The sequence below is a fragment of the Embiotoca jacksoni genome, unplaced genomic scaffold, assembly GCF_022577435.1.
Source record: "Embiotoca jacksoni isolate LCO1_2020_lvr unplaced genomic scaffold, fEmbJac1.0.p SCAF_3, whole genome shotgun sequence".
Classification (NCBI taxonomy): Eukaryota; Metazoa; Chordata; class Actinopteri; family Embiotocidae; genus Embiotoca; species Embiotoca jacksoni.
In genome coordinates this window covers 6,465,336-6,753,693 of record NW_027185381.1, presented here as the reverse complement: position 1 = coordinate 6,753,693, position 288,358 = coordinate 6,465,336, and the positions used below count along the sequence as shown (strand labels likewise).

The 288,358-nt window shown below is 40.9% G+C and overlaps 9 protein-coding genes across 25 annotated transcripts in view; 6 read left to right on the top strand and 3 right to left on the bottom strand.

Annotated features, from left to right (window-relative positions):
• The window catches only part of LOC138205723 (unconventional myosin-IXAa-like), a 133,498-nt gene extending 52,076 nt beyond the window's left edge, over positions 1 to 81,422 (top strand). The window contains exons 3-44 of one of the 13 annotated variants that reach the window (XM_069161910.1): positions 14,492 to 14,586; positions 15,812 to 15,874; positions 19,315 to 19,414; positions 23,294 to 23,347; positions 27,259 to 27,356; positions 28,124 to 28,250; positions 33,437 to 33,526; positions 40,534 to 40,650; positions 42,963 to 43,097; positions 51,825 to 51,946; positions 53,741 to 53,882; positions 55,587 to 55,782; positions 56,337 to 56,456; positions 58,271 to 58,346; positions 58,585 to 58,728; positions 59,255 to 59,294; positions 59,399 to 59,521; positions 59,803 to 59,883; positions 59,983 to 60,093; positions 60,245 to 60,367; positions 60,479 to 60,628; positions 62,188 to 62,489; positions 63,035 to 64,237; positions 64,675 to 64,759; positions 66,789 to 66,886; positions 67,240 to 67,343; positions 67,605 to 67,822; positions 68,269 to 68,385; positions 68,704 to 68,892; positions 69,202 to 69,249; positions 69,345 to 69,456; positions 71,102 to 71,163; positions 71,751 to 71,943; positions 72,624 to 72,752; positions 72,901 to 73,006; positions 73,291 to 73,422; positions 74,184 to 74,307; positions 75,561 to 75,614; positions 76,805 to 76,825; positions 77,073 to 77,332; positions 77,678 to 77,820; positions 78,535 to 81,422. In XM_069161910.1, coding sequence (XP_069018011.1) covers positions 14,492 to 14,586; positions 15,812 to 15,874; positions 19,315 to 19,414; positions 23,294 to 23,347; positions 27,259 to 27,356; positions 28,124 to 28,250; positions 33,437 to 33,526; positions 40,534 to 40,650; positions 42,963 to 43,097; positions 51,825 to 51,946; positions 53,741 to 53,882; positions 55,587 to 55,782; positions 56,337 to 56,456; positions 58,271 to 58,346; positions 58,585 to 58,728; positions 59,255 to 59,294; positions 59,399 to 59,521; positions 59,803 to 59,883; positions 59,983 to 60,093; positions 60,245 to 60,367; positions 60,479 to 60,628; positions 62,188 to 62,489; positions 63,035 to 64,237; positions 64,675 to 64,759; positions 66,789 to 66,886; positions 67,240 to 67,343; positions 67,605 to 67,822; positions 68,269 to 68,385; positions 68,704 to 68,892; positions 69,202 to 69,249; positions 69,345 to 69,456; positions 71,102 to 71,163; positions 71,751 to 71,943; positions 72,624 to 72,752; positions 72,901 to 73,006; positions 73,291 to 73,422; positions 74,184 to 74,307; positions 75,561 to 75,614; positions 76,805 to 76,825; positions 77,073 to 77,332; positions 77,678 to 77,820; positions 78,535 to 78,923 — 6,396 coding nt within the window. In that variant the 3' untranslated portion in view covers positions 78,924 to 81,422. Of the gene's footprint in view, positions 1 to 14,491; positions 14,587 to 15,811; positions 15,875 to 19,314; positions 19,415 to 23,293; positions 23,348 to 27,255; positions 27,357 to 28,123; positions 28,251 to 33,436; positions 33,527 to 40,533; positions 40,651 to 42,962; positions 43,098 to 51,824; positions 51,947 to 53,740; positions 53,883 to 55,586; positions 55,783 to 56,336; positions 56,457 to 58,270; positions 58,347 to 58,584; positions 58,729 to 59,254; positions 59,295 to 59,398; positions 59,522 to 59,802; positions 59,884 to 59,982; positions 60,094 to 60,244; positions 60,368 to 60,478; positions 60,629 to 62,187; positions 62,490 to 63,034; positions 64,238 to 64,674; positions 64,760 to 66,788; positions 66,887 to 67,239; positions 67,344 to 67,601; positions 67,823 to 68,268; positions 68,386 to 68,703; positions 68,893 to 69,201; positions 69,250 to 69,344; positions 69,457 to 71,101; positions 71,164 to 71,750; positions 71,944 to 72,623; positions 72,753 to 72,900; positions 73,007 to 73,290; positions 73,423 to 74,183; positions 74,308 to 75,560; positions 75,615 to 76,804; positions 76,826 to 77,072; positions 77,333 to 77,677; positions 77,821 to 78,534 lie in introns of all 13 variants that reach the window. The other 12 variants (XM_069161901.1, XM_069161902.1, XM_069161903.1 and 9 more) reach the window with 12 other exon arrangements.
• Positions 81,423 to 84,313: 2,891 nt separating this feature from the next.
• Positions 84,314 to 88,352, top strand: LOC138206686 (DNA polymerase III PolC-type-like). Its single transcript, XM_069163576.1, has 3 exons — positions 84,314 to 84,558; positions 84,705 to 84,756; positions 87,560 to 88,352. Exons 2-3 carry the CDS (start codon positions 84,705 to 84,707, stop codon positions 88,084 to 88,086), a joined length of 579 nt encoding a protein of 192 aa, XP_069019677.1. The 5' UTR covers positions 84,314 to 84,558; the 3' UTR covers positions 88,087 to 88,352.
• A 1,303-nt stretch (positions 88,353 to 89,655) lies between these two features.
• Positions 89,656 to 91,984, top strand: LOC138206239 (protein PML-like). The gene is made up of 2 exons (XM_069162812.1): positions 89,656 to 89,882; positions 90,945 to 91,984. Exons 1-2 carry the CDS (start codon positions 89,804 to 89,806, stop codon positions 91,526 to 91,528), a joined length of 663 nt encoding a protein of 220 aa, XP_069018913.1. The 5' UTR covers positions 89,656 to 89,803; the 3' UTR covers positions 91,529 to 91,984.
• A 685-nt stretch (positions 91,985 to 92,669) lies between these two features.
• Positions 92,670 to 102,204, bottom strand: mpi (mannose phosphate isomerase). Its single transcript, XM_069162868.1, has 8 exons — positions 102,155 to 102,204; positions 100,904 to 101,031; positions 99,305 to 99,505; positions 98,374 to 98,515; positions 98,052 to 98,231; positions 97,007 to 97,180; positions 96,086 to 96,294; positions 92,670 to 95,279 (listed from the first exon to the last, which is right to left on the bottom strand). Exons 1-8 carry the CDS (start codon positions 102,168 to 102,170, stop codon positions 95,061 to 95,063), a joined length of 1,269 nt encoding a protein of 422 aa, XP_069018969.1. The 5' UTR covers positions 102,171 to 102,204; the 3' UTR covers positions 92,670 to 95,060.
• Positions 102,205 to 103,397: 1,193 nt separating this feature from the next.
• Positions 103,398 to 117,785, top strand: scamp2 (secretory carrier membrane protein 2). 2 transcript variants are annotated; one of them, XM_069163241.1, is made up of 9 exons: positions 103,398 to 103,538; positions 107,277 to 107,354; positions 108,399 to 108,485; positions 110,212 to 110,323; positions 111,135 to 111,263; positions 111,700 to 111,859; positions 112,996 to 113,097; positions 114,782 to 114,899; positions 115,783 to 117,785. In XM_069163241.1, exons 1-9 carry the CDS (start codon positions 103,482 to 103,484, stop codon positions 115,930 to 115,932), a joined length of 993 nt encoding a protein of 330 aa, XP_069019342.1. In that variant the 5' UTR covers positions 103,398 to 103,481; the 3' UTR covers positions 115,933 to 117,785. The 2 variants fall into 2 exon arrangements, with proteins under 2 accessions (XP_069019342.1, XP_069019343.1); XM_069163242.1 differs by lacking the exon at positions 107,277 to 107,354.
• Positions 117,786 to 124,156: 6,371 nt separating this feature from the next.
• On the top strand, positions 124,157 to 196,773 carry map1ab (microtubule-associated protein 1Ab). Its single transcript, XM_069163580.1, has 7 exons — positions 124,157 to 124,436; positions 130,849 to 130,950; positions 176,189 to 176,271; positions 177,410 to 177,547; positions 177,887 to 189,653; positions 190,422 to 190,654; positions 192,499 to 196,773. Exons 1-7 carry the CDS (start codon positions 124,172 to 124,174, stop codon positions 192,652 to 192,654), a joined length of 12,744 nt encoding a protein of 4,247 aa, XP_069019681.1. The 5' UTR covers positions 124,157 to 124,171; the 3' UTR covers positions 192,655 to 196,773.
• A 7,258-nt stretch (positions 196,774 to 204,031) lies between these two features.
• Positions 204,032 to 252,350, bottom strand: ppip5k1b (diphosphoinositol pentakisphosphate kinase 1b). 4 transcript variants are annotated; one of them, XM_069162384.1, is made up of 32 exons: positions 252,148 to 252,350; positions 245,553 to 246,125; positions 243,205 to 243,400; positions 241,039 to 241,129; positions 240,277 to 240,362; positions 239,717 to 239,871; positions 239,230 to 239,331; positions 238,952 to 239,113; positions 238,047 to 238,168; positions 237,252 to 237,353; positions 236,524 to 236,610; positions 235,978 to 236,053; positions 234,690 to 234,799; positions 234,355 to 234,378; positions 232,707 to 232,792; positions 230,858 to 230,983; positions 229,075 to 229,119; positions 227,940 to 228,061; positions 226,848 to 227,030; positions 226,436 to 226,577; positions 225,954 to 226,177; positions 225,258 to 225,385; positions 224,994 to 225,108; positions 224,065 to 224,172; positions 223,843 to 223,962; positions 223,370 to 223,510; positions 223,060 to 223,168; positions 220,268 to 220,417; positions 217,485 to 217,547; positions 209,468 to 209,605; positions 208,823 to 208,936; positions 204,032 to 206,136 (listed from the first exon to the last, which is right to left on the bottom strand). In XM_069162384.1, exons 2-32 carry the CDS (start codon positions 245,724 to 245,726, stop codon positions 206,045 to 206,047), a joined length of 3,693 nt encoding a protein of 1,230 aa, XP_069018485.1. In that variant the 5' UTR covers positions 245,727 to 246,125; positions 252,148 to 252,350; the 3' UTR covers positions 204,032 to 206,044. The 4 variants fall into 4 exon arrangements, with proteins under 4 accessions (XP_069018485.1, XP_069018486.1, XP_069018487.1 ...); XM_069162385.1 differs by lacking the exons at positions 229,075 to 229,119; positions 234,355 to 234,378 and having other exon boundaries at positions 223,042 to 223,168; XM_069162386.1 differs by lacking the exons at positions 229,075 to 229,119; positions 234,355 to 234,378.
• Positions 252,351 to 262,334: 9,984 nt separating this feature from the next.
• On the top strand, positions 262,335 to 280,237 carry acanb (aggrecan b). The gene is made up of 19 exons (XM_069162917.1): positions 262,335 to 262,393; positions 267,807 to 267,885; positions 269,153 to 269,536; positions 269,805 to 269,979; positions 270,657 to 270,784; positions 270,899 to 271,192; positions 271,402 to 271,617; positions 272,334 to 272,508; positions 272,793 to 272,920; positions 273,016 to 273,309; positions 273,577 to 273,687; positions 273,870 to 273,974; positions 274,594 to 275,820; positions 276,010 to 276,123; positions 276,251 to 276,409; positions 276,660 to 276,742; positions 276,880 to 277,024; positions 277,395 to 277,577; positions 278,092 to 280,237. Exons 2-19 carry the CDS (start codon positions 267,813 to 267,815, stop codon positions 278,181 to 278,183), a joined length of 4,086 nt encoding a protein of 1,361 aa, XP_069019018.1. The 5' UTR covers positions 262,335 to 262,393; positions 267,807 to 267,812; the 3' UTR covers positions 278,184 to 280,237.
• A 2,164-nt stretch (positions 280,238 to 282,401) lies between these two features.
• hapln3 (hyaluronan and proteoglycan link protein 3) lies at positions 282,402 to 287,420 on the bottom strand. Its single transcript, XM_069163363.1, has 5 exons — positions 287,357 to 287,420; positions 286,373 to 286,521; positions 284,685 to 285,083; positions 284,269 to 284,571; positions 282,402 to 284,184 (listed from the first exon to the last, which is right to left on the bottom strand). The coding sequence occupies exons 2-5, from the start codon at positions 286,506 to 286,508 to the stop codon at positions 283,907 to 283,909; spliced, it is 1,116 nt and encodes a 371-aa protein (XP_069019464.1). The 5' UTR covers positions 286,509 to 286,521; positions 287,357 to 287,420; the 3' UTR covers positions 282,402 to 283,906.
• Positions 287,421 to 288,358: the final 938 nt, after the last annotated feature.

Sequence of the window (288,358 nt, the reverse complement as noted above, 5' to 3'; positions counted from 1 at the left end):
ATAAAATGTTTGTGTCATCTGTGACTTGATGAGTTCACCTCCAGAAACAGTTGACTTGAATATTTCAACTTAAAGCTCCCAGATTTTATGTTTTTCACTTCTCCAAAGCAGCAATGACATAAAGAGATAAACAGGTCTGACTTTTTTTTTTGTGTTCTGATATCAGCATCCGAACTTCTACTGACCACCCCTCTCCAATACCGTTACGCTCTCTTTCCCAAATTAAAAATCACTATGAAAGCTACCTCAAAAACAAACGATATCAAGCAGCAGAGATGACTGTGCAGCGTAATGTGTATTCAACAGTAACTGCATCAAAGTAATTTATAACAAACAATTAATTTTATGATGAGAAAAGCCCTTTCATTTCAGATTGAATCTAAACATGTACTTTGTGTTTATTCTGGCTGGGCCTGATGTTGGCCTCGCAAACTGAAACATACTTGTTCATAGCTGTTTAGAAAGCAAATCAAGCACCTCAAAGGAATTAACAGTTTAAAATGTTACGTGTCAGAGAATAAAAGTTCAAAGCAAAATCTTAACGTTACATCAACATTAACAACCTACATTTAATTTTTTTTTATTTTTTTATAATGATTTAAAATCCAGTAAAATGACTTCAAAACATTTAGCTCAGACCCTTCTTAGTAGCCTTGCCTGAAGTTTCCCGATACACCACCAAAAAGGCTCTGACCTGCTGACCCAGACCTGTGAAAATGCTCTGCGGTATCTGGCACCAGGTCATGAGCAGCAGATTTGTTAGTTGCAGCTGTCGTAGATCAGATTTGCTCCAGCACATCCCTGAACACGCTTTCACCAGTTAGTGGTTATCCTCTGACGGCACCACCCTCAGTGGGTACGCACCACTGCTGACCAGAGGGACCCCGCACGCCTTCCGTTCTCTGACCCGATCATCTGACCATAACAATTTGGCCCTTGTCAGTTTCAGTCTTTTCTATGTGCCTGTTTACTCTTTATCCAAGATGTCGACTCTGAGGACCAACTGGTCACTTACCACCTGTCCTATAGATTTTAAACATTGACAAGCAGCAATGTTAGAATATCATCAATGTTTTTCACCTTTTAATATTCACAAATACGTGTGATGGTCAAGGAGTCAAACTGTAAGAAGTGTATGTGGAAGCCGTGATGCTCTGGGAGGACCGATGTGTACTACAGTGCAGTGGTGAGGATGTGATGTGCGGTTCTTGTCGGAGAAATGAGGCTTCAGCCGACAGCAGAATACAGAAAGTGACTCTGCTGGTTTGTCTGAGATGGGACACCTTCTCTCTGATTATTTTTCTTACCTTTGAGGTTCTTAAAGTCTCACAAGACTACAGCAAATGATGATGTTTTGTCCCTTTAATGTGTCCTATTTGCAAAACTGCTTAATCAGGCTTTGCTTGATTTGTCAGCATTTTCTCCAATATACACCGCTAATATGCCCGCTCAACATGTGCTCAGTTAAGAAATTGTATTGTAGAGAGGTTTTCATCCAAGAGGACCTCTCTGGTTAGACTAAGCTGAGCTTTTGTGGGCCACAGAGAACAAATAAGCAAACATTTTTTGCGACATGTGATGCCAAGAAGGTAATAAACAGATTTGGAGAAGTTGGGCAGAGTCAAACTGGGAAATGGAAAGTAGTCCCTTTTCAGAACACCGTAGGTACTGTATGTATTTACAGAACAAGAAAGATAAATAATAAGAAGAGAGATCTGCGACAGCTTTTAAGATGCACTGTCAGTCCAGAGCATTTGTGTATGGGTTTTCATCTCATGTTGTAGCTCATATGTTTTTACACAGTAGTACTCTGAGACCACACTGCCGACGAGGAAATATAAGCAACAATGAGTTCTCTTTGGTCGGTTGGGTTAATGAAGTCAATTTAAGAGTGTAGTGGAGGAGGAAAAGAAGATGAGACAGGAAACGCCTGAGGTTGTTCCCTTCCCTCCTAGTCAACAAAGCATGTACACACAAACACTGTACCCATACAAATACCAGAAATCTACACCACAGGAATTCTTAGCCAAATTGCAGAAATAGCTGCTTTTACACAGAAAGGTTGTTTATTTGAAGTGCCAGCTGGACTAAGCGATTTGACTCCACCTTGGATTTTCTGGAGGATTCATTCTCCCTGTTGTGGCAGTACTTATTTACCACTATTGTTTTTTGTCTTTTCACTAAGACAAAGGATTTGTTTGCATGACATTTTTTCAATTCGTTTCAGCACATTTATTTAAAAGAGAGACACAGAGGTCTCTCATATCAGAGTGATGGAACTAATCAGTGAATTGAAATAAGAACTGCGGACTGGAGGATGCAATGTTTGAGGCATGTGGCAACCCACTGTGACATCACCCATTGGTTTGTTAACTACTTATTTGAAGCATCAAGTCTGGAATTTTGGCCATTCAAATAGTTTTGGAGCCAGAAGTCACCATATTTATAATAGGGGTGGATCTGAGTGAGAACCTCAAGACACTATGCCCCACCCACCTATACTGGCAACCTGACTGCACCCCGGACATGTCAGTGAAACTCCCAAACATAACTCTTTGAGACCTAATATTTAATTGATTATGGAGTTATTTTCAGAATGATCACCAGAACACTGATCAGAAAGAAGTGAATTTAGCAAATGACACCATAATGATTTGAAATGTACTTACTTTGTTTTTTTGTAAGATAATTTGATGCTTTTTGAATGGGAGTCTATTGGAGCCAGAGGGCTTTTGGAGACAGCCCCTAGTGGCCCTTAATGGTATTTCACTTTAAGATACTTCTGCAATGGCTTTAGTCTTCAAGCCAGGAGACTCCACTCATTTTTATGTACAGTTTGTGGTTCTACAGACAGTAAACGCATTCTTAGATGAAGACACTGTTTTCTAATGTAGTTACAAAGAAGACTTCAAACAAACAATCTGCTGATTAATTAGCTTCACTATCATTCACTATCAAGAAAACCAGCAAATATTTGCACCTTAAAACACACACACCATATTAATCATGTCTTACTGCAGCACACACACTTTTACACACTGCAGCATGTAGGAGTCCAGCTCTCGAGGGATTAACACTTCAACACACTCAGTAGTGGGATTTTCCCACACCACCTCGCACACTCAGTTACATTTTCTGTCAGTCACACCGCCTGCTCCGAGCACACTCCCAGATACTCTCAGGATTTGCCAAAGTCAGAGAAGCTGTGGTGTGTTAGCTCACTGGATCGAAGCAAAGGTGGTTCAGGGTCGATTAGGCGTCTTGATGTTTGTTGAAAAGTATATATTTTTCTTTGGAGGCTGTTTTTTTTTTTTCATTTTTATTGCAGGGCTTATAGCAGCGGTTTAAACTCGCACACTCTAGCAGATGAAGACACCTTGACACTAAGGCATCTATAGGGTGTTGTGGGGTTCATACACATACTGCGCTGGAGACAGTTGTTCAGAGCTGCTTGAGTAGTAAACGGCTCATCACGTTTATCTTTCTTTGAGTTTCTGCAAGTTTCCATCCAGTTGCTGTTTATGGGCTTTTTAAATTTATGAACCAGAAAAACCTGAGTGGCAATAATCGAAATAAAAAAGAGAAAATTAAGTTCAGATGAAAGTAGTCATAAAAAAAAGAGAAGATGCCTAATGGCTGTTAAAACAACTATTTTGAAAAGACCTCGATGCCACAGTAACTGACAGTCTGCTTCTTACAAACAAATCTAATCCATGCTGCCCACTAATAGAAACCTCCAATCCACTAGAAAACCCCCAAAATAAAACAAATGTAAAACTAAGCACCGTTCAGGTTGCCTGTTTCCACCCGTCTTCACACGAGTGGTGTCAATATTCTCAAAAGCAAGTCGTGTTAAACTATTCCTTTAAATGAGTAAGCAATGCCAATGAAATGCATCACATTACGCATTATTTTAGCAAAACGTCTATTGAGAACCCTGTGCGACATTTTATTGGAGACACCACTTGTGTCTTTCTTTATCTTTCTCTGTCATACTTCTCCACATCCTCCTCCTCGATCTCCTCTATCTTTCTCCTTCTGCCACTAAATCCTCTTCCCTCCTCACTCTACCTCTCCAAACACATACTCTTTCTTTCAGCTTGTCATCTTCCTTCGCTCCTTCTTTTCTCTTAATCTCCCTCCGTCTCTCCTCCTCCTCGCTGACAGTGCTGGAGGGCTTGTTGACAGTCCTGTGCAGTGGAAGGAGGCTTTTATTGGGCCTGTGTGTTCAGCCCTTCCTGAGGCCAATGGGATCCAGATGTGGCCCGGCACACTAGTGACAGCAGCCATTTATGGACAGAGAGAGAATGTGTGTGTGAGAGAGAGTGAGTGAGTATGTGGGAAAGATTGTGAGAATGATGTGAGATTTCTTCTCCTCAACGTGCTCTCTCACGCCTCTCAACACGTGCACACATGTGTTTGGCTGCAACTGACTTTTATTTTTCTGTTCCGGTGACCGCACCAAATGCATCTGGACACTTTTTCTGAAACATGGACACGCACACACGCACACACTGACAACACACAACCCACCACAGGGTCACAATTTGAGATATGAAGTAGCTGCCTCTCCCCCCTTGTGCCCTTGAGCAAAACAGTGAACTGACCAGTCACTGTGAGAGTTTTTGGATTTGGGTGTTGGCTGAATGTTTCTAAGGTGTTAGGATTAGATTCAGCTGAGCGTCCTAATGGCCTTTGGTCTGGGACTCAAGCCACATAACCACATCCAGTTGGGGAGCTTCGCTGCATGTCATCGCTCTAAATCTCTCCTCATTTTCCTGGTCTGTCTCTAATGTTTACTGTCGAATGGAGTCAAAAAAAATGTCCAAGTCAAAGTGAAGATTGAATTCTTCTCTCATTTTATGTAAGGGATTGTTCACTATGATGATGCTGCAGCCATTTTTCAAAGTAGAATAACACTGGATTTGCATGATTTTGGGCATTTCCACAGCAGCAGTTCACTGACCTTTAAGAGCCAGGGTTGCTAGGAGACACCAGGTCAACTTATTGAAGGCAGCTTATCATACCCTGTACCTTACAATGATACAAAATCCCCCACCCCCACCACCATTGTGACGTTAAAGTGATCACTTTCTGAGCACTAGAATTGCAGCAGTGCAGTTACGTCATCGTAATATGGTTTCAGCCACAAAACTCACCAACATGCTTCTCTGAAGTCATATCTCTGTTGATCATCCACTTCTCTTTGTCCTGCTGTGTTCACAGACATCTCTGAGCTCACTGCAACCCTTTAACTCACTCATTAACTTGCCTCTTCCATCCAGCTGCAGGGCTTTTGGGAAATCATGTTTGTTAAAAAAGGCCTCTAAAATCATAAATTATGAATAAACAATCAAATTGGACCAATGTTCTAAAAAACTGCCATTTTAAAATGAAATGACTGACTTGTTCTACAGTGTTTGTTGTGAAACCATCTTCCTGTCACCACTCTGCCACCATCTTGAATAAGTCTGCTTTTCAGTACTTTTACCCATCTGATGCATTGAACTCTACTCACTTTCGCTGCTGCCGTTGTTGGTGTTACGTTACTTGAGTTGAACATTACCTGAGCAGGTCGGCCGCATTCAGAGACCTGGATACGATGCAACAGTATCCCGGTTTCTCTCACAGAACTGCAGATGGATATCATGTTTACATGAGCAAACATAAGAGCAGGATACTTACAAAACCTGACCCTGCCCAGGTTACTCATGTACGTATAAACACACTCAATGATTCCTGTTGGGTGTTGCTTTTCATTCAAGTTATTTCAGCACCTGTTGCATCACCGACAGCTCCTGCAGAGCTCAACGCTGTGTCCGTATTGCATAATTAAAAAGAGGTGGTTTAGTTAGCGTTAGCTGTGTCTTTGTTGCGTTGACAGCAAAAGACTTGAGTTGTTAAAATGAACAGCCAAGTTTGATAGTCTTACAAACTCAACACTGCTTGTATAATGACATGATTAAAATAATTACACCGAGGAATGTGCATACGAGTCACGTTAGTTGATGTCAGCTGATGAGTGGCAGTTGGAATCTTACCAGTCAAATTACAATGCAAACAAAAGTTCACTTCCTCTGGAGGAAACTAATGGAAGGAGTGCTGTCACTGTAAAATACACATTTCTTTCTTTTAATAATGACAATTCAGATTAAATACACAAAAGATATACAGTATGTTTATTCTGATTTGTTTGCAAATTTTTTTTTTTTTTCAACTTTAAAACATTTTTGTAAAGGATAAATAGGACATAAGGTTAAGCATTAAAGACATACTAGTATTTAGTTGTGGTCCTTTGGGGCTCTGCTTTGCATTGCATCTATACAGTGCAGAATCATGAGTGTGTGTGTGTGTGTGTGTGTGTGTGTGTGCGTGTGCGTGTGGAGAGCCACGATGAATTCAGATATGCAGAAAGCTGAAACCAAAATGGGTCAACTCTTGCGGTGATAAAAATGATATAATGGATGTGATGATGCTTCACATACGGTGTATTTTTAATCACGTTATATTTTGAATCAAAGTCCATTAAAGGGAAGGAGGAAAGAATAATTATGAATCATTTTGCAGTTGTTTGAGTGACTTTGCTGACATGAGGTCAATAGTAAATGAACATGAAATAGGATAATTGTCTTTTATACATGCCTGGATGGTGTGTGTGTGTGTGTGTGTGTGTGTGTGTGTGTGTGTGTGTGTGTGTGTGTGTGTGTGTGCGCTGCTGGAACATGTGCATATTTTCAGGCCATATCCAAATACTATATTGAATTTCTTCTCTGTCGCCCAAACTACCTCACCTCCCTTCTACACATGCTGGCTGTTATGAAGAGGCCCCTTCTTTGCTGTGTGACCCATCAGGATTACGTAACTGCACTCCTCCTCCTCCATCCTCACCTCCTTTTCCCTCCCTTCCATCCTTTTTCCCTTGAAATGAGGGCTCTTCCCATGTGTCTGATGTAAAGGAGAGAAACAGACTGGAAGAAGTGAAAGGAGGGCGGGAGTGACACATACAGAGAAGGATAAAAGTATTTCATGAAGACGAGATGCAGATGAAGAGAGATGTGATTGACCCAACTTTATTACTTTGGCCCACCTTATTCAGAGTCCTTGTTGTTTTAGAGATCCACAGCCTCTTATTGTACATTCACATTTTGTCAAAGAGGTGTGGGTGAGTTGTCATACTTTGTTTCTTGCAGTAGTTGAGAGTTTATTGTGTCTCTGTGTGTTTTTTTGCAAATGTAGCTGAACAATGACACTTATTTACTGTCCGAGTCAAACACACACACACACACACACACACACACGCACACGTCATAGGCTGGTAAGCTGCCTATGACAACAGCATTCAGTCCAGGACTTGTGAACGTCCAGGTGCACATGATAGTATTTGACAAAGTCAATGTTGGAACAGGTCTCAAACACATTTAGGAGGGAGAGTACTCGACCTGAATGCAAAACACACACACTGGCACAATCTTGTCATTTGTCACATCCTTGTCATTTGTCACATCCTATGAATGTTTCAGCTTGCTGCTCTGAGACAGAGCTCTTGACAACCACCTGCTCTTCTGTGTGTGTGTGTGTGTGTGTGTGTGTGTGGTTTCAAGCCCGACTGCACACCTAAGAAGAATGCCAGCATAGAAAGTACTCCCAACCACAATCACGCACACACACACACACACACACACACACACACACACACACACACACACACACACACACACACACACACACACACACACACACTCTCTCTTTTTTGTGGCCTACCATGTGAAGTCATGCTGCACCTGCTAGCAGAGGAATGCAATGTGATGTCACCTCACTGAGCTGCAAGTGCCTCTATGTGGAAGGAGTAAAAAACCCTTTGGGTCTGTGAGGTGACTCAGACGGCCCTCTGGGAAATCCACACAGCATGAAATCATTCTGAAAGATTGTTTTTGAGGCATTACTGCTGCTCCACATGTTTTTAACAACAAGACGCACAGAATGTTGATAATGAAAGGATGGAGGTGATAAGATTGACCCAAAGTTATGACATATGCTCTTCACCAATGTTGCGTAACAAGGCAAAAAAAACCTATCTGAAACGAAGGCAAATGCCTGAAACCATTGAATCCTTTTGACCACTAACCCTTTGGAGGGATCCTTTGGAGTTTATTAGGAATAACCTCTGTTTTGATGAAATCAATGAAAAGAAAATGAAAATCAGTGCTTTGGCATGACGTTTCATCACAGGTTGCAAATGTGAAGTTCTCAGATTATTTTAATAGTTTTCAGAGGCCTGAAGAGGTAAAAACTCTTCAGCATTCCCAAAGAACACAGCAAAGCTTTGGTAAAAATCTAAACAAATATTTTATCATTGTGTTATTTAGCAAAATGTTTTCATTCCAAACTTGTATCAAACAATAATGATATAACATAACTCCTGTATGTACTAGAAATATTGATGTCAGCCTATGAGGTAGATTAGGGCACTGTTACCCTCCACAACCCTCTGTGAACGCGTCTGTCTGCATTTTCATCACACTGCAGTTTGGATGTGGGGCAGACATAAGCTAAGGAGCTGCAGCTAATAAAGGCCCAGTGGGCTAAAATGAGCCACTCTGTAAACCATCGTTAAGCAGCCCAACACGTCTTTGAATGGGGAAGCCTTTGATCAGAGGACACGGCTGTAACACACTTGCAGAAAATCCCTCAAATACTCTTCTGGAAACATTCCTGAATAAAAAAAAATGTTTCCTGAATTTGAGAAAGGAGAAATATTTCCTCCTACACTGATTCTCATTTGTTGAAATGAAACAGCTTTCAGGGGTTTTGTACTAAGCTCTAATTGTATGAAAAAGGATTCAATAGGCTTTCTGTTTGAGGATTTAGTTGCCATATTGCTATTCTACCAACGATGGAGCTGTCAAAAGCACAATTTGGTGTATCTGTCAGGTTCGTGTCTGTTGCTGATGCACATCAGTAGTGTAACTTGGCAGTCGACTCCTGACATGTAGTTGTTTAATGAAGCAGTAAATGGGGTTAGTGTCTCCAACCGAGCTTGTGATCTTGACTGTATGTGTCTGCGATGGCATTTACTGTATCTTTCTGCATGTTGTTCTTCCATATAAGATGTGTGTGTATGTGAGGTCAACTGACACACTGCATCCAGACGGTGCATCTGTACTGTGGTGCGCTGCAGCCTGGATACCCAGAGGATTAATGCACTGGTTTCTGCTTTGGCTTTGTTAGAGTTAATTGGCCCGGACACGACCGCCTACCTGCTGGTATCAGAGCAAACTTTGCATGCGGCAAAATGGGGAAAAAAGGTTTACTGTTTGTAAGTGCCCTGACCGATCACAATACTGTTTTTGCAGCTGGTGAATATCATGGGGAAAGCTGTCAACCAACATGCTAAAGTCAGGGAATGTTGGTCATTGTGTAATGAAGAAAAAACCCGATATATTGATCAAAATTACTAAAGATTTCTTTGTCAACGACAGGCTCATACACTCGCCTACCAACTATGGGCTGTCCCATGAAAATATAGCCAAAGTCCCCTTTCAGGTTTTACTACCATGTTACACACAGATCTGAGATGGCACCCTCTGAAGTCAGCCTTTCCACTACCAGCTGAATATCATTTTAAATCCATATTCTATAAACTAAATGTGGATTTACTCCTGTACTGTGTGCTAAAATGTCAAGATATCAATGTCAAAGCTATAGACTGTATTTGTTGAGAGCTAACAGCAGTTGTTTTATCTTTGTTAAAATGTACATATGTTTTTATCTAACATACTGATACTGTGTAACTGACATCATTATCTATAATTTATAAAAGACACATGAGGCTAGTGTGAGGGTGGAGATGGAGGACTTCCACAAAGCCCAGACTAGACGACCAGAAGTGATAAAAACCTGCATCAAGTTGAGGTATTGGTAATTAGAAAGTAACACGATTTTGTGTTTGCTCTTCAACATTGATGATGAGCTTAGAAGTGGATAAAAACTTGTAAAACTGTGAGGCAGATATGTCCCATATAGTTTTATGCAGTACAGGATATGAATGGAGAACATATTAGCACCAAAGGAAGAGCCCATAAAAACAACCAGTTATGCTTCGGGGTCCATCATTTCTTAATTTCCTTGGGCTTTTTGAAGAACAAACACACACTCACTCAGAGTTGGCTTCTATTTACAGGGAAAACAGGGATTTCCCTCCATTTGTTCATTATTCATTCATTCACAGGGACTTCACTGTCTATGTTGAATTGAACATTTGGTCATTGCAGCCATTATCAATCATTTGAAGCACTCATCACTCCCTGAAACAGAAAACCAGCGAAGGGAAGCCGGCCCAGCAGTGGTTTTGGCACGTCGCCACTTGTTTTCCATAATCTAGGTCACCTAATGATTTTGGCGAGTGTACGGTGAACCATCAGCTGTGCCGGGGGGGGAAAAAGACCAAGAAAGAACCTAAAAAAAGAGGGAACGAGCACCCAGTTATCAGCATTAGTATTTTTGAGATGATTTTAGCTCCTGCTTTAACAAAGGTCTTGACATGCTAATTATCGTCCTAGCTCCAATCTCGTCCCTCTACTCTCAACACTTAACACGCTGAATCGGTGTTCGGAAATAGCTGCACCACTGCTCGCTTCCTCTGAGGCTGAGGCTCTCGGTGGAGGAAACAACTGGCTAACGTAATGTGACAGCGTGGAAGAGCCCAAAGGGGCAATCACAGCACATAAGCATACATTAGCATATTGTTAGCATGGAGCTAGGACTTAGACATGGATACACACATAGAAACACACACAGAAACACACACAGAAACACACACTGCCGCAGCAGGATTAAGCCTTTGGGTCAGCACATTCGCTTCAACATGACATCCAACATATGGCCGGCACTGTATCTTTGATTTGTGTAAATGGACACTGTGGAAAGCTGTTTTTAACACACTTAAGTTGCTGGTTTCTGGACTCCATATGGCACCACAGGCTATCCAGTGAAGGCTGGGGTTAATTCAGTTTATGATGAGTCACATTATATTTTGAATTGAAATGACAATTTAGTCTTTTGATCTCCAGTCTCGTACGCGACCAGCAAACGTATCCTCTCAGTATTCCTAATTCTTGAATGTTTCCTCAAGGCAAAAAGAACAAACACAAAATCACAGTTTTCTTTTTTTTTTTATATATGACATCCGTCATCAGTGCTTTGTTATTTTTTTTCACATGCATCATCTGCGTTTTTAAATTTCCAATGAATACAGTAGTTTTGGTCCAAAACATTATTTTTAATTTGACCAAAAGCCAACCTAAAAATGTACTTAAACTGATTTGAACCTCTACACTGATTGTACAATGTTTACCAGTGGTTCTCAAAGCCTGGGCCGTGGAACCAGCACCGGGCCAGAGAACACGTACTATCTCACCAGGAGGAAACGACATGATGCCATAATATAATCCGAGTCTGATAATTATATGACATTATGAGCTATTATCATCTTTCCCCCCCACTAATTCCCTTGAAGTACTTACCTTGCCTTGCTGTCTGTCTGTTGTGTAGTTTCCCTCATCGCTCCTCATCATCATCTCAACAGCAACATACGGATTTTTAGCTAAACTAGGCCATCAGTACACGAGACACAGTCCTCAGGTGACATCACGATGGGTTGCCACTTGCCCTATCCTGGCTTTGTTGATGTGTAACAGCATCATCTGACTTCTGCCTTTACTTCCATTATAATTAGTGCAGCTGCTGGAGCTCTTTGTCTGCTGAATGTAAACATATGTTGTTTTGGTTTTGTCCAAAAACAGGAGATGTGACAGGAAATATAAGGAAGAGGCACAGTGGATGGGGAGTGACACGCAAGCAATGAATATTTGTATTTTGTTTTTTCAGTAAAATAAACCAAATAAAAGTTACAATCTCGAAAACCCCTGTTTTGTTCTCTGTTGCGGCCCTTGTGGCAATGAGCAGTAACTGCAGCTGTGTTTTTGGACTTTACTTCCCAGAGATCCAAACAGTGTTAACGTAACAGCAATTTATGTATCTGAAAATCTTCAAGATCATTACTTTAAGTTCCTGTTTTTTTTGTTTTTGTGCTTGCCCACTGACTGTTTTGTGCACTCTGTTTTCCCTCATATGTTCAGCACACACACACACACACACACACACACACACACACACACACACACACACACACACACACACACACACACACACACACACACACACACACACACACAGTAATCACTGAGTCACAGTGTGTATTTTCCAGTGCTGTGGTCACAGCAGGCGTTAACCGTGGAGCAGAGTTCACCACTAAATCATCCAGACACTGCCGCCCTGCCCATTCATCTCTTTCAAACACACACACACACACAAAGCACATACACAACCTACACATGGCATGCAGCAAGCATGAGATCATGATACACATGCAAACAGAAGATATCTAGTATATGCTGTACATCTTCCTCTAGTATAGCAGAGTTTTGCTGCCAGCTTTGGTTTGATTGTCATTGACAGTTTCCATTAGAGTTGGGCTCATTTCATGATCGGTTCAATCATTTCAGGAAGTGGATTTTCCCCTAAGACTCAAAACTGGAAATATTTTGCCACAGAATGGCTCTTATATCCAGGAATAATTGAGGATGAAAGCTCTGTCATTATCATGTGAATTGCAGTTTCGATTTACATTTTGGATGGAGGGAATTGAAGCAGATCTGCTCTTCTTCTCTGTCTCTATATGTCCCTCTCTCTGGTTGCCAGTGTGTCCCAGTAGGGCTGTAATGGAGAGGAAAAGAAAGATGGATGATGATTGGAGAGATGAATGAAATAATCAAGGGGTGGGCGAGCAGCAGAAACAAGCAATAGTTCAGTAAGAGAGTGAGACAACCAGAAAAAGAGCAGAGAAACATCAACGTCTTGTTTTCTTTCTTTCTTCCGTCCGGTCTGTCCTGATTGGCTCGTTGAATGTGTGTCAGGTTGGCTTTGTTTGGGCAGTCGGTGTTTTCAAATGAATCATCACAGAGATCAAAGCCTGAATCAGGAGCAGGGTTTTTAGTTTTATTAACCGTGTTATTCCAGAGCTGTAGTATTCACCCGGCAGCCACAATCAATTATCTGACACCCACTTCTCTCTCTGCCTTCCTCCTCCTCCTCCTCTTCCTCCTCCTCCTCCTCCTAATCCTCCTCCTCCTCCTCATCTTCCTCTCTCTGCTGGTTCTTATTTAGTCATTTATCATAACTCAAAAATTCTGATTGCATCAGGCTGAAATTTCACCCCTGCTGTTGTGAACTGTAAAATGTTTTTCTGCCTCTCTAATGGTTTATGAGAGGCACTTTTACCCTATTTATTTTCACTTATTTCACCTCTCGCCTAAAATCCCTCTCATTTTCTTCCCTTTCCAACCTTCATCTCTTTTTCATCTTTTCTCCTCCTCTTTATATTTCTTCTCACTGTCGGTTATTCTTCCTCTCCTTGTTCTATCATGTCCCTTTCCTAATCTCATTTCTGTTTGCTTTTGATATTTTACTCTGTCCTCATTTCCTCTCTTTTCATCTTTTGTATTGTCTTCTTTTCCTTTTTGCTTCACTCCTTTTTCATTCCTTTCATCGTGTCTTCTGTCATAGATGATCATCCCTTCTTCCCTCCTCTAACCTCCATTGATTCTCCTCACCATTTTCTGTCCTATTTAGCATCTTTCTTCCTACTTAAAGCCTTCATTTTCCTTTCATGTCTCTCCTCTCCTCTCCTCTCCTCTCCTCTCCTCTCCTCTCCTCTCCTCTCCTCTCCTCTCCTCTCCTCTCCTCTCCTCTCCTCTCCTCTCTATGAGAACCTCCAGGGGCCTCTAATGATGGGCCCCTGTGTGTGTGTGTGTGTGTGTGTGTGTGTGTGTGTGTGTGTGTGTGTGTGTGTGTGTGTGTGTGTGCGTGTGCGTGTGTGTGCGTGTTAGCAGAAATGCCCTGAGACTCACACAAATAGTGTCCGTGTCTGTTTCCAGCTTGGCACTGTTTGCGTTCGCAGGAATTTGGCAGTTTAGTGCACAGTTGACATGTCTGAGTGTGAGTTTTACTGTGTGTGTGTGTGTGTGTGTGTGTGTGTGTGTGTGTGTGTGTGTGTGTGTGTGTGTGTGTGTGTGTGTGTGCACGCGTGCCTCTATCGGGCTCCTTCCTGCGTCTCGTGACCCCTGTTACAGTGCCGTGATTGGTAGCTCCGAACACATTTTTTCACTTTGGTAGAATTTAGTTCCCATAATACAGTTTTCTAATGGTGTTTTTAAGAACCTGCAGACTTCTACTTGAAAACTTGTTGTTAAACAGTTTATCCTTCTGCTGCAAATGTGAGCAGAATATCAAACTGTAGTTTGCTGCAGCTTTAAAGGATGTCTGTGTTTTTATTTTGCATGCGTGATGAATGAGAGGAGAACAACACACTCTTGTGCCTGGCAATCATCACCTGTCCCACGCTGATCTGTAACGCTCTCCGTTTTCTCTTCAGGCCTTCGGGAACGCGAAGACAGCCCACAACAACAACTCCAGCCGCTTTGGCAAGTTCATCCAGGTCAACTACCAGGAGAGTGGCACCGTCAGGGGGTGAGACACATAAAAAACATGTGTATACAAACTGATTCAATTCACAGATCCACAGACACACACACCGACACTGACATTGTCAACACATTGTGCTGCATCCAGTGGAAACATAATCTCAAATGCATAATGATTTAATCCTTTCTGAATACATACGAATCCTTTTTAAATGTTTTAATGGGTGAGTAATGTCATGCCGTGATCGTTATAACAATACATTTATTCATATCTGATTTGTTGGCACCATGGATTCTGTTTATTATTCACTTATTTTAATACATTATACATAAATATGATGAAATATGGGTAGTGGAAATAAACTCACCATAAACTACTGTGTTAGTGGTAATTTGTTGTGTTAATGAACTGTTGTTGAACGACACTCCTCTTTTCAGCTGATAGTAGTAATTGTGTCAGCTGGTATGTAACAGCAGAGCTGTTATGAAGTTGAGGATCTCTATTGCTCCACCATTATTTGACTGCTGAATGTAAATTAAAATAGTTTTTTGCCCTCTTTTACTTTGACATCAACCCTTATGCAAGTCATGTGGCAAGAAAAAAATAATTTGTTTGCGAAACGGAAGGAAAACATAGCACAAGGATTTTTAAGGAGAAAGGAAAATAACTATGACCAAAGAAAGCAGTCAGTGGACTCTTGAGTGATGTTTAAGCACGTTGACTCAGCTGTATTGCAAAGGACAAAACGGGAAGACAGTGTGTTCCTTGCAGGTCGCACTTTGATGCATATTGTGCTCTGTTTAAAACAATGAGTGTGAATCAACAGCAGGTGGATGCCTTCGTTGAAAATACATCAACATTTTCTTTGTATATTTTAGTTAAAATCTTTTTGAACTGTTTGTGTAATGACATTTTGTCAAACAGTGTGTAAATAGTAAAATATAATGAAGCATGTATTGGTCTGCACTGTAATCTTACAACAAATATTTGCAATACTTTGTTTTCTTGTCTAGAGAATTGAAACAAAATTCAGCCTCTAAATTACCCTGAAAATGAATAATAGTCCCATTTCACAAATTATTGATAAATCTGTTGTTATTATCCTGAGTACAGCAACCAAAAGCTGTTTCTGTGTCTGTACAAGCCTCTGGCTGTTGAAAGATTGTGGATTTATGCTTTAATATCAGCTGATTTCTTATCACAGCATCAGTAGCTTTTATCTGAAATGACTTTTTTGACCTTCTGTGTCTGTATTTATGTTTATTTCCAGAGCATATGTGGAGAAGTACCTGCTGGAGAAATCCCGTCTGGTGTACCAGGAACACAACGAGAGGTGAGTGGAGACAACAGGAGGATTCACATACAGAAATAGTCCGACACAGAGCAGACAGCAGCGTTTGGAGCTAATATACCATTTGGGGATTTGTTTTTTTTTGCATCAGGGCTGATTAAGAATAAGTGGAGAAAGCTCTGAATACATTTGACTGGGTACTGGTCAATTCATCCTATCAACATGCCAAAGCGTCCTTGGGTGAGACATTAAACCCAATGTGGCATGGCAACTCTGTCGGCATCACTGTGAGTGTGTGTAATGTATGGCTAAATGGGAGCCAAAAATTGGAAAGTATGGTGAAAAAAACCTTTAAGGTAAGAAGGCGCTATATAAGCGCAGACCATTTACCATTAAGTTAACACACCTCCAACATGTTGACATGTTATCATCTTGTCCCAGGCTTCTCTGAATGTTAGATTTTGTACTCACTTGCCTTGACTCTAATACATCAGCAGCACTTCATTTACAGGACTTACCAACTTTTTGAAATGTGCTCACACTATTGATTTTGAACAGCATCTTGTTGCAACAGGAAGCAACTTCTGGATGCGTGACATAAAATCTACGTAAAAATAGTTCTCTCCTTTACAGAATTAAATTTTTCCTCTGTAAAAATATCTCAAAGATGAAAACAATGAACCTTAAGTAACTAGGTGACGTGGTGCAGCCATAAATAATCTAAATAAGAAACCTGAAATACTGACTGACATATTCCTAGTTGTCTGAGAGATAAGATGTTAAATCCATATCTCTGCTCTCGCATGTTCTTTGTCTAAGAAACTCAATACTGACATCGCCTCCATTTCCTCTGTAGACGGAGGATATATCGGGTGTCCATCTGAAGCAGGCCTTTGCCCTCTCCTTAAGTATTAGGCTTCTCTCTGAGTTTATGTATTTATGGACCCAGAATTCAATGAATGTCTTTTAATACTTTGCCTAGTTACACATTTTAGAACAATTTTGGAAACTGGAAAAAATCTACTAATTTTGAGATTGATTATTTGATTATTTTCCCGTTCAGCGTAACGACAACACTCTCTGTCTTGTCTATTTTAACTTATTGTTTCTTCTTTTCACACACAGGCGACACACTCGCATGTAAAACACACTATGTTTAAATCACTTATCATTTACGTGAGCATGTATGTACAGATGCAGGAATGTCCACCTGCACCCACATCCTCCAAAGTCATTTTTCCTCTCTTAGACACTCCCTATCTGTCCCCATATCGCTCCTCACTCCCAGGTGACAGTAAAAAAAAAAAAAAAGTCCCCGATGCTACCAGCATAATGGCTTTGTGAGGGAAGGAAAACAAATTTTGGAAAACCCACCACCGGTCATCTAATCCCTCTAACCCTGATTGGCCCGTGGTTTCTGTTTCATCCCGATGACAGGCCCTGGCGGCCATATTGATAGCGTAGAAACTAAAGACAGGACCTCCCAGACGGCTCAGTATTCGAAGCATGAAGGTGGGGGAGCAGGCAGGCTGATGATAAACTGCAAACTATCTTAAATCTTAAATCCGGTTCCATGACAGGTTGCCTCTGTACGACCCCAGTGTAGGAAAAAAAAGACACATGGGAGACAATGGGCTGAGCTTCCCAGGGATCCTGTTGAGCTTAAAAGGGAAAATTCAGGAATTTGTATGTGGATCTTCACTCAGTGTTGAAGGTTAATGTTGTCTGAATACAATATATTTGGTATATTGACTGAGAAAGTTGAGGTTTTTGCATTTCCCTGCCAGGATGCATTGCGAGCAAGCTTCTGGTGCCCAACCCCCAAATCCTTTGGTTCTCAAAACAAACACAAAAAAACAGTCCAACGGTCTCCGTGCTGAAATTCACTGCTTTATCCTCACTCATAACATCTTTTAAATTATTCAGTATTTTGACAGATAATTAGTAAAGTCAGAAAGAGGTCTAAGTGTATTGGCTGTGTGTTCGCTGTTTTATTGATTGAAAATCTGCAGTTTTCTTGTAAAGACACAAACTGTCTGTTTTGGTTTGTTGAGCTTACCAACATGTTGAATGAACAACTCAACACTTTCAAAGCAGTTTTTCTTATCGGATTTTAGATTTTAAATTTCAGTGCAACAATTTTGTCCATATTTGCTTGCTTGTAAGGCTTCTACTCACTGTTACAGTGTTGATCTCCTTTTCACTGTGTTATTCAGATTTTCAAGACTGACGCACATAAATATAAGACTGAAAATCCAGCCAGGATACCAGTTATATGTTCAGCAACACAAACTCAAGGCTTTTGACTGAAAGTGATGCTCTATTCGAGTAAAGGCCACATTAATGCAACCAAACATTTGAGATATTTTCTAATGGCTCAGTGGTTAATGGGATAGTGGCGTCCCTTTTTTTGAACATGTAATGAATACTGTGGCAAAAAAAAAAAAAGGCTGAGAAGCACTGCGATAAGTGGAGCCCTGTGGCAGGTCAGCAAGAATGGTTTTGGGGTCAAGAGCGTTGGTTTCACTTCTGTTCTCATGCAGCTAATGGCTGTGTTGAGGGAAATAACAAGTGCCCCTTTGCCCTAAAACAACAGGATTAATCAAGCAACCGTATCTGCTATCACCTGGGTATCTCATTCATGTCCATTACTAGTAAATGTTGACTCCATGTATTATTTACCTACATGTATGTAGTCTATAGATCTCGGGGGGGGGGGGGGGGGGGGGGGGGAGTGATAATACTCTATCATCTTAACAGAATATTTAAATTTTGAGTTGAGATGATAGAAAATGTTATCTTGAGGTCACATTTCCCAAACTCAAAGTGGTATATTAACAACGCAAGTAGTGGAAATTAAATAACACTTGTCATAGAGGCATGTTTAGTGGCTTGTTACCGTTAAAGGAGCACTTCCACAACTCTTATGGATAATTACTTACTCTTCAGATTCAAGCCTCGCCACTGTAACAGTTAAAGGCACCATCATCCTTCCCCCCCTTCTACCAACTACAGCTCGGGATTCTTTAATATCCTCCTTGGGTTTTACAACTTTCCACCACTCCATCAAACAGTAAGTGTCCCGCTGCAGAGAGGTGAAGTTCGTTTCCAGCTCTAATAGAATTACATCTCAGCGCGTTGGCCGGAGACCCGGCCTTTGTTATGGCTAATCACAACTCCTTGCCTCCAGCCCGCTCACCACACTACTGCTTTGTTTGACTTGAAATATGAGCCCCGAGGGTCAAAAGTGTGACTTATTTGTGTCATGTCGCAGCTTCGGTTTCATCAATATGCTGCAGATAGAATGTTTTCCACCTCTCTGAATCTTTGAATGGAGTCTCCTCCTCTGGCGTTGTTTTAGCTTAGAGAGGAGATGTGAATGCTGCTGTCCTCACTTCACCGCAGAGGGAATTTAAAAAGGATCCAAGAAATCAATACAATGTGTTGTAGAGTCATGTCCTCTGACTTGTGTGTGTCCACAGGAACTACCATGTGTTTTACTACCTGTTGGCCGGAGCCAGTGAAGAAGAGAGGAAGGCCTTCCACCTGCTCAAACCTGAGGAGTACCACTACCTCAACCAGGTCCGCACATGAAACACACTCTCTCACACATGGAAATAGCAAAATATATGCAGATTTCTGAACAAATCCCACATGAAGATATTTATAGGAATCTACAGTTAGCTGTCAGATGACTAATAATAATAAACTTTATTTGTTTAGCACTTTTCTTACAAGAAATGCAGCTAAAAGTGCTTTACAGCAAGAAAATTAAATGCACTGTTTCACATAAAGGAAAGTATAAATACAAATATTGAAAAGAAATAAAATGCATAAGAACAGATCAAATCTATAGAATTAAACACAAATAGGGTTAAAATATATAGTTTATGTGAAAATGAAAGCGATGTAATGAAGAGATCAGGTGTTTTTAGATTAACTTTAAGAGTTTGAAATTATGACTCTTTGATCAAATATGTCCTGATTTTAAACTGACTTATATCAGTACTCAGGCATCAGCAGCCGGAGGCAAAACAATGTCAGACAATAGCCAACCCCACGAATATGTCCCAAAATGTTAAACGGAAAGTTTGATCCCTTTTTTTCACCCATCATTTTCGGTCTAAGTGACTAATGGAGACAACAATTTTTGAAATTGCTTCAGTACTGAGCGAGAGTTGCAGTGCAATACTTTGCGCCTCTCTATTTCCACTCTGGGCCTCGCCAGTGCACGTCCACTAAAACTGCTTATTTTTGCCACCGGCAGATTCCGACTTTTAACGTAATTGTCTGACAACATTATGGAAAAGTACCCTAACCTGAAACAGAAGTCTCTGTCTCTCATCACAATAACTTTAGCCAGTAACATTACCTCCAGTCTGTCTCCAGCTGCTCTCTCCACTCTTGGATCTGGAGTATTCTTTAAGAAAAAGTGCTTTGGTGTCTCATTTCTTCTCTTCTCTTTCTGTCAAGAGTCGTCTTTTCAAAATGGTCACTTCAGACTTGAGGGTCTGAAGATGCAGTGTATGGACAACAGCTGGGTCATAACTAATCACTCTAACTAACTCCAGCGTGTCCCGATCCAACAATCCAACAAAAGTAGTCTGTGAAAGCTGTTCAAAAGGGTTGCACGGCTTTTTGTCAGCACAATTTGGAAATGTACAAAAACAAACCGTTTTTTAGATAACCTTAAGCTGTGCAGTCTGTTCTCTAACTCAACAAACTTTTCCCACAAACAGTTTTAGTGGATGTACATTAATGGGTTGCAGTTGCCCCAAAGTATTACACCGCAGCTGCTTTTGCTGCTTCGGGCTGAATCGCTCTCGGTCAGTATTGGATCGATTTCAAAAATTGTCGTTCCTAGAGCAAAGTTTCCTTTGAGAGTCCTGTCAACTGGTGACATCTCACCATGTAAATAATTCCCCATTAGGCGTGGAGAAAACAATGATCCAGGGATTTTAAAAAGGATGTAAACTCAAAGTGACAAAAAGACATGCATTTTATAACTGCTTGTTATGACTTTAATCATCCAATGTCAATTGTAAGAATTTACCATGAGTTATAAACTGATTTCAGTCAATTAATCAAAAGTTATCTGTAGGGTAGCAGGTTGCAGGGCCAAATGATGCAGCAGCAGTACAAATAACTCATTGATCTCGCACTACAAAGAATGTGATGTGAAGGAGACGTTTTAACCTTTATAAAGTTTATGTAGATTTGAAATGAAAACAACCACTTTCTCTCTTTACAAATGGTGAACATCCATCACAAATACAAGTAAAAGATTAGTTATTATTGAAAAATAAGGTGCCCTCAATAGAGATTGATAAAGATACTAATGATATTTGCTGATTTTTAACTTGCTTATCATAACTGGAGCACCACTCAGTGCTCAGAAGTGTTGATTTCATCGGTCCAAAAATTCAACCGTGAATCTCTGTATCTCATATATTTGTGTGTGTGTGTGTGTGTGTGTGTGTGTTTGTTTGTGGCTGTGTGATGTGTACATGTTTGTACAAATGCCAAAAGCAAACATAGAGTATGTGTGCATCCTTTGCGGTACATCTCATTTGTGTGTGTTGGTAGCTGCTGTGTGAGGATTTATATTCCCTCTTCCTACTGTAACAAAAAATGTTTTTGTCTTTGGTCGTCTCCCATCCTTCCCCAAAAGAAGTAACAATTTTTTTTCCTGCTTTCCCTTAATCCCCACAACAACAACAACAACAACCCCCTCCCCTACCGACCCCCCCCCCTGCGGCTGCCTGTTACTATGCAGCTCTGTTTCCATGGCAACTACAAAACTCGGGAGTCAATTTGGCGCTGGCTCGCTCTCGTGCAGAGGGCGCCAGCCGTCGCGTGTCTGCGCGCACACGTGTTTGTCTGAGCGTACACACTCCTCGCACAAATGGTGTCACCAAACAAAATGATTATCCATATTTAGCTCTCTCCTCTCACAGAGACGGATGTTGCTCTCTGTGCGTCTGTCAGTCTCTCGGCGGTGGATTGTAACAAAATACATTCACTCCGCTACTTCAAACTGGAGTGTGGCACTTTAAAATATAAATTAACATATATTACATGTTTAAATCTGGTGTCTGGTTTGACACTCCCGCGCTGGCCGGATGAATACACGCTGCTCAAGGTGAGCCTGCTAACTTCCTGTTTAGCCCGATGCTATCTTTAGGGGATCAAATAATTCAATCCTATAGCTCTTCTAGAGTTTCCAAATGTAATCAGACAGAATGGGTCAAATTTTGAAAGTGAAGTGACTCATTTTGTGGGGGTTGTGATGCTCAAAACTATGTTTCCACTGTTTTAAAGCCACAGCGGTGGCGAGTGAACAGCCGATGACGTGTCGACTGTTTTTGTAGTTATTTTCACTGGTAAAAAGTGGAGAAGTTCTCCACGACAGATTTAACGTTGTAATCCTTCACACGTCAGAACTGACCCATTTCCAAAATCCCTGCAGATTTAGCATATAGTACATAACATTATTTTATTGTGTACATTTACAGACTATAGTGCCCTCTAAAAGTTCCACATTGGAATTAGATATAGATAAATATTGTAATGTTTGTACTAACAATCCCACAATGCACAGTGGCACATTTCACAAATACCAAAATTACTGTTGCCTGACTAAACAGTTTACGGTGGTGACATGAAATGATTATTAGTAAGTGTGCCAATTTACTAGCCACTACCGAATTGAATCCAACATGGAAACAGTTGACTACAGCTTAAAATGACTTTATTGAGTGTAAAGACATTAAACAGCTATTCCAGAAAAAACAATGCAACCCAAATAGGACATAAAAATAGGGGTTTTGTTTTTAAGAAAATCTTAAGGATTATATTTTAAAGTGCCATTTTCAGTACTATTCTTAAATGCTTCAATTTTATTTTACTTCTACCTTCTGCAGGGAAATATTTTACTTTCTTTTCACCTGCTACTGTTATTTGACAGCTGTAGTTACCAATTCATTTACTGGTTAAAGTCATGTATGGCATGTTTCTACCTATCGGTATATAATGAAGTTAAAAAAAAAAAAAAAAGGTCAATATCCCATAATAGTACATAACAGCAAGACTGTAATTACAGTTGGGTTTTTTTTACTCCATGATGCATAACCCTTTTACCAATAGTACTTATGTAGTGAGATTTAAAATGCAGGGTTTTTCTTTCTATTATATTAGTTTTATCCTTTTGTATTGCTAGTTTTACCAAAATAAAATATTGAAATAGATTGTGTGGTTTCTGATATTCATACCACTTGTATCCAGAACCATCTCTGACGAGGTCACATTATGGATTTGATTATTGCGACTACAGTGATGTGTGTGTCTGTTTGTGTGTGAAGTTTAGTCATTTTATCCACACCATGTGTCATTTCTCTCACTCATCTTGAAGATCCTTGTGTGTAATTCAAGCTTTCTTAACCCGCTCTGCCTTGCTTCCAGATGACAAAGAAATTGCACAAACTCCACTGGGACAATTACTATGAGAGTGAGCTGGTCAGTATCATGTGGATGACGACTTGTTTGTGTGCGTCTGTGCTTATGGGTGTGTCGTGCTCCGCTGGGTTTTTTGGTGCCAGTCTTGGCCTTGTTCTCTGTTGGCTGTCCACACCCGCCTGCTTGCAGTGAAATGGACTAAAGATGGAGGCGACCCGGGCTGACCTCAACTGGTCGAGCTCTACGAAGGACTGCCTCTAAAATGTTTAAAGGGATACCTTAATGTAATCACTCTACTCTATTTGATTGTTTTACCTCAAGAGATTTACTGTATGTACCATTATACTGCAGAATTTATTTAAGTTATTTTCTTCCTTGAAGAAATGAAGCTCATACATCCCTCTTTTCTTTTATGAAATGACGGGATGTGGTTATGTGTTGAGTAACCAAACACCATTCAAACAATAAGGAATCCCTTCAAACTAATCTTTAGCTTTTTGGGTGCTTTGCTGCTGGGAAATGGGTGATATTGTCAAACCTGAAAATTGCCATCTTTAAAGGGAAGGTTCAGGATTTTACCTTCACCACTACATTTACATATATTACTTAAATGTATTACTTCACACTGCAGGACTAAAGTACTACAGACAAAGTAGGCAGTAGTTGTGAGGGTGAGAGAGTTCAACATCCTGTAGCATGCTGTCAAATTCAAGAGCAGAAGAGGGAGGAGAAAACGTGACAGGCTTTGAGCGTTATGATCCAAAAATGAATTATTTAAGGTTAAATGTTTTTCAAATGGCTGCAGTGAAATGTTCAGTGGCACACTGACACATGATAATATTGAACACAAATCCAAAATCTGCCTCAAAGGGCTTTACAATCTTTATATTATACAATATAGATGGGGCCTTTAGTTGATTACTTTCAATTAACCCTGTTTAATTTCAAGCATAAAGCAAAAACACTGATATTGACACCAATAGATGCTCTCAACAGCAGCAGACAGGCAGGGAGTGTAGGCAGCACTCATGTACTCAGACAGTGAGCTAACATGTGACACACTCAAACAGGTGAAGCAACACTGAAGGAATCATTTCACCAATAATGAACAAGCATTTGTGGCAAGAATCAATATGACACACGATAGACAAGCTACAGTTGTATTATTTTCATACTATTTTTCATAGGACGTATAATTTCCAACACACTGTTCATTCTCCAAGACCTTGAGTAGTGATGGCTTCACATCCTGAAACTTCCCTCTAGGTGTGTGGTCCATTTTGTGTGCTTGTGTGTGTGTGTGTGTGTGTGTGTGTGTGTGTGTGTGTGTGTGTGTGTGTGTGTGTGTGTGTGTGTTTTGCTGTTCCACCGGTCTTTGAGTCCTGTCTTGTCAGCCTCCACCTGAAGTGAGTAATGTTTGGTCAGTGGGATTTGTTGTGTGTGTTTGAGGGATTCAGTATCGCCTAATGGGAGATTAAGTTACTTTGCCGGCGAGCAAACACTTGACATGAGAGTTGGTTAGTATAAATACAACTCATGGTCTTACCGTATTTCATTCTTGACTCTCCCACTTTTTTAATCTGTTCTTTAATTCAGTGAAAGGTTTCAGAGGACACTCACTGTTTTTAGGTTTTCATCTTATTTTTGAAAAGAGCAGAAAAACACATTTCTTATAATGTTCCACTTTGGTGAATTATTCCTTTAACTTGGATGTCTTTCCTCTCGCTCTCCCTTGTATTTTTCCCCTCACACAACCATCTGCTCTCACTGTTTGCTGACACACAGTCTCTCTCGAGGGTCAGTCAATGACCTCATCAGTCTGTGACCCCACTGTCCAAGGAGATGATGTCACTGTCTTCTCACATACACACACACACACACACACACACACACACACATGCAGAGAAAGCTTGGCAGCCTTTGACAGCTGTCTGAGCATCTGACCAACCCTGTGGGCCTATTTAACCTCCGACCTCTACCATTGGTCAATGTGTGCCGCAGTAAATAGAGACGCCCAGCACTTTGAACAGTAACAAGTGTATACATGTTCCAGATGCAGCATCTGGAAGTAAAAATAGAAAGTAAACAAATGTGAATAAAAAAAACTGTGAGTATTTGACTAAATCCCAAAGACCAAACATTTTCTGGATGTTTGCATTTGATGTGTGCAGTCGAGTGTTTGGTTCTGGGCCTCGGTGGCTGTTGGTCTGCATTTTGTGCTTGTTTGGGTGTCTATGGTTTTTGGTTGTGTGGAATGTCTGGTAACGGGGCGGCATGCTGCTTTTGGCACAAAACCGGCTGGGTCCCTCGATGACATAAATCATGACCAAGTCATGGTAAGTAAGAGGAAAGCTTTGACTGGATGCACATAACTATGAACGGGATCCTTGAGTGATCTGTTAAAAAGCTCTATGTGCACCATCAGCTCGAATTCTGACTTAATTCAGTGTAAGTCTGCACGAGAAGTGTTGGAACTGGCATAAAAATGAAAATTTCAAGTTCTGTCTTTGCTTGAAATAAGTAGGTAGAACAGATTGTTTCTTAATCTTCACTTTACTGCACTCAAGAATCTCTTGTTCTTCTCTGTTTTTTCGAAGCACCAATAGCTAAGGTTTTGGTTTTTCAACCAAACTATTCACTCGCAACTGCCAAAATTGATCTCTTTATTTTCTCAACTTCCTTCAACGTATCACATTGTGCTGTTTGGCGCTGAGCTCCAACATACCCAGCAATTTGAAAACTGGCCCTTCCCGGGTCTCGCCGTAGCTCAAGAAGCCTCAAAACCTCTTTGTTGCAATTGGAGAAGTTCGCTGGAGAAATACGCTGATTGTTGGCTCTGCCGCTCCTGACAAGTTATAAGCCAAAGGAAAACAATGGAGAGGCAGAGGAGTGTAGAACGGTAACGTGTAGAAGAGGCAGATCCAGTGTGTGGATTATGGGCTCCTGTGTCTTCTCTCGCTGGCCGCTCGCTGTGGTATGTGCTAATTACAGCCTGAGAGAGGCTCGCTGAAGCAGCAGAGACATGCTGACCGACTGGATGGCCTGAGGAGACACACACACACACACACACACACACACACACACACACACACACACACACACACACACACACACACACACAATCACTGTATACCTGCACATCCTCGCTCTCCCCTCCTTTGCTTAACATCAGTGCTCAATCATGGCAGCACTCACTCATTCTTAAACTCACCAATGATATCAGTGTCTCATGATTACACAGGAATGTACTGGTGTTCACTTAGCAGGGTTTCCCTCAGATAACAGAGGCAGTTTTCATTTCTCGAACTGAAATAGACTCTGGAAATGACATCTTTTCTCGACATTAGGACATACTGCTTCAGTTAATTACTGTCAAAGAAATTCGTGATTTGATTGGTTAATTGCTGCCATTTGCTGATCTGTCAGACTAACGTGACAGCATATTGTCTCCTTTAATTAATGTAGTTTCTACATTGTGGTCCTACTCAATAAATGTGAGGCCTTTACTGTAATGTAACCTATTGACCTTTTTACCTGAAGAGTATCTGAGTTGTGAACCTGCGTCACATGACGCAGACTCAACTTATGAATCTGACAGATGAGTCCAAGAAGATTTGGAGCTTGACTCTCACTTTGACTCTTAACCTCATTCTCCTCAAACCCAACAACAATTGAAAAAGATGTTATAAAGGAAAGAAAATCTCTGAATCAGTCGGAGACCTATAACTCCGACCTCGCAGAACGGAAAGTTGCATTTATAGACGTACACCAGCATGTGATCACACCACGACACACCCACATTCTCAAATTTATTTGACAGTCATAAATATTAATGCTTTGAAGGCACTAATTATTATTATTTTATTTTTTTTGTGAAACTGGTGTGCTGTATATTTATGAAATAATCCTGATGTGCGTCTCTTTCTGTCTCCCTCTCTTCTTCTTTGTGTGTTTCCACCCGACACCAGCAGGACTGCTTCACAGTAGAAGGAGAAGACCTAAAACATGACTTCGAGAGGCTGCAGCTGGCGATGGAGATGGTCGGCTTCCTGCCCTCCACACGCAAACAGTAAGATTAGTTACATGAAGTATACAAATGTTATTGAATAAAAGATCACAACAGTATGACCGCAAAGTCTGTTTGAATCAGGGTCTTTTAAAGTGTGACATGAGTGTGCATAAATGTATCTCAACACAGTTTTGTGGAAACATACTGCCAACACAGCAGTGTTTCTGGTACAATAACATGTGGAGGCTAAAACAAACTCAGCACTGTCCTCATGTGATGTTCCCCCCACAAGACATTTTAAATTCATTAATTTCTTACATGCTGTTTCAGCTTGTCAACAGCTCAAAGTGTGTTAAATGAACAGCTTACTGAGCTGAGCAGCTGCCAGCTGTAGCCTCATTTTTAACAGTTGTGTCTTCTCATCTTACTCTTGGCAAGAAAGAATATAAAAATGTTACCAAAATGTCAAACTGTTCCTTTAAATCTTTATATTATTTAGGAGATTATTAGAGTCCCTGGTCAGTGCCCTGTATTTCAGTCAACAAGCATCAATCAGGAATAATGGTTCTTAAAAATGCCACGTAACAATTAATGTCCCTGTCATTTTCTATCCACTGCACAATGTATTTAAAGATACATATATCATGATTGTCTTTCAGTTCGTTCAGTTTGTTTTCATAAAGAAACTATCCAGTGTCATGTAGTGTAAACCAGCAAGGTGTCCTGATCAAGGGCCTCCAAGTACAAAACAACCCTTCATTAATCGTACAGCTTGCAAAGTAACAAAATAACAGTGTAATAACAATGAGTGCCTTTTTTCCCGTCAGGATTTTCTGCTTGCTGTCAGCGATCCTCCACCTGGGAAACATCCGCTACAAGAAGAAGACCTACAGGGATGACTCCATCGACATCTGTAACCCAGAGGTGCTGCCCATCGTCTCCGAGCTGCTAGAGGTGAGCAGCAGATCACAGCCTGTTCACCAACACTGACTCAACAACATTCAAGTTTAGTAATCAGGCATCAGTATAAAGTTCACAGAAAAGTGTATGGAAAAAAATATTTTTGTAAAATATAATTACATTTTTCCATCTGAAAATCCAGTGGAAAATGTCACATTAACATGTCTGAGTGAAAACACACAGTCCTATTTGTGTTGCTGACTTCATGCTGAAGTGCAATACTCTAAATACTTTAAAGGATAATAAAAATGAGGAATGGGCACAGGGCTTTACACAGGACCTGTTTATTCTCCCTAAATTCTCCAAATTCTAAATTCCATTTTGTTATTCCATCACGTGCCCACCAGAGATTCTGAAAACTCCACAAACTTAGTGACCTTTAAAAAAAACACGTAGCATCCATTTGAGTTTTCCCTCTGCTCTATATTTTTTTGAACACTGTGTGAAAATGTGATTCTAACTGCCAGAATTCACCTCCCACATGTGGGTTTTACAAAAAGCCTTTTAGAGTGCTGAGGACTCTCTGCGTCCGAGCACAGCTTGTGGTGACAACGGAAGTGAAGAGGTGCTTCAGGTCCCAGAGAGCCGTCCGACCATCCAGTACTTCCACAAAGTACTGTTTGTGTACAGGCTATTTTCAGAGCTCTTGTGCTGGCGTGCTGTTGCGTGGGCGTGCTTTTCCCACCAAGAACAACGAGTCCCTGTCATTGTGCCAATATCACCTGCATCGTTTACAGTATTTTAGAAACATGTCAGACACGTCAGCAGGGGTTTTAAAAGATCATTTTAATTCTGATACTCATGACCTGCTTGGCAACAACTTTTTGTTCCTTAATTTTGAGGTCAAATGTTTTTGTTCTGCTGAGCAAAACTTTTTCTTGTCGCCAATGGACATTTGTTAGAGGTCAGATCTCACTAAATTAGATCCTTACTTGCACTTTACTTTTCTAATTGCACATTTGACAGCAGATGAGTTTCCTCAGTGGCAGCTCTTTTTCTCTGAAAGTAGAGTTCAAGTAAACAGCCTCTGGTTTCAGCAGCTGTATTCTAGTCAGATTGTAGGAGTAAAACTGCCTCAGACCATTAATAGACCACAGTTTTGGTGCATCTTAAAGTCTGGTCCTGTTTTTCTTAATCTAATCGAAGTTCATTGTATTTTTATAACCTCACTTCTGTTTGATCAGAACAATGTACACGAAGAATAAAAAGTAAAAGTTCTCATTGGGTGGCAGAAGGACTGGTTGAAGTGGAGATAATTTGAACTGCTTTTTAGGAATGTATAGCAGGGTATTATATTGTGTTATTTGCCTATGTGTTTTGTTTGTAACTTCTTAAGCTTCAAAGTTCTAAAATAAATGCATCTGTCAAGTTTTTATATATATATATATATATATATATATAACATTTTATGTATACAACATGCACTAATAAGCCTGGTCTGTGGGTTTTGACTGCTGGGAACTCTTTTATGTGTCCACAGCACAAAGAGACACATGGAAAAGCATCTTCTGGCACTGCTTAACATGCCACACAGTGTTCACAAGTTCATAATGTTGTGCAGTTTTCGGGTTCCTCCTTGACACTAAGTGCAGACCTCACACAAACACACAAACACACACACACACACACACACACACACACACACACACACAAATATATGAGTTACACAGAGATTCACGGTTGAATTTTTAGTGCTCCAGTTATGATATGCGAGTTAAAAAATCAGCAAATATCATTAGCATATTTATCAATCTCTATACGTCTCATCTTTTACTTGTATATACATAAACTATACGCACGCACGCACACACACTCGGCAGCGTACACAGTGAGGACTGCTCAAACATCCACCACACTGTTCTGATTTACCTTGCGACAAATTGCAACGATTAGTCGGATATGCTTGTTGAGTCGCTGACAAAACAATGTCCGAAGTGTGCCGGAGACTCCTGTCAACAGCACAGCGGGGATGTTATGACTGTGGAGAGCATGCCAGGGTTCCCCTTTAACATCCTGACTGATCTCTTTGACAGAGAGTCAGAGTCAGACATGCGGAGTGGCAGCGACGTGTGTCGAGCATGTTGGCCACATGCTCAGGGGTCAGTGTTTTTCAAGTTCAAGTTTATTTGGATGTCTGTTAGTTGGTGCAAAGGCAGCGGCTATTTGTCCCCAGGGACGTATAAAACATCCGTAAAGCAAAGATGAAGAAAGAAGGAAAACCAAACCACAGGGTAATAAATTCAAAAAAAGAGTTGCAATGGATCTGAGTTTCCAGGGAAGAGTAAGTCTTTAATTTGGCAACATTCCTGACACAGTGTTTTGCTGGGACCAAAGTGGGGTCAGCTAATAGGAAAACACTATTATGGAGGAGTGAAGCAGGATGGGTGGATGATTGAAAAAATGTGATGGTTTCATGAGAATATTTTCAAATTAGTATTTTTTTTTTCTTCTTTTTCTTTTGGACTTGTGAAATTAGGTAATTGAGTAATAAAATTACCTTTCATTTTCACATGACAGCAAAGCATGCATTTACTGTCGTTAACACTTGGAGTGCCTTTGAATTACTTTAAAATGTATTTTTGCTTGATGTAGGGCTGGGCCGTATATTGAATTAATTTGTTCGATTTTTTTTTTTTTTTCTAAGAAATTGGTGTGTATAGACCAGACAGGCAACATCAAAACTACTCAGCACTCGTGTTTTTTTTTTAATGATGCATGACTTTATTTTAGAACATTTTGCGTAAGAGAGTCTACTAAATGGTTAAATAGGTTGTTGAGGTTTGCTAAATGTAGTTTTATGTTGAGTCATGCGAGGCTGGAATCGCTTGAAGGGAAAGCTCAGCCAAAGTGTAGAGCAGCCCTGACTGATGCCCTAATTTACATGAATAACCAATGTTTGATATGTAAAAAGCTCCCAGGATGAGATGTAAAACACTGTGCTTGCTTACTGCCGTGACACACGAATGCAAAGCACCTCTCAAGGAGAACTGAGTGCGGATTGATGCATGAATGCGAACGATACTGGCTGCCACTTCCTGTTTCCTGTGGAGGTGAAACTGGAAGAGGAAGTAGAGCTCGTATGGTCCGATGGACGGCTGACAGACTGGATCCTCTGAGCTTTGCAGTCGAGTGATTTGATATAGAGGGAAACATTTCTGTGCAAACTGGAAATTAATCCTGAGAGCAGCTTTCTGTGAGAACAAATCCCACAAAAGCCTGATTCTGTTGATGGTATTTTAGTGCTGAAAACAGTATCTTGAAACACACTGCAAAGCTAGTCCAGTCTAAAAGTTGTGTTTTTTCATCACAATCGAGAATCTTGTCAGCTTTGTGCTTGGTTTTCCTTATTAGTAACCACACAAGTTTTGTTCAAGAATCATTTACACTAAGATTTAAATAAATTCTCCAATTAGTTCCAGCCTTCATGACATCTTTTAAAATATTTTTTGAAATATTTTTGTTTTGTTTCCATGACGCACATGCTTTTATTTTGAAGTATAAGCCAAAGAAAGTAATTTCAATGAAATGTATAGTTCAGATTTGTATTAGTGAATTAAAATCCAGTTGGCTGTTTTATATATACCCCCGAAACATCGTTTGACCATCTTCAAAGTGCTGGTGTAGTTTGAAGCAGACACTGCAGTGAATATAGCTGTCTAAACATGGCGATGGTAAAGGCTGGAAGGAGCCAAATTTGGTGCTTTTACAAACCATCACATCTGAGGTTTCAATAGCTAGAATTAAATTGAACATGTTAAAAAAAAAAAAAAAAAAAACATCGGTTGACTTCCAAACAGATTCATTGACCCCAAACCCGTGCTCATAAACTTCCGTGTATTATGGTATTAGAGCTGTGATCATATCAGAGCAGCAAGCCTGTTACCAAGCAACTAATACATGGAAATGTACCGGCTAAAGACCAATCACCAGGCTGCAGAATAGGCTTTGCTCTTTGTGGAGGGATTACCAGACAGTGTGAAATGAGGTCTGATTATGCCACCCCCCTCCCCCCCCACACACACACCGACCCACTCTGCGCACGCACGCACGCACGCACGCACACACACACACACACACACACACACACACACACACACACACACACACACACACACACACACACACACACACACACACACACACACACACACACGAGTGCAGTCCTCCTCCTGTCCTCCCCCCGTCTGTTTATGTCAAAGCTTTCACAAAGGAGACAACTGACAAAAATAGCTCCATAATGGTATTAACTGTAACATTAACACCCTTGCTTTTTATACATGAAGACATCAGGTAACCTCACAAAGACTTATTGTCACATGTATTCACACACAAACACGCACCCATGTGGCCTCAGCAGCAGCTGTTGGGCCCACTCCCATAATCCCTGTAGATGGAGGAGATGTGCACGGTGACATCTGCTTCTCCCAGTGTGGCCCTGTCATCAATGGTTTGTCTGGGGCCAAGTTTAGAGTCTGCAGACTCACATGGAGGGTCACATACTCTTGCAGCAGGGATATTATGAGCTTCGGTAAGGGTCCGTTAGATGGGTGAAATGGAGTGAATGGTTTATGGTGTATTTTAGCGCCATACACGATGACAAATTCAGTTAAACTACCTATAGATAAAAAAGACCCAATTTTAATGTCTGTTTTTGGTTGTCTGGAGACTTAAATAAATGACTGATAAAGTGCATGTCATCACTACATTCCAACCAGCAGCATAAAATAAATAATTACATTTTATTATACAGGAGAGCAAACTGTAAACAAATCTATATTGTCTTATGGTATTCACTATATGCTCATAAACTATACATGTAAAATATGTATTTTAAATGATATATTTAAGGTTCACAGAAAAATGTCTGCTTCCTCTGTCAAAATAATGTTGGCAATAGTGGGCATTTATCAGGCAAAATACCCATTGCATTCTGGGAAATGTAGGACAACATTTTCAGAGACTGACCCTTCAAGGAGTGATGATATCTTTGCTTCTGCTTCTTTGATTTTGACCAGTAGTCCTATTTAATCTGTCTCGTGACCACTGCTGGGAAACCCCATTGACTTCCGTCACTTTTACTGTCCAAACTATTAAATCGAGGCAGCGTCTCTTTGCCCAGTGACACTGGTCCTGATCTTATCTTTGTTTATGACACGTTTTTTGTTGTGGTTTTCTTCCAGGTAAAAGAGGAGATGCTGCTTGAAGCACTGACAACCAGGAAGACAGTGACTGTTGGAGAGAGGCTCATCGTGCCCTACAAACTTGCCGAGGTGACCTTTTAAAAATGACACTGTCAACACACCTTATCAGAATATGACACCTGCGTCCTAAACACACTGACTTCCTCTCACCTTCTAAAATTGGGAAACCACCTGTGAGTCAGTCTGGTCCTTTATTGTTGCCGTACAGTTAACGAAACCTAACAGATGTTAAACACGGGACATTTAAAAAGAAAAGAAAAACTACCTGTGTGTGTGTTGTGCTGGCAGAAGCGGTGGGGCGTGAGCAAATTCCAGTCAGTCTCAGGAAAGCATAGTGGAGCCGAGTGCTTTGTTATGAAGTGCGTCAGCTGGAGGGAGATTCTGTGTTTGTGTGTGCATGATGTGTGGAGCTTGTCTGGGGAGTTTGTTGTGGCATTCCCCCACAGCCCCCACCTCTTCTGTCTAAGTCTCTTTTGATAGGGGTCTCTTCCTCTGCAACTTCCTGTTTCCTGTCGAGTCAAGCAACAGTGATGTGACTTAACCCTGTCCATACAACCCTCTAGATTTACAGTCTGAGAAATGTACCTCTTGGATGCCTCTAGATAGACTCCGCTGAAGGGTATCATAGTACTGATGAATATTAATATTCGGTGGTTTTTGTTTATGTCTCTGATGGCTCAGTGTGGCTCTGAATGTGGTCCAACTCTGGGTCTTTTGTCTGAAGAAGGAAATGTTACACATAGATAGCCTCTTTTTTCCCCGCTCTGCTCCACCCCCCCCATCGGGTCTACGGGTTAGTTTAGCCTAACAATAGTTGCTTCAGTCATGTGGTCGTGTCTGAGGAATGTGTAGCCGCCATTGCAATATACAGTACAGAGGCCAGAAACCAGATCTTGGTTCAGTCTGTCTCTTTCTTTTATAGTCACACGTTTCAAAATCCTAAATTTACTTTTCTAGTTTAGCTGTGAAACAGGGACTCAGATGATATGATCAGAAATCCAATCCTGGATGAGGGCTGCAGCTATGATAAACCATGTCCTGCAGCTTCTGATGTCACCCCATGAACATTTCCTCCTGTCCTCCTCGAGGTGATCTTATCTTGAAAGGAGCAAAAGGTAAAGGGATGTACCAGGACATGCAGGGAGGGAGGCAGAGACCCTCAGATCACAGAGAGGACCTGTTCATCAGGGAAAGCAAAGATAAAGCAAGAGAATAAAAAGTACCAAAGTACCATGCATCGTGGGAAATCCCCAAATGTATACAACTCAACGGGAGGAAAAGAGCCTCATGTATTACCTGGTGTTGTACAGTGCTTTATGTGTGCCAACTGTAAAGGTTAAGTGCAGAGTTGGGGAACAATAGAACAACGTTTTTATGATGAGGCCATGTTTTGTTTCTGCTAGCCTGGTGTTACCAGACACCGCATGCATGAATACATAGGTCTGGCCATGATCCATGAGCATTTTTTCCAGTCCTTGCATTGTAATGCATGTAGATTAATTTTGAAACTTCTGGAGCAGCCTTTAAACATTCAGCATATCTGTAAATGACAGTTGCAGACATTGCAGACCTGACAACGGCTTAGACTACGCCAATTCCTCAATATTTGCTGGCTGGCGTTGCTACAACTGTTCCTATCCCTCCATCTCACTTCACCACGGTTGCTATTGTTGGAACTACATTTCAAAACAAATGCTTGAGGTCAAGATTACTCCTACTGGTCACTGATTGGTCCGCCCTTCAGAGTGATTGAGTGATTCAGTAAAAACCAAAGCTGTGAGCAATAGGTGGGCGGAGCCAGGCTAACAAAGGGCATACAGAAGGCAGGAAACTGTCTTTTGCTGATAGATAGTTAGTGATGATAACACGCCGAGAAATGTTGCAAAATGCCAACAAAGATAGTGAGTGATGAAGATGACGAGAAGTGTGCAAATGTAGATTTTAGAAATGTAGAATTTCAAATGTTTTTCTGAATTCAGGTGAGAACACAGAGGATATAAATAGAATTTAGGTTGTTTACAAGAAGCTTCTACAGGACATCTTTAGGACAAATTAGTGGACTTTGAGATTTTTATTTGCCAGCGGGTAGTTGTACATTTGTGTGAATGTACCTCCCAGTAACCATTTTTTCGCAATGCATTTTCAAGGCAACAACCCAAACCTTGACCGTCATAACTACGAGCCGAACTCCAAATCTTACCTCAACCTTTTAAACTAAACTAAAACTAAACCGAAAATAGGCCAAAATGTTCCTGTATTCCATTCTCAAGAGCTAACATTCAAATTGGTCCTCACTAAACTTAACTACAAGAGCACACAATATGAGAGCAGTGAAAGTGAAGCCCTGCCCCGATCTGACCGAGGGCTGTGGGAGCGAGTTGAGGCCACCTGTAGAATCCATAACAATCCTGTTTTTATACAAAGGAAATGTGGAAAAAATAGAACCTGGCAAACGTTGCTGCTGCTTCTCAGAAATTATTTCTTCCTACTTGGATAAAAAGGTTTAAGAACGTGTGCGAGGCAGCTGTCCCATCCAGCAACAGTCACGATGGGAAGATTTGGATGTCTGACCTGCTAAACCCCAGTGTGCTGCAGAGCAGTGGCTGCCACCTCTTTATGTTTAGCCAAGAAGATCCCTACATTGATGGGATGGTCTGTGGTTGAGTCAGGTGGAATACTTTTAAGAAAAGATGGGGTTTTGTACCGGAGTAATAATAAGAGTGAAGGGTAATCCCTATTCAATCTAAGTTTTGAATTTGGCCATGTCCCCACATTTTGCTTTTTTGTTCTGCTCAATCAGACAAGCTTCACACCAGTCCTCAGATTAAAACACAGACATTTCTAATCAAACTGCCTCGCTGCTGCTTATATTTTGTGTTAAGGCAAATCATCTTCATCACTTCTTAAAATTACCTGAATGGTAAGTGATGGAGATGATGAACAGCATGTTTATTTAAATCAAGCCCTTTATACAAACCAAAGTTAAATCTAAATGTATTATTTTATTTATTGGCAGATTATGGGGAATTCAGCTCTTCATGCGACCATGTGAGGTGCAAATAACTCCGAGCTCTATGGGGTTAAAGTTCTGGTTCAGAGACACGCAGGTCTGATTCGGAGAGAGAATATTGGAGTGTGCATCTGTCAACATCATGATTGCGTGCATGTGTGTGTTTGCACACGCGTGTGAGCCAATGTCTGTCAAGATAAGGCAAGCTGTTTGACATTTTTGATGTGGCTCCGGATATTCTGACTGCACCACTTCCTTCTTCCTGTTTGAAAGACAGATACAGGGAAGGAAGGGGAAGTTTGTGTGTGTGTGTGTGTGTGTGTGTGTGTGTGTGTGTGTGTGTGTGTGTGTGTGTGTGTGTGTGTGTGTGTGTGTGCGTGTGTGCGTGCGTGCGTGCGTTTCATATGCTGCTTCATATTAGTTTCTAAGTGGTTGAAGCCTCATGGTGAGAATATAAAGGTATAAATACTTAACATATATGGAGACGTGTATATGGGCATTGGCATAGACAACAAGTACATAAATCCTAGTTAAAAACATGTGCAGATTGTCATGTTGTGGTGAAAAACACACACAAAACACCCCACAGCGAGGAAGCTGGCAGGCCACGTGCAGTGTGAACTCATGCTGGTGTTTTAGACCTCCTGTGGTTTTCAAGAGCAGGAATGAGAGAAAGAGATGTGAACAGAGAGAACAACAACTTACTCTCCCAGAGCCTTATAATCACAAACACCAGCTGAGACCTGGTTAAACAGTCAGGGCCCTCACAGTTTACAAAAGTCTCTGACAAAGTCCTGCTAATTATTTTGTCAGTTTCTTGGGTGGCCCCCCAGTAAAACATTTTCAACCCATTTGCTTCCAGCCATGTTCCCTCCTAGTATCTAACTGGTCCCATTGTGGTGAATAATTAAATTACATGGCAAAACACAGAGACAATGCATGCTCAGTGAGCATGTCAAATGTTCTCATCAGATCTGCCAATCCTGAGTTCTTGCTGAAGCATTTAAATTTAGATTCTTTTTGAAACATTGTATTATTTATAACAATCTTACATAACTTTGTGGGTGCAGGAACGTCACAGGCCTGACTGCTAAAAATAGCATGAACAATCAATAATGCAAGCATGAAGAGGCAGTGTTTAAAAATGCACGTTTTTGCTGCATCATGGCATGCGACCTCAGAGGGCAGAGTTTCTGAGTGCAGCTACTTTGGGGCGTGATCAGGTTCAGTGCATCACAAAAACCTCGGAAACAGTTACAGTACTGGTTGTTAAAGATGCACAAGTTGTTTTTTTTTAAGTATTTTTTTTTTTTTAATGTCCTCATAGTTTGAGGTATTTCCTTTAAGTTGCTTCCCTCTGAGCCAAGGTGGTAATACGCTAAGTTTAATGAAGCTTTGCATTTGGGGTCAGCTATTTTTTCATGCTCAGTATTATTGGCTTATGGATCTGCCAGCTGATTAATAATAACCAGTCATATTCATTCTAGTATGTGAAATAAACTGGCAGTTCTGACTTCACATCTCTGTATTGATTAAATCTGCCACCCCAACCTCCTTCTTGTGCCCTTTAAACTTTGACATTGTTTTTTTAAGCTCTAATGTTTATAATATGATTGTTGCTTAGAGATTTCTGGATCTCTGCCCCCGTCTCTGTCTTGTCCTCACACATGCATAGACAGCAGGCCTTCATCGTTGCAAAATAGCAACAGAGCAGTAGCCATAGAGCGGCACACTAATTGATAATGGCAAGAGAACAAAAAGTTGTTTATTTACACTGAAATGAGGCCTAAAGTAGTATAGTAGGTTAACTGGTAGGATAAGAAAAAAAAAAAAATCACCCTGCACAGTTTTTAGGGTCCTTTGTGTTTACAAAGAGTATGACCTAACTTTTTTCTCTCTCTGGAGTTTGACACACATGCATAACTTTTACAATCACTGTTCCTGTTCGTTTGGATTCTCCACTAAATGAAGTCCACTCTGACTGGATCACACTGAACAGTCTTTTCAAACTGGGGTGTCTGTCGTAAAACACAACTCTTTTGGGGTTCCTGGAATGAAACCGTTTGACCCAGTTCAAGCAGATTTCTTTAGTCTTGTTCTACTCCCTATTCAATCATAACACTTGTTGCTGCCAAAGAACGAGTTCAGGTGTCTAAGTCCACTCTGCTTATGTTAGCTTAGCATGCTTGTCATCGGGTGTAAATAGAGAGCATAGTTGCTGTTTGGCTTGTTGATGCGTAATAATGGGTCATCTTGGCAGTCTGTTTTTTTATGGATCAATGTGATGTGTGATGTGTAGGTCTGGAGGTGCTTAAGGTTTTGGCTGAAAACACCTCAAGTATTACAGAACTGTGCACAACAAGACGACCCAACGTAACTCTGGTTACTCTGTATGAGGCCTTAAAATACAAACTGGATTTTGTTACAACTGTCTGTAGCGCCCTGATAATTCTCCTTTCAAAACCACTGGTGATAACAAATATCGAATTAATCTTCCTTAATAGATTATTGTGATAAAACTACTTTCTCATTTCAGCAGTGTGCTACTACAATAATGTCACTTTTGTTTTGACATTTGAGAAGGCCATGCAAATAAGAAGCGTAATGCATATTTGAATATGTTGACTAGTTATTATTTCCACTAGATAGCTGAGAGCATAGAATCGTTATGATCAATATAAAGGTAGAGCCAGCAGCTAGTTAGGTTAGCATCAAGGCTAGAAACAAGTTATCCTGGCTCCGTCCAAAGGTTAAAAAAAAAAACAACCCAAGGACATACCACAACCTAAGCTAACTCCCCATTTCATTAAACCTTTCTTTTTTATATTTCTGTTAATAAGTCATATTTGAAGATGCCGGTATGCAGATTTTTTTGGCATTAAACGGAGCCGGGCTCGCTGCTTCCCCGTGCTTCCTGTTCTAATGCGAATGTTCAGCTGTTTTTCACAATAATGAATAAAATACAAGTCCTGTTAATCAACTGATCAACAATCTGACTATAATTTCATCTGTACTCGTTTTTTGTAGTAGCCAATGTCAGATTCACAGTCTCTGATAATTTAAAAGACCATTAAATAATTCTGTCCTTTTCATCTTATCCTGGTGGTTTCTATCATTTCTTTCCCTCAGTCGGTCTCGTCAGATGACTCAGCTGCTGCAGTAGTTTATTGGACCTTCTCTCTGCCCACTTCACACTTTTTATTTGACAATGATTCAGTTCCAATGAAGAGAGAGAGAACATTGATGTTGTGTTTGTCTTGTTGCCCTGGCCTAAGCTTCTTCATTTTGGGAGGTGCTTGGTTTTGATATACATTTACTTTGCCACAGTATCTACACTGGGCTTGTAAAAGCAGAAACCAATGGCAGTGGCCATCCTGCCTGAGTTTGTGCAATACTGTTGAAGAAAAAGAGCAGAACACAATACAAAGACAAGATGAATAAGTAAAAAAAATAAGCATACGGCCAATTTTGGTTTCTTTAAAGCATTACCATGATCGTTCAACATAGGTCACATAGTAACTGTAAAGTAGCAGTCATTTTTGCTCGAACCATGTTGTTTCTCTCGCCTACTGCTTATTTTGTCTGGAACTATGACTGTCTCCAAACCATAAGAAAGTAAAATGACCAAACCTTTATCTTAGTTCTGATTTATTTAAGTAAAATCTGATTTATTTTTCAGTTCTCAAAGGCATTGAGAAATGAAGTTGTCTAGCTGGTAGGGGCGTCGGATCAGGAAACACTTCTATGTGTTATTCAACAGAGCATGAATGAACAGTGTGTTTTGTCATCTAACGTGGAGGACGTGTTGAACTTTGTGAGAAGCATGGCTGAGCTGGAGAGGGGAGTTAATTCAGCAAGACTCTGAGCTAGAGTAATAAAACACATTCACAGTATTGGCTCCTGTTCCAGATTATAAAATCCATATGTTTTTGATCAGGAGGAAACCAACATGTTGTGTGTGTGTGTGTGTGTGTGTGTGTGTGTGTGTGTGTGTGTGTGTGTGTGTGTGTGTGTGTGTGTGTGTGTGTGTGTGTGTGTGTGTGTGTTTTTGTGTTTTTGTGTGTAGGCGGGCACGGTGAGAGACTCCATGGCCAAGTCACTGTACAGCGCGCTGTTTGACTGGATTGTGTTCAGGACCAACCATGCCCTGCTAAACAACAAAGACCTGGAGGACAAGTCAAAGGTAGGAACCAAAATACACCCAAACCAATAAAGACATCTTATGCTCATATACGAACACACCGACAATATCTGACTGACAACCAAATTGTTTCGTTCATTCTAACAAAGATTTTCTTTTCTCCACAATTTATAACCTTTAGCTTACATATTTGTTATATTGACATCCTGTTAAAGATGTAATAACAATTCAAATGCACAAGAATAATATCGACAGACTACATAGAAAAATCACTCCTAAAAAGTACCTTTAAAAAAATAAATAAATAAATAAATGCTCATGTATATTAAAACATTAATGTCATACACTACTGTTAAGGGTTTAAATATATTTTGTTCCACTTTTTACACCAGTCAGCTTGCTAACATCAGTAGCCTCCTTCCTACTTTCAGTAGATAGGGTAGGGTGCGTTTTATGAATGCTGACATTCTGGTGTGTTTTTTTTTAGCAGCTTGAGGTCGAGGTTTGTCCTTTGACAGCTTAACTTTAGGCTTTTACGACACGTTTTTTATTGTCATGTAACGAGTGTAGTTCATCAACTGGAGTAACGTTCACTGTGTCCACCTTCAGTGTGAGCCGAGGGACACATGAAACAGACACGCAGCAGAGCAGAAAAACAGACACAGTCGCGCTCTGTCAGTGACAGAAAAATGCATGCGCAGTTCTCATACTGAATTGAAATGCACAGGAAATAAGTAAATCTGTAGTAGTGGACAAAACTGCAGTACCATGAGTACGTTTGTACTTTTGTATTTCTTTCAGGGGGGCGGAAGGTCCTGCTAATATAATGGTCGGGGAAACACCAGAATAGACATATATATATATATGTATATGTAAAATTACAACTACAACAAAAATAACAGACTGAGGTCTAGTTAGGAATTACAACCCCAATTTGCAAATCACATCAACCAATACGAGCACATCAAGGTGAAAACTAATGCTCCAGTGTTTTGATGTCAGTTTCACAGAATGTGCAGCCGTTTTTTGTCCAAATTTAATTGTTTCCTCCAAAATGTATTACATGAACAGATTTCATTTAAATTAATTAAGATGTAATTTATTGTAGTTCTAAGGACCATTGAATGATGCACTTAAATTGAACAGAGCCATCAATAACTGTTAATTACACCTGCGTTTACTGCTAACACAAGCCACAATGTCTGCTCTGAGGAGGTCTATTACACTGATGAGGAACTATTTATCACATCAGTATGCAGTTGCTCTGCATTTGTCATTCCATTATATTTCTTTTGTTTCGTTTTTGTTTTTTGTCTGGCCTCATCTTCATTTGTCTTTTCTTTTACTCCCAGAAGCATAGTGATGTGATATGAACATTCTGTGTGTATATAAATGTGTGGTGGGTTGAAATGGCAGCTGGCAAGTCATCTAACGAATTACAAAACAGATTGTTCTGTGTGTGTGTGTGTGTGTGTGTGTGTGTGTGTGTGTGTGTGTGTGTGTGTGTGTGTGTGTGTGTGTGTGTGTGTGTGCCAGAAACATTTGGGCAGATGGCATCAAGTTCCCCTCAGCTCAGTTTACCCCCTGTGGCCCTATGATGTGCCAGTGCAGTGTGGGTGTGTGGGTGTGTGTGTGGACAAACACTGTTTACACTGTCATGTTGTAAGAATTTGCCTCCTTTGGGGACAAAAAGGGAAGATTTTTGGGTGAAGAATTGTCTTAAGGGTCAGGAAAGTAATTCTTATGGTTCAGGTAAGTCTCCAGTAAATTGATATAATGTCCTCTGAACACTGTGTGTGTGTGTGTGTGTGTGTGTGTGTGTGTGTGTGTGTGTGCGTGCGTGCGTGCGTGTGTGTGTGCGTGCGTGCGTGCGTGCGTGCGCGCGCCTCCCTTGGCACTGACATCATCTGTCTGTGTGCTCGTCAGGAGGGCGATGAGGTTGCACTTTCTGTCAAGGTCATTGTTCTTATGTTCAGATAACAGTTTATTTGCGCGGCTTGTGTTCGCGTATGTTTTTATGCCAGATTAAAAAAAGAATTGCCCTTCAGAGAGAAATAAAACACTGCTGAATAAAATTCAATTAAATTAGAAGGAGCTTTTATAGTCCATTCCATAATTAAAGGCCTTCTTTAGTGAACGCCTCCCTCAGATGGTGCATATTAATGATATATGATGACATGAATCTTACTGACACCCAGGGGCCAACGGGGACACTGAAGCTGCAGAGAATGGTTATAAAAAGAAACACATTATGAAGAATAACTCTAAATAAAGATGATAAAGCAACATAAATCTTTACTGATGTTTACAGTGTTGCAAGAGGATCATTTTTAACCTTTTGTTTGTCACATCAGATCCTGTCTATAGGCGTCCTGGACATCTTTGGATTTGAGGATTATGAGAACAACAGCTTTGAACAATTCTGCATCAACTTTGCCAACGAACGACTTCAGCACTATTTCAACCAACACATCTTCAAGTTGGAACAGGTAGAGTGGTCTTTCCTTTCCTTTCCTTTCCTTTCCTTTCCTTTCCTTTCCTTTCCTTTCCTTTCCTTTCCTTTCCTTTCCTTTCCTTTCCTTTCCCTTCCCCTCCCCTCCTCTCCTCTCCTCTCCTCTTCTCCAGACAATGATTATTGTGCCACTGCTGATAACACTTCATTACATTTTATTGTTTAATTGTCACCGTGGCGATGTTAACAACACTGAAACATTCATGCTTGATCTGCCTTGATATGCAAGTTATGCACTGGCGTCATAGTATTGTGGGTGTTACACATTCGTTAAAAAAAAAATGCTTTTATGTTTTTGATTGATTGGACCGATGGAGCAATGAATGGAGCCTCCTCGCTTCCTTTTCAAAGGGAGGACTGTTGTAGTTTTGCTGGTCAAAACTAATGGCTTCCTCTACAGTGGAAAGGTCTCAACATAGTTCTATGAGGTTTAACACACTTTCAGAGAGGAGCTGCTTGAAGCATACTTTGAAGTGTAAAATCGGTGCAGGTCCCCTTTAAGTGGCGGCAGTGATAACGAGCGCGAGTGTACTTGACAGTGGAACAGACAGAATCAGGGAAAGAAAATTTAATTGGGGCTTCGGAGGGAAACGGAAAAAAAGGCTGCTTTGCTGTAGAGATGATATTGTACCGCGTGCTTCTGCTGTACTCTCTTGTATTTGAACTGACTTGACATCAGCTGGTTCCTAAATGCATTTGTCAGCCTTGCTGTACACAGGGTGAACTAAAGAACAGAGGCTGCCTTCCTGATTTTATTGATAAAATGTGATCATATGAAAAGTTTAAGCTCTTAATGTGATTTTCTGTTATTATTATATCATCACTCTTTATCATGTTCATGTATTAAGGGTTAAATATAAATACCCGTGTGTGAGAGCTTTGTGCTGGACAGCCACATCCCCTCTGACATTACAGTGTAAGCAGCTGTAATTATGTAACTGGGTTAAGTTAGCACGGGCCTCCGTTAAAGCAAAAAGGTCAAAGGAAAAATGCTGACTAACCAGAAGAGACTGACAGGCCGGGTTAGAGTGCAGGAGTCAACCAGAGCTGCATGTATCCTGGCAGCTCAGTGCTGCTAACACCAGCAACACTTCAGCTTTTTGCCGGTTATTGCAAAAAAAAAATTCTGACGGTGCTCGTTTTTAAAAAAAAAAAAACTTTTTATGCCTCTCAATGAGCTCCTTCTCTGTCTTTATTTTTCATTTCATTTGATCACTACTTCCCCAACAGTCATCACGGTTACACACACACACACACACACACACACACACACACACACACACACACACACACACACACACACACACACACACACACACACACAGAGAGACACGTCATCTCCAGCATCATAACTGCCCTCTCTCTCCCACTCCAGAGGACTATTACTGAACCACTAATCCCTGGCCAGATATATTACGTATTCATGATGCTCATTTATTCAGATACCAACTGCCAAAACACTTCATAAATCAGAGTGCATGTTTTTATCCCAAATCATATCCATGGAGCACGTGAGAGAGCATGAGAGAGAAAAAAAAACACAAAAAGATATTTTTAGGGAGATAATGAGTCTCAATCAGTTGGATTGTGTCACAGGAGCTGTCCACTCTCGTATGCCTCTTGCAGAACACTGATAGGTCGTGGCAACTTAGCAGGCCGGCCCATCGCTGACGGATGAACGAGCAGAGGAAGGGAGAGAAAAAAAGAGCAGTGTTTCAGTAAACAAGTGAAATAATGTCCCTTCATCTTTGATGAAGATCACAGACTGCCAGTCAGTGTGTGCTAATGGCTCTGTTATCTGTTTATGACTGTTAGCCCTGAGGCCACACACACACACACACACACACACACACACACACACACACACACAACACACACACAGTGAACATAGAGTACTAACATAACAGGTTTTGTTAATGTAGTGTTGATACATTCATGTTGAATTTATTTTGTCATGTACACATATTCCCATACACATCCCATCACTCTTTGACTGCAAGTAATTACCCAGTTTTTTAAACGAGTTATCACCTGACCTTTATTTTATCATTTTCTTTATTAATGTTGCGTAATATACAAGGGTGGATACAGTAATGTGCATGGACTTATAACTAGCTGGGAAGTTATAACTTTCCTGATTAAGTATTCCAAGTTATGTTACTTGACGGTTTTCTAAGACCAGTGGTACGTGGACATTTACGATGACACCGAAGACGTTGGCATAATGCGCACATCAAACCACATCGTGGGGTGGTGCACCGTGAATTAATCGGAAATCGAGTCAGACTGGCAACACGTTGTACCGTGATGCTCTCAGGGAAAACATTTGGTACAAACAACCTGAATTGTAGAACAGTGGCAATGAAGTTCTCCAACCCGCTCACTGTGTTGCTGTGTGTGAAACGCCCATGTTTTCAACGTACTGTCTTTTCCTTCCACCACCCCACTCGTCTTATTTAGCTCCCTATGACTTTTGTCTGTTGCCCAAAAATTTGACACAAAGTTTAATGTGCACTCTCAGATCCATTGTGACATTGCAGATGTGCACCAGTGCTCACAAAAGGCATGTAAGTCAGGTGCTGGTGTTGATCAAGCTATATGTAAGTTTGAATACGTACTCACGGAGGTCAGTGCGTCCACCTGCTACGTGCACATTACTGGGCTTCACTTGGTTTGGACGCAACAGGAACAATCTTGGAACTTTTTGATTACGCTTTGCATGCTACAATCAAATAGCTATATCTTTTGTAAAGAAAACATAGAATATGTCTATTACCATATAAAATCAGTGGCTACCTAATGTTCAGGTAAAAGTACAAGAAGTTGTTTTATTTTTGCCTCGTCAGTCATTCTGTGACATCAGGTGCTCCTTGATGAGTATCTCTGTTTTGAATGAACCTTTCATTTAAAGGTTTGTTCCTGTGTTATGTTCAACTAATAAGTGTCAAAGTGCTGCGGAGACGCTGGCCCTCACAGGACGGTGCCCAATATTGTGTCAGCGGAGTTCACGTTTATTATCCTTTAATCACTGGGGTCCCCCAAACCTATCTACTGTTCGGGAGTTTATTTTACAGCACAACAGTCGAGGTGGGGTTGAGCTGTGGGGCCCCTCTGAGGGAGGCTGGTATAGCTTCCCAATCGAGGCTTTCTAGATCTCAACTGATTTGTGTTTGTTTGAATAAAGTTGTGCAGTTCGCACCACGGGCCCCTTCCAGCCTCAGTTTGACGTCATGCGGGGAGAAAGCTCTCCACACTTTGTCTGTGGCATTGTGTTGAGCCTTCAACTGCTGACACTTACTGTGACACTGGCGCACGCTTTTAGAAGATATAGAGACTTTCTTGGCAACTGATTCAACACTGATCATGGCTTTCTTTTTGGTTGCTGTTTGACATGTGTTTGAGGGGGTTCAAATACCCAAAGATTCAGCAATGTGTCTCTCAAACAATTTGGTTAATTTCTGGCATGTCAGAATTTATAATCAACCGTCCTGTTTGAGCACTTCCACTGTTCTCTCATGGCTGCTGTCAAAAAAAATCTTTTATATACTACATCAAGCTTTTTTTTAACTGGATTGGTACACCACCACCGGTTCAGACACAGACACGTGACTTTAAGTCTGACAAGCTGGACTTTCACGTGATACCTAGCAAGGTAATGAGGCCAGCCCTACAAACCCAAATGTCTGTCATTGACTTGTGTAATAAAGTTGCACCATTGGTTGGCCAAATGCCACGACTTTCTGTATCCGTTTCAAATTAAAAGTCCTTGTTTCAAATCAGCCATGTACTAGGTTTTGACCTCGTCTTGTTGAAAATGCAATTATCTCTTTTCATTAACATTTAATTAATTCAACCTTTAATTTTCAAAGGACAAATCCCATTCGGGGCTCTGTGTTTACTGTCGGTGGGTTGTGACCAATTAATTGAACTGTTCATTGTGAGCATAGAAGTCATAATTAAACCCTACAGTCTCTGCCCGCTTTAAAAAAAAGACAATAGGTGTATAGAAAAGATCTACAAGAAGGTTCTGTAACCTGTTTTTGTAAACATGTGAACTCGTGCTTTCGGTCACCTGAAGGTGATGTCGACTAGCCATCAGGGAAATTGACCTCCTCTCATCTCTCTGGGGCTACACTCCGCTCCGACCAATCAGTTGGTCAGATCAGCAGCATATGTTTACCTTCCGATCAGCAGCCAGAGCTAATAGCACCGCACCAACCTCAGCTCGCTGTGTGTGTGTGTGTGTGTGTGTGTGTGTGTGTGTGTGTGTGTGTGTGTGTGTGTGTGTGTGTGTGTGTGAGGACTCTCCAGTTCAGTGTTTACACTCAACAAGTGCTGTATTTCTTTTCTGTTTGAGGATGATGTATCAGAGTAAGAAAAAACACAATGGCTACCACCTAAGGCAAACACAATAACTTGTGAGATATCAGACTGACTAAAATACAAAACATGTGGCCAGGTTTACATTCATCTGATAAAGAATCCTGCTCTTAATAAAGTGTCCTCAATGGTAAGCATGTTAGGTGATTCTCTAAATGGTGCTCCTTTTCCTTTAATAGGACCTTCAACACTTCAACTAAATATGCCCTTTACTGTATTAATAGTCACACTGATTACTCAGCTATTTTGTGCCCATTTTCTATGTCCTTATTCCACTCACACAGTCCATCTTGGTTCTTGGCAAAACCCCTTCTAGAGAGCCAACAAGTCTGTTTTTGTGTCTTTCTCTGTCAGTTTCTACATCTCTTTCTCTCAATCCTTTTAAATTTACCAGAACTCACTCCAGCTCTCATTATTGCACCACAGTTCTCCCTGTCTGCTCCATGAAAACACTCTGCTGTCATAATAAGAGAGACGGGCGCTGAGGGAGGGCAGAAACATAAAGACAGAGGGAATAGAGAGATAGCAGGAGAAACACACACGGCCTCCCTCACCTCTGCACCAGGGCGTTCCGCCAAACAAAATTCAGGTTGCTTGACTGCTGCACTGTGTTACGCAGCAGAGAACAGATGCAGGGTTCACTAATGGATGGAGGGATGGCCACAAATCCTGACCAACCTCATCAACCACAGCACAACTCCCTGCTTTTTTCACACAGCGGGAGGTTTTAGGGCTTTTTATTGCTTGCAGATTGGATTTTGTGTCCATGTTAAGGGCCTAATACCCGTTACGTCCTTCTTTATTTAGAGTGCTCAGTGGACATTTTAAGGGCTCAGTAGTTGATTTCAGCGTGTTTTGTGGACGAGCTGACGTATCCACAAACAGAAATTGTCCTTCAACCCCCGTTGAATTGATGTGGCATCAGAAATCTTTAACACGGGTAGTTTAAGGCTAATAAGGCAAATAAGTTTGATGGATGATGCTGTATAGTAATTTGGGTAAACAGATCTCCGTCCTCTGCAGGCTGCTGACGTCCAGTTCCACCTCGTTCTACAGGAGCTCTGCTAGTTTGATGCAGCCGGAGTTTTCACAAACTTTATTCACCCATGCATTCCTGGAACAGATCATTTGTGCTTTCAGATATGGAATTAATCTTTTTGAAATGATTATTGTGACACATTGTGGAAGAAGTACTCAAATATTTTACTTAAGTAAAGGTAGCTGTATAACAATGTGGAAATACTTTCAGCATCAATGTATATCTCAAGTACTTAATGTTGTAGGTTATAAAGATGGGGCTCATTTCAATTACTTTATATAACGATTGGTACTGTACGTACACTGACACATCAAAACGTGTCTGTTGATTATATCTTTCATAACCAGGGAGGTTCCCATAGAGCTCCATCAGTACCAGGCACTCAGCGTTGTACCATCACAACCAGCCTGCATATTTAACCACCGTTAGATGGATGGGAAACCAGAGACGATCAGATTCTAACAAGCAAGAATTGGTGTCCTCTGAGATGCTCTGTTATAGTTATTGTTATAATCATAGGTGTAATGCTGCTGGAGCACACTGGCACAACACTTCGCCAATTTGTTTTTCCAATTGAGGAAGAAAGGTTTAAGTGCTTGAAGATCCAGTCGTTTCTGAAGCATGTCACATGCAAGAGAGCCAATAAATACAAATGCAACGGTCAAACTAATCATATTGACATTTACACCTTGTATTGATTGAGTCACAATGTGAACTCGTTAATGTTACTGCATTATGCATTAAAACAAAACTCAAAACTTCCTGTACTGTTTCAAATTAAAAGGCCTTGAGTGTTTCAATGGACAGAAACCCTTCATTTCTTAACAAGGCTTTTGTTGTGAAACGTTTGACTGAAATCAAATAACACTTCAGATGAGTAATCTAGAACAACGTTGAAAATAGCATGGTTATATTGTTGACGTAAATCAAAGCTGTAAAAATATACATTATTGAATACTGTATGAAAATTGCCACCATACGAACTGTGGTAACACAAACCTAGAAACAAGCCACAAGGTAACAATGCATGCACTTGTGTGTGCACTCATGCACACGTCACTCTTTAATAAAGCACTACTCCACCGCTTACCCTATTATTAATATATTATTGTTGGTTTTGGTTGTCTCCTCTGTTACCTTTAATGAAGTCTCACATTTTGATCTGACCTCTCTCATCTCAAGGTTTTGATTTAACGTCTAAATTCTCATAATACAGTTAATCTATTTTACCGTAACTTTATTGGCATTAACTTGCCATTCTCAGTGTAAGTGCCTTAACTGGATTTCTATGAAAACAGTCCTTGCAGGGATCATATTAAAATGTAGAGCCGGACATAAAAAGTCTTCTAAAGCAGCTGGACCCGGCGTGTTTGGTGCGTAACGATGAAACTCCAGACATTCTGCTGTTTCGTCGATCCGTAACTGAACCACCATCTCTACATGCTTCACACACTGAGTCACGGCTTTGGAGTCCTCTCGTCTGCTCTGCCAGGCTATCTAAATTAATGTGCGTAATAAAATGGCTGATGAGCGTGTGTGCTTATCTCTTTATCAGTGTGTCTGCATCTAATCGTCTCAAATGTCAACAAACTCTCATAGGTACAACAAAGTTAGTCAGATGAACTGCGTCAGCCATCGGTGAGTGCTCGGCTTGATGATACTTAAACAAAAGCACACGCGTGCAGCTTTTTTACGGCTCTGTTTTCACTTTGCTTGATCCGGTGCAACCTCTGAATAAAACTGAACATACCACATGCTCTGAATGCCTTGTCAGTGATTTAACTGCCTAAATAAAGAAGGAGACGGCAGACGTGTGTTATATGTTAAAGTATTTTCCACCTTTGAATACTTTACTGCTGTCTCCAGTTAATAATTAAGCGGCATGTGTTCCAACTGATTGTCAAAATATTTGAAATGTTTTCCTTCATACTGCTCGTTCAAAAATACACACACACACTAGTAGAAATGTAAAAAAGTAATGACAACATGCAAATGTAGAGGTAGCAATACATGATGCATACAAACCATAAACACACATATACACACTGTTTAATTTACAGCTGATTTTATTTTACCATTAGTCATGAATAATCATTCACATTCATACTGGTAGTTTTCTGACTGCGTCCTCACCTTTACATACAAAATGGACTGAGCACACTGATCTTCCTCAACTGCAATACACACAAGATATGTGATACAAACAGGAAGATTGACAGCTGAACACATTTGTGCTTTCAAGAGGAATCAATAGTTTGTTTGCAGTGATGCACTGGTTTATCTACTGGCAAGGCTCTGATAATAGCACTATTAGCAGACTGTTGTTCTTTCCGTCTTTAAATATCAGGTGATGTGTAGGACACTGTAGCCTCCTGGGGCTGCCACAAGCACTTTAATCATTATTGCTATTGATTAACTTGATACAAATTCCTTCCTTTTCCTGTGTTTTTGTTCACCTACACTCACTGCCTCGCTGGTTCTGACTCTTTAACATTTTGCTGAGTATGCTTGCTCTTCTCCAGCAGCCCAACACACAGTAAGAGGGCTGTGACCTGGGAGCTACTGGAGCAGCAACTGTTTACATGCCTTTCTAGAAATGTACCGCAACAGTAGCTTTCCTGGGGAGAGAGCTTTACCCAAGTACCTCCCCCTCCACTTTTTGTTGCACTTTTCATCCCAGCTGGCAGAAGAACTCTAACTGGTGTCTCTCACTGGTTTCTCCCTTGGGCGTATTAAGAGGACATGGGTCATATACCTCAGCTGTCATTGGCCTCCGGGGACATATAGAGCTTACCAACTGAGTGTGAGACTTTTACTGACAGTCAACAAGTAGCCAGATGTTTTCTAAGTGGTGATTCAGGTTGGACTTTTTGCAAAGTATGCACAAGTATTATACTCTCTGGCATGTGACCTATACTTTACTTGTTTTTGTCATAGTCAGGGTCCCATAGAGTCAGTTGAAAACAGGTTTGTTAACTAACTGTTGCTGAATCTCTCATAACTGGAAACTACCATTAAAACACCTTTGAATGAGTTTTTTAACCACCAAACTGTTCTTATGTAGAAGCTCAGCTGCAACCAGAGAATGACTGAATGTAAAATATATGTTTATGTGAATTTTAAGTACATCAGAACAACAGTAATTGCAGTAAATCTTATTGGGCTTAATAGCTGTCTGCAACGCATGATAGTTGTCTTGATCCTTAAGAGTGTAAACTTGGTGATCAGCTTTATTTGTGCTTGTATTTACTGACTGGTGTCCTTCATCTGTGTTTCCCCTTGCAGGAGGAGTACAGGGCGGAGGGCATCACCTGGCACAACATCGAATACATCGACAACAGCGGCTGCCTCAACCTCATCAGCAAGAAACCCACGGCTCTGTTCCACCTGTTGGACGAGGAGTGCAAGTACGTCACCTGTTGAATCTGACACCTCCTGGTGCATCTCAATACCACTGGAGATACTAGTTCAAACAATACATGCCATTTGCTGTGTAATTTAGCATCACTGCTACTTCATATCAGACACAGCAGGGCACCTCCTCAATAAAATACTGCGAGGAACCCTTAGACCTCAGACTATAGGTGATAGTGTGGCCTACCATGAGTACCAGTTTGGTTTATTAGAAATCTTAACGAAGAGCTGGCTTCCCTAAATATTGCTTTGGATATTTAAGATCCCCACATGGACTCTAATGTTTTATTGATCCCCAGACCTTTGCGGCCAATACTTCAAATGATATCGAAATAAAAGGCATCAAACATGAGGAAAAATTGGATCGCACTCATTAGATATCCATGATTACAGGTGGAACCAGTTGGAGAGCAGGATATTGATTGGTGACAGTATAAGTGTGATCTCTTTTAATAATTCCTTTGCACCTTTGTACAGTAGCTTTTTACAACACGCAGTTGGCACTTCTTCCCTTTGTAGGTAGCAAAACACATTTCATTGTAGCATAACTTTGTGTGATTTAATCACACTGCAGCTGCACGCCTTTTGTTTTGATACCAACACTGGAACTCCTACCAGGGTTTAACTAAAGTATATCAACATACTGATTCCTCCATCAACATTACTTGATCATGTTTGTTTTTTTCCTTCTCTATGGTGGGATGTGTTGCAGGTCAGCACTCTGCCGCAGCATCTTTCTCCTCCGTAAATCAAATCCAAAGCTCTCCCACCCCCCTCGCATAAAATCACATCGGACGGTTCGCACACAGCCGTATTTATCTATGTTAGCTGTCATCTTACCTGCCACTTAGCATAGCTGCTTCATCTGGATCTAATAATGCCTGGAATGGACCGAATGCTGTGTATATATTTGTGTGTGTGCGCGTGTGTGTGCGTGTGTGGAGACGGGTGGCAGTTTTAGAGAATTAGGATCAGAGGGGGATCTCCAAGGGAAAAAATGAGGGGGGACAGGGTCTCTCCTGGGGTATGCTACCATAGGAAGGAGCTTCATGCTTAATGATTACAGAGAAAGAAGGAAAGACGCTTAGAGATCTCATCCTTCACAGTTAGTGGAGCTGGCGGGGCTTCAGGGCCTCTGGAGAGGTGGATTAGGTTACCGCAGAGTAACGGGTGAGCGTGGGGGTTCATTTCTGCAGTAACAGCATCAAGCTTTAAGACCCCTGTGGATATACTTCAGCCAGCAGTGTGTTTCAGCGGTGCAGCGAGGAGAGGTTTAGATTATATGAAACATCTCTTTGGGAATGTTGATCCAGGCAGCAGTGGTTGTAGGAAATGGGTAAAATGTCCATGAAGCAAAGGTGAAAACACCAAAGAAGAATGTGCAGGTAGAGACACTGTAATTCCAGCTACATTTAAGCCATACCATGAAGTTTGTGAAAGTTGTTTTTTTCCTGAGGGGTTAAAGAAATGGAATTAGAGAAACTGTATTCTTTCTTTAAATTTAAGAAAGCAAAGCTGCCCCTGAGAACATCATCAGCTGATCCACAGCACTGCTTTGTAGCCAAAAGTAGATAAAAAACAAAAGTAATTAGTTACACACAACCATCTATTCAATTATTAAATGGAATAGGTGGTCGTGTGTGTGCTAAATAGATAAAAAGCCACCAAGACACAGTTGCGAAGTAAACACTGAAGGAGAGATTGCTTGATAGAGTTTTCCATCCGTGGCTCTCTTATGGCGCAAAGAGATTCTCTGTGAGCCTGATTCAAAGTCACTGTCTTTCCAGTTTCCCTCAAGCTTCCAATCAGACCTTGCTGGACAAGTTCAAGCGTCAGCATGAAGGAAACAGCTACATCGAGTTCCCTGCTGTCATGGAGCCCGCCTTCATCATCAGACACTACGCTGGGAAAGTCAAGTATGGAGTCAAGGTAAGCTGCGTGCTCATGGAAGCAGAGGAGTTTCGTATGTGTGAATATGCATCGCTCATACAGTATGTGTTTGTTGTCTTTGCACATTAGGAAACTGTTACTGTAAACAGCATTTGGTGCATCACAGCATCATGACACATAGTTCTGTGTTTGGCTTTGTTCATTCTGTCTGATCCAAATGGGTTTCTTCAGAGTTCATTTAGATAAACTAGTAGGAAACTTTCCCAGCACATTAACAAATATTTTATCCTTCAGTTTATCTGAAAATTTCAAACTTCAAATCACCAAATTTGGAGATGTATGTTTTTAAATGGGCAGGAAAGGAGAATGAAAATTTGTATTATATAAAGTAATTGAAGCTGTCAGATAAATGTAGTGGAGCAAAGAGCACAAGATCAACTTCAGAAATTTAGTAGAGGGAAATTTTAAGTAGCATCAAATGGATACACACATGTAAAGTACAAATACCTCCAAATTGTTCTTAACTATAGTGCTTAAGTAAGTGTACTTAGCCCTCCTTACTGATTTCATACCTTTCGCATATCAAGCAGTTCATGATCTGGGTTTCTACTTGTTCTACTTTTTTTTTTGTCAGCACTGAATCTGGATTGAAAGTTTGAGCTAAATATCACTAATATAGAGGCCTTCTGTTTCTGTGCTACAAGGTGAAAAACTGAATCTCTAAACTGATGAAGGAAGCTTCTTCTCACTTCACTCAAACCTTCATGGACCCTGAAAGTCTGCAGCCGATCTCCTTGTTTGTTCTGTCGACCTATTTTTGCAGCTCGATCTAATTCTCTGCCCGTTTCCCAGCTGCGTCTTGATAAGAAGCACATGTGCTGGAATGGGTCGAGCATATTGTTGTTTGACTGTATAATATAAATCCATAACAGCTGGTTATCGTGGCCGTGGAAAAGTATCCCGTATCTGCAGAGAGCCGAGGTGTCTGTTTGGTGTGAGTTGTGCAGCGAGAGCCACAGTAGTGAAATGTGTCTGACGTTGGCTCAGTAGTGAACACACAGCTGACTTGTATCATATGGAGAGAGAATATGTTGAAGGGTTTATAGTTCATGGCTCTGTTATGATAGCGCAGCTTCAGTCGAAAATATTTCATTCCTCACAGACAGAGGAAGAATTAGTGGTTTGCACTTTGTGTGCTTAAGCGTGTGTTTCTGGTCTCATATGGATGTGAGGGAAGATTTTCTTTACCTCATACGTTTAATTGAAGCAAGAGGTGTATGAAAAACAAGTATGAGTGAATTACATATTTGCAGTTTGCATTATTAATGAACATTTACCAGAAGATTAAAAGGAAAATTTGAAATTTTCAGTCAGATGAAGAGCAGGAGCGCTTTCATGCAAGAAAGTGAAAAAGCACATTCTCCAAAATGTCAAATTATTCCTTTAACTCTCTGCCCATAACAGCAGTGAAACATTTGCCTATAAACAGTTGTAAACTGTGCTGCCAACTGGCTCTCTCCTGCTTCACAAACAATAAAAATCACACAACAGAGAAGAACTTATGCTCTTGTTTGTTATGGTACTTCAGGTGTATGTTGTGATGTTTAGATAACTAATATGTTTCATAAACATTTCATTGTGTTTGCAGCTAATGATTTGCTCTAGAAGCCAAAGAAACAGGCCGCCGCAGTGATTGTATTCAAGCTGTAGCTAAAGGTTGACATGCGTGTTTCCTTCATCCAGGACTTCAGGGAGAAGAACACTGACCACATGCGTCCCGACATCGTGGCCCTGCTGAAGAGCAGCAAGAACGCCTTCATCTGCGGCCTGATGGGAATCGACCCCGTGGCGACCTTCCGCTGGGCCGTGCTGCGTGCTTACTTCAGAGCCCATGTGGCGTTCAGGGAGGCCGGCCGCAGACACACCCATAAAAAAACTGGTGAGGAGCAGCCACACGTTCAGTATGTGCAGTAAATAGTGCAGAAATTTAAAAGTTAAAGGCCCTGAAAACCAATATTCTCAGTCAGCTTTTGCTGTAAATGGTCAGATCAGAGATCAATGCACTTCTGCAGAGCAGTTTTTGGTTATGTCACATCAAATGTTTCTGTTTTTCTTTTCTTTTTTTTCGTTGGTTTCGATCGGTAGATTCAAGTGGGCGGGGTTAAGGTACAGAAAAGATGGGTTGCTTTGAAGTGATGTCACACTACTGTGCACTAATTAGGATATCAACAAAAATACCAACCGACTGAGAATCTGACAGTAGGTGGGTTGTGATGGAGCAGATTTGCTGAGGTCATCTTTGCCAACCTAATTCCTTTAAATCTGGTGACTTCAAGACCTCTTGTCGGGAAAAAAAAGAGTTAGTGAGCAATTAATTGGGTGTCTTTTTGGGCGAACGTGACACATTCACAATATAATCACTGTTATGCCTACAATTATTTTTTTCTTCATGACGCTTCATTTGGAATCTTTCTCTCCCTCTCTGTGTTTTAGGGAATGATGCTGCAGTTCCCTGTACTGTGGTCAAAGCTGTTGACAACTTCAGTTTCCTTCACCACCCGGTTCACCAGAGGAGCCTCGAGATCCTTCAGCGATGCAAGGATGAGAAATACAGTAAGTAACTCCGAAGACCTTCAGCTTGTCCTCTGTGCAGCTGCAGCTCACTCACAGACACTCACAGTAATTAAAACACAAATAGTGAAACCACTGAATTATTTTGTGCGGCAAACATTTGCAGTATTTCTTTTTATTCAGTTTCATGTATTATTCATCAAAAATGTAGAAGTTACCTTTCAAAAAACCTATTAAACAACGATCTGCATATAATGCAAATGAAAAGGGATAAAGGGCAGCTGAAAAAGTGACTCTCAGATTTTATGTTTTATTCAAGCCGCTTCGTTCAGAGTGGTTTCTTTTAAAAGGTACAAGATAGTGTTTCTGAATTGCAATTGAAATATAATGAGTTTTAATACAAAGGGGATATTCACAGTTATGCCTAATGTCTGTACATGTGTTGGATTCAGGTTATCCAAAACAAATAATGTGGAATTTTGTGGTAATTGTTTTTCTACATGTGTGAAGTTTTATTTTATTGAAAAGTTTGATAGTATGTTTGCAATCCATGAATATAGAATCAAAATAATAGTGAACAAAATGATTGCCTGTGTATGCACTTGGGGCATTTGGGATTTCGAGCTGTCTTTTGTTTTTTTTTTAGAATATGAGAAGGTTTCATTTATAAACTGATGCGTTTCGCCAGCACTGAAATTTCCAAGTGAATTCCCCAAATTGTTTTTCTGGTAAAGGGAAACTCCACTGATTTTACACCTCGACATCAGTGCAGATTACGGTTAGTACGAGTGTAATATTTTTTGGGCTTCAGAAAAGTCTAAGAAAATAACCCCTTATCAATTCAAGTTGCATTATGGGAAATGCAGGATGCTGAATTTAGGGGGGCAGGACCCACAGTCTCTCACATCAATTTTCCTTTACTTTATTTGTATTTGTTTTTCATTAATTTTCAACTGCACATAGTGTAGCACCCTCATAGTTTCTTGTTTATAAAAGAATAGTGTTATTATTCACAATTCTGCCAAACGTCACATCATACAATAGATGACATCACAGTTGCCAGGAAACCAGCACAAACTCCAGGAAGTTACTAGCTCCAGCCAAGACGTATTGTAGCATGTTAAATGTAAATATATATTTCCCTGTTTCCAGCCTTTGTGCTAACCTTAGCTATCAGGAAGCTGCTCTTCTGTAGCTTAAAATTTACCACACAGACATAACTGTGCCGTCAATCTACTCATTATACAAGAAAGCGATCAAACATGTAGACATTTTGAACTGCTCCTTTAATTCCATCCGGTTACATGACAGTCTGAGGAATTGACTTTCCTTAAACGTGTGTTTCTTTGCTGGTAAAAACGTCAAAGTACAGAGTCAACCCCTGTTTTAACATGAGAAACCCACAAACGTAAGCTGCTTGTTTTATACGTAATGTTTCCGTACGCATTAATGCTCCACTGCCAAAATCACTGAGGTGAAGGAGAAATCTCTCGTTCTCACACACAAACGTCGAGGCTGACTTGGGATGTTGCAGCTGTTGTCTAAGATGAGAGCCTAAATGGATAAAAGGATAAAAGTAGAGCAGTGGGTTAGAGGATGAAATTCATCATGCTGGCCGCGATAGAAGAGCGGTGGTTGTTGTGCTTCACAGCGGTACAGGGGTGAATAAAGGGTGGAGTTGGGGTTTCAATAGAAGTGGACATGAAAACAACAGAAAGGAGTGTACAGGCCCTCAAGTGCTGGATCTTCATGCTGTGGTTTCAAACTGAGTGACTGAGAAGCAGGTGAAGATAAATGTAGTGAGCTTTGAATCTCATTCGCTCTTTCTTTTCTTCTCCTCACCTCTTTACATCCAGATATCACGAGGAAGAACCCCCGGACACCTTTGTCCGATCTTCAAGGCACCAACGCCCTGAATGAGAAGGCCAGCAGGTGAGTCCGAGACAATATGAGTGTCTGATGTAATATTATTATTATTATTATTATTATTATTATTATTATTATTATTAATCTGGTGTCTCTAAAAGATCTACAGAGAAAGTGACTCATTTAAACTAACCTCTGTATATCATTATTAAATCAAATTAGTTTTGTTGACTCGCCTTGAGAATCAATTGGTTTACTCCCCCACCACCACCCTGCCTCACCCCACCCCACTCCCCCACCGCAGGGATGGCTATGGTGTTGGATGTAATGGCCGCAGCTCCAGGTCTGGTCGGCTCTCCACCACGGGCAGCCCTGCCCTGGAAGAAGACGGGATCTTCCTCAACTCGAACAACAGCAAGCTCCTGGAGAGAGCTCAGGGTATCCTACTGTGAGTGACACACACACACACACACACACACACACACACACACACACACACACACACACACACACACACACACACACACACACACACACACACACACAGTAACATGGGGTCACAGTAGTGCTTTTCTGTTCATACGGATTCCAATACAAGTTCTGGGGTTATGTTTTGTCATATTTAAAGCACTTTTCTGGTTAATTCATTTTTACCTACCTTGAAACAAAACACTTGTGGTCTAATATTGGTACTGATATACTGGATATAAGCTGGATCGTCAGGAATGTTCCACAACATAATAAAATGTTGTTGTTTTTAGCTTTTTAAAGAACTTCTACCTTCCAAATCCATTTCGAGCCAATGGGAAAAACTGCTATCCAGTTGTAACAAATCATTTCAGATTTTTTTATAATTTGGATCTTATGATAGTCCACAATCAATCTTTAAATTTGCTCTTTTAAATTGCTGTGCAGACTGTTTCATTAATTCTGCATTCATACCTGCTGATGGAAACACTGTTTCTCACCTTTAGGAGAAACAAAAACTGCAAAAGTAAACCAACCCTTCCCAAGGTAAGACACTAAACTGACACAACACAAGACAGTATTTTTAGAAACAGTTTCCATTCAACACAATAATACACTGGCTCATATGTTACCTGGTTTTCTGTGTACAGCACTTGTTGGACGTTAAGTCTCTGCGCTACCTGAGCAGCGTGACACTCCATGACCGCATCACCAAGTCACTACTTCACCTGCACAAGAAGAAGAAGCCGCCCAGCATCAGTGCTCAGTTCCAGGTCAGTGCTGCTGTCGCCCTCTGCTGGAAAACCTGGTGAAGTACAACAACACCCATGACAGCAGACTGACTATTTGCAGGCATGAAAGTGACTAAAATCATCTGAATTCAACAAAGCAAATTTCTGTCAACCATCAACTACTAAATCTGAAATCTTGACTCTCCAATCATAAATGCAGTTACCAGCGTTTACAGGACAAGAGCTGCGTTGTGTGAAGAAATACCGTTTACCTTGACACTGAATGAGGATGTGATGACATTGGTTTGTGTTTGTGTGTGCAGGCATCACTCAATAAGCTGATGGAGACTCTTGATCAGTCGGAGCCGTACTTCGTCAAGTGTATCCGCTCCAACGCTGAGAAGGTAGTTGGAAGAGTCTTCCCTGAAACGCAGCTTCTCTTAACGAGTGACCGCTCCTTCCCGTCTCATTTTATTTACTCTTCTTCTGTCTGTCTCGCTCAGCTGCCGCTGCGTTTCAGTGACAGTCTGGTGCTCAGACAGCTGAGGTACACAGGAATGCTGGAAACCGTCCGGATCCGCCAATCAGGATACAGCATCAAGTACACCTTCCAGGTAAACCTCTCCTACACCCATCGCACAGCAGATCCACGGCCACCTTAGTGTTACAATAAGTGTTACATTGTGCAGTGATACTAGAGAAAAAAAGTATTCAGTAGGCTGCCAACAATAATGGTTTGTCGGTCATACACACATCTTCTTTTAGGACTTTGTGCGTCACTTTCATGTGCTGCTGCCTCGGGGCACGAGTCCAACAAAGTCAGGTATCAGGGAGTTCTTCAGACGGATCCACCTGCTGCCTGCTGGGTACCAAGTAGGAAACACAATGGTAGGAATTCTGGAAATCAGTTCACCTGCTTTTCTGCTTCTTTTTTTTTTAGTTTTTTTGTCTCTGCGGTTTGCAGTACAATGTTCATTTGAATGCCGCTGTATGACGTAGGTGTTCCTGCGGGAGGCGGAGCGGCAGCGTCTTCAGACCCTCCTCCACCAGGAAGTCCTGCGGCGAATCGTCACGCTGCAGCGCCGCTTCAGGGCCGTCCTGGAGAGGAAGCACTTTGTCGACATGAGAAGAGCCGCGACTGCCATCCAGGTGAGATGTAGTGAAGAGAGACTAACGGCCTATGAAATGCTCATACTCCAATGCTACAACCTTGTTCCTGTGGTCTCCTTACTGCTGGAGGGGCATCATTAATACTGAATTTCTTCCAGCCAACACCTCATAGGGAGTTTCCATCGTCCATTAACGCGTTTTGGTCCTGGACTGTTCAAGCATTAAGCCATTAATAGTTGTGCATGTACTCTGGATATGGAACATGGTTCTCTAAATATAGTCTATAAAGAGAGATGATATGCACTTATGCCCTCGCAGCAGTTTTCACTACTTACTCTGGCTATTATTGCTGAGTCTGTGTAATATAAAATTCATATTCGTCTTCTTTAGCGATACAAGAGAACATGATACACTTTTAAACCCCACCTCTGAATAATCTTCACTTCTGACCCAGCTTCAGTGATGTTCGGGTGTGTCCAGGACACACAACCACACCTGCCATACCTCCCATGGTGGATCTGGTCATAGGTGAAACAGACGTTCAACTTTAAAACCAGAGGAGGAAGAAATAAGCTGCTTTTTAAGGCTGGTCTCTCTTTTTATTGGGCAGCCAGTGACTGAATATTTTGGTTGACAAATAACTGATTCCTTCAAAACTTACACTTAAAAAATATTTTACCCTTCTAACATTATCTATAAGCTACTAAGGATCTACGTAATGCAAATACTTTTTTTTTTTTTTTTTTTTTTTTTTTTTTTTAAATCAGATTTTTTTAAATGTGTGATTGCAATAAAGAAAATAAAAGAAATGCTACATGATAAATACTGTTATTTCTCTGAGGAGAAAAAGAAGAGAAGACTAAGGGAAGAAACAATGAAACAAAGCAAATGGTGAAAAGATTGACAGAGGAGGAAAACACTGAATTGAGGCCACTGTCTGTGTGTTTTCTTCTGGAGGATCTCTGAGGGGAGCTGTCCAAATCTTTGTCAGGGTGAAAGAAAATAACCCCAGTCATTCCAGAGACAAACACTGAGCAGCAGCCAACAAGGCACAGATAACCTTTAGGAGAAGAATAATTAAGTCACAGCATTTACATATAAACTGTTAAATCTCTAAAAATGTTCAGGTTTACTTCAGACAATCCATCTGTTTTAAGTCAAATTAGTTTTTATGTGAACAATGTGGCTGGATATCTAATACTTTACAAAAAGACTGTGCTCTTAATTTGCAAAGTTTTCAGAAGAAGTTAAGCTCATTTTTATTCAGGGGATTGTTGATTAGATTTTTTTTGCTTGTTTTAGAGTTATTCCAGGGTTTAATCAAAACAATGCAGCTTGCATGAATTTGTCAAGCATTCCAGTGATGTCAGTCCTACAGTATCACATTATCCTGACATACCGTAGTGTGCCATGAACAACAAGTATCAAATCTCATACCTAAGGTCGGCATCAATTCAACCCTGCTGAGAGGAGATATTTTTAGAGAGTTGGAAAAAGGAATTAGCACCTTTTTCTTTTTGAATACACATTTGAAGCCAAAAATATTTCCATCAGTTGTAACTCGACATATTTTTCTTTCTTCTCATCTGTTTCTGCAGCGATGGTGGCGATTCTACCTCCTCCTGCGCTCCACCATGGACCTGAGCGTGGAGGAAGGAGCGGTCGTGTGTCTGCAGGCAGCCTGGAGGGGTTACAGGGAGCGCAGGAAGTTCCTGCTTCGACGCGACTCTGCCATCGTCATACAGAAGAGCTGGAGAAACTGCTGCCATCGCAGATCTTTGGCAGCTACGACAATTCAAACAGCTTGGAGAGGGTTCAAGGAGAGGAGCCGCTACTGTAGAACGTACAGCACTGTGACGCAGTTACAGGCGATGGGCAGAGGATACCAGGCTCGACTCAGGTGAATGAAAGAGTTTAACAAATAACACAGTGTGCGTCTGTCAGAGAGGTGGTTGGTTTCAGTGGATGATGGATCACTGGTTCTTTTCGTGGATGCTGTTGATTATAATCATCCCTTTTCCATGAATCATAATTGATTTCTCTGTGTGTTTAATTTAGAAATATTCAGCGATGATAAAAATGGGCACAAATCAGATTAAGCTGAGTTATTTAATACACAACTTGCAGCCAATAAACCCTCTAACAGCATTCTGAACATTAAACATAACAACTTTACTAATTAGTGGATAGCAGCTAAAGAGACACATATCTTCCTCAGTAGTTGGCTGATAACATAAATAGACCTGAAAAGAGTGAATTTTGGACTGACATTTATCGGTTGAATAGGACTCCAAATAAAAGCGATGTCACTCTCTATCTTACTTTCATTACTGAAAGTAAAATCCAGTTGATCCTGTGTGTGTGTGTATGACAGGCTTCTGTTTTCTGTGGGCTTTAAATAGAGATGGATGTTGGTGACACTTCTGCCTTCATCACTGTCTTCAGGTTTAGAGACCTAAAGGAGCAGCACGAGAGACTCAGTCGGCAACCAAGTCCACCAGCAGAGTTGGATGTAGGCCCTGTGGAGGACCTCGTCTCATCAGGACAGGACACTTATCTCCCTGTGGAACTTTCTGAAGACTGTAAGCCTGTTTCATTTGATGTGGCCGAGACAGAAAAAGAAGAGGACTCAGAGCGAAGCAGGAGCATAGATGAGACGAGCCATAAGAATCGATCGAAACGAGAGAGCAGACGAATGAGAGAACTGGAGCAGGCTCAATTCAGCTTGGAGCTTCTCAAAGTCCGAACCACCAGTGTGGGCGGTCTAGTGCCAGAAGACCTGGTACCAAACAGCGGCACCGGTCAGCTGGAGGAGCAAAACAGACACTCGCCCCGGGGATCCCCAGCTAGTCATGGAAGCTTTGAGCTGCTGAATGTGGAAGACATGGAGACTGAAGGCTCTGGAGGAGTTGGTTCCCAGTCAATTGCACCTCAAGAACTTCCCCAAACTCTGGATATTCAACTTCACGAGGGGCTGAGAGACTCAAACTACAATGAAAAACCTCTGATGGAGCCGCCAAACAAGGTGGAGGGTCCAAGGGCAACATTTTATATTGCTTCTGACCAAAGTCCACTTCATGAACCAAAATTTGAAAGCCCGAGTAAATCACACAAAGAGAGAAGGGAGTCCACCTCTCGAAGGCCTGTGGTGGTGTTGATTAGTATGCAGAAAGAGAGTCCTTTGGAGGAGGGAGAGCTGCTGGCAGCCCAAACCCTAGAAAGTGCTTCTCAAACAGGAGCAGCCAGTTCTCAAATGACACCTATTGTGGGCTTGGAGGTTGTAACAGACATGGAACAGCATCATGGGATTTCTACTCAGGCCACAACAGACGTATGTGGGGTGGACGAGTCCTCTAAGTTCCCCCCTTCAACCACTCATGAAGCGAGTCCAGAAGATCCAGGACTTTGTGCCTCAGAGGTGGACTTTGAGATCGTCTTGGAGCCGAAGTCCGATGCTCCCACTGTTCCCTCCAGTCAGCCGGAGAAGAAGACGATCCGGCCAGGGAAGGAGGCTCCGAGCCCGGTCCTGGACACCAAACCACCAAAAGCCCAGAAGAAGAGCTCCGCCCAGACTGTGATTGTGAACATGGTGGAGAAACCCTCGAACACTATGTTCGCCCCACCCAGACGCAAGCTACCATTCTCTAAGTAAGTAAAGTGTAACACTGGAAGGTATAACTGTTTGAGAGTGCTAAATCTGCTCATCTCAACATAACCTGTGGTTCTTTTAGAAAAAAATTTCTACACCTGCAATGCTGCTTCTGCAAAACCCCACTCATACTGTGCATTCCTGTATTAAGCCCAGGGTCTTTTGAAATATTTTGTTCAGAAAATCCAGAAAAAAAATCTTCCAGGATTGTCATAATAAAAAGCATTTAACCAAATGCAGCAGCTTTTCTTGAAAGGCTGGTGGTCATACAGTTTCCAGAATTGGTGCATTTCCTTCCCCACAAAAGAAAGGAAGCTATTAGTTAAAGACTATGTGCCACTATTATAGTAATAAGGTCATTCTACATGAGAAACAATTTTAAAAGCAGATTTTAGTCTTTTTGTAAAACTTTATAAAGTGTGGCTGTTTGTTGCAGGTCTGATAAGGATTTGGTGAACCAGGAAAGATCTCTTGCCATGTTCAGAGATGACTCTAAATCTGCTGGATCCAGAAACAGAGAGGTAAGACACATACACATTATGTGAACAGCCACATACTCTTCCACCTATCACATGCTCATCGTTTTGACTTCCCAATTTGTTGTGATTTTTACTTTAAATTTGCCTCATAAAAAATAAATCAGGCACCAGTTGAGAGTTCCTGCAATAGTTGTTTTTTTTTACAGTTTAGTGTACTTTAAGTCAATTTCTTATCTCATGCACAAAGTACACACACACACACACACACACACACACACACACACACACACACAAATACACAATCACACAGAGTTGATGTGTTCCTGTGGTTGCATGGAAGCAGGTGGGCCGTCCAGGCCCCAAAAAGAAAGCTCGAATGTCCCGGACGCGCTCCGACTTCCTCACCCGCTGTAACTCTGAAGGGGCGACCCAGTCGGACGACGATGATGAATACTACATCCCTGCCCACTCCCGCACGCTGCCCCCCTCCCTGTCTCCCTCACGCGCCCACCCCGAGGCTGACTGTCACAGTGACTGCGAGATGGTAAAATTACCGGATCTCCAGAGGTCCCCTGACCTCCAAACGAGTTGCCTGCCCACTTCGATCCCCCCCCTCCACCCTTTTCTCAGGTGGACCTGGCCACGCGGCAGGGGGAGGAGCTTTGTAACACTGCTAACCCCACTTTCGTCATACTGTTTCACTCCTGTTGGACCGAACAGATGTTTCCCTGCTGTGTGCCAGCTCTTGTTTTACAAAGGAGGTCTAAAATCTGTCTGTCACACTGTGTAGCGAATGGCCTTGCACGTTGCTTTGCTGGCTGCTGGTTTGAAAATAAGCCCAAGCTAAGCTGCCACCGCCAGACATCACTCCTTCTCTCATCTCATATACTTCTTTTGGGGGATATGTCAACATTTTTGAGTTTATTCACCTGGTTTCCTTCAGTGAACACGTGCCACGTTGTGAAAAATAAGAATTATATTTGTTATTTAGTCTGTTAATTATTTTTTTATGTATTCTATTCAATTGTTCAGACAGTAAAATGAGAAAAAGCATTTGAAAAAAGCGCCCACCAGGCACAGAAGCCCAAGATGACAAATTCAAATTTAAAATTTTGCCTGATTATCAGTCCAGATGGATGTTGTTTTAAAACAGTTTTAAACAGAGAAAAGCAGCCAATCCTCACATTTTTAAAGATGAATTCAGTAAATATTTGACAATTTTGCTTAATAAAAGACCTAGATTGATTGACAACTTCATGACTGGTGCTGCTGTAAATTCCTCTACATCAAGGCTCATCTGAATAAATTGTGAAATGTGAAGGTGAAGAAGAAAACTTCTCACAGTGTGCCAGTTGTCTGGAAGGAAAAACAAAAGGTTAAAATGGCAGTGTAATAAGGTATCCCTGTAACTACTTATACTCTCACAACAATGAACAGAGACGGTCACCATGAACTCTCCTGTTCGTCTTACAGGTTTTGGTCAGAGACGTTGTCCTCTCCTATTTTGAACTGTTCTGAAAACCAAACATCCCGCAGCATGTGTTACTCTGCACGTCAAACCGCTGCTGCTGCTGCATGCTGGAATCGATCAAACCTTGAGTATCCAGTGGAACTTCTCACTAACGACAACTTTTTCTAACAGGATCTAATAAATAGGACTTCTGTTTCTCTGTCATACTTAATATCAACATGGATAATGTCGATATTGTTTATTTCTTCAATTTGTTTGGCTCAAGCGTATGTTTTTGTGATTCATCATTTATGAGTAGATCTGGTCGTGCTTTACTTAAAGTCTCTTCCATAATTTACTGTAACAATGTGATAGCTACACTTCTGGGATGTTACAGAAAATTTTAACAAAACAAACAGAATCACTCCATTACATAGTTTTGCTTTCCACAAGAAAATGTCCCTCAGCAGTGCACATAGAGGAACCAGCCGGTTAAACAGCATCAAAATCCATAGACTCCTGGACCAATCAGAAACCTGACAGAACCAAATCAGCTGACTGAAGTCAGGTTTTAATGTGTTTTATGCTCTTTCTCACGCTGTGTCGTTGTCTGCTCTCCAGCCATCTCACAAAGACCAGAAGAAGATCCATAAGACCATGTCATCAGGGGACCTGGGCAAAGTGGAGGTCCTGAGAAAGACCTCCAGCCAGGATGGAAGGTAGATCCATCGAGTGTCTGTTTTACATCGACAGAAAAAGTCTGTTTTAATAGCTGAATGCATCAGCTGTCACAGTACTGTCGCAAAAAGTGACATGTCCGATGTTACACTGCTCGACGTTTCAAGTATTTTCGAGCACTGACTGACTTTCTATTCTAAAAGACATGAATACATTTATTAAACCACTGACTGAAGGTTTATTTTATTTTACAACTGCACTCTGACTTATATGTATTTCTTTGGGACAGGATGTGACATGTTTTATTTGCCATTCATGCATTTTATAATGAACCTTTCTCACTTTTTGTGGTGGATTTTTACATATTTCTGAAATAATTGCTCCTTTTGTTTAGCAGGATGAGAGGGAAGATGCGATTCTGGAGTAAGACGAAACACAGCGAGAAAAAACTGTCAAGAGAGAAGCAAGGCAGCAGGAGTGAAGCTGGAGAGACACGTGGTAAAAGAAAAAGCTACACAATGTGCTGTCTGCAGCCCAAATAGAAACACACATATGCAGAGTACACACAAATACAAATCAATAGAAACTGCTCCAGAATTATAATTTGCCCGTCAGGTAAATAATTAAAACGTTTTTTGTCTTCCTCCACGAGAAGTTCAGAGGTCACGATTACTGTATGGAGTAAAGAATAACACAAGTTTTCCAAATGTTTTCACCCCTGGATTAATAAAACTAAATTGTTCTCCATCTCCCCAGAAGGTGTGTCTCCGCCTCACAGTCCAGATTTGGAGGCGTCTGCGTCTCAGGGGCTCAGGGACAGTAAGGAGAACAAGGAGCTGTCTCCTAAAATGAGGAGGCGTCGCAGTGTGAAGATCAGCAGCATCACGCTGGAACCTGCTCAGTGGCAGAACGACGCCCTGAACATCCTCACGTCGGCCCACGACTACCGCAGTATGAACGACTTCCTGATGAAGAAGGTGAGAAGGCAAACGTGTGCTCACTTATCTACGTAACTAACACATGAGGGAGTCTCTTGTACCTTTGATCAGTTTCACAAAAGACTAATGCAGCTGCATCATGAACGTTACCTCATGCAAGGTTCATAATAGTGAGGAATACAATTTCATATTATTAATAAAGTAGTAGGTAGTTGACCAGATTTACTCTGAGCACACTGTGGATGTTCAGTTTAAATTTGCATTATCAGAAAATTTGGATTTTGTCTTTGCTTTATATTCTGACAAAACCAGGGAGGACCTCACTTGTGGAGGTTGTTCATAAATGTCTTTCTTACATCAAAGCTGCCCCAATAGATGTTTTAATCCACAATAGAAGTAATACTAATGTATAATGTGAAAGGAGACACTTTAGTGATGAATGCAAAGAAAGTGTCTGTCTACTTAAAACGCATTTGTCCCTCCAGATCGCTGACCTGGATTCTGAGGACAGTAAAAAGGACACCATGGTGGACGTTGTCTTCAAGAAAGCTCTGAAGGAGTTCAGGATCAACATCTTCAACTCGTACTCCACCGCCCTGGCTGTGAGTCCTCAGCCCTCTTTTTTCTTTGTTTGCTCTCAGCTACTTGAGGCATCATGTGATCAGAGAGATGGAGTAAGGGAGGTTTTCAGTTACACTGAAGTACAATCACTGTGATGGTCTAATCCCTCTGACCTGCACTGTATTGTCCAGTCAGTCACTCCACTTACAGTATCTGGCATCTAAGAGGACAGAATGATGTGAATAATCTACAGTCAATAGAAGAACCCGCAAGAAAATGTTTTTGTTTTGTTTTAAGTTTCTTGCCAACTATAAAAAGATATATCTTTCCTTTTCTTTGACTTTTTTCCTCCCCACCAGATGGATGATGGGAAGAGTATCCGTTACAAGGATCTGTACGCGCTGTTCGAGCACATCCTGGAGAAGACCATGCGTCTGGAGCAGAGAGACTGGAGCGAGTCGCCTGTGAAGGTGTGGGTCAACACCTTCAAAGTCTTCCTGGATGAATTCATGACAGAGTATAAGCCCATGGAGGGAACCATCGGCAGGGTGAGGACATTAACATCTGGAGCAATTCATTAAGAGAGAACAGAGAAATGCTACCTTTGGCTATTAAGAGAAATCTTACAAATGATACAAATATTAAAGCAAACAAACAAAAATGGCTCGGTATGATATCAGGAAATAAATGCAGATAATCCCGTGTATTGTGGTGATATAATGTATTGTTTTCTTCATATTCATGCTGTAAACTTTGCAATTCAAGTAAAATTTATAAATATAAATTATTTAAATTTGCTGTACTTACAAGAAACACACAAAACACGCCACATAACACATTTGTCTGTGTCTTTCCAGGCTCCTAAACGAGAGCGTAAGAAGTCGAGGAAGAAGGAAACTGACATTGTGAGTTGAAAAGCCAGCAACATTTTGTAAAAAATAGAAAGTAATACCTTTTATACTCAGACTGAGCTGACTGGTGGCTCTGCTGCCCCCTGCAGGTGGAGGAACACAACGGCCACATCTTCAAGTCCACCCAGTACAGCATCCCCACCTACTGCGAGTACTGTTCCTCCCTCATCTGGATGATGGACCGAGCCTGCGTCTGCAAATGTGAGCATTAGCCAAAAAAACATGCATGTAGAAAAGAGATTGACATGGTTTAAAGTGACCATGGGGTAATCAATATCTTGGTATTATTAACAGCGAGCATCAAATCTGGGCACGGTGGTACTGGGGTGCAGTAGTCAGCGCTGTTGCCTCATAGCAAGAAGGCTCTGGGTCTGAATCTCGTCGTCTGGGGCCTTTCTGTGTGCAGTTTTTATGTTCTCCCTGTGCCTGCGTGGGTTTTCTATGAGTGCTTCAGCTTTCTCCCACAAACCAAAGACATGTTGTCTCTAAATTGGCTGTAGGTGTGAATGTAAGCGTGAATGGTTGTCTGTCTTTCCGTGTTGGCTCTGTGATCAACCCTGTTCAGGATAAAGAGGAGAGAGGGATGCATCAAATATAAATAGTTGTTTAGAGAAATTCATGCTGCTACAAGAGGAACGTTTCTTTAAAATATTAAATCTCAATCTGTTTCATTTGTACCTGTGAGGGGGATTTATGCCATCACAGATTGGAAGCAAATCCTGGTCCACTATGTGACTTATACAAGTGGAAAATGGGAGCATGAGGCCACTGCATAGACTTTCCCTGATGTAGGAGATATCTAGTATCCTGTAATGAAACTTGTCGAAATGAAAAATATCTTCATATTTATACATTCTGGATTTTTTTTTTTTAATTTTTTTTTTTTGTATGAGGGAGCAGGTGTGGGACTCATTTAAAAAAAAAAAAAAAAAATAGATAATTTGACAATTTGTTTGGTAAAATCTTATTAAACGCAAATTATTATTCAAAGCACAGGGTTATTATATCACGTAAAATGAATGACAAACTCTTTTAAATAGCTACAACAGAACATGTTACTGTATAATATGATAAATTAAAACTGAGGTAAAGTTAAGTAGAGTCACTAAGTACAGTATGGGTAACCAAACACATTTCATATATCAGGTACTTCAAGAATATTTAAAACTCCTGTATTGATATCCGACACTACATACAAGTACATAAAGTATGTTCTGCTATGTACTTGACTTGATGACGTTACCTAAACACGAACTGCGTTCATTTCTCTGTCAGCAGCTGCACTGCTTTGTTTCGTGCGTTTGTCTTCAGCCTAAAAGCTGTAAAGATCTGCAAGTCTGCCGAAGGTTACGCACAGACCCACACACATATACACACCACACATACACACCACCTAATGCTCTCCTAACTCACTTATCCACAGGCACTCACGCCCATGTGTGTAGTTTTTATTTCCACCCACATGGCACATTACACCTCCTCCTCCTCCTTTCACACACACACACACACACACACACACGCACACGCGCACACACACACGCAGACACTCACACTCAACACGTTCATACTCACAAAACTAACACACTTTCCCTGCGTTCCTAAGTTTCATCAAGATTTGATTAAACCTCTTGCTACTTTCATAAATCTGTCTTCTATCTAGTTACAACGCTCCATCTGCACTTTTCTGACGGCGGCTCAGAGAGCAGACATCCCATCCAAACTCTCCGCCGCCTCCACACTTACCTGAGTCTTTGAGGTCGTGACTGGCTGCAGCTGTTGTGTTCGTGAACGGGCTGTACTGATGCCATCAGTCTGATTGCACTGCTTTGTTGTTTTTTGTCTTCAGTGTGTCGCTACGCCTGCCACAGGAAGTGCTGCTCCAAGATGACCACCAAGTGCAGTAAGAAGGTATGTGGATATTTTCCTGTCGCTTCAGGAGGCTGCAGTGTCACATCAGTGTTGAAATTGATGAAGACAAAAATCTTTTGATTTATTTTGTGTCTCGATGTCATCAGGAAAAGAAGTTACTACATACTGAAAACCAACTCAATTTGGAGAACCTTTGTGAGAAAGGACTTCTTCTTTTCTAGCTAAATGTTTGTGATTTAATCCATGTCAACACTGTCTTCTTTTCCTGATTGATTCTGCTTTTGGTCTTTTATCAGTTACAGTTACAAACGGTGTGCCTGTTTGAAAGAAGATATTCCTCTTTTTATTGAAAGAAAGTTGAATACATAAGAAATCAAATGTCTTTACTCATTTCAATACACTCAGGCTTCCTTGATGTGGTAAGACAGGTGGCTTATGGTGGCAAATGAAAGCAAACTTTAGAAATATGTTGTTGTATACTTGGCATCACTTAGTAAATGTGGAGAGCTTATCATTCAGCATCATGCTGTAATTGCTGCTGGTTAGTGTCGCCCGTCAGCTAAGCTTTCATACCATAGGCTCACTCTAACGTGGTGTATTTCTGTGTTTGTATTTTTGTATACAAGTACGACCCGGAGCTGTCGTCTCGGCAGTATGGCGTCGAGTTGTCCCGTCTGACCAGCGAGGAGCGCACGGTGCCCCAGCTGGTGGAGAAACTCATCAACTACATCGAGATGCACGGCCTCTACACGGAGGGGATCTACAGGAAGTCGGGCTCTACCAATAAGATCAAAGAACTGCGACAGGGGCTGGACACTGGTGAGAATGACACAGACCGTAAAACACTATGAAAAATACACGTAAATAGTTTTATTTTATAGCTTTGTTGATATTTTGACATTTCATATTAATGCCAGTATTTAGAACAACTGCAGTAAAAGCAATATTAACCAAAGCAGACATTTGAAAGTTGAAAGTGTCGGCTGATTGTAAAATCTGACAAAACAAAGAGAAACATGTCGAAGGAGAAGCAACTAATACTACAGTCGTGCCAGCAGGTCTTTGAGGCTGTATTTGTCTGAATGCTGACATGTTGATTTGAGCAGGTATAAGGTTTACTATATTAACCATCTAGTTCAGTTAGTTTTGGCATGCTAACATTTGCTAATTACAATAAAGACAAACTGGACAAACTGAAATTTGAATGATGATTAAAAGTTAATATATCACCTGAATTTAACCTGAGGGAGAATCCACTCCAGTAAATACTAATATAAAGTAAACCACAAATTTTAACTTCATTGTTGTGCCAAAGGAAAAGCTTCACGGAAAACAGGAGGATCGCATCCATTCAGTTGTTGAGGCAGTTCAGTCCGGATGAAGCAGCATCCACAGAGCCGTGACATCACCATGCCGCCAGCACGGCTCTAAAAAAAAAACAGGAGAGAGAAGGGAGGAGAAGTTGACTTGATTTGTCTGAATTTATCGTCCTGCTCTAGATGTAAACAGTGTGAACCTGGATGACTACAACATCCATGTCATCGCCAGTGTGCTCAAGCAGTGGCTCCGTGACCTGCCCAGCCCTCTCATGACCTTTGAACTGTACGAGGAGTTCCTCAGGGCCATGGGTAAGCTCCTAATTAGGCCCCTCAGTGACTCCTTAATGCTGTTTTTCAGTCCAGAGGCTCTGTCGGCTGCGAGTCAGTTTCAGTTAAGTTACACTTGCCTGAACTCTGTGGTCTGATGGTGTGTGTTTTTTTTTTTTTCTCTTTTCAGGTCAGCCAGATAAGCGGGAGGTGATCCGAGGGGTGTATTCAGTAATCGACCAGCTCAGCAGGACACACCTCAGCACACTGGAGCGCCTCATCTTCCACCTGGTCAGGTAAGCGATGAGATAAGAATCAACATGAGCGGCGCAGCCTCCGGCAAGACAACCAGAGTCTGAAAATAAGGTTACCATATAAGATCTGAATGATGTTTCTGCCTCTGAGCAAAGTGTCTGTGGGGTCAGCTTGTTTAAATCTCAACTGCACTGGTTTCAAACATATCGGATTAGCTGTCTCGATCACATAGCATTCTCTCAGTGTTGTGTTTGGTGGGAATGGGTGTTCTCCTCTGTAAGGATCAACATCAGGATTAGAAGCTTTATGCTGTGTTATGTTACAGGATAGCCCTGCAGGAGGATACCAACAGGATGTCAGCCAACGCCCTCGCCATCGTGTTTGCTCCCTGCATCCTCCGCTGCCCCGACACCATCGACCCGCTGCAGAGTGTCCAAGACATCAGCAAAACCACAGCGTACGTGCAGGAACAGTCCTCCGTGTTTTCACAAACCAAAAACAACAGAGAAATTTTACCAATCAAAACAGAGTATTTACCACACATTTGTATAGAAATAAATCACAAAATGATCACAAAATCAGTTTTAAATTCTGTTATTAGTCGATGAAGGTATATTGCCTTTCAATTAACTGCAGTACCTCTCACCATTTTATGTGTTTATGCAGTGGCAAAACAAATGTTTTGATACGTGAGCTTTGTGTTAAGTGGTGTAACAGGAGCCTCTTTTTGTGTACTGTAATGTAGACTGGCTGATGTTCAGAGAGTGTGTAATGTGGCCTGCAGGGACGATGCAGAAACTTACTACTATATTTAGCCAAATGTGCTTTTTACTGGCATTTTACTTTTAACTGCCAATAATTTTGGCTCTTTTGCTATTCTTATTTTTCCCAACTAGAGATTTACAAATGTATAAATTATAACACAAACCATGTATTTCATCGTGAATGCAGACATAAATAAGATATGAAAAAGAAACATCCACACAGGACTCATATTTCACTTTAATAATATTGTTAGCAGTCCTAAAACTGTCATTTTTCAAGTCATGCCACAGCTCATGTAAGTGAAATGCAAATGTTATATGCATTAAATCACTCGTTTGAAACGAGGTAATGTAGCAATAGATTTTTAAGAGGCCCTTGCGAGCCCCCACTCCCCCGCTCTATTACTACATCTGTTCTATTGACTCCTGATCTAAACGGACCTGTGGCCTGTAGGTGTGTGGAGCTGATCATCAACGAGCAGATGAGCAAGTACAGAGCTCGTCTGAAGGACATCAGCAGTCTGGAGTTCGCAGAGAGCAAAGCCAAGAGCCGACTGACGCACATCAGGAAGTCCATGGTAAGATCAGACTTAAGTTACATACTCACTATGCTAAAGATGTTAGCATGAACGACCCTTATTGCCTGTCATTGAGGTGGATGTTCCTCCCGCTCATCATTTAAATGGAAACGATCTTCAGCTCCCTGAGCAGCTGGCATGGTTCTCACACGGCCATGGCAGGAGTCCATTCTTCTGTGTTTCTTTACATCTCTCATTAACAGATTTTGCTGTGTTTTCTTACACAAGCAAAAAGCTTGTGTAAAAACACAATCAAGGGGCTATACTTAAAACACTTCCACAGCAGGACACCACAACCACTGCAGTACATTTTTAATATTATTAACTTTGCTGTTTAAATACCTCTCGGTTTATTCATTTGTGTTCCCACTCGTCCTTAAAGTCACAGAAGGTGTTGGAAGACTCTTGGGGGCACCAAGCAAAATATATGTTTAATTCAGAGACAAATAACACCCAGGTACAAAACAAATAGGATGCAATGTAAAGAGTATATAGTATCAACTGTGAGTATTCAGTAAATTGTATTGTTGCTTATATTGGGGTTTCAAAGTGAAACATTTAAATAATAAATAAGAAGGAAAAATAAGCATTAAATTTAGATGACTTTGGATGGCTGATCTTTAATGAAAGTGGGAGAAAATGAACATGAACTGTTTTCATTTTTTTCACGATAAATTTGAACCGTGAAGGCAAAATAGAAGCAGCTAGTGCCTTACATTGGATACAGTGTGTAACGTTGCAGTATAACTTCTCTTACAACATTTCGATAAAGAATGAAATGACTTTGTTCCCTGGGGAGCACCATGCGGTGTGATATGTCTTTCTGACAAACATTAATCAGAAATATTATGCTAACTTGTGATTCTCAAGCTCCCAATTTAATCAAGCGACCAAATGTATCTAAACTTTCCAAGTAAGCCTGGTTTTAATGATTTGTAGGTGAAAAGATATCCAGACCAGATAAAACTTAGCAAGATGAGGTTGTAAAGTGATAACTTTCGACATCTAGGTCGTGAGTCAACAGCATTTCAGTGACTATACTTCAATGTGTGGTTGACGTGCCTGAATTTAGATGTCCTTCTCTTTCAAACCGAGACTAGCTGAGTGTAATGTAAATGTCTAAACATCTTTTGACCTGTAAATAAACCAAATCCAGGTCAAATACATGATGACCTTCACCGCTCCTTAACCCTAATCTGTCCTTCCTTCCTTCCTTCCTTGCTTCCCCAACCCCCAACCACTCCTCCTTTCAGAAACCCATACTAATTGCTGTTAGGTTTATGAGCATAACCCGCACTGCCACCCCGGTATGTATGCCCCCCCCTCCCCCATCCCATCCCATCCCATCCCACTCCACACATACACACCATGTACCCGCCCGCCACCCGTCCTGTCCCGTCCTGTCCGTCAGTCCACTCACACCGTCTGTTCCGTCCGGCCGCAGCACTCGTCACGTCTGCCTGTAAACTAGCTCTCCGTTGCTGTAGGTGTCTGTTTGTGTTTTTGTTTTGTCACCAGTTGGTTGATTAGCCACATATTATAGTCCTCCGCTAAACTTTAACAATCATTGTAGCTTATTAACATTGGAAGTATTTCAACTTGCACACAGTGGGAACTGCAACCAAAGAGAAGAGAGTATTCTTATAATCTGCACACAGAAATATTAGATAATTTATGTTAGTGATATAATGTAGATCATATAAATCTGACACTTCCAGATTATAAAATGGACATAGTTCAACTTGCTGGTAATTATTGTATCACTGTTCTGTGTTTCTAAATAATGTCTGCTTGGATACTTGATGAATACCGAAAATTGAGACTTTACTTTGGTTCGAATAACTTCAGTCTTGAAAAAGTTATCCATGTGTGTGGGTCCTCGACTTGTTTTGACTTTTTCTAAATTTGGCTTTAAATTCTTTTTAATGCATTAAATCACAAAAAGACAAATTATTAATGTATTCATTAACTTACAAATAAACAGAAAAGGTAGCTCTTTTTTTATGAATCATTTCCACAAGATAGATGACACCATTGCTTCTACAAAATTCAACTTCTTTCGCAGCAGGAGGGGCAATCAAAAAAGTTCCCAGACTGTTCCTGTTGAGCAGCACCTTGACGTCAACAGAGCAGGGGGAGGCCATAACCTTTATGAAACGCTTGATCAGCATCAGCACACGAGTTACACCCTAATTAGCAACTGAAAAAACTGTGTTATTTGTGTACTTCATAGTTCTCGGAAACAAATTTCATAGTGGCGGTCTCATCGTTTGCCAAATCTCTGGAGAAATCCAACCAAGCCAACAGCCTAGTTTCTCAGTAGCAACATTCAGCTGTTCCAGGTCGAAATGTGCTTTCGAGCCAGCGACCCCGCTCCTGTGTCAGCAGTGTAGACTTTTCAAGCTTTAAGACAGGTGAGGTGTCTCAAAGCTTCATTTGTAGCTCAACTGATCGCTCTTTGCTCTCTGTTTCTGCTTCACAACGTATTAACATGCAGCCTAACACAGCTAAACTTAAGGTAATGCCTACCTGTGAGTGTGTGTGTGTATGCATAGTGATAATCAGCCGACCTCATCGTTTTTTAGTGTCGTGAACTGTGGTCAGTACGTCTGTATAGTCAGTATGTGGTCAAAACATCCAACCGTGTGTAGTCGGTAGCGACTCAGCTGTCCGTGCTCCATCACTGTCTCTGTTAACAGGAAACACTTCGGTCATCCTCCAATCACACACACGCTCACTCTGTGATTTTCTGTGTGAACCTGCAGGGAAAAGGTCGTGTTCAGCAAAGCACCAGCCACACTCCCTCGCCTCCTCTCAGCCCTAAAGCGCCCTCTGTGGCTGACGGAGAAATTGCAGGTGGAGGAGTTGGAGTTGGAGAAGGAGAAGGAGGAGGAGGAGGAGGAGGAGGAGGAGGAGGAGGAGGAGAGGATGCAGCAGAGGCCGGGCTCAACGAGCAGCAGCAGCTGGCGATGCAGCAGGAGGAGCGAATCCTCACTGAGCAGATCGAGAGTCTGCAGAAAGAAAAGTATGCTGTTGCACTGCTTGTTTATGTTTTTGTTTGTGCTCTCCTCCGACGCACCTGTCACATATGCAGTAGGCTACAACTGTGCAAGTTTTGCAAAATCACATTTTCTCCCCACAAACTATGAAGGAATTTCTTGTGATATTGTTAATATAAACACAGAAACTCCCTTTTCCAATATCATCTGGTAGCTCAGGTTGTTTTTAAGCCATTACCTTGCACCTGTGTGTTATAAATGGATCCCTCAGGGACACTTGAAGTGGCATGCCGTATTAAATCCCCAAAGTTAAAATGCAAAGAGATGATTTGGATGAAGCACCACTCGAGCATCCATTTGTATATCTGCAGGGAGGAGCTGACATATGAGATGTTGATATTGGAGCCGCGGGCATCCGATGACGAGACTCCTGAATCTGAGGCCTCCATCGGCACGGCGGACAGCTCTGAAAACATCACCATGGAGACCGAGGGAGCCACCTACGACCCCTCTGGTATGTGTGTGTGCATTTGTGTCGCTTCCTTGCCTTCTGTGATTGCAGCAGGTACTGGACTGAGAGTACTGCGAGAAACACAATTTATGTATGACCACAATCACCAAAGATTTTATTGCCTTTATTTCACATGAAGAATATAACTTGATTACTGTTTTTAAGTTTATGAAGTAATGGCTTATTTACTGCAGTTAAAGTCTGCAAAAACATAATCTGGTTCATGTGTTGATTTAACACATGGATTAATTCCCATAATTTGGCAGTAATTACATCAACTGATATGTATGGAATAATCTATCTATCTACTACCCATACTTTAACATTATTGAAATAATGTGGATAACTAAAACATAATCCTGGTTGGCAGAGCTATTACAGATGATAACTATAAACTTTTTTATATTTATAGAACTTTACTGTGGACAGAATTAGTTCAAATCCAGTGTCATAAAACACTTTTGGTTACATTTAACCACAGATATGCATCAAGATGAAAATCCACGTCAGGACTACTCTGGTCTGGAGCTCGATGATGCGTCACCTCAAAGTTTTTGTAGGAATAATATAAGCACTTATGATATTAGAAAACTGTCCAGTGTAAAACTGATAGCTGTATCAGCTATCAACTTCAATATGAATCGAGTTATAATGTTTTTAATCGATACTATACTTGTATAATGTGTCTCTAATAGCTGCTGCTGTCTCTCTCCACAGAGCACGGCACATACCGATCCAAAAAGTCGGAGGCAAAGAGCAGACGAGCTCTGCGCCGCCAGCCCGACTCCCAGGACTCAGCTGACTCCACATCCACCATCTCCTCCTCCTACCACCCCTCTTCCTCTCTCTCATCCAACGCCTCCGGTTCTCCGTCCCCACACTACCGGTTCCGCTCCTCCTCCTCCGGGCCCCTACTCACGTCCTGCGGGTTGGGGGCCCCGTTGGCGGAGGAGGAGGGGGGCAACAGAACAGGCAAGACACGCCACAGGCTCAGGCTGAGCCGCAGCTCACCACGCGAGCCGTCGGGAAGCCATCGGAGGGATTCGGACTTCGGCTCGGGGCCACAGCAGCTGGTTCTGTACGGCAGCAACGAGTTCATGGTGTGATGCCGAGGAAGGAAGGAACGCCGGGCGCCACCTGTTTGAGTGCAGGAGGGTGTGAGAGAGGGGGAGGAGGGAGAATCTGTGTTTGAACGAGGCCGGTCACAGGGGGAGCTTTATGCCCAGTGTAGCCTGCTGCCCCTCCTCGGTGCCCGCCCCCCTCCTCCCCCGGTCCAGTCAAAGCGGAGAGCTGTGGGAATAAAAGAGGACTGGAAATCTGACCCGGAGGAACAAAAACAGCAGAAGGTAATGGAAGATGACTGAATACTAATGTGAACGGCAGAAAGCTGGAGCAGAGTGAAGTGAAAAAACTCTGTGTGTTTGTTGATCCTCTGATCTGAGTGACCCCTGCTGGAGCACCAGGGGTCGGTCAGAGGAGAAGAAGGGCGGGACGGGTGGTGACACGCAGAAAAAAAAGAACACACCTGCAAAGCCAAATCTTACGGTGCCCCGTCTTTATTTTTTAGCATGTGGGCAGGTGGTAAAAACCACGCAGAAGAAATGTAGCCATACTGACTGAACTGGCGGACATTTTGTCTGTAACCAGCGCCAAGCTAAGTCTGCTTTTCACGTTTACACAGGACACACCAGCCAAGAGGCTGCATGCTTCTTCATCACGCTTTTTCCTAGACTTTTTTTTTCCTGAGATCTGTTACAGCTCTATGTTACATATTATTGTTATTATTATTATTATTATTATTATTATTACTATTATGTTACAGAGGAAAAACGTGTACATAGAAAGAAAGTCCAGTGCTGCTTCTGGGTTGTCTGTTGTTGATATGTCTCTACTTCCTGTTTTGTAAAGTGAAGTGTCTGAAATTTAGGTTCCACTTTTGTTTCTGTGATGGTTTTGCTCAGTTTACGCTTGTTTTTTTTCTTTCTTTTCTTATTACACAATGAACAGAGAGTGCTTTGGGCGTACTCTTGAGAAATACTAAAAGGAAAAGCTGCCGATCTGCGTGCAAACTCAACCTGAGGTGTCAACTGTCAGTCAGCCATAAGTGTTCTGTATCTGCCTCTGCCTGCAACCTTGTGTTTTTCCATCTGTTTCATTCAGAAACATCAGTGTTACTGCATCAGGACTTGAATTTTTTAATATATGTAATTGCTGTATTATACGTGTTGTTATTGATATCAAAGATGTCCTGCTTTTGTTATCAATATTATTTCTTTTCTTTTTTTTGTTCAGATGAAAGCCATTTGTTCTTTCCTGTCTATATTTGTGTGTGTGTGTGTGTGTGTGTGTGTGTCTGAATGGATGAATAATTCCTTCCATTGTTTCAGCTCCCACTTTGTGCATGTGTAGCCCTCCCTACAAACACATAAATGTGTGTGTCCCCATAAATGTTCTTCATATAGGAGTGAAAAATATCTCTGCAACGTTCAAGTGACACTAAAACTGATGTAGGTTTTATTGTGCCTGCAGGGAAACTCTTGCACTCATCCACACACACTCGAACCGTCCATGATGTCCTCTGAGCCATGCAACATACACTCTTCTTCTTCTACTTCACCATAAGAGTAGCTCTTCCATCCTTTCCTTCTCTCTCGGCTCTGGCTGTGAAAAGTAGCATTTAATCTGCCTGTTAACCAGACAAAAATAAGTAGCAACTAACTCAGACCGTCCACGTGTTTCTGCATATTCTTCCTCTCTTTCTGTCTCTGTCCATGCAGAAAGGAAACAGTCGGTGTAATATTGAGTTTTGTGGGCCTCTACTCAGTAGCTTCACAGCAATGATGTCTCCGTAATAAAGCTGCAATATCTCCCCTTGCTTGCTGCGTCTTCGATCTCACCCACACAATCAGTCTTAATCAACTTTTCCTTCAAGCTGGAAGTCTCAGTGATGACTCTGCTGATCTCACTTTTAATGCAGGTGTGGAGACTTGCAGCATGTTTTTTTTTTTTCTTTTAGACACGTTTCGATGAAAACTGTTTTCAGAGCTGAAAGGACAAAACTGATTCCTGTTCAAATATCTTTATATTTGATGGGAAGGTGTTTGTGGTGTTTGTCCAGGCTGTCCATATGGCATTCTGCAAAAGAAGAAAAAAAGAAAGAAAAGAAAAAAAAAAAGTGAATGTACCTGTCACTGGAAGGCATGCTCTGCTTTCTCTGGTTGTTTTTGCTCATCTTTTATACACAGTGTATGTACTATTTATGATCATGCTTTTGGGATGTACATTGGTTTAAAAGAATCTGTTCTAAAAGGTGTTATGAAAGGATATATTATCCTGTGTACGGTTCATTATCTACTATTAATCATGGCAACATTTTAACAGGCCACACTCGGCCAGTCATTTTTGTGCTACGAAGCAAAAAAAAAAAAGAAAAGCATTGTGTCTTGTCTGTCTGCGCCACTCTGGACATGGTTATGTATGTAAAAGGTGCAATTTGTGTTATATTTCTTTTTTTTAATGATATAAACATGTCTATGGTTGTAAGAAAAAAATACTTTATGGGGGAAAATTCATCTGCTTATTAAAAAAGCAAAACTGCAGCCAAACACGAATGAGTTGTGTAATCTTTTGCGTTTCGATAGAAATGCAGATTTGACTTTGAAAGTATGTTATTTTCAACATTTCAGTGTGTCTTCTTTAGGACAGCAAACCGGACAAGCAAGTGGTAAGATCTACGGTTTGGTGTGCTAAAGAAGACCAAAAGCCATAGACTGTAAAAGTGGTCATATCTTTAGGGTTTTATAAATGAGGCCAATGTGGACGTACCTAAAGTGCAACACCACGAGGGCGACTAGGGGTTGACTTCACAGAGGCTCTGGCTCCATGGAAACCCATCCAACTTCACTCATGAAATACAAAGTCAATAAATGAGTTCTACAAGTCATAATGACATCATTTGTTCATCTCACCCCTTCTTATTAGTTTTCTGTTGGTACATCTGAAAATATTTCAATCATTAATTAGATATTTGGCCTCAAAAAGTGGTGTGGATGAATGTCCGTTTGATTGACAGGCCTGTCGTGTAGTCAGGTTTCTGCTATGGGTGGGTGAAGCATAGTGTCCTCAGCTTCCCAATTAGATCGAGTCAGAGCCAACGATGGCTTTCCCCTAGCTCGTCCAAATATGATCGCTTATGAAATGCAGAACTGGAGGCTTCATAACGGCAGTTCACAAACCAATGGGTGACGGTGGTTTAACTACAACTAAGAGGCCATCAAGCTCAAACTTTGAAAAACAACTACTGAGAACAGCCGTGCTCACACATGACGTAATCAGAGAGTTAATTATTTCATTATCTCAAGAGAACAAAGCTTGTTTTTCAAGGTAATGAAATACTCATAATCTTGACATAATACCATTAAAAAAAAGTGCAAATTCTGCAGTTCTATGTACCATATACAGTGCATCTGGAAAGTATTCACAGCGCTTCACTTTTTCCACATTTTGTTATGTTACAGCCTTATTTCAAAATTCAAAATTTCAAAATTAATTTTTTTTTTCTAAAAATTCAACACACAATACCCCATAATGATAATGTGAAAAAAGTTGTTTTGAAATTTTTGCAAATCTATTAAAAATAAAAAAAACAAAAATATAACTCATACATAAATATTCACACCATTTGCCATGACACTCAAAATTGAGCTCAGGTGCATCCTGTTTCCACTGATCATCCTTGAGATGCTTCTACAACTTGATTGGAGTCCACTTGTGGTAAATTCAGTTGATTGGACATGATTTGGAAAGACACACACCGTCTATATAAGGTCCCACAGTTGACAGTGCATGTCAGAGCACAAACCAAGACTTGAAGTCCAAAGAATTGTCTGTACACCTCTGAGACAGGATTGTATCGAGGCACAGATCTGGGGAAGGGTACAGAAATATTTCTGCAGCATTGAAGGTCCCAATGAGCACAGTGGCCTCCATCATCCGTAAATGGAAGAAGTTTGGAACCACCAGGACTCTTCCTAGAGTCGGCCGCCCGGCTAAACTGAGCGATCGGGGGAGAAGGGCCTCAGTCAGGGAGGTGACCAAGAACCCGATGGTCACTCTGACAGAGATCCAACGTTGCTCTGTGAAGAGAGGAGAACCTTCCAGAAGGACAACCATCTCTGCAGCACTCCACCAAGCAGGCCTGTATGGTAGAGTGGCCAGACGGAAGCCACTCCTCAGTAAAAGGCTCATGACAGCCCAGCTGGAGTTTACCAAAAGGCACCTGAAGGACTGTCAGACCATGAGAAACTAAATTCTCTGGTCTGATGAAACAAAGATTGAACTCTTTGGTCTGAATGCCAAGCGTCATGTTTGGAGGAAACCAGGCACCGCTCATCACCTGGCCAATACCATCTCTACGGTGAAGCATGGTGGTGGCAGCATCATGTTGTGGGGATGATTTTCAGCGGCAGGAACTGGGAGACTAGTCAGGATGGAGGGAAAGGTAAAAGCAGCAATGTACAGAGACATCCTTAATGAAAACCTTCTCCAGAGCGCTCTGGATCTCAGACTGGGGCGAAGGTTCATCTTCCAACAGGACAACGACCCGAAGCACACAACCAAGATAACAAAGGAGTGGCTTCGGGACAACTCGGTGAATGTCTTTGAGAGGCCCAGCCAGAGCTTTGAACCCGGTTGAACATCTCTGGAGAGATCTGAAAATGGCTGTGCACCGACGCTCCCCATCCAACCTGATGGAGCTTGAGAGGTCCTGCAAAGAAGAATGGGAGAAACTGCCCAAAAATAGGTGTGCTAAGCTTGTAGCATCATACTCAAAAAGACTTGAGGCTGTAATTGCTGCCAAAGGTGCTTCAACAAAGTTTTGAGCAAAGGCTTTGAATACTTATGTACGCGTTATATTTTCATTCTTTATTTTTAATAGATTTGCAAACATTTTAAACAAACTTTTTTCACTTTGTCATTATGGGATATTGTGTGTAGAACTTTGAGGAAAAAAATTAATTTGATCCATTTTGGAATAAGGCTGTAACATAACAAAATGTGTAAAAAGTGAAGCGCTGTGAATACTTTCCGGATGCACTGTATAGTAACCTTTACAAATGTTGCTGGCTATTGGGTAAATAGATGGATGATGTTTTATATATCTATTTTTGAGCGTTTTTTCTTTCAGCAAATTTCTCATAGGATGGCAATATTTTTACATTTCCTTATGATTTTTTTCTGGCTGTTTTCATAGGAGACCAGTTTATTTATTTTTATTTAGATGTTTGTTTTATTTAACTTAAAAAAAAATCGTATTTCATTCATTTACAGTTTACTATTTTATTTTATTTGTTGGTTTTATTTTTAAATCTAAAGGCCACAAGTTTTGTCGTGCGTCAGCTGCGTTACCAAAACAAAAGCCTTCCCTTCCTGGGTCGAAAATGAAAGTGAACGAACAGCAGGGAAGATTCCACCTTCACAGAAAATATGTGTTTGCCTTGTGACGGCGGCACGTCGATAGACGACCAGAGCGATACAGGCGGGCAAGGAGGTGATTCACCAGAAAAAGAAGTAAAAAAACAGTTTCCATTCTACTAAAAGGAAAGTAGAATCCAGGGTGAAGTTATGAAATGCTGTGGTGGTGAATCACCTGCTGGTTCCTCCCTGGGCAGCTGATCAGATATAACTGACTTCACGTTAATCTGTCACACCGCTCAGCTGACGACCATCCAACCGCACACGGTAAATTGAACTCGCACTGTGGCTTTTGACTGCACATTCATCTGTTTGTCAACTCTGTTCTTTTAAATAGCGAATCTTCATGTTTAAACAATAACTATTTAAATTATCAAAGGACTCATGACGTGTTTTTATTTTAAATCCTGCAGATGTCTAATGACAGAACCATCGTTTTCTTTGACCTGGAGGCCACTGGATTAGGTAACTGTTAATCAATTCTCAATCATTCACACTGTGTTTACCATAATGAGGCCAGTGCTGTAATATGTAGCCTTTTAACAATCTTATAACACCAGGTCCACTTACAGGACTTTTTTAAAGTAATATTCCAGAGCTTTCAGCCACATCTTGTTGCCTTAATTAAGATTGTGTCTCTATATATTTTGATCAACCAGTCATTAGTTGAAGTTCTAACAGGTAGACAGCACTTAGGAAAGGATGATTGAATTTTTGTCTGATTTTTTAAAATGTTTACTTTTAACCCTTTGTCTCATTTGAGGTCATTGGTTAAAGTACGTAGACATTTCCTGAAGTAAAAGTAACAAATACACAGTTTAGAAATACTCTGTTACAAAATAGGCCTACTAGGTTACACATTTTACTAAACATAGGATGATGTGTTAGTGTTCAAATATATTTTTACACAGCCTACGAAAAACACTTTTATATTTACTTTATAAACAGCTGATGAATTTCAAATAACTAGTACCTTCAGCTTTAAATGAATGAAGCAAAAAATATGGTACAACATTTTCCTCTGCAATGCCATAGTGTAGAATGTAGCAGAATGTTGGAATACTCAAGTACAAGTACCTCAAATGTGTACTTATATTAGAACTTGGGTATAGTTGCTTTCTGCCACAGATTTTGATTCAACAGCCAACAAACCAACTTTTATATACGTGTTTCCTTCGTTGTGTCCCAGTAAAGCTATAAAACTACAGCTGATATGACACATCATGTTTTATCAATCCAGTCTGACGGCTCCACCTGCCAACAGGCACGCATCAGGTGGAGTCTGTGATAAGAGGGGTGAGGGTGCATTTAAATTTCAGTTTTTATGGGTTTCTAATCTCAGAGTCAGACCTGTGTGTCCTCCTGCCCTCCCCCCAGAAATATCATGAGAAATGAAATCTTGCAGTTTGGTCAGAGCAGGGTGGAGTTATCATGTTTATAGCCTTTGAACCAGTAACACGACAGCAGAGGGCTTCTTTGTGACCAAAACCATAAACAACGTGGAGTTGCATTTCCTCTGCTGCATTCAAGATGAAAGGTTTGACATACAGATTTAATTCTTAGAATTATTACACATTATAAATAGTATATTTGAACTTAAATACAGACTCCTGTGAGCTTGACTATGGCCACTTTGTGAAGCAGATGACTGCAGGGCCACAGACCCCCAGGTACCCATTCAAATCAGTATTTGTATTTTAGCTATGGATGTAATGACCACGGGGCATTTTGAAGTTTTAAACTCACATGTGACATTTTTCAGTTTTTCCTGACATGTTGAATGCTAAATGATTGATCGATTAATTGAGAAAATTGGCAACAAATGAATCAGTACTGGAAATAAGCTGCAGCCCTGGCTGTTGAGGAAGTCAATCAGCATGACTGGTTCTGTCATAGTTAGGTTTCGAGCAACACTGCGGTTGAAACTGCATTTGTTTATTGACGTGTGTGGGTGTGTGTGTGTGTGAAATGACTCAGTGGCTGCTCTTGTTCGTGTCACATATTCAAACATTCATAACAGGATTATTTGATGTGGTGTGAGTAAAAGTCACCTGATCACCGAGGCGTGTAGAGAAAACACAACAGTAGGTGTTAACATGTTTAACTGTAATTAAGTAGGTGGGAATAATAATGAACAGGTTGTATATTTCACAGTTGTGACTTGGAGGGTGTTATCTGCTGATCCCATGGCAACCTGACAACAAAATGTAATGACATGGAAAATAGCAATCATATATTTGCTTACATAACAAATTTTGCTTTTCTGATTCTAATATGAGGAAATACACTTTCTGTTCCTCAGAATCCCTGCAGCTGCTTCCCGAACATCCAACCAACATTTTTTTTGCACTTTTACCTTAAATCAAACTCATTCTGAATAAAAATTAAGTCATTTTTTTGCTGTATAATATCTGCATTCTGTCTGAAGAACTCATGACCAAAACAACAGTTAAAATGTTTTTATTGATATCGCACAAAAAAAGACGCCCCAGTGTTTAAAGACCTTAAACCAGTTCCAGAACCAGTTCGTCTGATGCACCGTTTAACCACAAATGTCTGACTACTCTGAAGACATTCCTGAGAAACATTCATACTGTTGAACTCTGTCGCCCACATGAAAAGTGACAGAAACTGCTATTGTGCTAAAAAGAGAAGTCCAAACCCGACGTGTTTCTTGTCTGACCTCTGCACATGATGCAGCTCTAATGAAGGAGAACCTGATACCACAATCAAACATGGTACCCCTTCTGTTCCTATAAGCTGCTAAATTGCACACCATGATCTGCATAGAGCATGCTCAGTAGAGTCCTCGGGGGTTACTGAAACTATTTGACTAGCTGACAGACACTTCTGAAAAAGCCTAATGGCAACTTATGAAATTGCTTAGTTTCTCTTGTGTTTTCAGTCTTTATGTCGAGTTAACTGGCTGCTGGCATCAGTCTTATATTTCCTGAACAGATATAAGAGTCATATCAATCCTGTCTTCTAACTCTTGACTAGAATGGAGCAAATTGACATGTCAAACTATTGCTTTGAAATATATCAGCTACCTCACTATAACTCAAACAAATTGATATTATTCATTGCATATCTCCATGTTGCCCACCTCTTCATCACATTGTCTGACTGTGTCTGGTAAGAAAAAACACCACAGCGAGCAGTTTTCACCAAAGATGCTGACAAAAGAACAAAGCTGCGTTATTTTATATACTGCAACCTCTATTTATTTATATTGTCTTTTTCTCTCATCCTCCTTCTATACTTTCAGACACCAACGTGTGTGACATCATCCAGGTGGCAGCCATCTGTGGAGAGAGGGTCTTTAACGCCTACACCATTCCCCATAGAGCCCTCACCGAGAGTGCCACCCGGGTCACAGGCTTCACCGTCACAGCTGCTGGCCTGTTTCTCCACGGGTTACCTGTGGCCACCGTCCCTCTCGTCGACGCCCTCACCTCCTTCATCGCCTTCCTCCGCTCCTTCCAGCGCCCTGTGCTGCTGGCGGCCCACAGTGCAATGCGGTTCGATGCACCCGTGATCAAAAGAGTGCTGCGGCAATGCTCCCTGCACCAGGAGTTCAGGGAGGTGGTGTCTGGGTTTCTGGACACTTTCCCACTGAGCAAGAACCTGCATAGAAATCTGCGCAGTTACTCTCAGGAATCCATGGTCAGGCACTTCCTGGGAAAAGCCTACAGCGCTCATGATGCTGTGGAGGATGCCAGGATGTTGCAGGAGCTGTTCAATTCATGGAGTCCTAAGAGTCAGAGCATCTCCAAATGTGTCTACCTGGTCTGAGTGTTTAAAAAAAAAAAAAAAAAAAAAAAAAAAAAAGCCTCCAAAAAGAACCTAGAAACAAATCTGGTGACAAAAATAATATTTAACAGTTAAAAATCTATCTTTTACTGTATTTGCAGTTTTGTTTCATTTTAATTTATTCAGTGTTTAGCTCTAGTTATTAAATGTTCTGTATCATGTCTCGTGTTGAACCCCTCTTTATTGTGAACTGTAGCACACTTCTCCCACATAAATCATTAAACTTTAATTTCATACTTTTACTGTTATTCTCGTGAAATATTATTTGTGCCAAATTTCAGCGATGATAGAGGAAGAAATCTCTTCATAGGCCGAAGCCTCAGTAGACCAGCATACAGTGCAGCTGCGAAGCATGCTGTGTTTAGTTTAAAGAGACTCTGGACACCAGTCCAATGATGGTACTCTGCACAGCATTGTTGGAAGGGTAGGAAATTACAATGAGGTGAGGTAAATGGCTTTAAAAGCCTAATTGAGACTTTTAAATATTGTTATAATATGTATCTAGTGGTTGATATGCTTCATATCATTAAATAAGAAGTGAGCCTGTGTCTTAAATATGGAGGTTACTATGGAAGGCCTATAGTTTTGTGTCATAAATGTAAAACATCCATTAGTCAGTATCATACACAGCAGCATATCAACCAGAAAAAATGCTTTGTTGAACATGTACTTAATATACTATATTTGTGCTCCTCTGTTAAATACAGACTGAAGGTTGTATTTTTTTGTGTACCGTTTATGTTCACAAATCTAGTGTACAACAATCAAGCATTACAGCTTCAACAAACAAGTAGTGGGACAGAGACCAAAGTAATATCCATGAAAACATTGAAAAAAATGTTGTTCTACAAACAAAATAACACAAACAAATTAGAAAAGACCTTATAAATTACACAATTGTTGCTGGTGTTGCTTTTTGAAATTGGGAGACGATTTTAAAATACTGATATATGTTTACATATAATGGTTATTTTTTTCATATTTTAGACTGTAAAGATATAAGTAAGAAACAAGACCTTTAGCCCATTGCTAAACTGTACAGCCTATGTATCCTGTATCCACTATCAAACAATTATAGATTAGGTAAAATGTACTCTTTTTCTTTATTAAAAAATATTTACAGCAATAATGAATATTGGTTTCTAACAAACTGCTCAAAGAAAATACAATAGGAGTACTGTTAATTCACTCAGCTTGTTTCCATATTTTTTATATTGTGGTTTTAATGTGTACCTATTTGTCTCCTGTAGAGGGCAGCATTGTGCCTGAGACGCCTTTACATTTGCCATAGGAAGAGTGTTTAAAACGAAGACAAATTATATAGAGAGACTCGTGTTTTTATTGCGGGGTATAATCCTGACATTAGCCACAGTTTTTTTTTTTTTTGTCGTCTGTGCATCTTTAGTGAGTTTTCTCACGCAATCTATGGTTTTCTCTTATGTTCCTCCTTAAACAGGCTTTTGTTTTGAAACTTTCGAGCTTCCGGTCGCTGTCACTCTACTACGCAGGCATAGTAAAACCATGGAGGGAAAATCTGTACGGAGTTCAAACTGGTTTGTATCGACCGAATGTCACATGATGTAGATAAATCCGTACTGCCAGTGACTGCAGTCAGCCTCTGCTTCTTTTACTTTACCTAAACTCCGTGCCGCTGTCAGACTTAGATTTCGGAAACAAACCTTTATTTGGTCGTAGCGTGATGGAAACACCGGAGTCAGGCGGAGCTGGAAGCGCCGAGCAGCCGCTGGTTTTCTTTGACCTGGAAACAACTGGACTGGGTACGATAACTTAGTGATACAGGATTTATGATGGATACGCCTGCATAGTGGTGGTGTAAAATGGACGTGTTTTATCAGTACACGGTCAGCAGTGCGTGCTTATTGTTCTTCCCATCAATGCACAGCTGCTGGTAAAATCACGTCCAGTGAAAGCTCCCTTCACAGTGCCTGTGTTTGGGTCATGAAGGAAACATGTTAAGCAGTTGGAGTTTTTTTTCGGTACAAAAAAATGTACCGTCAGATAGGATGTTGGAAATGCTGCCCTCTTGAAGTTACAGTGACTTGAAAGGGACAACAATTAAAAAGCATCTTCTGTCAGATCCATTTCCTGCGTTGCAATATGTGTTGACCCATCAGATTCTGTGACCTTCCCTGATATCTGTACCTTAACCATCTCACTCCTCCTGCCTAAATCAGAGACTGTATATATAATATGAAGTCCATAAAGGCTTAAACGTAACCAGCAGGTCACCACAACCTGATTGCTTTGTTGATTAGGAATTTGCCCCCCAAGAAAACAAACAAGGCAGAGCCCAGAGTGCCATCGCATAATCCTTATAGTCACTTAGCAAAGATATGAAAGAGAAAAGTAGCAAAAATCTGAATATTGGCATGTGACCTAAATAGTTCATTGATTGTTAAAATTGTTTTAGTGAGAGGCTGAGACAAACATACTGAGATGATATCATTTTGTTTACAGTCAAAGACTTTGTCATAGTGTGTCATCCTGTTACACCTCCAGTTTATTCAACCCATGTAGACAATGTTACAAATCACTGCGCCAGACTGTTTTACAGTGAATTCTTATATCGTTTTTGCATAAAGCGATGATTTGTCAGATGTTTCACTTCCTGAATTAGCGAAAAACATACAGTCTTATTTTATTTACCCACACTTGTCATCAATTGTTATATCATGATGGAGTGTGGATGATTGTGTATCATTGATTCAGGCTATTTTCATTTCCCATTTGCTCCTTTAACACCTGGAGTCTGTCGGATCCTCAAGGAAACTAACCCTCATCAGCTCATGCCTTCTTATCTGCATGTTTTATATCTGCAGGTCAGAAGTGTGAAATCGTCCAGCTGGCTGCAGTGAGTGGAGGCCACTCACTGAACCTCTACGTCATCCCTCGGTGTCGAATGGAGCGAGGAGCGTCCAAAGTGACGGGCTTCAGGGTGCGCAGACAGAGGCTGTACCTCCATCGCCAGCTTGTGCTCACCAACTCCCTCAGAGAGGTCCTGGTCGCCTTCATAGCTTTCCTTCACATGCTCAGGAACCCCCTTCTTGTTGGTCACAACATTCGCCGCTTCGACTGCCCGCTGCTGGTTCGAGCCCTCGATGAATTGGACCTGAGAGCAGAGTTTGAGTCTTCGGTCTCGGGCTATGTTGACACTCTACCGCTGGCTCGTGAGACGTTAAAGGACTGCGGCCTCCAGAGTTTCCGACAGGAGAACCTGGTCAGGGAGCTGGTGGGGCTGAACTACAAGGCCCATGACGCTTTGGAGGACGTGCGGGCATTACAGACACTATATAGTGTTCTTCAGCCCACGCCAGAGGTAATCTGCAGGCATAAGTTTACTCTGGACACCATGGACAACAAACCAGCCGTGGCAGCTGCCAAAGTACCCTGCAAGCTACCATGACAGCGCCTCGTGTGGGAGCACTTCAGACAGACAGTGACGGTCACAGAGGACCACAGAGGACCACAAAGGAGAACATGATGCACTTTTACATCAACCTGCATCATAAAATGGAGACTTTGGAATGAATACTGTGAACAAACAAGCTCGTCTGGACACTGCTCTATACTTTCTATACTGTATTTGTTGGTGGATCAAATGCACGACCAAGTGGAGGAAAAGCACTTCACAGCCTGCTGTTGTATGTGTGCATCAGTTGAAAGGTGACGGACGCATACACACACAATGTGTGCACATCTGGAAGTGTCCCATTACTACTTACGGAAACCTCTACAGGAGTCGTTTTAGGGTGTGACTCATTTATCCACGGGCCTCTAGCAACAGACTGATACGATTTGAACTTATTGCACTGATGATTTGATCAGAAATGTTTGGATCTGTTGCAGCGAAAGATTTCTGGCTCTTATTATATGCGAGCAGGAGTTTTCAGATTCTTGATGAAGTCCGGCTGCTGTTTGCTACCGTTCTTTGTCAGTACCAACAAACAGGCAGACAGTTCTACGTCCCACTTATTAAAAACAAGATTGAGATGTCTGTTCACTCATTATAAATGCTAAAAATGTAGATAACAGTGGGAAGCTTGACTGGCAGTCATCACTATGTTTAGACTTTTGCTGACATAGTTTGATTTCAGAAGAAATTGTATGCATATTTCATGTTCAATATGTTCTGCACAAAAGTTTTTATTTGAGGTAAATAAATATATTTTTGCAGTATGTCCCAAATTGCTTAATATAGTAACTTAAGTTTTTAAGGGCTGTGAGACATGACTGAAAACAATATGGTAATATGAATGTTTGTTCCAGTATTATCTGCTCGTGCAGTGACACATTTTAACCAAAATACACCAACAATAATCAAACTGATGTTCAAAGCAATGAAGTGTTTTTGCTGTAGTCTTGTAAACATCAGATAAAACTCCTTACACATTTCAGCAAATACATCAGTGTGCAATTTTACTTGACATATTGAAACGACAATGTTTCTTTCTAACTTTGAAGACTAAAACATGAGACATGTACTGATGTAAAAAGCTGCAGGTATTGGGAGGTTGATCGGACAAAGGCTACATGCAGACACAAAACAGAGTTCAGACAGTATAGTAACAGAACAAGGCTTTATTAAACCACTTCTACATACACGTTTGCTGCAGTCCCATGCTACAGCATCACCACATTCAAATGCTAACCATGCCCTGACTAGAGAAATGTACCATGAACTGTTCCCACCAAGGTGAACGAAAACAAGATAGTGGCCTTCAGATCTGTGTGCATTTGAAGAACATGAGTTTAAAAATAAAAAGAAGAAACCCTAAAAGATCAAAAAATAACCTCTGTGCAGTCATAGATGTACTGTATTGTAAAAGGTGACTTAAAATGAGATCAGTAACAAACGTGTGATAATTAAAGGTTGACGTTCAAGGTCAGATCCTGAAACAGTGACCTCTACAAAATGAAATCACATGAAAACTGGCAACAGAAGGTGGATTGTTGAGAAAATAATGAGGAGCTTCTATGTTTTCAGAGACACAGGAGGATGGATTTTAGGTAATGGTTTTTAAATTAACAAAGAATATATGATCTGACATGAACTATTCACATCCTTCTTTCTCTTAATAGTCGTCCATTTTTCAACAATCTTAGCAAGGACGAATAGCTGAAGGTTTAGTGCATCTAAATACGGGACAAGCTTGGAGATCGACCTGCATCACTAACATGACGAAGGTAAAAGCATTAGAAGGGCTTCATTCATTCAGAGACATATTTCTTCACTGGTAGGTTGGCAGGCTGATGGTGTTCATACTCATATTTGAGTCAACATGGCCTATAAAAACTATTACAACAAGATGGAATCCAGATCGACCGCGGTGTGAACTGGAATATTATACAGACGTTTGCACCATCCAGTCACGATATTGTACCGACATGTTGGAAAGATTATACTGCGAATACAAAGCACTCACCCGTGATATCATAATGGACACGTAAAACCTTATCATACAGTTTAACTCAGGGATCATTTTTCTCAGTATGTGATGTCACGTATTGAATAATCAGTACAAACAACAAAACATAAAGTCAAAAAATTTGGCTCTGAGAAATACAATATAAAATTGAATGCAGCATTTAGTTGTACAACTGTACAAGAAATGGATGTGTTCACGCGCTTGGGTCAAACTGTATGTAAGTATGCAAACAAGCATTTGTAGTGCATTTTTAGTCGTTTGAATCGAAAAGCGTTCCTGATTCCCATGTAGTCATGCTTCATGGGACGTAGAAACTGAGGGCCCTTCTCGCCTGCTCCCATCCTTTCTTTTTCTTTTAAGTTTATGATTGTTCACTACTTTGATGAGAAGTTATCAGACTGTAAACATGCGCTGGTAACAGTCAAAAGCAGTAATAACTCAGAAGGGTCAACCTCATTGTGGCCCTCTGTAGTAGCACTGCTGTAAATCAAACATGCACAGGCATCTCAGTATTACACTATATAGTCTCGATTGTTATACTAACAATGTTATTTTTTTTAAAGTTTATTTTTTAAGTTGAGTTTTAAAGGTTGAAGCTGAAGTTAAAACAGATAGTGTAGTTGCACCAGTGATGCTGCGGGTAAGACAATTGCTGGCTCATAAAACAGACGTGATCCGTCCTCAACAAGGTTGTCTAAAGCAGTGAGCGGTGTTGTGCTGCACCAGTGTAAACATATCCTTCAGTGCTGTTGGAACAAATTACTCCTAGCGCATGTTAACTTTACCCCAGACTGAAAAATTCAAATGTACAGCTGTACTTAGAATAAAAAGTAAAAATGTCTGGAACACAATGGGAGCTCTTGATGAAATACCTGAAACTCCACTAGGTAGATTTTTCCTCCGTTTTTTCAACCACATCTCTCTGTCTTTGTTGGATAAAAGAAACCTAGCACTAATTTCCATTCAATAACGGCTCTGAAACTTTTAGTCATATTGCATGAGCTTCAGTAGTAAATCGTTTGTCAGTAGTTCAGGGTTCACAGATGTTCAAATTTCCATTTCTCAGTTCTTTGAGAACTTGACTATAAGCTCCAGAACAGCAGCTAAATGGACTTATCGCATCATTAGATGTTCATCATCAAGGCATCTGAGTGTGGTGAACATATTTTACTTTTTATCCGTAATACGCGTCCTCTGTCCAGCACCTATAAGTTGTACTTGTACCACCACAGGTAAAAAAAAGTGGTTATACCCAATTAAAAACCAGCCGCTGGATTTTAAAGCTAACTGCTGGAAGTGGCACAGCTGTCCACAGGTTGAGTTTGGGGTTAAGGGGGAGCAGCGGGCACCTTCACTCTAGGTCTGAAATCTCCTTTAGCTTTGATACTACCCACCAAAAAAGTGCACATCAGTCATCGGGCTCAATCCGTAATGCAGTACAGACCTTGCTACGTCAAACCACAACCAAACGGGTAGTATGAGCTTTCACACACATTCACAGACTCACGACTACAGGAGGCAGCAGGCTCGGAACAGGTTCATCCCAGACTGCGAGGTGATGTGCAGGGAGACGCTCTCATTGGCCGAGACAAACAGGACGGTGCCCCGCTTCAGGGTGACGTCAGAGAGAGCGGCAGCGGAGGTCGCCGTGGCGTCGCCTTCGATTACCAGGAGAATGCTGGCGCTGTCGACGGGAGCAACGGTGTACTGCTTCACTGAGGCCGGCACCTGCAGGACAGGAAGTGGGAGACGGTTATGTCTTTACAGCCACAGACCTGTAAAGTGATCAGTACACACTTTATAAGACAATTACCTACAACCGATCCTGAGACCTCGCATTGGTGGAGGTATATTTTGTGATTTGGATTGGGTTCATGTCGGATACTTATTATGCCACGGGTGTAAGCAATAACATGAATGACGGCAGCAGTTCAAGTCGACGCATAGATGAGCCTTTTCCACAGCCAGTCACAGTTACAAAAGCACAGGCCTCAATAACAACATTATCTGTGGCTCATTTGCTCATTTACGACACTCGCTTTATAACAGACACTCACTAGTTTATTCTATAGCTATTAGTAAATCATGATTTTGATTTAAACCATCATCGTCACTGGCAGATCGCTGCCCACCTCTAATCTTGGATCTGTTGGAGATCAAAAATGAGTTTTTACCTTCCAGCTGTCACTTATGTGGGAGTTCTTGTATTAAGTGATTGTTTTATCTCTATAATGTTGTTATGTTCTTTTGTACCTTAAAACAGAACAGTGCTGCTTGAAATGACATTGACTCAGTGCTAGAAATGTAAAATTTAATTGAATCAGTAGGTACTATATCAATAAAAGGCAGAGCACTGCATTGTGGGATTGTTAGCAGAAACTTTGTGCATGCTATGGTCTCTACTGTTTTTTTTATGTCTATTAAAGAAAATGTGCTTGTCATCACTAAATATAAATGCGTGTTATTATTTTTTTTAAACGGAAATATTGACGCTTTGTTGTGAGAACATGTCATCCGCCACACAAACGTCCTACCTGTGTCCTCATGACGGTGAAGTCTGGCACCGGGGGGTCGTACACGGACACGTAGGGGTCTGACGCATCCTGAACACAGGGGAAGATTTTGGAGGAGGCAGAGGCGGGGCTGTAGTTCAGCATCTCACACAGGGTGTTGACATCGATGTATTTGGGTGTCAGTCCGGCCCTCACGGTGTTGTCCGAGCAGGCCATACACTCGATGCAGTCTGGACGGATGAAGAAAGAGACAGAAAGGGAAAGTCATTTTTGAATAAGCAGACTGGGCAGTCGACTGTCCTGCAAATGGAAAAATCAATTCCCAGACAGTTTCACGATGTTAGATCCAATCAGCCTGTGATGTTCAATGACTTCCAGGAATGATTTCCTCCCCTCCACTTACCTTATCTGCCTCCGTAGTTAAGACTGCCAATTTTCCAGAGAAAAAGGTCAACTAAACACATCTCCTAGGTGCGCTGCATTTCGGTCTGCTGAGGCAGCTGTTAGCGAAGACACTGCTATCTGTCTCCGTTAAGCAAACTGCTGAGTTCATAGAGAAGCACTTGAGAATATGTTTGGGAAGGAATGACACCAAAACTCGATGTCTCCAGCTGATATTTTAGATTTTAGAGACAAGCTACCTTTCAGCATTTTGTGGTGTGAGTAGCATTTGCAAAAAACTGCAGTGATCCACTGTTTTAGAATAGTGTTGAGCCAATTTTAAACAAAGTGAAACTGTATATTTTTGACCCGCTTTCAAAGATTTATGTCTTCAGTAGGAACCATTGGGCCAGAGGTTGAGAGTGACAGAGGGCATAGGATTAAAAAGCTACTGCCAGATTGATTTTGGCCTAGTTGACAAAAATAAAATGTAAAATGAAACCATACTTGAGCTCTAGCGTACTAAATGTCATGAATGTAAAATAAAAATGACCCACTGACCTCCGTACAAATAAGCGTGAGGCTCATTGGCTCCCAGGAACATGGCCTGGCCTGGATCCAGAACCATGTGATTGAGGAAATAGATGGAGAAGCAGCCGATGTCTCCGGGGTACTGAGAGTGGAGGCGGAGCAACAGGTCACCGTTGCTGCTTGAAGTATCCTTCCCTGCTGCACCTGCAGGGGTCACAAACATCCATGATTGGAAACGTGTCAGTGAAACATGTTCACAAGAGCAGAGAAACCTTGTGCTTTCTCTATGTGTGTTTTAAAGTTCTTCATGCGTAGAACTACTGGAAAGGATGAATGACTGATGTTTGCTGACTCGTGGTAGGAGCATCTAAAAATATTACTGCTAGACAAGGACGCACAGCACCTTCCTTGTCTTCTTTTTAAGGTATTCTTGTTTTTTGATTGTTTTATTTGTACAAAATACATATTTCAGTGTTTTATCTAGTAGCTGTGATTTGTAGACCTCTGTGTTCTGTTTTTTTTTTTTTTTTTTTTTTTTTTTTAAGTGTTTCCTTACCAAAACCAAGGGACAGAGGGTGTTGTATACAGTTCAATATATAAAACAACTTAAGGCAAATGTGTCATCCTTGGACAATGTCAATAAAATGGACCTGACTTAAGGATGCTGGCAGTAACTTCATCATCATTTACCTTTCTGAAACACAGAGATCCTCCTCTGTAATAATCTTTTAATGTACACTTGTTTTTACACACTATGAACCACAGCTTGGTGGATGACTTCCTTTTCTAACACACTTGCATCAGATTAAAAAGTGAATTGCCAATTAGTGAGAAATCCCCGTTCTGAAAAGGTTTGACAGTTTCCATTTCTGAGATTTGCAATGCAAAGAAAAAAAAGAGACTAAATGCTACATTTTTACACACATGCAGTATTTTGACACCCAAACGGTGGCTAACAGCTTCCTGACAAACCAACTACACTAAATACACTGAAAAAAAGAAAAGAAAGAATGACGTGTTTTTGTGCCGTATGTTGGGAGTTTTAATGATTGTCTTCTGTCCTCGGCCTGCTCACCCTCTTCAGTGACTCTCTTCACCAGCATGTTGAGCTGATCTACGAACACCTTCTTCTCACAGTTCATCATCCTGGTGAAGCACTTCTTCAGCGCCTGGCTCGTGCGAACAGCATCTCCCACGCTGCACCGCAGCTCCTCCGCTGCCTCGTTGCCCACCAGAGCGTGGAACTCTGGGACAGCTAAATAATGCACACACACATTTATGAAGTATGAATTTATCTTTTGGGGAACACATATCTTCTGAAATGCAGTGTATGTTTGGCTTTGACACCTTTGCTCTTCTATCATCTGATAACCCTGTGGGGGCCTCTTATGACTCACATTTAAGGAAGCCCAGGATCTCCTCCACTGGTCTGAAGCCACAGAGACCCTCGAAGCGGGTGAGAGCGATGGCCATCTCTGGCTTGTGGTTGCTGTCTGGATAGTGCTCCGGAAACTGAGCATGGAGACGAGCAGCTAACTCCTGACCAAACATAATGTCAGAAAAGAAAGAGGATGAGCAGAGAAAATGGTAACACTGTTCAAACATCCTGCACCAACCTGCACTGAACGCTGTGACCAAAACGTTAGGTTAAAAATATTAACATGTTCGTCATTCACAGTAAAACAGGTCAAACCATGCAGAGTTTAGTATCTCTAACCTTACATGTACATTTTTTGTAAAGCACTTTATCGGTAAATACTTGATAATACAGCTGAAATTTGCCTTCATTGGCCTTAAATACACCTTTAAGGTGACAGCAACATAAAGAGTTAAAGCTTAGGAGTGAACCAACCAGCCACTAGTTGAAATCTGATTCATTGTAATTAGGAATGGACCTCTCATTCTCAGCAGATATACTGAACAATATGACGATCCTACAGATAACTATCTCCAACACACAGCCCTCATAATTAACTCAAGTTCTTTTCAGATCCTGAAAAATGGATTTTATTACACACATTGTTCTGAAAACTTTCCTACATTACCCACAATACAACTCCACCAATCACAGTTAATGTAAATGCTAATGACATACAAATAATATATACTAACAATTCTTGACGAATACATATATTCTGATGATACTGATCACAGTGCACCACTGCAGGTGTATTTCTTTTGATTTGAAAATGTTCTGGTCTGAATTGCTGAGTGCATTTAAATAAATCTCTACTGTAGAATATCCATTTCAGAATAATGTGTCAGCTCATGGAGTATTTGAAGTGTGTGTGTGTGTGTGTGTGTGTGTGTGTGTGTGTGTGTACTCACCCTGTTGGGGTGCGCCTGTATGGACAGAGCTGTATTGACAGAGAGGACCTTGAAGAGGAAAGGCAGCTGACCCTGGAAGGTGTCTTTCACCTTGGAGCCCAGGCTGGCGGGGAACTGGGCGATCCATTGGCCCAGGGTGGTCTGTGCGATCCTGTTGTCTTTAATCTGGGCATCGCCTTTTGGGTGGGCACCCATCCACAACTGGAACAGACAGCATTACTTTTAGATGGATGATGAGTACGTACATTCAACAATTTTGAAAATACTCCGGCGGTTGGGGCAGGCAGGAGGTTAAAGGTTGGAAATGTTAAGTTTGTGACTGGAAGGAGGTTCAGACAAAACCGTGACCTGACCCGAACACTATAAGGGAAAGTGAATGTCAAACTCCTTCCCTTTCCTCATGATTAGCACTAAATCTGAACACATAGAACTGATTAAAGTAAGCTTTGAAAAGGGAGTCCACATTGTTCCCAGGCTGTCTGAGACAAAGACCTGCAAACATACATTTACTCAATTTATCTAATGCTGTAATCCAAAGTGATTGAGTTCTATTCAGCGAGGAGGGAGGAATCCTCACCATCGCACTCACTGTAATTCACTTTGGGTGAGATGGTTATATTAATTCCTTAAATGGAAATGAGGGATAAAGTCTCTAAAGGACTCGTGTTGGCGGGCAAACAGTGACGACGACTGCTGTGTTAAACCTGTGATCTTTTCAGCACAGGACAGTTTCATTAACCTGTGTCCTTCCAGGGTCGGTCCTGGCCTGTGACCTACATCATCTCATACTTTCAGTACCATTCACTTTACAGATTTTTTTATAATAACATTCATTCATGTATGTATTTTTACCCTCCATCACCATGATTTATAATGATGCAAACATGTTTAACTCGCTATCACTGCTGGTTTATGTCAGCTTCCTGTTAAGCAAAACTAAAATATGTTAAATAAAAATACTGGAAGGCAACCGAACAAATGTGTCGACTAACAAGTATCACAATTCACATTTATGGTGATAATAAGATAAAACCTAACATGTCACAGACATGCTAAACAATATGTCCCATAATGTACCGCAGGCATCCATACTGCCCAATGTAGATAACCATGACAACATGAACAACCATGTGACATTAACATGCTATGTGAAAATGTCACCGCTGCCATAATCTGAACTATGACCTTCATGACAAACCCTGCAGAGCTGCTGTACCTAAATAAAGAAAGACTAAATAAAGGCATGAAGAGAACAGGACACTCAGGAACAACACCACATTTAAAACCAAGAAGATAATACCAGTTCCACACATTCAATTTGTGATCATTCGAATTTTAAACGAATGGTGCATTTTTTTGTATTCTATAGTATGAACACTATGGAGCTGAATTCAAAATGTTAAAAATCCCACAGTGCAGACAATATATGCGTTTCCATCTACAAAAACTGCTTCATAAGAGTAGTTATTCTAACAAGCTACATGGGGGTCCGACATTTCAAGGCCAGATCTCAAGTGATATCTTTATCCAGGGATTTTTGTGGGCATAAATACACTCACTTTCAAAAGATATAATACACCCCACATCTCTGGACCTTACCTCTGCATAAGGTTTGCCATCCTCTACGACAGCAACTGGGTCTCCACCAAGCACCAGTTTGGCCACCTCGCTGTTCAGCCCAACCTTCCCCCATGCATAATTTTGCACAGCACAGGTCAGGGGAAACACTGAGGAGGGAAAGTTAGTGTGTGATTATTCTTAAATTATAATGAAAGCAAAACTGAATCCAATATTGTATTAGAGACCATTCATTCATTGGTCTTACTTTTTTCTAAAAAAGTATATTTATCCATCTCATTTTTATTGTATACATATTTGTAATCTTTGTCTTCCTACCCGTGTTTCTATGGTGCCGTGACAACTAAATTTCCCCACTGTGGGATTAATAAAGTCTAAAGTCTAAATCTAAGTCTATTCTACCGATAGGTGCACATACATTCAGTTGACAGTTTAAAAGACACCAACAAATCATACCATCATGTTCAGACTGTGTTATACTCTCAGGTGTTTCTATTATTTTCTCCAATTCATTCATGTCAAATAAGGAAAACTAAATAACAGGAACAACTCTCCGTGTAATGCCATGCAGTTTCCACAAATGGCATCCTCCAAAGTTTATTCAACAAAACAATGAACAGTACAAGTAGGCAGCATTACATGTATGTAGATGTACCTAATAAACTGGCAACCGAGAGTAATACTTTATGTCTGTCTTGTCTTTTTAGAAGGTGGACAAACTGGTTTGTTGACGCCATGTCCGGCCTCGTGGGCTACTTCAGCTGAAGGTGTGTCACATTTGAACAGCGAGAAATGACCACCGGCTGCCTGAATGGAAATAACATGCCGTCGTTTTAAACAGTGAAACAAGGGGAACAGATTCCGCCGGCGACACATTATTTGGCACAACACCGGCCAGCTGACGATGCAACGTCCGGTAGCAGGAACGCGTCCAGTAAGCAGCTTTACATTTACCGAGAGGCTCTGTTCGCCGCTTTCATTCAAGTGAACCTAAACTTCTCGTGGAGACGTGTAAGACGTGTCCGAAACGCCACGCTGCGTGCCGCTCGTTTGCGCAAACAGTCCGCATCAGCTTCCCGTGAAACAAACACAACCCCGGCTGACACAACGAGGTGGATGCTCGCTCGCATCGCGCTTTTTGTGGAGTCTTGTCACAACAGTAACCTGCATCTCGCATCACGTCGTGTAAACAAACGGTGGCAACGTTAAGAGGCTGAAAGTATATCGGCGGAACAGATCGTTTGAGACACTTAAGGAGAGACTCTCACTCACCTCTCACTTCCTCCATGGCTGCAGCGTCTGCTGTCAGACCGTTGGTGACGTCACGATTTAACGAGCGGCCTCAGCAGTTTTTTTTTTTTTATCAGCTGACAAAGCTACTGCAAAGATGTGAAAAAAAAAATCGTATACAAAGGCTTATTGGTATCAATGTGCTTTCTGTAAATAATAAAAAAAAGAATCTTATACATTATACTAATTACTATTATTATTATTAGTTGTAGTAGTAGTATTGCCGTTGCTGCTGTTAATGGTGGTGTTTTTATTGTTATATCTGTTCATGTTGCAATTCCATTAAATTGAAAGACTTCTGAGAGACAGATTGTAAGATAATTGTCAAAATTGATGCAGCAAAAGGTAAGATAAAAATAAACTGTATCCCACACTTTCCATAACTAATTTTAGGCCTCGTTTAAAACTTCACTATGCCTATCTTTGAAACTCTATGCACCCACTTTATGCCGTTTTTCTAAATAAGTATTTGTTGCCTTCAGAGCCAGAGATTTATACACTATATAACCATTTTCGGGGACAAAGCAGTCCTATTCTTCATCATAAGACAACTGAGCTACATCTGTGGAGTGCTCCTTTATTTATATTTTTCTTTAGAGGGTTTCTGTGATCGTCTTTAACCATCATCCTTGAAAAATATGTACGTAACCACAGCAGTCAGGTCCCATTTAACCCCCAATTGTGATTTAAAGTCCTGCGAGTTTAGCTGGATTCATTTAAACCATCGCCAGTTATGCCTTAAATATACAGTATACATATTAAATGACAGAGCAACACCCGAATTTAGATATCGGGTTTATTTTTTCCTCAACTTTATTTGATTCATACAAAAAAATATACAAAATTTAAATATTTTTCGGTCGTTGTAGATAATGACAGTAATAAGGGCTAACTGATTTGTTTGTACTTAACGGGCTTCAAAGTAAAGTCTTTATTAACTTTTCTTCGAGACCATTTTAATTTATGTAAAACTTGGCTTTTAAGTATTTTTTTTTTCATAAGATTCAGAAATGTCCAGTACTTTTTAAGTTAAATGTACAATGTTTAAAATACACACCCCCGTGTTTGTTGCTCACAAAGTATTTATACGTTATTATGAGACCAAATTGATTTGCATGAATATTCGTAAAGCGCCTCCCGAGAGGAGTTGTGGGTGGCGCGCTTCGCTGCGTCTGTCAACTGGCTTAGTGCGCCTGCGCGTTAAACTTCATTCGAGGAAGTTGGTCGGACGGGCAACTGGAGCGACAGAGAAGAGTTTGTTGTGAACTCCACTTTTAGAGAGGATAAAACACCTCGCGGCCCTTCCAAAATGTCGGGATTTGATGACAACCCGTTCGCGCAGCCTGCTAGCGACAATCCTTTCAATGTAAGTGTTTGGTTTTAGTTGAATAGACGGTAAGGCGCAGTCAAAGCTGGTTGCTGACATTCGTTAAAAGGTAGCTGGCACGCCAGGAAACTAGATGGGTGGATGTCGGGGGAGGGACCTACTTCTCCTCTGTTGAACGCCATTTGGCTAAAACGTCATGATTGACAGGCTTTTAACCAATCAGTGAGCTTTGCTGCGAAAGAAGGCGGAGTATCCTATGAGGTCAGTTGCAGGAAGTTAAACTGTAGCCAAAGGGGAATGTGTGTCAAATCTTTTCTAGCCCCGTTACCATCGTTACTACTTACTTTAAACGTGATTCATATAACTCTGTTGAGGTGATTTGCTGTCATTTTGGAGTCCTGTCACCTACATTGGTTTGCTCACAGGATGTAGCCTCGAAGCCCTAGAAGTCTATTCATTCTATAAAAAGCTCTATAACTTCATTGTGTTGGTGTCATATGAATTTATTGAATTCGGATAGCTTTCATCCACAAACAAGTGGCCCCCTTTGTTTACAATTAGACTTGTTTAAGTTTAAAAGAAAGAAAGAAAGAAAATGGGATGAATTAGTAATCGCACATGTCATAACGGACTCTATAAATTGCATTTAGTTTCATTTTTGCTTTTGTTTTGTAACATGGCACTCCTATAAAGATTTTTGATATTCCAGCTCTACAAAGTTTGAGTTTGCAAGAAGATACACATAAGAGGTATAGTCTACTTTTTTTCACTTTTGTCTAGTAGAAATAAACGTGTAATGTCCTGATTCGCTCTGTGTATTCATTTTCAAGGATATGCGCCACGTTTTTTTTTTCTCATTATCTGCAAAGTCATAGGCATGTTGACCTACTTTTCTGCTGTAGTCATGAAGCTGTATGTTCTCCATCTTTCCTTATTATGGAGTATGAAGCGGATAAAGTTTAAAATTTGCCGGCTAATCTTGTCATGACTGTGGTTTGATTGGAGTGTTAGAAGTATAACAGGGACCTTCCTCAGTAATGCAGGGAAGGGTTGCAGCGTGAAATATGAATAGATAAGATAAATAAGAAGTAAGGGTAAATAAGTAATTCAGAGTTAAACATACAGTTAAATATATTACATGGTGATTCTATTTTTTTTATATATATAACGCTCCAAATCATATTTAGGAAAACTGTTCTTCATGATTACAGTGATGTCACATAACACAGATACTTTTTTTTATAGTAGTACAGAGTAACACTTTATTATAACATCATCAGTGGAGAGCACTGTTTGTTTGACGGGTGTGGAAGTGGCTGAATAAATATCCCAGTAGCAGCTGGTGCATGTTGTTTTTGCCGTAGTACAGATAGCTTCACTGCCAAGATGTTATATTCATACAAGCCTGTCGTCTGTGGCTACATGAAAGTTGCCAACCTTTAAATGAATTTATTCTTTTTTATCTTGGGGGAAAAAAATTGAATTGAAAATGTGCGCCATTAGTGACCATGAAGTTGAACATGTTGTTCCTTTTTTCTATAGTGGGCTTTTGTGACCATGCAGTCCTGAGCATATGGCACCGTAGAGCTGTGGTATGCAGTGTGAAGAGTGACTCAAGTCTATTTAGTAGCAAAATTGAACAGCACTTGTGAAATTGGTACAACAGCCACACCTAGACAGTCAACAGACATCGCAGCATGTCCTGTTTCCTGGTGCAGAGACGTTTACGGCAGGACGATTCCATCACAAATTCATTTTTACGTGCTTTTATATCAGAGTTCATCATTTTTACATTCTTATCAATGGAGAGGTGCTTCTCCACACTCCTTCGCTGTTGTTTTGAAGGTGGTGACTTCTTGTCTTTGGCTTGTCCCAGATTAGTCCTGATTTCAGGGATGATTAGTGGTTATTGTCATCAGTTTTTTCATTCACTGCTGTGTGTGTTGCGTCATTAAAGGGCACAAGCAATCACCCAGTTGTTATTGAGCAGGATATGTTTTCTGCCTTTCCAAAAGGTAGATGCGTTTTGCATGTCAGGCTTTGAATATCACCATGAGACACAGAGACATCATTCAAGTTCATGAGTGCATTTGTAAAGTTTCTAGGTTCATTTAGTTTAACTGTATATTTGAATTCAACTTCCCCCCCCCCCCCCCCCCCCCCCCCCCAAAATGCCAAGTTTTAGGGAGTTAAAGTGTTTAAACGTTGCTCTGTTTCTTGCTGGGAGCGTTTACAGGTGTGTCAAGAGCAGATAAGTCACAGTGAGCTCAGACTTTGAATCACATGGGCAGTGAGTGACGTAATGTGTTATCATGTGAGATAATCGGTCTGTCCGCAATTTACAGGTGAAATTGATTCGTCACAGATACGAGAAACGATGCTGGCTGTTGTTAGTGTGTCGTGATATTGCTTACTGTTTAAATGTGTTTATTTTTATGGCATATATATATAGTCAAACTTAAGTCCTTCAATACCTGAGATCTATTTTGCATACATGGCAGATTCAGCATTGCTCTGAGACTCTATTATACTCCAGCATTATTAATTAAATGTTAGCCATAAAAATATGCCCCAACTTATTTATCGACTGATATTAATCCTGCTTCTAATATTTTTCTGCCAAAACCGTTCGATAACTTCGTTTAAGGTTTCATTGCAAAAAAATGTTTTATACAGTATGTATATATGTGTATATATATATATAACATTGGAAGAGTCCAGTATTCTAAATATTTGTGAACGTATGTAAAGATAAGCACAGCTCCTTAGATATGACGTGTGTCGACTATCATGGGATGTTTGTTTATATGTATCTCAGAATGTTCCAGAAACATCTTACATGTTCTTACAAAGTATCAGAGCCTATTGAGTCTCGATCAGACTTTACATGTTTTTTTAATCTTGGAGTTTTCCAAAATGCTGTGGAAATCATAGGAAAGGCGTAAAAATAGAGACAGTAGTAGCAATCAGAAACGTGTTTTCTTTTTCAATTGGAAAATGGCATTAAAAATGAAATGATAGCATACATTTGTTTTTTCTTCTGGTCAAAATGAAAATGTTTGGAATGTTCATTGAATTCTTCTGAACAAGGCTTTGCCTTACTTTTGTCAAGAATTCCCACTCAGCAGCCGGTGGCCTGTCATATCAGAGAGAACAGTTAAACTAATTGTGAGCTCTTTGACCAAACACTAAAGTCATTTAATGTTCACCAATATTTTTTTTCTAAGGTAATGATTCATCAGACCCTTTCGAGGTTACAGCAACAATAGCTGGATGTTAACCTACTTTATGACTTGATCAAAGCACTGTGCCAGATTTCAGCATCTCAGCAAGTTAATAAAAGGAACTTCTAAGGGAGAGTTCTTCAGGAGATAAGATAGGCAGCAGTAAATACTTCTTTCTTTATTTTCAGAGGTCAAGTAGAGAACCTCTAAAATAATTTGCACATCTTACTGTACAGTTTTAACCATTTAAAATGCTATTAAGTTGTGCTCTATTACTGCACTGGTCTGTTGCTAACAGCTTACTAAACATGGTAAAAGGAAGTCCACACATAAAGTTTGAACCCAGTCTCTCTTATATTTGTGTTTTTGAGCACCTTCACTTGTTCCAGCTGCTCTGAGCTTATTCTGTTCAAAACGCAAGAAATACAGAAATCATATTGATGATAAGATTCCGAATTTATTTAAAGTCGAAGCAACTTGTCGTGATATATTTGTTGCTTGTTGTATTGTGATTATTGATAATGACGAGTGACACATGTTTTGTTGTTTTCAGGATCCTTCTGTCACTCAGGTCACCAACTCCAGCACAGAACCAGCTGACCAGTACAGCTCTTTCTCTGCTCATTCCAAAGTATGACATCAGAAACCGGCGTCATTGTCTTCTTGTTTTATGATTTTCAGACCTCTTCGTGCCTTTAAAAGTGAATGAAGAAGATTAGTCTTCTCTTTCATCCTTTCTTCTACTTGTCTTTTTTTGACTCATATTCTTCTTTGTTCTTCTTCTCAGTTGTCATGTCTTGATTGGCCTTCTATTATTAGCCTCTTTCTTCTCATCAGCCTTCAACCTTCGTTAATAAATGTCTCCCTTCTTTCTTTGACTGCACTGCAACAGCCCGATAAACGTGAATGTCAGTGAGTGATCGAAGTGACACCGCTGGTTGAACGAATGCTGCGAGTTGTTGCGACTGTTTGAAATGAGAAGCTCATCCGGGGGACTCAATCCGGTGCCTGATCGAGCTGAACTAGCTCCTCTCAATGCAGAGAAGTAACAGCTCTGCTCTTAGTTCATCCCGGATGGCTCCTGAACGTTTACTCGGGCTGTGACGGTACGGTGACGATGGTAATTAGCTCAACTCCGCAGCAGGCGTCACATGACCGTGGTGTTGCGGTCATGTGGATATCGTCGCAGCCCTACTTCTCACTGTCGCATAGAGAGACTTGCCACCCTGCACAGAAAGCTTATTTCAGCTGCTTGTATCCTCGATTTCATGAGGTGAGGGCAGGGATGTCGGCCGACCTAAACAGAGAGCTATATCTTACTGTTCAGCTCCCCTCTTCACCAATACAGTTCAGTACAGGGACCGCATTACCGCCGCTGCTTCTCCCAGTCTGATGCACAGACAAGCCCTCGAGCATCCTTACACACAATCCCAGCCATATGCTAGGTCTTGACCTCTTCTAGCTTCTCTTCCTTTTTAGCTTAATTATTAATCACCTTCTTTTAATTGTTGATTTTTCTTTCTTTGTTCTTCCTCTCTGCCTGCTCCCTCTTATGTTGCCTTTCTGTCTGTTTCCTCTCGTCTTCATCCTCCTTCCTTTTCTTGTTTCTCTTTTACGAGCCTTGCTATGTCATCATTGCATGTGCGTCATTTGTTTCCTAATTGTTGTCTTCCAGGATGACCTCTCCGCTCACACCACCCCAGCCTCCACCTCTCCCTACCAGCCTGCTGTGCTACAGCCGTCTACAGAGCCCAGTCCACAGGTGAGATCACAGACTGTCTATGCCACACCCTCCACTTATCTGCAGCAGAAAAAGATCACGTTGAAGTACAATGAGGTCGAGGACTTCCCCTTGTCCTCTTCCTCCTGACATGTATCATTTGTATTTTCTTTACACTCTGTTATTGTTCTCATAGTTTGAGCAGCTGCATGTTTCAGTTTTCCAGCCAGAACAAAATAAACACAAAACACAATGGACTTACAGAAACCAATGACGTCACGATCAACAGTGCAGAGCCTACAATTAGTCAGGTGTCCATATGGATGTCAGGGTGGGCCACTACTCCATGAAACTTTTCAGATGATTAAGTTCTTTTTCGTCATATGAACAATGTTCTTTGCAGATTCCTATCATGTGAACTTATGGTTTTAAGTCATATCCCATTTTCTGTATTGTCTTTGTCTTAGTTGAAATGTTCCAAGGCATTTTATTGAAAACAAATATGATTCTACCTTCACTTAATGTAGTTGTTTTATTACAGTTACAACGGTAGGAGACATGCTCAGAATTGCCAATTTGTTTTTCTAATGATTTCCCTTCCTATAATTTATGATACATTGTGTGTGTGGGGGAGGGATGGGGGGGAGCCACAGATAGATATTGGCACCAAAGCCATTCACTATTGTTTCACTGCTGACAGTAACACCTGGTGACCACAGAGAGCACAAGTCATGCAGATGTACATAAAATAAAGAGGTGGTGTGGAGTTCATTCCTCCTGCAAGGTTCCCGTCAAAAGAAATCTCCCAGTCCCATTTTGCCTAAAATCATTGGGGGCACCAAAATCAAAGATCCCAAAAGTCGACCTCAAATGTGACATCTCACAAACTGAAAGACAAAATTAGACTTAAGGCACAATTTATCTTAGTAACTTTCATCTTACACATAAAAATAGAGGTTCCCATGACATCTGCCACGCAGAATAAAATCATTCAAATGTTACTTTTAGCCAACAATTTGCTAATTTAAAGTGTCGTTCATGGGAAAGTTCCAACCTCAGAGTGAGAGAATACACCTATTCACCTCAAGTAGGTGAATAGGTGATAATAGGGGAGCTGGACATTCCCAATTCCAGCCATCTGAATGCGCAGTTAGACTTCTAGATGTAATATCTATAATGAGTGGATGTGACTAAAGAGCTCGCCATCCACTCAGTCTCCCACCCTGTCTCCTCAGATAGCCTGAGTGTTACCTGAGGATGTTTGGTGGCGACACAAACATCTACTCAGTTTACACACAATTTGAATGAGGTTCCTTGTCATAAATATTCACTGATAGGACGACACGGCATCTGTGTCCTTCCTTTTTCTGCTAAGTCTGACATCAGATATGGTGATCATGAATATGGATTTATAGTAACATGGCCCTAAAAATTCAAGAAGGGCTTTATGAACACTTATGAAAACATTTGTAGTGCTCAGGATAGCTGTTGATGTCTTCTGTAACGGCTCACAGTGGCTCACCGCTACCTTTCACGATAAAGGTAAAATGCAGGATGATGTGAAGTTAATTGTGAAGTTTTTGCATCGTTGTTTTACGGTAAATGTGAGACCCTGTTGTATCTGTGCCATTTGCATGTTATGTGAAACCCCTGCCAGCTGCTGAAAAGTCTCTGCACTAATGTTACCCAGATAAATTATTGTACATCGAATGTGTTTGTTGAGAAAAGTGTTTCTGACCCTCCTTTTTTTTTTTTTTTTTTTTCCCAGGCGACTGCTGCTGTAGCTCAGGCCAACCTGCTGAGGCAGCAGGAGCAGCTGGAGAGAAAGGCTGCCGAGCTGGACCGCAGAGAGCAGGAGCTTCAGACGAGAGGCCCGACAGGTCATTAAAGATGAAAACCCCTCCTCCCTGCAGCAGTGTCAGAGGCAGCACAGCTTACTGAGACGGGAAAACAATGTGCAGTGTGTGCATTATGTATCAAAGAGGAATATAAAACTTGCTGCGTGTAAAATCCTTACGCACAGGCTGGGAAAAAATGCTTAGGTCTGCACACCCAGAAAATTATTGAATAAATGACTGTTTAACTCTAACATATATAAATATAAAAATCTTCTGGTAGCACTACTGGACTACTACACTCGACGTATCACCTTTCAGCTTTGGGGTGTTTGCTGAGGTAATGTTGACGTGCGCTGAAAGCCAAATCGTGGTCGTGATTTTTACTCAAGCATTTGCAGGCAACAGCTCCTCAAATACGAGATTTTTCTTTGTTCATCATCAGTTACTTGTTATTGATCATTATTTTGAAGATTTATAAAAGAATGATACATGTAAAGGTTAAAAAAAAAATAATAATAATTCCCGTCTCAGATTTGTGCCCCACTAGGTGGAGGAGAATGTATGCAGACACTCACATCAGCTGTGTTGCAGTGTTTTAGTCACTATTTAGTCATTATCCAGCCTGCTTGAAACGCTGCTGTACGTTACCTGCTTCATAGATGGATATATGTCACATTAATGTCTCAATATTTTCAAAATAACCACTGATTGAAGTTTCAGCACTTCAGGAGTTTTACTTGTATATTCATCATGATTTTTGGCAGAGCTGGCCTCTCTCTGCCTTCAGGGGTGGAGCTCTTGTGTTGACGACATGCAGGGTTGATGTTGTCTCTCTTGTCTCTCCGTTTGACAGGTAAAGAGAACAACTGGCCTCCACTTCCCAAGAACTTCCCCATCAAACCGTGTTTTTATCAGGACTTCTCAGATGAAATACCGCCAGAGTCCCAGAGAGTCTGCAAGATGATGTACTACCTCTGGATGCGTGAGTGTATTACATTGTTTGGGGGGGGGGGAGGGGTATCAACACAACAGAAAAGTGATACCACAATGAAATGTGATACACGTTTTGTACCGAGGAGAAATGTGTGGGCTATTTTTACCAGTGTAGACAGAAATTTGCACAAATCAAACTAAAAATCTTGCAATGTCTTTTGATGCTCTGAAATCAATATTAATATAAAAATGTTGTTTGAATCCCCTGAATAACCTGTTCTGGTTGATACCGTGTTTAATATGCACTACTTATAGCAGCACAAATTCTCGGCCCCTCCCCGCCCCCCCCCCCCCCCACACACACACACACACTCCCCCACGCAGTCATCTCGGATACAATGTTTCTGTTTGCTACATGCATAAAGATGATGCTGATGTTGTAACCTGTTTTTGTTCTCACTGACTCTCTCCGCTGTTTCCTGCAGTTAACTGTGTGACTCTGTTCCTCAACGTGCTGGCGTGTCTGGCTTACTTCATCACTAATGCAAGCTACGGTGTGGATTTTGGTCTCTCCATCCTCTGGCTCATCCTCTTCACTCCCTGCTCCTTCCTCTGCTGGTACCGGCCTGTCTACAAGGCCTTCAAGTGAGTCTCCCTTCACATGTGTGTACATGTGGCCTTAGCAACTGGCACCTCTTTAATTCACTTATAAATGCACTAATGATACAAACCTAATGAAATGGATTCAAAGGTGAAACTATAGGATTTTTCCCGAGCCATGATTAACTTTGAAGCTAGGTAACCGTAGGGGAAAATCTTATTTAAATAAAGTTATAACCACCCACTACTACTGGACCAACTCTTTATCTATAATTACCGTTAATAATTTACCGTTGTCTCTGTGGCGCAATCGGTTAGCGCGTTCGGCTGTTAACCGAAAGGTTGGTGGTTCGAGCCCAATTTAGGGCGGCATGGTGGTGCAGTGGTTAGCATTGTCACCTCACAGCAAAAAGGTTCCGGGTTCGAATCCGGTCCTGGGCCTTTCTGTGCGGAGTTTGCATGTTCTCCCTGTGCTTGCGTGGGTTCTCTCCGGGTTCTCCGGCTTCCTCCCACCATCCAAAAACATGCACCTCAGGTCAGGTTACCTGGCGCCGCGCTAGTGGCAGCCTGCTGCAGCAGCTCCCCCCTGAGAGCCCCCCTGCTGTAGTGAAGAAATTTCCCCTCGGGGATTAATAAAGTGTATAAAATCAAATTACAAGGCCCAAACCATGATACCACCGCCAGCATGTTTCACAGATGGGATTAGGTTCTTATGTTGGATTGCAGTGTTTTCTTATATCCCCCCCAAAAAAATTCTCATTTAAAACCAACAAGTTCTATTTTGGTCTCAACTGTCCACAAAACATTTTTTCCAATAGGCTTCTGCTGATATTTGGCAAAATGCAGACAGGCAGTGAAGTTCTTTTTTGGAGATTCATGGATGTTCTCCTTGCAACCCTGCCAGGAGAACACTAAACAACAGTGGTGTGCACCATTGTTGTTTAGTGTTCTCCTTCACATTAACCACTGAGCGAGGTCCTTACCTGCTTAAAGGTTACCTGGGTTCCTTTGTATAATGAAATGTAATGTAATGTAATAATTGTGTTGTTTTCTTAAAAGTACTAAAACATATATGACATGTACTCTTCACAATAGTCTTAAATTGTAATTTAAAAAAATATAGCCATTGATGAGTCAGTAGTGTGAAAGTTAACTGCATGATTTGTTTTCTCTTCGTTTAGGACGGACAGCTCCTTCAGCTTCTTCTTCTTCTTCTTTGTGTTTTTCTGCCAAGCGGTGATCTTTATCATCCAGGCTGTGGGCATCCCCAAGTGGGGAAACAGGTGAGTCACACGCTCTTGTGTGTTATTTTTAAAAGTTATACACTACACTCATGCCGCATAAAGTTTGAGTTCACTGATCTAATTTATGCACGTCCTACTAACACATAAACAAATAAAAAAGCAATCTGTTTGATCGGCGTATTCAAGATATGTTCACATGCTTCAGATTTATTGAAAGAAGTAATCTGTCTCCTTTTGGTTCTTTGCCTTTAATATCTGAATTATGCGCAGTGAGCTGTCGTCCTCTCTCTTTTCTCTCTTCCTCATTTTCTGCATTCTTTCATCTCTTCTGACAGACACTTTCCATTCTTCAGCCTCCCTGTCTGCTGGTAACGCTGTAAGTTTCTGCTGCTCTCTGTCTCTGCTACATCCTGTTAACACGCGCACTTTCTTTGTTCTCTTACCTCATGCAAGTTAAGTGAAACACCAGTTCAGAGGCACTTATTATAGCTAACATGTAGTGACCTTTTTAAATACTAATCTTCTCCCTTTCCCATTTACATTTTGTTCAATTTATGGTAGGTATGTTTGCTTCACTTTTTAGTCTATATTTTTTTTCTCCTTTGAGTTTTATCTTTTAATATTGAGATGAATATAATTGTTAGTTGTACTACAGTAAAGTTAAGTCCATATTGGACAGGTTTTTACAAGTAAAAAGGAAAATGAAAAAACAATAGCAAATAAGGGCTGTAATGTCTGTTAGATATGTTTTAGTTTATTTTACCACCTTAAATACCTTTTGAAAACTCCAGAATACAAGTCTGAAAGTGACACCAAAAAAAAAAGAGAAATAAATAGATGAAGTAAATGAAGATAAATATGTGGCTTGGTAAACATCCAGATGATTTTCTACTTTGATCACTAATTACCTCAATTCTGTTGTTGCTCTACTTTTTGCATATCCCAACCTCAAGGTTAGGTTAGGTTAGGTTAGGTTAGGTTAGGTAGTTACTTTATTAATCCCCGAGGGGAAATTTTTTCGCTACAGCAGCATACAGAAGCAATAAGATAATAATAGAATAATAAATCAATCAGGTTATGATAGTAAACCTCATATCTATATGTCTGGGATCTAGGTTGTGTCTGAAGTTACATTTTAACCTGTGGAGGGTGCATAGACTCCAAAGGGTGCTGAGCTATTTAAATATACTGAAGATGAAGTTTAGAAAAGCCCTTTGATTTCAAAATTTCACTTTGCAGAATGATCCTTGTCCAAATGCCTTTTCATTCATGCCGCTCCATCCCCCCTTTTCTCACTTATGTTATCAAGACACTTTGCATAATAGCAAAAACATACCCAGTGGAGGAGGCACTTATTTTGAGAGTTGCATTTCATCTGTCATCCTATGAAGATGAAATGCAAATTAGTTCAGCACAGTTTTAACAACATATTCTGAAATTACAAAAAGGTACTTTTAAGGATTCATTAATATGAAAAGGTAAACCCACTGAAATTTGTGTCATGCATTCACATTACAATTAATACCACTTTTAATATGTTTAATATTCTTTTCGCGCTGCCTCTTCAACACTTTCTTCTTCTCTCCCTAAATGTAACCCAGCAGAATGCATGTATACTGTATGTGCCTGCATACAAATGTTTCATTGTGTTAAAGTTGACCTTCGGCTTAACTAATACTGTTAATGAGATCACCGAAAACTCTGTGATGTTTGTTGATTTCAGTGGCTGGATCACTGCCTTCACCGCCATCAATTTACACACGGCCGTGGGAGCCATCATGATCATCGTGGCCATCCTCTTCACTATATGCGCCGTGATGTCTGTCATCCTGCTCAAGATGGTAAGAACCTCTCTCACTGTTTTTGACTTTAATTTGTGGACTAAAGGTGATGGAAGTGTCATTACTTGTGTGTTTGATCAAAGTGTGAAGCTCAGGGGCTGCAAAATGAAGCCAACGAGGACCTGCCAAAAACCGCAGTTCCTCGAATGGCCACTTGAGGCTGGATTGAAAAGCGAGTCAATACCTATAAACCCCCACGTTAAAATGCCCAACTTTACAGCAGAAATAAACATGTCTACTGCCTGGCATTAAAAACAGTTTAAGTCTCAATAGCTAATTTCCCCGTTCATTCAGCAATCAGGCTTCATTTGATCCACATCAGTTTATCCACACACCACCTCTTTGCCCATTTTTTACAGTAGAAAGGATGAGTCAGGTATTGCTAAGATAGTGACGGCCAGAATCACAGAGAACTGAGCCTCAAAAAAACTTTTCAGGAAACTTATGGTTGACCTCACTGAGGCTACATACATTTTTAGAGTCTATGGTTTGGTTGAAAACCAGAGTCATTGCCAAATTACATTTTCACCCACTGGTAGCAAGACTTATTTCAAATATTCCTCAGAGGGAAATTTATGTCTTTGCAAAATGACATGGCCATTCAATAGAGATAATTATTCTGGACCAAAGCAGTGAACCATAATATTCATCCACAGAATATGTAGTGTGACTAAAATGAGAGCCTAGAGGAGGTTGAAATAAGAAGTTTAGAATAATGTATTAGCACCAATCACATTCATTTTTGAGTCACTAATCATTCAAAAGGACGTCCCCACTTGTATGTCATAGTAGATTTTTCGAAGGATAGTAAAGGTTTCATCTCTGTTCAGTTTTCAGCTGCCTGTTGTTCAGCAGTAAATTGAACTAAATGATTTCTCCTCAGGTGCACAGCATGTACCGCCGTACCGGGGCCAGTTTCCAGAAGGCCCAGCAGGAGTTGTCACAGGGCGTCTTCACCAGTAAAACCTTCCAAACAGCCGCGGCCGGAGCAGCCTCCTCCGCCGCGCAGGGAGCCTTCCAGGGAAACAACTAATGGTTAAGGCTAAGCAGAGCTCCTTTCCACAGGTCAAGGTCTGTACGTTATCAGGTCTAGATTATGACGTAAACTGAAGCTGAACAAATCAGGAAGTTTAGGTTCCCTGAGAACTCACTGGCGGACACTAAACCAGCAGTGATTCCTCCTGAGAGTTATCAGTCCTCTGGGAACAGCTGCTGCCTTTTGGAGCCAGCAGCCGGACTTCTGCAAATCCTAATCTGACTTTCTAATGTATAGACCTTGAGCCAGGTGAGGCTCGTTCCTGGCCTCCCTCCTTTCACCCTTACTATCAGTGCAAATGTGATTCCCCGTATTACCTTTTGCTTTTCACATTCAGTGTGTCTCCTGCAGAGCGACATTGTCTCTCTGTGCGGGTGTAAAAAGCAGCGGAGGGGAAAGACACACATCAAGTGTAAACTGGGGTGTGAAGCACACATGAAGTTGACTGATTGCTATCTCAGCGTGTCTTTGCTTTGTATATTTTGTGTGCAATTTTTTTGGGCCATGCTCCTCAGTGTGGTGTGTGTGTGTGTGTGTGTGTGTGTGTGTGTGTGTGTGTGTGTGTGTGTGTGTGTGTGTGTGTGTGTGTGTGTGTGTGTGTGTGTGTGTGTGTGTGGCATGCTGATCACATGCATTCCTGTGGGTGGGGTCTGCCTGTGTTTGCCCACACTGATGGTGGCTCCTGATCCTGTAATATACTTAAGATGAAGTGTTTGTCATTGATTGACATTGATTATCTCAAAAACATTTATTTTTGGTGTTGAAGCCTGGTTGGAAAACGGTTTGTGCCACAAATTTCAGTCCATTTAGAAAGAAAGAAAATCTATCCTGTACTTAATTATGATCTGTCTGGCAGTAAAGTTTTGGACGTTATTGTAAATAGTCATTTAAGGTCATGTCAGTGAGAAAAAACTTTGCTCTTCTTGGAATTCAGTTAATGGTTAAATGTCGCATCCACACAGAGTCCAATATAATTTCACTTTAGGCCATTTTTGTGCTAAACCATCAAACTGGCGATTTCAGAAATTCTCTCGGTGCGATGTTAAAAGGTTTTTGAAGCAGCTTCAACTAAATCTTTACACTGCATTTCTAAAGGGATGTTTCTAAGAAGATCAAAGCAGTACTGTCTTTAAAAATGAAACATTTTCATGATAGATTAATTATCTCTCAAGAAGAGGGACACCTATTCATACGGTTTACTTTATTGTGCTGAGTCAGTCCAATCTGGCGCCGGTTCTTTTGATTTTACTTCTATTATTTGATAGAGGAGGAACGTTAGGCAGTTTCTTTGTCACAAAGATTTTGAAGTAAAACTGTATATTTGGCAAATGTGAATCAGCAGGAACAATCAGAAATGATCTCGGAGGTTTTCTCAGAATTCACGGCGATTAGACTGTATCTGATTAGACTGTATCTGATTTGTAATTTCTACCAGAGCAGTGTGAATTTGCTAGAACTTACCTTCCTAAGAACAGATCCGGTGTCTCACAGATTGTTGAACTTCTTGGAAGAATTTCAGCTCTTTAAATTCTTCTTTGTACGTCTAGAAAACGATCACCGAGCTCTAAATTATTTGCATACTGGTGTATATTTGCTAATGTTGAAAAGCATGCATATGAGTGTGTTTATTCGACGTACTGTTTTAAAACATCAGTTTGGATGTAAAGTACATCAGCATTCCTGAATAATAATTGCAAACTCAGATGATTTATGTGATGTTCTCGCACAAGATAAGATTTGTATTAATTCTCTCATTTCTGGATGCATTGTATTGGGAGATCAAAATTCAGTGCCTTTTGTATTTCAACGTTGAATACAGCATCTAATAAAATGCTTTGCTTTCATTTAAAGGTGTAATTGTTTTCCTTACTTTCTCATGATCTGTATAGTTTTTGATAACTTTATCAAAACATCTGTATGTGCAGATTTTTACATTTATGAACGCTTGTTTGGCATTTTCAATCTATTGATGTATTTAATCACTATTTTGTCCATTTTATGACCATTATTCTATTTTTATAAACATTTATTTTGTGTACTTTAAACTATGAGGAGAGAGTTTCCATCTAACTTGAACAATATCATAAAACTGACCAGATTCTCCACAACTGGGAGCTGTTTGATGAGACCAGCTCTACACCTGCCAACTTGCACCGTCTAAAGCAGGGGTGTCAAACATACGGCCCGCGGGCCGGATCCGGCCCACCAGGGGGTCCAGCTCGGCCCGCTGGATGTCTTTGCTAAGTGTGAAAATTACAGAAAGACATAAATTGCATTTCTATGAGAATATGGAGGTTTATGAATACAAACGTTTTGGATTTTTTTTTTTAATCGATCCAGTAATTGCTTCAAAAACAGCGTAAATGCGACGTCTGCTCCGGAGGCAGCAGCTCGCTGCGAGGGAATCTGCAGAGGAGAGCCCGGGCAGATAAACAGTGGCCTGATGTCTGAGTTTTTGGTCTTTATGTTTCTAGTTTATTGTAGAAAGACCTTAAAATAGGGTTTATCATCCAAAAACCTTCACCAATGATTTAAACAGAAATATTGTCGTTATTATGCTATGATTTTACTGGTCTGGACCACTTGAGATCAAAGTGGGCAGTATGTGGCCCCTTAACTAAAATGAGTTTGACACCCCTGGTCTAAAGCAACGGTTCCCAACTAGTGAAATCTGAAGAGACCCCGTACAAATGATAGAATGGGAAAGCAGGAAAAAAAAATCCTAGACAACATTGTAGTTATTTTTTCATGTTCCTTTAATCTTTTCTTGTTTTTCTTCCCTTGCAGTGCTTTAAATATTCTTCATAATCAGTCACATAATTTACACTTTTCTGGTATTTTATCTGCAGTGGTAATATCCATAAGAAAATACTTTTGTGGTTTTAAATACCAAAAAACATCTCAATAGAGTTTTACATCTCTTCAGCTTCTCTCTGGAGCTCGACCAAGATCATGCTGTATTGTGTCCGTGTCTTTAAAGCACATTGATATCAACAACCCACTTGTCTGATTGGCCGACTCTTTTCTGAGCGATGCAGCCCAGGCCAGATCTCAGGTTTTATTCCAGCTTGTGGCTTTATAACTCTGCGATGGGAGGACCACCACGTGTTTTCTTTCAGATAAAAGGCTGGACAGTGGGCCTTGCTGAGGGCAGACATATGACATGAGTGCACCTTTGTGATGTCACAAACTTACAGAAGTCCAAATGGCGCAGTTGCTGAATATGGGCTTGTGTGTCTTTCTCTATGGACTGAGCATTTTAACACTTTCACAGTATTTATATAGCAGCTGGACCTGCTTTATAATCAAAAACAAAATGGAAAACCTGAATTTTTACAATATGGAACCTTTAAATAAAATAAAAATCAGAAACTAGGAAATAATGTAATGTGTGACAATGAATCACCAGGAACATACTGCTTTGTTTGGTGTTGTAAGCCAAATAGGTTTGGAAGGAATATTCTTGTAGATATGTTAATATCCACTCTGTGACAAAATCCATTACACATTTGTCTTGTTTGAAGGTGATGCTGCTCGGACTAGAACAGCAGGCGCTGCAGCTGTGCAGCTGGATGATTTTATTGAGGGGTTTCATCAGATGCCATTGCTACTATTAGACTGATGTTTTCTCAATATGTTACTGAACTGGAATGTTTGACCTAAATCAGAACATTGAAATAAATTCAATTTACTATAGACAGCATATTTGCCAAAAGCTCAGGACTGCTGATTCTGCTTTGAGAGAGACTTCTACATTTCTGGTAGTTTCCTCCTCCTTTCTGTTCTAAGTTAAAGGACAGAGGATACCAGATGCAAAACAAAGAGGGGAGGCAGATTTTTGTGACCACTCTGTCTGCAGTGACCCAGACAGCCTGTGGAGAATCCGCACTGAAACCCAAACTGCTGCTTCAACCGTCTGTCAGCCCGGCTGTCTGTGTATTTCTTTCCCCAGGCTCTGTCTGGAGCTCAGAATAGCTGTCGCCACTTCCCATCAAACACCATCAACAACTGGACCAGGCATCACGGCTACCTGAGCAGAAAGGTTCTTTTAAAGCTCATGAAGTCAGAGACATGGTGTCTCTGTATCAATGTCTGCAGCATGAGGTGGACGCTACAGGAAATAAAAATCACGTTTTGCTGAGTCACATTCCCACTGGGATAGGTAGGCCCATAGATCTGTACAACTCCACGTCCTGCAAACTGCTGCGAAAAAAGTATACCAATAACAGAACAGTAAATAGGAGGTACCAAAAGTGAGTTTTAAAGGGTCAGTTCAGCCAGCTCAGTTCAGGCAGCAGCTCATATTCAGACCTATTCTTGAGCTGCAGATCACCTGAAGACTTTCAATGCAATTCTACATTCAGTTCAGACACAATTTATATCCTTTTATTGTTGTAGTTTGTTCTCAGCGCATATACACACTTAATGTGTTGTTGTTGTTCAAAAGGGTCTTTGATTTTTGATTCATTAATTCAGAGTGAGTAAGAATGAGAAATGTGATCAGCCTGCTGGGTCACAGTGATGCTGCATGTCATCATCAGTTTGACAACAATGTGTTTTAACATTTTCTGTCCAGAAGATGGCGAGGTAGAGCCCTGTTTACATTTACCAGGTACTGATACTGTAATCTTGACCATGGCTCCAAATTATCTTGAATAAACTGACAACAAATCATCAAATCTGACCCTGATATATAATATATATATAATAATGGAAATTAATTGCAAAGTCAAGCACTCGGACGTTTTCATGTTAGTGAAATCCTATTTGAATTCCTCTGGATTCTCATTTATACTAAACATTTGCTTGTTTTCCTTGTTTTGATTCCCCATTTTAAAAGAACAGACGCAGGACATTCTGGCTAGTCAGCCATCATCTTTCAGCTGTGCTGCAGGTTACATCATCTGCTAACATTGTGGGGAGAAAGCAGCCTCAGATACAGTCTTACCACTAGAGGGAAGCATGGCTGTGGTGAAGGTGCTCAGTGGAATGAAGTGCTGACTCACTGTCAGAGAGACCTGCAGCAAAAAGAGCCACAGGAGGTATCTTTACACTGTTACTGTAGGATTTGTACACAGTTTGTTTTTGTCTTCTCTGACTGTGGCTATTGCAAACACAGCTGACTGGAATGGTTATATATGATTAGGAAATATAATTGGCACCTAATAGAAGCACATGACATCACTACTGTAAATCATTCATAAATATTCAACTCCCTCACCATCAGTATAATTGTAAAATGTGAGTATGACACATCTGAGAAGGTGTGCTCCTATAGGCAGCCATCTCCTGCCATGTGCTAAGTCAGTGATGACTAAAGCAAATTGTGCAGGAGATTCAAAAGGTTCGGGTTTACGTGTAAAGCCCAACAGAAGTTGGTACGGACCTCCTTATCATCCTCTCAGTGTGGTGTGGACAGTTTATGCTGAGAGGCCCTCTGCTGCACATGGAAATATGCCAGGCTCAAGGTTAACCAGGAGAAAAGTTGAATGAGGAACATTTCTCTTGAAAAGAAAGAGGCGATTTGAAAGACTCATCCCCATTCTCCCTCTGTCTTTATCAGCGGGTCCTCAGTGTGTGTATAAAAAGACATTTAAAGTCTGAGGAAAGTGTTCTTTTAATTTTCTACTAATTATTTTAATAAACCCCCTGCATTCGCTGCATAAGGCTGACTTCATTCACATTGACATTTGGAGTAGTCGAACCTGCTTTACTAATCAATCCTGCTCGACTGTAGGGAGTTTTCCATAAAACGCCTGAAATGCCACCATTAATTGTTATGCTCAAGCAGTCTGATTCAGGTTTAGAGTGAAATATTAGCACAGACAGTGAAATGCTGAAGCTTCAATGTTTGTTTTTCTTTTTTTTCTTTACTAAATTCAATGTTTATATGGTCTAAGAGTTGTTCCAGAATATACTACATGGAACAAACAAACTGTTGAACAAACTTAGTTTGTCACTATCTAACACAGGCTATGCTTTTTCTATGTGTTCTTACATGTGTTGTAAGATAATGCAACTGTGAGGCAGAAGGTAGAAATATGTCAAAATAGGCTTTGTTTTCTTTAAATATGCAGCTTCAAGATTGAAAAGTAGCTATAGCTAGTTCCTGAATGTTGCAAAGTACATCATTGCACTGTAATTCCCCTCACTGGTGTAGCAAAACAAAAACATGTGTTCAATTCAACTGCACTGTAATATAGTGTGACGAGTTTTCCAGCATGCTCTGAATTAATGTGTTTATATACACAGTGTTTCTAGAAGCTTACACTTTTTGTAAAAAGAAGACAGTGCATGGTCTTGGCCCACCTCAGACCGCAGGTGAAATCCTCACTGGACTCGCTGCAATTTGCGTACCAGCCTCATGTGGAAGTGGACGACGCCATCATCTACCTGCTGCAACGAGATTAGTCGCACCTGGACGGAACCGGTGGCTCTGTGAGAATCACTTTCTTTGATTTCTCCAGTGCATTTAACACCATCCAACCACTGCTGCTGAATGAGAAGCTGCGGGTGATGGGGGGCAGGGGGATAGACGCGTCCACCGTCTCCTGGATCACTGACTACCTGACAGGCAGACCACAGTTTGTCCGTCTGGGCAGTGTGCTGTCTGATACGGTGGTCAGTGGTAATGGAGCTCCTCAGGGAACTGTTCTGTCTCCCTTCCTGTTCACTTTATACACCACTGACTTCCAGTACAACTCAGAGTCCTGCCATCTGCAGAAGTTCTCTGATGACTCTGCAGTGGTAGGATGTATAAGGGATGGACGGGAGGATGAGTACAGGGCAGTAGTGGAGGACTTTGTGGAGTGGGCGGGTGAAAATCAGCTGCTTCTGAACGTGGCCAAGACCAGATGGTGGTCGACTTCGGGAGGAAGACGACGGCTCCACAACCGCTGAGAATTCTGGGAGAGGAGGTGGACATGGTGGAGGAGTACAAGTACCTGGGTGTCTCCATGACAACAGACTGAACTGGAAGACCAACATCAACGCTGTCTACAAGAAGGGGATGAGTCGACTCTTTTTCTTGAGGAAACTTTGATCCTTCAATGTGTGCAGTAAGATGTTGGAGATGTTCTACCAGTCTGTTGTGGCCAGTGCATTGTACTTCTCTGTGGTCTGCTGGGGGAGCAGCATTGGAGCCGGAGACACCAACAGATTTAACAAACTGGTTAAGAAGGCCGGCTCCATCATCGGCTACAAACTGGACAGTCTGGAAAAGGTGGTGGAGAGGAGGACGCTGAACAAACTATTATCCATATTGGATAATCCTGACCACCCTCTCCACCACCTAATTTGTTTACAATCTGCACACCTACAGCAGAGCACTTTCTCCAATAGACTCATCCAGCTCCACAGTCACAAGGACCGATATCATTCCTGCCCACCGCTATCAGACTGTACAATAACTCACCCCTCGCCAAATCCATCACACAACAATGACACCCTTGCACTGCAGTTTGTTTGTTTGTTTTGTTTTGTTTTAATTCATTGCACTGTTGTTTAGTTTAGTTTAGTTTATTTAATATTATTCTATTTTTATTGTATAGAATGTGCATTTTTAAAAATGATATTCAATATTTTTGCCATGTATATGCTGCTGTAATGTAAAAATTCCCCTCTGAGGGGTTAATAAATTATCTATCTATCTATCTATCTATCTATCTATCTATCTATCTATCTATCTATCTATCTATCTATCTATCTATCTATCTATCTATCTATCTATCTATCTATCTTATAAGTTCCCTGTTGTACTGGAACTGAGAACATCTCCTCTGACCAGTAAAGAACCCATGACCTTCTACACTACTTCATTTGTGGCCTCAAATATAATACATTGATGCAAATCATGCCCAAATAAAGGTAAACGACATTTGTTATTAATATAAGTTAACTGAAATGGGATTTTGTAATGTCAATATTGCATCAGTAAATTTTGGAAACCTCCATTATCCATCCGTTCTTTTTAAATCTTCTTTTATCTTTTCTTTTGCACATTAATTGAATCAACTTCAACTACGACGACAGTGAACGTCACACACTCGCTACAGCTCTTTTATTTTGAAGTCCCCTTGCGGAAATGAAACTTTTGTAACAGTCTGTCCCGTTTGACAGCTACCGTCTGTCTTCACCTTCCTCCCCTCCCTCCCCTCTCAGCATCCTCCTCACCCTCCTCTCCCTCCTCTCCCCACCCTACCAGACTCTTCCCCTCGTGCTCACACCGGTAGTTGTCATGGCGATGGAGTCATCCTCGGCGTCGGCTCCGAGGTCTGTTGCCATGGAGATCCCGGTGCGAGGTGCGCTCCCGGTGGTGGAGGAAGACGAGGGCTTCAGCACGCCGCCTCCGGGGTCCGAGGAGCGACTACGGTACCGCCGAGGAGCAGGGAGACGGCGGCGCGGGCTACCGTTCAACCGGGGCGGCTACTACATGCTGATAGTGATCGGGGAGATCGGAACGGAGCACCAGCTGGACGCCGCCAGAGCGCAAATAGAGCGGGGTGAGTGATGGACAGACCGGCGCTCGCAGTCTCGGTTTATGATTTCTTGGCAGCTGCAATTCAGTGTGCACAGTCACGGAAAAGGTTTCCACACGGAAACATCAACAAGAGAGATGTTTTGACGCAATGAACGGGATAGTGTCCATAGGTAGAAGCAGTTGCTGCAGCATTGCACCATGGGACACCACGCATCTCCCTTACTCATTAAAGCTGCAGACTCAGGTGGTACGTGCAGCAGAGGTCTTTCTACTTTAACAGGGCAATATTGTGACGAGAAACCGCTTGGGACTCAACCAAAAATGTATAACGTATTTAAAAGCGTGAAATCAATATATGAATCTCTAATTCTGACCAATCAGCATTGCTGCAAGAGGTACAATAATGTGTTTACAATCTGCACAACAACCTTTGGTCTGCTTTGTCTAGGCCATTAAAAATCAGCTACTTTTAGAGCATCCAAGTGTGTGTTTCGGCTTGTTTGTGTGTCTCCACATGGATGTTTTCTTGGTCGGGGTGTCACGTACCCCTCAAATCAGTAAACACACACACACACACACACACACACACACACACACACACACACACACACACACACACACGCACTTCAGGCTGTGGAGCAATGACAGCACATTTATTTCACAGATATTGTACGTGAAGAGTTTTAAGTTTTCTGCTGGACTCCTATTCTCTCCTTGTCACTCTTGGGCGTCATTACTCAGCTGAATATCTCAGCTGCAAAGTGAAGTGAAGTCACTGCTGCTCCTCCCGAGGAACTGCAGCAGGCTGCAGTCACTGTTGTCACCGAGAGCTCAGTTCAGGGATGTAAGCGGGTTGTTGTGCGGTCGTGACGGATGGTTGCTTGTGTGTGGATTCAGGAGTATGCCGGGTCAGCATCTTTCTGCCACACTGATGCCGCTCCCAGCTGTTCTCGGTCCAGGTCGCATTTTTAGCTGCCAGTCCAGCGCCATAACGACCACATCCGTCCCCTCTGACCTCCCTCTTACCACCGTTTGGGAGTTGACAGCTCTGCTGCTCTGTGGCGAGCTTGCTATCACGCCCACTTAGCTCATTACTGCACTGATTCTTTCGCCCGGGTCGGTGTTTCAAGTGTGACTCAGTGAGAATGACCTGCCATCCACTCTGATTACACGCTAGCTGCAGGGTCCTTTTATAGGCCTGAAACAAGTCACCCTCACTGCAGCGAAATAGTCGACCCCAAAAACAAAACACATGCTAAAGTCCTTGATTTGATTTCCCCACAGTCTTACTTTTCTGCAACTTATTATTATCTGCATAACTGATGAATATGATCATTTTCTGTTTAAGTATTTAGCTCATAAAATGAAATGATAAAATATAATGTTCGCTAACATTTCCCAGAGTCCAAAGTGGCATTTTGTAATTGCAAATTGAAAGAAAAACATCTTTAGTAAATCTATCTTCTTTTGAAAAATCAATTCATGGTTTTGTTTTGAAATGGCTCCTTCTGTTGATTAACACACCGCAACCCGAAGATATTTAATTTCTGTCACAGAGCGCAAACAAATGCAGCAAGTTCTCACATTTCAGAAGCTGGAAATGGAGTTTTCTTTTCACTACTGCTTGAAAAATGACTTCAGTGATTTAGCTGTTTCAGTTCTTGTTATGTGACAAATAATTGATTGTGTCTTGTGTCAATAAATATTCTTTTTGGTTAATTAAACTAACCAGTCAACTGGTTTTAGCATAAAAGCTGACACATTGACATGTGATCATTACGGCCGTGTTCACGTGCAATCTGTACAGAAATGCTGTAAGCAGAAAATAACATGAGACATTTTCTGCTTCACTGCGATCATGTAGAATATCAGGGAACATTATTTGGTACCACTGGAGTCAGCTCTGTTGTTTTAAACTCTTGTGGGGAATAAAGATTAAAGCACTTAGTAGCACATGAAACCGTGGCTTTTCACTCGTTTTAAGCTTGGAGCTAACCTACGCTGCAGGCCGCGGAAAGCGCAGGGAAAAGTGGCACACTTTCATTTCTCACTTGCACTGTTAGCTTCAGCTTCCCTACATCCAAATCAGTGCTGAAAGGTTTATATATTCATCCTAACATGTTTTTTTTTATTGACACTTTTTCTTCTCCAAACTCGTCCTGAACTTGGGATGCCGTGCTCCCTCGGAGCTGCTGGAGATCTTCAGGCCAAACACCTTCAGGTTTGGCAGATCTGGAACCTGAACACAGCCCAAGAGAAAATTAGCGTGACGCCGAGCTTCACCTGCGACAGCATGAAGATCCAGATTTTATATTGAATTTACTCTTAACGTATTATCCCCTATGCCTGTAGGTGTTCTGCAGCATTAAGCAGCCATAATCCTGTGGCTGCATCTTAATGTGGAAAATGATGAAATAGTTTCCATACAGTGCTGTAAATGACTCGTTTAACTGATGAGGTGTTCAGTGATAACATTTTGGAATAATACCATAATTAGCATTTTACAACCCTCTGATCAATGGCGGATTTAGGCCAAGGGCGACATCTTGCTGCAGGTGGCATGGTGCACCTTCACAAAACAATTGAGAACAGTGACATTCTGAGGGACCGGTTTTGTATCGCTGTCCGTTACCCTTGTCGGAGTGGGCGCCCTGATTCTAGTTCTGTGAGCTGAAGCCTGCAGGATACTAACTTGGCGTGCCCAGAGCTGGCCACGCTCCACATGGAATCATTCGCAGTCGTTCCATCTTACTGGACGTAGACCTCGGGTTCATTTTAACCAATCAGCATAGTGCCGAAACTGGCCGACACTCTGCTGCCACTGCATGTACCTTATGTCCGACGGAGTGTTTTTCCCGTTCAGGGTTTTTTTTTTCGGTCACCAAGAGTTGAACATTTTTTACCCAGCTGTCCAATCACAACGGAGGAGTGGCGGGCACTTAAAACACTGACACTGGTTGCTGATTGGTCTGCCTTTCAGAGTGTCTGAGCGAACGCTAATACGAGCAGCGTATCCAGACCATAATCAAAGTGAAGAAAACTGAAGCTGTGAGCAATACTCTCGCCCAATGTCACAACAGCCTGTTTCAAATTAAAAGCCCTGTCAGTGCATCATACACGGTGCAGCTGTGTACTCGGTTTTGAGCCAGCTTTGATTTCTGGTTTGTTCAAAATACTTACTAAAACACTTAGAATAACATAAAACCAGTTGGAGAAGGTTAGAGTTGAGATGGCAGTTGTGCATTTTAGTTTGCTTGTCTCTTGTTTGAAGTGCAAAAGTGTAATAATTAGGTTCTATTCTTTAGATGTGTTATTTTTTTGGTGTAGTTGTGGAGTCTACTTCAAGAGAGACCTGTATACAAAAAAATAAACACACATGTGCAGACAGACGCGCAGCTAATTCACAGGCATACATTATTCATTTCTCACAATTAAAAGACATTTAGATGATAGCAGACGTTGGTGGTTGGAGCTGCCTTGGGCACCTCACTGGCTAGAACTGCCACTACCTCCAATCCTGCTGGCTCTGGGGTATCAGCTGCTCGCCCCAGCAAACATTCAACATGAACATGAATCTTTCACAAACTCAAAACGAAGTCTGATGGTTGCCACAACTAAACAAATTACAACGTATTTCAGTCCACCTGGAGTGTGCTGCTTTATTTAATTAATGTGTTAGCCTCATTTGGGACTCTCACATCTGCTCATAAAACATACAGTTGAGATTTCTGCGTTATATGGAACGCTTTCGCACTTTGGGTTTTACAACAGAAAAAGATTCAGGATGAGGATGAGGACTAAGCTGCAAAGCTGGCAAGTGGAGCGCACAGCTGCTTCCGTAAACTTTTCAATGGAGAGCTTCAGGGACTGTCTGCCATGTAGTTTATAAGAAAGTCCAAAGCTGGGCTATCAAAAGGCGGGCGTACTGATGGGCAACTTTCTGACTTTGAGTCGATAGTGACAACTGAAAGTAAAAGGACAGAAGAGGTTTTCTTCACCGTGAATTAAGTCAGGCTAAGTAGGTTTCAAGCTGGCTTATTTTAACTGATAAAATGGTGCAATTAAGGATCATTTTAATTAACATGTCAATTAATTTTGTATTTCTTAATTGACATTTTTTTGATCATTTATTTACTTTGTTAAATATAAGAAAATACCCTAAAGTGTTTGCTTTGTGTGAACACCAATCCAAAAGATTAAGATTTAGAATCGAAAGTAATTTAAAAAAACAGAAAATCTTCACTTTTGATAGGCTACAACCAGAAAATGCCTTGTCTTCTCGCATGAAAAATGAAATGATAAATCAGCTGCTGATTGCTTTTCTGCTGGGCAGCACGGTGGTGCAGCGGTTAGCACTGCCGCCTCACAGCTCTGGGTTCAAACCTCAACTGAGGCCTCGAGTTTACATGTTCTCCCAGGGCCTGTGTGTGTTTTTTTTTTCGGGTGTTCGGTTTGTATTTATTTATTTAATTTAATGTTTATTTGTGTAGCATAAACAATGCGACACACCACAGAATTTATAGCTTAATCTAATTTGCAGGGGACAATCCAAATCATACATTTGGATTGTCCCCTGCAAATTAGGTATACACAAGCAAAACACAAAAGTTAACCAGAGATACAAAGATTTATGTAAAGGAACCTTGCTATTCCCGCTGGATGCTCCATGTGATACAGACCCTGAAGCTCTGTACAACAAGGTCACTGAGAACCTGGGGAACCTGATTATTTACGCATTTATAGATGAGTTTAAGATTAGAAAATTGGATAAAATGATCAAAACTTAACAAATTGAAGTTCTTCAGAATATGGCAATGATGTGATCTTATCGGTTTCCTGTCAAAGGTTGACTGAGGATTCTAAATTGCTCATAAATTGCCATAGTAATAAGTGAAGTAGAGAGAAATTCCACTTGCACACTTGTACATTCATTGATAATTCATCTCTTGTTTATAAACAGCAAGTTTTGTCTGGGACTAACGACAATGTTTGAAAAGTTGACTGATGTCATCCTCCATGAAAGGCAGACTCAGACACTTAAATCTGAAGGGCTGTTATTTGTAGATTTATTGCAAGGATTGCGATGACAACAACACGACACCAGGACGTTATGATTTTTATGTGTCTGGTAGAGCAGAGAAAGCTGTTGCCTGTGAATGCTAACAAAACATTGGTAACAATGACACAGCATCCCTGCGAACAGACTGCAGTCTGCAGTGATGGAACATTTCAGGCTCACTTAAGGGCAAAACAAGGGCTTCGGAGTGGGGTTTTTTTTCTGGATAAAGAGAAGATTTCAGTGCAGGGAACGGATTTGAAAAATTTGAATAATCTCATTTTTAGCTTTAGGAATCCACAAGTGGATAAAGATGAGAGAGGTGCATGCACTGGTGTCTGTCCTGCTGGGTGAGATCTGACACAAGTTCTCTCTGAAGTTTGACTTACTGCAGCTCAGCAGGATCTGATAAAACTGCTGAGTGTATGTGTGTACGTGTGTGTGTGTGTGTGTGTGTGTGTGTGTGTGTGTGTGTGTGTGTGTGTGTGTGTGTGTGTGTGTGTGTGTGTGTGTGTGTGTGTGTGAGATGCTGATCAGTTCATTAGAGTCATTTCTACTGATTCAGTATACTCCAGTTAATCTGTATGTTAAGTGCCTCATGTTTATGTTGCTTTGACTTGAACTACATGTCATATCATATCATATCATATCATATCATATCATATCATATCATATCATATCATATCATATCATATCATATCATATCATATCATATCATATCATATGTTATGTTATTTGATGATGATGAGGATTCATGATAATGTGGTGTGACTGATTAGCAATAGAAAATAATCTAATATTAATGTAAGAACTATACTCAGTAGGTTTACAATATCATTACATCGTCATTTAAAATGTGTCACCTCTCTTCCCTTTGCAATAAGCCATCAACTCTGCATGTATACACTTTGGATTGATTGAGAAAAACATAGCACTTAGCCTGGATTCATGTTCTTGCTGTTAAACTTGGAATACTGAACAGGGCCTGTGTTCACTGTAGAGCAGTGGATGTAAAATGTCATCAGTGTGGGTTAAAGTTAGTAATACTGACATGACAAAAGCATGTGGTGCCATCAGTCTCAGGACATTTTGAGCAGTGAAAACAATGCAAAGTTTTCTGCTCATTGACCTTCCCTGCAGCAGAACAGACTTTAAAAATAGAGTTGAGAGGAGGAAGTCAAGATGCTGCAGCAACATCTGGTAAAAAGGTTGCTTCAAGTTCATGAAAAAACAGTGAGGAAGATCCCTTGCGTGATAAGCTGCATGCTAATTGTGCCTCAGGATCATCAGAAACCAGCAAAGAAAGGTTTGCTCAATTTCACTAATGTCTGCTTCAATGTTGTTGTCCTCAAGAAATCTTTCTCTTCCTTTCTGGCAGGAATTCGATCCTGGGACGTCGATCTCAAGTGCTGTGACCTTGATCAGCAACTGCAGCTGTTTATAACTCGTCACTCTGCCCACTTCTCCTCCGAGGTCAGAGGTCAGTGAGATGTGTCTCTGTTCGATGACAGAAACCAAAAACATTCAACCAAAAACATTCAATACACTGCAGTGTTTTTTTGGAACAGATTAAGATGAAACATTCATTCAAATCTAAATTTTCCAGACTTTAAAATCTGTATTTACAACGTGTTAATTTCTTATTCTTTTTTTTATCTCTTTTTATTTCTTTTTATCCGTAGTAAAAAAAAAAGAAGCTGCAGCACATCTTTGTTTTACTCCGCTAACAGAGATGTTGTAGAGGTGCTAAGTTTTGATCAAGTAAAGAGCTGATGGCTATCTAGTGCGTGCTGCTCTGGCTGGATTGCAAAACTGGACTTCCTTTACTGAAGTGTTTGTCTTGTGCCATTGTTCTTTGGTACAAATTACATCAGACCATCTGAGGGGCGCTGTGTGCAGTTTTCTGACGTTACATCACATGATTTCTGGAGTTTTCTTTTTTCCAGGAGTTAGTTGCTGCCCTTTGGAGCTGCCAATGTACCAAGAACCCTCCTTTCAACCAGACGTTATGATGCTTGTATGATAGTAGGACGAGAGGCTTTTTGCCGATTTACAGCTCAACGATTGAGTTTCCAAAGTTATTTGAATCTTTTGAGTTAAAAGAACAGTGAATACCTTTACCTGCCTGGCCAAACTATTGACCTCAATAATTTGTTAGTTAAAATAAATGTAGGCAGATTAGAATATGTACGAAAAAAAATAAACAAACTTAGTACTGAAAAAAGAAAAGCCTACATGCATAAAATCTTTAACTGGAAAAAACTTTTCCAGTTAAAAATGAGTGAAGTAAAGCTGACAACCGCAAAGCATGTAATACGCCTGTCAGTCCACTGGATGATACCGTGTCAGTGTCAGATGTGAAAAGTAATGGGCCTGATGGTTTGGGTCAGGAAAAGATCATAGTTTGGGTAGAAATAAGTAATTTTAAGTAATTAACATCATGTTACTTAATGTACTTTATATAAATTTAATACATTACATTCTGTTAATTTACGTTACTTAAAAGAAATTCATGCTGAATTTTGCCTTCTCACAGGTTCATACACTGGTGTTTTTTTTCGTCCTCCCCATGCAAACTTTATCACTCTTTGTACTTCTTCACATGACCTCATTCTTTGACCTTGGTTATCCATGCCTGCAATTTTCACACTTTTCGGTGAGGCAAAACATGACACTGACACGTTATCCTCTAGTGGACAGATGGGTGTATTACACACTTTGGCATGATACCAGGCTGAAAGCTGGACAGATCATTTATCCAGCATATATGAATTGTTCATTATTGGGATTTTAAGATAACAAAAAAAGACACAAATATAGATTAAAACAAAACAATAAACTCTCTTGTCTTCTATGACATCACGTCAACCCGTTTTACTCTATTTACTCCAAATAATCGATGAGTGGACATTTACTCCATCTGCATTGCATCAAAGCAGAACTGTGTGTATATTCACCACGGTTACTCTTCAGTGAACTGTGGAGCTGCGCTGTTAGGCCAGTTGGTGTGTTTTAGTGTGTGTGTGTGTGTGTGTGTGTGTGTGTGTGTGTGTGTGTGTGTGTGTGTGTGTGTGTTGGCTGGCCTTCCCGTGTGATGCAGTGATTTAGGGCTCAGAGCTCAGCTGGAACATGCAATAGATGCTGAATGGGGAATTATTTCAATCGTCTGCCAGGTAAGGGCCTGATGGATCACACACACACACACACACACACACACACACACACACACACACACACACACACGCACACATTGGGGGAAACAGACAAGCACAGGATAGATTATAACTGCACTGGTAGCAAGTGCTAAGCAGGAGCTGCAGTCAGCAGAAAATGACACAGCATTTTTCAACATGATTGTTACGAAGCAAATATGTTGAAAGGAAACAGAGGAATTCCTGTGAAACAATAAACATTATTAGTATCCTTTATCCCATCCCAACACTCCTGAACACATTGAACCAATGCGAGTGACCCTTTTTCTCAAGCTTGCAACTGCTTTTGGTAAATACAGCTGCTGCTAAAATGATGATTGAGTTTCTCAGGTCTGCTCCATCTCTAACACATTTGGACATTAACATTTGACCTTTGAAAACAGAAATGTGATAACACAAATCTTTTTTTTACCTCAGGGGGTCAATTATTCTAACATGTAATGGATCAGGGTTGGCTTTATTCATATTGCCTTCAGATAAGGTGTATTGATTTCCGAAAGGAATGCTGGACTTGTGAGGGCAGCATCATGTCATGTAAAATAACACAGACGTATAGTGATCTTAGCACGTCCTTGAAGTGTCATTGGTTCAGTGCCCAATGACCTTTAGCATTCTCCCTGCACTATTTCACTAAATGTGTGCTCTCTTCCTCTGTAACAGCCTTACAGTAAGGCACATCTACTCAGTTGTATCACATCTTTGTCACGAGACGTTTACTGCTGTATATGCTCATATTCTGGATTCTCAGTCCCAGTCCTCAGCATTTTTCCTACATGTATTCTTTTCAGTGATAATGGCATCTGCTGTTTATTACCCATTACACCATGCTAAGCTAACAGGTATTATTAAACTGGATTTAAGCTTTAGGTTGTGTTTCCTCCTGCTGTCTCCAACATCTCTGACGTCTCTAGAGATTGTTGATGAGGAGGAGGATGTTAAGGAAGATGAAGAAAGACCTCTTCTTTCACACACATCTAGCAAAGCCATATCATACCTTATGCTCATTCAACCCGTTGACATTTCACAGCATCAAATACTCCCATTCTGTCACAACCCACTGGTGTCTCACAGATAGGAACAGGTTGCCCTTTGGTGTCTCATACGCACTGGGGGACTTAAGTTTGTTTACCAAAAACCATGTGATTAGGTTTTGGAAAAGATCAGGGTTTGAGTTAAAATAAGTCATTTTATGTAAGTCACATAAATTACTTTATGTTACATGGATAACTTCATTCCTAAAAATAAATCCATTGACTTTTGTTCAGTCATGGACTGAAACACCAGCCTCCTGAGTGAAAATCCCATGTTTGTTCCGTCCAACCACCACTGACCATTTGGAACACAGACTTTGTTGCGCTTTCTACTCGGTCACATGACCTTCTTCCACCTGGACCATCACAGTACTCATGACAAAGGGCCCCTTGTGCATGTCTCTCTAATACTAATAATTTAAACAAAATAGCAATATCTGACTCCCTGGGAATGAGATGGGCCTGCTCACTTACATAAAGTACATTTAAATTAAAAAAAAAAAAAGTGTGCTTTCCCAAATTGATAAAGGAGATCACAGAAAATCCCTGATCCCATTTTAAGACTGTAAGGTAGCTGAGGCCGGAGTTCCAAGGATGGAGACTGGGGAGTATTGACCACCCCTGACACTCCCCACCACCCCTTTTTCAGTGCAGCACACAAAGCAAATCAATAGCACTTCAATGGAGAGCAATCCGATGGCTGCAGTGCAGAAATAGATAAGGAGATCACATTGCTTTGCGTTGACAAAATAATTCCCATTGTGGGAAAACGGCAGCAGGAGTCCCCGCTATCTACTTGGCTGATTTTTAAAATGAGGTGATAACGTGAGGGAGGGCTGATCGGTTTACTGATAAACTCTGGGAAGGTCTGGGTGAATTTTAAATATAGGTATTGGGCTGCTGTTTTGTGTGTGCTATGTGAAAAAAACAGCTACATTTTCAGAGTGGATGAATGCTCTCACTCCATTTAATTCATTTTCAAGTGAACATTTAATAGTTAATTTTCTAAAATTGACCTGTTTCAGAGAGGAAAATATCCATTTACTGTAATGCTTATTTTTCAAAACACCAATCAAGGCCTTCAGCTCTCTATTACCTTTTGTTTTCTTTCTAAATTACTTTTTGTGCTGCCAGCCCTTCTGAAACACTCAATGATTTGTCTGTTGTTGTTGGGTTTCTCTTTTTACAGCAAAATCTTTGGTGAAAGAACATTTATCTGATAACTCCTCCACAGCTTGTCCTTGATTTCTCTCATCAATGTATTGTTTTGTCCATGAGGAATTGAAGGGAGCTACAGTTTTTGGAGGAGTTGAGGGTTATTTTATGTTGTTAACCCAAGGGTAAGCTGACATCAAACCCGCCTTGAACACCATGATTGTGACTATAGAGAAAACAGAAACAGTACAGTCTTTATTTAAAATGAGATCTGCAGTCTCATTGTGGCACCACTAACCATATTCACATGTAAACTAACCAAAGCAGTTTAAGCTCTGCTTATCAGGGCGTTATTAAATGTTCCGAATACAGCATTTCTAATAATCATTGGTATTCAAAATGACATAATTTTTATTCAAAACCATGCAACTGGAATAGTTTAATTATTTCTTCAAATTTCACAGCACACTGGTTTTTAATAAAAATTTCAGAGGCCATCTGTACTTGTGTGAAATGTATGCTTTATTTTCATCTTGTATTGGCACAAGGTCACATCACAATGATACAGATGAGTCTTCAGCAGGATTTGACGGGATTACTGCTGCATCCAAAACACTTTTGTAGTTATGTTTCAGATCTCTTTTTTAATCTTTCCTTCTACATATAGTTTTAAACCAGTAACTAAATCTACCTCAGAATAAATTCATGACCTACTGTCGTGTTTTAATATTTCACAAGTTCTTTTGCATCTTCAAAGGGAATATTTGTGTCTCAGGTATATTTTGTCCCATTGACTGCTGATTTCACAGGATGTAGCTGAACTTAATGCTAACTAACCAACTAACACCAGTTGTAAACTATATTGGGTTATTGTTAGTCAGCTGAAAATAAATATAGAATATCCCGCTGGGAAAAAGTATTCAAGATTGTGTTTATTGATCTCGGATCTAAAACTGTGCCTCAGAGTTTTCATGGTGATCATTTTTCATCTAATGGGTACATTCAGGAGGGGAGTGATGACACCACTGTACAGTACAACAGCCTTACGGTAAGAAACACAGTCATGCTTTACCCTTAAAAAGGCTGCTCAAGTGCACTTTGTAACATTAACCTGCCAAGGTGAAAAAGCAAAACAGTATGTCAGAGACTGAATAGGATATAGTGTGCTAATATTGGTTCAAAGAGAAATTGTTAAAGGCTAAATTAATAACTTCATTTATAACTTCAATTGTAAATGTCAAAATGGAATTTACTACATATACTATAGGGTTTGTTCCACTTTTACATGAATATCTCTCCATAACAAACATCACACCGAGTGTTGGAAAAGTGTAATGCAGTGATGACATCAGTTTTACACTGGAAGTCTGTCTGAATTCCTATTTATTTGAAACATCCACTGAAACACTTACAGCTGATAAATCTAACAGCACTTAAGTAACATATTTCCTGTGAAGCAACAGCTTTTATATTAATTCACACAGGTTTGTCTTTTTATCTTAGTGAGGACACTTATTGACATAATGCAATTACCCTCACCCTAACCAGTCCCAACCAGTCCCAACCCTAACCCAAACCTAATTCTTACCTGAAGCCTAAAATCAAGTCTTAAATTGCCCTTAAAAGTTGTGAGGACCAACCTAAATATCCTCGTAACAATAGTTTTGAACTAAAATCGGTTCACGGAAGTATAGAAAGAAAGGCACACACATACACACACTGCTGCCTACACAAACACTCAGGCGAGGACCGGGTGAGATAGCCCATGGATTAGTGTCAGCGATTTACTCTGATTAACCCTCCCACTCTAAACTCACGTGTGCGTGTGTGCGTGTGTGTGTGCGTGTGTGTGTGTGTGTGTGTGTGTGTGTGTGTGTGTGCGTGTGTGTGCGCGCGCGCGTGTGTGTGTGTCTGTACCTATTTGACCAGTTGCCTGTTGTTTATTTTACAGTTTGCTCCCAGACTTGCTAATTCCAATTATATTGACGCATGTATAGAGAGGAATACCTGTTTTGATAGATGCCTTAAGAGACGACTGTAGAAAACTGAAAGAGTGCGTGATCTGTCCAATTACACTACCGTCCACAATACATGTTACACATGCTGCTATTAGCCTGTCAGTGCAGGAATTTCTCTGGAAGATGTTTTTGAAACATATCGAACAAAGTAATGAGAATGCCTGTTGGTTTATGGGAAACAGACTTCGATGTCCCAAAGGTCCAGAGATCCTTTGAAGTGAGATGAGAAACATCACGTCCTACTTTTCTTTCGGACTCCCTCCTCCTCTCTTTCTCGAACTCACTGAGGGAGATGTGGGCGGGGAGAAAAGGAAAAATAAAAGAAGCAGTGGGAATAAACTCGATGTAATCGTTACGTGTGGATCCTCCCTCCTACACACACACACACACACACACACACACACACACACACACACACACACACACACACACACACACACACACACACACACACACACACACACACACAGGTTGAGCTCAGCATGATGGCTTAGTCAGGCAGGGAGCTCATGAAAGAGGCTTCCAAAATTATCTGCAGTGGACATTGTTTTATAATACCGCTGCCCATTCATGAAGGCAGTCATATTGCTGAGATCAGATTGTCTTCCGTCACTTTTCTGTGTCTAAATGTGACCTCTAGAAACAAAAATGCATATACACACAAGTGAATACGTAAAGGAAATTCACAGCTTAAGAATATTATTATTTTTCCAGGTTATAGCTCCAACTTTGGTAATTATAAAAAGAAGCCTTGTGTAACACCAGTAAAACATTAAAAAGAAATCACAGAAAGGATTTTTTTTAGTCCATTAAACGCTCTGTCAACTGGATCTGTGTGTTTATGGACACACACGTACACACACACAAGGGAGTGTCATCTCCATGGCATCATCTGACGTGGATGTGTTAGAGGTGAGAGTTGGCCCGGGGGCGCCACAGAGTGATTAAAGATTCACATTCGGTGGCATCAGCCAATTTGCTCTGCTGCCTGGAGAATGCCTTTCATTGCAATTGCCATAGTGACCTCAACCATCATTGCCTGAGTGGGATGACTCTCGGAAGACCCCGAAGGTGTCAAAGATGAAAGACTAAAGAGGTCTGCATGCCCTTTATCGCTATGTTGTGACCGAGGTCAACAAAGGCAGTGGCTGGTGGAGGATGGGCCGGACACGTGTTGAGAATCTCAAGGAGGAGGCGTTGGTGTCCGGCTAATGTGTGTCCATAAATAGACACACATTAGTCTGAACTGGGTCTGTCACACTTTGATGTCAATGGAAAGTGTATCTTCAGTGCACATGATTAGTCAGTCATGTAAGCAGCTCTGAGAAGCTATATTAAGTACAGGAGTGGTTTGAGCTGAATGCTACATTACAATGCTTGTTTAACAGTCAGGAATTCAATTCAATTCAGTTTTATTTATATAGTGCCAACAACCTCACAACAACACAGGCTATTCCGGGGCACTTAACGTAATGTCCTTACAACAGAACTTTACAGCATTATAAAGGAGAACCCAACAATTCAACAATTCCCACGTGAGCGGCTGTGAGAAAAAACCTCCGGCAGTGAGAAGAGAAAAACTCCCTTTAAACAGGAAGAAACGCCAGTCAGAACCAGGCTCAGCGGTGTGCGGCCATCTGCCTCGAACAGTTGGGGTGAGAGGAGAGCAGAGAGAAAACAGGACTGCATAGAGATCCAAGACATGAAATGTTGGTGGGGCTGACAGTCACAGAGCAGAGACATTCAGCTCCATGGCCAGGTAAAAAGAAAGCACAGAAAATACACAAGTGAGGGGAACTGCATGAAGAGGCAACAAACAATGAGCAAAAACTATGGGAGCAAGAAAGGTTGAAGTTAATTAGATGTAATGGTGCCATATAAGTGCATAGAGAGTGAAAGAGAGAGAGGAAAGGAGCTCAGTGCATCATTGAACTAGACCTATTACAGCACAACTAAGGGATAGTTCCCCTTTACCAAGCAGCAACCAACTGTGACGCCACCCAGTGTTTGGTGAACTGTCATAATGAAGCCTGCACGTTCGGTATTTAGGTCGTTGCCATCTTGCTATTGATGAGCCAGACGAGCAGAATAAAAACAAAGTGGAGCTGATGCTGTAATCATCAGGTCAAAATTCTAATTCATCCACTTTGCTTCTGAAAAAAAAACAAATCCCATATTCCACATTCCACTCGTCCGCACGTCAATAGAAAGATGGCAACGGCCCAAATACCGAACTTGCAGACTTCGGAACGGCAGTTCATAAAACACTGGGTGATGCATCCAATAAATTGTCAATTGATTGTCTTTCTCTGCAATATTTCAAGCGTCCTTTGTTTTGTTGATTGTTATACTAAAAATCATAGTCACATTTTCTATCATGCTTTTTTTTCTTTTTTGGATTATGCTTAATTTAATCAAAGGTATACAACTTTTGTGGGGTTTATGACACTCTGACTACTTATTTAAAACTGTCTTCTTACTTTGGAGGATACTAACTTGCTATCGCTTGCTATCAGTTATTAAGTATTAGCATTGAGCTTCTAATCATTACCTCCAACGCTAATGTAAAAGTTCATCAAACGGTCAATCTCCCATGAAATTTAGTCCTTTAAAGTAGAAAGAAGGATGGAAAACTTTATTTGGCTCTTTATATTAAAAAGTTGTATCTCACTTACTATTATGTCATACCACTCTTTCAAATCTGCATGTACTTGCTTATCTATGTGCTTATCTGAAAGTAAAGAAAAAGCCTTCTACCTCTCCTCTAAGCTCTAGTTTCAGTTTAGGTTTAAATTTATATTTTTACACCTAAAACCTAAGCTCTAATTGCTTTAAAAAAAAAAAATCCCCCGTCGCTTCCCACAGGTCTCCGTATTATGTCTTTATCTCTCTTACATGATTGGCCTCAGGTCACCTCAGTATTTGCACTTTGGCTCTGACCTTTGAAACATGTATTAGTTGCTTGTAAGGTTGAAGCTTTAGGATCATTCATGCTGGAAGGTACTTAACAGTTTTGAATGTGGATATAAGAGGGAAAGTCTCAGATTTAGCAGCCTCAAACATTGACCTCACTCGACTGATGCCTCACATGCAGCTTTCATCGTTGTCTTACTGACGCTGGTGTACCGAAGAAGCACAGTAACCAGAAGTTCATGACCTTTAGCTACACACTCTCATTCCCATCTATAGCCGTAACATCTCACCATTAAATTATTCAGCAATCATCATTTCTTTCAATCATGCAGTGAGAGTTTGCTCACCCTGTCTGTTGTTTTCCTTCTTTTTTTTTAATGGAGAATTGTTTCTCCACCCACAATTTTTATTTCTTCTCCAGACAGGAGAATAACCGTGAGGGAAATGTGAAATTGGTGGAAATTTGTAAATCTAGCAATTGTAGTGGTGTACCAGCCCAGTATCACACCAAAGTGTGTAGTACACCCATCAGGCCTCAAGAGGATACTGGGCCATGTGCCTCGCCGAGGCATGAAAAGTACACGCATGTATGACCAGGGTCAAAGTAGGAGGTCATGTGATGAAGTACAAAGAATATAATTTCTTTTAGGTCATTGAAATGAAGTTACCTATATAATGTATATACATATATATATATGTTGACTGTGTTTCTTGGTTTGTTTGTATATAATATATATATAGATATAATGTACTGTATATACTGTGCATTTTATATTTTATATTTATATTTTCTACTGCTATTTACTGCTATTTTATTGCTTTTCTATTATTCTATTCTATTCTATTCTATTATTTTATTCTATTATTTCTATTATTATCTTATTGCTTCTGTATGCTGCTGTAGCGAAAAAATTTCTCCTCGGGGATTAATAAAGTAAATACCTACCTACCTACCTAATGTATCACATTTAACTTATGTAATGTATGTTAATTTACTTACATGGCATGTATGTAATGTTACTTTTCTAAAATTATATATTATGTCAAACCCTTTTGGTGAGCTGTGACTCAGATGGGAGAGGGGGTTGTCCACTAATTGCAGGGTTGTGGGCAAAACACTGAACCCCAAGTTACTCCAGATGGCTGGCGAGCACCTTACATGGCAGTTAAGTTACTATTGGCATCACCATTGGTATAATTGGTAAGACCTCTAAGGTAAAAAAGTGCTATATAAGTGCAGACCATTTAGTTTTCCAGCCCAGCCGAGCCAAAACGTGACACTGACACAGAAGCCTTGAGCGTTATGTTTTGGCATAATATCAGCTTGGTTGTACTGGACTACATTATACTGAAAAGTTTTTTTTTGTTGTTTTTTGTTTTTTTGCCTCTCTCTTTACAGCAGCAGAATATTAGAATCACGTCTGAATATATAAAAGTCTAGTCGTAAAATAGGACTTCCGTTCTAAAACATATAATGGGCTTTAAACCTCCATGAAAGTGTCAACAAACAATGAAATATTCAGTGTACGGAAGATTAAAATTGGCAGAGGTTGTTAAATTTTCATATGTTTAAGTTTGCTAATGAGTATGTCTTAACCACTTTTGGAAGAAACAGTGGACAATTTAATTGGTATCTATAGTTTGTGTTTTCTCAGTGATCTATGAGCTTTCCTGAAATCACTGAACATTGTTGAACTGGATATTTTTGTTATTTTGATAATGCACCGGATTTTCTCCACTACCGTCTGATGTTTGTCATGTTGTACAAAGTACACAGTGAAGGGCAGAACAAACACTCGTCTAATAACTTTGCTGTTTCTCACATTTATGGCTATATTGTTCTTTCCTATTCCCAATGCCAATCACTTCCTGCCTGTGAAATATTTATTCTTGTGTCAATCTTTGTATCTGTCTTCTATATTGAATGGTGGGAAGGAGACATTTTCATCACTGTTGAGCTCTGCTAGATGGCCTTGAAGGAATCGATTGAGCACAGTGGCAGCAGAAGTTATGGTTGGGAGGCCCAAAGCTGTTTTCCCCAGTGCCAGGATACTGTGTCGGCGCCTCATTTCCGCTGCTTTCTGCCTGATGTTTCACAACACCTGAGCTGAGCCTTTTCCCCTTCTTCATATAGGCCTGCACAAAAATTATATGATAGCAATTAGTCAAAAACACACTTCTGACTCCGATACTCTCCAGATTGCATGAGGTTGCTGTTTTCATTTTGCCCCAAATGGCTTCTTAAACCAAGTGCTCTGGTGTTGTGAAGAATCCCAGTGAACAAAGTTTCATCACTAAAAGGTTCCCATTATTCATTTTCGGATCAATTTCCAGCTCACAATTGCCACAAATTACCCAACTTCCCCTTCAATGTCCTCAATACGGCCTTCAGATTTATCTCTATAATAACCACATTGAAATTTAGATTGAACTTTTTTATTGCAAAAGTCACATACCATGCATATTCTTTATCGGCTTGTTCTGAAGATTTGTGAAATGTGATGAAAGTTTTGGTCAAGTGTATGTTCAACAGTGGAAATTTAACTCTTTTCCTTAAACTGAAGTCTTTGGGTCTTGTGCTGTTTTTTTGTGATGCTGAGAAATTGTAACAGGCTCTTTAATGAGCTTATGACATTTAGATAAAACACTTTACTTTAATAGTTTCCATTTAATGCAACTTAGATACGTCTACTCCACTTAATTTCAAAGGCAGATATTGTACTTTCTACTCTACATTTGTTTATGTTTTAGTTACCTCTAAAGTTCTTCATACCCTTCTTGTCCAGTGAAAACCATCTATCTCCAAATTTGTTTACTTTGAATTTGAATATTTGCGATGAATTGAAAGATGAAATGTTTATTTCCGGGTTAAGAAAATTGAACTTCTTTAGATAAATAAACAAAAGAAAAACTCTCTCTTAGATTAGCTAGAAAATATCATAGATCTGAGAATAGGGAATTTTTTCAGAGCTGAAAAGTTGACTTTTTAGAGATATGGGGTTCCAACGCTACAAATGGTCTCAGAGTATGATGAACTGCTGCAGATAAACAGTGTATAGTTATAATTAACTACAGCAGGAAAAGCCACATTAATGCAGCAGTATATTAATCCAAAAACATCATACCAGGAGCAATTTACTGCAAAATTTAATATAATTTATCATTATTTATCGTAGTTTGATCACCACCAACTGATGATCATCTTCATCATCATCCCAGCCGTGTATCACTGGCTGCTCACTTAATTTTGCTGTGTGACAGTGTCCTGACCCTCAGTGTGACACAGCAGTTCTGTTCTCTCACCTTGTCGTTGCGGTAATGGGAGGAAGGGTGTGTCTGGACTTCTGGGACACTCTAACCTTCCTAAACAGACCTGCTGACAACACAAACACACACATTACCATCCTTCTCAGTTATACAAAAACTGTAATTCTTATGTGAGTACTGTATGTTTACACCCATGCGGAGACACACACAATCTGCTCTTTAAATACACAGCGTCAGCCATCGTTATAATGGCACCTAGGGAGCTGTCTGTTTCCATTTCTCCGGCCCTGAGCTGAACCGGTATGGAAAGGCCGTTTGCGCTTAGTCGACTCCTTTCTTTCTGCCTCTCTGCACATCGTCTTGTCATGTGCTTTCTAGTAAAACACTCCCCGAGTGCCCAGGGCAGTGAGCAGGGTGAAGAGTTTACGAGTGCCACTGGCATCCGTCGGTTAGTGGAACATCAAAATTTCATGTCTGTTTTCTCGTATTCGTGTTGTTGGCAAGTTAAACTGTTCATTCAGAATCATCCCCAAGTGATTCCTGACGCTAAAGCTAAATGCTAACTGCCAGCTTGCATGACTTTGTAACAGTTTAGGCACGTTTGTAAGCATTTCTACCAACATGAGTTGTGAAGACAAGGAGGAGTTGGAGCGCATACTGTGTAAATTAATACATGAACATAAAAGCTGAAAATTCTGTTGGTTTTTTTTGCCACAAACTGATGAGTGAAAGTTTTCACTTTGTAGAAACATGATAAACACTTTGCTGTTAAACTGTCTCACCATCCGATTCTGGGTCCATTTTGGATGAATTCAGGATCCCATTTGTAACAGTAACTGTCAGTGACCGGCTGGCTTCTTCTCCATAGCAACCAAAGCTGAGGATCATGGGATAATTTAACCTGCTATCACGGCAACGTGTGTAATACACCCATCAGTCCACGAGAGGATACCATGTCATATTTTGTGGCGCCGAGGCGTGAAAAGTAAGCTGCCTTGGGTTTAGGCACCGAAAACCACGTGATTTAGGTTGAAATAAGTAATTATGAATACCATTTGGTAAATCACTTAAATTACTTAATGCACATCATGTAAGTCAAATACGTTACGTCATGGATGTGATTACTTGTTACATAAAAGAAATCCATGTTAACGTTTACGTTCTCACGGACTCGATAACTGGTTGTCCGGAAGAAAATCCTGTATTTGTTCTATCCAATCACCCCCGACCTCGTGCTTTCTTGGACTTCATCCCTCTTTGTTCTTCGTCACATGACCTCATTCTTCAAATACATGTGGTGACTTTTCACACCTAGTTGAGACACTCCCATGTTATCCTCTAGTGGACTGATGGGTGTATTACAGTACATGCTTTGGTGGGATAATTGGTTGGTTATTTACATGTTTATGTTAAACTGGAGGAAAAATAAAAATCGGATTTCTCAGAACAGAAATAATGAAAAGCATCAAATAATTCAATTTATAAGATAAACTTAGTTTTTGTGTTTCTTTGTGGGGAACCATCACCTCTACTTAGTTTTTACCTTTGTAAAAAAAACATCCACACTGCTCTGAATATAAAGAGGCCACTTGCTACTGCTAATAAATTGCAAATACAAGAGCCTCAAATGAATTATGTCCATTGTGATTAATAGATGCATTAAGGTCCTTCTGTATTGCAGCTTCATAAACATGCTGTGGTAGTAGACGTTTGACTGTCAGGGCAGAATGGATCCAGTCATACATACTCTGTGGTCCCTGAAACTCATTGTGCTCATATTAATATAGGAGATGATACGTCACTGATTTTAGGGTAACGTTTTTGAGCTTGTCCTTACATTTGAAACTTTGGGACCCGTGTTTCATTTTAATTGCTCCCACGGCTGCTGGATAGATGATTGAATGCTAATAATAATAATGCTAATCCAGAAGTGCCTAAAGTGCAGTGTCATCATGGACTACTCCCCTGTAATCTCTTTGAGATCGTTCAGCCACCAGTGTGACCCTCACCATGTGTTTGTTACAGTGGGATCTTTAACTTATATTTTCCTGCTGAAGAAATGGATACAAGCTTTTTACCAGAATCCATTTTTCATGATCCCCCAGGAGAGATAGTGAGAAGGCAGATCAGAGTGTGACCTGCGCCATCTAAAAGAACTGTTTACAGGTAAAACGTTTTCAATATTGGTTTTAGTTTTTGTGAAATGTATGAACTAATTATTAATGACTGAGTCACTTTGCTGTCTTTGATCTGTGGTGACTGTAGTGTTTGTGTTAAAGCTCTGCAGACTAGCTGTTGGTGTACAGCATGCTGTATTGTCCCAACTTTAGACAAAAAGAAGTCTTCCTCTGTGTTAGATTTAGATTCTTTCCTTTTCTTCAAAAATCAATGCTAACTGCAGAGGTGAAGCAACATTCAACAGGCTGGCACCCAGCTGGATGAATCATCCTTTTTCCCCCTTTTTTTTTTTTTTTTTTTGCAGCTCTCTGACGTTTTGCTTCGTCGTTATGTTATCATAGCAACAGGACAAACTCATTTCTAACTGCTCTATTAATATGGAACTCAGACATGAAGCCTGCCAACATTCATGAACTATTTTATCTTGATTGTTTAAATGCTACACATGTATCATTAATACAAATAGCAGGGCAGGTTCACTTCACCTGACCGAGGAATGTAAAGAGAGACAGAGAGAGAGAGAGAGAGAGAGACCGAGACAGAGAGAGAGAGAGAGAGAGAGACGGAGACAGAGAGAGGGGGAGGCATCCTTCCAAAGTGGCTCATTGCATCATACATTATTGAGGGTACTGCTGAATTATGCAAAGCTTTGATATTGATCCCAGGGCTTGCCATCACTGCAGTCTGAGGAATAGATAGAAAGTGAGTGAGAGTAAAGAAGAGATAGATACAAGTGAGAATAAAAAGATTGGAAATGACAAAGAGAGATCCGTACTAGTAAAGGAACTTAACTAGACAGATAAGAGCTGTGCGATGGACAGAAAAATACATTATGAAAGAAAGGAGGGAATAACCCATTAAATACAAAGTACGGAAAGATGAAGACACACTGGGATGCCCATATGGTGTGTGACAACAAGATTGCATTTTGCATTCATTAGGTCATCTCCCACTTCGGTGGGAAATTTATTTTTTCATGAACAAAAATAGCACTGACAGTTGAGGACTTTAGAAGATGTCATCCTTCTGGGAACAGTGATGTTGTGCTCTGCTCTTCATAAAAGGCAACCATAGAGGCACAAATGATATGAAGTCTGAGCAGAGTGTACAGTAGCATCATACCTTGGCAGACACCAGTATCCATCTAGGATGAGTTGTGAACAGTCTTTTTATCATTGATGCCAGTTTGAAACACTGCAACATCTGCCATCTATGACAAACATGAAAGTGATCTCCGAGTGGCGCCGCTCAAATGTTTTTCTTGTTAATAGGTCAAATCGAGATATTGCAATCAGTGAGTAACATTGATGTTCAATGCTGAAATGGCATTTTCCTAATGTTTTCCTCTGCATATTATGGATCAAACAAACACCTCCAGGTAGTACAGTCAGGCAGTGAATGCACATCCTCAACATTAAAAGGGAAATAGCTCTGTCACAGCAGGCTGGAAGTCTCCATAGGCTACAAACTCACTGGATCTGTTGTTTTACAAAGAGCTGTTTGCCAGACTCAATGAGCTAATAACTGATTCTGTTAAGTTTCCAGAGAATTCAAATCAGTTTTGAGAATTGTGCGAATACTTTTCAAGTTAAATAATCAATAATGCATGGGAAGGTGACCTGGGAAAGAAAACAGTTAAAACACAGACGTTTACCAAAGAAATGTAGCAGGTCTGCATTTTTTTTTAATTTTTTTTTTAACACAAACAAATTTACGATTTATTTAGGAATCTACATACTTAAACAAACGTGTTATCCCCTAAATTGTATATATATTTTTATCAGCCGATTGTTTTTTTTAACCTAGTATTTTGTCCTTTCAGAGAAGTAATTTATAAGCTGCTGTAATGTCAGTTCTGATCTTTTAGTCTTTTCTCACAACAGCCATTATGACAATGTGAGTTAATGTCGCCGACGTTTGGAAGGCAGCAAGACTGCAATTGTGGCTAACATGTTAGCTGACATAGCTAGCTTGCGAAGAGCTTCATCAATAAATCAGCTGGATCATTGCCAGCTGATATTGTCATAGATAGGCTTCATTGATGTACCGTATGTCAGCTGAGAAGTAACAAAAGGTTGCTGCACAGTGGCAAAAAATACATTTGAAATAGAGTTAGCATTGCAGAGTTTCTCCACCAGAGAGCGCTGATATTTTAATTTCGGTACAGAGTTGGTCACAATCATGAATGTATATAAAAATAGATTTCGCCTGCAGTTATGAAAAGTGAAGCCAATGCAGATGTGCTTTAAAGTGCAATACCACCATAGGCCACCAGGGGCTGTCTCAGAAAAAAAGACTCTGCCCCCAAGAGACACCAATTTAACTTCTCTCATGAAATACAAATTACAAAGTCATTATGGTGTCATTCTTAAAATTCACTCCATCTGAACAGTGTTCTGGTGGTCCATCTGAAAATAAATCCACCATTAATTTGATTTTAGTCCTCAATGAGAGGCATGTATGGGGACGTGTCTGTTTGACTGACATGCCTGGGGTGTGGTCCGAATGCGTTAGATGGACGGGTGTAGTGTCCTCATGTTCTCAATCCCATCCACTACTTGCTCTTCCGCAGCTCGTCTACATATAAAACCAAGATGTCACCAGCCCAAATGTCAGACTCAAGGCTTTAAACCGTCAGTTCAACAACCAGTGGGTGACGTCACAGTGGGTTGCCTCTTGGTCTTGTTGGGTGTTTATGATGTCTGAACGCTAAAATTTGGTATTTACCGCACAGTATGTCCTCAACTAAAACTGCAACATACCTGTAAGCTCTATTAGAAAATAACAAAGGAAAATATTAAATAGGCTACTTATCATTTATTAATTATATGTATATTTATAAATAATATATCATTATAATTATTTACAGACATTTAGCTTCTGGGAAGAGCTACACCAGAACCAATTGTGCTGCTCCACAAAATTTGAGACACAGGAATGACTAAGCTACTTTGTTTCCAAGTGCAGGAGGGAAAATCTGATGTATCAAGACATGTATCCGACAGTCTCTCAGCTCCTCCTGAATAGGATTTGAGGTGAGAAGGTTTGTCATTGTGGGTAAAGCAGCATGGCCTCAACATGGGCTGAATGGGATCTGATTAGCTGACAGGATTTATTATGGTGACAAAGGAGATAGAGAGATATATATAGTGTGTGTGTGTGTGTGTGTGTGTGTGTGTGTGTGTGTGTGTGTGCGTGCGTGTGTGTGTGTGTGTGTGTGTGTGTGTGTGTGTGTGTGTGTGTGTGTGTGTGTGTGTAAAACCTTAGCCATCAAGATGCTGCTGTAACAGCTGCCACTCCTCTGGATTTCCTTTCTACGAGATGAGGTTGAGCACTGTTGTTGTGCAGTGAGTCCAGGCTCAGATGTTTCCGCTCACACCAATGGTGTTGGGTGAGGTTGAGGTTCTGGGCTCCGTGCAGCCTTGCCAAGTTCTTCCACACATAAAATGTGAAACCATTAGTTTATAGATCTGTTTTTGTGCATGATGATACTGTCATGATGTTGGTCCACTTTTTTTTTTTTTAACAATACTTAGTTGTTTTCTGTAAGTTAGCCAAGTCCAAAGTATATGAAACAAATTGTCAAACCATATTTAGGGCATGGATCATATTTGGTTTTCAGTAATGTGATTAATCATGCACGTGTTTGTTAATGCTGTATGTACTGCCAAAGCAATGTTGAAGCCAAACCTTTTAAGGTCTTGAGGTGCACTGTGGTTTAAGGTGTATCTTATCTAATTTTTGTGTGTGCTTACATGGTGCACATTTGGTATAAAGTTGTGTTTATTGTGGGAGAAACATTGGGGGTGAGGGTAGGGAGGGTAGATGGGGGACATTGTCCACTCATTGTTGCTCAGAAGCCCCCCGGGTTACTCTTGCTGTGCAGGGAATGTTTTTTGTCTTGCTGTGCCCCTCTTGTGGAATTTGGCTTCGATAGCCCTACTGTTGACTCATAATGATGTTGATGAGTCTCAGATCTTTCCTGCAACCCAAACAGAACAACATTTTTTTGGATGGATTTTACCTAGAAAGAATGAACAAGTGTAGTTCACAATTACTCCTGGTAGATAGCATGATGTGGCAGTATCTTGCCAAAGCGTGTAATACACCCACCAGTCCACTAGAGGACAGCCTGCAAGTGGGACGGTTGGTGTTGTCTCAGCAGGCAGCAGACTTCAAGAGTTGGATGCCAGGAGAAAGTTACATAGATTTATTTAAGATAAAATTGTCTAAACCATAACGTTTTATTTTTCCACTAAACCACATTGTTTTTGACGCCTTGACGAGGAAAAGCTGTGACACTGACACACTGTCCTCTAGTGGACTGAGGGCTGTATTAAATGCATTGGTGCCATAACCGGGTTAACAAGTGCAGGTCAACTTTAAAATCCTACTTTCTTTAGGGCCTTTTTTTACAGAAATGTGGAACATCATTCTAATAATAATGTGTGTGGGGACAATGTTCCCATCATTCCAAATGTAATTTGACATACTTTTAACTGCTTAGCCTATTCATTTTCCAGTAGCCATATACCTGTACATTACTTTGTCTGTAGTTTGGCAGTGAAAATTCTTGACATTCAGTCAGTAGACTGACTACAGATGTTTTTATTAAGTGCAGTGACATGGTGCATGACAACACACTCTCTCTCTCTCTCACACACACACACACACACACATACACAGTGCTGCTGCTTCTCTCTCTCTCCCTGCGTACAAAAGCAGTCCACCCACCCACCCACACCGCCCTGGCAGTGAATGAGTTACTGCTGGTGCAGTGTATGAGCCTGGTGCGCCCCTCCCTGGTTGGACCGCTCGCCTCTGGTCGAGCTGTCTGCAGACGGATGTTGCCGCATCTCGGCGCGCTGCGCTCCGCCACCAGGCTGCGTTCCTCTCCAAATGTGCCATATCTCCTCCTCGGTGCTCGTGTCTCCGCCTGACGCACACACCATAGACCACACATACACGCACCGCCGACGCTCCTCTCCGGTTTCTAGACACACAACTCTCCGTTAAAGTGGCTCATCACCCATAACGGTACGTAAAACTGTTTGTGAAATACCCCAACTGATGTATGGGTTTGTTTTTCTGCCTGTTTTTGCGTGGAGTTGATTGCGACGGCAGGTTTCTTGAGTGGGATGCTATGGAGTGACTGCTGCATATTTTGACTGTTTTTTCAGCTCCGATTTTTCTCTCTCTTCCCGCACAGACGTGACGTTTATCCTCAAATCACTGCATGTCAATTGCTTTTCTATTAGCCTGTTTTTGTTGCGTAATATCACCCAAGCGTACAGCATCCAGGAACCACATATGTACTTTTCTGCGCAGGCTTTTTGGTGGCGCGTTAACGTGGAAGACAAATGTCTGGAAGAAATTAGGGCATGAGACAGCATAAACTCGTTAAACAATTAGTCCTGTTAAATCTACCATGACATAAGAAGAAGCACGACAGGTTCAGTCAGGGGATTTCAACAAGTTCCTTCTTTATCCAAGTAAAGGGATTAATGCAGGTGTTGGTACACAGCCTATTTAGCCTGTCCAGTCTGTGAAAATATATGGAAGTCAAAATAAGAGTTTGAAGCTGATGTAGTTACTGTTACTGTCCTGTAAAAGCAAGGACACGGGTTTGATACCCTGAAGAGAGTCTCTTTTCGTCGAGTCACTATGAGCTGATCTGGATAAACCTGAGAAATCACTCACATGCAGGTGATGCAGATGAACCCAGTGCCCCTATAAAAAAAACAAAAAAAACCCAGCAGTGGGTTGGTTGTGTCATTGCTATGGTTTCCAGTTGGCATGCTGGTAACGTAATGTCTCACTGGTTGTGTTTTTGTCCAGAGGAGGACAAATGACCAGGCAAATGCAGACTGGAGTGCACAAAAAAGAGATAGAGACAGTGTGTGTGTGTGTGTGTGTGTGTGTGTGTGTTTGTGTTTGTGTGTGTGTGTGTGTGTGTGTTTGTGTGCGTGTGCGTTTGCGTGCGTGTGCGTGTGCGTGTGTGTGTGTGTGTGCGTGTGCGTGCGTGTGCGTGCGTGGGTGGTGGTTATGTGTTTTGGTCGCGAAACAACCAGCCATCGTTTGTACTCTAAAATAGACAACAGTTTCTGATGATTCATTCATGCCGAATATGTTGCCATTGCTGTTGCAGTGAAACCATCCTTGTCTGTGATGTGTGTGTGTGTGTGTGTGTGTGTGTGTGTGTGTGTGTGTGTGTGTGTGTGTGTGTGTGTATGTTTGTGTGTGTGTGTGTGTGTGTGTGTGTTGAGCTGTCTGTGAGATGACAATTAATGCAGAGAAAAGCTGTTATTTCTCCAAATTGGTCAGTTTTCACCTTGTGTTATTGAGCTATCGTATGTAATAGGCTGCTCCAGTTTCCTGTTCTGAGTTTCTCTGTACTGGATGTTTCGAGTGACTCAGCAAAGGTGGTTCGACCCATGCTCTGCAAGTGTGTGTGTGTGTGTGTATGTGTGTGTGTGTGTGTGTGTGTGTGTGTGTGTGTGTGTGTGTGTGTGTGTGTTTGTGTGTGTGTGTGTGTGTGTGTGTGTGTGTGTGTGTGTGTGTGTGTGTGTGTCACTGATCTTAATGAGTGTCTGTCTGCATGCAGGATTATTTTTGCTCTGTGATATAAACAGTGATGTCTGCTTGCATGGCTGTGTCTCCGTAATTACTTTGCAGCATCCTAATCCCAATTTTATTTTTGGGGTAAAATTGAGCCGTCAACGACTCTAATCATGTGTCATGAAAGATTTCCTCTGATGTGCAGCTTTGATTTTCGTTGGTCAAGGATGCTGCTTATCAGTCCATGACTAAAGCATTGTAGCAATAAAAGTACTATTTAAAAAAAAATTTGCATTAGTCATGGAGTCCGACTGTTAAGTTAGATTCTCTGAAGACATGAAAGATGCTTTAGCAGCCACGATATTTAACATTCTGCTTGACTTAATCTTGCCTTGTTGAAATTACTGCTGTAATGAGCTGTGTATGTGTGTGTTGTGTTTGTAATGGATCCAATTTATTATATCCCTAAAGCAGTACGTGTTAAGTTTATGTGAATTTGTGTCAATTTTTGTGGCGACATTCTCTGACAGAATTAGGACCCTGCAGCATGCTGAGAATCTGTAGAGCCGCTTTGCAAACATTTAGCCCTTTTATCTGGGCTGCCAGCAAATCAAATGTCACTAAACTTGCTGAGTCACTTTTTGATATTTATTCATTTCTATGATCAATCAGCAAATACATTGTATGAATGTTAAAGAAACAAACTTTGAATCATCAGTGCGTCGATACTTGAGGACTAACAGACAGTTAGCTAGTTCCTCGGGCTGCCAGTGAATCAACAGTTAGTAGTTGCAGTGAGAATGCTGAGTCATTTTTTGACATTTGCTTCCCACGTTTCAATCCTCACACCCCTCTACAAAAATCCAAAGCTTCTACATGATTCCGAATATGTGGTGGTCTGTTGATTTATTGTCAATTCAAAAAGGAAAGTCCGCAGTTTTCTACATGTTGAGGATACTTTCTGGTTTTAAATGCCAGACAAATGTCCAGCAGTTGTTGCTAAGAAAAGGAATGAATGAATTACACCTTTTCTTGAAAGACTGAGCAGGTTAGTGTTGTTTCTGGGCAAAGATGTAAAAAAAAAAAACATGACAACCCTATTATCATGTTATCACAGTTCACCCTCTGTCACGCCTTATGAATCATCATTATTCATAATGAGGCCAACCAACTTCAAATTTGTCCTTGTTGTCTCTGTGCAGTGCTGCTGTGTGATGACAAAGAAGATCTGCTTAGAGACCCAGGTACAGACCAGGACTGGAACAAGCGATTAATCTGATAATCATTTTATTGTTTCGAAAAAATGTGGAAAATGTCCATCATTGTCCATTACAAGCCCAAGATGATGATATCACATTGTCTGGTTTGTCTGGTCAACAAAGCGCAAAGGAGTTCCGTTTACTGTCACATAAGACAAAGAAAAGCATCACATCGTCACAATTTTGAGGCTGGTACAGGGAAATGTTTCACATTGGTACATGAGAAATGACTTAAACGATTAATGGATTATAAAAATAGCTGGTGATTATTTTTCTGCTGAAATTCAGATTTTGGAAACAAAACATAGAGGTTGTTTTTTGGATAACTGGCAGGTCAGTCAATCAGGTGGCCCGAGCTTATCCTGTTTTCACCAGTTATTCACGCACACTGATTACCTCAGTTACTGCATGTGTATAGTTTTCCTCAACATACTGAACCGGATGTTTTCAAATCACTAACTCTGAGACGCTGGAGAAGGTGCTTATTTGTTAAACTGCAAGGATTTGGGATTGTGGTGGAGACAATAAACCACGGGCCAGCTTAACGCGGTGGAGGGACGGGGAGCGTCTGGGGAAAATTGGTCACAGGATGGGGCTCGCACTTTGTTCAGATGAAGCTCATCGATTGAAACCATACAGACACAACCTCATAGCTTTACACGTATATGTAGAGCACACACAAACACCTCGAGCCCATTTAATATCTCTAAATGGCTTAAGCACTGGCCATTACAAAGCACCTCAAAGCCCTCATGACTCTCCTAGGACCACTTGGCAGAGCCTGAGATGCAGACTACTGTGATCGTTGACATACTTCATTAGACCTTCTTATTAAAGTATTAGTCGTCTTATGTCACTGGGTAAAGGGTCAAATGGGACTAGATGGCTTTCTAATTAGTGACCAACTAGATTATGTAAATGCAGTTGGTGAGGACAGCTTGAAATCAGCTTGAACCTGGACTTTGAGCGATCCTGTTTGGTCATTTCATTATGTTAGAAAGTCCACTGATCTGCTTATTGGGCTACTACTACCACTATTAGTACCACTACCCAAACACTCACTTAGACGTTTATATTTTTCTTTCACAAAGCGCAGCGTCCAGTCGCCATTATCTGCTCTCCACAGGCCCAGCAGGGTAGCCAAGCTGTTAGAAAGGCAGACGTCTTGCAGGAAAGTCGTGGCTTTGATGCCAGTTTCCATGATACCAGCAGACACTGAGCCTCTACCTGCGCAGTTCAGATAAGAGCATCAGCTATGCCCATATTTATGTTTAGAAACCCTGGGACTGTGTTGCATTGTTAGATGCATTGGGGGAACATTATAAAGCCGATCTAGGAAACTGGCATCATTGTGCTGCTGGCTCGTTGCCCCTCAGAAATCCTGTCTGCAAAGTGGTGGTAGCCTGGTTCCAAAATTAACTTTTTGACTCATCCAACAATCTGTGGCAAATTAAAATACCAGCAGTTAAGGAATAATTTTTAGCCGTTACATACCAAATTATCTATTTCTAAAATGTTTTCCCCCAACAGATGTGTCATTCTATCTGTAATGTGTGTATGTAGCAAGGTGCAATGTGAAGCTGAAAGAGACATTACTATATTAGAGATGGATTTGAAATAGGGCCGGGCAATATATCAATCATATACTGACATCGTGATATGAGACTAGATTTCTTGTTTGGTTTTGGGTATTGTAATTTGTTGAACTTATCAGACCGTTATCTGTTATTTGTTTTTACAAACTTGGTCATTATATCCACATTACTGCTGATAATTTATCTAAAACAAGTTGAGGTAATTTCTTAAAATTTGACACTAATTAGACTTTATTTATCAAGGGTCAAAGGTCACTGTGACTTCACAAAACATGTTTATTGCCATAACTCAATACTTAAAACACTAATAATTACCAAATTTCAAACAAATATCTAACAGGATAACGCGAAGAAGTGATTACATAGTCAAAGGTCAATTTTACAGGGATATCATAATGTGCAAAACACTTTTCTGGCCATTATTCGAAGCCATAACACGAGAGAGATTGAGATGACCACATTTCACATTTGGCTGAATACTGAATTGGCACTAATCTTGGGTGTTCACCTTGAAACTGTAGTGACTGAAAAGATCTTCTGTGCTCTCAGGTTGAAGTTTTGTGTTAAGCCTCCACATTTTAGAATTTGTAGCTTCTTTGCAGTAACATTGAAGCGTTGTCTTCTGTCAGGGCTACAACTTTATATTCTCCCAGAATAAACTTATTTGCCAAATTCTTTAATACGGTATATTATATGAATCTGGACAGACATGGATGTAAACTTCAACTAAACTGGAGGAGGCAAACATCCACATGATGGTAAATCTAGTTGTCATGTTATCATGTTAGCATGCTGAATTTAGCATGTAGCTGAAAGCAGCTCTGTGCTTATGAGTATGTGACTGTAGACTCTTTGTCTTGATGTTACAGAAACATTGTTCTGCTTTGATTTAACTGCCTCACAGTCTGAGAGTGATTATTGGTCAGCAGAGAGAAAGTCTGAGAGCAAGTAAAGACCAAGCTATTTAAACATTACTTTCACACTGAAACTATCCATCAAAGAGTTTAAAGATATGCCTTTGCACTATGTATTTTGGCTTTTTAGCAGAGTGTGATGTAAACAAAACCATCTGTTAGGGATTGATTTATGTTTATGGATTCTATTAGCCAGCAGTTACATATATCAGACTTATCTTTTAGGGATAGAAAGTAAACCTCTGTATACAGCTACTGTACCTATGAATTGTTGACACTAATCTTGCGTGTGTTGGGTGTCTTATAAAACCATTATTTCATATTTATGTTTCATATATATGTATATATATTTGTTAAGATTAGGGACTTTTTTTTATGTCATGCAAGGGTATCATGTATTGTGTCATGTATTCTTAACCTTCCCACCTGTTGGGTCACTCCACCTTAAGGAGTTGCTGACCTGCAGTGGGGCGTTTTAGTGTCCCATTTTGTAACTGCTGTATCAGAGCAACACTGACTACTGCACTTGTATTTTGGGGAGCATTAAATTTGCCACTAATGTGAAGAACATCACCGTGAAATATGGTCCTACAGTTGAAAACACTCAATTGCATTTATTGAATCTCATGAAGCGTCACCGGTCAGACTATTGCGAGATGTATGAGCCTCACACTCGATGGTTACTGAATAATTTGTCATAATATACAGCAGATAGTTCTGTCTCCTGATGATATTTACGTAAGGAAAAAAAATTGCGCTCGGTGCTCGCATCAGAACCAGGCACTAATCGCCATCAGTGCAGTGTGGAAAACATAAATGTCTGTATATTATTCTGCTACTTAAAACCCTGGGTAGAGTCAATAATACAAAGGAGGAGCTCAGAGAGAAAGGGGTACTGAGCCGCGAGTCTCGGGACTCGTCGACAACAATGGAGAGAAAAGAGGGGAGGTTCTGGCTTGGAGAATGCAGCAGTGAGCAGTCTTTGCAGTGTTTTGCACCGCCCTGTTTCTCTGCTGCTTCTGCCAGCTCTGCCTGTGTGTGACAGAGAGGGAGAAAATATACAGATGCGCAGAAAATTGCCATACTGTATTTGTCTTATATTTATATACAAAGAGGGTGTTAGTACAGACCAATGCGACGAAACCCCTTCACCCCTCCCTTCGCTCAACCAAATACCCCCTGCTGAGATCAGACTCAGTTTTTCTGAAGAAAATGTAGTCTTTAGGTGCAGAAGCAGCACAGCCCGAGTCTGTTTCTCCATTCAGTGTCTATCTCTGCTTCGTTCTGCTTGACGAACTCTGTCGTTCCTTACAGGAGCTCTCTTGTCTTTCTGACAATGCAAAAATCCCAATTCTTTTTTTTTTTTTTTTTACCAGCACAACGATGCAACCCACATCCCACGACTCTTCAACATGCAGCCACCAGCCTGTAAATTCAAAGCCGGGACAGAGAGGGCTAAAACCCAAATGCTCCCATCTCTTTCTCTCTATACCCTGGGGGTTATAGAGCAGAAATAGAGAAGAATAGACATATGAACTGAAAGAGAGGAAGGAGGGAACGTCATTATGTCGCCTCAGAATTCACAAAAGCTACAGAGATTGAAGAGTGTGAATGACAAAGCAGAAAGACATCGGAGCAAGGAAATAAAATGATATGACTGAGTGAGTGAGAGAGGGAGAGAGAGAGAGAGAGAGAGAGAGAGAGAGAGAGAGAGAGAGAGAGAGAAAGAGAAAGAGAGAGAGAGAGAGAGAGTGAGACGAGGAAAAAGGAACAAATAAATGTCTGAATATGAAAGAAATGGATAGAAAGACAAACATCTTAAACAAAGGCAGACTGACACTGAATGACTAAAAACAAAGTCGGACAAAGAGAGAGTAGCTACACCGCAGACATCAATTCATGCTGAGGGCAGCCATATTGGACCAGAGTGTGGAGGTGATGCCTCAGTGTCTGCTGTCGTTCCCCTCTGATGGTGCAGAGCAGCAGTAAACATTGATCCCTCCATCAGGGGTTGGTCCCAGAGGCCCCATCCTCCATCCCTCTGTCCACTCTGATCTGCTGACAGGGACGCCACCGTGCATCCAGGGTGCCTGACACACCCAGACTTCAGACCTCAGAGAGCCCAGCCCTTTCTGAGCAGTGCTGAATAGATTTTTTAAATAGTTTTTCCTCTTCTACATTAGCTTTGACACAGCGTAAAAGTAAACGACTCACCAACATTTCCCTTGCCTCCATTTTGTTGTTGTTTGGCTGCGTATTTTCCTTTGTTGTGTGTTCAACTGTTTTCCTGTCCAAAGGTGGTTTCACTTAAATATAGCTGCATTGCAGATGGAAGTTACAGGATGAGTCTGGCTTACTACAACTTTAGCTGCATGTATTTTTTCTGTGGGAATGTCACCATCACCATGTATGTACTTTGTTTTGTGTAAAAATAATAGCCACATCAAAGGGCCTTTTCACACCTGAAAGTCCAGACCATGGTCCGAACCAAGGTTCATGTTCGGGTTTGTTTGGGTTTCCCATTTCAATTTTGCAAACGCACCTATGAACTTTGCATGATATACTGACATACTTGTACTTTTTATTGATTAGTCTGCGGACTGCATGAATCTAACACCAACATGTCACTTCAGCTGATAGCCTTTTCTATTTGAATGGAGAAAAAAATTATGAACAGATTCCTTTAACTGCAATTTATTAATATTATTATTTTTATTTTGGCATTACGACGGCACATAAATCCCTCTCAGAATATTTTTCAGGTTGAGGTTTGATTTCTTCATTGAACCAAATTCCAGTTAAATCCTTTGTCTGCTCCTCTCTCTCTGTTTTCCTGCAGCTCATCTTTACTGCTTCTTTTCTTTTTCTATTGTTTAATGGGTGATGATGATGATGATGATATTCTGCCACAATTTCCTGTAATTAGTCTGAAAGTCCGAACCATACAGTGTTTCCACACTGCAAATGAACCGAGCTACTGATTAGACCACCTCTTTTGGTCAGACCAAATTTTGTCCCTTTGGTCCTCACCGTGGTCCGAGGCCCATTTCACAGCTGCTATTTTGGTTCGGACTAAACTTAAAAGTCCGAAGGTCAGGACTAAACAAGAGTCCCAAGTTGTACCGCTCCCACACTTATACTTTAATATCAGCACTTTTTCTGAACTTAAATAATATACTGTATTTGGTGCCTTCCCTTTTGAAAAAAGTCAACATATTGTGCTGTTGGTAGACAGTAAGGGATCCGTCACAGAAAATACATATCCTACCATTTACAACCAATAGTCACTTCAGCAGAGACTAATTTTAAACTGGAGCAGATCCAGTTGAAAATAAATGTTGCACCTTTGTTAAAAATAATCTGTTTAAAATTCCCAAAAGTCTTTTGGGAAAGTGGAGCAGAACCAATACTGTGTCTCTCCGTAGTGAAGAAAGCAATGTTGAACTTGCTGTTGCTTTTTCCACCTGTAGCTATAAACCAAAGCTGAAATGTGTTGTCTGTTTTCTGGAGGTTGTTGAATCTGGGAATTGCAGGAAAATGCTAACTTCAGAGGACGAACACAGTGCAGCCTGAAGGAAGAAGTGAAGTAGGTTACAACTCGTGACAACTTAAGTAGACTGAGAATTTGGGAGAGTAATTGCCTTTCTGGTTGAGCTGGTTTACTAAAATTTGGACAAACATGCAATGATTCAGGATCCAGCAGAAAAATGTTTTACTGCTTATCTTATGTCGAGCTAAGCAGCCTGAAGTCATCACAGGCAGCGAGGAGTCATTAGCTCCAACATGGACAAGAAACACTGTGTGTAAAAATAATGAAGCTTAACCTTCCGGACCCTCATGTTGCTGAACATAGCAGGATTATATGTGCTCTGCAACCAGGAGATGCAAATGAGGAGACAGACAATAACTAATGAGGAGCCGCTGTTCATGGCAATGTGTCCTTCCCTTAACCCTATTAAATGTAGAATAACGTCATGTCAGCTGACACGTCCTCCTTTGTTTTAGTTTCAGTGTTAAAAAGTCAAAATGAAGATCCAGAACATTGCAACCAACTACCATCATAAACATCATACTATTAGTAATTAATGAAAGTATTTTGAACACAGACGTTTTAGCTTAAGCCTTCACTAATCTTTCGTAGGGAGGGATTACATTTTTCAGATATTGATTACATAATTTTGCAATTCGTTGTTAAGTCTTCCTGCAGACATTTAAACCTGCCAGCAGGTTGACAAAGCTGTGACCAGCTCGTGTGTTCATGTCAATCTAAGAGGAACCCACTTTGATGCATCTAGTAAAGGATCGAGGAAGCAGAAGCTGTGGGCTCCAGTTTCCTTTTGAGCTCAGTCATAGATTTGGATCTCCATCAGCTTGTCCTTCTGTCTGAGAGCCTAAAGATACAGAGCTGCATGATCATAGCACAGTATATTCACTCATTTGGAGTAATGAGTCCCACAGTGTGGTTTGCAAAGCTCCACCTGGTGGAAAATGAGAGTGTTACAACTGCACTCCAACAAGCCCAAGTCCAAAAGAAAATCTAATTTAATAGCATTATATTACAGACAAGACATATACATATCACATTACAATGATGTTGAAGTTGTTTGTGAATCACTGAAATATTTTAGAAATAAATTAGCCTATGCTTAGCCACGGCGGGTGACATGACTTGATGTCTGACATAGCATAATGCTAACACTAGCTTCTGGGATGTCTACTTCAGCTCTTCATCCTTGCTCATGTCGAGTGATTACTGTGATTGCCCTGATTAATAAATGTATGGTTTGATTTTTTTTTTTTATGTCACTAAGGCGATTCCATGGTTAAATCACTGAGTTTTACTTCATTTAATACATTATTAGTATCTGTAGTGGGAAGTGGTTCTAGGGAAATTTGGTTTGGTCCACAGTGGTAGATGGTCTGACAAGTTTGTGAACCTCTCAGTTGGAGAGGCCTCTGTGTATTTCAGACTTGATCATCATCTAAGTAATTTTCTACCGACGAGGCTGTTGTTTTAGATAGACTGTTATTACTAAGCAGTCAGCCTGTAACTTGAAGCAGCAGTTTGAAAAGCACCTTGAGCTGAGAGTAAATCCCTGAGGGTCAGTACTTCTCAGGAGCTGCATCAGAAAGAGCTCCAAACAAATAGCAGTCTATTTACAGCCAATTTAACAGCCTCTGACTTCTGAATGGCAGTTTTTTATCCCCTTCTCCATCCACATTTTCTCTCTCTCAAGTTCTTCTTCAACAGAGGAGGAGAGCTCCTTCTCTCCCGCGTCCATCGCTTTGTGTTTCCCCACCTTGGAGGATTGAATATCTCGTCCTTGTGTGAGGGGAAGGTCATATCGACAGTTATTTTTCAAAGCGGTCCTCTCCCTCGTCTGGATGTGTGTGACCCGGAGACCCTGTCTTGGGTCCGTCACCATGATGAATGAGACGTCCTTGCTTGTCAACATATGGCTGACAACCAGTTTATAATCATTGGGCGTCATTCCTGACACCTCCGAGATGAAAATGAGGAATGTCTTTTTCACAAAGGTGTGTGGGTGTGAGGGTGTATCCATTTATGTCATGGTGAAAAATAAGATTTAAGACTGTCTTCAAAATGCTCGGCTTGTTTCTGCACGGAGCAAAAAACATAGAAAAGTCTACCAAAAGTAAAGCAAAGCTAAAGAGGAGAGAAGTCCAACACATACATAAAATAAAACTTGCTGTCAAAACATACATTTTCATTTAATAGTTAAGTGTATGACCTGATCTTAAAACATATTTACTCTCACAAAAATATCACTTCAGAAGATGTTAGAAAAGGAAGAAATACAGTATAATAGCAGTGGTGTTAATACGAACCCTTCATAATAAAAGTCTCAACTAAACCCACACAGGATTAAAGAGGAATTCATAATTCCCTTAATTTAGCATTACAACAAATACACTGCCACACAAGCTCATGTAGGACAAATCATGCAGACCTGTGTGAAAGTGACTTCTTTGTGCTAGATAGAGCCTGAACACAAACTGTCCATTACTGTGGGTATTTATACTGTTGGACAGCGCGGGGAGATGATTGTGGTGGCCTGGAAAAGATGGTCTGACACGTTTAAAGCAACGTTTTTGGCAGTGTGCATTGTTGTGTGTTGTTTGAACTTAGACTGCTTTCAGTGCCTCTTTAGGTCTTTAGATGGTGGGAGGAGGGTGAGGGGGTAGCAGTGATGTCATAGTTGGCACGCTGTGGACTGGACTCTAAGAGACGATGACACTTTGCCAATACCCTCCTGCTGCCCTTTTCTTGCAGCAGCGCTCACTGCATTTTCATGCCTCTCCTCACTGACAGTGTGGTCAGTCGGCCTGTCGGTCTGTTTGTTTCTCTCACTGTTGCTCAGATTACACTCTCTACTAGTCCTATAAAGTTTACTGTGAAGGTCTTTTGACAAAACTGGATTGTTAAGAAGCTTTAAATAAATGACAAACATTTACTGCAGTTCATTCAACAAAGATACAGGTTGATAGTATTCATGTAAAGCTGGTTGTGTGGAGGTATGTGTGTCACCATTGAGCCTTCAATATTAATGCAGTATTATGCTAATACACTGTATAATCACTAAGTTATATTCTACCTGGGCCACAGCTTCATAAACAGGCTATTAAAAGATGCTGTTTTAATTGTTACACATGCTATTTTTTAATATTTTGATTCTTCATGTAATTTTTCTTGCACATTTTTTATTTTTTTTATTTCTAGTTCTATTGTAATTAATATTTTAATTGAGCATTTAATAATTTGAGAGTTTTGGAGAGTTTTTGTGCTCTGTGATGGTGGAAATACGATGTCAGACAAGGATGTGGAAATTTTGGTTCTGGATTACTGGTTGTCCTAGAGTAAAGTCTAAACATGCTGACCCATAGCTTCTCTGCTGCTGCAATGTGGAACAAACAACCAGAAGAGCTGAGACTCGAGACGATGCTGACCACTTTTGAATCTAAACTTTAAACTTTCTGTTTTCCACGGATTCAAATTGGCATATTTCCTGGTTTGATTGTTTGCCTTAATTGTTTTTATTGTGTGTTTTTAATTGAGCCTTGCTTTATAGTTTTTATCATTTGTTTTCCTTGTGTTCTGTAAATCACTTCATGTTGCCTAAAGGTATGACAGGTACGTTACAAATCAATTTTGCCTCTATATCACTGAAGTGCTGATATTATCATGGTCCTCTTATTTCAGAGGCTTTCCTTAGTTCCCTTAGAAACTGAAATTTTAGCATGACATAGTATAACTTGCCCGGTTCTGGTGTTTTTAGGCAGATATTGAGATCAGCATTTTAAGAAAGAAAATAAAGGACCATATTTACATATACTGGTTCTGCAACATTAATAAAAATAATAAACTATTAGTGTCATATATTAATGAATGCATGTGTGTGCAGGTATAAACGGGAGTGTGTGGATGTGAGAACCATGAGGCATCACTATGGTAGTCTGCAGCAACAAAGGATGAATGATAGACTTGCAAAAGGAGCTCAGAGGCCCTTGAAGGAGAGCGGAGAAAGGAGGAGGCTGGGATGGCTGGTATTATGGACGTTGAACTACTTCTGAGAAAGTCCGGCCTTAAATACTGCAATACTTACACACCGAAATACCAAAGAGCTCAGAGTCTTTCATCGATAGTTCCTTGCCCTTTATCCTCTCCCCTTCTTCCCATTGATTTCCTCCTTTTTATGTGTCAGTGATGGTCGTCAGCTAAGACTTCAGTTAAACCAGGTGGACAGTTCATCTGAACAGACCGGAGAAGTTAGTGAAGCACTCGCCAATCAGTTGGCTAATGTTCTTTTCTCTCATCTCCTTTATCCATGGAGCGGTGACTCAGTGATAATGATGTGGATCTATTTTGGAACCCAGTTGGAAGTAGTGAGGACAAAGTTTTGAACTTAATAGTTTTTGTTGTAAATCTAATGTTTTATTATAACCATTTTATGGCCTCTAATGTAAATAAGGGACCATGTAAAAACATTCATCAGATTTTTGTTGGATGTTTAGATTTCAGACGTGTCCTACTTTTAAAGTGCTTGTTTAAGGTGTTGTTAGCTACAAATTCATGGTTCATTGTTTGACTCAAACCCCAAGGAAGCCAATTATACTAAAGCTATCACCATGCTGGCCTAGCACATTGATAATGGACAATTTAACAGCAACAATATGCCTTGGTATGAGTTCAGTAGGAAGATTAGCTTTGAGAAAACCCAACACTGGTGGCTCTATGTACATATTTAAGTTGTGACAAGAGGGATGTAAGTGTTTTTTTAAAGATAAGATAGACTTTAATGGTTCCCTGTGGGGGAAATCTGAGGGGTTTGCAGAGATTTAGGAACTAGTCACTCACACACAGTCTACTCTTTAATCCAAAGACTACAAGATGCTACTGTAAAGGATTTACTGCAGCGCATCACACAACAGACTCAAGAGGAATCTGATGTGTTGAGCTTCCCTGACTCCACCTCTGTCTTATAATACATGACATATCTCACAAATCATGTACAGTATCTCAGAGTTAGAACCAGGCATGATTTTGGGGGCCAATACCGATATTAGGAAGTGAAAACAAAGTGTGATATCAATAGGTCAGTTGAAATGTGGTAATCAAGCATTTGTGACTAAGATATGTGATAGAGGCAGAATGTTTAATGATAAATTGTATTGTCCAAAATTACATCAGTGCATGAAAGCAGGGAACTTTCTGGGAACGTAATAACTACAAACTACTATAAATAAAAACTCCAACCATTTTTTTCTGAATTATGTTGGATAGCAAATGTTTTCATATCGGATCTGTACATCATACTGTCTGTGTACAATGTCAGCGTTTTAAACTTATTTTTCCCACAGTAAACCACTGGCTTAGTGTTTCATTTTTTTTCACATACATTTCCCCCAATCAGTATGTGGATACATGATATCTATCTAACCCAACAGACAAACTTCTAGCCATGTACAGACCGATAGTATTAGAGAGTACTTGTGCTTTTAAATACCAAATACAGATGTACAGTATCTAATGCAAACTTATAGTCTTAGTTATCATGTGGATAAGGATATGGATGTTAAAGTGTATATTTTAACCATTTATTTGTCTTTGCTGATTTTTCTTATTTATGACCGGCTTTGTTTTAGCTATGTTTTTGACTGAATTTTTATGATTGTATTAAAGTGTGGAAATTAGCAACTACAGTATATGGCAGAACCTTATGGGGATCCAGTAAATTAAGAAAATCAATTAACAAGTTGTGGACGAAATCCACCAATCATATTGAACTATTTAAGTGGACGTTTAATGCAGACATCAGCTAACTGCTACTGGCATAAAAGCTTTATCTGGCTTAGCAGCCCAAACATTGAGCGCTGCCAAATCACAGGACCAAGATTAGCGTCAGGAACTCTGATTAAGACTCTGGCTTCCTGTTGCCGGTGCGAACCAGTGACAATGATTGTGGTTCAAGGAACGAGTTTGTTACCTTAGTCTTGTCACATTGACGTTCTTGGTAAAACTGGGGGAGGATCTCATCATTTTAGAGAGGCGATTGGTAGAGTTCATTACAGTGGGTTAGCTATAAGAGCTCCATTTCAGTGATCTGCACTGCAGACTGCAACAGTGACTCAGCAGCCACTCGACGCTTTCAGACTCAAACAAACGATTGGACTTTTGATGCATGGCCTTACAGCTCGGGGACGACGCAGTACTGAAATGAGCATGGAGACAGACAGGTCTGTTCTGGCTTCTTTAATTTTCCAGCCCACTTCACAGCACTTTATCTCGAAACACAGACAATAGTAGTCAGTCCTGGGGAAGGAATGATCTCCCATTAGGCAAATGAGATAAAGAACAGGGTAATAACTTTTTCATGTCGGCTTCAATCAACCTCTGTTGATCTGACGGGTGTGAAGAAGCCCAAGGCATCAGTTCACCCTCTAATGCCTCAGTTAAGTAATCACTGAGTTAATACTCAGTGATTACTCAACTTCATTTTACTTGTTAAACAAAACAAAACAGAAAACAAGGCTGGGGTTACAGCAGCACAATCTTTGGAAACCCTGCCACAACAAAATATTTAAGAACTGTTAAATACCCAAAATGAACCCAAAACCCCATATTTTGGCTGCTTTTCATCTTTTGCAATATTAAATTACACATCTTTGGTTTTAAACTGTTTTTTAAACAACCAATCTTAACATTTCATTTGTGACTGATCTTTCTTTTCACAAACTAAACTATTAAAGAAAATAATCAGCAGATTCATCGATAATGACCATAATTTAGCTTCTGCCCAAGTGTGCAGTAAACAAAGTAATCTAATTTCAAAGATTTATGTGATAGCTTTCACGATCAAAACCACATCTGATGGTCTTGATGGTTAAATGGAGCTGACTCAGGTGTCGTCACATGACTCGACTAGTTCAAGGATGGTCCTGTTTGATGATTCTGATAACATGACACACTCCTCAGTCTTTGTCCAGCTAATATCTGACTCCTGATGGATGACATTGACCTTTTCCCAGTTAAAGCCGTGACTGGTGGTCTGGTGATGTCAGCTGTTTCTGATGTTTGACAAGCCTTCTTACTGATTCACTGATGCAGAGCTCTGCATGTGATGTCAAGGACCACTTCAGTCTCCTTTTAAGGGATTGTTTTGCGTTTATGGTGTGATAGCACTGATCTGAAGGTGTTAAATGGATTTTAAGGTGTTGGTATCTTGACTTGAGGATTGTTCCTCGATGGTATGAAAGCTCAGCCACAGTGGGAAGTCCCACAGGGTTGTTTTTTCTTGTCCTTGTTGGGTTGGCAGTGCCTGCTGCTCATCATTCACTCCTGTTAACTTGTGTTTAAATCATTTCTACTGTTGGATTTACTTTCATTGATGAGTTTTATTCTATAAAATGTTAAAAGAAATTGTAATGCTCATATAAGCTCAAATTAAAAAAGTCAAAGAAAATATTTCATAATCAATTAATTCAGAAAAAAACAAAGTACATTTTAGTACAGTCCTCCCATTTTTCTTTTGTTTTTCTATATTTCACATTACAAATAAACTGAATTGCGACAGTATGAGAAAGTTTTAAAAACCTTTTATATATTTCTCCTACCTACAGTAGAAAATCCCTTCCATGTTCACTCTTTCCCCTCTCAACCCTCCATGACCCCAGCTGTAAATGTATTATTGATGATAAAAACAAAGCTATAAGACCACAAGTGTATATTAGAATATTATTATTATCTTGTCTCAAATTCACATGCTGTCTCAAGTTGGTGGCGTTTTTTTTTGCTGCCATGCCTGTGGGGATCTTTCTTGATATGAATTATAGACCAAATATTGTTTAGTCACTTCAACAGCTCTCAAAAAGGGATGAGTTTCATTTTAATTAAACTTCATTTTTTTCCACAGGCCATATATATTTCTTTGATCCCCGTGAAGACTGAAGTGGCCGTGTCATGAAGATACATTTAGAGCCTGTAATTGAGGCCATTTTGATAAATCTTGTTTTATGCCTTCGTGATACTGATGTGTGCCCCTCGGACAAAGCAGCCCTAATTTCCATCCGCAAACTAAATGACTGATTATTTTAGCTGCAACATTTAATCTTGCCATTATTCATGTCTTCGCTGTATTCAAGGCAAAAAAAAAATTGCATTATAACAACAATGCATACTTTGACCTTGTGTGTATCTCTGCTGACGTGGGTGACATTGGAGCAAAATAAGATCCACCATCAAAGCTCAGTGGTTTAATATTGAGAACAGGATGCTGTCATGTCTTTCTACTATTACATTAGGATTATGACCATCAGTAAGTTTCATTTTAAAGTTTGTTCCCCACTTTAAATACAATTATTTGCTCACTATAATCTTAGTAAAAAAAATTACCTCTGCCTCGTGCCACTCTGCATTAGAGTTTCTTTCCCAAGAAGTAGCTACTGCTTTGATATTTAATTTTTTTTAACCAGTTGTCATCAAATTCCTTGAACCCTCCTCTCACCATCCCCCTTGCCACTGTAAATGTGGAACATGCTATCTAGAGCAGTGCAGTAGCGGGGCCTCGGTCGATCGGTGCTCCGTTTTAGTCGCCTTTAAAGAGAGCGTTCTCGTTTTGGGACTTCAGATGGGGATATTTATATCAAGCGGGTCATCTGAGGAAGAGCCGAAATGAGCAGAAACACTGAGTCCTGTCTGACAAATGACCTTCCTTCCTCTGGGCCTCGCAGTTATGAACAGAGTCGCGCAAGGACTGAGAGGGAGTGAAGAGTTCACCTCCCACGATCCTCAAGTCAACCGGCAGAGGCGGGGCAGATGACATCCCGTGTCTACTCTGCCACCAAAGTTATTTCTGTCAAGAAAATGGATCAAGACATGTGAACTCAGTTAGCACATAGATGCCCCGATGGATGACTAAATGTTTCTTTGAAGTTCTGAAATTTGTAAGAAGCACACATCAAGTTCATGTTCAACACAAACAAATGTGTCAGACAGCACATCCAAAAAAGTTCTCTGGTTGCTGCAGGCAAAAGTCCGACATGAGACACACACTGCACTGACAGCTGCCATCCAATTTAGCAGAGCAACACTGAAATCTAACAAACTTGTCAAAATAACATACACACACAAAAAAACATTTTCTGATCATTTTCAGTTTTTTTCTACTCAGTCCCAAACACACCATTCTGCTGCTTTTAAATACTCACTAGAGCACAAAATGTGTAGCAATCCACATCAAGGAATAGTCTCCCAAAAATACTGTTTGAAGAACATTTGCTAAAAATGACAGTGTCCTGTTTTTTCAGAAATTACTGAGCTATTTTAAAAATGAAACTGTCTATTTGTGACCCACTTTGTTTGGCTTTGGCTTTCTAGGGATTTGCTGACATTAAAAATATTTTCTTTCAAGCTAACTTTTACGGCAGCAGTGATGCATTTGCTGATGTCAGCTTTTATTTTTCTCAAAAGTCAGCGTTTATGAAAATAATGTACAGAAAGGAGAAACAGGTGCTTGAAACAACTTGGAAACACCTGTCCTCTAGATGTAAGATTGTTTAAAAAAATGCAAAATGCCACGTCAACTTTTTTTGTAACCCAATTTAACCAATCTTTATTGAAAATGTTTACTTTATTTGTTTATGTAAAATCAAATGAACACTAACAACCAATTAATCATTATTTGAATATTTTAAAACTGTGTTATCAAAACTAGTCAACTAGAAGGGCACTCGGAGAGCGCAGACCTCTGCTTAGACCAATAATCCACTGTTCTATCATGAATCCACTGTTTTATCATGAATCCACTGTTTTATCATGAGCAAAGCTGCAATCAAAGCCGCTATATGCAGTCCGTCTCAATATACCCAAAACTATTAGAACAATGTCAAAGCATGCTTATGTCTGGCTGAAGCCTCACATCATAGCTGTAGAACTGTTTCTCGGTCTCTCCATGAAACTTGAGCAAGTACACATGTATCCCAGAGAATTACTGGAACAAGTGAATGCAGATTTTGATATGAAGGCTTAGTATTTCTAGATTAGTTTTAACACTATTGAATTTTACTGCCATCTATTGGACTTTAAGATGTCACACATTAGTAGGCTAACTATCTCACAATGTTTGTGGAGCCGTCCTGTGATTTGGATACGCTCCAAAATATATTGGGTCCTTACTTGGCCCATCCCAAACCCTTTGGCCAAATTTCATGAAAATCAGACAAGTAGTTTTCCCATAATTCTGCTGAAAAACAAATAAACAAATCCTACCGAACACATAACCTCCTTTCCGACGTTAACTCAGTTAATACGGTTAATAGAGGACTTGGCAGACTCTTACATTCATTCCTTGATGGGGAAAAGGTTTTTCTTTTCCATTTTTAGGCCTCTCAGCATGAGAGATTTTAAAGCAAAGAATTGCTGGATTTACAGCTTTGACACTGAATGACTGTTGACAAATTCTAAAACTTAGTTTCTAGCTGCAGATGGAGTTGTTTAATCCTAAATTTAGTTGCCATATCTTTTGTTGTGGACTTAGTGAACTGCAGAGCTGTGTGATAATGATATGCTAATGTCCTAATGCTAATACTGATATGCTAATGGACACTTTGATGGTCAGAATGAGACATATTACGGAGTGAGAGAGCAAACTGATTTGATAAGAAGAAGCCATAAGTACTTAAGACTGATTCAGCAGACAAAGAAAGCAGGGAGCCTCTAACAGCAGCAAAGCCGGTGAGATATGAGAGTTCATTTCAAATAGCGTGAGTAGAAATTTTCAGCCAGTGCGAATATTTTCATGAGTCTTTTCTGTGTGTGGGATTCTAAAAAAAATGCCTTTCCTGACTGTGACTTTATGTGATAGGATGATGCCTCCTCTCTGTCTGGGATGCCAGTAAAGAAAAGCCATCGGGATGAATAGATGAGGGCAACTTGGCTGAACATTGCTCTCTTCAAAAGGACGGTTTAAACAAACACATTTAAGTTGAGGAGCAGACGTTGGACCGCCTGAGGACGCTTTCGCGTCACACTGTTTGGAACCCAGAGGATGCTTTGAGACTCAGTAGGCTGACTCACATCAGTGGGTTGTAATCTCCAGTAACAGCCTCATTATTTATTACAATTACAATTAATGCCAGAGCTCTGGGTTAAACGACTGGTATGATGATGGACATTTGTCATAAAAAAACACACAGTTTTCCTTCCTTAGTTTTCCTTTATCTAACTGGCGCTTTGAATGTGTTCATAAAAAAATACAATACATGTAAATGCTTAAGTTACCTGGAATTAGTATTGTTGATAGTTTTTCAGGAGCTTACCTCAGACTATTATTAATAGAGGTATCATGTCTTGTTATACTGTCACTTCTTTATGGACTCCAGCCTTGAAGATAAAGGCTTAATGTGCATGCTGCTGTGCTGACATTGTTGGAGGTGGAGATTTGTTCAATCAATGTCTGAAGCATTGCAGAGATAAGTTGATTCTCATCTTGACTTAAGTCATACAAAAAAATCCACCAGTCTTGCACATTTGACTGAGCACATTTATCATTTTTCTAAGTAAGCTTGAACATAAATTTGCCATCTGTCAATGTCCCGCATGGATAAAAGATCATGATACACATTTTTAGTCCAGTGTAGCTCCACAGATTTCATAGTCAATCGCTCCCCCACTTATGTCTTTTTGACAAACAACTGTTTGATGGATTGCTGTGAAGTTTGGTACAGATACCCATGATGCCCCGAGGATGAATCCTACTGACTTAAGTGCCACCTTGAGGTTGGCATTTGTGGCTTTGAGTGAAATGTCTCAACAACTATTTGACAGATTGCTGTGAAATTTGGTAAAGACGTCCGTGTCCCCTTCAGGATTAATTATAATCACTTTGGTGATTTTTTTTTTTTTTTTTTTTTGTCTTTCATCATCCAACATTTATTTTGGCTAAATCATTGACCGAAATATCTTTACTGAAATTCTGTTAGCAAATGCTACCATGCTAACGCGCTTAACTGAGATGGTACATTATGCCTGCTAAACATCAGCTGGTTAATAGTAACAATCAGGGCATGCTAGCATTAGCATTTAACTCAAAGAATGGTGCTCTGATTACAGCCTCACAGAGTTCTGGTTTTGTTGCAGTGATTTTGGACTTTAGTTATTCTTTGTAAAGTTTTCCTCAACGTTTTGAAGATCATTTTGTTGCTACTTTTCAAATAAAATGGCAAAAAAAAAAAAAAAATGTTAGGTTTGAATTTGTCAGGCATCATGTTATGAGGCTTCAGTTAAATATTTTAACAGATACAAGATTTAATGAGTTTACAAGGCAAGGTACAGCTTGTAAAAAATATATTGTGTGAAAAGTAAGTCTCTTCATACCACTTGTTATGTTCAGAGGTGATCGGGAGTTACTGTAGTGTCCAGTCTGTCCTCAATGCTACTTTCAGCAGTTATATTCATGTTCATATATGTTCAGTAATTATATGGACCACATACTGTAGAGGATCGAAAAAAAAAAAATGGCAATCGGTTTTGCCTATAGTTTATGTTACAGCTTTGTAATCTTTGTTTTTAATTAAACAACTGTTGCAAGAAACAGCCACAGGAAAAAAATATATATTTTGCTGCCATTTTAAATGGGTTTTTTGGTATGGTTTGTGTTCTTCGCTGCACTAAAGACCTGCTTTGAATAATCCTTACAATGTCTGTATGGTATGCTTTGTGTGTTTGGTACAATTGCCTCAGTTTGGTGAGTTAATTGAGCTATTCTAACTGGTCAGAACTGAGTATAAACAGAAGGTCAACTGAACATTTTAACACTGTCATTAATGTTGAACAGAGGTACAGAAGGAAGGAATTTAGATATGAAGGGCATTTAGGTTTATGTCATGATTTCTGTAAAGGGCAGGAAAATGGTGCTGGACTGGATGTTTCACTGCATAAATTAACTGAAACACATACTGACACAACGTATGTATTATACTAAAATGTGACACAAATTTAGGCTGTGTTAAAACAAGACACCCACAGTGGCCCAACTTTACGGTATAAAATGTAACACTGTCATACTTTGATCTATAAAACCAAATAAAATTTCCAAGTAATACAGAAAAGATGCAAACATGTCACTACTGCTTATCTAGTTTCTTAGTAGGAGTGATGAATAACTCAGAGCCCAAACCTTCACCTGCCTACTACCTCTCCGGTAAACCTTGTATTGTTAGACAGCTTTCTTTCATAGATTTTTTTTTTTTAGCCTTATTTTTTTTATCTTGTGGATCACATATTTCTGACTCCGGTTCAACCTTCTCATAGTTTGTGGTTCAAGATGATAATAATAACTTCATATTTTCTTCCATTAAGAATTTAAAGTTAGTTATGTTTCTTCAGAACATCACAACTGAGCTTAGTCTTATTGATTCAGTCCACTCAACACATTTACTGCATAAAAAGTGGCTGCCCAGTATCACACAGCAAAGCATGCAATATACCCATCAGTCCACTGTGTCAGTGTCACATTTTGCCTAATTTAGGCATGTAAAGAATAGGCACAGTCTGGTTGGTTCAAAACCTCAAATCTTTTCCGAAACAGTTTTTATGCCAAACCTTTACCTGGAGGTTTTATTTTCCTACACAAAACCATTTGTTTTTTTCATCTAAATCTCACCAGGTGTTTTTTTACACCAAGGCGAGGCAAAACTTGACACTGACACGGTATGCTGATGGTTGTATTACATGCTGTGGTGTGATACTGGGCAGTAATTGGAGAATCTGGTGTTTTTAACTAGTCACATGAATATTGTGACAAAGTACAACAATTATTGTCAACAACACAAAATTATTCTCACATTTTCATAGATGATAAGCATGAAGAGGTTGTTTTTTTCCCCCTCAAAAATAACTAGAATGAATTTAAAAACAAAATGCTGAAAGCTGGGTATGTCAAATGTCACCTACACAGATTAATGTCTATCAGCTGTGATTGAAGTGAAAGTGAACCTGATCTCACAGACCTCCAGAACTGCAGTGGTGGTAACAGTGAGTCCTCTCACTTGCATTCGGACCCCCGAGGGAAACAGTAGCGTTTCAGACTGACTGAGTATCTTTGTTGTTGCGGTATCTTGTTGTACCAGTGTGCAGTGTCAGCAAGCAGTCACCCTGCAGGCAGCCATCAACAGCAGCTAATGCAGTCTCTTCTCCTCTGTTTCACCTGAGAAAAGCACATCAGGAGGTCAAAGGGACACACTGTCTCTCTGGCCCTCATTCTTCTGAAAGAAGATTTACAGATTCATACGGCAGCTGGATACCTTTCTACCCAGCTGCCGTATGAAAAGTGTCCGTATTGACGAGGTTGCCTCAGTGTCGTGTGTTGCTCTTCTCAGTGTTGGAGGTATCAAAGCAAACTTGCAAATCATGGTTCACACTCGGAGCTTAGTCATGGAGCTGTGAAACTGGACATGTCGGTGTGCAGATCTGCTGAAGTCTTAGAGCTCCTCCTGACTGCTGTCCCAGCGTGTTCATTTGATCAGTGAGGGTGTCGTTCTTCAGCCATCAACCTCTCATCACTCGCTCCATGCAGCGGCCAGCGGATTTAAAAACATTGCTTTCTGTCTCACATAAGTGATGGGGGCTTCAGTGTGTTTGTAGGGGGTGGGTGTGGGGGAACATATGGCTGTCAATGTGTTGCTGTGGAAACATCAACAGTGGGAGCCTGGTTTGCTTCAGTTAATCTCAGGAGGTTTCCTTGATATGTATTAAGTATATATTGTTGCAATGTGAATATTAATTCATTTCAGAGGCCATGTTAACATTGATTCAATCAAAATGTTTTCAACCAATTGCTCAGTTTTCACTCCTTCAATATGTAAAATCAATCAACAACATTCAAGAGGTTCTTGTTTACAGTTTTTGGCATCTCTTGATCAAAGTCGTCTTTTACTGTGGTGGTATTGATACCTCAGGTCTCTGAATGATGGTGGCACTCTGCTGCTCATACTTATTACAATGCAAAGTGCTTGAAAAGGCGCTAAAAAAAAACCAACATAAATATAAAGATTAATTGAATCAATATTTAAGAAATACTAAATCCAAACCCAAGGCCAGTTTATTCATATATCAACTTTAAACAACATAGGTGACCTGATAGCTAAGTGTTTTTTGGGCACATAATAAATGGGCCCAAATATTGTCAGCCATCTCCCCTGTTTGACTCCTGGCCTACCGGACGTTTGCTGCATGTCATTCCCTGTCTGTCTGCACCGCCCCAACCTAATAGGCAGGCAAATGCTAAAAAGATGGCATTTCAAAATACATTATAAAAAGACATTTGACAAGTTATTAGAAAAACAGAAAGCAATGTAAACCCCCCCCCCCAAAAAAAAAAAACAGGTATCAATATGACTAAAATAATACAATAAAACAGAATACAGAGAGGAATAAAAACCACAGTAAAGTAAGAGATTTAATTCCCTGCAATGCAGTTGCAAATATAAACATTTTAAACCTAAAATTTAAAGAGCAGAAAGTCGAAGCAAAACTAAGTTGAGATAAAAAAAAGTTCAGGTTTAGGCTATAGTGACTCAGTGGTTTTGAAGTTTAGATTAAAACATGTAGTCCAGTCACTCATCTGGCATATCTCAAACTCAGAGACTTTCATGGTAAATGTACCTGCTTAACATGATCATGAGCATGTTGGCATGTTGATGTTAGCATCAAGCTCGAAGCACTGCAGTTCCAGATCTCTGGGAGCTCTATTTGATATATTAAGGGAGTTTTTAGTTTAGTTTTTTTAATCCATTAATTCTGCTTAAACCACTGTTACCACAGACAATTTGAAATGTAGCTTTTGCTCTGAGGTGGGTTAGTTTCCCAACCAAAAAATAGCAACCAGAACAGCCACAAAGACAGGAGGAAAAAACTCCTGACATTTGTTTATATGAAAATGTCATAGATGACGGTAAGATAAGAGGAAAATGTGGCAGAATATGTAATGATTCCATGCGGCTTGGGTTGTTTTAATTAGTGTTAAAATGTTAATACCATTTAGATCAATAAAGAATAAGAAAGTAGATCAGCTGACAGCAGATAATGTAGCTGTGATTATCATCTGTAATAGAACAGCTCCTTACTGAGTGCTTCTTCCTCTGACTCACAGATTGTCTAGACTTATAAGTGCCACACTGATTACTTCATTGGTATAGAAGTGGAATAAGTTTTTACTTTAACGTGTAAAATCTTTTTTCTCAATTTCATTCAAACTCGTCTGCGTTTTAACTGATAATCCTCCTTTATGCTTTAATAGTGTCTCAGTTCTTTACTCACCACAGTATCTGAGGCACAGAATGACTTCCATCAGAGCCGCTTCATGGAAAGCACATGTTGACACTCAAGACTGCAAAAAGATAGCATAGCACCGCAAACTCAGGGGATGCACTGACATCCCGGTGGAGTCACTGAGCTCCTCCTATTATTAGACCTCTAACTAATCTGTGCTGAAACAAAAGGGAATTAAAAGCTTTACATCGCCTCTGAAATAAATGAAGTGCTGATATATTGAATACATCAGACAGCCATAAAGATTTATGGAAATGTGCTTCAAATACATTTTGTTATATTTTCTTTGTTGTATGTGTACTACCAAGCATTAGTGGTTTCACACGTTAAAGATAGACTACTTTCCAACCTCTAACACAAGAACAAATGGTACGTTTCGGTCTAGTCAAGTATTTTTGATACCCAAAATATAAATATTGGTCTCAACTACTGTGTTGTGCTCATGGTTTTAATTTTAAACTTCACCCAACAGACATCAGTGACCTATTTCCAATTCCAACTTTTGTTCTTGCGTTGATGCACAAGTGGGTTGACTGTCTTTATATAGGGATTGCCCCACATACGATGCAGACTGCAGTATAGTAAATCTCCCTGACTCAAAGAGGTTTTCCAAATCAGGTCTGGATGCTGTCCAGCAGGATGTCTTCAGGCCAGCCGGCTGAAAGTCTGGCATCAGTGTTTACCTCATCCAACCTTCAGGCCTCAGTAGAGAGGCTTTAAATCTACTCCATAGAAGTATGTTAACGTCATGTTTTATCATCTTCTCTTATAGGACAAAGGACTCTCCACCACAGGAGTGATGTCCTAGAGACTGTGGTGCTTGTCAACCCTTCAAAAGACACTGTTGTATTAGAGGTAAGGTCAACTATCTTAGGTGCTGCACTCTGCTGGTTCATATTCACTGAGGAAGTAAAAATATGCTTAGAGTGAGTTCAGGCGGTGTTAACCCTCACACTTTCACTAGATATCAGGAAAATAACAGATTTTTTTTATTTAGGAAAACCCTTTTTATTTTATTAAAGAAGTCATTATTTTCAGATGTTAAAGGTCCCCTGTTGTATAAAGATTTCCATTGCTGTTATGATTTTTTATATCAGTTCTAGATACTGAATAATACAACAGGTCAAAACCTGCATTCAGCAACTGTGCTATTTGGATGAGATGTTTGGACTACGTTAAGTTCGTGATGTCACAAACTTACACTCGTGTACATCCACCCTCAGCACGGCCCACTGTCCAACCTTTTACGTGGAATGAAACATAGAGCAGTCATTCCGTGACAGACCTACTAACCTATGGTTGGCCTGCGCGTGTGTCACTTTGTAAAGAATCCGACAATCGGTAGCGAGAGTTATAGATACCAATGCGCCTTAAAACCACAGACACCAAGCAGCTCCAGAGAGCTTAATCAAGATGTAAAACTGCACTGAGATGTTTTTTGGCTCTGAAAAATTAAAATATCTTAAATATGTTCTTGTGGCAAATAAAACACAAGAAAAGTGTCAAATATGGGACCTTTAAATGTTAAATTTAAAGATCCTAAACATAGATGTTTATGTAAATAGAAAGATCTACATTTGCCAAAACTATGATTAAGTTAGAAATTGCCTGATCAAAGAATACAAATTCCCCAGCTTTTGGTAGTTGACAGTTTCTAATACATGTTGTTACAAACACACACAGTTGCTATCAAAAATTTTAGGTTTGACCCTCACTTTTTTTTATATCACTTTCTTCCTGAGTCATAAGATTTAATATTATTGTGTTAAATTTTGTTCACCTTGACACAGTTAAAGTGGATCTTTCTTTATCAGTGAATCAGGTATTTTTCTTTCTACTTTGGTGATGTTGTCTCTCCTTTAACTGTCCTCTGTCCCTCTCTCCCTCTATCTGTGTGTGTGTGTGTGTGTGTGTGTGTGTGTGTGTGTGTGTGTGTGTGTGTGTGTGTGTGTGTGTGTGTGTGTGTGTGTGTGTGTGTGTGTGTACGTCCCAGATCCAGACTCTAGTCACAGACTCAGCAGGACACAAGCTTTTGGTCTTGAGTGGCCAGAGCTCAGATCACGGTGGCCTTCTCCTTCAAACTGGGGTTTTCACCTACAACACCTTCTCACATATCTTTACTGATCCTGTGGTGAGTCATCTGCTACTACTTACACTTTCAAATCTGATAAAAACCTTTGTACTGCACCTTCACAAATGCATGTGTGTGGTTTAAAATATGAATCAATAAGTACACATTTTTCAGAATTTATTAGTCAGCGCAAATAGAAAACCAAAGGACATTTGCAGAAATATTCACAAAACATGAGAGCTATGGAGAGTATTCAGTGTCCAATTTTTTTGACCTTCCAGTTGAATTGATAATTTTGTTCTTGAAAAAATATTAAATGCCTTCCCTTGACACAAATATTATGCACTTTAATGCATGACATTACTGACTCCGATATATCTGGGTGTGTCTTTCCTGCAGGTCAGTGAATTACTTGGCACAGCAGCCCCCAAGCAGCAGGCTACACTCACTGTGTCCTGCCGCGGGGAGGTGGGCTGGAGCTCCTTGGGACAGCAGCAGACCCTGCGGGAGTTCCTGGAATACAAACTGAACCCTGAGTCTGTTCTCCTCAAGATGGAGGGCGTCACAGAGTTCACAGAGTATATCTCTGAAACCGTCGACGTCCCTTCACCTTTTGACCTCCTGGAGCCTCCCACCTCTGGAGGCTTCCTGAAACTGTCCAAGCCATGTTGCTACATCTTTCCCGGCGGGCGAGGCGACTCCGCTCTCTTTGCTGTGAATGGCTTCAACATCTTAGTGGATGGAGGCTCTGAACGAAAGTCCTGCTTCTGGAAGCTGGTCCGTCACTTGGACCGCATCGACTCAATTCTACTCACACACATCGGCGCTGACAATCTCCCAGGTATCAATGGGCTCCTTCAGAGGAAGATAGCAGAACAGGAGGAGGAGCAGTCACAGGGCTCCACCAACTACAACGACTGGATGAAGAACCTGATTTCTCCTGAACTCGGTGTCGTGTTTTTCAACGTACCAGAGAAGCTACGTATGCCAGAATCGAATCTCAAAGTGAAGCGCAGCATTGAAGAGGCCTCACTTACTTTACAGTATCTTAACAAACTAGGAATCAAGCCGGAGCCTCTCTTTCGAGTGGTCAGCAACACTATTGAGCCTATTACACTTTTCCACAAGATGGGAGTGGGCAGGTTAGACATGTATATTCTCAACCCTGTCAAAGACAGTAAAGAGATGCAATTTTTAATGCAAAAGTGGGCTGGCAATAGCAAGGCCAAAACTGGTATTGTGCTGCCCAACGGGAAGGAAGGAGAAATATCTGTGCCCTACCTGACATCAGTTACAGCCTTAGTTGTCTGGCTTCCTGCCAACCCTGCAGAAAAGATCGTTAGAGTGCTGTTCCCTGGGAATGCACCACAAAACAAGATCCTAGAGGGCCTGGAAAAATTAAAGCACCTTGACTTCTTGCGCTATCCCGTAGCCACACAAAAGGACATTGCCTCAGGAGCTCCTCCGTCTGGTATTAAACAAACCAAGTTGAAACAAAGAACAGACAGCAAAGAGAGTCTCAAATCGTCCCCCAAGACAACAGCAAAGGCCTCAAAGAAAGAAACTGAAGGACAAGATGAAGTGTCTGCTATCACAGAGGCAAAGAGTGACTCTGTGAAGGAAAATATATCAGAGAAAAAAGAGGAGAAAAAGCCTACCAAGACCATAAAATCAAAAACTGAAATGCCAGAAAAGAAAAAACTCTTGAAAGAAAAATCATTAAAAAAGCATTCTAAGGAAAGGGTATCAAAAATGGATGAGAAAAAGGACAAGGAAAAGAAAGAGATCAAGAGAGTAAAGAAAGATGACTCAGCTAAAAAAGATGAGAAGAAAGATGCCAAGTCCAAAGAGGACAAGAAGAAGGACACATCCAAACCTGAGCTGAGAAAGATTACAAAGCCTGACCTGAAACCACTCACGCCAGAAGTAAGAAAGACATTACACAAAGCAAAAGTGTCAAGTAAAGCCAAAACTGGAAAAAGCAAAGCAGCAAAGGCTGAACCTGCTCAACCCAAAGCAGAGGAGCCAAAAGCTCAAGTTATTCAACCTGAACCGATCCAGAACGGAGCTGTCGCGGGCACCTCTGCTCCCTCAACACCTGAGGACCTCACCAAGGAATTTGAAGAGCTGGACAAAGCTGCAGTTGTAGCTGTATCAGACAGTAATGAGGTTTCATCTGAGCCAACAGCAGAAAGCCTTATTCAAGAGAAAAAGGAAGCACAAGAAGACATTTCTGAAGTCCCATCTGGAACAAAGTCCCCTGAAAAGGAGGAAGCAGTTCCAGAAGTAAAAACTGAAACTGAAACTGAAGACAAAGACAAAGAGTCAACACGAGAGAGAGAAATGGAGGAGGCTCAAAAGTTTGAGGATGAGGGAGCAGCAACTCAGGATGAGGAGGAGGAAGAGGAGGAGGAAGAGGCTCCAGCTGCTGAAAATAAAGTACAAAAGGAGGAGGAGGAAGAGGACATGGGAATAGGGGAAGATGAAGATGAATCAAAATGGAAGGAGGCAAAGGACGATGGGCTCGACAGGAAACATGAGATAGAAGAAATGGAGAAATCAGAAAATCTCTCAGCTAAGGTTGGAACAAAAGAGGACCTACAAATGACTCCATCCAAGGACGAGAAAGAGGAGGAAGAGGAGGAGGAAGACGAGGAGAAAGCTGAACTGGAGGAGGTAGAAGATTTAGATGCAATAGCAGATGAAGAAATCAAAGTCAAGCCTGAGGATGAAGTTGAGAGCAAAACCACTGAAATTCTGACTGCAGCCAAAGACGAAGAAGAAGAGGAGGAGGAGGGCTACCTGTCACATGTGGGTGGGGCCACTGCTCCCATCACCTCAGTAGCTCAAGGTACTGCTGCAGCTGAGCACATCTCCTACATCCAAGACGAGACCATTCCCGGCTACTCTGAGACAGAGCAGACCATCTCTGACGAGGAGATTCACGAGGAGGCAGAGGAGAGGATACCTCACCTTCAATACGACGTCGGTACCTACGACATCTCTGTTCCGGATCAGACGGGCTCCTTCGTAAACATCCATGGCATGAGGGAGATGCAAGCTGCTGCTATGACTGATAAAGGTTTTATCCCAGGCGTGCAAGAGCAAGTATCTGTGTTCACCAACATCATCACTGCTCCCCTGGCAGAAGAAGAGCATGTTTCCTCTGCAACATCCATCACAGAGTACGACAAAATATCTTCCTTCCCCGAGTCTATCGCCGAAGATCAATCTGTGGCATCTGTTGCAGCACCTCCGGCCGAGGAACCGCCCAAAACCTCGGTTCTCCAGTCACCCCAACCTGACGCCAGCCAAGGCAAAGAGGAGCCCCTTTCTGCAGGAACTCTCTCACCACCTTCTTTAGAAGATGACAAACAATCCAAGTCTCCATCTGATGATTTACAGCTTCCTATTACAGAAGTGAAGACAGCGGCTAAGGTCCCCGATGCCCCTGAAGAGGAGGAGGAGGAAGAAGAAGAAGAGGAAGACCAAACTCCTAATATTGAAATTTCACTTGATAAACTCCAAGAGGGCTATGCTTCATCCCAACTGTTACAGGGTAAAGAGAAAGACATTGAAAAGCTTGCCAGCTCACAGTCTCCTGAAATGTCTGTATATGACATCAAACCAGTCCACCTACCAGTTGAAGAGGAAAATATTGACGCAGTTGCACCTAAAGATGTTTCGTCTGTTGTGCCTACGAGACCGTTTGGATCAGACTCCGTAACTTCAGAGAGTGAAGAGCGTTGCTTCAGTCCAGATGACATCACTGTGAAAATGGCTTCCCCTCCACAGTCTGGACCCTCAAGTGCAGCTCACTCTCCTCGTCATTCACCAGTGGAAGACAAGACAAAGGTCTTCCCCGATCTGGAGCTGCAAAAGCAAGTGGAGCTTCTAGATGTAGGCACCACAGCTGACGACAAAACTAAAAAGAAAGATGAGGCAGAAACAGAAACACTGAAAGATGTTGACAGACAGAAAGGAGATCAAGATGAAATAGAAGCTGCAAAATCTTTGGACAAAATACTGAAACAGGACATGAAAGAGATTCCAGTGATTATAGAGACAGAAAAAGACACAACATCTGTTCTGAAAGATGAAGGAAAACAGGTAGAAACAATCCCGGCTGCTGCTGCATCTTTAACAGAAGTTTCCCTCATCTCATCTGGCCAACATGATGCACACACTGATGATGGGTTGAAAGAACCTAAAGTGCCTGTACCAGGTACATTTCCAGAGAGGGGGAGTGGTTTCCTAGATGATAATGATGATGAAAAGAAAGATGATGATGATCATGATGATACAGCTGCTGTTAAAACCGTCAAAGCAGAACCAGAGAAAGACAAGGACGACAGCAAAGATGCCAAACAAATCAAGGATGAAGAGAAACAGAAATCTGTCATCCATGAAGAAGAGAAACAGAAATCTGTCATCCAGGAAGAAGAGAAACAGAAATCTGTCATCCAGGAAGACGTTTCTGCCAAGAAGTCCATCATGGATGAGAAAGCAGAGAAAGACGCTGTAAAAGATGATACTTTAGATATTAAAGCTGTCAAAGAAGAAATAGCAAAGGATACCATCACTGTTGATAGCCCCATTAAAGATGAAGACAAAGAGCCCGAAAAAGATCACGCTCCAGTGGTCAAAACCACTAAAGACACTGAGATAGAAATTGTCCTTTCTGACGCCAAACAAATCAAAGATGAAATACAAGATGATGGTGACCTCAAAACTAAAGGTGAGGTCAAGGAGACAGAGCTTAAGAAGGATGACGTGTCTGAAAGTAAGATTTTAAAAGAGGAGGAGAGTAAAGAGACAGAAAAGAGTGATGCTATGGATATAAGCTCTATAAAAACTCAAGAGAAAGACAGTGAAAAGGTTCACCCTTCAGATATGAAGTCTGTTAAGGAGGAGATGGAGAAAGAGGCAAAGAAAGGTGATATGCCCATCAGTGAGCCTACTCAGGAGGAGGAAGAGAAAAAGGAGACAGAAAAATCTGATATCAAAGTCATCGAAAGTAAGAAAGAGGAAGAAGAGTTAGGAAAGATAGATGCTTCTGCTACCAAGCCTTTTACAGATGAGCAGAGGGAAGAGGAGAAGGAGATGGGTGACATCACTGTCGCTAAACTGACCAAAGAAGAAGATATTATAAGAAAGAAAGATGAATCTGCCATTACCATAAAAGAAGAAAAGGGGCAAGAGATTTGTAAAGATGTTTTCTCAACCATCAGCCTCACCAAGGTGGAGGGAAAGGATGAACCAGGAAGTAAAGATGAGATTTTTGTGGCTAAGTCAATCACAGAGAATGAAACGGAGAAGGACACAAGTAAAGGAGATAGAACTGATCCTAAAACATCCAAGGAACAGGATGAAGATAGGACTACAGGGGAGGACAAGAAGGAAGACGTAGCTAAAGATACTACTGCTGCTATTAAACTCACCACGGCAGAAGCAGAAGATAAACTGCCAAGTGAGGAGGAAATCTCTGTTGTTAAACCAACAGCTGAAGAAGAAAAGGAACAAGAGAAACCTAAAGATGATTCTGCTGCCATTAAACTTACCAAGACGGAGGAAGAGCATGTAATCGTATGTAAAGACGATGATTTCTCTGTCACACCCACCAAAGCAGAAGCAAAACAAACACTTCAAACCGTCAAACCAGCTGTGAAAGGAGAAAAGGAGCAAGACGCAAGTAAAGATGTCACTTCTGCTGTCAAACCAGCGAAGACGGAGGAAGAGGATGTAATGATGAGCGAAGATATTCCAGCAGTCAAAACATCCCAGGATGTAACAACTCCGAAGGATATCATCTCTGCTGCAACAGCCACCACGATGGACGAACAAGAGGAAGAAATCAGTAAAGATATTTGTGCCGTCAAAGCAACGACAGAAGAAGAAAAGGAAAAGACAGTCGATGAGGAGGAGAAACTCCCCGTCAAACTGTCCAAGGAAGAAGAAACGACAATTGAGGATCATAGTGTTGCTATCAAACCCATCAAGGAGGAAAAAGATACTGTAGCAATGAAGGATGGGATTTGTGATTTACAACCCTCCAAAGAGGAGGAAACCAAAGATGCTGCTGGTGTTAAGTCCCTCACAGATGAGGAGAAAGACGTTACATCAGATGTAAAACTCATCAAAGAGGAGGCAAAAGAAACACCAAAAGAAGAAACTTCTGATAAAGAAATGAAGGTTAAAAAAGAGGTGGACAAAGGTGATATTTCTGAAAAACAAATATCAGAACAGGCGGAGCAGAAGAAGAGTGACATCGATGACCACAAACTCCTTTTGGGGGAAATAAAGGTTAAAGAAACTGAGAAGGGTGACACGGAAAAAGAAAGAGAGGCTGGTGTAGAGCTCCCCATGGACACTAAAGAGAAAGAGCCATCTAAAGTTGAAACCATCAAGGAGGAAATTAAAGATGCAGTCAAACAGAGCAGCAGTGAGGCGGAGTTTATCAAACAGGAGACGGAGAAGGAGACTGCGGACACTCCAACATTTAGCATCAAAGAAGAGAAAAAAGGGAAAGAAGATTATCCTTTAGAGTCTGAATCCAAGAAAGGTGATAAAAAAGAGGTAGATCTTCCGCAGGCTCAGACTGTGGAAGAGGAGAAGACTAAAAAGGATGATATTTTTGAGGTCAGTGATAAGCACATACATAAAGAAACCTATGATAGGCTTCCTGGAGCTCAGAAAGACACGGAAACTTTTGGCGGTACATCAGCAGAAATTCATCAAGACTCTTCTGCGACAACATCAAGTGCTGAAGACCTGAAAACAGTGAAAGGTGACATTTGTGTATCTACCAGCCACATCCAGCAGGAGAAGAAAGAACAAGATAAAGAATCAAAGGTCATAATTACTCAGGAAGAGAAGATGGAAAAAGAAAAAGATGATGCACATGTTGCTGAACTGAGCAAAGAACAGAAAATGGAAAAAGAACAAGAAAAAGAAAAAGAATACACCTATGAAGACATCAAAGATGACAAGGCAAAACCGGCACGGGATGAATCGACAATTAAAGAAAAGGATGCTGCTGACACCAAGACAGATGAGAAAGAAAAGTGTGACTCCACAGATGCCGAGCACACCAGAGAGGAGAAATGGGAGAAAGAGGAATTACAGGAGAAAGACCTGGACAAAGCCATTAAACAACCTGAACAGACAATATCCGGAGAAGCAGCGTTAAAGTCAGAATACAAACCTGCATTTGTGGTTCAGTCGTCAGATGAAGACAGAGAAGACGAGGAAGAGGAGGACATATGTATGGGAGGAGCCGGTTCCAGGCCTTTGTCTGTGGAGCCGAGAAAATCTGACCACGACGTCTCTGCTGCAGGTTTGTTTTCAGCCCAAACTCCACAGACGAGTGACCAAACTAAACCAGCTGCAGCGCAACAGCCCACCGTGATCATACCTACACTTACAATGCAGGAGCCCTCCATGGATGAAGACGTCAAAGAGCTTGGAAAAGAAGAGTCCAGGATTTCACCTGAAGGAAACAAAGATGCTGTGAAAACAGACGCCCCACCTGCACCACTTGCAAAGCCAGAGCCCTCCTTTGATGTCGTCACTTCAAAGGAGGATACTACCTTCAGTTCGAAACAAGAAACGGCTTCTTGTGTCCCAGCTGCCAAAGCAGAACCAACGTCAGCTGAGAAAAAGCCAGTCCTGTCAACAGTATCGAGCACTGACAGCCAACCCATGAGCTGCACACTTTCGAGCACTGAAAGCCAGTCAAGTGTGGAGGAAACTCCCCATCAAGAAAAACAGATATTGTCTCAGATGAGCTCAGGAGTCAGCGCTACAGAAAAGACAAAGCTGGACGACAAACCTGAAAAGGAAGCAGAGAGGGAGATGGAAGGAGAACGAGAGGTGGCTTCTCCGGGGTTATCGCAGCCTTGTTCATACTTTATGTTGGACAAAGATTCGCAGGATGTCCGGCACATTACCGACTCTTCAAAAAAGGAGAGCAGTGAAAAAACAAGCCCAGAGAAGGAGGCTGTCGCTGGAAGCCTCGGAGACGAGAAGCAAACCTTCGGTGCATCCAAGTATGATCCATATGAAAAACCCATTCCTATAGATCACGATTCGGACTCCAGAGAAGAGAGTGAGGTTTCTCTAGGTTTTGATCACGCCTCTGATATCTGCATTGATGATAACAGAAGAACAAGTCAGACAGAAGCTGGAGCAGCCATGTTCCTCCTGGATGATCAGTACAAAGAAGAACCTCTGTCCTTCAGTAGAGTCGACTACAGCCCAGTGTCCCTCACAGAGAGTGAAAGAAGCAGCCACCACAGTCGAAGCACTTCCCCTAAATCTGAAGACAGAGAGAAAGGCCAAGAGGAAGAGAGTGTGCGAGAAGAAAGAGCAGATATACCTTATGTTGAAAAGAGCGGTTCATCCGTAGACATGCAGGACAACAAAATGTCCCAAGCTGCTGAGTCTTATTCCTTCAGTCCCAAAGAGGACAAACCTGAGAAATCTGAGAAAGAGAAAGAAGATATGAAGGAGGGTGCTCCAGCAGCATTTCAAACACAGGCAACAGGAGACAGCGATGCAGTTTCTGCCAGTGCTGCCATTCAGTCTGCAGATGTATCATTAAGACAAGAAACACCTTCTCCCTCATGGAGCCAGTCAGACCAAGCGTTGGTTACTGGTGGAGCTTTCGGAGGATTCACAGAGAGGGAAACGACAGAAAAAGAGACAGAGAAATCTGCTGAGTCAGTCAAAGACAAAATGGATTCCTCTGGTCACAAACGGGAGGGCTCTCCGTCCGGTCGGCACTCACCTGCAGAAAAAGACATTTTACCTCAACAGGCGTCACTGTCAGAGGGAGAAGAAACATCGAGTGATTCAAGGACCGCCGCTGCAGCCTCATTTATAGGACAGGAAATAGATGACAATGTTTTGGCATTTGAAAACAGCCAAATTAGCAGCTCTCTAAGTTTTCCAGAAGGAAAAGAAAGCCTGATAGATAAAAGGTTACTTGTTGAGGGGGAAGATTTTAATGTTGACGATGAAGAAGATGAAGATGAGGAGGAGGAGGAGGAAGAAGAGGAGGATTCCAGCGATGTAGATATGGAGAAGGGTGCCAGAGAACAGTCTGAGAAAGAAATGTGCAGGCGTGGCTCTGATGACAGTGCCAGGTCAGCAGAGGCAGAGGACTCAAATAAAAAGGCTCAGCTGCCTGAATCCAGCTTCCTTCAAGAGGAAACGATCTGTAAACCTACACCTGACGATGCCGCAGCTTTTAAAGTCACAGAGACAGACAAGCAGGATGTGAGTAAGAAAACACCTGAAACAAAACCACTCAAACAGGAGGATGCAATTGTTGATACAACCAAATCCAAACCTCCTGAGACAAAGTTTGACGATGCAGGCAAAACAACTCCACCAGATGCCTCAAAACATCCTGAAATGAAGAAAGTAGAGGACACAGACAAACAGCATTTGTATCCTAAACCAAGCACAAAGAGGAGATTGTCATCGGCAGAGGATCTTCCCTCACCTGAAGAGTCAAAAAAAGAAGATGAAGACAAAGTGTCTCCATCACCAGAGTCAAGTTTTTTGACAAAGGAAACTTGTCAAGCAACGGCCAGAAGCAGCTTGACAGGCAGCTCTTTGCAACCTGATTATTCAGAGTCTACGTCCAAGCCTTCATCGAGTCCCTCACCTCCGCTAACAGGTAGCTATGCCGATATAGGACAGAGCAGATCTGGAGGTTTTTCTGAGCACTTTTACAGTGAGGACAGCCAAGTAGGAGTGAAGGAGGATAAGAAGGAAACACTTGTGCTCTCTAAGGCCTCCCAGCCATCCAAGCTAAGCGAAGATAAATATTTCAGCCAAAGAGACTTGCAAGAAGAAAGTCTAGATGAGACGCAGACCCCAGATATGACCACAAAACAAGAGGAAACGTCCTCATCAGCTTGTTCGTACACCACCTTAACATACTGTACTTCAACATATTCCTCCACATCATACAGTTACTCATCGTCAGCCTCAACGTCTGCTCTTTTGAGCAAACAGTCGGGAGACAAAGGTGAAACTTCCACAACATCAAGCTCTGTTGTACCTTTAGCCAAAGCCGAACCATCGTCCACGACAGCGTCTACAAGTTCATGCTTTGGAGGGATTCAGAGGGATGAGTACATGGAGGTGACAACGAAACCTGCAACAAAGGTGTCTTCACCCAGCCAGTTGGATGAGCCCAAACCATCATTTCCAAGCTTGTCTACCACTGCCAAGCAGTCTGAGGATCAAGGTGGTTCTGCAAAGCCAGAAACAGATATGAAGTCGAGTACTAAGATTACATCTCTACAAAGTGCAGAACCAGTAACGGTGTCAGAGAGTTTCTCCACATCAGAGGCTCACTTTGATGTGTCTCCCCTCCAAAAGGCTGATTCCTCTGATAGGGGGTCCCAAGGTTCAGAGGACGACAAGGACCCCGATACACTTGAAATGGAGGACAGCCCCCTACCATGTCGTACTGAATGTGAAAAAATCAAAGCGACTGAGCAAAAAGATACTTTTTCCTCAATAACTGAGTCATGTACGGTGAAGAGTACCGTACACGCCACAGAATCAAAGATGGTCACCATCACCTCTTCATCTGTGGTGTCTAAACCTGATGTGTGGATGGAATCAACTCAACAATCAGCCTCGGTCACTCCACTGAGCGATAGTGGATCGACCAAAACCTCATGTGCCATAACAGACCTGCCTAAAACAGAAGAGGGTAAAGAGAAAGCACCTTTGAAGGAAGATCCCAAGGTGTCAGAAAAAGCAACAAGTGAAAAAGATGAAAAGAAAGAGACACTGAAAGACACTGAAGTCAAGCAGAAAACCGAGGAAAAGACACCAGATGAAAAGACCAGTAAAGACAGCTCAGATGAGAAAAAAGCAACAGCTGATCCCAAATTGAGTGAAAAAGTAGAAGTCGGGAAACAAGGAGAGGCCAAAGGAGCAGAGGAGAAAAGCTTGTTGGAGAAGCCATTGGAGAGATTAGCGGTAAGGAGAAAGAGCAGTATATCTGATTGGGAGCTACTACAGAGGCCTGACGACTGCCCGAATGCCCCACCTCCAGGTTACGGTGATGATGATGAAGATGATGACGATGATGAGGAAGAAAAGGAGGAAGATGTGGAAGCGATGGAATGGATGGCCAGCATGCACAGTACTTCTTTGTCCTCCTCCAAAGACACTTATCACACCGAAACATCTAGCAAAGGAGATGTAAAGACTGATCGTCCCTCTCACTTGAACACCGGTGCAACCTCCTCCTCCCCCTCCTCCCCTCAAGGCTACGCCTCCTGTGAATATAAACATCGCAAAGGAGAACTTTCTCCATCCTTCATCAACCCCAGTCCTCATCAGCTCTCGAGTGACGAGGGCGAAGAAGACGGCCGAAGTGACCGCTCACAGGAAGGGGACGAGGATGATCAAGAGCAACACTCTGTGAAAAGGAGGTCGCACAGGCAGAGGCACCACCACGCTCAGAGTCACCATGGAGACGCTGGACAGGGGCCACACCCGCTGACTGGTGCAATGTCATCTGGTTTGGCTGTGACCTTAGCTGGAGAGGAAACACCTCCGACATCAGTGAGCGAGTCGTTACCTTCACAGTCCGACTCTGACGTCCCTCCAGAAACCGAGGAGTGTCCATCCATCACGGCGGAGGGAAATCTGGACTCAGACGAAGACGCTGAGCATCTGCCGGTAGACAAATTATCTGCCTCTGGAGCTGGTGGGGGCCATCATCCTCCGTCACCCCGGTCATCTCAGAAGGCTCACGACCCCCCTCCGACCCCCATGAAAGACCCTCTACCCCACCCTCCCCACCCGGACGTGTGCATGGTAGATCCAGAGGCACTTCTCAATGATCACAACAGCACTGAGAAACTTCTCAAGAAAGAGCACAAGACCACCAAGGGCCTCAGAAAGGGCAAACCCAAGTCTGCCTCTCCTGCTCGTAAGGGGGAAGTCCGGAAGAGGTCTTCTACTCCAGTGAAGCAGGCCAAGGACTCCGCCTCGCCTCGATCAGCCTCCCTCAGGAGGAAGGACACGGAGAGAAGCTCGAGGCTGATCAAGTTGTCTGAGACCCAAGGCTCAAGGAGTGAGATCCTCAACCCTGGGAAAGGCTTGGTGAACGGCATCAAGAGCAGTTCAGGTGTGTTAACGTCTTCTCATTTACAACACAACATAACACGAATTAACCTTCTTCTTTAAACTAAAACTAATGATTCCTTATTGCTCCCGATTGTTTGACCTTCACTGTACAGAATGTTCAGAATTTAAAGATCTTTAAGGGAATATTCAAACTCTGCACACACAAAACTGAAATCAAAGTTGACTGAACATCAATAGATGCATTTTGGAACTGGTTATTTAACTTTTATGAACTTCAAACATTATCTGTAAAAAACAGCAGATTGGAATGTATTTGAGATACAAATAAAATACTTTTTATTAGATCGTTTTATAAATGGATGATGAAGACAGATATAAAGATCATAGATCCAAGTGACACAGACAGAAAATAAATGCCTTAAAGCTTGAAATACAGCCAGCTGCACTAACATATACTGCAGTGTTTTTGTTTATGGGGGGGGGGTGTTGATGTAATCAGGTAATCACATTAAAAACGCGGCATTTTAATATTTACTTTCTATATGCCACTATAACAAAGACTATATTTGAAAATGTCAGTAAAAACTGTACAGGTAGATGCTGGAAACAGCACAAGACTCTCTTAAAGTGAAGCGGTCCATTGTGGTCTTATTTTGCACAATAATTGACTATAAATAGATCTGTGAAGAGAATATAATTTGTTCAGTCGATGAAGGCGGCTCCTTCAGTTCTTGCTACTGCAGTGCAGTTTCAGTAAATAAGTAATTCCATGATACTAATGCTGGTTTGTGTCCTTGCTCACGTCCAGGTAACAACTCCCAGAAAACTAGCTCTGCTGTCCCCCCTGGACCACCTGTCTATGTTGACCTGGCCTATGTGCCCAACCACTGCAGTGCCAAGAACGTGGACCAGGAATTCTTCAAGAGAGTGCGGGCTGCGTACTACGTAGTGAGCGGGAATGACCCGGGCAGCGGAGAGCCCAGCCGTGGAGTCTTGGATGCCCTGCTGGAGGGCAAAGCTCAGTGGGGCTCCAATTTACAGGTATTTACCCTCCGTCTGTTCCTCTGTTTCCCTTTCTCTGCATGCAAGAGTGCTCAGTTCTTCTAATTCCGATGGCCAAAGTAGAAGTACTGTTTCCTTCACTCATTGCTTTGGTAAACCTCGATATCACGATAAACTCACCCGGTAAACTCAGGGGTAAAATGTCCTTCGTTTGAGTGAAAGGAGGGGCATTTTAAAGTTTACTGAGCCAAAAGGTATCACATGTCAGCTGATGACAGCACATTATAATAGAGCAACTCTGAACACAACATCACTTTACCTTATGGCTGGTCTGCAACAGCAGCAGATCATGAGAATCTTCACTTAACTGTCTTGGAAGAGAAAGGAAATAAAGCTGAAGTGAGCATTTTATGAACATAATTGAAATATTGAATGATGTACTAAAGTATGATGTACTGCCCGAACTTATTCAGTTCCAGTTTTGCTAACTTAAGGTTTGAAAACTGACTGGGATCTTTGCCTCATGGCCATCATCTTTAATGGAGATATCTCAGCCCTCCTTTTAGTTTACTACATCTGTTTGTTTAACCCAGTGATGTAGTCTATGTGATACACGTGATACAAGGTAGCTCCAGGATTTCCATACACCCACTTAAAAATGTGCAAAGACATGTAACAGTGATGTACGAGTATTTTTTTTTGTTTTGCAAATACCAGCAAAGTTGCTAACTCTCACAGTTTTGGTGTGAGACACCTGTTTCAGTCTGTCTCAGGCTCTCACGCCGCCCAAACTAATCTCATGCCAAATAAAAAGAAGCCTCAAAGCCCCTCCTTTCTAAAAACAAAACCAAAAAACAGCTTTGTATGTTTCCTGCCAATAGTACAAAGTCTGAATATCAGGATTTTATCACATTTCAGCACCAATATTGGTCCATAATCATCGCAGACAGCGGGAAAGTTGCAGTTTACGTGCATTAAATTGAGAGGCACACACATCTCATTCACATCGCTCTACAGTTTCACATCTATTATAAACTGAAATGTTTATGAAAATACAACTTTACTATGATAAAGTCAAACTATAACAAGTCAGATTTTCCAGACTCGCATGTAATGAATTTAATTCTGGTTTTGAACAAACCTTAACAAGCACTGAAGTTTAGTTTGTTGCCTCCAGATGTTTTCAGTTTCTTAATTTATTCAATACTTGCAGCATTAAACAGCTGTAGGATCCAAATGAGCGTCTCTAAAGTCAGACCCGAGTCATGACAGACCTGTTCCAGCAGAAAATGTGCTGCCTAAAAATCTGCAGGAATGTGATGCTATATCAAGTCAATATTGGCCAAACATCTGTGAAAAGTTTCAGGCAAGATTGAGAAAGGTAGCTGTGGACACATCACACACTATCTTTACCCGAGTTTCATGAGAACAGGGTCAGATCGGAGTATCTTTACAATGGATTAACACTTCTTCTATTTGACTGGAATTAAAAGGTCTTTGCATTTCAGTTAGAACTTAATTAAACAAAACAATCATAGAAACACAGAGCTAAATGAGTGTCTATTTATTGTGGTTTTTAATGGTAGTCAACACTTAATATATTGTATTATTGTTATGTTTAACCAGAGCCATGTTTTGCCCTTCCCGTTGTCACTGTTTTTAATGCTAAGCGAAGCTAACTGCCTGCTGGCCCCAGCTACATATTTACCAGACAAATGTGAGAGCAGCATCAATCTTCTCATCTAACTTGTGGCAAGAAAATGAATATATGTATTTCACAACATCTCCAACAATGCCTTTAAGGAGTTTTGCGTGACCTGTCATCATCATTTTCGTTTTCCTGCCGTCTCCCCTCTCATTTCATCTCCTCCTGTCCCCGTCAGGTGACTCTGATCCCGACCCATGACACGGAGGTGACCCGGGAATGGTACCAGCAGACCCACGAGAGGCAGCAGGACCTGAACATCATGGTTCTGGCCTCCAGCAGCACCGTAGTCATGCAGGACGAGTCCTTCCCTGCCTGCAAGATCGAGTTCTGAGCTTCACGAGCCCAGCTCTGCTTTCCCCGCCACCACCACCCCTCTTCCTCCTCCTCCTCCTCCCATCCTCCCCCTCCTCATCATCTGGAGGTAGAGAGTGAGAGCGAACAGCACTCTCTGCTTCTTCAAAGCTTTTCCCTCTCTCATGGTACCAGTCTCACATTTGCTGCAGCAGATACACTAGATTCTGTTAGCTGAAATCAAAATCTAAATTCTGGGTATATGCTTTGTGATAGTTGGGTTATCACGCAAATAACACTGTACTTTCATGTTTGTTTTCTTCTGTGATTTAAATGTCTGCCCTGATACATATCTTATACTAGCATTAACAATTGTGGTAACAATTCAAATCATTTTCAAAGACATAATCACACCGGACAGTTTCCTTTGCATCATATCTTACAGATAAATGGACATCATGAACCCACAAAGTGAATTATGCCACAGTTAAAGTACACATGAAGCAGATGTACTTCTTACACTGATGGCTCAAATTGTATTTAACTCAGTGTTAATTCTCCCAGGTGGCCAAAACACTGTTGAAACATGAATTCTTCTTATCCAGCTTCTCCAAAATGACATCTGCATTAATCAGTGATAAATTATCTTTCTAGATTGTACACACAGTGTTTTTAGAAATTGTTTCTTAATTCGAAACGTTTTTCGCCATCCGTGCACACGACAAAATGTATCCTTTGCAGCTCTGCTCACGCTACAGTAGTGTTTGAATTAACTCAATAATGGCATAAATTGATGTTCTGTAAACAAAACAAAAAAAGTTCCATTCGTGGTGAAATTTTAGGAGGTGCCTGAAGTTGCCACCGTTTCAACTCTTTCTTCTCGGCTTTCACAGCTTAGCTGGTGCATGATGCTTGCGTTTTAGCTCGGACTCTTCCGGAGAGAACTGCGTAGGGTTAATCCTTTCTTTAGTCGGCCTTCAAGTGTGGAATGCAGTATAGTGTAGATAGATTACTACACTGTTTGGCTGTCTAAGTGAATCAATAGGTGCCAGGAACACGGGACGATGTTTCTACGCTCATCATATCTCTGCTGGGTGTAATGGTTCTTCTTTAAGTCTCTATCACGGCCGTTGCTGGTTGTATGTACTCCAGTATGCACATAGGGTAAATGTTTCATATTGATACAGAGGTTATGTTACATTTTTGATGATGCAACCGAGAAGGTTTAATTCTGTCATTTCCTCCTGTTCAGCCACATTGTACCGTCTCTGTCAATATCACAAAGCGATGGGAAAAAAAAACAAGCAGTGACCTGTGACAAATGTAGCAATGAAAGCTCGTCCGCGTGTCCCCTCCGAGGGGACGACGCTCCAGTGGGAACTGCAATGTCTATGCCTATTATTGGGCATATTTTCCAAGGGAAAAAAACAAATGTGTGAAGTGTGTTACAGGAGGCTTCTTTCATGTGCCTTTAGCTTGTGGTTTCGGAGAGAGGGGGATATTTTAAGGACATGTCAGCCATGTTGAAGCAGAGCCAGAAACCAGGGTAAATCTAAAGAAACCAAGTACTCAACTTTGAAACAGAGGACCAATCAGTTCACACACACGTTGAGGACTGTACAGTACTCAGTGAAATAGTACACTCCCATTGCTCAAACTGTGGAACAGTAAAGCATTAATTCCACATCCAGAAACACCACTTTCAAACCAATATGAATGTCTTTGAGCAAAGTATTGCACCAAATAGGAATGCACTTTTCTGAGGTGGGGGAGGCGGCGTGTCTCAAAGTAAAGTTTTTGTTTGTAGTCGAAGCACAGGGAGTAAGTATAGTAGCAGAAAACAGAAACATGATGTTACTCCAGACTGAGCTTGCAGATAGTGAGGGACGGCATCTCAACATGAAGCAATTACCTGATATTGATCCCGGAGGAAAATGAATGTGGTGATTACACTGGACGCAGTTATGAACTAGGAATGTTTTAGAAGTCGTTTTCCCATGTGTGAGTATAGGATACACACCGAGTAGCTGTTTTTATAACGCGGCAGGTTTTTTTTTTTCTGGGGGTTCAGTGAGAGGTCTTTCTGCTTGTTCACAACTCGACTCGAGGGTGGCTCATGTTCTCACGCGTTTCCTAATTTATATGCAAGTTTTAGAGATTTACAGGAAATTCGAAATTGTGATTTTATTTTCTCCATATTTTGTGCCGAGTCAAATGCAATTTATCTTTTGTTTGTGTCCTTTCTTGTCTAAATGAGAAGTACATTTGCACCAAGATGGCCCATTTCTTGCTTGTTTTTTTGAAGAATGATTTGAAGCTGAGGGACGGGCCAGGCGGACTGATGCAGGGCAGGTTTGGATGTAACTTTAATCAGTTCTTTACCTCATTCAGATTAAAAGGATGGAACGAATAGCGTAGACAGCAGAATCATGTTGTCATGTCGTGCTAGCCGGGGACCAGTGCCAATTACTTTATCAGTAAAAAACCTGCTCATAACTCTCACTCTACTTTATACCTCATCTTCCACGGCCTCTGTGCTCTGCCGGCTCTCCCCTAGTTTCAAATCAAAGATGGCTGACTGAATGTTGCTCATCATAATCCTCGTCCATGATGCTCTGTGTAAGCCTTGATATACCATCCCATGCCTGTGATGTTTCAGAGGCAGACATAGCTTTTCTTTTATCCCACTGGGGGAGGTTCGATGCAGGTTGTATATTAAACAGCTGGGTACGCACAAGTACACACACACCCTATCTGGGGGGGGCTGATTATTAACTGAAGGACCCTGTCAAGGTCTGAAAATGACTCCTTTGAAAACAGTTCATGTCTGAATGTTTGATGAATCGATCGATCGAGCAAAAAGTCCTTTCCACTGCTTTTTCTTCAACGCTGTATGGGATGTGTTGAAAACAGGAAGAAGCTTTTTAATGTGCGGATCAGATTTTATGGATGGTCTGATTTGTTGTACTGTCTTTGAATACTGTTTTTAAGTTGGCAGATTCCAAATACCCGGCCTTGGAGTTTTTTGAGGCATTAGTAGAATGCTGTGAAACAGTACTGAACTGTATGACTATACAGAAGCTGAATGCACTATACAGGAGATCTATTTTTCTGAATGTAGAGTTGGTACTACCATGTGAATGCTGCTGGATCAAAACAATAGACAAAAAAAGAAACAAAAAAACTCCATTCACACCAACTTAGACAGAAATTAATTTAAGGGAGACTGACAGAAGGTGAGCAGATACTTATTTTCTGTTTTGACAAAATGTCATTGCAGTCACAGTTCTGCTCCAAAGAGAAAGGTTTGATTTTGTTTTTCTAATGTGAAAGCAACTGAGATCCCACAACAAACATATTAAGATGACTACAGAAATAGTTCTAACTGCAGCTGCAACTTTTACCTTTTCCTGAATATGACTTGAAACACATGCAGACTCAAAAAAAACCATCAATAAAATTAAAGAAATGCTACATGTACACAGTACTGTACACAGATTTGTACATATTGCTCTAGAAAGAACGAATCTGACAGATATAACAAACTATCTTTATTGTAATACCTGTTTATTTTAGCTGATATTAGTCACTGGATGATCAAAACTGCTAACTGTTCCTTGAAAACTACACAAAACACTGACAAGATACAGAAAGAATAAAAAAAGTGCATCTTTCAGTTCAAGTTCATGTCCATACCTGCATTAAAATGACGATAACATTTGATCAACATATGGTGTCATTCGTCCATCTAATCTTTCTGCATGTGATTTATTTAGTTATAATCCTGAATGTAATTGTTTAACATGGAAATAATAATAATAATAAAAAAAATACAATGCTATTTTAAAGAGGTATATTTGAAAAAAGCTAATTGTCTTAAATGGTACTGAAATGACCTACAGTAATATAATACTGGGCTGTGCTTTTATTGTTTGCCCTACTAACATGTTGTTAAGAAGACGCTGTATTGGTAGTTCTGTTTGATTCTCTCTCTTTTATTTTGCATTGTATTAATCTTAATTATGTTTTCCTTCCTCAGCGCAATATTCAATATCTCTCTGTCTCTTTAAATCTAACTGGTAAAACTAGAACTACCGCAGATTCATTGTAAAAGGGAAACAGCCTGGTGATCATCAATTAAAGTACATTAAAAATCTAATTGGTTTGTGTCTCTTTTTGTCTTTTTACTGGTGATGTTTGGGAATAAGTCATTTAACATCTAATTGAATTATTAATAAGAACTCCAGTGATCACATGAAAGTCAAAATTGTATCTAATTATTCATCCCGCTATGCGAGACTGTACTCAGACTCAGTGGTGAGTTTAGCTGAATGCTAACACATACAGGGACAGTGGCAAATTGGAGGTAATACATTTACTTCTCTATCTTGGTTTCGCGTGTTAGCATGTTGTTGCTCACTAAAAGTACAGCTGAGGCTGATGGAAGTGTCTTTAAATATTCTGTCATGAACCAAAATTGTGGAAAAATTCCCCTTGAGGAAAATTTAAAGCTGGTGGGAGAAGGTGGGAGCAGCTTTAAATTTTCTTTGCATCATTGGACAAGAATTTCAAAGTAACCTTGCAGCATGTTGTATTTCAAGTGGTCTGAGAGAACACTGCACCTCTGCACCTCTTCTTGGCTCATAATTCAGGTTTTACAAAATCTTAACTAGGGACAGAAATTGTAGGCCAATCACCCGTCATTTCAGATTTTTATTAGCTGTTCTACAAATTCAGATGAACGCGCATCTGCAGATATTTAGTCTGAATCAATGCCAGAAAATCCAGGGGAAAAAGTTTCTAATTCAGCGTCGGCATTAACTGCCTGCACTGCAAATCAACTCAGAAAAGGAAGACTGGCGTGTCAAAAAGAATCTGACAATAAAAGCAATCAGAGTTGGTAAGAAATCCAGCTGTGGACCGCTGAGACCAAAACAGACTTCTACACGGATTCCTCAAAAGAATAATATGTGCTGAGCAGAACAGTTCACAGTTGGTTATAAATTATAAAATAAAGAAATTAAAATGATAATCAAACTTGTCAGTGCTGCCTGGTGGACCAAGAATATGATGAAGACACTGTTTCCGAGTGTTTCTTATTAGATTTTCTTCTTTCTGTGTTTTACCTCCTCAGACGTCGTACTGCACATATTTACTGGTAATTCAGCAAAGCTAATATCAGTCTAAACAATTCATCTGTTATGTTCCAACACGCAGTTTATTCAAAACGTTTAAATGATTTTAATGTTGCCGCACAGAGCATGTACGTTGTTTATCAGCACCATCTTACTGTCTCATCCAGTCAGAGACGTTTCAATGCTTCACAAGTCTGAGCGATTGAACCAGCTCTCTCATCCCGCTGTTGGTATACAGATGATATCTTGACAGACAAATGTGTACTACAAATACAATTTGCAGCTAATTTCAACACTTTAGAGAAAAAAACAATGACTATGATGTGCAAGCTGAGCATTCAGGGAGGTTTTTAGTTTATTGCTTTATTTCGGTGTTCTCATTAACTGCCATTAGTTTAGATCAAATAGCTTTTTGCTCCTGTCCCAGCTACAATTCAACAATAAATCAGCTCCTGCCTTAAAGCTCTATTTTTAACTCTTCCACAGCCCCATGGGTTAAGGTTTAGTGCCACATAGATGTTTCCGACGGTCAGTCAGGCCACAACATTGATCCAAACTGAACTCAACAACGATTTGATGGTTTGTGATGAACTTTGGTTCGGACATTCCTGTTTCACTCAGAATGAACTAAAACACCTTTGCTAGCTTATTGGTTTTCTTCTAGAGCACTCATTACGTCACAATTTCTGTTCTTGCTTTGGCTTGTGACCTGCAAAACCAGTGACATTCCCATCAGCCTCAGCTGTACTTTGTGCTCAATGCCCCTCTGCAAATATGTATCCTTTCTGCCATTTTTAATACATGCAATATTTTAAAATGGCAAAAGAGAAGTAATTATACTCAAACTTACCGCTCTTACCTCACTACTTTATATACAGAATATGTATTTATGTCTGCCAAACAGTGTTATTAACAGTCTCTGCTCTCTGAAACAAGAACAATATGCAGTTAAAAAGAAAGCAATTAATTGTTTTGATTAAATGTACCTCAGAGCAGCCTGAAAATGTGGTCACATTAAGGCCAATTCCTGGTTTCCATGGCTACCAGTGTCAGTGTGACAGAAATTTTGTCATCCATTCAGAGATACGAAGGTCTGTATATATTGTATAAATGGACCCTGAACACTGCCATTAACTAGAATATGGATGCTTATGAGATGCAGGCCTACGCAGACCCTCATTTATGATGAGCGCGTGTGGACATGTATCAGACTGATGTATACCCTGGATTGTAGGATGTATACAGACACTTGTTCTTCTACATTTAAAGTCTGCAGATATAAAAATTATGATTTGATCTTTACACTTACACTTCCTTCCCATTAATTTTCACTTCAGGCCAATAAATAGTGTCCACATGATGTAAATTATGTCATCTGCCTGAGTCGATAAGGTCTCTGCAGACCTCTGTGTTTTGCCTGCAAGCAGCTCCAAGTTTGTAACTTTGTGGATTGTGCGCACAACAAGCACGCTATAAAAGTAAACAGGATTCCCGCGATGTGCACTGTAGAGTATTCATCTCTGGTCCTATAATGTTTATTGTGGTGCCGTCCATGAGGGTAGGGAGTAGGGTTAGTTTGTCTGTGTAGGTGTTGAGTTAAGGATGGGGTCAGATCTAGGTAAGGTCCTAGATTGGATCAGTCAGAGGGACGCACGCTTTATACTCTACACTGCTGTGATTTGTTGTAAAGTGTACGCTGCTGTGATTCCTTTTTTTTTTTTTTTCACTCTCATTGAATTGGTTCATAATCCTAACCATCCCACGACATAACAGCCAACCACAGGCAGAGCTTCCCTCCCACTGATCCAACCTAGCGCCATTCACATAGGTTACAACACCACTAAATATACACTGTGTTTCTCAATATCAAGGACTTATCCTCTGTGGGCTCCATGTCTAGGATGTCATCAAATCCTGCAAGGATCAAGGAATTTTAAGGATGGATCAAATATCCTTAAAGCACCCTCAATCCTATATGCATGCACAAAGTCGGAACCTTTTTAATGAAGTGCACCTAGAATATAAAGACTCTACATAATGAAGAAGAAAAGGAAGAAGACAATGCACAACTAAGCACTATACGGTTCCATTATATGTTCTCCGAATGAAAGAAGTCTTGCCTCAACTCTGAAGGACCCGTCCTGTGCTGTAGTCTGATAAGAAAACCCAATCGGTCACAATATTAGATAATAGTAAATGTTTGAGCCATATTATGATTGTATAAGTGAACAAAAGCTTAATAATGTTGAACACTGAGTTTGCAACAAATGTGTAAATTAAATATAAAGTGAGGAAGACAGCAGGTTCGGTCAGTTTGTTGATCAGCTTTGATTTGTCAGGCGGAAAGATGAAAGGGAAGTTACGCTCCAGCTGCACTGCTCAATTCACTACTCTCCGCTTGTCAGAGCAACTTAGTGATTTTCCTTTCAACGTTTTCAGATCTCTGTCGCAGCAGAGAGGGAAAATATGGTTCAGTAATGATTAAAAAAAATTATCCCCAAGGAGAGGACAAGGCAGATCAATTTGGGCTCCAAAATCAATCTTGATGGATCCCCACCTACAGCTGAAGCTCCAGCACACTCAGTGCATTCAGTTCGGCCTCTGATCAATGGATCCTAACTTATCTTTGTCCCTTATTTCATTGCGCCTCTGCTGTGAGTCTGTCTGCACTCACAGGAAGAACAAGTGTTGTTGACTCAGGTTGACAGTCCTTCTAACCTTTGATGCTGTGCTATCATTTGCCGTTTGGGTTTCTACTGGGGTGACCAACCTCACACATTACTGCTCTGCTGCTCTGGCTGCCACATCGCCAAGCAAAACAACTCCCCTCCCACCTCATCATCCCTCCCCCGGTTGCCTTGACAACACGTTCTGACTTTGGTTGAGCGTTACGGGGGCGTTGAGGATGGTGTGTTGGCGGTAGAGGTGGCACTGAAGGTCGAACTGGAGACCTTCCTGTCATCAGATGAGGGTAATTGTCTCATCAGCACTTCTAATAGTTACTCTCGTCTCCGGTCCTTACCTCCCACTTCTCTCTGCACATTTACATTCATTTCTATTTAGGTAGTTACCAGAGCGTAAGTTAAGTCACCAAACAGTGGGATGGAAGTCAAGGGTTTGAGATGCGGTGAAATCTTAAATTTAAAATACGTAGGTGAAAGAGATGTAATCAGAGGGGGGAAAAAAAACAATTAAATAAAGGCTAAGATGAAGATTAAAGGGAGTTTTAGATCAGGCTGGAAAATAAATATATTTTTCCTTGTCAAAATCTTCATCTTTAGCCGGATAGCTTGGCTACTGGAAACATACAAGAAATAAACAGAAATCCAATCATGAACCACATCCATTTCTGGTTTAACGTCATATTGGCCAGCTGATTCAGACAGTGAAGACAGAATTCAAGCAATAGACAATGAAGTGGTTTTAAAATGTCACATTTTCTATTACCATACCATCTTCTTTCCCTTATTCGGGGTCGGGTCGCGGTGGCAGCAGGCCAAGCAAGCTGACCCAGACTTCCCTCTCCCGCAACATTTTCTAGCTCGTGCTGGGGGATCGCGAGGCGTTCCCAGGCCAGCCGGGAGATATAATCCCTCCAGCGTGTCCTGGGTCTTCCCCGGAGTCTCCTGCCAGTTGGGCGTGCCCGGAAAACCTCCAGAGGGAGGCGCCCAGGAGGATCCTGATCAGATGCCCGAACCACCTCAGCTGACTCCTTTCGAGCCGAAGGAGCAACGGCTCTACTCCGAGATCCCTCCTGATGTCCGAGCTCCTTACCCGATCTCTAAGGCTGAGCCCGGCGACCCTACGGAGGAAACTCATTTCAGCCGCTTGTAGCCGCGATCTCGTTCTTTCGGTCACGACCCAGAGCTCGTGACCATAGGTGAGGGGTCGGGACGTTCTTATATGTAGACATCAAATGCACAAGAAATCAAAACGATTCTTAGTTTCAGGTGATTTTAGACCAATTACAACATAATCATATCATCATGTGTGCGTGACACATTTCACCAATATAATATCTCATTTCTGTAATAGATCCCCTAAATCTTACACACTGAACCTTTAAATTATTTTCTAAGGAAACATTTAAACTTACAAACCTATATTAATCCCTCTTTAATTTATGAGAAGATCATGATGTGGTAGCTCTGATGTAAATAATAAAACCTTATAAAGAGTGGCTGTGAAGGCCTGATATTTTACTGAACTGAACAAAACAACAGCTCGAAGCTGCAATTGCCTGAACATTGAATGACTCGAAGGCAGTTTAAACCTTTCTTAAGCGTTAACTCACTGAAGTATGTAAGAAACTTTGAACTTAACAAAACCTTTTGAATCAACAAAATAATTTGTAACTTCCACCTCTTATCTCAGCAGTAGCAGGTCTCTTACTCATCACTAAACCCTGAATAAAAGCAAACTATGACTTTCAGCAGGCTTCAAGCCATGTAGATTGTTGTTTCTGTTTGGATGTGGAGGCAAGTGTCCACAGATGGTAAAGACTACATCTCCCAGCCTACAGGTGTTTTTCTCATTCATTTTATTTTTGTAAAATATGGATATAAATCGCAGCCTCATTTGCATAGTTATTTTATATTTTTATATATATATATTATTTTTTTTTATGTAGTTTTTGTTGCAGGCCAGTGCACATTTACCTGAGAGACCTCATTAAATCTCTGTTACAGCTCAGTTTTAATGTTATGAACGTTATCTAAAACATTGTTGTGACTAAAGCCATTAATGAAGTGTTCTAGACTCTGCTGCTGGAGTGATTTGATAAAGGTCAAAAAACAACCTGCAGCCAGAGAGCAGTCGTCATGTGAAAGCTGTAAAAGAAAGAAGCTATTGCGTCGTCTGTACTGAAGCCAGGAAAAAGCAGTGTGTTTGCGGATGAAGGGTGTGAGTGTGTGAGAGCCGAATGAATGGACATTTGAGTGTGTGTGTGTGTGTGTGTGTGTGTGTGTGTGTGTGTGAACATAGGAAATAAAGTGTGAGAGAAAGACTTGTCATCCAGACAGAATGAATGACATCAGCTTTTGGCTTCCAGTGAGTCGGCAGTCTGTCTGTCTGTCTGTGTGTGTGTCTCTCTCTCTCTCTGTCTCTCTCCATTCACCCAGTGTTGCTTAGGAGGAGTCAATTACATCTGGTGGGAGGGGGGGAGTCGCCATGACAACGCATGGGAGCAATAGGAGGAGGCATGAGTCATCACTATTCTTAAAAGCCATTTAGAGACGAGTGGAGAGGGAGGGGGAGACAAGAAGAGAGGGAAAGAGGAGGGAGGATGTAAATGAGGTGAGGTAAGAAGGCAGGAGGAGAGGAGACGCAGTGGGGGGGCGTCCACGTTTCCTCTCCTCTTTTCTATTTTATGAGAAAAAAAACATGGTGAGAGAAAATAAGATTAAGGGTGAGAAAAGATCAAAGAGGAATAGAAGAGAAAAAGGAAATGAGAGGTTATAAAGAGAAGAGAAGAAACAAGGGGAGGAGAAAAGGAGGGGAGAGAAAACAAGAAGGAAGAAAGGAAAGGAGAAAAGGAGACAAGGAGAGGAGATGAAACAAAGGGAGAGAGGAAACAAGGTGAGGAAACAAGTTGGTGTAATGGGAGCAAGGGGAAGAGAGGACAGGAAACAGGAGAAGAAAACAAGGAAAAAAGACTTGAGGAAACAAGGAGACGAGAGAAAAAAGACAGGAGAAAAGCAGTAGTGAGGAGGCATGGGAGGAAACAAGGAGGAAAAGGGAGAAATGTAAGTAGAGGAGATAAAAGCTGAGAAGGAGAGAAAGCGGGGAAGACAGAAGAGGGTAAAGAAGAAACAAGAGAGGAGGAGAGAAAGGCTGAAAAAAATACTTTGAAGTAAAAAGAGGAGGAAGAAAACAAAGAGAGGACAGGAAACAAAAAACCAGAGGAAACCCAGAGACAAAAACAGGTGTAGGAGGGGAGGAAAGAGAAAAGGTTGAGGGAGAAAAAAAAAGAGAAAAGCACTGAAACATGTAGACCAGAGAGAGAGAGAGAGAGAGAGAGAGAGAGAGAGAGAGAGAGAGAGAGAGAGAGAGAGAGAGAGAGAGGTGAGTTGGCAGAGCAGTGACAAGGAGCTTTGTTTATGGAGCAATAACCGACTTATATGTCTGGACTGGCTCATTAGTAAAGACACACACACACACACACACACACACACACACACACACACACACACACACACACACACACGTTAACAGGCCTGTGGCAGGTGTGGCCACATGAATTGTTGTGCGTCAGAACATATTGAAGAATATCTTCACTTTTTAAATGATCTATTTTATTATTACTCTCCTCTTCTCTCCAACATGAGCCTCAACAGACTGAACATTAAACAGATGTTACATGTTAAACCTCGATGTCGTTTTACAGCAGCCAGACTTTTCTCAGAATACACACCCTCTTCTTTGGCTGGTGTTAAATAGCACGTTAAATATTCACATAAATACACAGCTAAAATCCCCTACATCAACCCACCTTTAGGTAAAAAGTAATTAGTCCTATTCAAATCTAAAACAACAACTCTTTCCACGATGATGAAAATATAGAAATTTGTTCTACAGTAGATGTTTCCAGGTTTTGGAGGTCAGTTCATTTTCAATTTAACCACTTTGAAATGAGCAGGGAGAAGTTTTATTTCTCCCATTTATACTTTGGTGCTGCAGACAGTAGCCTGGACATGAAAGCCCATAATCACAGCACTCATTAAACATCAATAACAACAACAACAACAACAACAACAACAACAACAAAAACTGAGTTATTGTTACAGTATTTTACAGGTTTTGGTCAATGTAATAAAATATTTCTTTGGTGTTTTAAAGGAAAATCCATCCCTGAATTTATTCCCCTTTAAAATAATTAAAAGTGAAATGACCTCCAGTTCAGTCACATCCTAATAAAAACCAATTTCAATCTTTATTATATTTGTCTACCTGAGCATCAGTGATGAGAAACAGTCGTTTGACTCATTGAACATTAAAAATACACACCATTTAGTGACAGCAGACACAAACAGCATTGCCAGCTACGTATACTAACAATATCATCAGTCAAGTGGTTTTTCCCTTTAATACTAAAATAAACTGTATGACAGATTTTCTTAAAATCTAATTTGATTGAAATGAATCTCAAATGTCATTTGAAGGCACATTTACAGATGCACTGTGTGTCCTTTTAACCGCGGACACAGAAAAGAATAATGTTGTTTGATTAAACTGGCTGAAATGACACAAACGGAACTAAAAGGAGTCATGTTATTTTGGATGTATGAAGTAAACTAAATATCCGGTGAACAAAAAAACAACTAAATTTAGCAGGTACCAAGCTAACGTGGTCCAAATCCATAACTTCACATGATAACCTGTATCCCTCTGGATGTGAATCTTCGTATGTCACAGTAGACCGAATGTTTGGGCTGCTTTGGTTTAAGTCTTACATGATGTCACGATAGTTTTAAATGAGGTCCAAAGTTTTCAATGTTCAGGCTTTTTCAAGGTTCATTCAATGGGCAATAAAGTTAAAATGTGTTTAAAGGAATAGTTTGACTTTTTGCTGAAGGACATTTTTCCATTTTCTTACCAAGACTTAGATGAGAAAATCAATTCCCCTCTGAAATTCAGCGCCCGGTCAGCTTCGTTTAACTCAAGAAACAGAAACAGGTGGAGGAGAGAACAGCAACCCCGGTTTTGGTAACGAAATCTGCCTGCCAACACTGTGGAGCTCGCTGACGAACACTTCATATCCCATTGGTTTAAATCAAACTAAATTTCTTTGCAAAAATGTCTGCAGGTCAGAACTGAGGCAGCTGGTGTGCGAGATATTTTGTAAAACAGCATTTGGACTGAAAAAAACAAACAAACAGCAGGCACTTGTTGATTTCACGAAAGCAGCGTCCAAATTAAACTAAAGGCACAACTGGTCTGGATGTTGGCTTGATGCACTGTTACTGTTGTTGGATCTGGTTCATGAGAGAGTCGACAAACTGAAGAGGAGGATGGAGGTGATGTTCACCTGTTGGAGGTCCCGTGTTTTCTGTGTTTACGGAGCAGGGAAGGTGAAGTGATGAGATGTGAGTCCATGTACAGGTTCAGTTATATTTACAGTCCGAGTGTCACACCAGAGTGAGGTCGATGTCTCTCCGGAATCACCTCCAGTGGTGGTTGTGAATGTGAGAAGGACAGAACAAAAGATGGATACAAGTCCAGAGAGACGGACAAACCCAGGTCTTCATATCGTGCCCTCAGATACCCAGAAGTCCTTGTGTTTTTCAGACAGACAGCCTACTCACTGAAGCTGAAGTTCAGACCGGAGGACTCTGTGATGGGAGATGAGGGACCCGCACTGGACACGGCGCTGGAGGGGATGCTGCCATCTTAACAGAACAAGACAAAAGATTCAGTCAGTTATTTCTCCAGCACACTTCCAAATCTGCACAAACTGCAGCAACATCTCTGAAAACACACAAATCCTTCATGTTTTAAAAAATGGTCAATGCCTGACGGAAGTATTAATCTCACGGCTGTTTGCTCTGAGCCGTCGCTCCACTCTGAGTCGCCACGTGTATTATTTGTTGTTTGTTCTTTATGAGGAAGGACACAAAGTGAACAGAAATGAGGGAGTCGTGGTACAAAACAGTGAAGCAACAGCATCGTTCTTCCGTCACTTCATCGCTTGTTGCCATGGGGAACTTCATGAAAAACACATGTACGTCAATGTGTATGACAATAATCTGACAAGAACATAGTCTACAATCAAGATTTGCCTCCATTTATTAGTCACCAAAATCATGAATATGTCAGGCCATTTTCAACCTCATTAACAAGAAAGCATGGGCGGGGGGGGGGGGGGGATTGGAGAGGGGGATGTGGGGCGGGGGGTGGAGCGGGAGGTGCCTCCGGTAGCGGTAGGTTGTGGAGGGTTCGCTGCGTGGTCGGGGAGAGGCAGCTGAACAGGGAATTCTCTGGATTTGGTGATGAAGGAACGTTACTGCTGGCGGTGTACGGCATGTTTGATTTTGAGGCTTTGAGCAAAGATAACGTTGCCAAAGTATGTTTGCACACATCATACTGGTTTAAATGTGAAACTGGTAGAGCGCAGGTGGCGCAGTAGTGAGGTGAGTAGTTCCGGGACGCCAGGACTGCTGTTGAGTCGTCCCGAGGCGTCGCGGGCCGAACTCGATGAAACACCGGTGAAAGGAGGGGCCAGCGAGATACTGCACACTCTCACCTGGTTGCCGAGACTTTGTTCAAAGTGGTTTCTTACTTTTGTGTGTGAGCGTAGCATGAATAGCGTTACTACAGAATCCTGTGAATTAGTGAGAGTAATTTGGCACTTCGTGTGGACTATAAAACTCAACTATTCGCCCGGCCCGCACCTCCAGCATCCCTACGTTTACACTGTGTGGTGAATGTAGATCTGGAGCAGGTGGAGACGGGATGAGAGAAAGACTGAGGGAGTGACGGAGCAACAAAAGAAACACCCAGAGTGTAAAGTAAATAAAATGCACAAGTGGTGGATTAAAAGAGGGGAAAACAAGAGAAAGATCCAAGAGCAGATGCTTCATCAATCAACAGCCCAGACATAAAGGATAAATGAATCACAGCAGCACCCGGGAGGATAAAAAGAAACGAGGAGGAGAAGAGAAAGAAAGGAAGGTGACAGCCCGGGTTGTTAAAGTTGTTGTGATGTTTTTAGTCTGAATCCGGTTTTACTGCAGTTTTATCACTGGTGTTGATCCCACAGGGTGGTCGGACACACATTTATATTCTGATGGTTTTTAGCTTTGGGGCCTTTGTTTTAAAAAATGTTTGTGTGTTTACTAAAATACAGTTCAGTTTGAGGAAGAGCAGGCTGATCATGAAGCCAAACTTCCTATTACTTATTTATGACTTCCTATTTTACACATTTTATATGTTTTAGATGATGATCTTAACCAGAGAAACTTAAAATGGTTGTTCAGGCTGGCAGTTCAAAGTTGTGCTGAGACTGATCATCAGTTATTTGATTGACAGACGAGCGTTGACCTCATTAGCAGAATTTCACAAAACAATCTCACCTGAATTCATTATTTGAATAACTTATCAAACCAAAATAAAAAAAATATTTGGGTTGGGACTTTGGTTGGTCTGGACAAAACAAGCCTTTACTTTCGTTAAAGTTTATGACATTAAATGTGCCACGTGTCTCAATCGCACCAAATTCAACAATTGCAATCTGCGTCCATCAATGCACCCGCCAAGTTTGAAGAAGATGGTTGTCGAGATATGCGAGGGACAAACAAACATACAGACAGAGACTCCTTGCGATATAGTGCCATCACTGATTAGTACATAAACTGTTTTGCCTTCATGTTAAAATCTTTGGCCCACTGTACTTCTTCATGAGTCTGATAAAGCGCCGAGTCAAACATTTTGCTCTTCTTTGTTTTTTATCGGCTGAGTTTTGAATGTGAATAATGTGTTGTGTGACACAGTTAGCACCTGGAAGCACAAGGTCACTGCAGATAAATGAACGTCTGTCAGGTCACATCTGCGGCCACCGAAGTGAAGGTCATGTTGAACTTGAGAAGAGGCCATTTTATCTTAATTCAGGTTTTTGCTGAGAATGCATCGTCGTTCCCAGCTTCTCGCTCTGCTTCTCATTCATACACGTACTCATTTTCACACATGAGAGCAGAAGCTCTACTGGCAGCGCTGAGGATTAAAAGCCTTGTTTGAGGCAGAATTGGAAACCGAGCAGCGAAAACAAGACATGGGGGGGGGTATATAAATAACTTTGGGCAGTTTGAATTCTTAAGACGTACCAGACATAATAAAAAAAAAACAACTACTCTTCACATCCATGTCCTATTTAAGTTCTAAAATTAATGCATTAAAAACATGCAGCTGTCTATATAGGACCAACTACATTTAATCACACACTGATACACCAGGCAGAGTTAAGGCTCTCTGAAGTAACAGGACGAGTTTGAGTAGTTGTACCGTGCAGATATTTGCCAAGAGGGAATGAAAGAGGGTCAATACCTTGCATAATACCATTAATATCAATAAAACACTCACGCCACAGAGGCTGGCTCGGCGGTCGGAGAGACGTCTCGGATCCAGAGGAGGACAGAGGCTGCTGCGGGCTGTAGAGAGACGTCTGACTCTGAGAGTCAAACAAGCTGGAGAGGGCTGAAGGAAAGACAGAAAAAAAAGAAAAAAAAGAAGTAGTTTCCAAATGCCACACATTTTACTTTGGCGCCCTTCATTTATCTTAGTGAAGTGACTGTTGTTGTAGCAGATCTGGAAATTGCTTTTGGCTGACTCTATTCCTATTTCAGGGTGTTTATTTTCACATCAGATGAATGTTTTGGAACTGTGGTCATTTCTATTCACAGTCTCCCTGTTTAAGGGCCATAGAGTAACTGGATGAGTTAACATCACTAAAGCCATCGCATTTAAATGTGGTTGGAAATCCTTCGCAATAAGGTGACCACACACACACAGGATCTCCCTCAGTGACTCTTTACCAGGCTTCACATGCGGCAGTCTTTTTTGCCTTCAGTCTGGTCTGCAGTAAGTGAATGTTAAGTGAATGTAAGTGAACAACGGAGAAGAACAATGAGCCTTTGCGGACTATTATCCAGTTGCGGGTGTGAACACCTTCAATAAGTAAGCAGTGTATAATGAGTATGTCGCCGCTGCATCACTGTGCAGACCCACCTTTCATGGTTTTGGCGTGGGCCTCGCTGCTGCTCTCGCACACCGTGTTGAGAAACTCGTCCACCTGCTTCAGGGAGAGCGAGTTGTGCAGCGTCTCCAGTGGGAAGATGGAGGGAACCATGGAGCAACCTTCGAACCCTGCGGGACAGACGGGAGAGACAGAAATACAGCCGATCGGACAACTTCTCCATCAGATGCAGAGGAGTGGGGAGTCTGCCGCTCTCTGTGCATGTCGGCTGTCCTGCACGTGGCTGCTCCTTAGTGCCATACTGAACAAAATCTGGCAGCCGTTTTTATTTGTTAACCAGTCACACTAACATTGAGGTAACTGTAACAACTACAGTCAGTAGATTGTTACCCTCCACAGCAGCTGGTGAAGTTTACCTACAGTCTCAGGCAGCAGCTACAGCACGCAGGCTGAAACTAGTGTAAACAAAAATAACCTGCAATATTACTAGTGGGTGTTAATTTCCTTCTTTGGTTAATAACAAAAACAAAAATGGAATAATGTGATCATTTGGGAAAGTATCATGTTCTGTATAAAAGGTTATGGATCAGTTTACTCTAATTTAAACCACAAAAAAGAGAAAAAATATTCATCCATCCTAAAATGTTGTAGTTAAGTCAGATGTACTTTTACAGTTGTGAAGTGGAGCACATGGTTCGTATGGACGGTGAAAGAGGACTTGACGTACACCAGTATGTTAACTGGATTTGATAATGTGGTTCATGACCTGTGTAAGTACATTAATAAGAGCATACGATGATTTATTAAGTGTTAAACAAGATGTTTCCACTGCATACTTTCAGACCCAGTATCACAGCAAAGTGTGTACTATACTACACTATACTACAGTATACCGTGTCAGTGTCACGCTTTGTCTTGCTTAGGCATGAAAATTAAGGTGCTTTAGATTTAGAGAAAAACAACTTGGTTAGGTTTAGGAAAAAACACTTACTTACGGTCAGGAAAAGATTTCTTTAACGAAACCCACGTCTCTTCCTCATAGACTCAAACGCTGGTCTCCTGAGAGAAAGTCCTGGGTTTGATCCATCCAACCACCTCCAAGCTACCTCCTTCATCAGACTTTAGCACTTTTGTACATTGTCAAATGACCCTCATCATAAGTGTGTGTACTTTTCACGTCGAGAGGAGGCCAGACGTGACACGTCATCGTCTTGTGACGGACGGCTGTATTGCAGGCGTGATACCAGCCTGTCCTGTCAGTCACGGAGGTGGACTTCATCTCTTAGCTTAATGGTTAAAGGGTATTCTTCTTTAAGATAATTTATTCTGTTGGATATCCAACCCACAGGTGAGTCTTAGAGTAAAAACAGTGTGTTGAACATATAATTCAACAAGTTTATACCCCTGTCGACGACAGAAAAGGTATGAAATGACTGTTTCTTATTACAAATAAGAAACTACTGCTGCTGCTGCTGTTGTTGCCGAGGTATTGTTATTTTAAAGTGGTTTACACTGTTTAAATTGCGAGGCTTTGCACCTTTAAACGATGTGTAATCGGAGCTGATGTTTTTCAAAATACAACAGCAGGATTTTCCTTTGGCCAGTGAGTATTGTACTGAAATAGGGTTTTCTGGTTTTGTTAATTGACAGATACAAATTGTAAAGACCGCAACCCCAAGTTATTAAAAGGGTCGGGGGTTTTTTTGGTTTTTTTTTAATGCTTAAATTATTTTATGAGAGTAAGTGCAACTATTACATACCATATATTGTATACATTTATCTTTAGAATATTTATCTTTATTTTGACTTCGAAGTCAATTTTCTATTCATTAAGGATACATTCATTTGTTCATGTATTTTTCTTGCATTTGCTAATTACAAAAATATTATGTGTCCTGTGATATACAGCTTCCAAACCCAGCTGTGCGAAGACAAGCTGACTTCGACAAAGAGACATACAGAAAATACAGTCGAGCGTCATTCACTGCAGCACGACAAAGAACACAAAGCGCTAAAATGAAAACAAGGGGAATGGATGGAGCTTCCAGTTCACCCGTCTGCGCAGACAGCATGCCGGTCAGACTTGCATTTCTCCATCACTAATGTGCAACGACCACACACTTTCTCACAGCTGTTCCCTTAAACAACTCAACCAATGAAACAGCACAAGCGGAACGAAATGCAGGGGAAGCTTAATGAAGAGGAATCACTTGAGGCCTCGAGGGGCCAAGATATGAATTTTCCTTCTTGATGATTAGGTGGGCTGCTCATTCTTAACGTCTCTCAGGGGATCATGTGCAGTTTTAAGGATTTCAGGATTTAGAAAGTTCACGGTCAGTGTATTTTTTCCGCTTTCACTCCAAATCATATCCTTGATGTAAATACTGACCTTTCAAATGTTGACCTTTGGCCAAATATCTGATTTGCACCAGAAGAAGGAGAACAGGACTCGAGAGGCAGGATTCTCCAGAAAGCTGGTTTGTTGTTTAAACAGTTGTTTCGGGGTGTATTTCTCCATTAATCATGAAATCTGTTCTTGACTGGATGTTGGCCAAAGCAGTTTTATTCCCCTGACAAAGCCAAGACCAGTGTCAAACAGGAAAAGGTATTTTTGCCAAAGCTTTGATGACAAGAAAAATAATACCTGTTCTGGCTTAAAGTGATATCAAAGTCTCAGGAGGAATTTTTTTTGCTGGTTCAGCAGATTAAAACATGCTTCACATATTTAAAAGTTGGATTGCACTCCATGGCATTGATCCTCCCCTCCGCTGTTTATTTTGTCAGTGCTATACTCTGTCTATTACAGCCGGAGTTGTATAAAATAACATAAGATGGCATTTATCGCCACTCCTGCCTCATCTTTGCTGCAGCTTCTTCATATGGATATCGAATTCAGCTCACACACAAGATGCAGTGGGAGCAGGAAACACTGGTGCTACACTGCACCATTTACTAACACACAGGCAAACACAAAGACACGAGAACGGGAAAGAGAACACGACGATACTAAGAGGAGCAAGAAATGAAGACATAATGTGATAAAGCCAAAAGACGTCAGTCTATTCAATACCGTAGCAAATTAAAACATCCTGAAGTTATTACAGACAGTCGTCTCCTCTGACTGCAAAGAATAATTTTGCAGTTTTGTTAAGCTGGAAAAATGTGCCAGGAACTGCTCCAGAAACTCTTTACAATATTAGCAGTTAACGAACAGACCAACACTTAATTAGCCAATTAAAATGAGTGAAGAGATGATGACCCAAATCTTTCAACAGACGCTCAAATATCAGCCACCTGGCCAGGAAACATTTTCTGAATGCGGAGGGAGACACAGTGAAGTACAGTCGTGACCTCCCAGTGCAAAGGCCAAGTTGGTGCCATCAACACCCGACTCTTCAGAAAGACCTCACTGCTGGACAAATGTCCACTTTCAATGTATTTTCTAAACAGCCACTACTCAGTGTGGAGCATGCACACAATGCAGTTTGGCAAACCTAACACTGCCATGGAAGAGTGTGTTTCTCTGGTTATCAGCATGCATATGGAGCAATTAATTATTCAGTCATTTCATTAATTATTTAAGAAAAAAATTAAATAACAAATAAATAGTTTGCCATCTTACATTAGGGTCATGAATTATTGATAGATGTCCAATCATGTGCAAAGACAGGCCTGAATTCAAAGGACTTAAAGACACCATGAAATAAAAGTCCTGCGGTCCATGTCTTAATGTTCAGTTATCTCTTGGTTTCTGTTCAAAACATATAACAGAAAAATCCCTTTAAAGAACTTTTATATGTATGTATATTGCTCTTTTCTTCCAATAATTGTGTTTCCATCTGTTTTATTTCTCCACAAAACCTGAGCAGAAACACTGGATGAGCTGAGAAAAATGTGACGGATTGGCTGAGGATGAAAACTGCATTTTCAATGGTTTTCCATCACCTGAGGTTTGTCTGGAGCTCTTTTGGAATAATGGATGGATAAGCTAAAAAAAAAAAAAAAAATGTTTTCTGGAAATTCAGTTAAAATTTTTGCCGGAGAAAACCCTTAATTTCTGAAGAAATGTGGTCGAGGTCTAATTTAGTCATCTACAGCTCACTATAGGCCCTTTGAGAGCGATCCAATCAAATTGCATTGACATCATGAATTCTCCATTAGACACCCCAGTTTAGGGCCGGGTGATGTAGACAAAATCAAGTGTCACTATATTTTTGACCAAATAGCTCCATATCGGTATTGAAATGATATTGGAGGATGAATATTAGTGCTTTGACTAAATATTTACACGATGAGATTTCTGATAATCAGCAGTAATGTGGATATAATAACAAAGAGGGTAAAGGCAACTAATATAACAGCTAAACTATCTGGTAAGTCCAGGAAAATAACTCGCTTTACTGTAGTAAAGTAGTTAAAACCAGGAAAAAACAATCCTTATGACATATCACATTATGATGATATCTAAAATCTAACGCAACATCTAGTCTCATATCGCAATATTGATATATTGCAAAGCCATGCCCCCGTAGCATCCTCACTTTCACTCGGAAACCAGTCACTTTACAGATAAAGATGCTCTAACTGTTGTTTCACTGTGACTTTAAATATGCGGAGGAAGGTAACGCTGCACGCTCTGGCAGACATGCAAAATAACAACATGTTTACAGTTGACACAAGACGGAGCATGGAGCCGAGCACAGGGATCATTAGAAAACAAAGGAGAACACAGGCAAGGAAACCAGATTGGAAAAAGAGCTGCAGTAGTTGCAAAGCCGAACTGGCACTGGCAGCATCCCACCTGCTCCTGCCCCGGCTAGAGTGAGTAGGTTGGGGGGGGGGGGGCAATGAGAAGTGTTCGGGGACCACAGAGGCTGACCGTGGAGAGATTCAGGGAGCTCCTGACCCAACATCGGCCAAGTCTTGAGGAGGCGGAGGTGGTAGGGGCAGTGGTGCAGGTGGTGGGCCATGGCCCCATCCACAGCCAGAGGGGCGAACCCCAGCAGCTGGACAACACGGAGGTCGTCTGGGGGCTCTGAGGGGACGAGAGGCAGAGCAGGTAGAGAAGAGGAGAAGGAGAAAGTACAGTGGAGGAGTGACAGGAGCTGGGCCACAGAGGGCCACGCAGCCAAGGAGCAGCTTGGCTTTAAGTTGTTGTACTGGACTCAACAGATGAGCCTCAAAAAAGGAAAATATTTTTTTTTTTAAAGCACATTTATTTTCAACCTCTGACTTCATCTGATCAATACAAGTCTTGGAATTTTAGTTATGACTAGAGCAAACTAGCGATGCCTGAGCACAACAATGTTTCAACCAAACACAAACAACAGACTCAATCCCAGCTTTTTATTTCAAAGCACACAAAGTTCAAACAACAGATAACCTGAGGTGAAGTAAAGATAGCAGTGGACAAGAGGAGTCAAAACTCTATCATAGACACAGATCTATCTCACACACCATGTGAACCAGAGGCTCTTTCAGTCATCAATAATGCTTCTCAAACACAACAACAGTGACTCACATCAACTTGCAGGGCTGCTTTTCAATAAACTGTGTTCTGATATATATATATATATATATATATATATATATATATATATATATATATATAAAGAAGCACTGCGGCTGCTCTCCTGAATAGATAATGTGTAGTTTAGATATCAGAGCATGACTTTGTGACAAGGCTCAACCACCAGCTATGAAAATCCGGCGACTGCCTCAGAGCCCCAAACACTCAGGGGGCTCAGAGGTTCGAGGTTTTCTTTTGTAGCTGCATTTCTGGACAGCTGATGAATACAAGTTCAATATTCACCCTCTTTCTAACTTTGATTTTGTTCCATCAAATCTTTGTTTCTCTGTCAAAAAGAAAATTTACACACATATCTATCTCAATACCTCTCTATTGCTAGATCTATATTTCTATAGATCTCACCTTGTGTCTAAAATATATGTAAAGATGCACGTAAATTACCAAGGCAGGGTAGACAAATCTACACTTTTTGATGGACCATCAGCAGCAGCCATTATTACCAATCAAAACCAGACAATCAATATAAGACTCCACACTGGAGCAACATCACTGTGGTTTCCCGGTAGTTTGTCCCAACACTCATCAGATTTCTGAGTTAAAACAACAACAACAACTCTGCTTGTTGTTTTAAAACAAAAAGGCAGATGATCCTGATGCTCAGAAGACGTGTAATTTCTAGCTGAGGTGCAGCCAGCACTGATCAAACTGGCATCATGAGGCCGTTACTGAGCTGACAGAAAATCCTTAACACTCTTCGGTCACATAAAAATAGCACAAGAGGACTTGTTCAGTTGTGAGCTCTGCAGTAGCTGTTAATTTGCCCCCTTCGGTCTATAAACAAAAAGTGCTGCATGACTCATTACATTTGCAACAACTGCTGTTTCCAAAAGAAAACTTTGCATTATGGCTTTATCTGTGACAGATGTATATGACTGAATTAAAAACAAAACACTTCACAAACAGACTCGGCCATGTTGGAGACCAAGTATGAAAACAGCAAACTGTACATTAACCAAGCAAACACTCGTTATCAAGGTGGATGTTGATATTAAAAAAGAGAACAAAGAAACAAGTTCTTTCAAATATAGAACTGTAACCAATGATTATTGTGATTATTGATTCATCTGGCAATTATTTTATTGGTAAATCAGTTGATGATTGCCTCGCCATTCAGTTCACCTTACTCGTGTAGTTTCTGTCCTTTCTTTTCCAGATGTCCCGTCATGGAGCTGCACGTCTCTGCTCTGTGATTGTCGGTCCCACCAACAGTTCATGTCTTGTATCTCTATGCTGTCCTTTTCTCTCTCTGCTCTCCTCTCAGCCCAACCGGTCGAACCTCTGAGCCTGGTTCTGTCTGAGGTTTCTTCCTGTTAAAACTGAGTTTTCCTTCCCTCTGTTGGAGGTTTTTCTCCCTTAAAGAGTTTTTCCCTCCTAGCTTGTGGGAATTGTTGAATTGTTGGGTTTTTCTGTATGAAGCTGTAAAGTTCTGCTGCAAGGACTTTAATGTGGTTAAATGCCCTGAAATACCCTTTGTTGTGATTTGGCGCTATCTATAAATAAAATGCAATTCAAATTGAATTTAGTTCAGTCAATGGTTTAAAATGCCATTTTAATGTTCTGGAGTCTACTTTGACATCTTCAAACGTTTAGTTTTGTGTAACTAACGGTCTAAAACTCGGAAACTATTCCGTTTACAAAAACAGAAAAGCAGCAGAACCTCAGCTCGTAGAGGCTGCAAGTTGCTTGAAAAGTTTTGCATGAAAATGAGTGAAATGACTTAAATGATTATCAGTCATTGGCACTTCATTTTTTTTGTCCGCCTACCAATCAAATGATTGCCTAATAATTTCAGCTCTGTTCAGTTATGTCAAAAAATTTTAGTTGCTTGTAAAATGGCACAAATTTAACAAATAGAATAATGCAAGGCAAACTAAAATATATGATTTAAAAAAAACGATTAACTAAAAACTTAATGAGAAATAAAAAGATTTTTATGATCTACACTGACGGATAAATCCAACATATGCTGACCACACCCTTGTTTGGCCCTTTCGTTGAGCAAAAATACGATTTATAATCCCAACTGAGAAATCAACAGAATGAATGATTTAAAATTAACAAAAAGTGCAAGTGAGGATATGTTATATGTGCACCGGCTACATACACGTGGAAATATATCTAAGGAAGGAGATATATTCCACATGAGGCACGTACAACCACCCTGTGAGAAAATATCAGATCGGATCAGAGAGACGAATTAAACATGTGCAGGCAGAGCAGGTCGGTGTTAGAGGTGAGGGCCGAAAACAACACAAGGTACAACAAAACACCGAAGGTGTGTGGTGAAACAGAAACTCTGGAGAGCAAACTTGGAGCCATTTCATGTAATTAACGGAGCCAAACGTCAAACCCCCCCCAAAAAAGAAAACATAGGAAATGTTTTCCCACAAAAAGGGTCATGCAAGATAACAGGAAGACTGGAGGAGTGTCGAAACAGACTTGAATAAAAGCAGACATACCATTAGTCGGATGCCTGGCAAACGACACAGAAAATCTCTTTACTGGTGGCATAGAGAGCAGCTCTGAGGAGATAAGAAAGGTAACTGGTATTACTGGGCCTGCTGGGGTGTGTGTGTGTGTGTGTGTGTGTGTGTGTGTGTGTGTGTGTGTGTGTGTGTGTGTGTGTGTGCGTGTGTGTGATGTTAGCCTGTGTGTGTTTTCACGAGAGAGAAAAAGGAGAGAAAAAACAGTAAGAGAGGGAAAGTCGGCTTGTCGATTCATCAGCGTCAACTGACATGCGTGAAGATGACGGTCATCTCTGAATGAAGGAAGAGAAGATCGGAGGAGGAGGAGGAGGAGGAGGAGGAGGAGGAGGAGGAGGAGGACGAAGAGGAGGAGGAGGAGGAGGAGGAGGAGGGAAAGGTTGTGGAGTGGATGGAGTCAATGATGGACGTTTTGGCTGGTTAAAAAACATGCGGGACGTTTGATGCTGAGCTAAATTGCGTTTCCCACCGAGAGGAAACGATCTGTGAATCTCACCTCTGTTTTTTCTTCCTTTCGTCCGACAGCTACGATCTATTAACTTTCATTGTAACTTTAAAACAATAGTGTAGCATTTTGTGAAATACACTCACTGGGTCTCTTGCTGAGAGTTAGGCTATGTTTCAAATGACGCACTTCCCTTGGTACACTCACATGGAGTACTCCTGCATGTTAGTACTCCTACTTGTGAAATACTTGAATTTTGACAGAGTGCCATCCTGCACTTACTGGAAATAACTGCAGCATATGAATGCATCACCTGAGAACATATCTACAGGCTTCAATTATTTTACCCAGATATGAACTTTTTGTGCACTCTGTTTAATACACAAATTGATTGTACTGATGGCTACTGTACAGCAGTATTGTTGTACTTAGTGAAAAATAAACTCTTTTGTGCGGTTCAGCAACAGTGGCAACTTCCTCGTCTGCTGCAGTTTGAAAAATACTTCAGGTCGGTTATCCCTTTCTTTTCCGCCACATAGCTAAGATGGCAACCATTGAGTGTGGAGCGCTGGACATTTCCGACACTCAATTTCTGGGTAGTTGTGGTGCAACTGAATGTTTACATACTTGTCAGTGTGAACACACTTATGCACTTAAGCAGCTCTCTCTATCTCTTTGTTTGTCCACAGAAAGCTGACGTGGTGTTTATGGACACCTGACAAATCAAAGTCCAATATTCCGTTTTTAAGCTCTGGTTTTAGTCTCCACTAACACCTGATACACTATTTGTTTCTGTATAGCAGCAAGGATTACCGTAAGATGCTCTGTGGAGCTGAAGGAGTCTGCAGAGTCGAGTGATTGTTTTCTGTGAGTTCACGTGACCTTTCTTATACAAGTAATTCTGAAACACTGACACAAGAATATTGATTATAGCTGTAAATAAAGTATTTAAATGACTGTACTTGTAATAGAACAATGTGAAGCAGATCAAGCATACAAAACTGTCTTTTATGAATAAGTATGATATTAAATTCCATCAAACTCATTCAGGAGAACTTATTGATAACATGACAGGTGGTGTTAAAGAAGAGTAGCTGAAGTCAGGGAGCTAATTCTCTAAAGAACACTTACCACAAACACTGCAGCTCATCTTCAGGTCTGAATTATACATTTCTTTCACGTTTCCAGCGACAACAGAAAAATGTGTTGTCCTGACACGGCTCTCTCTCTTTAAATGTAAAGCACTGACGTCAGTCCAAAGCCTTACCTGTCTCTCACAGCCCCACATTACATGATGTAAGAGAAGAGAGAGGAAAGCGTCTGTTTGCTTCTGGCAGTGTGTAGCATTGCGGTCAGAGCGACACCCGGTGGACAAACTGAACATCTCAGCTTCCTGCAGTGGGAAAACAAATCCCTGCAGTTCTGCCAACGTTCAGATAAATGATCCGCTGCCGACTTCACCTGAGGTTGTGTCATATTACTCTTTGGAAAGCCACTAAACAAATGTATGTAACTAGCAGCTGTTATGGTAACAATTAGGTTGGGCTAATTAAACTGCTGTAAAGACCCCTGGTGACCGTGAAAACAGCATGCTCGCACTCGAACATTACCAGCATGCGGCTGAAGGAAAAGGATGGGAAGGGAAAATGAGACTGGGGATTATTTTAAGGTGGATTATTGAGTCTTGAAAATAGATCTGTTCCAAATAACAGGCTGAGTTTCTTAATGTAAGGATTACCGTAAATTGTGATTAATAATTCTTTATTTTTTTTAAAGCGAGGATTCTAGCTTTGAGACACAAAAGCTACTTTACTGTGTATAATGAAATTCCCTGAGATGATACAGCACATACAGCAGCACAACATGCACAGAGAAGGAACACATCAACACATCTGAACCCAAACAGACAGTGATGTGATCAGTGAGAGGTCATGCTGATGTGGGAAAATATCGATCACGCATCCCACTGTAAGCCTGCATGCTCAGCATTTTCCACACAGCCAATCACTCTGCTGTCAAATCAGTGCCCTCATCGTGCACACTGCCAACTAAATCACTCGAGAAATATGATGCAACATGTTGAAACTGCGGGTTTGTTTTGGGAAAGAGAGGAAGAAAGAAGGGAGCTTTGATCAAAAAGAAAAAAAAGAAAATATCGAACGTCCCCCAAAATCAACTAACGTACAAGTTTAAGGAGTAAAAAAAGTTGAAGAAAAAAGATGACACTTTGAGCCAGGAAAAAAAGCTTTTCAAAAAAGGATAGAGATGAAAAGATCTGCCCCATGGAGGAGGACGGACAACGTGGTGAACATACCAAACATGCCAATCTGGCACGGCAGACTGCCGGGGGACAGAGGTGGTTTGCGGTGGTGGTGGTGGTGCGTGCGGACGTAGTCCCGCAGGTTGGGGGCGCTACAGGACACCCCGAGGGCAGAGGCACTGAAGAGGCCAGAGCAGAGTGAGCCTGTGTGAGGAGGAGGAGGAGGTGCCAGGGATCAGGGTGAGGGGATGGGGGGAGTGGAAGTGTGAAGGGTGAGTATTTTTTATTACACACACCATGCCACAATTATTACAAACAAACAAACTGATGCTATGGGCAGTTTTTGGCACAAGTGTGTTTACATCGCAAAACGTGCACCTGTGTGAAAACCCTGTAACTACAGTTTGTGTGATTTTTACCCTTGAACTAAAAATATCTGATTGAAAACACATTTTTAAGATAGATGCAAACTAAAAGTTGCTTCTTGGACAATTTGAAAACAAAAGCTACAATTTATTCCTGGAAAGTTCTGACAAGCAACAAGATTTTCAGCACAGTGAGCGCACGTAGGACCTGTGTGGCTGTGCATATGTAAACAAGGACAAAAACCCATGAACAAGTACATGCAACCCATGTGTGATTTGAATGCAAAATGCAGCAGAGGTGTGACAAAACAGGGCGAGTGTGGAAACGGGATCCTTTCAGTCACTCTGACACTGAAGTTACTGGTGAGAATCCTCCTATCTTTATGACAACTTTCCCTCTACCATTTCAAATCAATATTTTGAGGGGTTTTTTAGGTCACAGTGATGAGAGATTGGCAAAGAAAATTATAACTTAAGGCGCCAGTATCTGTTTTTAGAACAAAGGAAAGATCCGGCGTTCTAAAAACAGTATAAAAGGTATGAAAACCAGCTCACTGACAGACGCTGTAAGCGACACCTGTTGCTCTTGTCTGTGACCTGCAGTCAGTGTTGCTGCTGCTGAACGGCGCATCACTCAGCAGCCTCGCACTTACCACACATAACAAAGTGACAGGTTCCACTCAGAGGATATCCAGAGGCTTTAGATTGAGTGCCTTTGATGTCATGTGAACACACAACCAACTGCTGCTTTCAGACTGGTGATAATTAAGCTCTGACTGACATGGAAGATAAGGAGAAATCAACACTACCCATACTGCACCTGTGCACTTCTGCCTTTGTAATGTCAGTGTGATGTTAACGACAACATTTAACTTCCTTTCATTCCCGCACAAATATAATTACGGCTTTTAGGTCATAATTGTGCAAACAGTCGAAATAAACTCCACTGAATATAAAAACCATCATATACAACAAGACTTGTAGTTGTTCTGCGGGTTTGTGGCTGCACTGCATATACGTAGAGGTAAATTCACCTCCTGCAGGTTTCAATCTATTTATATCTGCTAAACACAACAAAGAAACTGACCTACTATTTGGGGATATTTTTTTTTTGCATGTAGCAAGTATAACCATAGATGGCTTTCAAACTCCCGGTGAAGAACACACGACAGAAATTGTCACAAAGTGAATCCACTGTCCGTTGTCACATTCATGGTTTTATGGTTTCCTCCACACGTCTTGATTTAGACGGCAGCTTGTCATGCTTGTAGGTGTCACAGTGTTAAAAGGTTATTGGAGGTTACATGCTCCTGGGAACTGTACACGCAGTAAAACAAGAGCCCTTCAAGGATTCTTTCATTTAGAGAGAGGTTATATCCCATTGATGGACCCAGAGGGGTACTTAAAATAACCCCCCCGGACACAGCTGATTTGGACTTTGTTACTTTCTGGGTTTTCTGTGCATCATAATGGGAAGTCAAAAAGAACTACTCAATATCTAACTTTGTTGATTGCGGGACCAAAAAGGGGTTTTGCTATAATATGAACAATATTTGGCACAACACGGAGCACATTTTTAAGATGGTGTGATGATTGTTTCATCTTGTTTAAGGTGTTACCAGAAAGTAATAAAAACCTAGTTAGACTGTGGTTCATATCAGCATATATGTAGCTGATGATAAACAGATGACATTCACTCTTATGTAAGGATACTGCTTTTAAATAATCTACAATAGTTATTTCATTAAATCTATAAATATGTTGCCCTGCAGGGTACATTTTTTGAGTGCTCTAAAAATCAATTTCTCATTTCTCACTTTGTGCAGGAGCTAACTGTTTCTCCCAAAATACAATTGTGCAACATTTTGATCAAACTGTAATATGTTTGTTTAAATATATTTTAACAATATATTAAAATAAAACGACAACCCCCCCCCCCCTCCCAAAAAAAACCAAAACATTACATTTTGGGAAAAATATTTTGATCGATCTCTATTGTTGCATATATTGTATCATAATTAAATTTATCCTCACATTCATTTACTGTGGGTGCTTTGGAAATAAGATTATGTAGATACACCTCCATTATGTTCCCTATGTTGTCACCTTATCACCTGGAGGTGATATCAGTACATCTCTGAACGCCATGTGACACCAGAGATCCTGCAGCTGGCTGCGAACACAACTCTTCCCCGCTGACCTCTTGCCTACATAGTTTGGAGTCTGATCCTGTTTGGCTAAACTGGGGTGGAAGCTATGTGACGGAAAGAAAAGAGGAAAAGAAAAACAGACAGAAAGAAATGAGGGAGACTGAAAGGTGCGGAGTAGTCACAGCTGGGGATCGGGATGATAGGGGAGGATCAGAGATGACAGCTGGAGATAAATGTGCTTTGATGGGCTGTGTGTCTGTTTGCAGGAAGACAATAACACACACAGAAAAAACACACACTCTCTCACACACACCAAAAATGAGATGCCCACCTAGGCCACTGGCTGGTTTGATCTCAGGAGACTGGCGCGAACACGATTGGAAGAGACGATGGGAGGTGCAGCCTTTGGAGGAATGGGTGGGAGAGGTCTCAGAGAGGACCTGAGTGGGGACCATGGAGACCAGGGGTTAAGTGTGAGACGGTTACCTGGATAAATCAGGGACCCCGTGTCTCCCAATCACTTAAAGAAAATCACTACACTTGTGATGTAGAAAAAGGGCAAAGAAAAAGCACTATTGTAACAAACCCAGTCACTTTCTACTTTATCAGCAGAACATAGTTTGAACACTACAGTCGGGTACCTCCATGGAGCCTGTCTTTCGATTGCGGATCATAGGGGACCTTCGCTGGATGTTGATTGGCTCTGAGACAGGAAGTGCCTGGTCTGGCTGGTCCTGAGAGAGATCCTCCAGACTGCCCTGATTGGGCTTTTTGTCTTGATTCTGATTGGTCAGAGAAGGTGAGAAGGAATAGATTCAACTTTTCATATATTCTTGTGCTGTACGGTGAGCTGACTGCACTTATTTCCTGAATCAAACTTGACCTTAACTTGTAATGCCAAACATTTCCTGTGTGACCATCTGATTTTCAGGAATATAAATTGTTCCTTACTAGTACACAAAACACACAGGAAGACTTCATTTACAAGAGAAATCTGTGCTTCAAGTGTTAAGTTTCTGTACTGTATTGTTACGGAGTTAAATAATTGCAAACCAAGTGGTCTGCAAATGCTGTATAACAAAGAAAAATCACAGGCAAGCACATATTCACAGACCTCAGAGGAGGCCGGGCGGAAGCCGAAGCCAAGAGGCACGTTCTCTTCATCATCATCACATCCTTTGACTCCCGGACTGAAGTGAAGCTCCACATGGAAACGCTCCTCTGAGGAGGGGTCCTGCTCACCACACACACACATAAAGGAATCTGTAGACCTGTGGATGAAGCCGCAGCCATGCGGATGACTCCTACACTATAACGCTGCACTCAGCAGGCCGACCTTATTGTTGTCTTCATACAGCATGATGACGATCTGCGTCATGTAGTTGAGTTCAGTCACAGCACTCAAGTAGTCCATAGCCTGTTTCCACTGCTGGTCCCTCTCCTCCTGATCGACACACACACACACACACACACACACACACACACACACACACACACATATTAGCAGTCTAATACTACACAACTAGAGATATAAGTTATTACGAGGGCTGGTTAACATGTCTGAAAAATAATATCAAACTATTCAAATTTTTGATATAATATGTTCCTTATATGCAAAATGCATGAAAAATAAGGCCAGATAGGAGGATCACTGGGGCCTTGAGGGCTGCACAGGATATCAAATGGCTACAAATAACTTACTATTAATAACTGTACTAGTACATGAAGTTAATGATTCACGCACATCCATTTTCTAAATTTAAATAAAAGATGAACATAGTGAAACAGTTTGGGCCAAGCAGACACAGGGTCATTATAGCAGATCCATGCCCATATTTGTTAAAGGTAAAAACAGTGAAACAGTATCCAAATAAGCATGTCTGAATTTGGCCCACGTGCCACAGTTTGAATAGCCCTGTTATATCATAAAGAAATACGATGAATTTTCACCAATTCCTTCTCACTACGGTAAATACATTGTGCAGGACAAAAAAAAAATCACAGAAATGTTTTGGGCTTGTTGATAAAAACACTAATTAAAATGATTCCTCAGTGGGCTTTTGTAAGTGTATTTTTTTTTTTTTTTTTAATCGCACTCAAGTACACATCTGCTGATTGATTTACAAACTCCCCCTTTAAAAAGTTTAAAAGTGTTTCTATTCTGGAAAGTCTACAGTTGCAGATAGCGCAACAGTAAAATAGTTCTCCATCTAGTCCCACCATCAGAAGATACCCAAACAATAACCACCGCCACCCAGTGCGTACATCCAGCAGTCCTCCGTAGCGGAAGATGCTGAGCAGAGAGTGAACGTGGCTCTCGCTTGTGAAGTAGAGGCGTGTGCGGACGTGACGACCAGGAGACATGACACCCCGAGAATACCTGAACACCAGGGGACAGGAAATGACGGAAGAGCTTATCAGTTAACAAAGCACCAGTAATAAACCTCCAAAAACACATGCTGGATATACTGTGTTCGTGAAGCACATGAAAGCATGTTTGCGTGCTTCAGTGGCGGTCTGTATTCTCACAGGGGGTGCAGCTTGTTGACGGCCTCGTCCTCGTGGGTTCTCTGCAGGTCCAGCTGGATTTTCTTCATCAAAGGAACGCAGTAAGCCTGAGCGATGTCCAGTTTCTCTGCTTTGCTGATGCCATACTCCTGTTGAGAAAAAGAAAGAGCCATGAACACACACGTGTCACAGACACACACACTCAGCCTCACAGGGTGAACACAGATGTAAGTGACACATTCATGTAAGGAGAGCCGTGTATAAAACTCTGTGGCTTTTCTGTGACTTTCTCAAATTATGCTGCAACACTTCTAAAATTCACTTTTCTTTTTTTTTTCCCTTTTAGCCGATGACTGTTTCAGGGCTCATTCTGTTTTCATGGCCTACTTTTTCATGTGTTTTGACTCCCACCACCTTTTGTGAGGCAACATTATAGTTTTGACACGTATTTGGATCAAAGGGAAAATAATGGGCCTCACAGTGGTGGTAAAACCCACAACGAAAATGATCTGCAAAATGCCTTCTGGTACATTTCTCTAATCCGACCCATTTGTTAACATTTTTGGCTCCTCTAGATGATTGACATAATTTAACACTGTCACTTTTCCCATTTGGGAAACAAGGCTTATAGTAAATTCATGAAGAATTCTGTCTACAACTGTGACTGTACTAGACAGAGCTTGAGAAAAGAGATTAATGACATGGTTCTGCTTGGACCTGTGGTATAACTAAGTCGGCGAGGGCACGGGACAGTCGAAACAAATCCAGCGTGTCCTCCAGGCCGAGCGAGGCGTTGTGCTGCGAGTCGTATTTGATGCAGTCGTAGATGTCCGGGATCTTGCTGATGTCGTAGCGCCCGTTCTTCGTTCGGAAGTCTCTCTCCAGCTTGGACCAGCGCTGCAGCATCAGCTCCAACGTCTCGCTGTGGTAGAGCTGCAAGTCTGAGCAAAAGCACAGGATGAATAATCCCATCAGCTTCAGCACAGCCGGAACACGGATTATTGTGTCTGAAAATATACTACACGGAACATTTTCTGCATGTGTTTCATTCATACTGACAAAAGACGAGACTGCAGATTAATAGGAGGAAAACATTTTCACTTTTTTAATTGGTCTCCAAATGCAGGTGTTTTTTTTTTGTTGGTTTTTTTCCTTATGAAAACTTAAAACATGTATTTAGCACCGCAGGTTCACACTACCTGCTGACTTGGGGTCCTCCAGTCTCTTGCGGATCTGTGAGGTGAGGCTCTGGATGAGGGCGTACACCTTATCACAGGTTTTGACCGGATTCTCTATGACCTTCATGGAGTTCACTAGCGATGGACTCCCCGTCGAGGCCAACTGGGACACAATGGAAACACAAGGAACGAGATAACATGTTTTAAATAACACCAAGCCTAGGAGTGAAGTCGAGTCAGGACAAACTTATCTGCCAACACATGCAGGGGCAGCTTTTGCATGACAATATTTCCACATTTCTTTTGATAAGCAAAACATGTTCTGCAATAAAGGCTTATAAAGCACGTCCAACTGTTGAAAACATTGCATCATACATCTGATCAAACGAAGTCATTTGAAGGTTCATTTCATGACTCCATGTTTGACAAATACCTTCTGATAGTCGTCCTGTGTGAACTCCTGGTTCTTCTGCATGATCTCGTGCAGCCTGGCTTTCACCTTCTGCTGGCAGTCAGTCAGAGAGTCGCTGTCGCTGTCCAGCAGTCCGTTCATGTTGGCACTCTTCACCATCTGAACCAGAATCGGGGTCAGCTCCCCTTCTAGAGCCAGCAGACCCTGCAGAGAAACCACAAAACGTGAAGTGAAGTTATGATCAGATATCAGGAGCAAAGACAGAAAGAAGCATGTTTCCTGAAGTGAACTTGGGTTTTGGACCTCAAACCTTCCCCGTGTGTCAATTCTTCTTATAGTTGGGTTTGTTGGCTTTCAAATTGTTGGGTTTCTCTGTATAATATTGTAACGTCTTGCTGTAAGGACGTTAATGTGTTAAGTGCCATGAAATAACCTATGTTGTGATTTGACGCTATATAAATAAAGTTGAATTGAATTGAATAGTTGATGTCCTGCCTTTTAAAATATTAACTCACTTGAAATCAGTCATTTGGTCAAATTGCAAGTGTGTAAAATTTCTAAAATTACTTTTTGCATTTAGGAAAATTAGTCAAACTACGATTTATGTTCTTTTCTGCAGAGGTGAAATGAAAAGACTGAACAATTAATCACAACAAACATTTGTTTTGATTGAGCACTCATGATTGGTTTAAAGCCAACTTTCAAGTTACACAAGACAGGTTGTCAAGATGCATCTACAGCAAAACCTCACGTACAACACCATACACATACAGGATTTACTGCAATATGCAAACTTCTGTATGCAAAACATCTGACAGTAACACAACTTCCAGTGTGAGTATAAATTAAGACAGTGGCAAAGACAGCAAACATAGTATTGCTGATCTAAATCATATTGTCAAAAAAGTGGCAGAAGAAATTATACAGCATTTTATTGGAACTCATTTACAATATTTGTTTTTAATTCATCACCGAAATATATAGAACAAGTGGATCTGATGCATTCAAAGGGATATATACTGCTGTAGATGTTGCCCTCGAGATAAATAATAAGTTCTTGATTTTTTTAAACACAAAGTTTGGTCTTCCAGGTAGAGGGACAGACAGAGTTACCTTAGCAAAAGCAGCAGCCGTCATCTGCACCCTGCCTTCATCAGAGGCGTAGATCTTCAGGTCGTGGCGGTAAGTGCTGTGCAGGCGCAGCAGACCACAGCCGGGAAATCCAGCATAGTCACCTGAAGGATCGTACACAGAGTGGAGCACCGCAGTTAACTGGCCTGGTTACAGATATACTGTGTGTAATAACTTTTAAGAAGTGGCTGAGTCGGGGAGGTCGTTGAAAGAAAAGAGAAGGAAAAAAAAGACGCGTTGGCTGTACCCAAAAGGACCAAAGGATTTCCGTTAGGCACACAAGAGATACAGCACCTGAGCAGGCGCAACATCACTTCACTTTCAGTTCAAATACATTGTCCTCAAAATACTCTGTCAAATTTAGACATGGCTCATTTCATTTAAACAAGAACTTTAATAGTGTGTTTTAAGCTATTTTTTAAGCTCAAAATAAAATGAAGTGAAAGTGAAGTGAATAAATGTTGAGTAAACCCCAAAAGTGAATGAAGACAGCTCCCCTGCATTCGAAATCAAATTCTTTCGATTAACTATTTGGAGAGAGACAGTAAAAGTCTTTTAACATGCTTAATATACATCAATTAATGTCGTCGTAGAAAGTGGATGCACACTAACGCTACAGATCAAATCACACTGATGCTGCATGCATTTCTTTTTAGTGTCCAGCCGGGGAGCCTGATGTTATCCTGTAAACATGGGATGTTTTAGGGACTTATCCCTGATCTAAACTATAATCCAGGCAAAAATAGACTGGATTGTGTCAACCAAACAACATCTCAAGAACTCGTGAAAAAACAATGCAGTAGGATTAGTGTGAGATGATCGGCGTTAGGCTAGAACACCAAACCTGCAGTCACTTTGGCTGCATGTGTATGTACAGTATCAGCAAGTGACCGAAACATTGCTTGCTGTGGTCAATCACCTTGTCAACACATCAACAACGACACAAACAATCCACAGCAATCTGCATGTAGGACAAACAGGACTAGGTGACCGGGTGAAATTAACCAAAATCATGAGATGTGGAAAGATCAGAGCACATTAGTGGATGGAGAGCGTCAAACGCGCAGAATGAGATAGAAGTGGAAGAGCGGTGATATCCAGGAAACCCTTCTCTTACCAAAGTCAATAGGGGACTCACAGCCAAGGGACCGGCGATTACCGGCTAGTAGTTTACACAGTGCAACAACAGGTAAGAAGAGAAGAGCAGAGTTAATAGACAAAACTTGTGGTGAAGAAAGAGGAATGAAAAACAGTAGCTGGGATGAAGAAAAAACGCCTTCTTTTCATGAAAAAGAAGCAACAAAGGAAAGGTGTTGGATCTAATCGCTGCATCTACTTTCAGTTCTGCTGCAGGTTGTTTGTGCGTTTTGGGAGGTGTTTTGCATGCAATGATAAAAGAAACATTAAGGAAGAAAGGCTGAAAAAAAGGCACTGAATGAATGACACTGATGTATTGTTCAGTTAAAAGCTCTGCAGGAGATCACGTTGAGAGAAACCTTCATGTAACTAGCGAGTTTGTCTTCTTATTGTATTTGAGTCTGATCACGAAGGTTAGCGTAAAGCTGCTGTGTGTAGATCTTTTAAAACATGACACCACGCTACATTTTGAGTAGAGGAAACGTACAAATGCATTTCTGTCTCCTGCACAGCCAGCAATGCCCGGCATGGGCGTGGTTTTGTGCTCGGCTGCACTCGAGTCCACGTCCGACTGCTGCACTGCCGAGACTGTGAACAACATGTAGGAGCCTCTAGATAGCCGTGAGAGCAGGTTTTTCACCGTGGTTGTAGTTACTCTTTTAAACTGATAGCTTGAAATAAATACTGCAAAGACCAGGCAGCAGTCCTGTTAGTGTTAGATTTCCTCAATATCAGAACCTCAAATTTCCAGCCACAACATATTTAATCTGACGTTATCCATCGGTGTAAAGGTAGAACGTATGGTTGAGAGGATGTACTGGATCGCATTAGATTTCACGGGTGTAATTTATAAAATGGCCACAGATCAGACTTTCTATTTGTGTCCTTTGCCTCTTACTTCTGTCCTGCTACTGTTAATCTCCAGTCCAGCTGTCGCTCTGCATGTTTGTCTAATCTTTGACAATAAAAAGCAGCAACCATCTCAATGTCAAAGCCAGTGTTGACAATACAATCTTAACGCAAGGTCTTCCTTGCTGATTGTGATGCAGACCACATGGCCTTCATCCGCAGATAAGAGTTTTCAAACTTTAATCTGAGCACTGAGCAGGCACCTTTTTAAATGTGTCAATTGATTGTAACATCTATGAACAACAACTGAGGCAACAGAGAGCCTGGAAATCTGGCTTGTCAAGTCTAAAGTTCTCCTCCACCTCGACCTTCATTGAAACACTGTGTTCAGGCTACGCATTGTGGACACAGCATATGGGGCTGTTTTCAGAAACTAAAGAGGAGGGCTGGAAATAAACATGTGCAAAGAAAGGTGGGAGGACTGGCTGGACTGTACGATAATCAGTTGTCCTCTTGACGGTTAAGAAGAAATGGACGAAGAAATGCGCGGACATTTGTGAACATCTATGGCAGTGTAAGAATTGTGATGTGTAAACTTCACACAAAAAAGTCAGATCCATCAATTTCAGAGAAACCTGTAAATATATAGGATTTCAATAAATTGTTCACGCGAAAAGAAGCTGTTTTTTTTCACTGAAACGTTTTCTCAGAGGCAAAAAACGTGCATCAAACGTTGAAGATTTTAATTGACAGCAAAGTAAAAGTGGCAGGAATCCTTTGTAAGTGCATCTACAGGCAAAAGAGAGTGTGTGTGTGTGTGTGTGTGTGTGTGTGTGTGTGTGTGTGTGTGTGTGTGTGTGTGTGTGTGTGTGTGTGTGTGTGCGTGCGTGCGTGCGTGTGTGTCTGATTGGTACCTTGACCTCCAGGGTACATGCAGCGGAAGGCCCTGCCCAGCTCCTCAGCCTGAACGCGGCCTGCAGGCGTCAGCTCTCCGCCCCACTTCAGCACCAGCAGCAGAGACGGACCGTCCTTCTTGTAGTCTGGAAAAACAGCAGCACCAAGTCCCCCGTTACCATTGTCTTACATATCAATAGTATCTTAACAAAAACTTCAATCTCACGCTGTTGTAATTATTTAATTAATTACCAAGCTTTTCTGAAGGAAGCTGTCAAGGACAGATTTTTAGTTGCCTGTTAGTTTGTTAACTGCAGTGTTTATGGGTCACGGAAATTCTTCAATCTGACAAAAAAAGATTAAAAAGTCAAACCCCATCTGTCTTCCTTCATTTCTTGTCCATCTTGACACTGTCCTCTCTAACAAAGGTAAAGGTGAAAATGTCCCAAGAACACAATATTTTCTGATTCACTGGTGACTGCAGATTTATTTCTGGAAGGTTTTGCTTCTTTTTTTTTTTTCTTAAAGTTTCACTCTGCTACTTCACGTGGACTTGGAAGACGACCCAACAGCAGATTATTTACCCGAAATCCAATCCGGCCCCTTCACACACTCTCACTACGTTTATATGTTCACGTGGACGGTCCACCACATTAAGTGTCACTGCAAACCAACTGTTCTTAAGTGGGAATGGATTATAAAGCGCTCCAACACCGAGTCTGCATCGATGCAGGCTAACAAGTCCCAGTCCCAGAGAAGCTCAGCGTTTTAGATTCCAGGATGAAATGCCACATATCTGGAAATGTGAGCTCTGTGCATTTATTTCCACAAAAGTAAGATGCCTCGCATACAGAAACTGACAGAATTAAAGGTTGTGTTGTACTTTAGAACAAACATGCTGTTGTGTACCTGAGAAAATGGTGAATGAGTTTATTGTATTTTTTTGGCTTGATTGTCTGTTTTGTACAATTTTTTTGTACTGTGAAAAAGAAAAAAAAAAAAACAGTCTAATCATATTAAATATGGCAAACAAAAACATTTTCAACAAAAACAGAAATGAGGCCAAAGAGCTGTGGAGGTGAGTTTTCTTTAGTTCAGTTAATAATTTTGCTTTCGCAAGCTTATGTCATGAAGTTAATGAGTGTGTCATTGCCCATGTACTGACATCTTTATAAGTGCAAAAATAATTTTTCGATAAACATTTATTTCATTACAATATATTTCTTTATTATACTCGGTGAGCAAATTTCCTGTTTCTGTCAGAGAAAGGCGAGGTCGTCCAAAAGCTTGCCGGTGAATTTATACCCTCCCTGAAGAGATCATCCACGGCTGCGAGAGTGACTGCACACAGAGTTACACTCCCTGGAGGAGTAGGATATTGAAGGGGCTGGGTTGGAATCAGGCCGATGATTACATGAGCAGCATCTCAATCCGTGAGGATGGACGGTAGCCTCTCTTTGTGATGTAAATTTAAAACACCAGGGTTGTTTCCCAAAAGATTCATGTCTCCTTCTGCTTGTTTGTTTGAAGTTTTCCTTCTTTTTTTCTTATTTTTCTTTGCAGGCTGTCACTTCATATTACAGCACACTCTTCATACTTAGATGTTATGATTCAAAATGTAATGAGATCTAAATGAATAACACTATTTCAAACTTGCAGTAACCTTTCATGTTTTGTGTCATATGTTCACATTGAACTTGTCTTTGTGACCCGGTTCACACAACAAACACACCCACAGCTTAAACAGAGCTGCTGCAAATAAACACACTGATTCTTTGTGTGTGTGTGTGTGTGTGTGTGTGTGTGTGTGTGTGTGTGTGTGTGTGTGTGTGTGTGTGTGTGTGTGTGTGTGTGTGTGTGTGTGTGTACCTTCTTCTTCACTGGAGGCTTTGGGTTGGCCGTTACGCAGGTAAGTTAGCTGGACTTTCCTGTTGATACCTGAGAAATGACCATACCTGGTGGGGAAGAACACACGCACGCACACACGCACGCGCAAGCACACACACACACACACACACACACACACACACACACACACACACACACACGTGCACACATACAAGCACGCACACGTCAAGCAGACACAACAAAGTTTGATATGCACACATCCAGACTAACAGAGTTTATCCCGTCTTCAAGAATTTAGTTTGAACGTTTAACACCAAACACACACCTGACTCCATGTTCATTACGTCACAAGCTTACAAGAAGAAATGAACAAGGCACCAACTCGTTCAACTCTGACACGATAATCATACACACATCTAAGTGGCAGTATTAGCAGTTGGTTTAATGATAATTGAGTCACTCTGCAAGAATTTTGGAGTTACACATTTCAAGATCATTGGCTCCAATGGAACTCCAGGTATGGTTTTAGTGTGTAATTGTGTACGTGTGTGTGAGCACAAGTGAGAAAGATAAAACAAACACATATCAGGTGCTTCCACTTGCCCGGCCAGCTAAGCTGTATTAACTATTTGGCACATCCTGCAGACTAATAACCGCATAGTGTTCTCTAATAGGACAGGCAGCTGAGCAGACGCCTCAAAGAACCTCATCATGATGTCACCCCGAACCGGGATAAATAACTGAGGCCAAGAGCCAGAGAATTGGAGCAGGTGTGAGAAGCCCACATATAAAAATCTAACAAGCGGGGCTCAGTGGATTAGGATCTAAATAGGTCTAAAGACGCCGACAAGGAATGAGGAGGGGAAAGCAGTCAGAGTTGCAGGAAATTAAACTCAGAGCTGTAGATGCAGAAATGTGTTCCAGGGATATCATGGTTGTGTGCCAGCTGTTGGTGTGGTAAACAAGCTGGAAATAGAGCAACAAACTACGTATCTTTCACTGTACTGGATTACTTTTACTCAGCTTTCCTCCATGGTTCATATTTTAGTAAATCCATTCTCTTCAATTCACTTCAGATGTTTTTCTCCTGTACATTCCCTGTAAATGTAATTAACTTCTAAATCTAACTTCTAAATGATTTTATTAAATGTGCTCCAAGCCTGTACAAAGAGCAGCACCAGCAAATGACTAAAATGAGCGTCAATGCAGATGACCGGCAGGAGGGAGGAAGACATCCGGAGATGTAGTGTCCAGCTGATATGTGGTGAAGACCGCATGCACACAAAATGTCACAGCACACACTATCACACAGACACAGAGAAACACAGTGAAATCATCAAATACATTTGACTGTGTATTTGTCTAGTGTTAATGACTAAAAATGAAGTGATTTCAATGGAAATGATACCGACGGTGTACAAAACATGAGGAATAACTTCCATATTAACTTAAATGTCTAATCTTACACAAGCCATGACTGAACCATCTTCTCTAAACTCTTTACACCCCTTCAGCTACAATTCAAATTGGTAGAATCCCAGTTTTTACTTTGATTTACCTGGTGGGTCCATGTCATTCCTGATATTTTGTACATACAGTTCAGGTTGACTAAAAGAAAGGAGGGTGGTGAAACCTCATCCTTTAAAGTGAGAAGGGACAGGGTGCGTACTGAGTGTCATTCAAGCTGGATTCCCTTTGGGAGAGAAACAAGGAAGGATGGGTGGGCAGGAGAAAAGAGGGATAGAGGAGGGAAGAAAAGACAAAGCAGTTAAAGACAGGACAAGAGGGAAGGGAGCGTTTTCATGGTGAAAATGTGTGTGGTTGTGAGTACGAGGGAGATGACTGGACCCTGGCGAGGTGTTGAAAGATGAAACTAATTTTGCGTCGCGAATCGCAGATGCTGCAGAATCTGCTGATGAATGATGATGATGGCAGGAAACAGGAAGGTGATGACCGATGCTGTGTGGGTTTTTGTTTGTGCATTCGATGTGCAATGTCACTCACATTTCCAGGACAGTCTTGAGTTGCTCCAGTTTGGATTTCTTCTCCTCGATCTCACAGTCGTTATGCTGGACCAGTTCAACCAGCAGCAGGCGAGCGATATCCAGCACTTCCTGGAAACACGGAGGGCTACATTTTAAGATCAAAAGTGCATGGCACAATTGCATTTAGTGTGTGTCCAGATCCACTTTTGCTTGTTTAACGGGGGATGCAGATGCAGGTGCATGGCTCAAAGGGGTTGTACTTGGTCTCATTGGCGTATTTTTGGTGTAATATGATATAAACCAATCAGAATGTCACGTCCCATTCCATTAGTGCACTTGCACCTTAGCAGAATGCTACTTTAATGGCGACTTTGCCAACTAGTTGGAAGAGCGCTTCTCTGCAGTAGAAACAGATCTTCACATGTGCAGATAGAGCACATTTATTTTCCACATTAATAATCTGTAACATTGTAATCATTATTTTTGTATAAACTTTCGCACATTTGCATGTCCCTGGGTGTCAAACAAGCAGAGTGTGCATGCATTGTGCACCTACGTAGGTCCAGTGGGTGCATATCACTGTTTTAATAAGGCTCTGTCAACATCACAGGAAGATACTGCCCCACTGGCTAAAGAACAGGTTTCAGTTGTTCATTTGCTTTCTGCTCCCTCAAGATGGAAATTGATCTACAATGCACCTAACCACACCTCATTTTAAGACCAACACGCCCACGGGTGCTCAGATGAGCGCAAGTACATGTGCTGTTTGAACAACACTGCTGCTGATGATGGGAAAATGAAAACTGCCTCCATTCAAAACTGGCAAAGACACCTGCGTTGCCATTGACGCTGCCTTGCAGCGAGTGTCGGATAACTTTGATTTAGTTCTTATCTTTACATTTTCTATATTCTGTGTTTAAATTATCCAGAGTAAACGTACAGTTTGCAAATGTCCTGACTGAACATCACAGACTTGTAGGACTTCAGAGAACAACAAGTGCTGGCAGTGAAGACGACAGCTTCAAACATGTTTTCATAAAAACCTGATAGAGTGACAGGATGAATGCAGTGTGTGTGAGAGGATTTAGACAGCAGAGTATAAATATTTAGACAGCAAAACAATAATGGTGTGTGATCCATAATAATTAAAAAAAGCTTAATACATGGGAACATTTCTGCTTCCTGCCTAAAACAACCCTTCATTATTGTTAAAAAGGATTCTGTTATAATCTGCAGGAAAAACAAACATAAACATGAAGACGGGGAGTGAGCGTGAGAAGAAGGAGGTTAGACTCAGTCTCACTCACCTGCAGCTGCTTGGGCTTTTTCAGCTTTAGCTTTCCTGTCTTGTAGCCGCCGTACTTCTCAAACAATTCAAAGAATCTGCTCAAAATAAACAGAGCAACACAGCATGATCAGGAAACAGTTACAGTGAGTGAGGGAAATAGCTTTCAAATGAAAAGCATGGCGACATGTTGAAGTACTTCTGATTGTATGCCATTAAAATGTAAGTGAGCATCAATACAGGAGGGCAGCTTATAGAGAAATGTAAATGTATAAAACATTTGTACTATTGTTTGTTTTCTGTGATAAGATTGACTAAACACAAGCTGTTGTAAATAGAAAGCAGGGTGGGTGGGTACATTGAAGTCCTTTAGTATTTCAATTGTGAGAACTTCAGTCTGTGGAAAATAACTTTGCCTTCGTCTGAATGTCTTTAACATCCTGTTTCTGACTCAGTATTATGTATGATGAGGTAAATTATAGACAACTGTTTGACAACAAACTGAATATTTAGTTGAATTGTTGTGTTAATAGGAGACACATCTCAAGGTCGAATCCAAGAGACTTACAGAGGATGTCGGACCTCCATTTTCATCTTTTGCTTCGGTGTGCGATCTCCATGTCGGATGATGGCAATAACACAGCGCAGCTCCATCCTGAGGAAATTAGAGGAAGTGACAGGACAAGATTAAAATGCGGCAAAAATGTTATTTGACCGTCACACACTAGAAAACCTGCACTGAGAGCTGAACCAGCACTGCTCATCATCGAGTGTCACTGACACCACCAGGACAGATGAGACTTCAGACTGCACGGAGACTGAGTCTGGGAGGAGGTCAGTGGCACAATGATCCCGAGTTACACCGTGTCAATGTGTGACGCTGTTTTACCGTGACTTTATTTGTCGCAGGATTTTTTTCTGTAATGAGTGTCCTTTTAAAAATCTGCGTTAAAAACAGATGTGTTTATTAAATTATTATTTAGTAATTGTTGTTTAGTAAATAAATCACACGTTGTACATTTTACCATTAAACAGCATTGTGTTATGATTTTCCTTGCAACATTTGGGTCAAAACTATTTCCTGATTATCAGTTTGTTATAAAGAAACATTGAAGACCTCATTTGATTATTCTCTTAAAATCAATAACCCTCTGATTTTGAAGACAGCGTTTACAAAGATATGCAGCACGGTACCAAGTCAAATCATCTGCACGATAATCTCCTCGCCAACATATTTCACAGGTTGTCTCGGTACGCTGAACTCAATCAGGCTACATTTAGTTTTTTAGTACGTACATGGTTCCAGAGGTTGTCGGGACGATGGGGATGTCTTCAGCTTCCATGGGGATGGACCACGGGATGTGGAACTGGGGGGCTAACTCCCTCATCACCATGTTCCTGGGGAGGCAGAGAAAAGCAATAACACGCGTAAAAAAAGTGCACTGGCACATTTAAATAAATATCACGGAAGAAAAAGGCCAAATACAAAGTGAATGTAAACGTGTCGTTCATTCCAGAAGGTCCTCCTTGTGCCAGTTGTATTTCAGCATTTTGATTCAATGTTTAACATTGTTATAGAGCAACCAAAAAATATTTCTGTTGAATTTCTGCTTGCTCATTTCTGTTTTGCTCCATGAAAAAATTCAGTTGAGCCGCTGAGAGGGCTTTGCAACCTGAACGCTGGCGTCCGTCACTACATTTCCTCTTACAGTGTCAATGTGTAAAACACGACTCCCAAAGCTGTCCACAGCTCTGGATTAATTAAAATATGACAGCTTGAAGGCAATATTTACTTTAAAGCTACAGAGAGAGAATGCTATCAATGGCCAGAGATGTCTGGTAGCATTGGAAAAAAAAAAGAAGAAAAAAGGAGGACAACTAAAGAGCAGTTCTTGGAAGACATGAGAATGTTTGTCACAAATCTGAGCCTTTTACATTCACAGATATTTGTGTTTCCTGCTTTGGATTGGCTGTTACCTTCATTATATTTCCTACAAACTGCATCTGTTCATGTCTTTTCTGTTCTTGCTGTCTCAAATTGAATTTCTGCCTCAGTAAAGTTACAGTTGAGTGTAAAGTAATGTCACCTACCCGAGGACTTTGGCACAGTCGTCGTAGTATTTCATGGAGTTTTTAACGAAGCTGAATCCGTTCACGTCACAGACGAAGGAATGGCCGTTAGCTCTGAGCAGGTCGAACCCACATACTGTTTGCTAAAAATCACACACAAAAGAGAGTTAACGTAAACTGAATCACTGCATTAAAACTGTTATTATATGCCGTGCTGAGCAAAAAACACACTAAAACACAACTTCAAAGATTAAACCAGGATTATTTTAAAAAAAAATTGCATTTTAATTTCATATTTCTTGATAGAGAACATTTTCCATTTGGCTCATCATTTTTATCTCATAAACAACTTGCCTTTGGAAAAACTGTATAATACCCAAAATAGTCATATTTAGCTGCACTTACAACATATAGGAGTAATGAGTAATTGATTTTTTTTTTTTTGTGCTTCATGTTTCAGTTATGTTCATTTATTTGTTGAGTGTCCAGTGTTTTATTCATTTATCCATAACGAACTGAAGGTGTTAATGGAACCGGCTCCTGTTTGTTTCCTGTTTTGTTGATGAGTGTGATGTGAGTAATTTTCATGGTAATAGGTTTCAGGAGAAAAACTGCTTCTAGCCGCTTCCATTCAACAACTACATTTGTGTGAGAACATGAGTTACATTTCAGACTCTAGTTTGTGTCCACATTTGGAGGCTCCACAACTGTTTGTGTTTAACAGTAACTAGCTTCAAGGTATTTTCTACCTTATATAAAATGCTGACAGCACAAGGTCTTCCTGTTTTGTCCAGCTAAACACAAGCTGATGCAACATTAAGTTCGCCACAAATGAGTTACAGCACAGAAAGAAGGTCAGTAGAGGTTTTTTTTTGACAAATTGCATTTTCATTGTTTTCTTGCATGCTTAAGTGATTCCAGTTTACCTTGAAGGCCAGGCAGACCTTACGGGCCACCAGCTTCTCCATGGCGGTCAGCATGACGGGGTAACGGATCTCCTTCCCCTCACTGTCCCTCTCTACCTTCCCATCCAGCGCTGGAGACTTCCTGGCCTCAGCATGGGCATAGTCTGGGCCCACCGTGTAAACCTGAGATGTCCAGAATCCAACACAGGAAAACATCTCAGAGCAGATGATACTGAAACTACAGGATTCACCAGTATGAGTCACTGCAGCCACAAAAGCCAAGTCGACATCCACAGTACCTTCACGTCGGTACCATCTGTTGGCATGAACTCCTCATAGATGTAGGATCCAGTCTTTCGTACGCTGCTTTCTGGAGAGTACACGCTGCTACGACTTCCGATCTACAGCATAGAGACAGATTAATTAACAGCACACAGGCATTTAGGTTGTTTGACCTCAACAGCCAACCTTTACAACATATATTCAGTTTCCTGATAGTACTTCAGATCACTGATATTACACCATACTTTTTGACCATCCCATAACCCTGCAGTACCTCTACAACCCGTCAGTGAGTAACCCTTTGTAAGTGACTGAATAATGCAAAAATACAAAAAAACTAAAGTGGAACACATCATATCACCATATAATTCACCTTCATGTAGGGACAGTAAATCTTTAACATATCAAGCGCGTTAATTATCATAATTTGAAAGTTTAGATGATCTTCCTCGTTTGAAGGATCTCTGAATGAAGGTCTTGAACAGTGACGTATTTTCCTGTTACCTTTCTGAAGAGTCTCTGGCTGCCTCCACCAGCAGATGTTGGGTAATAGATGTAGACGTTGTGGTCCTCAGCACACACGGGCTTCTCCACAAAGGGTTTTGGGAACACCTCCCCGTTCACCTCAACATGGTCCTCCCCCTCCACCAGGTTACACTCTGTACAGGATGAGACAAATCAACAAGGTCAAAAAGCAACAGTGATACTACGGATGAGGGAATAACGCACACAAGTTTACACTGTGAGTGAATGTACAGTCAAATCAATTCCTCCCTGATCATCTGGGATTTCAACCACTGACTATTTGATTACTAGATGTCAAAAACAGAAGACATATAAACAAATAAACAGTGTTGGACAAATAAACTCAGCTACATGCAGTTTTATTTACAGCTGGCAAAGGGTTTGTAAAATTCAACTACAATTTCTAGTTGTGTTGAGAAGTATTAAAACATGATTAGGTTACTGATGTTCGTACACTAATATTCTCTGACATATGACGGCTTTGTTTTAGTTTGTTTCGACAAATAACGTTTATCACAAAGAACAAAGTCTCCACTGACCTTCAGGATTGTCAGGGTCTCGGTTCAACACGGCATAACGAGGTAGGTCGATGCCCTCTTCCTGAAGGATCCGATACACTTCCCTCCTGACATGGAATCAGACACCATTATAAAATAACATCTAAAGCCATAGTGAATTTATGTAATGTGTGAAGTTCTAGTGCATGTGTTGGACAGTTACATGGGAATACGATGTATAATATGATATATAAGCCAGGTGAAAATAGAAATAATGACATTTTCATCACGTGTTTGCTTGCTCCTCTGATTCGGAAGAAAAAAATAGCATAATTACTTGAAATTAAGTGAAAACACATTGGTTAGATGAGGGAATTCGGTGAATAACATTTCTTTTTGGGAAGACAAAGACAGTGAAGGTAACCACTGCTAGAATGAGGTCATCCCGAGGTTTAAATGACATGAAAACTCTTGTTGGGAAAACTGTGAAATTCAAAAAAAAGATACAGGAGGGGTAGAAAAATAGCAGCTAGATTTCTTTTCATTTTAATGATTTTTAGAAAACAGATTTGTTAAATCATTGAGTTCGAAAGTAACAATAACATTGATGACAAGAATCATGTGACTGAGAGGTGCCCGGATAGTTGTAGCAGTACTGGTAATCTCTTTGGATTCTACAGATCAAGTTTTATACTTTTAAGCCGGCAAAAAAAGCATCCCACCGATGGCTTTGGTTACTTCTGTTGGTTACTAAGCCTCGTCATACTCGTTGTTTGTGTCCACCTCCACGTGCTCAAACTGTACCTGTCCTGAATGAAATACTGCATGTTGAGATCATTGATGAGCAGTGGGTTCCTGAGCTTGGCATATTCCACAGCTTTGTCCAGAGGAAAGCCTGAAAAATAAGAAGTCTATTAGCCCATGTTTGTGCATTAATCCAAGCACAATCAGCATTTACAAAAAGGTAAAGTAATAATGATTTTCAAGTTGGTAAATTTCTGGTTGGATACACAACTGTGACTGAGCCTCTATTCAGTTCAGCATGATGAGTAATTATTGGAAGTTTGTTTGGTTGTATTATTTTTTTACCCCATTTATCTCCAGAGCAGAAAAACTTGCTGCAAGAGTCTACATGATGAACAAAGCAGAGTTTGGAGTCTGGTAGAAACATAGAGGTGACAAACCTTGATAAATGCACTGTTTATTTTCCCCTGATATATTGGTGGATAAAATATTGACCTACCCAGGGTCTTTAATAATTTCTAAGGGATTTTACCAGGTGTAAGGGATTGTATTAGGTCTCCCAGCAGGTACAGTAAATGATGAATGATAATGCCTGTTTGAAAGAAGTCACACCTCCACAAACTTCCTCAACAGAAAATTCATGGAACAAGTCTCTCGTCATTCCCACTTTAGATTTATTCTAACTTTGAGCACCATGTGAGGGGGAGCCTGTTTAGTTTTCTCGAATAGCTAGCTAAATACCGGTTACATTCATATACAATATTACCACGTCTTGACCAACACTTAACACTTAATTAAAAACAGAATGAAAAAAGTTTTCCTGTGTGACAAACTATTTTGACTGACACACACAGATGGCGCTGAGACAGAGTAAAAAATACATAAATAGTTTAGGAATGTTGCTTCACCATCAATGATAAAAACCTAAAGTGAGACTAATGTTTGAGCTCTTCATGCTATAAACGTAAATATGTGTGTTGCCTTCATCAAATAGAGGACATGTACAGAGAAGTGCATTGACCGTATTCGTCTGGGAATGTTTTTGTAAAACACACATGGTAGCCTGGCAGTAAAAGTCATTGCAAGCCATACATGGATATTTTCCAATACCAGTTATCCTTGTTGCCTAAGAGTCCCGTGAACTGGTACTGGTTCCTTTCAGCCTGACAACCTGGCAAGCTCCAGAAAATTTAGTAGGAGTTTTTTTTTTTTTTTTTATGTACTCAGATTTCTCAAGAGAACTGTTATTCCTGTTTTGCAGTACAGATACCCATTTAGTGTCGAGATTAACTGGTGACTGCAAAAGGGAAGCATTTTGCTCATTTCAGCTTAATTTAATGTTTGTCACATCTCAAACTAAATAATTTCAAAACAACACTATGATATCAAAGAACTTGGTTTCTTAATAATTCATTTTTTTAATACTACTGCACTGTTCTATGGATTTTATCTTCTTTTTCCCCAGTTTCAGAGGTTATTTATTTGTTATGAAGGGAGACCATAAACACTTTTTTCATATCTTTTTATGAGTAAATAGGAAAACATATAGGCACTTTGTTTATACTTAGAAACATTAACACTCCAAATCCAATGCAAACCAGGTAAGAACATACCTGTGCAGTGACGCCACATACAGTGTGGACTGAAGGGGAAGTTTGTAAGGCAACAATCCTTTCTAAAGCATTAAAATAGCAGGCCACATTTCCTATCCCGTATTGTATAAGTTTAGATTTCCACTTCTTTTTTGATTATACAGCAGGTGTTCTTTACTGTAAATACAACCAAAATGCTCAGTTCACAAAAAAACACACACAGCCAGCATTTAGCAACTGAACCGTTTGGTTTTCTGGAAGTTTGTGATGTCACAAACTCACACTTATGTCATATGTCTGCCCTCAGCTCAGCCCACTGTCCGGCCTTTTATGGGGAAGAGAACCCAGAGGGCTCATTCCATCGTGGAGCTAGCAAATCACAATACTGAAGTAATGGCCTCTATGTGTGTCAGTCAGGAAAGAGGCAGCCAATCAGAAGAGAGGGTTACTGATATTAATGTTCCTTAAAGACGCTGACACACAACGGCCTGTACTTGGTAGTGTTGCAGAGAGAAACTTAAGAAAGAAGATGTTGAGAAGACTGCAAATAAAACAATAGAAAAGTATCAGATATGGGTGCTTTAATGTCACTATTTCCCCCAAACAGGATGCTCTTAAAGACTGAACACATTACCTTTGGAGTGAAAAGAGATGAGGCAGTCACAAAGAGGCCACTTCTCCACAGGTTCCTCCAGGATCACCTCCTCAGGAAAGATGACTACATCTATGTAGTCAAACTTACAAAGGCGCTCCAGGATCTGAGTCATGGGCTTGGACTTGGACTTCTTCATCATAGCACAAATGCCAACCACGATCTGTCGCTCTGAAGGCTGGTGGAGAGGACAGGGGGAAGAAAGACGACAAGGGTCATTAACGACCGCCGACAAGTGGCCTTGTGCCAGCAGCAGAGACTGTTTATTACCATCATAGACTTTCAGTTCATGCCTAAGCTGTAATAACAACACAGCATATTAACAAGCTAAACCTCTTCATGTTTCATTAACATGTTAAACACCCAGCTCTGCCTTACTGATCCAGTAACTTATTGTTTGGCTAGAGGCATCAAAAACAGGCTCTGAGCACGACACAGAAATATCCAACTCACTTTTTTAAACTTTTGAAGAAACTATTGCATGTTTACAGATTGAGGACATGCAGAGCAACATTAGCACGGATGTGTTTCTGGCCTCCTCCAATATCCATTCTCCTTGTAGAAGATGGGAAAAGGGCTGCACTAACTCCAAGGGGAAATATTGGCTTGTTAGATACAACATGTTCCACCATGTTCATCAGCTAGTCATTAATTAGCTGTGCTGTGGTCTAAAGCTCTGCAGAGCTCAGGTGATAACTGTGAGTCACAGTGTAAAAACATTGATTGTACCTTTCTGTCAGCGGGAGTAATTACAGAAACACCGTCGACATGAGATACAGTCATAGGCTCTGCTGTAACTTGACTCGTTTCACTATCAGAATATGATCCGTTTAATAACATTTTGGAAGTTGAGCAGAGATCCCTGATTGAATCATTTTATCTACATTCAAGTTAGCATTGGGCTATTCCGGAAATTAGCCGGCCTATCAGGAAACGTCTCTGGTGCTCTCTCGAGCATGCCCAGTATGCTTTCATCCAGTCACCGCGGGAATGTCACACCAGACACCATATTTAATAACTGTGAAATACAGAGAGATTTACCTGGCCAATCACAGGCTTAATCAGCATTGTGAGAACTCTTTTAGGAAGGTTTTGCAGGTAACAGATGGTCGTTAATATGTAAAAGTCCTGCACTCCAGCTTTAGGCTAAAGAAAACTACTGCTAGCATTCAGCTCAAAGCGTAGCTGAGCCTAAATGAGACCGAGCCTGGTGAAGTCCAGCTCAGACTGCTGCCTAAAGTAGAACTGAGCCTGACATGTCTAAAATGCCCTGAAAGGACCGCTGTACAGAGGATAAATCATTTTTATTTAAGTAACAGTGTGACTTTTCCTCAGGCCAAACTTTGAATTACTTTTCCTCATCTGGTAAGGTCCTAAAAAAAGGAGTTTCCATCTTTCATCCTTTCAACTTTGTTTCTTGTGGGTAATGAGTTCTGCAGTTTCACAGGGCCACTGGCGAGGCTTTGGACTATTATCAGGTCATTAAGTCAGTAATTACTCTTTCTGAAACCTGAAAATATTACCATTCTCAAAACCTCACGAATGCATTAAAAACTATCACAAAAAAGGAAAAAAAGAAACTTTATTGATGAGGAAATTTTATTGCCTTCATTGGATTTATCTGACTATTACACAATATGTTTTTTGTGTGTCATTAATGAGATCCTCAAGTTGCTGTCCTATTAATGAGAAGCTGATAGTTGTGCTGAAGGAGAGACAAAGTTTAAGAATGAACAGAACCAACTGAACATTTAAAACAGAAACAGGCCAAAGAGAGACATTAACTCATGGCTCGTAATAAAGCAACTAACACTGCACTACCTTAAAGTCCTTTTATAGCAACAGGAGTTCATGACAGTCCAGAAGCCTGACAAATGTTTATCTGCTTTTACCACTGGTCCAATTCCAAATAAAACTCTCCTCTTTAAATTTCCAGGCCTGGTTACTTCCTGCTGACTAAAACTGACCAATAATACAGCTTCCTGTTCAGTTCCAAAAATAAATCTTATTTTTCCTCTGTAAGTGTACAGCAACCGGAAAATATATGCAGCTCATATCAATGCTGTGCACAGATTTGAGGTTGTCGGTTATCCACATTTATAATACCTCATCAAGTGGTCTTCTAAAGGTCAGGTGGTAACTTTATTAACATTACATGTCAATGTGAAGTTTTTGCAACATTTTAAATTTGTTATAAACATTCTTAATGATAAAATCATAAAAAAGGAACATCAACAAATTAATCTCTGCACACTTTAGCTGCACCCTCATTGTACAAATGAAAACGTTGCACTATACAGTGCACACCTGAATTTCCACCTGTTACTTACCGACTCATCTACATCCTCCATGTCCTCTTCTCGAAACATCTCGCTCTTCATACCTGCCTCCGTTTGGCCCATGTCTTGTTCATCATCTTCACAGCCAACCACAAAGCGAGGAACGTCTCTGAGGCTCCGCCCCTGTTCTTCCCCTGGTCCTGGTCCGTCGTGGGGCTCGGACATCACAGGCCACAGCGTAACATGGCTGCTTCAGGAGGCGCCTCCCAGCACGGGGTCAGGTAGGGCTGATGGCTGCGAGGCAGGAGGAGACCAAGTCAGCTGTGTTAACACTGTGGCTGGATGGCTGATACCAGAGAGCCTGGTGATAAAGTCAAGGGTCCGCTGGTGTCTCCGAGCGGCCTGATAACAGCTTCGACTCTGTGCTGAGGTAGAAAAAGAGCAGTGGATGTCCTGCGAGGTAGAGAAGAAGGAGGAGTGGCCTCCACGTGGGCTGAGGTAGACAGTCAGGATCCTGGTTGTAAAACTCCCTGACGGAGGGACTGAGGAGGGTCAGAAGGAAACATGCCCCAGCCTAGAAGCGCTTCTTCACACCGTCAACTTTTGCACACCATTTTTATGGCCCTGGGAAGAAATGGTACAAAAAAAAACAAATTTCAGAAACTGGTAGAATGACTACTTCAAAACAGTTCCTTTAGGTGAAAACTGTTAACATACACAAAGGAGTGAAGCAGCAATCGGTGGCTGCAGAAGCACACAGTAGTTACAGCTGTGTGAATAAATGTGTCTCAAAAACCACAGTACTGTTTGGTTCAGTGTTGCTACATCTCCATTTGTGAAATAAATGTCAGGACCGTAACGTTTGCTTCACAATAGAAGAGAAACTTTACTGATTCCTGAAGAAACTGGGATTGCAGCACCTGAGTCAACACAAAGTTCACCATTTCTATTCAAAGAGTTCCTGCTGCCAAATTGTTCAGCCAAGAATAATAACTTACATTTTATTCTAATACTACTAATTTTTGTTTTAAAAAAGTTAAATGTATTTATGCGAAATTCATATCTCAAGTAGAAACGACCACTATGATTATTTCCACCCTATTAATGGTTCTTCATTTTCAATTATCAATATCATTCATCGCTGACACACTTACAGCTTTATTACACTCAACAACATAATTTAGTCAACGTCAGCCAACTGCTGACTCATTCATATTCTAAAGAGCCCATGCTGCTTGTTCGTTGTTGCCGTGACAACAAGGCCAGACCCGGAGCCAGCCAGTCTCTCTTTTGCGTCATGTATGTACATTGAGGTGCATCACATTACACTGGTTGAACAGTGTTGACGGATGCAGTTTTCATATCCTTCTAGTCAGAAATATTTATTTATTGCCTGCAGGTTAAACTTCAGTTTCATTTATATCAATAGATGTCTGCTTACTATCACACAAAACAAAGAAAAGCAGCAAATATTAACAACTGAGAAACCTAAATTACGGAATTTTTGGTCTTTTAGCTTTAAAAATGACTTGACAACAAATAAATAAAGTAGTTACACACTAGTTGATGTAAAATGGTGGTGAAACAATATTTTTAGTGGTGATGCAAAGACCTAAGTTCTACATTTTAAGATGTCGTGAAAGTCTCCAATTCAGTAAATGTTGCCGTCCCACTTTGTCGGCGACAGTATACATGAGCATTAACAGCTAAAGTACGGAGCAGAAGCTCCTTTAATACATACAAAAGGAACTAAAGGAGCTTCTGCTAAGTGTATTATTTTGTCTCTAAATTTGATCACACTGTTTGGACTGATTTGCTGTTATTTTCTTCACTGTTTCTGGTCGTGGTCATCAGTACCACAACACACTGATGCAACACTCAAGTTGATTCTGCAATTCGTCAGAGCGTTTATACACAGAGGCATTCTGGGAAGTGGAACAAAGACAGCTGCTGTTTGTTGTCATTGTTTTTACTGTGATGACAGGCTAAAATCAAAACAACGAAGTTTCAGCTCTACAGTTCGACAGCTGCTGTTTTACTGATGCGGCATTTGGATTATTTTCAACAGATGTACTATTAAATTATAGTTTCTGATACAAAAGTCAATAAAAAAAAAGAATTTCAAAAGCAACGAGTGATAACAAACTGCACGCACAAGAAATGAAACCCAGAAATAGAGAAAAAAAAAGTGGGAAGTGAATGTCACAATGGAACAAAAACTAGTACTTCCTCTTCTACGATTACTGTCCCGGGAAAACTTTACACCTCCACTGTCCTCAGAGAAACTGTCTGGCAAAAAAATCTCCCTGAATTAGGAGAAGATTCACACACAAATAAAAGAATCTCTTTTTTAAAATTCTCCATTGAAGGAACGACATTCCTGGAAACAATTTCCAGGAGAGAAACGATGACGCACTTGAACTCTTAGATGCAAAATCCTATCACACACACACACACACACACACACACACACACACACACACACACACACACACACACACACACACACACACACACACACACACACACACACCAGAGCAACAGATGTTGATGCTCCTCTGAAGGAGCCTTTCTTGCCAAAAAATTTAACAATGGCAAATATTCATGCAACCACTTGCGTGGTCACTGGTTATCTGTGATGTGATCCGATGACACCATAAAGAAACAAAGCTGTTCTTTAACCGTGCCGAAGCCCGGGAGCAACGTGTAAAATGAAGAAGAAGAAACTTATGCAACTGCAAGGCCATACACACACTAAACACAGCCAGTTAATGTGTCTCTCATCAGTACAAACAGCACCACCATGCTGAACATCCCCCCCCCCCCCGCCCCCCGATCCCTTCCTCCAACAGCAAACAGCTGACTCAAGGGAAAAAGCCTACAGAAACAGCCAAGCAGATCATATCTCCAGTCTTTGAATGACTGCATGAACTTATTTGAAGTCATTTCCACTCACATCCAGACTATTTGGTCGGCCCCGCCAGGCGTTCTGGCTGCTGAAGAGCAGACACGGTCTTCCTGTGTTCTGGAATTTAAATCAGGACATACCTCCGCTGAATCTCACACAGAACCCTGCCTAACCTTGGTGCCCAGAAATAACCATGACCTCTCTTCTTCCGCAACACAGGAACTGAGGGCTATTGAGTGACAGGGGCCGGCTACGCTACCCAAAGATAAGTCACTACTAGCCTCTGAGGCGATGACAGGCTGCAGTAAAGCAAGCAAAAGCCCTTCTTGCTGGCACCGGGTCGAAGAACACCAACAGAGATAAACTGGTAAATAAATAGCTATAACTTCACATGTTCAGCCTTCACTACGACGAAGACACGACCTTTATCATGGAACGGCGCCGGCGAGATCAAGAGCCACGACATCACGAGGAAAATGTTGCAAGATGGGCCGAAACACCTGTATGCAAACTATGCAAACACTTCACACCGACCAGTTTAATGAACGTGCTCAGATTACATCGGGGTAGGAAAATATGGAGGAGCTGCTCAGTGAGGAGGTATAGTGGAGTGACTTGATGACTCAACACCACAGCTATTATATTCCCAGCGATACTGTACACTGAAGTAACATTTCATCCGGAAATAAAAAACTTCTAACAAGTGATTTGCATCCGCGAGGTATTTGTGGTGTGTACACAGGTCTTGCCACTACATGTTTAGATCAAGTGGATGTGGAACTGACAAAAACTGGAACCCTGTAATCCTATGTAAGGTGTTGAAGAGTAAAAAAAAACTAATCCTGATCAAAAACAGTAATTGCCAATACGGAGAATGTTAAAAAATAAGTTGTGCTTTCAATCAAATATGCCCTAAACTGGACAAAAATAATCTGTTTGGATGAAAGCTGCATCATACTTCCATTGGGTTGTACTGGTTTGACTCCTTTTGTTTCCCAATGCATCTACCAAACCAAAAGTAACAACCTAAGGTTATAATGCTGTTTCAAAATCAAAGAGTAAAGTTTAGCATCTTTGTCGCTTCTTTACCACGTTGGGATGTCCACATGATGACACGATAAACTTGAGATTTTGTAACCAAACAGTTTTCCTTTGAAGCCCCATACATGCCTATATATTTCTCCTCCATATAACACAGAGAAAAGTTGTGTTTTGTTGCATTTAAAGACAAACTGCGTCATGAAAGTTATGCATTTCTGTCTATTACAGGCCATCATAAACTCTGGTCTGCTGAGGGAAGATACTGTCATTTCTTGACATCAGTAAGTTCATAAATTATTGAATATTTCTTTAAACGAAGACAAAGCAGGAGAAACCAGACAACAACAACAAAAATCACTGAATATAGCGCTGTCTCCCATCTGCCCGTTTTATTGTTACAAACCTCTATGAGCCATGAATAAATGATTAAAAAAAAAAAATCCCCATTTGTCCCCCGTGTGTCCTCGTCCAGGCTGGAGTCACCCAGGTCACCGCGGCAGAGATCAACAACACGACTCCAATAAAAAGCTTTTAACCTTTGAGACCGTTGGCCCGAGTCGTGGTAATGATGGGGAGGAGCCGTTCATAAGCTCATGTTCAATATCACCATTACTACCTGATAAGATATCAAACGAGAAACACAGAGACATACTGTGCAACAGGTCATCTGTAAAGTATATATGGATTGTTATATTTTGTAGAGGGACTGAATCATTTTTAAGTGAGAAAAATAAATAATTAATCAGTCTGTGATCAGGACCTTCACTTGTCTATCACGGAACGGATGATCAAATGAGAAGCTCGTTATTTAAGAGCATTAACGACTCAGGCATTAACAAGGCAGTTAATCATTATGTCCAATAAACTTTTCTGCTGGGGGGGCAGATGGAAATATCACCGCTGAGCGACTACAAATTCAATGAGCAGCTCCATTTGCAAATACAAACCGCAGTGGTTACTGTAAACACAGAAGGCTTTGCTGGGCCGCCAGTAAAACAGGAGCATCGTTTCTCGCTCATCCGTTTCTGACCGCTGGTGGGCTTTACAGGAGGATTTAATGATGCAAGACTTTCCTCACGTCCTGGTGAAGAACTTGTAACTGGTACGCAGTTCGCAGGGTTACAAGCCAATGAAACTTTAAGAGTCCCTCCGGAGGATCTGAACTGCAAGCAGAAATTACAAAGATGCAGCGACACGACAGATGATGAAATGATAAACCAAAGTAAAGTGGAACATAAACAAGGAGATACAGCAGATGGGTTTATATTCAAATGTGCTCAAAGTTGACCATTTCACATCTGAAGATTTTAAGACCAGAACAGGACCAGTTCTGTTGGTAAATGATAACAGAGAGGATAAAGGGGGGCCTCATTAGCTTCATATCATAAACCTGCAACCGACTACAGCCTAACTGATTTGTAGTTTGGCTGATTTCACCAGACGCTGGGCGATCACAGATATATTGGTATCAGTGTATATGTGGTCCAACATTCCCAGTGAAGGTCAGTTTCATTGCACTGATTTCACTCCCTAATAACCGCTTAGGCCCAAAAAAAAAACAGTGTCGGTTGAACTCTACAACTAACAATTCTGATCATTATTGATTAGTATCTCAATGATTTTATTAAGTAATCGATTACCTGTTTAGTCTTGAAAATGCCAGACAATGGTGAAAAAGAACAACCAGTGTTTCCCAAAGCTGAATGTGCACCCTGAAATGTCTTGTTTTGTACCAACCAACAGTCCGCTACATCAACATATTCAGTTTATCATCATAGAGGCCTGAAGGAGGCAGAAAATAACCATATTTAAAATGCTGGAATGATAAACCTTTTCATTAAACATGACTCAAAATTAATAATCAAATCAAAAACAGTCGCCGATTGACTTTCTGTTGATCAATAATCAGTAAATCGACTAATCATTGCCGATGTACATTTTCCATTCCTTTCATTAGACCGACTCAGCACTTTGGTACAAATGGACTTACACTTGACTTCAACAAACACTTCCAAACAAACTGCAACTTAGTTTGTTAGTATGATGTAGGAAATCAGACTAAAGTAAGTCGTAGCAGGTTGTGTTTAGGTGTAGTCAGATAATAAGGATTGATATTACTTATGACACCATTTTATTCTGGCTTTTCATTCAACGAGGCTTTTTATACTCGTTCATAAGAAGTCTTCTTCCTCTGCAGAGTGACTATTACAGGTTTACTACCACTTTGTGATTGGCTGTCTCACAGTCATTGACCACATAGCCTACTAACCCTAGCAGCTACACACACACACACACACACACACACACACACACACACACCATTACATTCACTGAAAAATGGCCAAATCAGCTTTGATACTTCGTTTCCTCAATGATCAAACATGTCGCGCACCACACATCAGGACCAAACACTACAGGTGTCCAGCAGCTCGGTTCAAACCACAACCTGCGTCTCACATCGCTGCAAAACACCATGAATGGATCAGTTGGAGATTTAATAGTAAAACGCGGCTCCTGTGGGACAATAAACGGCACGTGAATAAATCAGTGCGCCGGCCTGCACTCCTGACAGACACGCAGGAGACGAGATGCGTTAAAAAGCTGCCCTGCTTTTTTTGTCCACCAGCAACTTGTCTGGATCACAGAAGTCAAAGCGGCCACGAGAAAACACAAAGCGTTGAAATAAAGGAGACTTACCGGCGGAAAACAACTGGAAGTCGGTCAGCTGTTCACTTCCTTGTTCCCACTGACTGAACTGCTGAAGAGAAGAAGCTGCTGCTGCTGCTGCTGCCGCACTTTACTTTGTTTTGTTTGCTCTCAGTCATGTTACGAGCTACACGTTAAAGTTCATGTCCGGTCAGAGTGGTGTGTTTAGCTGCTGCTGTTGCTGCTAGCTGCTTCCTTCCTTTTTTTTTTTTTTTTTTTTTTTTTTTTTTTTTTTTTTTTTTTTTACATAAAGTTTTGTTTTTGAAAGCCGCGTCATCGCTGCCATCTAGCGGCCAAAGTGCTGCATTGCTGCTCTGCACGTTTCAGGAAGCAATGAAGGAAATATTCGTGTAACAGAAAAACAGTCAAATAAATGCATAATTGTAGATTCTGTATATGTTGTACATGTGTGATAGGTCTAGATTATAAGATCATAATTTGCTACGTTATTTAAATCCAGGAAGGCTAAAGAAGGGGATGGTGGTCATGCTTAAAATCATAAATGAAATAAAAAGTAACAACCATAAAAACGTATATCCCAACATTCACCCCCATGGAACAAAATAAAAACCATCCTTGACAATAAATAAGGTTTTAGTAACATGGACTGTAAATCCATGTTTCTAAACCTTGATATTAACTCACTGCCTGCTCATAAAATGTACGAAAGATAAATACTAAATACCTGCTTAAGTATCTTGTACTTTCTAAGAAATGCCTGGAAAAATGAACAGTAGAATAAAATAAATACAATAAAATAGTAACAAATGAATAAATATATAATCAAATGAAAATTAATGCATTACTAAATACTGAAGACTTGCCCTGAGAAAATCAGTATTTTAAAGACTATAAAATGTTTAATGTGTACACAGAATTTGCATTACATGTAAAATTGCACTATATACACATGAGTATTTAATGAGTCATTAAAATAATGAGTTTATTAATCCCAATAAATCTCTGTGGCCTGTTTGTAAATGTTTCTTTCAATATATAGCACAAATGATTTCTGCAGTTTGTATTTCTGAATAAAAAGGATCATTTATAAACTTGTCACAGCTCAGATGACGTTTAATTGCCTTCATATTTCCTGTTTTATTCATCAACCAGTTTGACGCATCATTTAAATTGTATTGCCTTTCTTGTGGGTGAAATATAAAGACTGTTGTCTGCAGCTCTCCCACACATCAGTACACCTCAGGCAGATGAAGAAAAGTAGCAAGAGAGGATCGCTAGTAGTGTGTTGTAGACAAAAACATGTTTTTTTTTTATTCTTTTAATTTAGTTCAGGGATATATTAACATGTACAGACTTTTTATTTCATAAGGAGAATTTATTCATCCCACCCTGCTGCCTCAGGAACCACACACAGCCAGCTGAGCTGCGAAACAAGCCTCACATAGATTCCCATATTCCCACAGTTCCCTTTGCTTCCCGTTGAGCTGTTCCCAGCATCAGTCCGGCCCTGAGTCGATGCCAGACAGCTTAGTGTGGCTGATGTGAGTCTGGCAACCTGTCAAGAAAATGTGGAGCGTCTCTCTGCCCCATCATGCAGCAAGACAAGAGAAGCCTGTCTGTGCTACAGCATAAGGAAGCAGTGTTCACTAAAAAAACTGCGACCACCTCTCCCTCCTTCTCTCATCCTCTCTCTCTCTCACCACGTACAGCATCCAAAAATCTCTTTTTTAAACATTTGAAATTATGTAATATCTAACTGCTCTCTGAAGCGCTCTGTCTTCATTGATTCAGTGGGTTCACTATCACTGATGGGCATCTTGGATTTTGAAAGCCTGCAGACAAACAAGTCTTTGTGTCACATTCAGCTGACCAGGCGACAGAAAACCGAGAGGATGCAGGTTCGCTTTAAGTGTGAAGCACTTAAACTTTATAAAATTGTCAGCAGTCAGATTAGTGTACAGAGAGGGGGTCGATAAATGTGTGCAGTGTGTCCAATTTAGCTCCATACCCAAATAAATGTTGAAAAAAAGGGAAACTTTTCCTCATGTAGTTTCCATGGCTAAAGTGTGCACAGTCACTAATGATGGATAATGAGGTGAACGGGATCAAGGGGTCTCTCTGAGTTCCCTTCTCTCCATTTTGTAATCCTTTACCTCTCAGGCTCACTTTCTCCCACAGATTTCCTGAAAAGGGGGAAGACATTTGCCGTTATTATGACTCATGAACTCTGCCACGTTTACTAAAACTTGGCCTGACTGCACTGACTTTTCTCACTTTATCTCAGTGATGACAGTCACAATAATGTGCTTTAGTCTTGGTTGCTATTTGTCACAGTTGTCAGGAAGCAAATACGAATGTCATTTTTATATATGCACAAAAAACAATCTGCTACTATTTGTGGCAACTGCAATAGCCAGTGATGAGTCCTAGCTAGGTACATTTTACTTAAGTTCTGTAATCAAATACAGTTTTGAGGCAGTTATTGTTTACCCTCTATACATATATGCAATTGTATTTTGCACCAAATACTCTTCTACTCCACTACATTTCAGACAGTTAAAAGAATACTGTGAATTGTATGCTACTACAGGTATTTAAAGTCATCTCACATCAGTGTTTTAGATAGAAAAGCCATGAAGAAATTTCAAGTACAATATGTATAAAATGTTGCAAAATCGTATACTTTTAGGAAGTTAAAAGCAGCTCCAATTTAACCAGCTACGAGATAGATAAAGCAGCGGAACACCTAAAATGTTAAAGAGGTCCAAACCAGACCCTGATTTTTTGAGGGGTCTTATAGAAATGTATTGTATTTCACAAACTTACCATTTGTTTTAATGAACAACGTAATCTGTGACGTGACTGGTGACTACAGCTGTTAACCCAATTTACAACCCAATACCTCAGAATGGATATGCACCCATACCTCAACAGTTAAATCATTTATTTTTAAAACAAAGAGTTTGTTTGGCTATTAAGTGTACAGGAATGATCATGGGAACAGGAATGAACACTCCTGTGATCCATAAGCCTCTTAAAGGTTGAGGTGTCTCACTGCGATTGGCCAAATTGTGTCCTAATCCTAATTCTGTCCTAATGTTCCCCTGCTTCAACAGTTACCTGGGTATGTTTAAAAAAAAAAAAAAAAAAAAAAAAAAAAATTTAAATGACTTTCATTTCCATCGACAAACACAACAACAACAACAGGGACAATGATACAACATGACTTGCAAGACAATTAAAAAAAAAAAAAAAAAACAGCATTAGAAGTCACATTCCTATACCACACCTACATCTCTTTATAATCTTTATCAAAGTTTATCTTTCTGCTGTGAATAATAATAATAACAGGCTCGACTCATGAGTGCAGCTTCTTTATGATTCTGACTGAACTGAGAATTCAACTTTTCCAGACAGTTCCTCTTTGAGCTGAGCATTAGCAATGTCCAGTATCTCCCTACTGGATGCATGAAGGAAATACATCACAATCAGTCACAATCTTTGATTAAGAAAACACAGGTCGAGCATCGTTAAATGTCGCTCCTCTCAACATGAAAGGTCTCATTGTTATGCTGGTCCGTATTTCCCCAGCAGCTCACTAAGTCATCAGTATTTATGTGTGTGCATTGGTGTAACTGATCCTTCACACTTATTCCTTTTCTCAGGGGGAGCAGCCATGACCTGGAGGTTGAGAAGGAGGGTTTGGGACTGCAGGGTCACGGGTTAGATTCCTTGGACAAGCACGGAAAAACATTCAAGGCTGAAGAGCCCTTGGGAAAGGCACCTAACCCCCTACTGCCCCACGGACCTGCAGCTGCCCACTGGGATGAATGGCATGTGTGTGTGTGTGTGTGTGTGTGTGTGTGTGTGTGTGTGTGTGTGTGTGTGTGTGTGTGTGTGTGTGTGTGTGTGTGTGTGTGTGTGTGTTCACTTCTCATGGATAGGTTAATTACAGAAGTAAAATTGCTGTGTGAAAACAAACTGTATAACATCGTGACTGATTCTTCTTCGGTTAAGAGTGTGACTGCGGCATCAGAAAGCATCCACGTTACACATGAATCCTTCACTACACTACCAGTCTGTCAAAGAGAATTACAGATTCAAGAAATCAAGATCTTCGCATCCATTTTGTCCAGATGTGCTCACTCGAGCTTCAGTATCAGTGTGGCTCTCACACACACATATTCATTTATATTTAGTGAATGAGCCCTGGCAGCTATAAAGCAGCTATTCACTTCTATGGAGAGGTTGTAAAAAATGTCGCCCTCCCACTAGACTGCAAGAGACTGTGTCAACACACAAACACACACACACACACACGACCCACTGTTCTTAACGGATAGCAGGAGGAGATGCCGAGCCAGGACTGATTGAAAGAAGGCCTTATGACAGGGAGCAGCCCCCATTTTCAGTTTAGGAACTCAAGTAACAACAATTCTGCAGAGATCTTTATCTTTATATCCATATATACAGAAAATGTTTTTACAAACACATTTTACGACGAAGAAATTACAACAGCATAATATGAGAATATACTACACAACCTTTTAATTTTAGACTTTTCACAGAGCCACCTACTGACCAAGGATAGATGTTGCAGGATTCACTACAAAAAATGTCCAATGTTATTGTTAAAGAAATCACAAATTCAGCAAAGTCATTTAAAGATTTTACCCAGACATTTTAAAATTAAAATACAAATACGTTACCCTGCTTTAAATAATAATTTGAATAAAATCTTTCTTAAAATGACATCTACACCATCATTGACAAATCTCTAAATATTAAATTATGGCATTTCTGAAGTTAAACTACCTCGACGCCATTCTCAAAATATGAGTGCATGCTTCAAGTTTCCATATAAAACTTCGTAAACTGCCTATTGGCTTCCGAAGTAGTTGTCATGTCACAGATCTTGGCGGTTCACACTTTTAAAACAGATTTTAGGTGAGCCAAAAGAAAATTTCCACATTTAGTATAAAGGCAGTCTTCCAGTATCAAACTGAATAATCATCTTTCTGCACAGTTTAGGTCAAGCGATCAAGAAAAGCATTGATGATAAATACACATTTTTTTGAAGGAGGGGGACTTTAGGTGGTGAAGCTGCATTTTAACCAGAAAAAACATTGTAATTTTGTGACCAGTGGAGCCTCGTATCAACATGACATACATACAAACAATCTGACCTAACGGGTGTGTCAAACGTCCTGTGGGAGCAACACAAGGTTTTCAAAGCAACAAGTTGGAGAATTGAGCACCGGAAGCATGTTTGCACCTTTAGGTTTGTGTTTATCCACAGAGATGAACTCATTTTCATGTATCTTACGAGTCATTGCAAAAATACTAAAAAGTACACATGTGGATGATGATCGGACACTGCATTTCATATAAACTACTAAAACTTTCACAATCACTGCATACAAGAATTATTATTATTATTATTATTACAGAATTCTGGGGAGTGTTGTAATTTTCTGGCAGTGACACACACACACACACACACACACACACACACACATACACACACAAACACACACACACGTAAAAGCAGAAATGCTGTCAGCGTGTGTTGATTTCAGGGTGAACGGACCTTGAAGACACAACATGAGGCCAACATACGTATCTGTTACACTGACAGCTTCTGAGTCTTCATCTATTTATCTCTTTAATCTGAAGTTTCTACAGTTTAATAACCTTCTTTTTCTGTATGTGCTGATTTACAGTTTGTTGACAGTGCAAACAAGTTCACAGATCACAGATGTCAACCTACGCTGCTAACATCGTTAAAAATCTCGAATGTGCTTTCATTTAGACTGTGGGTGACTGATGTGACCTGAAAGAGATGCTCAAAAGTCAAATCCTATTTGAGGGCAAACCCACAACAGCAATCTTGTCATAACACTATATTCATATGCATAATGCAAGAGTGTGATGTCTTGTGTTTGTGTGTGTGTGGGGGGGGGGGGGGGGGGGGGGATTACATATGCATGTGTTTGTGAACAGAAAGTCCATCAGCTAAAACAGATGCCTCAGCACTTTTCCAGAGCTTGAAATTTGTCACCCTCAAGAAAAAAGTCTCAGTCTGGTTGCAGTCAATCCCATTTGAAAACCTGTGTCAGCAATATTCCAGCATGTGGCCGCTCATATTTGGATCGTTTATGGCGGAGAAAGGAGAAAACACAAGCGCCTCTGTGCTAACCTCCCTCACTCTGAGAGGGCTTTCAGGTGGACTGCAGTGCTGCTTGTTACACTCAGAGACTGCAAATGAACTGCAACTAGTCACTTACAAGCAATGGATGTGTCTACAAAGACAAATGCAAATACACACAAAAATAAAGAAAGAACTATTTTAGGTGAACATGGCTCATAAGTCAACTCCTGTTAATTCATAAAACGGATTTAACTGAATTCTTCAATTTTGTGAGAACAAAGGGGACATTCACGGTGGAACGAGCGGCAATATTGTATAAACTGGTGAGCAACAGGATATCACAGTCATTTAAAATGTAATATTATTGATTTTGTGAGTCAGCTCAACACCATATCCATACACATTCTCTTTACGACCCAGACTGTGAAAACACACTACCTGTCTGTTTCTGGAGACTCTTTGTGCATTAAAATAGTTATACTGCGAGTGTTTTTCTTACTGCTACAGACACAACACAAAAGTGGTTCAGTTCCTCAGCTTCCATGACAAAATTAGTTTAAGTTTTGTGTTCTGACTTTGTCAGCAGTCTTGGACAAACTGAAGACAAATCTTCTAAAACCAACATTTTATTCTTGACATGAACTGGCAGAACAATGTTGCTAAAAGCTGTTTTCAGGACGAGTAAATGTCTTTACTTTAAGACACTGCAAGTTGACAGGAGAGACAAAGGGTAATATCCAAACATACTGGCAATTCTGTCTTTTTAGAGGGGGCTAAACATGTTAATGCAAAGATCAAGCAACATCGCAAAACTGCTGTAACTACACAACAGTCCCTCCTGCATCTTGTGACTTGTTGACATTGTGTTGCTTACAACTACCCAGGATTCACTCACACCACGACTCGTGACCCTAACGACTCATGTGATGGTTGGGTACATCAACGACTCACATGTGCCCTCAAGAACGACCTCACAAGAGGTAAAAAAAAAAAAAAAAAAAGGGGCTCCCCACCAGTCAGTTAGAACTGAAGAAACCTTTCAGATTAGACAAGAAACTCAAGCAAACTCAGTTGCTTTCAGATAACAGATAGTTCAAACTAGAAGAGCAGCACTGATTTTGTGGCAATAATTTCAAGCATACCAAACAAAAACACAACCCGATTTGTCATTTGTGCAAATTCCTTTTTACAACCCATAATTATGTTTCATTGTGGCATCTATTGGCCAAAGCAATTACAAAGGAGTAAAGGATGACATGCCAGAGGAGGTTGAGGGTGGATGGATGGATTGGAAAAACACTGAACTGCATGCTTATTGTTGTAACATTGACAAAGGTCCTTTATTTCAGGCCTCTCATGCAAAAGAAATGTTAGTCTCAAAGAGACTTTCCAAATAAATGAAGCTTCACTAACTAACTATACAAAACCAAAGTTGTTGTTGTCCCTTAATCAATAGTGAATGGAAAATCCTGCGTACATCCATTTAAAGCCATCACAACACACAACACACACAATAATGGAGGAAGTCACATAAAAGTTGCCTATAGGCAAAACTGTAAACATGCCTTAAAGCTTCATGGGAGTTAAACTAAAGGATCATTTTCACACTCAGGCTGATGTGACAGTTAGCTATGAAACATAGCTGGTATCTAGTAACTTACAGCATCAACGTTTTGGGGAGGTTGTATGATTCTCTTTGTTTCTGAGAAATGGGACACAGTCGAGCTGGAAAAAATGGCTATATAGTCCAAGATACTGTTCCTTTGTCTGGAATTTCATTTTTCTATCATAGAGCAGATGTAGGGTTTGGCTCAACAACAGTCTTGGCTGTCTTTACCTTGAGAGAGACCAGTTCATATGCACAAATCATGACAAGCCTGTCTGAGATCACAGCAAAAGAAAATGTGAGTTACTCTGTGGTTATTAGAGGGATTTTCCATTTAAGAGAACTATGGATGGCACTGTGCTGAGTCAACACCCATTTCTGTTTACACGTGCAAGAGGAGAGTCATCATACAACTTTTAATGACTAACTGCTTTTTTCTCAACTTATAAAAACTACAGGGACATGAAAAATTTGGAATCCCCTGAACTGCTGACTTGGAAAACACTTGAGCTGTTCATGCTGAAGCACATTTGCGGAACAGCTTTATAGAGCTAATAAACTGGCAATATTTGAAATAAGTGGTTTTACAGGCTGTATTACTGTGAATGTGGAAAATAATATTGATTACAAAAAAGCAACATGTGTCACCAGGCAACTTTCCTTGTGCAAAAAAAGTTACATTAAATTAGACATAAGGAGGTTTCTGTGCTGCTCTTTCAGATATGTCCCCATGCAACAGCTGATTGACATGAATGATGGTGAGTAAATCTGATGTTTCTATTTCATCTGTGTGCAGCTGCTGAATAAATGTTGAGTGTTCAAATAAGCACAAAATTAGAGCAAATCAGCTGTTAATTCATTCTCCTTTGAAGATGTCGATGGGGAGTGTGCGTCAGCGAGTGCGAGGAGCACACAGCCAGTATTTACACCTCTGAATAGAGTTTAGTGAGAAACGAATGGGAGACACGCCTTTCCTCAACCTCAGGCCAACATTAGCATGTTTAACTTTAAACTGAATGCACACAGACACTAGCAGTAGACACAGTACACTCTGTATTAGTACTGAAAGCAGCACTGCAAACGCATGCTCACACCTGATGATTTCTTTTTCCTTTTTATCAGCAACTCTGCAAACACATTTTACTTTCTTTTGCATTATTAAACAGATTTGTAGGTTGTTTTTTTTTATAATTCATTAAATCTCTTTTACATATACTGCAACTCATTTCTTTATCACATTACCGTAAATCCAATATTTCAACATGAAGACAACTTTTAAAGTGGGGAAAATGTCTTTATTCTGTAAGTACATATTTGAGCATGCTTCAGCTATCACACTTGAGAATACAACTGAAAGACTAACATCATGGTAAACCTGGCTCAGAAACTTTCCAGACTCAATCAATCAAACACAATTAATTTTCCAACCATAGATAAACTCTATTTTATTTCTGTGGTCATGGAAAATACTCGTCTTTGATTGGCTGGCAGATGTCATTCCCTCTACACTTCCAGGGTTATAAACACAATTCACAGTCAAATGTGGAACCACCATTGTAATTCAGGACACAATGAATGTAAATTGTAAGGAAGCATACTGCAGCAACAGTACTCTCCCTGCTGGTGAACCAGGCTCATACCAGGGTTCACAAACTGAATGACATTGAGAACACCAGTTTTTGCCAGCAGTAAATGTCCGTGTCTGTCCAGGTTATAAAAGTAGAAAATATGTTCCTCACTTCCCTCTTTATAACTTCTCATACTCAGTAAAGAGAATTAGTGTAAAATAATGACAGCAGACACAGCAGACAGTGAGCTAGTATGTAAATAGTCTAAAACTTACAATACCATGAAATGTATTGAACAGGTTCACTGAAAATCTTGAAGTTGAAACAGGTCAATTAATCAAAATGCAAGTATGTCCAGCATATGCAGAGTATGAAACTCTGTCACCACCATCACAGGCTGTGAACGCTACTGTAGCAACAGAAATGCCATAGGCAGGTCTGAAGTAATCTAAAACTACATCTGTAAACTAGAAGTGGAAGACGGGTGAGTCAGGCAATCTGTAAATCCAACTTCTGCCAAAGTTCCATTAACCAGTGGTGGTGATGAGTGGAGTGATGAATCAGTAGAAGTTCCTCTGGGTCAGTTCACATGTATTAATGTTACCTTTATAGTTAATGTACAGTAGTTGTGTATTGTGTGAAACGTCAACCTTCATTCAGCCCTATTTGACCAAGGACTGCACAAACACTCCACTCATCTGATGCTGGCCAGAAGCAGCAGGTATCTTTTTTTTTCAGCTTTGATTTACAGGGCTGTTTGTATGACCTCACCAACTGGCAGGAAAGCACCAAATCTCTCTCTCTCACTCTCTTTCCCTTCCTTCCCCTCTCCCTCTTCACAGCATCTAAATGTGCAGTAGAGTTTGAATAGAGCTTCTTTCTGCTCTCCTACGCAGACAGGAGCAAGAGGCCCCTGGAGTCACTGGCACTGGGAGCACTGCAGCATCAACGGTACGTTTACAACTCACCATCGGAGACCCTGACAAGGAATATTGAGAAGGTTTTAGGGGATAATTTCACACTTCCTCTGCTTGGGGGACAGGTATTGATTCAGATACTCAGATGTCAAATCAAAGGTAATGTTTAGAAGTTTTTTGTCAGTGGTTCTGTTTTCTCAACAACTAAATCTAAATCACATGTGACAAAGGAGTTAGGACTAAAAAATTTTTTTTATTTTAAGTGTTAACTTAAGTCAACCTAGAAGTGGAAGACGAGTGAGTCAGGCAATCTATAAATCCAACTTCTGCCAAAGTTCCATTAACCAGTGGTGGTGATGAGTGGAGTGATGAATAAAGAGTTTGGTGCTCTTTATATGATATATATATAATTATATATAACTAATTTATATACATCTTAGGATGGATGAGATTCATTTGCTGGGATGTGCTGGTTGCTTCTGTGTGTTCACTGAGATTCTCTTTACAACTAACTGATGACTGATGTGTGTTTGTTGGTTTAAGTTCACTCCACATAAATAGGCTACTTTGTTGAGAAAATCATATTAATAATACTTATATATTAGTTGATAATAACTTAAAAGTTTGCATTCTGTATGGCTTCACATTACAGTATTATTACTTAGTGTTCTGTAGTCCTGGATGATTAACCTCTTAGTGTCTTTATGGCACTGTGTCATAAAGTTGCCTGTTTTCTAAATGAGTTGATCACTTATCATATTCAGTGGTCACTTTGACCAGTGCTCTAAAGGTTTATGGCTCGTGATATCTTAAAGCAAAGCCAAGTTTCCTTGCAACCCCTCGACAATGGTTATATGTGTCTACCAAGTTTAAACAATTCAGATCAAATTGGGATTTGTACTCTTTGTTTTTCTTTCACATTACTTTTAAAAGTGTGAAAATATACAACTATTCAGTAATTTCACAAGCAAAGATTAGAGGAAAGTATGAAAACATAATTCAGTAGGCTGTAGCAGAATTCTTTTTTTTTTTACTTTCTTGTAATCTTGTAATTGTCTTGTGAACCCTTAAATTTGTCTCGCCATCTGTATTGGGGGTTTGACACTGTTGTACCTCAGGCACCATGTGGAATAAGATACCAAATGTGCTACAGTCCTACCTGTCAGTGACTCTATGACTGCAATCACATTTATGACAATTTTTTACATATCAAACACTGCTGTCTTGCTGTTGATTGGTAGAAATGACTCAATATACTGTCACAAAAGGTGTGAAATGTATTGTTTCCGCACTGGAGAATTTAAATTATTGTATTAATAATGTTAATAATAAGGTTACAGAACCTTTTAAAAACAAATGTAAAGATTCCTTCACAATATAAACCAATAGCCAGAATAAATAGGATTCAGCAGTTCAGATATAAACAAGATAAAACCATCTGAAAAATTACAACAAATAATAACTGCAGTCAAGAAAAGGCCATGTGATAAAAATGAATCTTAAGAATAAATTTAAAGGAGATAGTAAGTTTGCCTGCCTAAGATCTTTGATCAAACAGCTTTACTTATGATATCTATGAAGGAAATTACTGTCGTAGAGTGACATCCTGTTACTATGGTTACATCAGGCTGCAGTAGCACATGCTGTGAATTGTAATTCTCAGGTGTTGAAATGAGAAAACAAATAACAAAGGGTTCAGTTAGAGCAACTACTTTTACACTTCGTATTACTTAGAATAAACTACATTTGCAGAGGGAAATAATTGCAGCCTTCAGCGTGTGTGTGTGTGTGTGTGTGTGTGTGTGTGTGTGTGTGTGTGTGTGTGTGTGTGTGTGTGTGTGTGTGTGTGTGTGTGTGTGTGTGTGTGTGTGTGCTTCTACCAGCGTGTATGTTTGTCAGATTTAACTACTGTGCACATGCTGCTCAGGTATGTCTTTGATCTTAGATTGCTGTGTATGTTCACATGTACTAATGCACCTGTGAATATGAATTTCTGACCTCCACCCATTTCACTGTACAAGAGTCTGTGTGTGTTCTCGAACACAGGCCTTACATTATGTGTATGCGGTGGATGTATGCATTTTCTTTACTGGGGCCATCAGACGTGCGCTCCCACACATCCCCTCGGTGATCTATGACTGTCGGTCTGTGTTTCTGTGTGTATACATATCAATGTCCACTCTGTTCTGCTGCTGAGGGACTCTGGAGAGTTAGGGGAGAGCGGGTGAAGGGGGGAGGTGGCCGGGAGGGGAGGGGGCTGCCCTGGATGCCCGCCTCATGTTTACCTTGGCAGGGGCGCATCCCCCATTGCTGGAACAGACAGAGGCCTTATTGCACTGCACCTCAGCTGGGAGCAGAACATACCAGAGCGGCCTAACAGGGGAGCTGCAGCCACCCCACTGACTGAATGGGCACACTGTGAAGAGAGGGCTGATTGGTCTGACTTGGAATGGCGAGGTTTGCTCACGAATGCCAGGGCCACAGTTTAGATGATGCATTTAAAGTAGGCAGAGAACCTGCTCAATGATGGGGTGGTAAGCAATAAAGAGGGAAGGCAATGGTCGGCTTGGCTTGAAGAAAGAGAGATGTGTTTGCTGGCGTTCTCACAATGTGTTAACACATTTGTGGGAGTGAGCACAGTTTGATTGTTGCCTGGTTACTGCTGCCTTTGTTCATCACTGGAAGAAACACCTTGATTGTTACATGACTTTGTAACTTCATGTAAAGGTGCTTTTAGACAAAAGCACAGCCAGAGAAATGTGGTTATTTCTCTCAATAAATCTTATTTTGAACCCTTATTATAAAAAATAAATAAAAAAATTTTTAAAAAATAACACACACCAAAAGATGTTTTTGCAAGTAGCTGCAGAGTAACTTAACATCAGGCTGAGGAGGCAGTGTTTCCTCTCTGGTTGAAAGTCTTTGGCCCTTCTGACCACACCCAACATCAATGTGGGTGTTCATTAAATGTGCATCTTCAACAACATCCAACAATGATGTCACAAGGTACTGACACACTATGGAATACATTTACACATCAATGCAGCAAGATGACGGGTTCAATCAGGAGAAAACTAGATTTTTAGCTGCTGCTAAGCTGCTCCTTACTGAAGATTAATTTCATACCTTGTGTTTGTGGGCATATGATCTTGTCGGATTATTTTGGGCATTGTTGTAGACACTGTGACTTTCCACAGTCAAAAGGCTCATTGTACTAACTCTCACTTTTATATTTTAAAGTAGAATCTCTCGGGAGGATGTTGGAAATTAATTTGGGAAAAATATGAACGCGGTATTGAGCCAGAGAGGTTAAGCAAAATCCCAGGGGAGTTTAAAAACCCTTCAAAACACAGATATAGCCAAAGAAAAGTCAGGGAAAACTTTGCGCTTCTTAGAATAACCCAGACAAGTTAGAATTTATGAGTTGATCAGAAACCTTAGGGTACCAAAAAATTATAAAATGCCATGTTGCCATGCCAGCTATAAGTCATGGCAAAGAATCTGCGAGGATGGACAAAGTGTAACGGTGTGACTCTTCCAGGGTGGACTCGTCCATCTGTCTACATACACGGTGTGGTATTTTGTGTTTCCTCCCAAACTGGGCCAACATTCACTCCCAGACAGATTTTAGACAGCAGAGCAAATATTAGTCTTACTGTACGTGCTGCTGGATCGGAGGAACTCAGAGAATGCTAGCAGCCCGCGTGCGCGCGCACACACACACACACACACACACACACAGTATTCAGTACACAAGATACACCAAATGTGTTTGCATACATTTGTAATGTACACATACATTTGTAATGTACACATACATTTGAATATACACAATAGCGTTATTTTATGCTGAGTTAACTGAAAGGCCACTGTAGTTCTCTTTTGGACTTTTACCAGACAGCCAATCTCTGGGGATTCATTACAAAATGCTTTGTGACTGTGAGCTGCAGGTTTATTGGTTGTAAATGTGTCTCAGTGGCTGTGTGGAATGAACTGGGAGCGTGCTGCAGCCATACTATGGCGAGCTGTTTTTAACAGGTATTAGCTCGACGGTATGGTAACAAACCCCAAAAACAAGAATGGCAAAAGTGACATCATTTATACAACAAAAAATTACTTGGAAGAATTGAATTACACATATCTGCAATACATATCCAGCCTAGGTAGTAACTGTTAAAGCAGCTTGTTGCCATAGCAGCCTGTCCTGGGAGTTGTGCATGAAGCACAATGAGGGTTCAGTTGGGACTCGCAATGGTTTCGTATGTTTGACCGTGCTGTACGTCACAGCCGTGGAAAGTTGAGAGAAAATAAGCAAAGTGGTAATCAGGGTTTGACAGATGTTAGTTTGTGATACGGAAACTGTTGAAAGGTGGTTGCTGATATTTAATCACATTTAAGGTCAAATTTGACTTTGTGACCATAAAATAAATAGCAGAAGACACAAAGTACAGGTGAGGATAACGGGGAGATATTTGGTCACAAAGTGCAGGACAAATTTTAATTTTGACTTAATGAATGTATTCGATAAAAAGTGGAGGAACACAAAAGTTGGTGCAATTCATCCTGAGCGAACATGAATGTCTGTACCAAGTTTCATGCTAATCCATCCAATAGTTCACAAACAAACAAAAATCACAATGACATTACTTGTGGATGGCACAGACTGCCCTTAGAATATATTTCATTCAATTATTGTTTTGGCAACATTTCAACGGATCTTGTTGAAAACAATCTGACCGCAGACAGTATGCGTTCACTATAAATACAGTAGTCAGGTAGATTAAAGACACATTCTGTTCAAAGGTGGACACAGTAAGAAAATATGACAGTTCTGGCTGGAGGAAAAGCTCCACTTCAACGCTAATTTCTTCATCAGCTTTTAACAAATGGAAAAGCATTTGAAATTAATCATACTTCTTCCACACAGCCTGAACTCATTTAAGCGCTAAACACATTTCCGGTGTCCTGAGACAGAGGGGCTTTCATTCCTCTTTCATTCAGCCAGCATTTTCAAATGACACAAAAGCCTCTTGACGTCCTATTTCCATTTCAGCTAAAGAGGCTGATGCCATAACCAAATGTACTGTATATCCTGGATTACATGGATGGTGAATATTAGTGTACAGGAGTCAGGAAAATACACAGTGGCACACAGCAGCAGAGGAAATTGTTATACATGAAACCTCGTATTCATTCCAACACTTATGTCACTGTTTATTCACACGAATCAGCATTTCTGGTGCAGGGAGGTGAGAAAGTTTGTATTACTTCACACACAGTCTCTGTTTATTCTTTGGTTAAGCTAATTTTATCACACTTGTAATCTGAAAGTGATGTCAGACTTTAAAGGGGAATGTATCACTATTTCAGTGGGTTTAAAATCTGTTTTTTCCTTTATTGATCATTTTGTCAACACGATTATGATTCCACTGTTGGGTATTTTTCAGGTAACGATGACCCCCCTGCTTCTGCTGTGTGTTTCTTTACCCTTCATCTCTGCAACAATATCATTTGAAGACCATGATGGTAAGATGCCGCTGTGTAAAATGTCATTGGCAGCTACTGCATTTAGGTTCTCTCATTTGTAGATGTGTGGAAGTAATGTAAACCTGGATGTTTAATCTATTTGAAGAAAATGAAAATAATGGACATATCAAGCAGTGTATTTCATTTTCTACTATCTAATTAAAAGTTAACATGTATGCTGCTAATATCCCAGGCAAGTCTGCTTTTTCTGTCTCTCTTTAACAACTTACTGAAGTAAATTTACTCTTGTATACAATTTTAAAAGGTATAATTGTCTCCCAAATAAGTGGCAACCAGTACAAGAACAAAGTAATTATAAATAGACTTTTGGGATGGATTAATCCAGTTTCAGAGTTTTTCATTTTTGGTTCATCTAGTAGATGCATTTCACTTTTGTTTGGAAAGTGCTTTATAAGTTCAGGACTTTTATCTATCATCCACTGGAAAATGTTGGTATGTCTTTCCCAAGTATCTGGCCTTGTTTCCCATCCTGAGAAGTTGTTAAGAGACACTATTCATCCATTAAATTTTTTATTCATCAAATTTAGTAAGTTTGATGAGGATGCTTTTCCATCTCTCATTGAACAAAGCTTGATGTATTGATCTTCGGCCTGATTCACTTTGAATGCAACTATTCCAGTTTCCACAGTGCGTTGTGGAGTGCCATGCACCGCCCCCTTAGATGCTTTCAATGTAGCCATTATTTGATGCATAGAATAACAATGTGACTACTTAATCTTTCATTTAACTCTAATACCGTGTTTCCCACTATTACAACTCAACTCAACTCAACTCAGCTTTATTTGCATAGCACCTTTCATACAAGCCTGCAGCCTGCATTAGAGCAACATACACATAAAAAAGCAAAGATCCAACCAAATCAACAGGCATACAAACAGAACAATAGGATTCAAAATAAGGTCAGTTTCATCTGAACGCTGCTTCAATGGAGAGACACCTCACGGAAATATGACCTTTTGTACATAAGAGTTAGCATGGTCAATGTCACAAATTGCTCAAATTTAAATGCTGACCCAGAAATAATGTAGAATTTTATCATTTTTTTCATCATTGAACAGATCAGAGCTTTTTGCTGTTTTAGATTTTTCTAAATGAAACTTTCAGATGATGTCCCAGTTTACATAACTTGATAGATTTTCAATGTGGCCTCAGACTTCTGGAGCCCACTTTACATCCTCACAGTATATTAGATGTTACTCTCATTAATAAATACAAAATAAAAAACACTTACCTTTCTTTACCACAGATGTGGATGGCACATTGCGTGTCAGCATCCCAGTGGAGGTGCCTCTACGTCCTCTGCTGGGTAGCAAGGTAGTGGTGCCATGTTATTTTCAGGACAACACCATCAACGACCCCGGAGCCCCGACCGTCGCCCCGCTCTCCCACCGCATCAAATGGACCTACGTCACCAAGGAGAAAGTCGCCACGATCCTGGTGGCATCAGAGGGGAAAGTTCAAGTGGAGACAGAGTATTTGGACAGAGTCACGATGGTCAACTACCCGCAGGTGCCCACTGATGCCACCATGGAAATAACAGAGCTGAGGTCCAAAGATTCTGGCACCTACCGCTGCGAGGTGATGCATGGCATCGAGGATAACTATGACACTGTGGACATCCATGTTCAAGGTATGCTGCAAAAACCTCAACAGTTTTATTCAGTTTTGTTCACCACAGAAAAAAAGCCATGTTTGCTTGTCTAAACACCAAAGTCACAAGAATTCTCCCAAACTGACCGTTAACAGGATAATCTTTCTCCAGAAACCCGCTGCTAGAACCTAGTTTCTGCTTGGTTTTGGATCGTGTACACGCAAAGTAGCTGTAAAAAGAAAAGTTATCGGAGAAGGTTTCATCAGAGAGCAGAATGATATTTTGACAAGCTTTTTGCATCTCACAGGTATTGTGTTCCACTACCGGGCCATCTCCACCCGCTACACCCTGACGTTTGAGAAGGCCAAGGCAGCCTGTATCCAGAACAGTGCCACCATCGCCACTCCAGCCCAGCTCCAGGCTGCTTATGATGATGGATACCACCAGTGTGATGCTGGATGGCTTTCTGATCAGACTGTCAGGTAGTTTTCACCCACTTATCCATCAAACTTCTAAACTGCTTATTAAGGCTGCAGAGGCTTTGACAATATCCCAGTATATGATGGAAAGAGAGGCAAGGTACAGAGGAAAATCTCACTCACTTATTTTGAGTTTCCAATTAACCTAACCTGAAAGTCTTTGGTCTGTGTGAGTAAACCAGAGCACCCAGAGGCAATTAACAATATGCACTGTAATGCCTGACAAATGACTCAGTCAAATGTCCCTCACCATGGTCCTACATGCAAAAATTTCCTGGAATCTTGTCAATAGTTTCAGGTTGCTCGTTAACTCGAGAAGATTTCAGGGAGTCTATTGGCCAACTGAGATGTAGTCCTGCACATAACCCACTCGTAAAATAGAAAATTCCTGTTTTCAAAGTTTTTCAAAGACGATGCAATATTTGAGTTATTGCTGAACCTTTGACGATGTTAATGGCTGGATTTAGTTTCCTTTGGACAAAGCAGGGCTTGGAGTTTCCCCTTTTTGTCAGTTAGTAATCAGATCAGTAATCGGAATAGTTGCTGCTTTGCTTGGCTGTTGGGACAACCCATTAAACAAATTAAAACCGTTAAATGTACCGTTCCTAGTGTAATAAAGGACAGTAAAAGAATACTGACCTCTTATCTCTCGTGACTGAAATCTCTCTGGTTTCCTCAAGGTACCCCATCCATGAGCCGCGGGAGCGTTGCTTTGGAGACAAGGAAACCTTTCCTGGCGTGAGAACCTATGGCGTTAGAGACGTCAACGAGACTTTTGACGTGTATTGTTTTGCTGACAAGATTTCAGGTAGGCTCATCTAACAATGGCAGCAACGAAACTTACCTGACTCAGGCATAGACACAACTGCATACTTTCACGTCTTTGTGTTATCCTGATCTCTCCGATCCTCTCTCCTCCCAGGCAGAGTCTTCTACTCCACGTCTGTAGAAAAGTTTACCTTCTACGAAGCGGGACAGCAGTGTGCCAAACTCGGAGCCAGGCTCGCTACTACCGGAGAGCTTTACCTCGCCTGGCAGGGTGGCATGGATGTGTGTAACGCTGGCTGGCTAGGGGACAGGAGCGTACGCTATCCCATCAACATTGCCAGGCCTCAGTGTGGAGGTGGCCTCCTGGGAGTGAGAACTGTCTACTTGTTCTCCAACCAGACAGGATACCCTTACCCAGACTCTCGCTACGATGCCATCTGCTTCCAAGGTAGATTCTTGAGGAAAACACTGTTTCAGGTTTTCATTACATTCTGGGAGCTTCTTATTGTAATAAATTAACTGTTTGGTATATTTCAGCATGTATTTCTCTTTTATGATGTGGCTTCTGAACTATCCATGGTCTTTGCTAATTGAAAGTATAAATCTCAATGTCTTGCTGACTGAAAATGTGTCTTTCATACAATCTGGTCTCATCAGTCAGAGAGGATGAAGGTGCCGTACTTGGGAGGACCACCCCTTTCCCAGACATCATCCGCATCACACCTGCACCTGGAGTGTACCCAGGCCTCACCCCTCCACCTGCAGAAGAGGAGATCAAGTTTGGAGGAGTAGAAACTTTCTTCCCACAGCCCATCCCACCCAGTGTGACAGACACATACGCTGGATTCGATCTGACAGCCATGGCTCCAACTGGTAAGTTGGTTATGCACTTGATCCATAATGAAATTATTTCAAACGTATTGGTTTCTCTAAACTGTCAGAAAACATTTTAGAGTAGTAAAATAAAAGGGACACATCAGCAAGAAGACAACAGTATAATAAAGACAACTGGCTCTGCTATTGTAGTGAGTCCTACTTCAAGGACGGACTATTCTGAGGGATGTGGCCTGAATCTAGAAGCTGGAACTTTTGCCTCTTTGCAATTTCCTGCCTTTGGGGACAATAAAGACTAAATAGGATTCTGGTTGTGTCAATAAAATTCAACCTATTGCAAATTGGCATTGCTGAAGCAAAACATTTGTCCCCCTAACTCAAACATTATACTCCATTAACTAAGCAGCATCAACATCCTAAAAATATACTTTTTTTGATCAAAAAGTATCTAAACATAAAATCCTCTCATAAGTGACTGCATATTGTTTGTTGGCTAGAAATCCCACTCTGCCATTGCTGTTTTTGGCTGAACTGACATTACATAACCCCAGGGTAACCAATACATTAATGTGAGTAATTCACTACAATGTACATCTGTAGATGAGGCGTTTAAAATGGAACTGGACTCAGTGAAAATAAAAATAAAAATAAATTATTAATATTATTATTATTATTATTATTATTATTGTTATTATTATTATTATTATTATATAAAATGAAATGGCACTCTTTCTGCCCTCCTTCTCTTGTTCCAGGTGTGGTGTTCCACTACCGACCCGTCACTGGTCGGTACACTCTGAGCTTTTTGGAAGCTCAGCAGGCCTGCCAGAGTATCGGGGCGATCATCGCCAGCTCACAGCAGCTGCAGGCAGCCTTTGAGAAAGGCCTACACCAATGTGATGCCGGCTGGCTGCGCGACCAAACTGTCCGGTGAGTCGCAGGAATGTGCAGGATGGACCAATATGTCAACATCTGCATTACGTTTACCACAGTTTGCACTGAGCTGATTCCCTTTGACATGATTCAGTTTGATTGCAGATTTTAAATAATAGTGTCGTATTTATGTCACACAAAAATGTGGGGTTTTGTTTGAGGCTGATGATGATGAGAGGAATATGTTTTTTTATATTTATGTCCAAACAATACAACAGAATTTAAAATCACTAGAAAACAAATCCCTAATATAGTGTACATACACTCTCTTTCCTGCTCAGGTATCCGATTGTGTCACCCAGAGATAACTGTGCTGGCAATCTGCCACACCTTCCAGGGGTCAGATCCTATGGACTGAGACCAGCCAGTGAACGCTACGATGTGTTTTGTTATGTGGAGCGTCTGAGAGGTGAGGGGATCAAATTACTAGAACTTACACATGAAGGAAACTTAAATATCTACCTGCGTACTTAAGCTCTTCTGAATCTTTGTTCTGTCTGTCAGGTGAGGTCTTCTTCACCAGCGACTATGACAGTTTCTCATATGAGGAGGCTGTGCAGCACTGTCAGACACTCAACACCACCCTGGCCACCACCGGGCAGCTGTATGCTGCCTGGAATCAAGGACTGGACAAATGCCGCCCAGGCTGGCTGATGGACCGCAGCGTCCGCTACCCCATAACAACCCCCCGGTCTCACTGTGGAGGCGGCCAAGTGGGGGTCCACATCATCTATGCCTACCCCAACCAGACAGGATTCCCTGATGAGCACTCGCGCTACGACGCCTACTGTTTTAAAGGTAGGACTGGGCTTGGAGTGGTTACAGTTAAGAAAAAAGAGATATAGAGAAGACTTGCATAACCATGCCATAGTATAATGAAGTGTACTTGTACCTCTGGGGGTACTTCTGCAGTTACCAAGGGGTACATGGGAAGACTGTAGAGTAGCTCCACTAGTTTGAATAGAATAAGTATTTTTGTTAATCAAACATGGGTCGGCTGCAACACCTGAATACTGTCACTATTTCCCCAAAATGGAGTCTGTTACTGCGTTGTGTTTTTTTCAGCTGAAGTTCCTGCTGTTCATGTTGAAAATAAAATCAGTTTACATCCGACCATTGTGACTGAGGTTGTTATCAACAAGACAACAATCACAACTGATCATTTTGCTCCCACTGGTAAGACAGAGATCAGATCTCTTAAATAATTGTTGTTACCTTGGCTTACAAAGTTTGTTAATTATTATTGTCATTAAGAATTAGATGCTTCATGGTATATACATGGCAGTCTCTCAAGCTGGTCATCTATGCACAGCAAACTTGTAAATACTGACAATATTACCGTGTTGTTTTGTTTTTAGATAAAGTTCCTCTGAGCTACAATGAAACTGAAACCATCGTAAATATTACTGAAACAGAGTTCATCAACAAGACAACCATCACGACTCAACAAGTTGCTCCTCCTGGTAAGACAGCTGGAAAAGATCTATTATTCATTAGCTCTATTATTATGCCTATTATTCTCCCTGTAAATGGATTACAATAATCAAAATGGCCATTTATCAAAGTTACCATAGCTATACGTTATATCAATAGAACTTTCTGATAACACAGTTTGAAATGGATATGGGTTAATATCTAAATAACTCAAAATGCTTTACAAATCAGTTATAACATATTGAAAAAAGCTTTTGGGTTGTGAAAAATCATTTTGACTGGTTGGAGTATTTGCAAATCTATTGGACCAAAATTTATTTTATCAATATCTTTTTTGCACTTAATGAAATAAAACTATGATTTATTAACATTTATACCTGCTGACATGATTACTTATTAAAAAGTAATTAACGAATTACAAAAAATTTTATCTTTAGCTTCTGGCAAACCAAACTCAATTGGCTTACAACTGATCTAAAAAGTATTATCAAATCATTTGGTTGCTATAATTAAAGCCAATAGTCTTATACCCTTCATAAAGGTGGTGGCACTAATTGCAGTCTTAATAAACTCAATATTTAATTTTTCTTATGAAAATATAACTAATGTCTAATGTACTCTTGGCTGCATTCTTAATATTTCCTGTAGTGAGACCCATTTTACCTCCAGTCCCAGTTGACGTGTCAGGCTCTGGTTCAGCCGACCATTCAGCCATCAGGGAGCTCTCTGGAGAGTCTGGCACCTCCAGCACCAGTGGCGATGCGTCCGGGTCAGGACAAGTCACCTTCAGCGGACACAGTGGAATCTTCTCTGGAGACCTGTTAGCCTCTGGAAGTCCCCAGGAGGCAGAGGGGGGGAGTGCTGTCCTCTTCACATCTGGACAACTGGGTAGTGCATCTGGATCTGGATCTGGATCTGGATCTGGATTTGGATCTGGATCTGGATCTAGATTTGGATCTGGATCTGGGGAGGGCTTTGACAGACAACACTCTGGCTTCGATAAATCGGGATCAGGTTTTACTAGTGGAAGTGGGGACATGAGTGGTAGTGAAGGAGAGTCGATGATCATCATGGTGGATGGAAAGTGGGTGGAGGTGTCGAAAACTCACCAAAAGCTCATCGAGCAGGAGCTCGGCTTGGGCGGAATCGATACCAGTGGGGGCTTCATGGAATCAAGTGTGTCTGGATCAGGACACATGTCTGGATCAGGACTCATGTCTGGATCAGGACTCATGTCTGGATCAGGACGCATGTCTGGATCAGGTTCTGGTGGGTTTTCGGGCATTTCTTTTGTCGACCACAGTGCCATTGACCTAACAGTCCAGCCGTCTGGAGAGCAAGAGGTGTCCGGATATCGTCCCTTCGGATCAGGGTTCCATAGTGGCTTTCCAAGTGGCTTTCCTTCTGGTCTTTCGAGCAGTTCCTCTGCCTCTGGAGACTCTTTCCAGCATCGTGGTGACGTCATCTACATAACAGATGAAGAGATGATGGAAGTGACCGTACCGCCACTGTTACGCCATCCTGAGCAGAACAGGGGTGTGGTGGAGGTAAGCGGAGAAGGAAGTGGGTCAGGGATTCCCCATGAATTCAGTGGCACATTGGAGGAAAGCTTGCATCTCTCAGGAAGTGGTGCCCCTCATGAAAGGCCAACTACTGAGGGGCTTTCGATTACAATGCCGCCTGATTCAACGATGACTTACGCAGACTACGTCGCCAGTCGTGGCCAATCAGGACTTGGGGAGGCGGGTCAGGAGGGCAACACAGGACCAACAGTTTATGTAGTGACTCCAGACGCAGCCTACACCAGCCCAACCACAGCACCATCAGTGTCATTAGCAACTCCTGCTGTTGTGGAGCAGCCTGACATAGTGGAAGGTATGTGGTTTTTGGTACTTACTTCGCTGTAGTCATCCTCATATTACACTGTGTTGGATTCTGTATTGCAAAATAGGCAGCCTTGTTCAAATGGTCAAGATTTTGGGAAATACATTTGTCGACCAAAGAAATGTTGAAAAGCTGTAACTGCATTTTCCGTCATGATGTTCTGTCTTTTGTCTTTGTCAGCTTCTGTGGACCCCTGTGATCCAAACCCTTGCGGTTCAGGATCCTGTTCTGTGCAGGGAGAGCTCGCTGTGTGTCAGTGTCCTAATGGCTTCACTGGTGAAGACTGCTCAACACGTAAGTCGTCAAACAGCACACATAATATTTCTCATGCCATATAGCTGAGAAAGTAGAAGAAACTGGATACCAATATTGAAAATCAATCTTTTATTTACTTTTACGATTTGTGTCCAAATGTTCGTAGCTGTGCAGGGCTGTGCCGAAGGCTGGTTGGAGTTCATGGGCAACTGTTACCTCCATTTTGCGGAGAGAGATACCTGGTCTCAGGCAGAGCAACGCTGTCAGGAGCTCAACGCCCACCTGGTCAGCATCAGCTCCCAGGAAGAGCAGCAGTTTGTCAACTGTGAGTAGCTGTTTGAGTGCAAAGAAAGATCATGTTTGTGGGTGGAAAGCTGGTGAGGCATCCTGGCTTTGCCTACACACTGGGCTTTTTGCTTCGGGCGACAGTGGTAAAGTCCCATATCCCAACATGAAATTAAAACAATTTACTCAAATGTGATAGGTAACAGATCTGAGGGGTGCAAGTATAATTTATGAGGACATACAGTATTGCGTTTGTTTTAAGGTCAAATCTCTTACTAATTGTTTTTCAGCCAACGGTCAGGACTACCAGTGGATCGGACTTAATGACAAAGATGTGCAGAATGAGTTCCGCTGGACAGACAGCAGTCCTCTGGTGAGTTTGGTCAAAGATTGCTAAATGTTCAGTTGTTAACTCAGGGAGTCGTAGCAACTACATCACTGTCAAAGCTAATGTTTCTGATCTATTGCTTTTCGCTCATTGAAATACTGGTTTTATAATGCCCTTCTCAGACCTTTGAGAACTGGAGGCCCAACCAGCCAGATAACTACTTCAACTCTGGGGAGGATTGCGTGGTGATGATTTGGCATGAGGGCGGACAGTGGAATGATGTGCCCTGCAACTACCACCTTCCCTTTACCTGCAAGACTGGACCTGGTGAGTTTAGTGGGTTCGATGTGGAACAAACACTGGTAGTACGACAAAGTTTGGCTTAATTATTTGGAACCACTAACCTGCCCAGTGTAGCTCAATTGGTAATCACATTTAAATAGTTTGTCATCTTATGGGTCCAATGATTGAGGCGTAGGCCAAAAAGATGCAAGCATGTATTGTATTATGGTTCTTGAATTAGCCTCAAGTAATTTCACATTACAAACACAAACCATGATAAAAACAAAAATCTTGAATGGGGTCATGAAATAAGCATGAACCAGCAACTTTGGACTGTTCAAAGATCAGGACTGTTACTTGTCATTGTCTGTTCATTAACAGTTTGCTTTAAATTGACCTCTGCCCTCTCTGTTAGACATGTGCGGAGCTCCCCCTGAGGTGGAGAACGGCCGGCTGATGGGCAGCAGCAGAGTGCGCTACCCCATCAACTCTATAGTCCGTTACCAGTGTGACACGGGCTACACACAGCGCCATCTGCCTGTCATACGCTGTATGGCAAATGGGCAGTGGCAAGAGCCACAAGTGGAATGTATAAAGGGTAGGTAAATATGGATTTACAGTCCATATTGTAAAAATGTTTCTGTCTTGTACACTTAATGCCTTGAATGCAGAGTTGAAAGTAGAAAGAAGCAAAGCTCATGCGGCAAAGGTCCCAAGTTGGACGAGTTTAGAGCACAGACCAAGCAGTTCAGTTTGGACACTTTAAACCTCTTGGATACCTGGGAGCCACTAGTGCTTGTTTTGAATCCATTCATGAACAAAGACGAGAAAACCCAGACTAATGCAGAAGATTTAAACCTTGAAACAAATGGGGCATAAATTGTAAAGTGTGTGAAACTCAGTATCGGTGAGACAGATGTAATATTTAGTTTACAGAAAATGCCCCTCTTGTAGCGCTAATATTTCAACATTACACGGATGGAGAGCCCATGGCAGCTTCTGAAATTGATTTTTTTTTTTAGCCACACCACTCCCTGCGGGGTAATTTATAAGTCTTTTGGCAACTAATGTTTACCTGATATCATCAGTATGCATACCTTTTCTCCCCGCAGACGGCGCCAACAGTAACAGGCTACACAAAAGGTCCCTGAGGAGAAGAAGTAAAGGTGACAGCAGCCAACAGGAACAAAATAAGCTGCACTGAGCAGGACTGAAAGGACATACAACACAGAGCCACAAAGGACCCCTCTTGTAAAGAAGCATGGACACCAATGCAAATACCCGACCAAAAAGATAGCAATCCCTACCATGTATATACACACAATAAAGCACATTTAGACAGTGATAGCAGTAATTGACAGGTAATTTTGGATCTTTGAGTGTCACCCTGCACCTTCTGAAGGCAGTTTTGTCTTTATATTTTTAGCATTTAATTTATAGCTGTAAACCAGTATTTGAAATTATCTTAATGCACACAATGATATTTTCTGCAATCAGTTGCCAGCACTGCACACATGATATGGTAGATAAATTTGTCAAACAGTATAAGAGGCTGAAGAGTAACACACAAAGTCCAAAACAGTCCGGTGAAAGCATTCGAGTCTACGAAGTCAGACACATTGTTACTGTAGATTTTTGCTATATTTTTAGGGTATTTTTCTAGATCTGTGTTTTTTAGCTTTTTTTTTTTTTTTTTTTTTTTTTTCCATTTGGTCTTAAACTCCAAGGACATCATCTGTGTGCCTCAGACCAGAGAGACAAACGGTTTCTTACATTCTTGGTCAACGCAGTGATGATCAAAGTTTTCGGTTGTGACAGCGATACAGGATACAACATGGTTGTTTCATCTGGATTGACCAATGGGCTTTTGAAAATATTGCATTTTCTCAAATCTGAGTAAAAGCAGGGTGAAAACACACATTGCTACAGAAAAAAGTATGTTCTATAAATCATCTTTAAAGCCCTCAAAATGAGCTACACACAACCTCAACTTTGACATCCACTGTGCTCCAACAACAACACAGTGTCTCGTATATTTTGAAATGATTGTGCTGTTCCATTTGATGATGAATAGGAATCCAAGTTTAAGTGCAAACAAACCTGGGTTGAAATTGTCAGCACTCATGCACTTTTGAGGTCTTCGGTCATTTCTGTGCTAATCATTTGAGTCCAGTGCACCTTAAACTGAACAAAAAAGATCCACATCTGTAGCTGACAGAATCCAGTAACTGGATCTGTCTTCCTGCCTGGAGGTGCCACCAGGACGGAGCACAACTCCTCCTCACTGGGTCACATGGTGCAAAAGATGCACACCCAGTTTTGCAGGCTGGCGTTTTTATTTGTCACTTCTCAAGAGTGATCCATTGCCTCTGTCAACACACTCTGATGTGAGAGTCATTGATTTTCAAGATTCAGTGTTTGCTGTGTGACGAGTTTCTCACTGTAAATATTCTCACTACATTTCTCTGAACAGCAGGATCTGTCAATAACTTACACAGAGCAGATGATTTAGTTGTTTGATTTATTCATCATCAACCTGTTTTTTTATTTGTTAGTTTAATTTACTGGAAAAATGTTACTCATGAAATACCAGCGGTACAGAAGAAGACACAAATTGCCTTTTTTTTTTTCTTTTTTTTTTTTTTTTATTAAAGCCACAGACATCTTTATGGAGGTTTCTGGCTGTGTGTCATGTAACAGGGTCTTATTGAAAGAAATGTGCTTCTTAAAAACCTGAGAAATTAGAAGCTGTGAAAGCAGTAGAAATTATAAAAAGGATGTGGAGACGGATGAAGGTGATAAGGAGGTTGTAAAACGTTGACCATGATCTTTTAAGGTCAAGATTTGCTTCAATTCGGAGTAGACAGATACTTTGGTCCACATCTGACTTCTCACAGAACAACTCACAAACACTGAAACATCTCACTCTCTCATGGACACAAACTCACTTGTTCAAATTAATCAGTTTTATCTAGATGCTCCTGGTGTGTGCTGGAGCTTGTACAGAATATATCAAAGTTCAGCATGAAGGCAACATTTAAGTGATTATGTAGAGCTAGAGATAAGTGTGGGTCTGTGTCAGTGTTTGTGATTTAATGGTTCTTCCACAAACTGAAATATCTTTTAACAAATAAACCAAAATATGAGTCATGTTGCACACAGACACTACTTCTGTTGTGACTTTGTTCAGATCCCGAATCCTGATGTGAAACTACAGTATGCTGTACTGTGCTGTACCAAATAAAACTTGGAATCATCCGTCTCTGTCACATTATTGTCCAAATCTTCCACCTCAGAATCATGGCATTATATATTGAACAGCTGTGAAGGGCATTGAACTGTATGTTCCCTAACGTAGGAAATATCACATACTGAGAATTTCTGTCATTTTCTGGAAACATCTTTCCCTGGAGCCGTTAACTTTGAGGTGAACTCTCCAGAGTTACAAACATGGCATTTAGTTTGTTTTTACCTTCCTGTGGAGCCCAACGGTGAAAAAACACACAGTAAATAGCTCCTTCATCGGCCTCTACAGCAACTACCTTCATCACTGCAGTCACCATAAACAGATTGCTCTGTGTACGTGTTTGCGTGTGCGTCTGTGTGTGTGGCAGGGAGTGCAGCTATGTGTGTGTATTAGGTTGTGTGTGGTTGCTTTTTATATGCATCTACATGGCACGTTTGTCTTTTCAGTCACACTGTACACATGTGTGCAATAATCTGAGTTGTAGCCTGTGTGGCATGTAATCTGAGTGTGTGTGTGTGTGTGTGTGTGTGTGTGTGTGTGTGTGTGTGTGTGTGTGTGTGTGTGTGTGTGTGTGTGTGTGTGTGTGTGTGTGTGTGTGTAAATAGGACGTGTTTATAAAACCTGCTGGCCATATAATCACTAGGGCTTCTGTTCCCACTCGGCTGCAGCAGGGTGGAGCGACGTGTTTGAGTCCACTCATCTAAAAGTGCATCGTGCCCAGACTGAGCGGCGCGCTAGCTTTACATACAGTGGCTGTTTTGTAGGGGTCAGTAACCCATCTCACCTCTCTACCATGGTATTCCTGTTTAAGCAGTGGGTGAAACTGTACCGCCAACTTGTGAGCACACCTTCCAGTGGTGGTTCATAATCAACAAGAAACAAGAAATTCACAGAACAAATCAGAGACAGGGTTCCAGGGGGGAAAATCCTGCTATTAAAGGTCATCTGAAAAAGTTTCTCAATATGTTATTTAAATAAGAGCCATTGATTAAAGCCTCCACTCAAAAATGTGTTTTGGTCATTGTTACTCCTCATTGTGCAGAATCGTGTATGTGCAGAGTTTCACAGTGGAGTATTGTCTTTCTCTTGCTGAAAGTGTGAAGTGTGTCAGTGCTCACCTGAAATCATGTGAGCAGAATTTGAGACATCACAAGTAGTCTGATCAACCAATCCTGGTCCAACAGGCAACTTACAAAGTGTGATGTGGAAACAAAGAGCCAGTACTACACAGACATCAACAATGGACAAAGGATAGAAAGTTCAAACTCTTATATATAAAAAAATATATATATAACTAAACTACGAGCACGTTAACATCCAGTAGGCTAGTTGTTAACTGTAAACATGCTAATGTTCGCAAATAAATTAAAGCAGAGTGGATGGCACTTGTCCAAAAAGGCTACTATTCAAATTATGTAGAAGTTATGTTCTGCTGCCATGAAAGCTTAACTTTAGAGTCTGTGCTGCTAAAGTTGTTTTTCATATAAGTCTTTTTATAGTGCTACTGGTGTGTTGCAGGCAGCCTCACATGGGCATCAACGTGGCTCCATAAATAAGTAGGAAATTAGCATTGCCAGCATTTATTTAATAGGCCCATTGGGTTGTGACATGCATTAAAGAGCTGAGGAGATTTAGAAAACATGTGCTCCTTGTGGGTGAATATAGGTTGAGAAGCTCCTGGTTGCAGACCGCAGATCGGGGCGGTGCTCAATGTGGGCGGGGTCAAACAAGTGACTCCGCCCACATTGACCCCCTGCCCTTGCACCTTGTTTCCAGTTCAAAATGCTCAACTTTAACCGTTATGTTATGTAACTCTTAACTTAGTTCACACCTATAACGTACCTTTTATTGTTTCTGTTCAGAGCACACAAGTCATTTAGCATGGAGATCAAGCTTTTCTAATTTCTTACAGACAAACAAAATCACTATTTGCTGAATCATCCTCAGACTAAAACCTGACATGTAGCTTCTCTCATGGCATCTCCATCTGTGTTGCATCACTGACTAATTACCGAATCAGATCCAGTATGTGACATCAATGCTGACTCCTTTAAAAAATATGCAAAACGTTCTTGTACGAGTGTCAGAGGACTACAGTCTTGCTCTTGACAGGAACTTGTTGAAATAGTAGTTTAGAATCTTGTATTTTTTACGAAGAAATGCACCTTGAATAAATTTGTATTTACTGAAGTAATTTTATTAATTTGTAGAAAATAGTACAAATGTATAGACAAAACAAAATAGGTACACAGGTGTAATGAAACACGTCTTTTCTTCCACAATGAATGTAAACAAGGTAGTTTAAATATTACAACAGTACAAAGAATCACTCAGAACTTCTGCTTTCTCCAACACACAGATCTACTCTTTAGTCCCTCTTAGAAAAATGAAAAAGAGACACATAATATTTTATAGAATGGGATACGCAGCACATTTCACAATGATAGAAAGACAAGGAGTCTGCGGGGGAAAATAAGCTACAGTTAGTGAGTGTAAAATCATGAGATGCAAATCTGTGGACCAACAGGAAAGATCTGACAGGAAAATAACGAGAAACACTCTCCACTCCCTCAACCATTAAGGTGCCCTTTCGCAAGGCACTTAACCCAAAAGTCTGCGGTTGTGGTATGAAGCTCCCACAACTGAATGTTGCCATGTTCGTTACTGTTGCTCTGAGGAGCAAAGCTTAAAAAATATCATTCTTGAATTGTTTTGCTGAATAAATACCAAGTTGCTGAAAGACTGAGGTGTGTTTGGAGAGCTGTGGATTCATTTGAGTAGGAAGACTTATCTGGGTCCGAACACCTTCCCTGAGTTTGAAGTAACTAATCAGGGAATTAAAGTCAGTTCTAGTGTGGGACCAATGTCAAAGATGTTTAGCCAAACTTCGAAACAGTTGCAAAGTTAAAAGGGAGGGAAATTTGCGGCCTAAATGATTCAATTCCAAAAACAAACCTTGGCATGATGTCTTCGGCGGGAGATGCTGAGATTGCGACATTACACACTATATGGCCAATAGTATATGGACGCATATTTGTCCATATAGTTTTATTACTTTCCATCTTGGGATGTGTTTATGGTGAGGGTTAGGCTCATTTGGTCACATAGATTTAAACCTGTCTGCTACAGCGACATGTACTTGAAGCAGTGTCCCTCCAACTGTAAGGCAACAGATAGGTAGCACTTTCCTGTATTAACGTGACACAAAGCCGTGTCCATAAGAAAGTGTTTTCACAGATTGTTGCAGAAGAATTGGGGCAAACTCCTGTAGGAGGCTCCGACACCTGGCGGAAAACTTCACAGGAGAAAGAAAGGGTCTTAGAGCAGCGCAATAATGCTTATCCACCAGATGTCACATGACATCTGGAGGTAGTGTAATGTTCCAGTGACCGCATACTTCTGACCATATAGTGTAGACATTTTGTCAAGTCCAAGTGGTATCAGAGGTTAGATGTGCAAAGTTTTAACAGTTGTTGACTGGTAGTTAAGTTCAATACTGACACGTGCAGCAGGTCTCTTGGAGGTGGAGAGTGATTAACCCAAATAGCGTCACTTCAATATAGCTCAGAAATGAACAAACTGGCTAACTGCTAATTTGCATCCAGGCTACAGCTAATGCCAACCTCCCGAGCAGAGCTCTGAACCAATTCAGTTAGCACGGTTTGTTTGTTTCAGCGCGTCTACCGATAACAGTAGACACCAAACGTCAGGTCCAGAGGAGGGAACCCGACAGTACGCACGCCTGGTTGCGGTGGACCGCAGTTCGCCCGGGCCTTTGTGATAGGATAACGGACACTTCCGTCAGCCAACCAGCCTGCGTCACAGCGGTCCAGTCCCGTCAGCCTCCATGCGGCGTACAGCTGGCCCGCTTTGGCAATTTGACTTCCATCGCTGGCGCAAGTCTGGACCGCTTCAGTGAAGTTGAGTTTAGTCGGCTGGTTTAAGAAGTATACTGTCCCTGCAGCAGGAGGAAATAATCAATCCTGACATTGTAATGTACAGAGATATTTGGATCTAAAAACAAATGTGGTTTCATACTGACCCTTGACGGAGGCAGAGAAGCAGAAAGCGTCGTAGTGGTGGAGGAGCCGATGTCGTTGTCCATAGTTGCGCAAACCAGGAGCCAAGTCCCCACCTCCACAGCCCTCACGAGGCACTGTGATCGGATACTGTACCGTGCCATCAGCCAACCAGCCGGCGTTGCACCAGTCGAGTCCCTCTTCCCACGCCGTGAAGAGCTGCTCAAATGTAGCCAGAGTGGCGTCCTGGTCCTGGCATGCTTCTTGGGCCCCGAAGAAGTTAAAATGGTAGCGTCCTTTCTGCGAGTAGTAGGGGAACACCACACCTGTGAAGGAGAAAGGTTTGTATGACAGTTTCTTATGAATTCCAATATTTATTTTCAATACCACCAGTGACCACCGGGTGGACAAAGGGCGAAGTGGCAGCCGCATGTCTCACCCCGCATCTCCAGCTCCACCGTCACACTCTCGTCCTCCAGGCCGTCGATCACCTCGCAGCGGTATCTTCCCGTGTCATTAAGCTGCAGCTCGTTGATCACCAGTGACATGTCCCCTGGCACCGAGCGTCGCAGGCGCACGCGGCCCCGGAAGCTGCCGTAGCTGCGGTGACGGTTGCCCATGGCGACCATAACCTCAGTTTCCCTGGCGAAAGCTTCGGGGGAAACGGGTGTGGTGATGGTGTTGGCCGGTAGCCAGGACCATTTGATGCGTGTTCTGCGTGGTTTGGTTAGTTCAGGCTTGTAGTGGAAGTGACAGGGAAGAGTGACACTGCTCCCTCTGGTGGCCGACACCGACGGCTCAGGGGATTCCACGTGGAGACGCACCCCATTGAAATAGACTAGAAAAGGCACAAAACACGAGAAATATAACTTTTATTTGAACAGGAGAATCCTAACTTTTATTTTCTGCATCAAAATTGACAAGATTACTTTAAATGATGACTTCAGCATCTCCGCCCTGTACCTTTAATCCTCCCTGTGTACGTACTGAATAGGTGCTCAATAACATTAATGATGGCTCTGTTCCTTTGAAGTGACCCAGTAAGACGTGCCAGGTGCAGCACGCACAATATCAGGGCTCTGAATTTGGTACTCCCAAATGTAATACAGCATTTAAAGTTTTCAATCACATCTCTCCTGCTTTCCCTGCTATGATGAGAAAACAAATTCTACCTTCAACATTTGTTTTTCTGTTTTATTTATACACACTAGGTAGACAAAAAAAATTAAGACATTATACTGTTTCATAGCAACAGCAAATGATAAAAGACAGCCACAGATGGACTATGGTAGACTATGGTTGCACTTCATTAAGTTTGTTGTTTGTTATCAGTCAACATTTCATTTTGAAGCAAACTCTAATGAAGCAAGTGCCTGTGCACTTGTCATCCAATAAATGTGCAGCTAAATGTGAGCAATGTTTTGCTATTCGTAGTGTTGTTCTGCTGTGCACAGCGCAATCCTTCTTTGTTGATGAACTAAAATGTTTGTGTTTGTGTTGTGTCTGGAGCTGTCCCACCATCACCATGACTTCTCTTGTTCTAACATGTCAATCTCCTCTGAGAAAGGTCTCTTCAGTCATAAACCGTCCACCAGCGTTTCATTCACAAAAACACCGTGTTAGTCCGAGAAGGCCGACTCTGCCTTTTACCAAATGATTTACATAAACTGCATTTTTAACAGTTGGAAATATTCCTGGCGATCAGTGCATGGTGCTTATAAATTTTACTTCGCAGGTTATATGAGTGAGACCGGTAATCTTGTCTTGTAAGTAAAACCACATGACAATAAATTCTGCAAAATCTGTCTGGAGAATCGCAGAAACGTGATTCTGATCACTGATGCGTAGATAAATAAAAAAGAGAAAACAATATCCTGCATACGCACAAGCACGCGCACACACATTATATCTAACAGAACCTCACGTCACTCACTAGCAGAGTTTGTTTTGGTAACCCTGGCGGACTGCCTGTGTGTCATGAACTATAGTTGTCTTCCCACATCACCTCCAGGCAGCTGTGTTATGATATACACAAACGATGCATGATGCTGATCTCACACCTGCAGTTAACACTCCCGGGTCTGTAAAGCCCTTTTCCATGCATACACAGCCACATAAAGCACATACTCTCTCCGTTTCCGTTTCCGTTGCTGATGTCCTGGTAGTGAAAGCCATTGTTGTAACCGGGGAACCTGCCCTGGCAGCCGGGCAGCAGCAGCAGGTACAAGCAGACGGCCAGTAGAGGGCGCAGTAGGCTGAGCATGATGCTGTCCACGCTGAAGCAAACATTGGGAAATAATAGAAACCTGGTTATATTCAGCTCCCACAACCTAAAATCGGTCATAAATACTGGGCAGAAGCTCCATAATTACATTATAAATAGTAAAAAAATGAATGCGTTTGGCAAATTAGAAAAGTATTCTCTTTCTCTCACTCTTTGTCAATAGATAAATCGATACTAGTTCTTAAACACAAATGGAGACTTTTAGCTTCTTATGAAGTTAAGTTTCACAATGAAAATATTTTAATTAGTTTATAACGTCATCCTAAAATTATATGAAGGGGGAAGCAGCTACTATTTTAATGAATCTTATTTGTTCTACAAATAGGCTACTTTTATGTCGAAGAAAAAATACACAACCAGAACTTATTGACAATTAAAATGAAATAGTCTGAGGCTGCACAGGAGTCTTCAGACTGTTACACAGCCTACCTTTCCTCGCAGGAAGAAACTTTCCTCGCAGCACAGTCGTCAAATGTCGGAAATTTAAGCATCCTATTATAGCCCACGTATTTTACTCAAAAACAGCGGTCTGCTCAATGCTTTCCTAAAACAGTCCCTACAGTTTTCAGCGTAGCTATATAATAATTCTGTGTATTTAATGTCTTTCTAACGCGGTTATTCTGCCTCCTAAAGTGTATTGTCAGAAACCCGAGAAGGCTAAACTCTTGTTTACCAACTGAATTAAAACGAGGCTACCACAGGTCAAAATTTCATTTGAAACACAAAATATAGCCTTCTGATCATCTCCGATTTAAATGTGTCTAACATGAACGTCCGTTCATGGGGGGGGGGGAAGTCTGAGGTCGTAAAAACAGTCAGTCACTCACAGATAAGCAGCTGTCCGCTCAGCGTCTCTTCAGCTCATCTCCTCCTCATCCTCTGCCGTCTCTCTTCCTACAGGACAGTCCTGCAATCCACTGGAGCGCGCTGACGTCACGTGCCGAGGCATCCCCTTTGAAGTGAACGGAGCTCTGTGTGACCTCACCATTCACGAGCCCATCTTTCACGAGCCCCACCAGATGCACTTGTCATAACATCACAATAAAACCAATAGCTCTTTAAACACTAAAACCACTATGTCAGTATAATGCTATTCTGCTGACACTATTTAACACACTAATAAAGCCTAATAGTTCTATATTTACTGGAATTTTTCTATGCTACTTTGTGTTTTAGCCTGACTGCTTTACAGATGTAGCCTACAAGGGACTTTTCGGATTCACATTTTGCAAACTGTATTCAAAACTTGATAAACTAATAAAATGCAAGGTATTCTTGAAAGATTATTCATATGGTTTCCTGTTACCCTCAAACCTTAGGTTTGATTTAAATAAGTATTTGATGCCCAATATAGGTCAAATTTTTCACAATTTCACATCAAAAGCAAAGGCTAAGAAAAAAAGAAAGAATATTAATATAAGTTTGTGTTGTAGAACTTTATTGTTTCCTACTACTGCTCCTATTAATCCTCTCATGGCTCCAGACATTTAACTGAAGTGTCATGAGGATTAGTGTTTAAAAACTGGGCTCCAGGTTGAGAACCACTGGCTTAAACTACCCGTTACTATACCTACTGTAACTACTAGTGAAATGCTGGCTATCAGTTAAATGGGCCACTTTACTGCAGAACAAGTTCTTTTACTTTTGATACTTTACATTTTACTGACAATACTTTTACTTAATAAGGCCTTTTAAATACAGGAATGTTGATACAAGGCAGGATGGGTCATTGCTTCCTTACCCCATTCTGTTGCCACCTGATTGTCTGTTTAGACATTTATAAAGGTGTACCTGATGAGTGTAAGTGTTTATTCTATTCACACACACAC

Coding starts and splice junctions, on each gene's coding strand:
- LOC138206686 (XM_069163576.1), top strand. CDS start 84,705: ATGTCTAATGACAGAACCATCGTTTTCTTTGACCTGGAGGCCACTGGA. Junction 84,757..87,559: donor CCTGGAGGCCACTGGATTAG/GTAACTGTTAAT, acceptor CTATACTTTCAG/ACACCAACGTGTGTGACATC.
- LOC138206239 (XM_069162812.1), top strand. CDS start 89,804: ATGGAAACACCGGAGTCAGGCGGAGCTGGAAGCGCCGAGCAGCCGCTG. Junction 89,883..90,944: donor CCTGGAAACAACTGGACTGG/GTACGATAACTT, acceptor TTATATCTGCAG/GTCAGAAGTGTGAAATCGTC.
- mpi (XM_069162868.1), bottom strand. Junction 98,232..98,373: donor GATCCTGGGCTTCCTTAAAT/GTGAGTCATAAG, acceptor TGCATTATTTAG/CTGTCCCAGAGTTCCACGCT. Junction 97,181..98,051: donor GAAGAGAGTCACTGAAGAGG/GTGAGCAGGCCG, acceptor TGACCCCTGCAG/GTGCAGCAGGGAAGGATACT.
- scamp2 (XM_069163241.1), top strand. CDS start 103,482: ATGTCGGGATTTGATGACAACCCGTTCGCGCAGCCTGCTAGCGACAAT. Junction 111,264..111,699: donor GATGTACTACCTCTGGATGC/GTGAGTGTATTA, acceptor TGTTTCCTGCAG/TTAACTGTGTGACTCTGTTC. Junction 111,860..112,995: donor CCTGTCTACAAGGCCTTCAA/GTGAGTCTCCCT, acceptor CTCTTCGTTTAG/GACGGACAGCTCCTTCAGCT.
- map1ab (XM_069163580.1), top strand. CDS start 124,172: ATGGCGATGGAGTCATCCTCGGCGTCGGCTCCGAGGTCTGTTGCCATG. Junction 124,437..130,848: donor CAGAGCGCAAATAGAGCGGG/GTGAGTGATGGA, acceptor CCTTTCTGGCAG/GAATTCGATCCTGGGACGTC. Junction 190,655..192,498: donor AGTGGGGCTCCAATTTACAG/GTATTTACCCTC, acceptor TGTCCCCGTCAG/GTGACTCTGATCCCGACCCA.
- ppip5k1b (XM_069162384.1), bottom strand. CDS start 245,726: ATGTCCGAGCCCCACGACGGACCAGGACCAGGGGAAGAACAGGGGCGG. Junction 236,054..236,523: donor ATGGAGGTCCGACATCCTCT/GTAAGTCTCTTG, acceptor TATTTTGAGCAG/ATTCTTTGAATTGTTTGAGA. Junction 234,379..234,689: donor CTCAAGACTGTCCTGGAAAT/GTGAGTGACATT, acceptor TCTCTCCCAAAG/GGAATCCAGCTTGAATGACA.
- acanb (XM_069162917.1), top strand. CDS start 267,813: ATGACCCCCCTGCTTCTGCTGTGTGTTTCTTTACCCTTCATCTCTGCA. Junction 272,509..272,792: donor CTGCGCGACCAAACTGTCCG/GTGAGTCGCAGG, acceptor TTTCCTGCTCAG/GTATCCGATTGTGTCACCCA. Junction 276,124..276,250: donor TGGTGAAGACTGCTCAACAC/GTAAGTCGTCAA, acceptor AAATGTTCGTAG/CTGTGCAGGGCTGTGCCGAA.
- hapln3 (XM_069163363.1), bottom strand. CDS start 286,508: ATGCTCAGCCTACTGCGCCCTCTACTGGCCGTCTGCTTGTACCTGCTG. Junction 285,084..286,372: donor CGGAAACGGAAACGGAGAGA/GTATGTGCTTTA, acceptor TGCCTTTTCTAG/TCTATTTCAATGGGGTGCGT. Junction 284,185..284,268: donor CTTCTCTGCCTCCGTCAAGG/GTCAGTATGAAA, acceptor CTCCTGCTGCAG/GGACAGTATACTTCTTAAAC.